Source organism: Rhea pennata, chromosome Z (assembly GCF_028389875.1).
Source record: "Rhea pennata isolate bPtePen1 chromosome Z, bPtePen1.pri, whole genome shotgun sequence".
Taxonomy (NCBI): domain Eukaryota; kingdom Metazoa; phylum Chordata; class Aves; order Rheiformes; family Rheidae; genus Rhea; species Rhea pennata.
The window spans coordinates 34,969,961-35,258,318 of record NC_084702.1 but is presented as its reverse complement, the minus strand read 5'-3'; the positions used below and the strand labels follow the sequence as shown (position 1 = coordinate 35,258,318).

General features: G+C 38.9%; 2 protein-coding genes across 2 annotated transcripts; both read left to right on the top strand.

The window, feature by feature from the left end:
• The first annotated feature begins 108,490 nt into the window (after positions 1 to 108,490).
• Positions 108,491 to 255,465, top strand: ADAMTS19 (ADAM metallopeptidase with thrombospondin type 1 motif 19). The gene is given in 24 exon segments (XM_062600485.1): positions 108,491 to 108,557; positions 109,517 to 110,127; positions 140,153 to 140,318; positions 147,064 to 147,236; positions 148,152 to 148,235; positions 149,190 to 149,347; positions 159,792 to 159,835; positions 183,239 to 183,344; positions 197,068 to 197,208; positions 198,402 to 198,552; positions 206,420 to 206,521; positions 209,485 to 209,625; positions 210,874 to 210,885; positions 211,274 to 211,424; positions 214,950 to 215,077; positions 217,153 to 217,273; positions 219,215 to 219,295; positions 225,427 to 225,584; positions 226,501 to 226,654; positions 230,024 to 230,159; positions 232,606 to 232,810; positions 234,764 to 234,916; positions 252,070 to 252,247; positions 255,314 to 255,465. Coding segments are annotated over 24 exon segments (3,573 nt in total).
• Positions 255,466 to 261,391: 5,926 nt separating this feature from the next.
• MINAR2 (membrane integral NOTCH2 associated receptor 2) lies at positions 261,392 to 267,865 on the top strand. The gene is made up of 3 exons (XM_062600484.1): positions 261,392 to 261,556; positions 266,598 to 266,843; positions 267,686 to 267,865. Exons 1-3 carry the CDS (start codon positions 261,392 to 261,394, stop codon positions 267,863 to 267,865), a joined length of 591 nt encoding a protein of 196 aa, XP_062456468.1.
• The last annotated feature ends 20,493 nt before the right edge of the window (positions 267,866 to 288,358 follow it).

The window sequence follows — 288,358 nt, the reverse complement described above, 5'->3', positions numbered from 1 at the left end:
ATAACTTTGCAGTGTTTTCCTCTTTTGCTATAAAATGACAAGTCAAACTGCTCTTTGTAATCAGTTTTTGAGTAGTGTACTTTTTTCTTAACTTGATAGTTGCGTTATCTAGTGTATATCCAGTTTTGCTCCAAAAGAATAGACTAAAGTAATGAAATGACAAGGGGGAGAATTCTTTAGGGCATACTGGTGTAATTTTTTTTTTCTTTTTTTGGAAAAAACTTAATTCTCTACTGCCTAAGTGCCAGACTGTCTTTTATTTGAAGTCTTCCCTGCAGTTTGTATCTGCAACTCAGTTGTTACCTGCTTTAGAATAGTTGAATTTCTCTTTCTTGGGGGAGGTGGGAATATAGTTCTTGATGGAAAAGACTTAGTTTCCTCAATAGGTGGTCTGCTGCAGCGCAAAGCTGCTGGTGAGTTAATTCTACTCAAAATACAACAACTTGAGTATGTGTAGTTCTGTGTGTGGAAGAACTAGGCAATGGAGATATGGAAATATAATTTAGAGAAACTAAGCTTAATGGAGGATGCTGTAGCATAAGGCTACGGCAATGTCTTCAAGATTTTTTGGTTTTGTTGTTGATACTTTTGTAGTGAGTTGTTTTTGCTTTTGGACAGCTCAGATTCTGAATTCAAAAACTGATCCCGTCTGTTCACAAAAACTATGGTCCTATTATTTTTTCTCCTGCATGTTAATTTTGTATGAAGTAGAGCAAGTTACGTCTCCAGTATCCTTTGCAAAACCTGAAAATCGGGGATAAACAGAAAACAGTGAATACTTATTATGGTCATCACAAATGGCTGAAAAAATGATGCTGTGGGACTACTCAACCATCACTTCTCTACTTGCCTGATAGTACCTCTCAGGAAAATCTGAACTTCAATAAATCATGCTGCTTATTGATTATGTTCACCATTAGATTTTTTTCACATTAGACATCAGGACTTTTTTTCTCCTTTTAGTATTTATTACTATACTGAAAAAAATGACATTAGTTTTTCAAGAGACAAGAATAAGATCATTCTTTTCTTTTTGATTTTTTTTTGTCAAGATAATTATTGTCAAACTGAAACTATTCTACAAATTTACTCCTTATTTAAGGGAGCAGCGCTGAATGCTCAGTGCTTCGTCACTCTACAAGGCTTATTTCAGTTAATTGTGATGTGATAGCTACAGCTATGGAGCCCTGAATAAAGGCAAATGATATTAGGGAAGATGAAAGCTTTTGTTTTGGAAAGGTGCAATGCTAGCTAGTACTGTTACGTAGTTCACTGATAAATATCATTATTCAGAGCTTTTTTTTTTTTTCCCTGTGTGAAATGTTATAGCAGCGACGGAAGGAATCAGTGATTCGTGGAATCTGTTTTGCACCTCAGGTAAATTGTAGAGGATGAACAACAATAGATACATAAAACATGTCCTTCAGATAGGGTCAGAACATTTCTACAAAAATGTTCTGGCAAGGTATGGCAAGAAATCCTTGAAAGAAAGTTATTTTATGATTGTCCGCTGCTGGTTTCTTATAATAACGTTTTTGAGGCAAGGTGCTTTCATGAAGCTGATTTTAGACCTCTTTGTAATCTCAACAACTACTCGTGATTACAGTAGAGGTTTCAATAGGTAATACTCTGCTTCTTCTTTTAAGACAGAACTATTTATAAAGATAAATGCAGAAGGTGGGGTCTGCCCTTTTATTACTCATTTGAATTAGATAACTTAGCTTTTCATAGGAGATAAAGGAATATTGGCAAAGGTCTGCTGTGAATAGATGGAATTTATTAAGTATTAGCATACTTAGATCAGCATAATTGACTTAGGAAAAACTGCCAGGGTTGGCAGCTCTCCTGCCACTGACAGCATTAGGCTTTGCTTTAATGAAACGTTTTTATCTGCTCAAGAGAAAGGACAGCAAACAAATGAAGAGAACTGTTAATAGAGAATAGATGGTGAAGTGCAAAGGTAAAATGGAGAAGATTTTTTTTTTTTTTTTTCCTATTTGCTACTGTACTTTTTCACTGGTATGTGAAGAAGCTGAAATAATTAAAAACAGAATTGCATAGCTAAAATTTTCAAAAACTGATTAGGTCACAGTAGTTCTGGCTTTGTCATTATTTTATTTCCTTTCTGAGGTTTTTTTAACCCTATTTTCATTACTTTAGCAAAGTCTGCTTTTTGGACAGTTCTAACATCTCTGGTTTTAAGTATCGCCACATTTTCTGGCTCGAACTAGAAGACTAAATACTCTGTTGCCAAAATCAAAAATAAAAGGAAGAGACCAGAGCAAAAATCGCCAGATCTTATCAGCGTTGACATCAGCATTGACATCGTGGAGGCAAGTGTAAGCTGTTACCTATACTCTGGGTTTGAGAGGAGGAGTGTGCACATTTGAGACATGGACGCTAAAAGCTAGCTTGACAAAAGAAGAGTAATTTTATATGCCTAGAATGTGGATTTACTACTAAAAGAGCTTTATACATCTAAAATGAAGTGAGTTGGAACTTGACTGACTTCAGCAGGGCTCTGATTTGATATCCAGTCACCTTGCATTCTCAGAGAGGGCCTGGATTTTAGATTGGGCCAAAATCCATTAAAGAGGCTTGTCAGCTTGCTTTTTCATGGAAGTAGGCGTTCACAATTAATCCTGCTGAGAATATTTGAACTATTTTGGGGGTAAAGACTTGCAAGATCAGGTTCATTAACCTTTTGGCTAAACCTTAATTCATTAGAACTCTCAGAGCTAGATTTAAATAAAAATATGTTCATGGTCTAAAAATGTGGATAACAAAATTGCTTAGGCATCTAAAAATGTAGGTGGTTGACTACTAGATTTTTTTCCAAAGCTTTTATGAGCTTCTTAATTTGAGATTAATGCTGCAACCATTTTGACATTCCATTTTGTACTGAGCACATATACAGTCCGTTATGATCTCATTCTCTGTTACGAGAATCCTATTAAAACACATTTGAAATTCTAGTCTTTAGGTTTTGATCCAGAGCTTAATGATTTCCTTGGATATTTTAGTGATTTCAGTGGGATTTGAATCAAGGGATTAGAGAAGACTAAGTCCAGATTTCCATTCAATTCATAATGTAGGGAATGCTACTGACTGGAGAATCGGGGAATAAGTTGTCTAGATGTTCATCAGTTTTCAATTGATTCATTGGTATCAGTAATTCCAGGGTATGCCTCTAACTTAAGCCAAATTTAATTTCAATCTTTGCAGATTGTGTGTGTGTGTGTGTGTATATATATAATGTACATGTTTGAATAAATGGAGGAAGGATTTAGAATCAATAGATTACCTATTGGGACTCATTTAAACTGAAAAAGAGGACTAAATCCTCAATGTAAGAAAGTTCAGATACTGTTGCAGTAATCCTGTACACAAATGATGACACTAGTACACATTGGTCTCTGACAACGTTGAAGAAATTATGTTGAATAAGACGTAGCACATATATACGTGTATATATATATACGTATATACATATATATATGTGGTACTGTTTGGTTACTGTGTAGTTGTACTGAGGCTCGGAAAATCATGGAATGTTTGTCGTGTTCAGTAACCCACTTGGGTCTTTCTAATTAAAATGCTTTTATCAGAGGAAAGAAGAGAACTGCTGTATCATCTGCTCGCAACTCAAAGGCCACTGATAGCCTTAGGGGAGAAAGACAAATATCTTAAATAGCCTAGGAGAAGAATCCCATATGGGAAGAGGTTGTCACCAGGAAAACCAACACAACAGTTGCATACCTAGCAGAATAGGAATATGGTGAATAGAGGTTTATGCTCTTTGTTCAGTGCTCAAAGTACAATTGTTAATGGCTCCCGTGCCCCAAGTATTGTAAGGTGCCTACAGTCTTGTTAGTGTTATAACAGATATGTTTGGGTTGAGAAATAGGATTAGAGTTACTAGTTTAATAAAATCGCCAGAAACAACACATCACAGGAGGTGTATTGCTTGTCATCTAGTAAGAGCCTGCTGACCAGGGAGACTCTATAAAGTTTCCTTATCCAGGAAAAAAAAAAAAGCCTGTTGTCGTAAAGATTGTAAGTCTTATTTCAGCAAGTTCTAGTGCAAAGATCAGTATATTAAAATTTCTGATATAGGGAAATATTTATGTAAAATAGGGGTAAAATTTCTCTGCAATGGACTACATGGGATTTTTACAGTTTGATTCAGTGGTCCAGGATTTCAGTCCCTCTTTTTGATTCTGAGTGTGCAGTTTGAGGTCTGGCTTAGCAAACTGGAGTTAAAGTTAAGCATATGCTTACGGTCCTTACTAGGGCCACTGTAATCGGTTCTGATGGTGCATTAATTCCTTTCTGGTCTGTGTTTTTCTTTCTTTCTTTCTTTTTTTTTTTTTTTTTCCCTAGCAATTCTTGACATATGGCCTAGCCTTTACATAAGTGACTGTTCAGAGAGCTCATTAACTCTTGTCCTATGAATAATCACCAGCTGAGTCCCGAGTAGCCTGCCACAGATGGATGTTACAGGAAATAAGTTCTAAGTTTTCACACAATTAAAGGAACTTGGGTGTCCTGTCACGTCAAGGAGCAGTCAGGTAACGTCTGCTGTTGCTAAACTATTAGATTTCAGGGATGTATTTCAAGTACAAGCTGAGAATGAAAAGCATATTTTTAGAAGTAGAGATCTCCCCACCAGCAGCTTTGACAATCTCCCTCCCTGCCCCGAAGTGAGAAATAGAAGAGTTTTGCTTAATGCCAGAAATGGAAGGAGAAGCTGACCTAATCTGCATTCTGGTCAGGCAGTGAATCTGTTACACTTCATTAGATAATAGCGGTGTATCTACACCATAAACCTGCCCCAGTGCAGGGAGTTAATCAAGGGCGTTCCCCGGTCACCGAGACAGGCCGTATCAGTGCTAGGACCAGCCGAAGGCTCGGGGCAGGCTTTGCCGCTTCCCGGAGACAGACCTCTGCAATTCATGATACCCATCTCTAGGGAAGCATTTCAAGAAGCCTCTGAAAGCAAAATAGCAGATTCCCTCCTACAGAGCAGAAGTATCTGAATGAACAGAAGCATCTGCTGTACAGAGGTGCCATTAAAGGGAAGGGAGGCTCCAAAGGAACCACTTTTCCCTCCCTCGTGGTAAACATCTCACAGTTTTGTGGAGGTCAAGCGTAAGGCTGGAACTGAAAAGCTGAGGAAGAGCAATTATATTGTTTCAGGCATTTTTTTTTTAATTTAATGAGTGCTCAGGAGGATACTCGAGCAGTCTGCAAAATGGGTTGAGGCTAGCAGTGCATGACTGAGTTCTACGCTGGAAAATATTGAAGATTTATCAAGCTGCGGTCTGTTAAATGACATAGGGTTGGACAATTTTCCTGATATGTTTATGACTTGTGAGGATCAGTCTATTCTAACAAGTGCTTGTACTTAATCCTGTATTCAAGCGACCTGATTTCTCCTATGAATAGAGTGCCATCGTTTATTTCTGCATTTGTTTTGGATGGCATATTTGTCTATTATCATCTAAATTTTAAAAAGTAGTTCCTATTGTCATTATTTTAAGAGTTTGGTAATATATAGCAGGCTTCCATAGTGGATTTTATGGTGAGTATGGCTTGTGTGGTCTCCTCAAGAAAAATATGTTTTCATATGAAAAAGCTGTATTTTGTACTTCGCACATGGTTTCCGCCTCTAAAAGAAAAGCGGCATTAGCTGTATTTCACGTTATTCGTCAAGTAAAATCCGTGTGTTCCCAGTAGAAAGCAGGCTAAGAGAAGCTGAAGCGATGTACTAAAGTAATTTCCTCTGTGGAAAAACCTGCTCTAAGCGTGCAAAGAGTAGTGGCAGAAAATATTTCATGAAATCCATTACAGCAAAGAGGCAACTTAAGGTGTGTGACGAAAAACAACAAAACAGAAAAACAGCACAGGGATATGCATTGTAGCAATGGAGGTATGATAATTTGAAGATAGCTTAAGTTTGCCTGTAAACTAGATAACTCAAGGGGATCATCTGTATTTCCAAGGCTCATTTGGACACAGTAGGAATCTCCAAGCGTTTCCTGTAAGAGCAAATCGGTATTGACTCTGTCCTAGATGCTGATAGGAATTGTTAATAACACATGGTCTGTGTAAAAGAATACAGAGCTTCAGGAAATAATTTCTGCATCATTTAAAACTTGAACTAGAGTTTAGATCATGTTATTTAATGTCTCCGGTCCTGAACAAAAAGTTAACTTTTCTCAATACGCATCTTCCATACGCTTTATACCAGAACACTGAGCTGAGTCTCGAAGGTCAGCAGTGACTTAGGGTACAAAGAGCTCTCGGTCCCTAACTGCTTGAAGATCTGGGCTTTTAGTTCCCTTTTCGTTATGTGTGAGAGAGGCAGTTGCAGGCTCTCCCAGTTTTGTGTGACTCCATGACTAAGCAGGGACAGGCAGCCTCATGTTAGTGTTGCAGAGCCTCTGAGCCAGGTTGCTCTGGGGCAGGCAGCTCCAGTCCGGCAGCAAAAACGTACTGGTGACGGGGCCGCTTAAGGCAGACCAAGTTACGACACCCAAGTAGCATCTGCGATGACTTGTTTGTGTCCTGCTGCCCAAGAACAGACAGGGATTGGACTGGATTGAGTTAAGTGCCCGTGGGAAAAGATGGTGTGGGGGCAGAATTCTCCCTCCTGTCCTAGAAGTTCATTCACCCAAATGAATACCCTGGAGTTGCATGTGAAACGTATTGTTCGTGTCTCTGCACTATACATTTGAAACATTACGCTCAATTCCCCGGAATTTTAGGGGACGGAGAGAAACATAGTGTTAGATTTTATTATTATTATTATTATTATTATTTTACATTAATCTACTTTAAGATGCTCCTTCAAAACGTTTGTGATACACGGTGAGGAAATCTTTCTATTTTTGGTCTTATGGAAAAATACAGTGGAAATCATTGTAGCCAAAACTAAAGGCATATTTTTAAATATTAAATGACATTTTTTTCCATTGAATGCAGGAAATTCAGGATGTGCAATACGGTAGAAGAGAGGTAGTGCAGGATTTGGAGCCAGGTACCAATGATGCTTTATAGTCATTAGCAATTTAATGTACTGCGTATATGTAATGAACTAACTTGTCCAAAGGAAAACAGTGGTAAAGAGCCAATGTGAGCAGAAGTATGAAGTGAAGGTGAGTTTACACTGACATAAGTACAAAACAAAACCTCACTGTGATATCATTTGGTACATGGTGCAACCTCCTGCCTCCCTAAATACTCTGTCCTGGCAAGAAATTATGGAGTGCATGAAAAAGTATTTTGGAAACAAAACGTAAATGCTCACAGAGACTAAGCCTTCCCAGTAAGGGAAGTCTTAAGTCAGTCAAGTAGAGTATGGGACAGTACCATGTTGTTTTACCAGTCACACCACACCTTATTTCTGAATACCAGTGCAATAAATAGTGAAAGGTAATCAGGCTAGTATTTTCAAAAGTAACTTTAATTCAAATACTAAGTGAGAAGTTTCCAGTAACTTCGAATATAAGATTGGCAAAATCACTTTATAGATTTTAGAAAATCAATCATTAGTTTTAAAAATGACATGTGCAGATACTGTTGAGAGAAAAGGTTAGGGTATTTTCAATTATTGAGTTTTGAACTGATCCTGCCAGTATTACGTGTTGGTTGCCAGCACATGCAGAACTGTACATATTTTTAAAATCTTGACCCTTTCACGGGTGCATGTTCATATTATTAAAAATTGCCCTATTTTCACCTCTATCTTTTTTTTTTTTTTTTTTTCCCCAAAATTTGAGGCAGTTCAGATATCTGTGTTGGCCGCTTGACTTCCATAGAAACTATTGAAGATAGCTAAGTTGATACTTTTGCGGATCTGCTCTAGAATCCAGATTATGATTCAGATTTATTTAGGTTAATGATCAGATAAATTTATAAGTAATCTCACTGGTAACACAGAAAATAGCAGCTTCATGGAGTGCAATACACTTACCACGTGCCAAAGAGTGAGGCTAAGCTACTCTTTAGTTTATTATTTCTGCAGCTATGCCTCTCCTACCATGGATCTGACAGATGCTCCCTGTTTCTGCAGGTTACAGTAAATGACAAGCCTTTTTCTTTTCTCCTAGGGAGAGCAAGTAATCCTCATATGCCTGAAAAATGGGTAAAATAAACAGCAGCAAGCACTTTCTCACTGCTATCTAAAATAATGACTAAGGCTTAGTAGGTATTATTGGTGACATTTTGCTTCTGAAAGATGATAGTGGTATTCTTTTTGTTGTTGCATGCAACCTTGCAAGGATTTGATTATACTTTTAGCCTTTTTCCAGTAACTGCTGGTGTAAACTTTCTGAATAGAGTACACCCACTGCTGCTACATAGAAAAGAAAGGTTGTGCCTATATTATGATGCTTTATTTGCTCCCATCCTTTAAAATTCTATAGTATTCAAGGATTGGCAAAAAGAGAATCCAGGCAGTTGGTGGACGAGCATTAGTTGCTTCCTGTATGCAGTGGTTTGGTGTGGCAAAGGGTCCAATCTGGCTGGGTTTAAGTACTAAAGCGGAGTGCTGAGACAGACACAACTAAGACTGTTTAAAAAGCTGTTCCTTACTGCTTCCCAGTTGTTAGCTGCTGTTTCCAAACAGGGAGGCTGGTGCCTGACTGCATATTATTTTGGAGGCAATAAAAACAGAGGAGTCTCAGACACAGGCCAAATATGCACTGTGAACATAAGTTTTAAAACGATTGGCTTGCTTAAGCTCGTGGAGGGAAAGGGTCTGGTGCTCTCTGTATGAGCACCAGGAGATAAACACTGGGGGAGGCATGGGGGGAAGCTATCAAACCTGAAGAGCTACCCTGGCAAAAGAGAAAAAAAATCAGCCAGGAGTAGCTTCAGACTGGAAATCAGAAGAGACTCCCTAATCATCAGAAGAAGCAATTTCTCAAGTTTTCCTCCAGTGGAAGTACTGCCACAAAACCTAACTTGTTTCAGATAGGATCTGCATGTATAACCTGTAAGTCAAACCCTCTTTATCAGCAGTTATGAGATAAGGTTGCTTGCACTAGTAGAGAGCTGCTCAGGATTTAAATGCTGAGCTAGGCTCTGAATGCTTGCCACTTCATGTGAGCGAGCACTTTGCACCTGCAGGGACCAGCAGAGTCTGGCAAGCCTCTGCAGCTGCACCAAGTTCACCTGTGGCACAAGACCGCAGCCTTCAGCCAGGGCCTATTCAGACAATACTTCAGCAAACTGCAAATCTGAAAAAAAGTTATTGAGGCTGAATCAGGGTCTGTTAGAGGCTCAGAATTTATCCTTGAATAATATTAAAGCTATAAATCAATTTTTGTTTCTATATGGATAGCTAATTCATTAGCTCCTATACCTAGAAATAATTCTATTATAGTTTTTAAAACTGTATATGTAAAGAACAATTCAGTAATCAGAAATTTATGACGTACTGTATTTGAAGAAAGAAAGTACCAAACACAGAGTTTTGGGAAACTGTCTTTCTCTTACAATATAATTCACTTGCACTCTAATACTCATGGTTAGTCCAGGCAAATGACTTCTTGTAGTGTGTGCTTTCATTATCCCAGGGCAGTTAATTCTAGTTAAGTTTACTCTAGTTCCTCCATACTGTCCTATTACCAATTATTAATGGCAGTATTTACTATTATCGGAGGAAAAAGGAATGGAAATCGATAAATATATAATCTAGCAAAACATGTCTGCATTATAAATTGGAAAATGCAGCCACCCACTGCCACTGGGCTTGGCAGGCTTAGTGAAAGACTGAAGCCCTTCATTACAGTACAATGATGTACAGTACAGTTCGTTACATACCTCCCGATAGACCTATACAAGGAAACAGAAACCCGTTCTGGTCCATTTAATTTTTTCCTCTACTCTATAAGTATCTCAACTGAAAAGCAGGGGAGAGGGGTTATTTGCTTGCTTGCTTTGTACTGAAGACTTAAATAAGGTTTAAATCATAATCTTTGAAAGATGTTAACCAGCATTATTTTTCAAAATGAAGTTATTTTTCAACACAAGTAAAAATGAACTGTTTTGTAACATGTGCTCTTTTCCAGTATATTATAATGATGTCTCAGGGGTGTTTTTTATACATCTTTGAATTGTTCATATGTGAATATAAAGTCTTCAATGCAATCATAAAATTCAGGTATCATATACTATTTTGAGACCTTAAACAAGATGTTCATTTCAGCAGAACGTAATTTCAGTCATATTAAAGAGAGCCAATTAAATATCAGATATTTTGCTTTTCAGTCTTGTATTTTTTTTTTCTCTCCATTTTCCAAAATAGCATCTGAGCATTTCCAGTAAGTACCACAGTTTCTTTGGGATATCTCATGACAAGTGTGGTTTATCACATAGGAAAGTGTAAACTTAATCTGTTCTTTCCATTCATTCTTAAGTTGCTTGCATACTTGTCATAAGTAAAGTCTACTTTAGTTCTAAAACGCATTACTGTGGCAGTTCTGAAGAGTCTCTGAGAGTACAAGTTTAAATACAAAACTTGTACGTCTTCTATTTTTAAATCTTCCTTCACATGCCTTATCTGTGGGCTTTTGTTGATGTTTAATAACATTTTATTACTTCTAGAATATCTCAACCACAGAAGTCAATATCCCTCGAGAATTGTGCCAGCAATATTGATTATTCCTTTAGCTTTGTAGCTTTCTGCACAAAGAACATGATGCTGTTAATTCCTGAGGTACTCTGTTCTTAAACTTGTGCAATGGATGGTCTCATAAGCATTGCTTAGCTTTCAATTATAGTATCTTGAGAGTGATGATAATTATTTCCTAGCAATTTAATGTTTTGCCTTTAGTACCTTTTTAAAACGTCAATGTCTATTATAAATCTTTATGTTTAAACACACACACGCACACTCTCTTTTCTGTATCTTGATAAAGTTTACAGTACCTTCGTCCTGTTCTGACAGGGCTCTTGCACTGTGTGCATCACTATGGCAGCAGACAAGCTCATCGGAATTTGTAGCTCAGTACATTATAGTGTTTTGCCCTGGGTACACATTTGTAGTTTGCAACCTCCACACTAATGCGTCTTTTGCCATCTCATGGAAAGTATCAGTATTTTCCACTCGCTGCAGATGAGCAGACCTGATTGGAAAATGGGACAGTAGGGAAAATGTGATTCCTTGTAGTCTCATCTTAACCGTAGCTCATTCTGCTCCTCTTTGCTAGGGAACAAAATAAGGAAGGGCTCTTGCAATGCAGGCTCAGAACAGCTGGAGGCCATATATATGCACCAGTCTGCAGGAGGTCTGCTTTGGGGCTGACCCTGAGGAAAACAGGATCTATTCAGGGCATCTGATGGCAGAAAGAAATGGAGGAATGCAGAGCTGCCCCTGTCGCCAGCTTCCCAGTCGCATTGTGCTGGAACCTGAGCACCAGTCAGAGAGGAACTAATTTGGAAAAGGCCACAGTTGTGTTCAAGACCACAAGTTTAGCAGGCCAGTAGTCTCAGGGACTTCAAAAATAGTGATTGTTAGATGCCCAACAAGTTGTGAAGTAATGTTATGTCTGCAATTTTAGATGGAGATAGCATAAGCAGAAATTGAAGGAACATCATTTCACTGCTGGAATTTTATGCACCAAGTTTGTAAAGCACAGGGTTGGACATTAAGATTTAATGAGCACTTGATATTCTCATCATCAAGAAAGTGTAGGCTGCACACGCATCTAAAAGTGGGTGTTACACGTCAAAAATAAGATAACATAATTACTTCAATAAGTAGTCACTGTGATACAGTGAAATCTTTATTTACATGGGACAATCAGAAGGCAATTCCTCACATACTTGAGCAAAAAAATATGCTTGGAGCTGCATAATTAACTATATTTGGCTTGTGATACTCAAAAAAACACGTGTGCCTAGAGTCTTATCTCAGGATAATCCTTTAACTCCACTCAGATTAATCAGTAACCATGTGATTGGTAGAGCAATCACTGTGGAAACAGATACACATCATGCTTTGGAGAACATTAAACATTGAAACGGTGAGGAAATGGAACAAAGCACAAGACAGTTAAATCAGGTAGTATTTCCAAATTAAATTTTGATTCAAGGTTTTTGCAGGACATATTTAAACCTCAAGGCAGAAACAGCCTAGATTCATAAACGTCCTTATTTATATATGGACTACTTTGATTTCTGAATGTTCTCATGTGCACCTTAGGGCCTCTTTGGACCTGGGCCTTTCAAAAAGGCCAGATTTGGGGCTCTGGTATTAACAGATGTGAGTTACAGTAATCAAAACGTAAGTATTCTTGGTATTCAATGATTAAGGAGCAGTGTATCCACAATCAAATAGTGGCTATGCATACGAAACGGCCCTCTAATATTAGAAAAAAGCAATATTTTTCACTGAGAAAAGAGGTAGAAGCTGGTAGCAGGGAGATCTGAAGAAATAGGATTCGATTCATCTTTGGAGAAATTCTACCTTTTAACCTTTTCAAGAGCTCTGAGTATCTATAATATAGGTATAGATTTGGTTTCCTGTGACTTCATCAAATTAAAAAAAAAAAAAAAAGATCTTTTCCCCACTATATAAGGGAGATATAAAAGATAGAAAGATCATTTTCCTTTTTATTACTACCAAACTTGATTTCACCAAAAATTGTTGAGATTCTCAATTGCAAATTTGTAACAAAGAAATATAGCTAAGAATCATTTAACTTTTAACCTGCCAAACAAATGCTGTTAAAACGCTTTCATTGCTAAGATTAAGTCAGTCTACAGTGCGTTAGTAAACGCAGGCTGGAAAAATCTGAAGCACCTTAGCTTCTGTCTGTATTTCAGAGACCGTAAAACCTTGATAATAACTTAAAATAAATATTATACTTGTTTACCAGAGCTTGCCACTTCTGCAGAGATATCCCCTAAAGATACAGCCAGTGTATAAAAAAATCTCCTCCTATAAAACTGTCTTGATTATTACTTCTTATGTGTTTTCAGAGTCGATATCAAAGATCTCTAAAGTAAATAAGTTTTTCCATTTGGATAGTGCATTCATTTATACGCTGGTGCCAACTATGCTTGGATGTGAGAATAATAATGGGAGACTGGAAACAGAGACAATAGATCTTTTAAGGCATGACATTATTAATGCATGTTGTGCGATATGTGTTTATGTATCTGCTCGATGTTGAAGACCAGACCTGCCTTGCAGTATCCCTCGGACTGCCGGCCATCTGTCTACCCTTGCTTTGACTTGGGGGCATTAGGCCACAGAGCACCTATTTTCTATGGAGACAGTATGTATCAGATCATCCTCGTTGCACTGCAATTCCTCTTTTAAAGCTGTCCAAAAAAACAAAGAGAGGAAAGCCTTAACCACACTGTTACGGTGACACTGAAACCCGAAAAGGACTTTCTAAGGGAGGAAGAGAGAAGTAACCCAAGGAGAAGGCTGAGGGAGAATCTTTTGGGGAGATGTTCGTGGAGGGGATGAGTTTAAACCTTCCTTACCAGTTTTGGCAAATTGCTTGGTTTAGGCAACATATTGTCTGCAAGCTTTGCTGTATGAAGTTCACTTTTATATTTAAATAGGCTTAAATTATCCCCCCAAATCAGTTGCCTAAGGATAGTGAGTGTACTTCAGTTTGCACTTACAGAGCTCCTATGGGGTGGGAAGCTGTTTTGGAGTGAGTGGCACTCTGCAGTCCCGAGCTGGTACCCTCCTTGCTTGCTTTTCAGGATCAGCTCTTGCGCTATTGCTTGGAGCTGCTTCGTTCAATAACAGCAAGAAGGTCCCAACCCTCAAATCCATTACAGTTGGCTAGCTAGCTGAGTGAACGACTGTGATATCTAATTAAACTTTTTATAAAAAGCTTCTTAATTTGTCAAGGGCTCAGTCTGATACCCCAAAGCTTAATCCTAATATTATGTCTTTCAGAAGTTTCTCAGAAGCTGCAAAAAAGGATCTTTCCAGGCAATTCCAGTTTTAGTGTTTGGTAAGGAACAGCCCTTTGCTCTGGCTGTAAAGTGTAAAAATGAGACTCCCTGACATGCATCTTGCATCTTTGTCTTCTACATTAAATAACTAACAGTTTTGTCTTCTCACACCTTTGGTATGATTTCTTGACACGGACTAAGTTACGTATCTGAATTTGAGCATAAGAGATCTGGGGTTCTGTTAAACCAAAGACACAACATGTGACCAAGAGACAGTGCTCTGAGGGGGCTGATGCAAATCATTTAGTTTTCAATGGCTAAACAACTTGAATCCGTAAATCAGAAGGATACTTCTGCTTATATGAGATAATAGGCTATAGAAATATTTGAAGGCAGATTAATACTGCTCTGTATTACTAATAGTTTCATAACAATAATTAACAAGTCAAGCAGACTTTCTGTGGCTATGGTTTTAGAATAACTGCCAATAAACTTGAGGCATAATAGTTCAGTATTACTGAACTGATACTTCTTTTGTGTCAAGGAGAAATACATCTAAAAGTTTTCAATCTCAGAATAGTATTCAGAAGCTGGCTAGATGTTAAACTGAAATAAGAATTCCACTTTTTCACAGGAGTTTCAAGGGTCACTTAAGGAAAGCAGTTAAAGGAATAGGAGGGCTTAGGAGTATTTTAGGAGTTTATCTTAAGTTCTGCTCCTTTTCAATTTCTCTGTCTCCTTTAGAGAACTATTTGTTCCTCATTTGTAAGCCAAAATCCATTTTTAATACCTGCATAATTACTGTAACCTGTCAGAAAAAGACATACTAATAAATCTGATAATATACTTCCTTTAAACTGGAAACTAGAAGATGAGCACAGCTCTTCAGTAAAAGTAGGTCACCTGCCAGTGGAGGCTTCTGGCAAGGAAACGTGCTGGTGTCTGCAAGAATGTAAGTATAAACACATTTCAGATTATACAAAGCAGAAAACTGGAATGGGAAACATTTTTCTGGTTTCTAAAGAAGGTCTGATATTAAGCTAGAGTTCACCATGTGGTGAATTATGTTTCTTGAGTGTAACTATAACCAAGATTCTTAGAAGAGGAAGGCCCGGACTCCTGCACCCCTCCAGAAAACAAATAGAAAACCCACAAAATACCTAATGCCATTATTCTGCTACACTACATATAAATAGAGTATTGATTTAAATTCTCAGTGTGTTTCCTAGAATCTTTCGCTTTTGCTGTTTTATCAGCAAGACTGAATCATCAGAAAAGACTAGAAAGGCTGCTTAGTCCACATAATTAATACACATTATCACAGATTTGGAGCTTTATTTTCTTGAGAATGAACTATTTCTCTCTTTTCTTCATGAGAAGACACTTTCTTTATCTTTTAATTATTTTAAATATGGGAAATCGCACAGAATGTAAGTAGACCCACCTACCTGAGTAGGAGTATAAAGTTAGCCGTCTTTCCTCTTCTTTCCCCTTTCAATGCGTGCCTCTGTGTGTTCTATTTCTGATGACTGTAAGAAATCTTATTACTATTCACCCCCTCCAAAGTGTGTGATGAAGCTCATTTTCTAGTTTCTGAAACTCTTTCAACCTTGAATTCAAGTCCTTTTCAGCTCTTTTCTGTCACTTGGAGTACAATGGTTTTTCAATCTTTCATTTTACATTTTACAAAATTTTAGCAACATTTCATCTATGATCCAAAATGCATTTTCATAAACAGGCATCAGCTGTAAAACGTAAGACAGTAACTACTTGAAAATGAAAACTGGGAGATGTGTGCATTTCTTAACAAAAAGCACATTTTTTGCCCTTGTGTGTGGTTAAATGGGATGAGAAAGTGCTCAGATAGATAGGAAAATATCTCCTGGTTAATGAAAGTAGTTAAATGTTTGTGTTTAAATCTCTTCTATATGTATATTGTAAAAGCATGGGTGAATGGGTGAGAGGTAGGCATCTAGCGGTAGCATCCACTGCCATGTGAGTAGAATATAAGAATATTTTGAATGAAGCCAGGCCACAGATCTACCTAGTTGGGTATCCAGTCTCCCACAGTGGCCATATACATAAACAGATGCTCAGGATGCCAAGGGAAGAATAAGAAGCTTTTGTGGTACTTTCCCCAAAGTACTTTCCTAGTCTTCATCTAATTTCAGCTTAACAAATTTCCTGAGATGGATGTGATTTTGTGCATTTATTAAACCTTATTAATTAGTAATATATAATTACTATATATGTTAACATATGAATATATAGGATATAGACAATATATAATGCACATTAATTAATATTAAACTTTGTTAAACCTTCAATAGATTTCTCTTCCAAAGTTTTGTCCAGTTTCCTCTTCATCCTGTATAAGTTTTAGCATCCTCAGTGCCTTCCTATTTCCTTCCGTACTGGGAAGAACCACCTGCGTGGTGTTTAACTTCACTTCTAAGGGTTTTCTTCGCAACCAGCTACTTCTTCTAACAGAAAAGACACTAAACAATTAGTCCCTAGCCATACCCTCTAAGGCCCCTTGATTTTTTTTAGATCTGTACCATCTGCCCTCCTCTCAGATGTCCCCTTTGCAGGTGTCCTGACCTAGTCCTGAATTCCTCATGCAGAAGCTGCTCCTTACCTTTGATTGTCCTTGCCGCCTCCTGAGCCTTTTTCAATGTCACTGTGCCCTCGCCGAAAGCAGGGAACCAGAACTGCATGCAGCATTCAAAGAAGGATTTATACAGCAGTATAATAATGTTTCCTGTCTTGTTTGCTTGTTTTGACCACTCTCAAAAGCTAATGCTTTCACTGATCTATCCGTCATAGCCCCAAGGTCCTACTCCAGGAGTGATGGTCTGTCTGGAACCTCCCTTTTTCACACAGGGCGTCGGAATGGAGTTTTTCCCAGTGTGCATCATCTGGGACTTACTGACTTTGATTTTCACCTTCCTTTTCATTACGCAGTCTAGTAAGGTGTTTCTGCCATTCATCCAGTGCTTGTGCTTACAAATTAAAGGTGATACCATCAGCAAACTATGTCACCTCACTGCTCATTGACTTTTCCAGATTATTTTACTTGCATGGCACAGGTTGCCTGCTTTTCATGTCTTTACTGTAGTATAATGTACATCTTTTTTTCCCTAAAGGGACCTTCTTTCACAATAAAAAAGAAAAAAAAATCTCAGAAGAGACATGCTTTTTTGCCCACTTCTATAGATTTCCATTCCTTATTATTGAAAATGCAGTGCTGAACATGCTATAAAACACAGAGAAAGGCATGGTTCCTGAACTATGAGTTTCTATTTTGAATGTCTTAGAAATTAGACAAAATGTGACCATTCACAAGCAGCAAGAGTTATTTGGAAGAAGACTCTTTGAAATAAAACTACCTTATGCAAGAACTTATACAACAGCTCTTCCTTCAGTGACAGGCTCTGTGATAAGTGTTTGACTGAAAAGACATCTCTGGTACACCAGTAGAAGCAGGATATTCCCAAAATTAAAAAAGGAAAAAGAAAAAAAGAAACACCCCCAAACCCACAGCATTGAAAGTGTTGATGGAGTAATGATGGAAGTAAGATGAACACACATATAAGCATAGATTTTTGGGAAGAAGTTCAGAAGCTGTGATGGAAAGCTTGTGAAAGTTAATGAAAAGATTAAGAGAAGAAATGGTACGTGAGTGAAATGATTTTAAATGGTGCCAGTACACTTAGACTGAGGAAGAAAAGAATGAAAGTCGGCATACTAGTGGATGAGGAGATGGAGAGAAAAGGTGAACACTTAACAAACTGAGTGAAAACGGTGATTATTTGTCAAAAATCCATTTTTGACAATGTAAACATGAGAAATTTCTAAAAAAAAATGTTTTCTAACGGAAACGTGTGTTCATTTGAACTGCATGTTAGTATAATTTTTCTTCCTGTACAGATTATCCCATCTCTTAAAAAAAGAAAAACAAACAAACAAAAAACCCCTCCAACCCCCTATGCATCCTGAAGCTGTGCAATTATTTGGCTGGATTAATATAAGCTGCTTTCCAATTCTCTGCACTAAGAGCAAACCACGTATTAATTATCGCAGGCATTCAGCTTGCCCAGCTACATGCAAGAAGCTCATCTTTTCATTTTATGCTGATTTCTTGAGAGAGGAAAAAAATTGTTCTTCTCTCCAATAACAGCAGTGCAGTTAAAATCTGACCTTGCCAGAAAGCCCGTGGAATAGCAAGCACCTCCTCAAGGATGAGCAAAACGGGTAGCAGCATGCACTTGCACTGCCTTTTCTTCCTCCTCCTCTCCTGAGGGGTCTGTAACTGGCAACGTTTCTGTTCTGGAGGAAAAGCAGAAACGTCTTGACAGGTGCGTGCTTGTGTGTGAATAACTTCTTCTCCGAAAGGAACAGAACTTCAACCGGCTTGAAACAACACACGCTCTCATCGCAAATTTTTGGCACCTTTTTTTTGCTTTGGTTCCACAAAGTGGAGGAGGTGGCAGAGCCTTTTACCTTGAATCCCACTCTTTGGCACAATTCCCTTTTCTGTGCTGTGAGACTTGAATCCTTATTTCCAGTGATTCAGGAGAGATACTCATCCCTAATTCTAGACTATCTTGGGTGTGTTGATCTCAGTCTCCCCCACTGAAGCTGAAGCATAGAATGCATTTATTTGCATGTGATCTGAAACAATTTTATTTTATTTTTTCTTGTTGCTCAGTACAAAGTTAACCAAATAGAATATAACCACTTAGAATATAACCACTTCATTCAACTTTTGCAGATCCATATGATCCATATGATGCTTTCAGAACAATTCAATTGGCATTCAGGGAAATTTCTGGTGTTCAAAGATATGTGGCAGTTTTCCCTGATTGTGCAACTGGAAGTGCAAATGTCACTTGATTCAAATCAAATTCTCTCTCTCGTAACACTTGTGAAGGCTGTTCCAGTCTTGTGAGCATCACTGTGGCTGTCCTGGGACTGGCCTCGTATGTGCATGCCCTAGTGTGGGATGTGGATGCCAACATTTTGGCCGTGTGATGGAGAAAAGGCTTTGATCATTCCTGGCTGGGCTACAGATGGCCAAAACGTGGCTTGTGGCTGCTTCCCTACCCTGAGCGAAAAACCCTCAGGGAAGAAGTAAGCCTTATCTGACCAGCAGACTATAGGTTGGCCAGCTGTGCCGTAGAGCTACCGACGAAGAGACAAGGATCATCTGCTCTGATAAAAACAGGGACTGTCGAGCTTTACATTGCCTGGACTTTGTGGCGTCTGGCACGCGATGAGAGTACGTACAATACACACACAGTGTTGCTATGCCTTACGTAGGTGCCTACGTGCCTCCACTTAATTTCAGCTCTTCGGAGAAGAGCAGCTTCGGCACAAAAGCAGAAGCTTCCTGCCGCCACTTTTCATAGCCGAGCGGAGGAGCTGCTCCAGCCCTCTTGGTTGGGAAGGGAGAGCCCTCTGCTGCTGCAAGAGCAGGCTGCCTCCCACCCCGAAAAGCCAACTCCTTTCGATGGATTCTGAAGTACCGGGGCGGAACCATTTTTTAATTCATTTTTACATGGTTTCCTGTGGCTTCTAAAGACCCCGCTGAACTGACGATGGAAGAGGGGGTTTGCTGTTGTTGTTGCCTGTCCTTACTCTTCCTCTCTCTAAGGTCCCGAGTTCTCCATGATGTTCTCACAGACCACAGATAAAGTGAGGATTCAGGCACCAAATTAAAAGGTAACAGTGAACAGGTTACAATGCAACTATAAAGCTTTTTGCTGTCACTCTACTATAAAATGTTTTCCTAACACCTGGAATATTAGCTATCACTTTGCCTCTCATTATTGTAATGTAGCTAAGTAAGATTTTCTGGGAGTACAAACTACAGCAAACAAGGAAAGCAATTTGGGATGTTACCTAGTGAATTAAAATATTCCATTATAATCTCAATGCCACTTTTGGTATGAGTCAAAGCTTGAGGATCGTATGTATGCAGCCACACACCGACAACAGATGGTGCTGCAGCACTAATATTGGAATTATTTCACCTGTGCTCGCTGTACTTGTTTGTCTTCCCTCAGAAATAAGCACGTTGGAGCCAACTAGACTGAATCACAGCAGTACCCTTTCGTCTTATGTATTATTTGGTAGCATTTTTAATCTTTTGTAGCACTTTTATTGCTGCATGTTTTTTCCCTCTGGATACAAAAGTAATAAAAATATGTAAATATATATATATATATATATTTTACACTTGGCAATTTTTAGCTACACATAATCTCAGAAACAACCATTAAATGGAATGTGATTCAAATAGACTGTCACGAATGCACTAGCAAAATGGCAAATGCCTACAAGTGTTAAATGCTGGTATGCCTATTTGGTAACAAGAATATTTTTCAAGTGCTGTATTCTGTAGGTTCGAATTCTGAAAGAGTGTTCAAGGAAATGGAAAATCTTAAGTGAGCTTGAGGCAGGGTGGGGCAAGAGAACTTGGAGCGGAGGGAGAAAGGCTTAAACATACATATGTATTTTTTCTGCATGACTTCAGTGCTCCTGAAAGTGAGAAACTAATAGCAATGGCTTGGATCAGCGATGGTGCCGGCAACCACGGTGAAAACCTCCCCATGTAACTCTTTTAATGCACCTCGGTCCTGGCTTGCGGTGAGCATCTTAGTTCCAGTCCTGGACCTCTCTTCAGCAGAGGCTGCCAACTCTATGACATTGCGCCAAATTACGTGGTGGTTTTCAGATATGTGCAAATTGTGCCAGGGAGAGGTTTATTTAAATAAATGAATCAGGTGTCGAGATGTCGGCATAAATAAAACAGCACCATTTATGTACTGAGGTGATCTCTAAAGTCTCTTTTAATAAGCAAAGCTAAATAATCCTACTCCTGTTATATTTTTTAAATCACAAAATAAGGAAGCCACGCTGACCAGCTCAGCTGAGAAATGGCCGGTTAGTTAATATTCGTTGTACTAACCTCAAGCTGAGAAGAGGCAAATTTGGGACAGCAGATTCAAGAGCAGCTACTACTCCTGTTTGAAGGGTGCTTCTCTAGCATGTTGTTCTGTTCCGCATGCAACGGGATGGAGTGGTTTGTGTCCCCGTGTGCTCCACGTACTGCCGGATCCCTTAGTTGCACAGGTGTGTGGCTGTAAGACAAGAAATGTCTGGTTCTGGGTTCAGCCACTGCCAGATAAGGAAAAGCCACAACATAAAATCATAACAAAAATATTTTTAACATGGTAACTGCATAGCTTTCCTTGTTGCTTGATTCTATTGTTTTGGAATTAGCCTTAATGAAAGAGAAAACAAAAGGTCTGCTTACTATGTTAGAAGTATATCTGAACCTTAGGGCAGGGTTTTCAAAAGTGCTCAGTGCTTGCCTTTTTTTTTGCCCCCTCTGACATCAACAGGAGCAGAAGTAAGTCAAAAGTAGGTCTGTAACCTCATGTGATGCCAGTATTCCTCTTTTCCCCCATCTAAATAATGCTCTCTCTCAATTCATTTACTCTTCAAATTGGCTTACCACGAATATTCAGTGGTTGAAGTGGCATTAGATACCTCATCCTTAAAAAGGATTTCTGCTTTTTAGCAATGGAAATGTAGGACAAATGTATGCAATTTCAGAAACTATATCAATGCCATGGCAACATATTGACTAATGCAACAAAAATCTAGGAGTTCTGTTAAGATAAGCATAAAAATACAGATGATTAGTCAGAGCTCTCTGGTCTGCAAAATGGTCTAGAAATCTTACAGATGTTGTGAAGCATTTCTGTGAGGTTGCCAGCATATCTTGGTTTTAGCCCAACTGGAAGGATCACAGGAGCAATCTTTATTTTTTTTTCTTTTTGGTTGGTTATTAGTTTCTTTTCTCACCAAAACTAAAAGATAGACAGGCAAAATAAAACATGTACTTAAACAACTGGAACATTGAAAGTTTAGATCCACTTTTGTTTAAAAGCTCAGGCCTGGTTTATTGTAACTGGGTCATTAATTTAGAAAGAATGTAATGCCACAATTTTGCCCTTTAAATCTGATAAAATTCAAAGGCTCACACTCTGTACCTGGTTACACCAGGGCAAAACTGGGCTATTACTATTCAGTGAATTTACATGATTTACATAAATGGTAGAGGAATGAGAGTTTGACACAGATTTTTTTTTTTGTCCCAAAAGCTAACATTACAATGCTTAGAGAAAAAAGACCCAGAAACTGAACTTCCTGCTAACTCTGCTTTTAAAACTAGCCTAAATCCACCTGATGAAGATGCTTATTTTCCAAATCAGGAAATTTTTACAGAAATCTATAGAAAGTTACTGAGGAATTAAAATTACTGGTGAATTACTATTTGCAGTGATCCAGTTCTTCAGTGATGAAGAGCAAGACAAATATGCTCCACCATCCTTGCTCATTATTTTGCTAGTTTTTGACTGACTCCTCCATTTAGTGATGGCTGGAAAGATCAAAGACCACCTGAACTTCAGGGACATCCTGACTGGAACCTGAAATTTGGGCTGTACTATAAGAAGATTTGAAAACAGATGAACTGTGAAGGAGTGTAGATCGTCATCCAAACAGCCTGGCTTAGACTCATCGTTGTTGTTTGCCCGTGGATTTCGCTGCCAGACACTACTGGTTGATTTTTTTCCAAGCAGATACTTTAATGAGGATTTCTGTTGCTTTCTGGGGTTATTTAACAGAACTGCTCAATACCACGATTTTGTTAGAATGCTTCTCGAGAACAGTATATTTTCATTTTCCCCAATTTTCTGTTGGAACACAATACACTTTTCAGTCAAGCTAACGGTTTCCCTTATATTTGAAATGTTAATTGTCGGAGCACATGTCATCAGTTTTTAACCATACAATTAAATGTGTTTAACATTAGTTTTCAGCAACCTTACGGGGCAAGATGTTTTCCTGCTACAACCGCTCAAGCTTCAGCTGTCATGGCAACTGCTGTCTGTGTAACTTTTTAATACAGAGCAATTATTGCAGCCGCTTAATACAACTTTCCAAGAGACAGTCGCGGGTTTTTTTTTTCTTTCTTTCTCTTTTTTTCTTCCTCTTACTTGAACCACAGACATCATAAAAGCGAATTCAACAGCAACTCAGCTGCTAAAGTGGTAATATGCAGCACTGGCTTGTTTCCCTCTTTCAACATAGAAGATTCTGCAGAGCAGGCAACAGTGACCTAGTTACAAGAGGTGCTATAGGAAGGAAAAATGAGACCGGAGGAAAGTACTATCACAGGTCATTCTTGCTTACTTTCAGGAATTCCTCCAGCGAGTAATTCAGAAATAAAGGGATTATTCATCCTGTGGCAAGAAGGTTGTTCGCCTCCCACAGCAGAAAAGAGCGGAGTTAGAATATTTAAGTGAATAAATAACAAACTAACTTCTTTTGGAAAAGCGTTGTCCAGTATGCTTTCCTATCTTTTTCTTTCTTCCTTTCTTGGTGAGCGAGTATATGTAAGGGTAAATTAACCAGCAGATGGTAGCAGTGGTCAAGATTTCTAGAACCAGTATATAAATCTTACAAGTTGCTAGCACAGAGACATGTAGTATTTCAGAGCGTACAGACCACACAGCTGATGCCTTCACAAGTTCACTTTTGTGGTCTTTACTGACAATGGATGGACATTTACTTGACACCTTTAAGACCTTTAAAGATTACCTGGTGTACACGGTAATGGTAAAATGAGACTAATAGGCCCTTTTTTTTGACAGAAGGTGAATTGCTAGTCTAATAGTTTGTCTTCACTGTAGCCTTCATTTCAGCACCGTTTCCTCTGCATCTTCAACATCGAGAAGTGATTTGAAGGAGTTCTCATCAAAAGCTTTTTTTGTCCCTATCCATCCCAGGTGCAGCACACTGTCACTCCATCCTTTTAAGCAGTTAAATTTAGTGAATTTGTACTTTCAGCATCCAGTATACATTAGCAAGAAGACTCTTGCAACAAAATATACTGGGTGTAGCATAAAATTCAAGTTAGTGATAACATCTAAGTTTGTCTTTAACATTTAAGATATATTATGGATTCCATTGCTCTTCTCCGTATTAAACAACTCAAAATCTCACAAAAAAGGAAGGAAAACCATGACTATTATAATATATTTGTAATAAAAATAGAAAAAAAATACAGTACCCTGAAAACTAGTGTCGGTAACTTATTTTTCTCATTTGTAGCCTCTCTAATTTTAGAGGAAGAAGAATAAAAAGAGAGGAAAGCAGAAGGATGCAAGAAGAAAAGAGTAGATTTGAGTCACAAGCCAGAAACAGAAGATGATTTAATAATAACATAACATGGTCTAAATACAAGTGCTGTAAACAAATGCAGATGATTAGTAAACAAACAAAAGAGTCTCAAAAGAATTCATTTGGCTGCGGTCATTTTGTCTGCTATGGTGTTCCTAGTGACTTGTCAGTTAATAATATTTATCTACAAGACAAAATGTATTCATATATTTGTACAAAATGACTCTGCTTCAGCTAAATTAATATGGCTGCCCTGTACAGACATTGTTTCTGGAAAAATTGTTTCATTATGAACTATCTGCCATTACTTTGGCATAAAAATGAATTGGTTACATAATTTTAGGGTGATTTAGGGTGAAAATACCAGAATAGAATACACATACAAGGCACCAATAGCATCATAACTATTGGAATTGTGTGCTGGGATAGCATATAGCAGTTCCCACCAGAGGTGTATACTTCTCTCAGTGCCGTAGAGTGCTACATCTTTTAAAAAACAGAGATTTTGTGTCCTTCTTGGTATTTCTGAGGTAATTATGTCCAAACCTGGTACAGCTGCTAAGAGCTGCTCCTCTTGGCAAAGTCAACCACAGTTTTGGGAACCCCACTTCCTCTCTGCCATTTATTGGTAATAATTTATGGAAATTATTTCTTCTGGTTGTTTCCTAATATCTGCCTCTTTGATGAATGCTTAGAAATCAACTGATCTACAATTCAAGGAGTTCCCTAAGTATTATCACTAATTCTTCTCTTTCTTGCATAAATCGATATGTAAGTAGTACCCCCTTCAATAAGTGCAAAGACTCTTACTGACTTCAAATAGATTTATACAAGGGCCTAAAATGTCGCTTCTGTATACCGGCTTCATAAATATCAGAAGCCTTCTCTTTTATAGCGAAATCAGCTTGCTTTCTTTATAAGGAGGGCATAGCCTCACTGACTGAATTGATGGTGAGAAAAGGAATGGTAATTTATCCCACTGTGTGATGAATCATACTTGTTCCTTGCTGGTTTCTGAGTGTACACCATCAGCTTTTCCTTACTACTGCCCAGAGAAACACAGCTTCAATTTGTTTATGGACTATATTCTTAATAAGGTCTTAATCCAGTCTCTGAACAGGCTTTTTCTTTTTTATCTAGAATAATTCTGTGAGTTCTGAAAGGTTTGGTCCTATGGTGTTTTTTGTTTTGTGGCTGTAAATTTCTGGAATGATGAGTAGGTTTTTACATGTGCTCCTTCATTTGCTTTTATTTCAGCTTTCTTGTTTTCATAATCTATGGATGCCTCTGATAACAATACCTGCTTTATGAAACTCCTTACGTGGCCTGCATTATACATTTAATGAGTCATTTTCATATTCACTTTGAAAAATAATCATAATAGTTATTTGAAGTCTACAATACTTGGACATGATGGCTTATTATCCGTTTTTATTTTGCCTCAGGTATGCTCATAAATATATTACGCTGCCAACCAGTAAGCGATTTCAAGCATTTTTTATTCATGTAAGCAGAGTCTTCCTATATTTCAGGTCGTGTTTTGCAAGTCTATGCTGCAGAGAAAACATCTTTTAGCAGGACAGACATCTGCATCAGCTGCGCTCTTAAGCTTTTAGCTAATTCAAAATATGTCTGTACTGAAGCTCCTGCAAAAGTATTTAATCCTCCTCCCCCCCCAGTTTTTAACTTAGCGGCAGCCCCATTCTGAGCATTCCTCTCAGCAGTGTATTCAGCTGTGACTAAATAAAAATGAGTAATGCTATATTGACATTCCCTATGAGGCTTAATAAGGCCATCTTGTTTGAGGTTTTCTTTTAATTTCCTGCCATAGCTTCTTCCTTTTGAAAGCCTGAGTGAACTTTTAGCCAGTAGGCATGCCAGGTATTGCTAATCCAGTTAGTCCATATGATAGCTGTTTCTGACTAACGTAAGAGTAGGGATTTACTTGTATTTTTGTACTTTGGGAAATACTGTGCTATCTTTTCCAGTTTTGTCCATCATTTTCCTCTATGTAACATGTAATTATTCAGGGTGAGAGGGGTATTGGGATGCTAAGAAGCAAGAAAGATAACATGACCTGCTTATTCTACAGATTCATGGGAGAAGAACCTGAAGACATAGAGCAACATGAAGAAGCTGCAATATTTGTCCGACTGACGTGCCTCCTCACCAGGCACCGATTATTAGCAAAATCCTAGAAAATACTCTGCTAATAGCCAAGTGCCTTGTTTTGGTGATGTAGCACCTGGACTTGTTTAAGGGGTATCATGCTCTCAGACAGCCTAGGAAACCTTATCAGCTGCTGCAGGTGGTGTAGTCGGTCTGTCATTTTGCTTTTACAGGATTCACTGTTGGATGATTCAGTCCTGAAAAATGATTTCATACAGTAACTCTAAAATTAAGGACACGAGAAACTACTGAGGGAGCCTGCAGATATTAAATTACATTTAAAATTAATCTCACAAGCTGCTTATTTATCTTCCAGAGAATAAATTGAGAACTCTGGAGAAGCACCAGTCTCCTTTCCTGATACCACCCAGACTCTGCTCTACCATGACCTGTTACCTCACTTCCCTTTGCCAGTGGCACTATTTAAATACACGAAAGTGTAAGTTGATAAAGTTTTATCTGATAATTTAACCCTGCCTCTTTGCATAACCTTTCTGGTTTCCTGGTGTAGATCAGTTCCAGTGATTGTAATGTGAAGAGGCAAGCAGTGCTGAAGAGCTGGTGAGCTTCCTGCACCATGGTCTCAGGGATCTACTTGCTGTGTATTCCTGCCCTCCAAGAATGAAACTGGTAATTATAAGGCAGCATATAATAAAGGTCTAAACCTTTAATTTATTTTGTTTTAACTATAAGCAGTTTCTTAGGAAATGCTCATTTTTATCAAGGAGTATTGAATTGCTTGTGTGTATGTTCTCAAATTGCTTGTTTGGGCCATGGTGCCTATCGCTTGCTACTGAAGATGTTGGGAAAACAGCTTTTATCCCAGTGGGTGAGGTCTGCAGTGCATCTGAAATGCTGGTTTCTTGATTCTGGAGGTGCGGGGTGTAAAATACCTCCCTCGCTCTCTGCTTGCCTGCTTTCTTCCTAAGGAAACCAGGGGTAGGGGGCTTCCCCACGTCTCACCTTGGCAGTGGTTAGGTGAGTGTGGGGGTACTGCTTGGGTACCTGCCTGGGAAGGGAGGAGGATGATGTTCAAAGCGCTTGGAGTAGACATGTCTTTCAGATGACTAACAAGTGGATCAGGAACGAGCAGCCCGCTCATTGCAATGCTGCTGTTCCCGAGGGACTTCTTTCCGCATCGGTGGGAGAGCGTGAACTGTGTCTGGATCCAAAATATGGTATAATTGTTTGCTAAATCTCTTTAAGGTGAATATTGGAAATAGTTTTGCATGTTAAGCAAAACTGGCAAAAATGTCTTTCTACAGCTATTCAAAATGTCAGAAAATCTAATGTTTTGCCAGGGCAACATGATGAATAAAAACCTACTTGTTTCTACAAAATGGAAACAAAACCTGAGTAGCACAGACTATATTTTGCCTTACTAATATTTTGGTCTCATCCCAGGTTTTTGTTTTGGTTTTGGACTTACTGGACTCCTTTTTTTTTTCTTTTTTTTTTCTTTCTTTTTTTTTTTTTTCCTTTTCCTTTTCCTTTCTGAAACAAGGCTTAATTCTGGGATTTGCTACCCACTTTGCTGTAAGGATGGGACAACAGGACGGCCTGGGATGATAACTGGGCTGGGATTCATGTTTAGAATTATAATTAAGAAAAGATATTTGGAAAAAAATGAGGAGAGATTTATCAGACTATGCAGTCAGTAAAATATTGAAATATGTTATTTTATAAATGATTGTTATTTATCTAGTTTATGTCTAGGAAAATGATGCACACATGTTTCTAAGAGCTTCCTTCTACTCTTTGGGGAAAAAGAACCAGGTCAGGTTTGTACTACATTACTGTTTCCAGTATATTTTTGTTTCCAACAGCAAATCAATTCCTGCAGTATATGATCTTGAATATTTTCCTCTGTGTGCTTAAGCTTCAAGTTGGACTACAGCAGGAAACCACTGCTAATCTTAGTTGATAGTAATGATTTGTGCAAAGGAAGGGTGAAATGCCTACTAGATCTATCATAATCTTTGCCACCTCAACAAGATTTTGCTGGTAACTCAACTAAGGAACCTTGCAGAGTTGGTCGAAACTTCCTAAAGTTTTAATTCAGCTTCCGTTCAGAAGATTATACAGTGGTAATTGCTCTTCTCTGGGGGACATTGGCCGTGGCATCTCGCAGTGTTCAAACCACTCACCTGTCTTAGTTGAGGGATGGATATATGTGTATATTTATATATATGTGTGTGTGTGTATACATACATGTGTGTGTATATATACACACACATGTATATAAAAATATATATGGTGTGTGTGTATCTATATATTTACAGACACACACATGGACATATATACACAAATGAAACTGCTCTAACTATAAGAAACTGTGAGTTACTAGGATGACAGACTCATACAGCTGACTGGGACCTTTCAGGCTACGACAAATACGTAAAAATAACTTTGGTTTCTAATATTCTCTAGTATGTAGTATGCTTACTGTTTTTTCCACTTTGGTGTCATCTGTAAATCATCGTTATTTAGTTTGTAAGGGAAAATACAGGGCAGGGGGCGGAAAAAAAGGAAAATCCCTTCTGAAGCTGCACTCAAGACACCTTCTAAGTCGATCATGCGCTAATAATGACTACTGGCACTTTTGCATTACCCTGTACTGTTTTTTTCTAGCTCATGCTTCTGTAGTTGCATATAATGTCATGTGAAACACTGTCAGAAGCTTTTACAGAAAAACCCAGGACATGTGGTTAGTGCTTTCCTTTGTTCAGGAGGCTATTACCCTGTCACAGGAGAAAAAGAGATTGTTCTGACATAATTTGGTTTTGACAGCGTTTCCAATTCGGCTTGTTCTCATCTTGTTTTATTCGAAGTACTGACAATCATATGTTTGGTTACTCCTTCCCCTTGGCCCTGTGGAAGTTAAGCTCATGGATCTTATATCTACAAGCCTCTTTCTCCTTCCCCCTCCCTCCCTTCCTGCTACAGGTGGCCATCATTTTTGCCTTCTTCCAATCCTTATCTGCTGTTGTCACTAAACAGGTGAACAATCTTTTTGGTGTGAAATTTGGGGGGGACTAAACTGGGTTACCATTAGAGCGATTTTAAAATAATTTAGTTGCACAGAACCAGGCTAAGAGTGCTTTACCGTGGCTATTACTCTAGCACAGTGCAGTAACAATTAACTATTGTAATGTATTAGTTTCTTCTTCTCCGTAAAACATCGTATGGTGCTGCTGTAATTGTATACCTTGTATTTATTGACTTCAGATCCTTGAATTTAGCTTCTCCTTTACAGCTATGAAGCTTATTGTAGGAAAAATTGGTAATAATAAATGTGAGAGTGATCTGCTTCACATGCTGTAAACATAGCTATAACAGCTATCCTCTCTACCCATTTCCCTTCTTAGTCTTTTTCTTCCATTTAGTTTGCAGTTAAAATCGGATAGTTATGAAACTATTCATGAACCTGAGTTAAATACTGTTAATAATTCTGCCTAGAAGGAAATGTTTTGTGAGCAGGGTTAGAATCCCCAAACTGGAGCTACTCTTGCTGCCGACATCCCTGCTGCTTTATCTAATGGGTGACTAATTGAGAGTACGGGAGGACAAGATTCATCTCTTTCCCCCTCTTTTAGGTAGAAAATTTGTCTTGTATCTCCTCAGGAAGATTGTTCTGACCATCAGGCTCTAGGATATTTTGAAACAGCCAGTTCATATGAGTAATTCAATATTCACTAGAGAAATCCTGCACATTGCACCTTGAGTGAAGGCCTTAACCAACTTCCATTTTTGGCTCCCTTACAGTGATCAAGTGTTTTGTGTTGTGTGAAGACTTAGCTGAGGTCACTAGATACTGATGTAAAATAAAAATAACTTACCCCGTATAGTCTTGTGGTACGGTATTTGAAGCTTATTCTTGTAAGCATAACACTACAAAAAGTAATTTCAGAATAAAGAAAGCATTATGAGAAGAGACTTCTTTGAAAAAAGATGCATAATTGTTCTAGCATTTTTGCTCACTGTCTACTTAGGCAATTCAAGTGTATGAAATATGCAACTTACCTACTAACAGTGCGTAATTTAGGGTCCTGTCATCTGTGTCTAAATGTCTAGACCAGGTATCCTGTTCAATTCAGCAATAAGCCAGGTGTTACAGTTTACCAACTACTATATAAACACTTGAAGCTTGGATAGATTTCAAAAATACTAATGCCATGTGCTTTTCTAGTCTGGAAAATGAACCATTAGCTCTTTACCTACACTATGTGAACTACAAAGCAGGGTATTTCAGCTATAAAGCTAAAGACTTTTAGTTATTCCTATAAACTGATTTATTTCAATATAAATGCATAGCTATTGGACTTGTTAAAAATACTAATGGATTTTCTTTTTCCATTAGAAAGCAGCATTACCTTGGGAAAGTACAGGATTAACAATCAGGATTGTTAACTTCTCTTTCTGGTTCTTTCAATGATTTGTTTGTGTTTTTGCATGTAAATCACTTTTTATCTTTCCATATGCATTCCATATCTTTACTTTCCAGGTTACAATCCTCATATTTGTAAAATTATTTGATGTCCTTGAATAGAAGGTATCATTATAAGCATCGAAAGCTTACCCTAGATATGAGAAAGTTCACATGCAGATCTGAATCTACCTCTCTTGTAATATGGTAATAATACAGTACTCTTCCATTTTATTAGATCTTGTGCAAAAAAAAAACCCCCATGGATTACTTTGTTTTGAGCAGGTAATCTTGACTACTTCTCTCCTTTTGTCTCCAGTTTATAACTTTTACTGGCCTCAGCGGGAATTCCATATGTAAATCCATGATAAGGAGCAAAAATTGCCTCTTGAAATACCTTATCTGACCCAAGCGTGCATATTACTCAGTTTTGGGTACCCGTTACTGCTCCTTTCCCCAATTTTAGGCTTACTGATGTTTAGATGTGGCTTCCATTCATAGGAATTTGAAACCATGCCAGCTGTAAAAATGCCGGAAAACATTTAGCATTGCGTAGGTAGCAATTCAGTCAAGAAGTGGCAAAGTTGCAAAGCATATGCATGAGCAAAGGAGCAATACAGGAATTAGCACAATACTTTGTTTTCTCTATGGCATTATGTCCTATATATAGCATTACGCTTTGGCTTACAGACAGCATGTGTAAATATTGAGAAGAAAGCATCATGAATTAGATGGAAATAACATCAGTAAGTGACTTCATAGTAGATAAAATGGACAGTAGATAAAATAGGACATTAATATCAATGTCCAATATTTCAAATCTACCTACAGACAAATACGGTCTAGTTTTACTGACCTCTGAGAATAATTGCTCCTATAAAATTCCTTTATGTGCTTGCAGAATTAAGCTTTTTCAAAGGTAATAAAGTTAACGGCCTTTGTCTTTGAGTTACTTCCAAGGGAATTTAGTGCCATCAGAGTGCTGAGAGTGAGACATTCAGCCTCCAACCCAACCCTGGAGGTCACAGTTCTGTACTACCAGAAGAGATGGGTTTCCTGAAGTGTAGCCATTACGCCGAGGGCCAAGAAACTTGGCTCACTGTTTTAAAAGGCAGAGGTGCTCAGTGGGCTGACCTGACAGGCCAGTTTGACTGCAGGTGTTGCAAAGCTGCAAGACCTAAATGTCTGGTCATTTGGGATACATGGTGGGGCCAGCTCTGTGAATAAAGGTGACACAACTTACACGGGCAGTAATGTGGTTTATTTTAGCTGACTTAGTGTAGAAATAGGAGAATAATGAAAGTGTTCCTCTCAGCACAGAGGTGATGGACTTCTAACCTCCAGTTCTCCACGCCGTCCCTGCTTCCTTCAGCCTGCTTACCTATTGGTTGAGACCTGTAGTCCCATTTTTTCTCCTCAGAGACATGTGGAGTCCACAGCTAGTCAAATCTGACATCTTGATGAAAAACAGAAACTAGCATTCTGAATTATTTTCATTTTTGTTTTTCATCATAAGTTTGCCTGTTAGCCAGGAAGAAGGGTTGGCAGAACTGGAAAACAGAAGTAGATGATTAATCTGAGTTGTCCCACCAGGAAATCTTGGCAAAACTCAATTAGGTTATAAGGAATGATCAACTCCTTATGTGGTTGATTTTAAAGCTTCAGAACTGGCCTATGCAGGAGATGCTATCACAGCATTTGGAGCTGGTAAGAGCTGAAGTTGTTTATGTAGAGAAAAACCAAATAAATGTTGGGGATACTGGAAGAAATGCTCCAAAGAAATCCCTTTTACTGTTTTCTCTATAAGAGGTAGTAAGCATAACCCTAAAGCTGTCATAAGAAATTCTATGTTCTATGAAAAGACATTGTGTGTCTAGCAAAAGGAATTTCGCCTCCGAACTGAGCAGCAGGATTCATTTCTGCCTTACCCACGAACTTCAGCAGAGACTTAAAAGATGGTAACACAATTGTTACCATATACTTAGCTCACAACATCAACTGAAATGCAGAACAAATGATTTAGTTTGTTTTACAACAATTAATTACTTGTATGTAGGAGATGAAAAATCTTGTAATGCCAAAAATGTATTTGTGAATTAAATGGTTAAAATAATTTAATTTGTTTTACAGTAATTAATTACGTCTGCCCTGAATTTATTTTGATAAATATAACAATATTTACTTCATATTAATTAATCTTTATTAAATTACATAATCTATTTTGTAGTAATTAAATACTGCTATGTGAGAGCTATTCTGCTCTAGGACCGATACACAGTACTGAATACCAAGCCTTAATCATTCTTGCTATTGTGTCGCTTTAGGATGACTGTAGTAATGCTTGCTAGAAAGGGTGACACAGTAGTTTCATTTCTAGGATCAAATTAAATCCCTGTGCAAGAGGACAGACTTCACTGCTTTCAAGGGATTTTGTCCTGCCTGTGGTTGGATAAACACAATGAATATTTTTGCCCTGTAGCCTGTGTTGCTATCCAGTCTGTGATGTTTCCATCTTCTATGGGAATATTTGAATGTTGAATACTGACACCAAATCTTACAAGGCCTTGACAAGAGATGCTTGGATAACTGTGTATGAAATAGGGAAGGAGAAATTAGATAGGTGGATAGTGATATTTTTGTCCCTATAGTCACTCTGCATGACTGTAGTGCTTGTATTTATTTTGTTCTTTTTATTCTTTATTCCGTATATTTTGCTATCACAAAAGAATTAAGACACAAAGTTAAGTATTTTTTCCAATAGTTTTCTAGGCTGATGGTTCCCTGTCTGTAAAAGTGTGTGAGAATTAATTTTGCTGACTGCTTTGTGGCAGAAAACCTTCAAAACAAACTGCAACACTGCTTAAAGCCTTTATGCTGAAGGAAAAGAAGAATCAAGGAAATCTTTTTCAAACAAATCTCTCTCAACCAGGAGAGATAACTGCACGGCAAAGAAAGGATTTGGCCTGAGAAATTATGCCTCTCGGACAACTTTCTGAGCACGGGAACCTCTCAGAGCAGCACGGAAAGACTTGGTTAGAGAGAGAGAGAGGCTGCAGGAGGCTCCGTCCCGCGAGCGAGGCTGCTCCGCCGGCGCTGCGCAGCATCCCGCCGGCACCGCCGTGTCGCCAGCCCGCTCCGCCCGCGGTCGTGGCCGACGGTCGTGGCCGGCCGGTGGCGAACAGGTGATTTTTTTTGTTTAACGATTCATTAATTTTTAACAGCTTTGGGGGAAAGGCAGTGCACGACAGACCTATTAGTTTCACGGCTCGTAGATTATAAATTCGCAGAGCAGGAGAGCGGGCGAGCGAGCCGGCCAGGGTGCCGTAATCCCTCCCCTAACATCTCCCGTCGCAGGGAGCCCGCGCTCGCCGGTGCGTGGTGGGGAGGCGTCCGGCCGCATCTGGCCCTGGCGGGTGGAAAGCTGGATGCTTTCCTTTCTCCTCTGCCTAGGAAAATTGTCATTGCCTACTGACAGAATCCTTCAGTAGTTGGAAAAAGAGCAGCAAATCCAGGGATTTCCCGTGGAGGGCCTCGCAGCAGCGGCACCCCTGGGCGCCGCTCTGACCTTCCCAGCGACCCCTTGCAGGCTGGGGGCTCCTTCCAGGGCTGCGGCACAGCGGGCAAAGCACAACATTCTCCTTCAGGAAGGAGATTCAATAAATGGGATTATCTTTTAATGGGATTACTCAGCAAGAGACCGAACCGTGAATGAGCACTCTTACGGGAGAGACAAAAACCTCTCCAAATTAACGACAGGTCGATGTGGCTGGGTTACGGGGGAGAGAAACTGAATTCATAATTGGTCCAAGATATTTGCTTTTCTGGAGATGAAAGCTCTAGGGAGGCAATCGCCTGACTGTTGCCTTTTGCTCTTCAAATAGTATACGTAATATGAAGGACTATGTGGGTTTCTGCAGGCTTAAAAAATGTTTTTTAATAAATGCCCTTAGTACACAAAACTTAGTAAAATGCAAACTCCTAGTGGCTTGCCCAAATGTAGAACTAGAGCAAAAGTCTGAGTTTCTGTCTCATTTGGGTTGAAAATTTGAACTTTCAGAATATTAATCCTACAAAAATTGTCAGAAGATATCAGTTTGGAAATAATTACACATTTCCTGGTGAACTTTCTATTTAAATGAGAACATCTCCCAATGTTTAATTTGATGTGCTGAACTGCATTTCATCCTTGATAGAGTTTTAATCCAGGAGCATTTCTCTATGCAGCAGGTTCCTGGCAAGAGGTACCTCCTAGATGAGGCTGATGGTAATAGTTAGGGGGATGGGCACACTGCTCTATGGAAGAGGAAATCTTTGGGGGACCCAAACTCAGAGGAAAGACTGGGATTCTGAATTATGTGTCTCATGAGACAGAAGGCTGATTTTTTAAAAAAAATTGTTGAACAGATTAAATGTTGGAGATCAGTTCAACAAGCAAAACATTCTGATAGTGATCAAACAGAGACAAAATGAAATCAGTCTTGGGCTTGAAGAACGATTTTAAAGTGCACCCAGTATATTTTTTTCAAAGAAAACTTTGATTCAGTGGAAACTGGTGACCAGTTATATTAGAATTTTTGAATAAATCTTCCTATTAAGCTCTCTGTTAAACACATCTGTAGCTGGGTGCTGATGTTACATTTGATGCTATTTCTTTTGACAGGCAGTAGAAATTTTTGAATGTGAAGTAAATTTCATTGACAGAACATGTTCAGAAACTGCTGTCCTAAAACACTAATTTTAACACATCCAACATCTGCATTACATTAGATTTAATTCATACAGAATAATTCCAGTCATTTACAATAAGTATTGAAAGCAATCTAAAACATATGTTTCATGAATGGTCTGCCATAATCTATGTAGATTCATCGCCATAGCACAGATGCTTATGTCTAAGAAGCTGAAGGACATGTTTAAGCATATTTTTGCATTTGTTAAAAATCTTGAGATTTTCTGTCATCTTGACTTCTGTGCATCATATATAGTTCTCAGCCAGAGAGTTTCTTTTTATAGTCCCTAAGTAGCTTTTGTGCCGTTCGGAGAATAGGCATGAACGGATTTTTCTTAGGATAAACTACCATGATGACACACCACTAATTGACCTTGACACATACGTAACTGCTCTGCTAAATTTATGAGACCTGGAAACACTTGTTTCTGGGTGAATCCATCCATTCATGGGTGTGTTATGCTTTCAAGAGCCAGGACAGATACTCCGCAGTTCTGGATATATATGTCTATCCTGATGACATTTCTGACTGGTAATTCTTTTGACTGTGTCACATAAAATGCATTGACTGTCTGATTGCCTCTCAGAAACCTTACTTTGCCTCTTCACTGGCACATGTGGCATGCTATCTGTATCCACATGGTACAATTTTGATTTAATGCCATAAAAATGGGCTGCTGCCTGTTTTAATTGTGATAAAAAGCTTGCAGTAAAAGCTAGTATCGCGAAGTATCTGCTATGATTGTGACTCTACCTTTTCTGGTCTAAAAATACAAAGAAAGGGGGGAAAAGTGGAAATCAGTTAAAAAAAAAAAGAAAAAAAGTAGAAGTAGAGAGATGACACAGGCGATCTGGCCTTCATGCTTCCTTTCTTCTGGGTACCAAGTTGTGTTTTATCCCTTACTTAAATGGACAGTGGAAAATCTGATCTCAGTCCCAGAGTCTGTAAAAGAGCATGAAGTAATTACTCATGTTCTTGAAGACTTGGTCCTGGAAATGCAAGAAAAAGAGCCAAATTATTGAAAATAGGAACCCAGTTTCTTCGAGGATCAGGGATCACGTATGTAGAGATAGATAAAGAGTTGCTCAGTGCCAAAGTATTTAAGATAGAGAGGGCAGAGTGTTGAGAAAATTCTGTCCTGTTCTGTAAAACACCTGTTGCCTGTGAAAAGAAGTTCACTCTAATATAACCACTCATTTGGCCAACTGAAGGATTTTGATGTGAGCCTCCCTCTATGCATGCGTTCTCTTTTTGTCAGAAGAATTGAAGTTTCTGTTGTAATTTGGAGCTTTCATTCACCCAGTTTCACACAAGCGGTTTGCATGTTACATTCTGGGGAACACTTAGGTTTCTTTCTCATCTACATGTCAACTGTTTCTGTTCTTATCTGGCCAAAACCCTGAAGTGCTTTGACTTGCCATCAAGTCGGATGGGATTCACTGACTCTGTCTGGGTACCAACTGTGGCACTCAATTTTAAAAGTTCAATAAAGCAGTAATAAGGTTCATCTTCTGGCAGCTTTAGAAGTAGAAGGGAACTTGTGGGTGCGACAGCTCTCATGAGGGCTTAAATGGTAGCTCTGCTTCTCTTCTAAAGCTACAACAGAAGGACATGCACTCTTGAGATTTCAGATTTTCCCTTTGAATGGTTTATGCTTGCCCACTTCTTGTGAAGGGCTTTTAAATGTACAAGGTAAAGGAAGATAACTTCTTGAGAATAATATTTTGTTACACATTGTGTTCACACTCAGCATTAGTTCTGCAAGTATGTTACTTTAATTTGTCCACTACTTTTTTTCTTTTCTTTTCATGAAATGTTACAAGAACTGTACACATCCAGTAAATCTTATTTCTCTGATTGAACTTCTTGGGGAAAATTTTGGCACCGCTGCAATCAGCTAGGGGTTTGCTGTTCACTCTGCTGGGGTGGGGTACAATACTCCTTCCTGATTTTGCTTCCTAGCAAGGTTAAAATAGAAGAAACACTAGTTCTACGGCTTCATCAGTGTCAGAAGTTTGCTTTGTTTTCTGCGGCTTTTAATTGTAGATAAGGCTCTACTTTTTACATACCATTAGATAGAGCATTTGATAAGGAAGAGAAAAACTGATTAAAAGTATAACCTACCTAGATACTTATATTCCTGAAAAAATTTGTTTCTTTTTATTATGTTGAAGAGGGGATAGGAGTTCTAGACATTCTGTACCTACCTCTCTAAAAAGCCAGGTGCAGGTTATTGGCCATCCTGACCTTTCAGAAACGTCTAAAAGAAACCTAACGGGAAATATGAATCTTAGTCAGTAGTCCCTATGGTAGATTAAGCACTGGTTGCTGAAGTAAAGAGCTCTTTGTCGCCCAAACACTTCCTTCTCTTTAACTTGGAAGGGTTGCTGGAAAATTGTTTGAATTGGCCTCTTCCCATCCAGTGACTTCTGTGTAGTCCACATCTAAGCAAATATATAATCACAACAGCATAGAATTATGTTATAATCTGACTCTGGAATAGCAAAGGACTTAGTGGCTTTGTCAAAGTGACCAGAAATATTTCTTGTCATAACGCTTATTGGCAACTGTAACTTTCAAATGTGTATTTATTATTTAGCTCATTAAAACTAGATGAAGGTGAAAGTGCAAAGAAAATCAAAATTGATTTTCTCCTTCCTTTCCTCCTCAGAAAAAATATATAAGAATTCCATTTGATTAATCATTGACTTCATGGCTCATGTGTGGTCTTCATACATACTTGGAGGTTAATATCATGAACCAAATATTTTTTTTTTCTATGAAAGGTCCTTATTGTGCCTTGCTTGATCTGTTCCTAATAGCTGGAAAAAACTAATTTCATTTTTTCCCTGCCTTACTATTGGAATATTCTGAACCAGAGCTATTGACCTCAGTACAAGGAATAACTTTCTGTAGCTTGTAACTTCCCTTGGAGCTTGGAGATTAGATTGGAGAGCCTAGTCTAGAAATATCACTGTCAAGAATCGTCGTCAGTAAGGTTATACACAGGATTTTCTAAGGATTCTTGCTGGATAACCTCCTTACATTTGAGACATATTTGAGGAGGGCAAAGTAGAGAAGATAAGACATTCATGACCCACTAAAAGTAGCGCTGCTTCTCGAAATCTTATAAAATATTACCTAGATAGAATTTGATCCTTGCAAAAAAGACAAAGCAGAAGAGAACACTGTAGCGAACAATCTGCCAAATCAATGACTGTGTGGAACATAATAAGAAAAAACTTTGAAGAAAAAGTCAGAATTGGAGTAATTGCTGGTGTTATTTGCCCAGAAGAACTAGTGAATAAAGAAAATTAACTTCTCCATGAAATTTGGACATTCAGCATTACATTTCCTAAGAATCTAATCAATATACACTATTGAAGTAACCTCAAAAATAGCTTTTCAGTATGTGAGTTGGAATAAGAGAATTCATTTCCATGTAGGAGATGATGCATTAGATTTCATTTAGAATAGTAACTTTTTTCTTAAACTATTCTTCATTTTTCTTTACCAACAGCCTGACTATACACTAACTTCTATAGAAATCTGAGTTTCTGGATTAGCCTGCTGTATACACTAAACAATGGGAATGGTATACAGTGTATTACTTGATTGCGTTCTTGTTGCACATCATAAAAGATACTTAGATGCCAGCAGGTTGCATATCTACATGCCTGGACTCTTTTACTTCAATGCATTTATATCAAAAGTGATACTACACTGGCAATAGGTGGTCTAGTGTGATTATATTGGTTTCATGAGCCTAAAGTTTCACTTGAACTTTTTGGTGAAATCGTGCCTCCATAGAAATTGATGGCAATTGATTTAGTCATGTTTGCTATTCTTTTCTACAGTGGAAATGCTATCCAGTGCAATCTATTTTAGCATCACTAAACTGAGATCTGAACCAGTGTGTAACTTCCTTCCATCCTTCTTTCCTTCATTCTGTCCTTCCTTAGAATTTCTGAAGTCCTAGAAAGCTGATAATGAATGCACAGAGCTTTGAACCTTCACTCAGCTCCTTGAACAATATTGGAAGAAGAAATCATTGCACTGTGACCCAATTTCTGTTACTGTAATACCGTTTTCCAATTTCTAATAGTTTCTCCTTCTCTGAAGACATTCAAAGCTTGCCTGGTTTCAGTCCTGTCTAACATGCTCTAGGTGACTTTACTTGAGCAGGGAAGTTGGACTAGATGATCTATCTCCAGAGGTCCCTTCCAACCTTACCCATTCTGTGATTCTGTGACTAGCTTTAGATGTATCTTTAAAATTAAAAATGTTTAAGTTCTCTCATGGACTATAGAGACCATATAAGTCTATATACCCTTTTATTATTCACAGTTTTTCATCACTGTGCAGTGTTATATCACAAATATATCGATGAAGCTGCTCAGCTGGACAGGGAATACGTGAAGGTCATGATATCTTATACTGCTCTTTAATCCTTTTTACTGATAATTCATTCCAGTCTCCAGTTTCCATTGGTATTTTCTAGCAATCAAATGTATTATTGGCTCAGAGAAATCACCAAGGAGAGAGATTTATGAAAGAATATTGCTCAAATAAAAAGTCAAAGCAATAGTGAACGTGAGCAGTATTTGATGCAGAATACTTGAATTCAGAGACTTCACGTAACAACATTTCTCTCATTATTTGAGTATTTGATATAATGAAATTGCCTATCAATGTCTTTTACTTTGCAAGTGAAAAAAAAATTCTGAATCTGCTCTCATTCACTGATTTCTTTTGCTGTTGATTTCCATGAGGTTGAGTAGAAATCAAGATGAATAATACTTTGAGAAATTTATTAATTAAAAGAAGTATCTGATCATTTTTTAGTTACTCATCTCCTTAAAATGCTGATAGGGAACTTTCTGTAGACAGCCTGGAAGGGTTGGAGTGTTTTAATTCTTGTGATTTGCACCTTGCAATGTCCAGGTAAGCTTTTCTGCACTCTCCTTGTCAAGAAACACGTGACCAACACTGATGCAGAAGCCCACGCTCATCTAATGCTAATCAAGAAAGTGGCAGCCTGTTGATACAGAAGATTTCTTATAAAGGAACTATGTAAAAGTCTTAATCCTGCTTCCTGCAGAGGTCAAGGAGAGTTTTGCGTTTGACTTTGTGGGAGCCAAATTGGTCCCTGGTTGAATAGAAAACAATTGCTCACTGTACAGTGAGAATTTATATTCTGCAAAAAAGAGTATCTATTATTAAAAGAGACTGACATAGAGGTCACTGGGCAATTTTAGTAGCCTAGAGATCATTACATTTAGTGTTCTTTTTTTTCTCTCTTTTTGTGCAAGAAAAACTCACATTGACTTCAGTAAGAGTTTTTCTTGCTTAAGGAGTACAGATTTGGGTACTTAGCTGAGAACTAAAGCAGCATTAATGACTTCCATATGTCATTGCATAAACCTCATTCATATGTTTTTGATTTAATGGATTATAAAACAGAAAACAAAAATATTCTGTGTAACTTTTTGTGAGAAACAGAAATGCTTTAAAGATCACGGATGAGAACAATTGGGTTTTAGTTAGATGTGCAGTAATTGTTTGAACCCTGGAAATCACTTCTACAAAACAATCTCTTGTTCTTTTTGTTCGGTCTATCTGTCTTACATACTGTTTCCATTCTCTTGTCTTCGCCTTTTTTATTTCCAAAGGCCCTGTGGGGATATTATGTCAGCACTTCTTGACCTCATGTGGTGAAGTTGTCAATGTTGAATTAAGCATTTTTTTTAATATAACCATAATCCTGTGCACAGATCTTTCATGCAAAGACCTTGATTGCATACGGAGGTGAAAATACATAGGATACCACTGTAACAAGTAAAGTGAGAAGGTGGAAATCAGCCAGAGAATGTGAATTTGTTGTATAATTATGGGCTTAATATATAAATAATTTTCAATTCTTCATTTTCTGCAGAAGTTCTTAAACACAGAAACCCTGCTTTGTCCTAGAATGTGGGACTGCAAGGAGAGCAAGACCAAAAAATAAAGTGAAATAACCCCTCTTGCTACTTAACCTGTAAAAATATTAGTAGTGTCCTTATGTACTTAAAACACTGATGTGAACCTTCTTTTTTTGTCCTAAGAATCCTACCAACACATAATGTATTTTGTCCTGTACCATCCAAAAGCATCCAAAAGCTCAAAGTGGGCTTCTAATCTGAGTTCAGGATTTGGGACTTGCAAGTATTTGTGTTCCCCAAATCAGGTTTCCCTCCATGACTGTTATTTGCATTCCTCTGCCAGATAGCTGCAGGCAGACAGCAGGAAAACAGCTGCTCTTTTTGCATTTGCTGTATTCAAAATTTACCTTGTCGTTTACCTGAATGTAAATCATGTAAAATGGTGTAAGCCTTGGATCGTGATATAAGGACTTGACCTTTTTCTTTGTTTTTACTTAATGAACTGTGCAGCATTATTCTCTTACTGATGAGGTGAGGAAGAAAACATGAATATGGTAGTCTTTTAATGAGCTGTGGTCATACCAGACTAGCAGTTCTCAGGCAAACTTTTGCTATGGCTGGAGATTTAGGTCAGTAGGTCAGGAATTACTCACGGGGAAAAAAAAGTTGACATTGATCAACAAGGCTGCAAAATTCAGCAGTGTGTTTTGGGACAGACTAAAGTAAAAATGCCAAATAATGCAAGCCAGAGTGAAACAAAAGTATCAAGGGGGGCATCTGGGGGCACATTGAGGTCTCTTCCTTGTGGATTACTATATTTTTAAGGGTTTTATTGTGGACAGCATCAACTCTCGAAGAAGGAAGGAGTGTCAATAGAAAGAAATGGATAAGCAGTCATACCCATACACATGTATAGTATAATTTTCTTACTGTATACAATCTAAATATTTTCCACAGTAGCTCAAATAGCTCTTTCCCCTGCAAAACAAGGTTTGAGCTTCCTCTCCTGTATATTTCCAGGCCTTTGACCCCATTAGCTCTTTGAAGCAGTTTCTCACCTTTGCTAATCCTTTTCCCCCTCTGGAGCCCAATGTCGCTGCTCAGTGTGGTTGTTCTGCAGGGTACTGCCTGCACAGGGCAGTCTGGAGCTGAGTCCTTCAAGGCTGGCAGAGAGACATTTCTGAGAATTCATGGAAAACAGGTTGTGGAGAAGGATACTGCCACCTCACTGAGAGGTGATACTGCTCATCCTTCCTCTGAAATCCTACTGAAGCCTTTGCGCTGGACAGTATGGCCCCAAGACTGTTGTAGCGTGACTCAGGTAATCCTAAACTCCTTAGATTTTGTTCAGGAGGAGTCCTGCTTCTCAGTTTTGGGTCAAAAGTTATTTGATTGATCTAAGCAAACAATCCTCCATCTTTTCTGCTCCCCAAGGTTGTTGGGAAGCTTTACTTCCTCTGTTTTGGATTGCCAACAATACAGGTAAGAAATGGTTTAGCACATAAGAGGTGCCTCTTAGGTAGTAAAAAGTATGCATTAATGGTTATATTTTAGCAATGTTAAGTAACAACTTTAAGTTTATATAGTTGGATTTTATGTAGAAAGAACCTCACAGAATAAATAAGGAACAGTAAATTGAAACTAGCAAAAAAGCCATAAAATTGAAGATGTAGCTCAGTAAAAAGGCTCTCTTAAGAGATTTTTGTTTTAATAGTGACAGTAAATTTCCAGATTATTCAGACTTGGTGGTGGGGAGGTATCCTGGACATCCTTCTTTTTATTGCCTTGCACTTTTGATCCATTTGCAGTTCTCAGCCAGACGTATCAGGAGCTCGTGTCCCAGCTAGAAGCAGGGGGCCCTTGCAATACCATGAGACCCTATTTTTGCTGGCTTTCTAGGTAGGTTCAGCAGACCAAAGAACTTTTGATATCCAGGTAGGCATGCAAATTCAGCACGAACCTTCTGAGTCTCCCTATCGGTATTTAGTACCACTTCCTCCACCAAAATGTAGTATTAGTTATTCATTATAATAATGCTTGAAAAAAGAAAACCTCTTTTTCTCTCTATAGTGATGTAATTAGAAAATTAAAGAGAATCATTGTATACAATTTATTTCATGGGGTATGCTGCAGGTCAGCATTAGATATGTAATGTGTTACCATATTATGAGTGACAAATTCCTGTGGGGCTTTTTAAGTATGTAGGTATAATGATAACACAAGATCAACTAAGAAGTGGATAACTTGAATCAACACATTAAAAAAAAAAAATAGTAGCTACCAACCCCCATTCCCCAAACCCTTCAGCATTTGTTTTTCATTTATAAACTTTGGTGGCAGAACATTGATCACATTGTGTCAAAGACTTAAAGAAATATCACTTAGAGAAGAAGGATTTAGTTAAAGAATGTACTGTGTTAACAGAGATGGGAGTAATAATGTATGGGGTGTAACATACACACACGGCATGGCTTCCAGCTGTTTGGCCTCACTGTTATTATGTGCACTGTGAAAGAATAAATGAATCTTTGGATAATTTGGCAAAACGTTTTGGAGTCCATCAGTTACTCTTTCTGAAGAAGTAAGGAAAATTTCCTTTCATTATTAATTCTGACGTATGTGATGACATCTACAACACAGGTCAGTATGACCAGTGAATTCTGAGAGTGATAATTCCACCATAATTCCACCTAGCAAGTATATATGACCAGAAAAAAAAATTACGTGGTAGATGTACTGGACTGTTTGGAGCAGAAACTAAAACCTTAGGTGAGTCCCACGTGACATTTGACTCCTTGTGCCTGGGTTGCCAGAGACCTTGTACCAGTGTGGCCATGCCCCAGCAGCTACAATACCCTTAAGAAGAAACTGGAAAGTTGAATTTTAAATCAAATGTAATGACCTCCAGAATCCTTTAATGCCCTAAAACATGGCGCTTAATGAGCAACACTGAGACCTGAGTATAAAATGCACAAACAGTGTAATGTGTTGAAAGACCTTGGAAATGACTGAACAGACCTCATAATGCTCATGCAGATGGGAATCCTGTTTGTGAACCTGAATTAAAAGGCTGTTATTTTGGTCGTAAATACAGGCAGAATTTACAAACAAGAACGTCTCTTGTTAACCTCCTGCTACTTTTGCCAAGAAATTCTAGAACTGTAAGATAACGGAAAATAAGAGACATGATTTAAGAGGTTAAGTATCTCTTCAGTCTGCTCTGTGGGCTCCAGCCTGAGATATGACGGTGGCTGCCAACCCACCAAAATATAACAAAAGTGAAGCAATGAAATGAGTTACAGTCTTTCTGCTAGGTGTTTCATTTCAGCAAACGGCATCTATGTTGGACCAAGATACAAACACAATAATTATGCCTATATATAATGTAGGGCTGTATGTGTGTATATATAAGCCTTATTATACAAAAAGATGAACTTCTTGTTAAGCCTTTTTTTTTCCCATCTTTGATCCATATTTCTCTTAGAGAAAAAATGAAAGGACTTAGTGCTCTTATGGAGCAGTGAATGTCATTTCAGAAAAACGTCCGTGTTGGGAGAACGGAGACTGAGAAATGTGAGTTGCAAAAAACCCTCTGCTTATCCAGGGAGCAGGAGCGTAGACAGCAACTGTTTTTGTTTCTCTGTGCGAGTCCATCTGATTCACTGAAATGTGTGTGCTCATTTTACAGGACTGTGCTTGACCTCGTCCTCATATCTGAGGTGAAACCATTCACCACCACTATCTTACTGTCATCTCTAGCATCATTTTTCATTCTGTTTTGTCATTAATAGCATTCTTGGCTGGCCTCCTGCGTTAGTCTTCGCTGCGATACTATCGAACGTTTTCTCCCAGTTCATGCAATTGTCTGTGATTTAGCTGTCCATTTGTTTTGCTGTTGTAAGGAAAAAAAGTGAATTGAGGGTCCTGATTCTGCATTTGGGGCACGCGAGCGGGGCCCTGAGCTTCCATGCGGCTGCTTTGGAGACAAACAACAAAAATAAAAGACAGTGAAAGCTCACAGGTTTGTTCACATGGATCTAATTATGGGATTGGGGTCCAAAAATGATGTCACTTTTGTATGTCCATGCAGATGGTTGGTAAATAACTCCTATTCATTCAGGTGCTCCTATGTATTTTCTTTACTATACACCCCATCTGTGGGCTCCAGAGGCATTATTAAATTTTAGAACTGGGTCACTCATACAGAGTGCCAAAATGACTTGTCTGCCCACAGAATAAGAGTGGAATTTATATTTTCCATGGAGTTGCCCAGTCCTTGAACTACTGGTGCAGTGCATCATCCCTCCGACTCTTGTCCCTGACTTGTCCAGTCTGCAGTCCGGCTTGAGAGGTTTGGCTACCATCCGGCAATCTGTAAAAGAGGAAAAAGTTGAAGTATTCAAAAAAACTTGCAAAAAAATGGGCATTGGTCAACCTTGAGCACTCTTTGTATTACACTGCATGGGTAATTATGCAACTTAACCTCCTTGGTAAGAACTTCTTACAGAGAAAGTTAAGTGATGGATATTGTTTATATAAAACTGTTCTATGACATAGAAAAATTTGCAGTGCATGCTCAGTTACAGACAGCTGGGCTCAGAAATTTCCCTTTCTAGGGTAAAATGGCCTCTATAAAATCAAGGACAAAACCTTGACTGACATTAGGAGGAGTATGATTTCACCTCTGAATTTTGAACTCTATGCAGATAGCCGCAAGGGAGCTGCCTTTCATGGCTGGAAAATGGATAAACAGTTTTGAATATTAAAAAAATATGAAAAGATTGTGTTGCTCTGTAAGGTATTCTGAGAGGGAAACAAAATGACAATGTTTAATAAATAATTATCTAAGGACTGATTTGCCCTTCTCAAGGAATTAACTTTCTTGCCCTTTATCTAACTCAAAATAAATTAAATCATTACATTTATCTTATGCTGAACAAATCTCTCCTGTTCTTCATGAGCAGTTAAGAGCTTCTGCTGTGAACAGAACAAATGTTTGTCATTTCTTTCAAAGCTGTTTAATGTTATTTTCTTAAAAGAACCATTTCCCTAAAAAAATATTTTATATGTCCTAAAGTCTCTGTGTTTTAATTAATTTTTGTTTGCTCCTCACTGAAACTTACCTCGCTTGTTGGCACATTCCAACTTTTCTTCTCCCTGGAAAACTCTGAGATATATTTATTTATTGTAGTTTCACAGTTGTTTCTGCCTCATCTGTCACTAAGTTCCCCTTACACAAGTGCAGAAGTATGCAACAATGAAAAATAATGGGCAGGAAAACACTTAAACAAACATTTCCAAAGCTGTAAGAGAGTTTGGTCTGGCATGGGAGAAAAGAATAAAGGTTCAGGTCATGGAGGTAAAATGAGTTCCTTATTTTTTTCTGAACTGTTTTCCCTTCCTCACAACAATGCCATAAAACAAATGCTATTAGTAACATAAAACATTAAACCACTGCTTCAGTGAATTTATGTAGACCTGTATTCCAGGAACCACTCTAACTAAGTGAGAAGACGATCTTACTTTGTGTGGCCAAACTTCAGAGAATTCTTAAGGAATGATGCAACCAAGGTAACTGGTAATAAAAATCGTTCGGCAGTTTGCAGGTTCCTATAACGCACCTCAGGCCTGCGGCCAAGACAGATCTGTTCGCTTTTGCTCTCGAAGGGTCTACAAGTGATAGCCGTTCCTCACAGCCCAGCCGAAAGCTCCCAAGTCGAAGAGGAAAACCTTACCGTTGTGCTGAATGCTGGGGCGGGTGGGACTGCCTTAGCATTCCTCATTTGGTCACTTCTAGGGGGGAAAAAAATCAAGGTTATTTGCTTTAATCAGCTGTAGCAAAGAGAGCCTGGGTGTTGGTTTGAGCTAACAGGTTGCCTGCTTGCAGCTAACGCAGGGATCACCTCCTGGAAGAGACAAGCTCTTCCCTGCGCCTATCTCCTCGCCTGGAAAGTTACCTTTAAACTGCTTGACCTAATCTGTTTGACTTTGAAAAGAAATAGAAGTATTCAGAGTCAGAAAGAGCTGAAAAGCTCTTTCAGAAGCAATCAGCTCATACCAGTTAGTTACTCTCTTTTATTTGAGCCCGGTAACTAACTCAAATTTTGCAAATGGACTTAAGTGCATAGTAGCATGCCAAATGTGGATGTGTGCACGATTTATGAACAAGCTGGGTCTGAGAACTCACGGGCACATCTGTGTTGCAATATTTCCTGAAAAAGTGCTTCAGCGGTGTGCCAGTCCCTTTAGCTTGGAGAGATGCATGACGCCATGGTGTCGTCCCTGCGCTCCTGACCCAAGAGCAAGCTCCAGCCTGTTGCTTGGCTCTTTCCTTTTCAAGAAGAAAACAATGAAATTCCCACAGTAAGATATGTAGATGCGGAGGACCAGGCAAAATGGTATGTGTGTGAACATGGGGCTGGAAACTGAGATGAAATCGCCTTTTTATAGTCTAAACAACCCAAACAAAGATTGATGTGGTATTAGCAAAAATAAACTATATGGATTCGCTGTAGTTGTACTTCTGTAAGTTACAGAAGGGCTCACTTTTGTGCAAGAGCCTTTGATATGTGTCCTGAAAAGGCATTAGGGTCCAAAAATCTGCACAAGAATCTGCAGCTGGGCACTCAGAGATGCCTGGGACTCGAGTGCATAAATGCTGCTGTAGAGCTGAGCTGCGGTGCTTAGCACCGGAACGGTTAAGGACATATTGGGGAGGTCTTGCAGTTGAGGTTGCCTAATATATTTAAATTGTTGGTGGGCTTGCATGGAAAGGAGGGGCTACTTGAGCATTTCTTACCCTATTCAAATTGTTTATCCAGTTCAGCCAAAGTTAAATGTTACGTTCAAATTTTATAGGTGGTACGGGGATCGATCCATGAAGGGCTGTGCTGCTTCGGCTTTTATTCGGAAAGTGCGAACCTCCTGTTGCTCGTTAGCTGAAGTTGGTCTCCCCGGGTCTCAACTACTTGGGACACGTACAGTTAGCAACACTCCGAGGTTAGCATGGCTCTCCTGAGACCACGGCTGACACAGAGTCTCTGTTGCTGCTTATGACGAAGACTTTCCTCTTTCCAGCTCGCGCTTCTTACGCCACTGCAGGCCCTAGGCGCCTGGTTTTGCAGCTTTTGCCCACCTAAGTGCTGGTGCCCTCTCGAGCGGGTGAGGGGTGCTAGGATTAGGCCTTTGAGTCTTTTATTCCTTGCAATCTGCCCTGCTAGCGTCACCCGGCTGAACGCAAGCGGGGGCCTGACCCTGCTGGCTTTAAGCGAGGGAAGGACAAGGTGCCCCGGGGGAGGCTCTCCAGCGCCAGAGGCGAAGGGACGTGCTGCCCGAGGGGCTCCGCAGCGGGGGACTGCGATCTCCCGGCCCCGCTCGCCGTTCCCCGTGAGCTCCCGAACGCGCTTGCCCGACAGCCGCCCGCGCGGAAAGGCCCGCGGCCCCGCGCTCTGTCCTTGCAACGCGGCTCCGAGGGAGGGAGGGAGGGAAGGAGGGAGGGTGGCGGGCGCGGGGAAGGGCACGCGAGCCCCCGAGGGAAACCAGCAGCCGCTCCTTCGGGGCCGGCTGCCCCGTTCCTTCTTCTGGCCCCGCTCTCATACGCTCGGTCGTGCAGGAGGCGTCGGATGAGCCCCCTGGACCCGCCGCACGAGCGGCTCTGCAGCTCCCTCCCTCCCTCCTCGTCCAGCCTTATTTTTATAATGCAAGTCTTTGAAGAAAACTGAAGTAATTGTTGAAAACGTGCTTACTTCTAGCATTTAGTATAGCAGAAAGGAAGCGTGCATATTGCATATCTACGTATCATTTTTGATACGTTGCATATATGCTATAGTCCTTGGGTGGTGTTGCTGTTTCCCGCGTAACCAGGGGATGTGCACGGTGCTTACGCGCTGCGTCCTGTGCTCAGGACCAACTGGCACTCGAATAGTAGCCAATATTTCGACAAATAAATAGGACGCTCTTCATCCTACCCGCTCTTCCATGAATCGGCATTGTAAATGTCCCGTGAAACTCGTGCAGTGGAAACGGTAATAAATTACCCAACGGGTGACATGATGATTATCAAAATTTGCGGTAAAAATGATTGTTGCAGATAGTTGTTCGTATGTGCCAAATTCCTAACCCTTATTTTATTAATTTCTAACCCTCATTTTACCACCTTCTCTCCAAACCTGCCCTCCCTCTGGCCTGTTAAAATAGGTGTGAAACTCAACAGGATGTTAAAAAAAAGAAATTAAAAGTTATTTCTTTAACCTATGTATTAGCTGTTAATAACATGGCAAAGGTATTGTAGGTCCTATCTTGAAATCATTCTCATGAATATTTTCTGTCATAGAGGTCTTTGCTTTTAAGAATGTTAGAGCGTTGATAACTTAGGTTTGCCTTGCACACGTGTGGTTATTCCAGTGTGTGGTTAGACCACGAAAGAGCAGGGGAGACATCTCAGTGAGGGTGTCAATGACGCTGTGGACATCCTATTAGTTCTGCTACTACTACTGGTTCAGCTATTTACAATTGGCCGAAAGAGTAGGTAAAACAAAATACAGCATAATGACGTTTTCTCTCACGAATTGAGAAAGCCGAGCCATTTAACAAGCTTGGGTTTATTCCCTTTGGTTTATTACCTTTAAGGAATTCCTGAAAATCATCACAAGCATTGATTTGATAAAGATTGGGGAAATAATTGGAGCTCCCCCAGCCTCAGAGTTTGCGCAATGTTTAATTCTGTACAGATTGGCTTATTCCACTAAAATGGTAGGTTTCAGGGGATTTTTTTCCTATAGATCCCTTAAAGTCTGCAGTACTGAAGCTTAAAAGATGCCGGACTTTTAAATTCCAAAGGATCACAGCCCCAGGGAAGTTTCAGAAAAATGCAGTTTTGTTTAGTACAGTCTAGAGCATCAAACTGGCCTTCGATAATTTGGAAATTGTCTGGGTTTGTTTGGTTTCATCTGTGCAGATGGTGAAAGAATATATTTCTGTTAGGATAATACTTCTCTTTGCTTACTTTCTGTTTAATCTCTGATTTAATTTGCGCAAAACTCCTTTGTGCTTCTTTAGAGCAGTTGCAGATCAGAGGCGCTCTCTAATCTCTAGGGTTTACAGGCTGTGCACCTGGTCTTTACAGAAGAAGTCTTGCACGTGTTAAAAAATTATGCAAAGCACGAGGCTTGTTTTCATTGCCTCTTTGCAAAAATAAATTCAGACTCAAGGCCATTTGCCAAATTCAGAACAACCGGTTGAATTTGATTGTTGGATGTTAAATTCCTATAGGGCTTGACTTAATTGCCACATCACAGAATAATTCCTGAGTACACAGCAGAATAAAGATTTTTCTATCTTATGGTTTGTAAGTGGATTTTTTGGTTGTTTTTTTTTTCTCTTGTTTTTGGCAGAGTCAGCCTTGCTAAATTCCTCCTCACCACTAAGAACAAAAATGTTTCAGAAGTGAACGCTAAACCCATTTGCCCAGCCAAAGGCTCGCAAAGGAGCTAAAAAAGAAGTCCACTCGTTCCTTCCAGTTCTTCAGCTGGTGTCTGGCAAGTCCGTAATAACCCGGCAAACGCCGGTGAACTTAAAGGTCAGTACCTAGAAAAGGGCAAAACTTGGCTACCGCTTCTTTGAGGACCTTGCAGGCTCCAGGCAATCTGGGGAGTACCAGAATAAAGGCTTGTGCCATCTCCCCAAACACTAGTAAATATGGAGTGGGGAAGACTAAAAGAGCTGGAAAAAACAAAAAAGACTGAAAGAAGTTGCAGGGCATTGAAAGAAATGACGTGACTCCTTTCTCTCTCTTCCTCCCTTACAATTTGCTTTTTCTTTCTATCTTTTTCTCCCCCTCCCTCTCTTTCTAAAGTAGAGAAATGCGATAATGTGACCAGGAAATTTAGGTAAACAGAAGCATTTGAAAAGGATTTTAGTCTGCGGGTGGAATGAATTGTCGCAAAAGGGGGCATGATATTCTGCGTTACAAGCTCACCCCATTAGCATCATGTAACGCTGTGGAATCTGTTATAAAATGGCATTCTAATCCATAAGATAAATATTATTTAGTTCTGTAAGCAATATTGTGAATGAGAACATGTGGCTGAAATAAATGGTGCTAAAACTCTTTTTTCACCAGGTCGTATCAGCATGAAATATGCATTCTGTCATTTATTACAATAAAGGGATTTATTATTAAAGAGTTGTTTATTCACACGCATTACAATTTTATATTAAAAATAAATCACAAAAAATTGGCCTAAAAGAACAAATAACATTTGCAAATGCTATGCAGCTGTTAATGTCAGTTTATCACAGTGATTTTGTTTTGTTCAGTTACGTGGCAGCTGGAGATTTGCTCTCTGTGGGCTTTGCAGAGGTCAATAAAAGTCTTTCCAGAGATCTCAAAGGCTCTACTCCTTCCCTTAAGAAAAGCTTTACATCTTTCAGGACATAGTCTGATGTATTAATACCAAACTATACTGACAGGCAGTGTAAAAAAAAAAATGCTTTCTGAGAAGCTATTTTACATGTCTAAAATGCTAAAAATGGAGATCCCTACCCATTTCTGGTTCTGATTTTGGTGGAGATTCTCTAAAATCTGTCTCCCTCGCCAAATACTATTTGAGAATTTGGCCTTTATTGCAGTGACGTATTAAAATGCCCATAGTAAAGCGGTGAGGTTAACTGGTTGGGGTGACACCACAGGTAGCTTAAGCAGCTTCATTTGTATCTCATTCTCGGTCCTTTGTGCTTCGAACTGCAAGTCACTGAAAACCACAGAAAAAGATTTTGTTTTTTCCTAAACAGAACTAGTGTTTAGAAATGAGTACTTGTGATCTTTTAGTTCCTTTCAAAACTGGGGGGGGGGGGGGGGAAGGGGAATAAAAAGTAGTGAAGGGTTTGCTTAGTCGCAATGAAAAATGAATAACTGATTTTGTTCTTCACATTTCTTTAACAAGAGTACACGTGTGCTTATGTGTATAGGCAAAGCAAACTATTATTTTGAGACCTTACTTGCAAATGAGAGAGACTTTCATTTTTAGTTTATGAAGCCAAAACAGCTGCTACAGTTTCATGGATTTTTTCCTCCTCAGTTTTTGAAGTGTCAGGCTATATTAACATTTTCATTCCTTATTTTGTCTGGTGGGTAGGAAGGACTGGAGCAAGAGAGAAGTTTCACAACTTTGCTTTTTTTTTTTTTTTTTTTTTTTTTTCTTCCTTCCTTCCTTCCTTCCCTCCCCAGACAGAGGAGACATGTCATCTGAAAGTGCTCTTTTTAGTGCAGGCTGTAATTTCAGGGTAGAAAAGAGGGAGTTTTGCATTCAGATTTCATCTGTTGAGGACCGTGTTCTCAGAGGAACTCAGAACCTGGCTGGGTCACGCGCTCGAATGTGAATAAATGCTATGCAGGCTTGGAAATCTTGCACCGAATAAGCATAAGCTGGTATGAAATGTACTGAGCAGAATTTTGGTGTCGACCAGTTAGAAATTTCATGGAAGCAAAAGAGGAGGCGAAATGTCAAGCAACTCTAGCTTTTCTCCGGTATCTTACCAGGCCACCTTCAACCACGAAGCTGCTTCTGGGCCTTCTTGACATCCGCTCAGCTCACCGGGGCCCCAAAACATCCGTATTATAATCCTCGCGCAGTGTTTTCCAGCTGTTCCGCTTATGTTGTGATGGTCTCATTTCCCCCAAGTTCAACAGTAAGTCGTGGGGAGAGCTTTAAAGACGACCATGATATTTAAGCTGCTGCATGGAATCCCTTACCTCTTGGCAAGGGAGATGACACATCTCTATTCCAGTCCAGGACTGTTGTTTGAGCCACTCTTGAGCAGCTTTGACCATTTCGGTGTGCGCCACGGTTTGAATATCCCCTCCTTGCCCCCCCCAGAAGTAAATTGGCTCGTTTGACCAGGATTGAGCAAATTAGCCTGGCAGTGACCTCATTGTGTCATAAGCGTTTGGACAGTGCGACATGCAATGGCAAGACGGTCTCAAGGCCAATATCAAAGGTTTCTTGTAAAGAAGATTACAACGTCAAAGGGAGTTAGCTTTTCAAGCTGTGCTTCTTTTGAATAATAATAGTTACTGGAAACCTAAGGAATAAAGGAATAAATGGGTTATTTTATGTAGGAGAAAGAAAATAGATGCAAAACATGAATTGCTTTCAGCTTTCAAGAGTACAGAGCAAAGACCGTCAGAGTTGATGCATCAACTACTTTAATGACGTCATTAACAATTCAACTTCAGTTTGTCTTCCAGCTTCAAAAACTGTGTGAGAAAACAAGCTTCTACTTCTCCCTACTTCTTCATCTTTTTAAAAATTAATCCATTTTTCCACTTGAGACAGGAAGTTTGTACGATTACAAGCGTGACTTTTGCTCCAAACCAACTTTTAGTCCAAGTCTGTAACTACAGCGATAGAAATACACTACTTGGATTAACATTTACAAATCCTTTTTAACAACTCATGTATCTTATGTTTGCGTACTCTGTATTTTTCATGATTTTAACGTATGTTATTCGGTATTCCTTCCACAAGGCACTGGGAGGTTAGGATCAGTTTCTTTGCTGAACACCATTTCATCTGGAATTCCTACTAGACATTGCTGAACATTTCGTGCAAGCGTGTTGCAACAGATGGCTCTGAAAGTCTTTGAAGGACATATTTAGAGTAAAAGTGTTCTTTAAATAATACGCAAATACTGTAAGTTGCTGGGCAAAGCAAAATCATTTACTACTTTAAAAATATGCACGTACTAACATTCATGATGAGGATGAATCAAGTTTATATTTGAGTTTCAGCATAACTGTAGAACATCAGTCATGTTTATCAATCTCATGCTAATAGCATTCCTTAGGCTTCCAGTTCTCTCATGTCGTTGCCTCGCAGTTTTTATTCTGGGGAATTTCTTAACTATACTGCTTTTTTTCTTGTGAGTAAAAGACTAGCAAGGAATAAGTAAAAAAAAAAAAGTGCACTTACTAAGTTCTGTGTCCCTAGTGCCAATTTTCTAAATTGTTTTGGGGTTTTTCTTCTTGTTGAGACTCTCATGAAGTGCTAAAGTTTTGAGGATTTTTTTTCCTGGTTTCTTTTTGAAGAAAAAGAAGGGACTTAACATACTTGTTGTCCTGGCCTATAGGGTATGAGCCCTATGAAGTGAAGTATCCCACGTAACATATGTAGGTGTGTATACACACAAACTGTTATATTTTGTATTTACAGCAAGACAGATCTCACACGATATTGTCACATTCAGCACGGGAAAGTCCAAGTCTTCTTGCTGTTGTCCTCTTGTTTAAATCGTGACTGAAAGGGAGTAATTAATACTGATATTTCCTGATCTGTGAGTTCTTGACCGCATGTCCATAATGATGATTTTAGAAAATTTCACTGAGAACAGTATAAACAAATTCCTGGAAAAAGTGGAGATTGCTGGTTAAAATCCTACCTTGCTCTTCTGCTAACGTGTTGATCAGATCTTATAAACTGGACAGGAAAGAAAACCAATGAGCTTTTCTCACTGTTTCTTTCACAATGCATCTGAATAGCCTCAAACTATTAATCGATGCGTACAGTAAGTACCAAATTCTTAGGACAAGTCTGCAAAAAGTGTCATCAGAGGTATACGGTCTTCCCTGAAGGTAACAGGATGATGGCAACCCCCTGTGTTGCTGCCAAAGCCACAAAACCTCTTTCTACAGCCATAAGGGCTGTGAATGCCATTGCCATTTTTATTCGTTGTTTCAGAGGGAATAACAGGGGATTTTGGGGCAGTGCTGCTGCTTAGCTCTCTGATTCAGCACAGTAGAGGATATTATATAGTACTGTAGATACACACCTAACTGTTTTAAATTTTCTAACAAGGTTCATTGTAACTGGAGTAATTTCCATCACTGAAAACCAGCAAAGAGTATTCAATAAGCATGTAACGAATTTGAGCAAATGTCCTCAAGAAAGACCAGTAATAATGTTTTGATTTTGCAACTGTTTTGTATAAAACCTGAGCTATTAGCATCTGGTATCAAATAATTTTATGTAAATTACATGTTTTAAATTTAAATGTAACTTACTTATTATGGATATTTAATTGCTACTGCTAATATCTTGTAACCTATATTGGAAGATCACTCATTCTGTTGTGAAAGGAGTTGTAAGACTGTGCTATCATTAATATGTATACAAATTATGCTAAACTCACTGTCTAAAGAAACATTTGTCTATCTCTTCCTATTCTTTTAGGAAAAATTACTTTGTAAATAACAACGTAAGCCTTATGTCGTTAGTCAAAACAAACAGATAGAAATAAAAATGTTTCTAATAACCACATCCTCCAGCTATGATTAAAGCAAGACACAAAGTACCATAAACAACCTTCTTACCTGCCAAAACCTGAATTCGGAGCAACGCTTTTCTCTTATAACAGATGACCCCACAAACACCCAAAGCAGTAATACAAATTTATTCCTCATACTTTGCATAGTAGAGATACCTTCAACAGCAATTGGAAAAAGAAGAGAGGACCATGAATGGCCTTTATTAGCCCAGATTTTGGTATTTAAATGAAGGAAGAATTAATCTTAAACAGTTTTGTTAAAAATGCATTTAAAATGCATTTATTAATAAGATTAAGTTTGCCTAAAAATTAACATTCTTTTTGTATGAAAAAAACAAAAAACCTTCAGCCTACCTTGAAATTATTTTGTAAGAGTGTTTTCTGTGTGGACAGCCACAAGCACTTTGCAAACACAGGAACACAAAACATGGTTAGTTTTTCAGATAGGTGAGGCAGAGGCTCAAGCTGGTGTACGCTGCCATACTGGGGCTCCCCTATGGCACCAGTACTGGGAGCTCAGCATGAAACCCAACCCAACACGCGCCAAGGAACTTGCACCAGAAGCAGATGGACCCATCTCAGTTTGTTAGCACAATCTCAGCACCAGCTGCCCTATGTCAGGGAATAAATACGTGGGGATGAGAACAAGGAGGTGGCTGCAGCCAGAAGGAGAGAAGGTAAAGAAAAGAGGCTGAAGCTTGGGGGGTTACTACAGAATATTGTTTACTTTTCTCAGATAACTCTCAGTTGCACAAAAGATTAGAACCCAGTGTTGTAAGACTGATGGTTTGCATTTATTTTGCTTGTTGTTTTGCATGCAAGGGAAGCCTGAGCCCTGTTGTTTAGGAAAGCATTCAACATGCAAGTTACTTGATCTGATAGCAGATGGGCAGATCACCGTTCCCAAGAAGCAGGAAAGCAAGCATATTCTCTGCAGGAGAAATTAGTACATTAAACAATTTCAGTATTTCTCTTAAGTTTCAATTTCTCAAAGCATAATTACAAATAAATGGGGTTTTAGGGGCTTGGATGCTGATGATTGGTATATAATTCAAGCAATTCATTTGAGAGTTATGGAATGAAGCTCTGATTATGGCCTATTTATGTTGTCAAATGCAATGAAAGTTTTCAAAAGTCCTTTACGTGTGATAAAAAGATCATGATAGTAAATTGACAGATGTTTATGTTTAAAGAGTGTTTGTTATTTCTGTTTCTTTGGTTTTCCTTCTGGTTTTCAAAATCTGCAGGTAAGAATAGAAATTAGTTGTTCATGATGGGGAAGGTTGCTTGCTAGTGTATTTTCCATAATTCTTTTCAACAGCATATTTCTGCACATAAGCATCTTCAAAAGATTGGGATTTCAGCTATGTGAAAATCAGCAGAACAATTTTTTTTGTTTTGTTTTGTTCTCTGTTTGTGAAACTTGTTCCACGCTTTTATGCCAAAGTGGTTAGTGACTGAAGTCTATCATGCCTTGCCTAGTGGGGAAAAAAAAAAGAAAAATTTCAAAGTGTGTTGGTTTGGCATGTAGCATGCCTGCAAAAGAACTGTTTAAATACTGCCTTATAAATCTAGTCCCTTGGTCATCCAGTGACAACTGGATCTGTTAAAATCATGCAAGAATTAGACTATGGGCATATAAAGTAAGAGACTAATAATACACAGGAGAAAGCTTAAAAATATCTCACTTGTACCCACAAAAGCCATGGCAGAATCTCAGGAGAACCGGTGCTTCTATATGCTAACAGAGCAGCTAATTAAACAAGCTGTGATAGTTTCACCTCTTTGCCTATGGGTTCTTCTGTATATGCACAAAAGTGAGTATCAAAGAAGAATGTATATCATAGTAAATGCATTTCAAAGTAGGATGAAATGACTCCAGAAAGTAAACTTTCTGGTCAAATGTATAGAGTGTACAGGTGTATCCTATATGAAGGAAGGACAAACTTCTGTGGATTTCATTGCAGGATACTCGGAACAAGACACAATTTCATAGGCTTTCCGTTCTATCCCTTCCCCCTAATGGGCCATAACACAGGCTTTACTGCAAGCTGCAGTGAATTCCTGTCTGCTTTGCTCAAGCAGAGCTGTGAAGTGACCAAAAGCATTGCTGCTAGCTGCAAAATCAGGTCCTTGATTCATACCCTAAAGGCTGGATCAGCCAAGCAGCTCCCAGGGTGCTCACTGCCATGGTCTATCTGTGGAGTCCCTGGCCTGGCGCAGGATGTTTACTGGGGCCAGTCGAATGGCTGGGCAGTTGCTGTTCTGCAAGTCCCTGTCTGCCTCTGCAAATCCTTCCTGGCTGCAAGACTAAATTTCTGTATGTCCTTAATTAGCTTCACATCTGAAGCTGTTTTCTCCTTAAAGGAGGATTGCTTTTTGCTATGTGAGCTTGTCCACAGCAGGCTAGTGCACTGTCATGTACTATTGGGTGCTCAGATGTAGCCACTGAGGCACTATTGTCTGTAGTGCTAAATGAAACGTGGCAGGGCCCTGTTGGGTGAGAAAGTCTTTCTCCTTCTTCTGACAGTTTTTAGTCGTACTTGGAGGCTGCAACAGGTGCACATGGTTACATTCCTGCTTTTTGTGCCAGTATATCTATATGATCACTTGCAGATGAAAAAGAATATTTTCTTTACACCATGCATGCTAATTTTAATTTCATATTCAGGGTATTTTAGCCTTCTGTTCACCTGAAACATTAGCATGTGATCAGGAAGTCATGGAAAACACAAAATATTGGATAAACTATACAGTAGTATAAAAATACCATACCTATACTTTCGCAACAGTTGCAACTGTAAATATTTCAGGAAGAGAGTGAAAGCATAGCATGTGGTAGAACTTACACAGGATGTTACTGTGAGCAGGTCTACTAAGGATGACCTGGCTCTTCAGCAAGAGATAGGCTACAGTAGTACTGGTGAACTCGTTTATAGGCATTTATAATTATTGTAGATATCTGTGCTGACTTTGTACAAGATTAAGTTGTGGAAAGGCACTGTTGCTGTTTTTTGATTTAAAAATCCTAGTTTCTAGGTAGGATTGCATGACACTTTACCTTTCTTCTCACTTTGTCGAAATCTTCCAAACGATACAAAGCATGGGTATTTCTTAACCTCATCTCAAGGACTGCTTAACAGTTTGGGATGTCAAAAATGCCCCTAGGCATGTTTTTAGCCTAGTTTCCTGAGAAAACAAGGCTTAGGCAGTCATGCTGCCTGTGTCTCTCTCGCTAACATGTCGGGCTCCCTTGCACAGTTTCACCAAAACTCAACAAGGATGTCGAGGTTTCAAAGATACTGAGCTCTTTCAGCTGCCTTGCGCCAAGTATTGCTCAAGAACCTCATTTGGTCTCCAGAGCGGCTTGATCTGTCCAAGTCAAACTGCTCTGCTCAGGCTCGCCCAGGAGCAGCACCCGGTTGGGAGAGGTGAACAGAGAGGGACCTGCCTGGGTATGGGCAGGATCGTGCAGAAGTTCAGGTATGGCAGTAAACTGGTAGATGTACCTGAATAATGAAACAAAATGCAGGGCGGAACGCTTGCTTTCTAGCAACCAAATAACAGAAATTCTCAAAACTAGGTGCACAAGGTGTCTGTTAGGAAGCAAGGAATAGCCAAAAGCTGCAGGATCAGAACACTTGTGAATATGTGTGTGCGCATGAAAATACATATATCTGAACGCTCCTGTCCTGGGACCTCGCTAACCTAATGAGGTTGGTCCATATAGAAAAGCACCAAACTGCCTGCTGTCGTATTTCCAGTACATCAGAATATTTGAGTGCTAAGCGTCAGGCCCACCAATTTACTTATGGTTTGGTTTTTATGGATAGCTTTCTGGGTGAGCTGCGTTGCGTTGTTTGCCGTCAGCTTCGCTTGTATTATGTAATTACAATGGGAGCCGCAAAGCGGCTTCGCAAGGGTATTGGTGTCCGAGAAACATGCTAGTTCTACTAAGCATTTTTTTTTCATTTTATAAAAAGAAGTCAAAGTATTCCACAAATTTCTGTCATTGCCAAAAATGTATCTTAAAATGTGTTAACCATTTGCCTTTACTCTTTGCCGTAAACTGCTGTCTGCCTTTGGTTAAGAACCGAGGGATTGGAGCCAAATGTTTAAGGCAACAATTTATTATTTTGGTTTCATTTTGTGAAAAGTTTCTATTAAAAAAGAAGGAAAAAAATTGAAGGGGAGGGAGAAAGCATGTGGAGGGCACAGCAGAGCGGACAGCAAATGTCCCATAAGTAACGCCAGCAGGCAGGAAATAACATATATTAAATTCAAAGCAGCCATTCGTGTCTTCAGTCTCTCCAAGAATGCTAGTACAAATCCAGCTGGCACCTCAGGTAGGTTCTCCAGCCACATCTGCCTGACGCATTTGGCGGGGTCTGCTGTATTTTTTTTCTCTCTTAAAGAGAGGTCTAACTGCTAAGAAAAGTATAATTCATTTATTTTAGGATTTCAAGGAACAGATAATCCACCACGTGGCAACATTTCTCCTCATCAGCCTTTTCCTACTGTTGTAATTCTGAGCAGGAACCATTGAAAGGCAGTGATTGCCATGCTGCATGTTATTTTGGTGGCACGGCTGTATTTCCACCATGCGTTTGCACCGTGGTTTTCCTTACCTAGCAAGATGGCAAGTTACTAGCCTGGAGAAATGCTGACTACTTGCTGCTTCACCTAGAAAGCCTTGCAGCAAAGGCAGTACGTCGGCAAGGGAACAACTGTCCATTCTGACAATTAAAGTACGAGTTGGTTAGCATCAGGTTGGCCCAAAACGTCTTTAAGATACTGGAAATTATTTTACATTGCAAATGGTTTGGCCAGATCTTTTCTTCATTTAATTGTGCTAACTTTTTGGCTTGAACTGGGGGGAGGATTTGGATAATTCTAGCTAGAAATAGGATGTAGCCTCAAAATGCAAATCTGAATTTTCAAATGCCTCAGGCTTGGAAGCGAGGTTTTGTTGCAACCTATCTTTCTCTGTAACAGCAGGACAATGCAGGATTATGGTGCTCTGAGTTCCTTTTATGTTGGTCATATGTTTTTCAGTTGGTGAAAGTACCAGAGGTATTTGTCTACTTGGAGTAAACGTTTTTGTTTATATCTGCGTGCAGTCATCCTGGAAAAATGGTATGAATTTCAAATTCAGTATGAATTGCATGCATCTATGTGAAACCCCAAAATAACAGTATTTTGTTAGGAAAAGAATGTTACAAATGAAGGGCATTATTCAATCTGTTTCTTTCTGTCTGCATAGCATCAGGCAAACAACTAGCTCTCAAAAAATTGTAGGATAAATACAAACACACACACACGCAACAGTACAACTGAAATAATTCCCAAAATTAAAGCCAAGTAATTACGGCTTTATAGATATATTGACTTTAAAGAAGTGTTTACCTTGAGGGAACATGAGGTTAACCATATGGCATACTGACCTCATCTTCAAAGTAATAGAACAAGAGGCTTTGGATGAAGCATTGCATTAATACCTACATCTCTGACACGGGACAACAAATTATGTGACTGTGTAGATAATTTGGTGGTCTTTATTACTAATTCTGGTTATACAAGTTAATATAATGACAAACATCCATGTATAACATTTTAGGATGCAAACTGAGCAGCGATGGAGCCAAGAAATCAAGTCCCCCATGTAGAGTATTACATAGTGACTCACCGCAGCATGAATCATTTATATCTAAAAGCAGAACTGGTCCTATTGTGTCTTGCATTGTGTCAATATTTCCATTGTAAATCATTGTTTTCAGGGCTTCTATCCATGGAAAATAGTTTTTTTTTTTTTTTTTTTTTTTAAAAAAAATGGTACACAAAGCACCACGCCTACAGCACAAATTTTGGATTAATGTAAATAATAGGGTTTTTTTCCAATGCAAAAGCCATTTGGATCATTTGTATAGATGCTCAGGACAGATTTGATTTTCAAATAAATAGTTGAACTATATCAGCTTTTGTGAATTAAAGGGGGAAATATCTGTCTACTTGAATGTATCTCATATTCAGTTTTTATTTGTATGTGTATGTATATATATTTATTCTCTCCCCTTTCTTTTTCCCCCTAGTCCTTTTTATTTTGTACCATAAACACATTTTCTACAGGATTTGTTTAGCTACAGGTTTAGTTTAAGAGGAAGGTGTAAGCCCAGTGGACTTCTGAGGGCCTGATTCTTTAGTCAAAACTAGCAAATTTTAGCTCCCTGTGTGTCCCTTGTAAGTGATATTTATAGCTGATTTCCTAACTGTCTTGCAGCAAGTATTATGAAAAGCTAGGCGACAGATGCAATGTCTTTAGTCTATATAGATTAAAGTTAAACTTCCATGATCAGAGCAAAATCTCCCTCATCAGTGACAATATGCAAATAGCCCTAACTCTATCAGTTTGATAATTTGGCCCTCAGCTGCACTGATTTTAGTTTGCACGTGATTTGGATTGCTAGGAGTTCAGCTTTGACCTGCTTGTAGCACTTGGTAACACTGCAGTGATGGAGGTGGAGATGGTTCTGCCCAGGCTTAGGGATGAATAGATTCGGTGTTTCCCTTGATGTTTTAGCCTCTCGTATGTATGTATTTCATGGCAAAAGGCATTGGAAAAAATTAATACCAGTGAGGCTTTACTATGTATTCTTTCTTCCTTCCACAAAACATCTGCATTATAGTGCTGCCTGTCCTGTGACTGTTTAATGTTCTGGACTAAATCAATTTTTTTTCCCTTGATCTTCTGTTTCTTTTTTGGTAAAAACTAGAAGAACTATGTCAAATTTAGGCAAAAAAATTGCTAAGTCTACAAAACTTTACTAAGATGCATCTCTGAAGATGGTTTTAGAGACTTTTTTGTTTTCTCAGATTTACTGCCTTATCTTTACAGACTCTGCTTATTGTTGCCTTCAGCTCTCCCAAAACTTTAGAAGCAGTATTGCTTTGCCAAAATGAAGAATTATCTTTTTAATCCATGACCATAGCTATTGCTATGGTAAATAAAATTATCACCTCACGATTATGACAATAACTATTGAAAACAAGTACAACACCCAGATTAGTGTCATTATAAAAATGTAATTGGGGCAACAAATCTAAACTCTAAGCAGTAGTACTAAAGATGGCATTACTTAAAGAATTTGAATGCTGGTACATAAATCTAAGAGGAGCAAGCAGAGTTTAATTCTGCAGTCCTCAGATAAAACCCACACAGAAGAGAAAAAGTCAGCTTGCATGAGACTAGATGTTCCAGTGTTTCCAAGTAATTAAAACAAGACTGAAAAGAATCCAAGAAGAATGATCTGTAATCTGACACTTCTACTCCTACTCTAATGTCATCTTGGAGCGCTGAGAATAGGGACAACTATTCTTTTCTTATTATCTGATTTCTTAGTGTGAAGTGATGCACTTTTTTTTAATTTTCTTTTTAACATTTATAGCTGAGGTCTGCCTTGATCCTCTTCGTGCCATCTGGCCTAATTTGACTTTCCTTTCAAGCTCTTCTCATCCTGTCCTTCTTAGAGAAAAGTCTTATAAATTTCTTCCAATGAAGTCAGTACTAAAACACCCACTGTCTTCAATAGGCTGATACTAAGAGCTTTTATTAATCCCACCCTAAGCTTTTGTATGTTTAAAAAAAACTTGGAAAATGACTGTATAGTTGTGGCGACCTCACCTTTGTTTGTCTTGCTGGTCACCCACAGTCAGTTCCTCCATTAATTGTCTACAATAGCACTTTCTATTGCAAAAAGATGTGTCTGTCAAATCCCACTGGAAATGATGACTGTTCCTGTTCTGTAATCTTCTACGCATATTGGTAAGTGGTAGGAGTAATGGCTTCCTTAGGAAAGAATGAGATCCAGGCTGGACGATATGATGCTCTTCCTGAGCATCAGGGAAAGTCTTAAGACTCCTGTCTTAAGAATAGGCTGAGAATTCCCATAGTGGTAAATCAGTAATTGTATATTTATTATGTATAAGACTTAATCATGCATTTTTTTTAACAAATAAATCATAAGGTTATTTTGAGTGGTTTTCGGTGTGAGAAATAAGAAATGTGACTAGCCTCAGTTCATTCTGATCTTCCTCTGGCAAATTAATTTGCAAGTTAAATACTCAGGATAAGCATTTCACTTGCAGTGAGTCAGAGGGCTCTCAATTCAAAACCATTTCTAGTAAAAACTTTTTCCCCAGAAATTGCTGGTGCAATTTTGGCTACTCAAATAATTAAGGCTGAGAATCACAAAGAATTTCTAGAGCTGGGCATCTAGAGTCACCTGCATCCCCTATGAATGTAGGGGGAGGCAGCCAAACACAGAATTAAAACAAACTCTTAAGTGTCCAGCTGTAACTTGGTGCAATTAGCAACTGGGATGCAAACAACTGGTTGTGCAACTATGTACTCGGCTTTACCCACACACAATTGAACACCCATTTTGCAAACTGCTCTTTAAAAGACAATTTCATTAGCTCTGGAACTAGTACGTATGATAGTAGGAATCTAATATTCAGTATACTTCATTAATTTGAAAGTGTAGATTTTTCCAACCTTTCCCTTTTTCCCTGTATTTTTCCAAAAGTGTTTTTTATAAAACAAATAAGCTTCGATTCCAAAGAAGGAAGGCCAGCACAGACAGAAAATAACTCCCAAATAATGAGCAGTGAATAGCTATTTTCATAGTGTTAATAAAAATATTATTCTTAGTAATAAAAGGTATTCAGTTCTAAAACTCAGAAGATAAACCACATCCTCAAAAAGGTCTCTATTACTACTCTATTATTACTATTTTTGTTAACATGCTGAAATCCTATTGTCTTCTAGGTTTCTGAGAAAAAGCTCCTGTGCAGTCTTGTTTGTTTGTTTTTTCTTTTCTGGCTTAAATGTGACTGTATGATTTCAGGCCTTAGCCTGAAAGGGCTTGGGGCAGAAGATGGGAGTAGTCGTCATCTTTCTGCTTTTTTGGAGTGGAAGGCTACCGACAGCAACGGTCCAGCCTATATAAAATTGGCAGGAGAGACAGATGGGAGTAAAACTCCTATCCTTGTTTTTCTCTCCTTTGAGGAGGAAGAGCAATCCCGTGTGTGGGTGACGAGTGCTCTGCTCAAGAGTGTGACACTGACACTTTGCCCTTGTGGCCCTGGAGATGAGATGTGTGTGTCACGAACCGTCCGACTTCAGGCAAAGAGGAGATGAGAATGAAGGAGAACGGGTAAAGGTCGCCATGGGTTTTCTGTAGTATACGCAGTGTGGATACGTTTAGAAAACCCTGCATACCTGCTATGATCTCTGCTATGCCAAAATGAGAAAATTGCCGTCTGAAGTATCAGGCGGAGTCCCAACGGAGAGACCATCTCTGGCAGGGGTGATTCGAGCTGCCTCTGTAGAGGGAGGCTATTCTGCAAGGACATTTAAAATCACTTCAAGCTTCTTTCTAGTTTGGCAGAAGACATTTTAGCAAAGGTCTCACAAGAGACCCTGGGAGTTCCTCCAGCTCTTTACTGACTCGTTTGATTATTTTTAGCCTTGAGCTGCCAAGCGGCACTTCAGCTAATGCGTACGGATAACTTGGCTGTCATGCTTTGCCCACTGTACTCCAAGGCTAAGCTCTCAATACGCTTGCGATGTAGTGAGATTTCTTTGGAATAACTGCTTATTTTGGAAGCCTGTTATTTTGGAAGCTTCTTGCCATTAATGGGAAACACTTTCCTACCCTCAAAGGTATGCGAGATTCTTGCACTCCCTAGGTGCTGCATTCAGACAATGTCTGGGGTTTCAAAGCAACTCCATAGCTAAAATTAGAGGTGTTTTAGATATTATTTATAGAGACCTGAGGTTTTTCTCAAGGGATAATGAACATAGCTGTTATCCTAAAGAACGTCAGTTTTCTGTCCAGGTTGAACCTAGGTATCTGATAACATAAGGCATTGGAGCCCCGTTAGGCAGCTTGCTCTGCATCGCAGGATGTAACTGAAGAGTGATTTTTATAAAGTCAGCCTAACAGACTGGTGAATCAGGCAAGATAAAAAAGTGCCTCATGCTTGCATACCTCAGCAGTTAACCATTTGACAACATTTCTGGGCTCGGAGATATGCAAAGCTGAACGGGGCAAGGCAACCTGCTCATGTTGACCCTTCTTTGAGCAGGAGGCTGGACTAGACGATGGGCAGAGGTTCCTTCTAGCCCCAAAGACTCGATGATTCTGAGTGATATCTGTTTGAAAATCTACATAGCCCAGTAAACTATTACCTTACCTGGATGCCTTTCCTTCCTCGCCCATTCCAACTGTTAATGAATCATTTAATTTCAGCTTTTTTTCCAATTTTTAAAACTTTAACTCGAAACAAAAGCAGACTGGAAATTGTTCTTCTCTCACTAGTTAAAAAGGAAAAGAAAGAAAGAAGGCCAAAAAAGTGTTTCAAGTAATCTACTAATTGACTTGTGATTCGTGGCAAGTAATATTTGATCCTGAGCTAACAGGAGTTACACTTATATTCTTGTCTGTCTAGAAACAGGTGAAAAATGACAGCTCTTCATCCTTGAAGCCTCACTACTAAAACTCCGGCACTAAAATTTCTTGATGCATTAGATTTTATGGCTATGAGATTTTTCTGCATGAGAACTATATTGGAAAGTTATTTTGACTTTTTAAAACTGTAATTTAAAATTATTGTGAATTTAAACTGTAATTTTAGATCCCATGGAGCTGGCTTTATAGCCGTTAAAGTACTAGGGGTAACAAATGCAATGGAGTCTAGACACTAGTCTGAACTTCACGCTCAAATGCAGAAGGTAGTCGGTATCTTCTTGTTTTAGCAATTGGGCTTTCCTTAACTTGTTTGTTTTGATACAAAATGGCCTGCAGGTCCCCTTTTTAACAATGTGTGTTTCAAGTTGCAGGTTTTAAGACTTATATTTAGCTTATTAGGAGCATTACATTGTAGAATGATACCAGTATAACTATTCCAGGAAATGGAGTTGGATAAGCTGTACTAAAAAGGGGCCAAATGGCCTGTGTCATGTGTGTCCCTTTCTTTTTTAGGTTTGTTTTTGTGCAGCTCTTTTGCCTTTTAAGGGTTAACTTGGACACCACACAGACATCTACTGATGATGGCCTCCCTTCAGCCTGCCTCTATGAGAAGCCTTTGAACTTGATTCATGTCTACAATCCTCCTCCCATTACAGAGTCAGGATCTCTGCAAAGACTGTGGCCTGTTTAATGTCTGATTTGTCACCTAGTTAAATCCTACTGTTTGACATTTAGAATTATCTCTAATAGCTTTACCACTTTCATAGGGGCTTTGTCCCTGTTTAGCATAGTCTTTGTCTAATCTTTGTTCAAATGCTATGCCCCAAACCAAATAATGTGAATGTAACACAGAATTTAAAATTGCAAAAGGCTACATAAATATCAAGTCCTTGGAGACTCAACTATGTAATTTCAACTGTAAGGAGAAGAAAACAGATGCTGTGCACTAGATTACCTTAATCACAAACTTAAAAGATCAAAGAAAGGAGGAGCTAACTCTTGCTGTTACTGTTGCTTCAGCATTACTTGCCTCAGTTTTCTGCCTTGTGAAATGGAATTTGAAACAGAGCTGGGCAAATTACTTCTAATTATTCAAGTTATTCTGTTTTTGTAATTAACATACACTTGCCCTAGTGAACTATACTTTTCCTTAAGATTCCATTACAGTATAACTAAAGCTGTTATTCCCCATATGTTGCAAACCTAGTAGTAGTTAATTAGTTAATCTGATATTCAGACTCTAACCTTCAAGCTTTGGGATTGGCCACTCGAATCATGTGTTGGGGTTAACCCTGCAACCTAGATGAATGTATTTCTTGGGCTCAAACTTCTCTAGTTAGACTGAGGGTAACTTGTCAGAAAATATTTTTTGCAAAATTTCAGAATTGCTTGGCATGACCATCTTGGCATTTGGCTGTGACCACTTCCCTTAGGGAGCAAAGCTGGATGAAGATGTATCCTTCCTCTCCCCTCGCCTCCAAAGTGTATTCCTCTTTCTGTGCTACTGTATACCAAGCTCTTGGTGGTTCCTCTGCAACCCTTGGTGGAATAATATATATATATATATGTGTGTGTATATATATTTTCCATCTCTATGATTAAATCTACTTTTAGCAAACCTTAAAAATATACAAAGAATATAAACTAAGGAAATTACCTTAAATGGCTGGCTAAACTGTGGCAGGCTTCAGTGTGGTAGAAGCCTATGTATGGCTGCAGAAGCTCTGGAGAATCTATTTTTGGTGGTTCTGTGGGGTGGAAACTGGGCCTTCCTTGTTTTGAATCAAACTCTATGTATGGTGTTTAACAGCAGTAAAAGAACAGAAATGGAAATCTTCAAAATGTCTGAGAACCGATCAAAAAGCTAAAGGCAACAGGGGGAAAAGAGCATCGTAAACTGAGAAACAAAAGATGAATTAACACATTCTCTCCATTAGAGCTAAGAATGCTGGCATTGTAGTGCCGAGGTTCAATCCAGGACATGTGGTGTTAGTTACAGAAAAATATCTATAGTATGTAGCAAAGAAGCAAATGTGGCTGCTGCTGTTCCGAGTTTTTCAAAGCGTGATTTGTGTTCCTGGTCACTGTGCAGCACGGTAGGAAAAGTACTGTGAAAGGCTAGGAGATGGTGTGCCTAGGGAGCTGCCTTTGGGCCAGGTGATGTGAGTGAATGCACAGACGTGTACATGAATTATTGAAAAGGTATTGAAAGTGCCTGTTCCACGGATGACTTCTCATTTGTTTGCTTCCTCATGGATAAACAACTGCAGATTTCCCTCTATGCTGTTTACTACTTGGGACTCAAAGCAGTCTTGACAGAGAGGCACGCAGTGCAAGGCAATTAACATTATAGTCTCTATAAAATGCTAGAAATTGTAAGGAAATACGTAGCTTCCTATATAGAAAAACTGCAAAACACAACTTGTAAAATAGCAAAGGCACTGGATGATGGTGGTGGTACAAGCCGGGCACAGAGGCAGCCTCGGGCTAGCTGGGATCCTGCGTTCCCATGCCTTCTGCCCAGTGCAGATGCACCACAGAGCTGGGGCATCTCCGGGGAGCTGCAGCTCCAGTGGATAACAACACTTAGAAGGGAGCCCTGGAAGTCTCTGGACTTAAGTAGATTTCCCAGTTTTGTGGCAACGAGGTAGCCACAGTTATACCTGACAATGTTTTGTGTGGCTTTTTGTACCTCATCAGAATTTGCAAAATTTGCTCAGAAAGCTGCCCTGAAAGCGCAGATCCTACGGTTTTATCTATAATCAGCTTGTGTGGGAGAAGACTGAATGAACAAAAAGTTGTGTTAGGAAGAGGAAACAGAAGTCAAAATACAAAAGATGGATAAAAAGAGTCCTTAAATCATCAGTCCATCAAAGACTTAAAAACACACGAAAACCAAACCAAAAAAAAAAAAACAAAAAAACAAAAAAACAAAAAACCACCAAATAGATTTTGAAAGATTTCAGATAGCACAGCTTGTTGGGCAAAATTTATAGTTGGGCAAAAGTACCTTTTCTGCAAGGTAGCTCTGGAGGAGGGGGGAAAAAAAATCCCCCTAGCAATTAAGCTACCTTACAGCCTTGCATAAACCCTGAACTCGCAGTAACTGTGACTAAGGAGCCAACAAAGAGCATGTCAATATTTGTTTTTCCCCGGGGGCATCTGCACCCTTCCCTCTCCCACGGACCCCGGCTGGCAAGTCGTGACCGAAGCGCTGGTCCCGCGTGGGCGCGCCGACGTCCCGGGTGGCCTTCGGTGAGCCTGGGCCGCGAGGGAGACAACTTCAAAGAGCCCTGCGTACGGCAAGCTGCGGCGCAGCAGCCGCCTCGGCCGGCGTTCGGGGGAGGACGGGCACCCAAGCGTTCGCTTCGTGGCTCCTCACTTTTTCTTCTGTGGGTCCCGGCTCGTGGGTCTGCTCCGGGTGGGGGGGGGGGGGCTGCACAGCAGCACCGCTGGTCTTTGGAGGCCGCTTTTCTCGACCCGCTCTGAGGAGGTGTCCGGCGGGCCCGAGCCCGGGGGGGCTCGCGCTTGCTCGCGGGGCCGTGGCGTGGCGTGCGGGGCAGCAGGCCGCGGAGCGATCACGGCCGCGCGGAGCGACGGCGGGAGGAGAGGAAGGGGGAGAGGGAGCTTTGCTGGGACCCTTTTACTTTGTTGCTGGTGGTTTTAATTGGCAGTTTCCCGTACCGTCTATCTGGGAAGCGCAGTACGTTTCGTCCCGGCGGCTCGCGCCGCAGGTAGCGGGTGAGCTCAACGCTACCGGCCCCCAGCCCGGACGGGGAGCAGCGCCGAAAACGCGTTTTGCTGCGGCTCGCGGCGGCGGGCGCCTTGTCCTGGGAGCGGCTGTTCGGGCAGGGCGCGAGGAGATGGCCGATACGACGGCCGCTGGGCTTCGGGACAGCGATAAGGACGGCCGCGTCCGAGTCGGTCCCCGCGGAAGCGTGAGCGCCGCGCGAAAGCCGCTGGATAGCGGCGGCCGCCCTGCCCGCGGCTGCGGCGCGGTGGGACGGGCCCCGCTCCGAGCAGCGTCGCAGGAGGGCAGCGCGGCCGGCGGGGGCCCGGCGGCCTGGAGTAGCGTGATAGCGCTAGGAGCTCGCCTCGGGTTTTAAAATCCGAGCTGTGCAGGACAGCGCGCGGTAGAGATTTGGCGTCAAAGGCAAACTTTATCTCCCCGAACGTAACGGCTGAACGAGACTGCCAATTTAAATAGCCTCACGTTAAGGCAAAGCGTGTGTTTGCAGGCTCCTCATCGTGGTTTATACAAGAACTGATACGTTGGGTCAATATTGTTCTTTCGAACGCGGAGCCAGAAACGGCTGGCTGGAATGGGAGCAGCGGGAGTTACACATGTTCCCAGATGCATTTTAGATTTTTTTTTTCCTGTCACCATCAAACTGTTATTACACTGAAGGAAAAGAAAGGAAATAATGAGCCAAAAAGAAAATGAGACGCTTAAGATGTGCTGCATTGCTACTGGTGCACCTGAATGTCCAAAGATCTTCTCAGGGTTAAACACAGTAAAACTTCCTGGCTGTGGAAGCTCGCCCAGGGCCAAGGCAGCGGCGCTTGGGTGCAATTTGGGCGACCTGGCCCTTGCTTGTAGAAAGGTGCATCAGCGCCGGCCGTCTAAGACGCGGACAGGGTCGTCCCGCAACAGACTGGAGAACATCAAAAAAATGCTTTAAGCCCTAAGCTGCCCTCCCGCTTCCTTTATTATTAATGGTGTTACGGCGTGGGTGCTGCCAACAGGCATCCGAGAAGAGCTGCTCTGCGCCGCCCGGCTCCGAAGCCGTACTGTGGTGCACGCGAGCAACGGGGTAGGTGCTAGCGTGTGCCTTCTGCTTGCCTGGTGACGAAGGTGCTTAAAATTGCAATTTCTTCAAGACGGTCTGCCACCAACGTCAAAGGTTATTCTGATATACTGAGGGAGGTAAGCATTTTTTGGAGATTAGCTTACATTAGTATTTTTAGAAAAAAAATCCACATAAACAGACTGACAAATACAATGATGTACACCAGTTTTTACGTTTATGTGTCTCTAATAAAACAAGAATTTACAAGTAATCTTGTGACTACTTCTTTTAGCTATTTAGACAATTAACGTTTTTGTTTCCTAACTCGCTTGTTTTTGCTGGTTTGTTAACTTCTGGAGTTCAGATTTCATTTTGTTATTCCTACATTTTCTAATGTTACTCTCCCTGCTACTTGACCATTTTCGCTCTAGAGGCTGTTTTATCATTTCATCATCAAAAAAAAAAAAAAAAAAAAAGATGAATCTCATAGCTGGTCAGGTCAGCTGTTTGCTATTCACCTTTACTGTATTATTCCAAACTGTGAAGATTATATAACTTCATTTTTTTCTTTTGTTTTTGCTATACGGACTAAGCAGGCCTGTATAAAATATTTATTCATCAGAACCAAAAATGCAAAGCACTGCATTTCAGTCTTTTTTAATAATTCATTTCTATGCAGTTTCAGAGAAGTCCACTGTAGTTCTGCGGGTTCAGTTGGGCCTAAGTATTGCTATTTCTAAATATCACAGTATTGCTAAATATTGCTATTTTTTTAACACTCTGTAGCACAGATATGGACAAGGCTGCTATTCAAGATATTTTACCGCATTGTCTAATGAAAATGTAAGACTAAACGCTAGTTAGCTGGTACAGCAGTCAAACCTATAGGTAGATTTCAGTCTTGGAGGTGGAAGACTTAGGGTTTCTGCAAATCATTACAAATGGTTAGCTTAAGGCTAATGAAGAGCAAGCGCTGCATATTCTGTCCTTTAACCCAAAATTCGTTGAAAGAATAGTGTTTGTGTGGAGCAATTATTTACTCACTTTGTACTTTTTGCCTAATATAAACTGCCAGACATGGTGGCTTTCTTCAAGGAAAACTTAATGGCCCTTTTATATGAGGTAGGAGCACAAAAGTGGAGAAAAGCGGCACTGAGATGCAAGGAAGCTTGCATATTGCATAATATTTTTCTTTCAGGCGGCCCCGCTTAAAACAACGTATTCTTGAAGTACGCGACTGTTTTCATTCTTCTTAGTTTTTCTATTAACATAAAATAAATTCTTGTGGGTGATCTTGTTCCTGAGCAAAACACTTTTGTGCTCTTTTCCCTCTGTGAATTTGCCGCCTATAGATCTATGCCTGTATTTGGCCTTATATTGACCTCCCCGTTTGCTGAAATTGTCAGTCGGGCATTAATCACTTCTTATCTCGACTATAGCTATTCCCTCTTTATAGTCACCATAAATCCTTATTATCTAAACTTCAGGGGGACTAAAGTATTGTAGCCAGGCGCTTCTCTCTCCATCCAGTAAATATCACTATATCAGCTTCATCTTCCAGAGTGTTCCCCAGCTTTCCTTTTGGACTAATTGTCCTCAAAACAGCATTTTTCGAAATGTTTCACAAATGGATTTGCTTTGCTAAATTACTTTCTTAAACTGCTCTTCAAGAGCATGTAACTTTGCTCTTCCATCTTGGTCTTTTTCCTGTATCTGCACCATAATTTCAGCTCACCGTTAAGGCCTCATCTCATCCAGAAGAGTTTTTTTCTTTCTTTCTTTCTCTCTTGGTGGCCCGTTGATTTTGAAATCTCAAGTTCCTTTTTAGCACAGGTTGCTTGATTTTTGTGCAAATCCTTGCACAATGCTGCTTTACACAGAACTGCATTTCAGAATTTGCCAGTATGAGATTTTTCGAATGAGACAACAAGCTAACCCTGTATAATTTTAAAGTTTCTTCTCTCTCACGATGGAAAACTTCAACATTTGTGATTTCAGGATAGCTTTTACTTATATAGGTCTCTTAGAAACAGTCCTTCTTGCATAATGTTTGTTCTTTTTAATCCTCCAAATTAAAAAGGGAGGTTATATTAATCAAATATATAAAAAATTTAGCTGCATGGTGAATTTGAGGATCTGTGAAGTTATAAACAGATACATTTTAAATGTATTCACTGCACTTATTTTCTGTGCCTTTAGACACGTAAATAAAAGATGTTAGCATTAGATGTTAACTTTCTAGAGTTATATGACTCCAGAAAGAAAGTTTTAAAAGCCTTAGCTCAAAATAAGAAATTAATTTGTTGAAAATTGTCTGGTACAAGGCACAGTAAGTTACAAGAACTCCTTTGGAGCAGGAGGCACATATTCAAAGAAAGAAATTTAAGTCATAATTTCTAATCCCAATGATACGATCCATTTCCCCTCTTTCTGATACAGAGGGGTTTGTGCCTATCTCCCCTCTGAGCCGAGCAAACAACCTCTTCTCTGCTCATAAAGGCAGAAAAAGCTTGTAAGGTAAAGGGAACATGACATTTTGGGACAACCTAGGAGAAAAGTTGCCACAGACCTGTGGGTGGCCAAAACCACCTCCAACTGCTGTTAACCCTTAAGCTTGCTCTCAGCACGTATGTTCAGGCAAACTTGCACTGGTTTGCTGCCTTTGTAATGACTGGAAATGGATCTCCACACTCTTTGAAAGATGTTCTTTCATTTTTTCTACTAGCCACACTTTGAATGCTATATAAAAACATACCGTAACTGGATTTAGGTATAGCTATTTTATTTGAATTCAAGTCTGTGTCACAATGAGCTTAGTTTATTAGATGTGAGTTCTGTTTTCTTTCCTTTGTGAAATGTTGAATTGCAAACCAAAGTAGCAATAATTGCACTACTTAGGCACTTTCCGCCGTTTTATTGCTTTGCTTGTGTAGAGTTTTACAGTAGGATCCTTCTTTTTACTTGATTAATTGAACTTTTTTTTCAAACTCAGGATACGAATTGCTCTCTGATTTACCGTGAAGAGCTATTCTGTATGGTCTAATTTAAAGTAATAAGGATGCTACAATCCAGGAAACTGTACTTATGAAACACCCTGACTTTTCAATGAGGTACAAAACATCACGTGACGTATGAAAGCTGCCAGTAGAAAAGTAATACATAGAAAAAGAAAACAGGGACAAGGTCAAGTCTGGAATATTTCAGAGACTTAGCAAATGACAGATGACTGTGATAAGAGGTATGAAGGAAAAGATTCTTGGAAGTATTTCTTTTTTTATAGTTAGAATAAGAGTCCTGAGTGGACACTCTTCAGCTGCAGCGAGGCCGACAGCTTACGTAACTTGGTGCATTTGTTTTATATATGGCAAGGTCACCATAACTTCTCGTGTTCAAACTGTACTAAAGCAAACAGAGTGTAACTGGCTGTTCACCATTTCACTTGTAACTTGGCCTCTCCCCACAGGAAGGCAGAAAGCTGGACATGAAGAATCTTGACAAAAGGAAAAGATTATCAGGAATGAGAATTGTATGATTTCTCCAGAGATTTCATGGTATATATTTAAATTAAATGTCAGTGCAGAGGGTTTGGTGACAGGATTTTGCGTATTTAAGCACATCTTCTATGCAGACTTAGAAAGGATTTGAATAAGGCTCTGTGAATGCAGGTGAACTTCACCAGTAATTAACACTTAGTAATTTTAGAATTAACCACGTGGAAACATGCCAATCTTCTCCATAAAACTTAACCTGATTTAGAGGCTTGCTACTTTTTTTTCCTTCTCTCTCAGTAAAAAATTACCATGATTTCTGGGTGAAGTGATATGGAGTGAAGAAATCTACCCAAATACAGAAAAAGAGAAAACTTTTTAATGATGAGGAGGGAGGAAAAAGATGCATTGGCAAATGAGGGAGGAAAGAGATATTATTTCCCTATTTACCTAAGAGACAGCATGAAACAGACTTGGGAGTGCAGTGACGATAGAGTGCAGATGAGGAACCATTAATGAAGCTTACTGACTAGCTCTCGAGCAGTTGCTGAGCTGTGTCTTCAGGCTTTCCAAATCCCCAATCTGATGTTAGAGGGAATTTACATGTGCTGGGAGTATTATTTATGATCCTGCTTTGTCTCCAGGTTTGAGTCTTAAGCTATTAAGCATCCATGCAAGTCTTTTACTGGTCAATGTTGTCATCTTGAGCCTAAGGATCGTGCCCAGTGCTCCTTGGTACCCAACAACAGAAGTTTAATGCCCTGGCTGAAGCTGCCTTCCTCCTGTATGCAAGCTGCATGGCAGGAGGAGCAAGCCTTGCAGTGGAGATGGAGAGGAGACAGGAAGGAAGGAACAACTTCTCTAACACCCACACTGGCCCAGTAGGTAGCAGGAGGCTCCCTCTCCCTTCCAGCCCCAACGAAGCTGGCCTGGTTAGCTTGGTGCTGAAGGAGACTAGGCACCACCAATAATACCAGCTACTCCATCGTAGTTGGAGGTACAATTGCTTTTTAGAACATTCTCGATTTCAACGGCTTTAGCCTGAACTGCATAAGCAACTTCAAACCATTCGTGTTGCACCAGGACAGGCAAGGAGGGCTCTACCATGTGGTGGTGGCACCATCTGAGGGGCAGGGGCAGCTTGGAGCTTAAGGGGTAACTGATTGCAACAGCCAAGAGCTAGACCAAAGATTTTTGGAATGGAAAAAAAAAAAAGTTATTATTCAGAGGAAGACATGAAAACTAACAAATATAAGTTTAAACATGAACGTAGGTCAGGGTCTGCAATAAAGGTGCCTGATCTGCAAGTAAAAGTCAGGGGAACCGCTCTCTCTCTCAATTTCCCACACAGATTTGTAAAAGCAGTTTTCCCAAGCCATAAATATTCTCGAGTTTTCAACAACAAAAGAAATCATCCCACCCTTAGGATTTTCAAACCTAGTTTGTTAAAACTTTCCAAAGCTTTTTGCATCGTTTATGAAACTAGCTCTTTTCTGCTAAAAGTTTCAGTTCTGATTATATTGAATCTGACAAAAAAAAATACTGGAAAACTCTTAATCATCTGTATTTCTGTTCTGCCCTTAGTGAAAGGTTACACGACATTAATAAGACGTGTCAGTAAATACCTAGTATATTTGAACATCCTGGATCCAGATGCAATCATTTGACACAGCATAGGTTACTGCGTCCTCTGTCAAACTGTGAGAATTGTTTGCTTATCACTAGAAACCACCCCCACCTCAAAAAAGACACTTCAAAAATACTGCATTCTAAATGGGATTTAACATGTGCAGATTCAAAGCATTTAAAAATATTAATTATTTTAAAAACTATTAAAAATCCCAAATACTCAATTCAAGCTAAGAGATAGGCAAAATACTCTGCTACCTGTCCTTCTACTCTATTTCTTGTGCCAAAATTAAAAACACAATGTAGACCACCCATGTGGCCAGTTAAATTTATTAATGTTTATTACGTGAGGTATTGCTAAATGGTACGTTACGACAGACATGAGCAAGCTCTTCCCTGAGCCTGAGCCAACTAAAAGCCATTTAACTGCCATTAGTATATCACAGAGCCCGAGCTAATAAGCCATGCTGTGAAGCAGTGTATATTATTTTAGGAATGATGCCACGCTAATGTGGCATGGCTTGTATTGCCTAAGAGTATAAAAGCACGAGGTTGTTTGTTAGCTAAAACCCATATAAACACCGCCATAATTACAGCGGAGGAGGCCGGTTGCTCAGGCACCTTAGTTGTATATCTCCAAAATGGAAATTTTCTAAAAGTGTAGCCAGAGCCCCACCTAAGAGCAGGATGAATTATTGCTCGTTTCTGTATAAAGTCATGACAGTTGATACATCAGTAATTTATATATCCTAAATATATCCTAATTTCTTCAAAGGTAACCTATAATATTTCATTTCTTTTCAATTAGTTAGGCAAGATGTTGGAAGCTTTGAGGAAGCGAGACTGCAAAACAAGTTAATCTGATATTTTTCCCTCTACTGAAACAATTAAAACCAGGAAAAATTACCATAGCTTCTACTTTGATAAAATACCATGTTTAAAATAAAGATCAATTTGTAAATAGTGGTTTTATATGTAAATTTGTAGAAAATATACTCTACACCCAGAGAAATTGATGTAATTTTTCAAAAGGTTTACACTCCAGAGGCTAACACCGCTCTGCATGGAGGCTTGCAAATGCAAAGGTACTGGAGTCAAGACGATGCAGATCTTCAAAGTCTTGTGTCAGGTTATAAAGTGTACCTTATTCCATGCCTACAAATAATGAACACAAGAACATTAAAAAATAAAAAGAGACAGAGATTATAATACCTATAGTTAATATTTGACAACATATTTAGAAAATGCTGTTGTGGTTTCCTGCATATGTCAGAAAGGAAAAATCAACCAAAATAGTCTGCCCTAGCAGACCGAGAAAAATGGATTATGTCCCAGTGCAAAGTAGGCAAAAACTGGTTTATTGATTGGGAGTGGGTGGGAAACATACCCGAAGTAAACCTGCAGGCCCTAGGGCTTCCTTGGAGGCTGCCAATCTCATCTCCCAATGATAAGTTTCCTAGGAAATGGAGGTAGTTTTGCACTTTCTTTTTCAGGACATGGTCTATCAAACATAGCAGCACTGTCTCATGCTCAGCGAGCAGGAGTTTAGGCAGTGAAATTTTGGGGTGTAGATATGTAACCACTTGCCCCAGTCCAACTAGAAAACTGTTGAGCAGTAAAGCAGCTTTAGGAAAGTGTGCGGAGACGTTCCTTCTTAAGCACTATCAACTTACAGTTTGGCATCAATCAAGTACAACTGTCATATTTAATAGAAAACTGGAGAAAGTGACCCTGTACTATTGAAAAGTAATGCCAGGTGAAATGAAGATTTCTAGGAGTACAAAGAAACAAAAAAGGCCAAACAAAATAATCGATGTCGTATAGGATCCGCGGGACCTCCCTATACGAAAAGAGATTACGTTTTCTTCTAGGGGAAAGCAACAGTGGTAGCTTGCCGCAGACTCCCCTAGCCTTGGCAGAGAGCAGCTGAAGGTCATAGCATGCCAGCATCCTGCAAGAACAAAGCGAAGGGGCAACGTGAACCTGTTGCTTTGCATGAGAAGGTCATAAAGTAGTGACAGTGAGTTGAGGCACTGCTGAGGGCACAGCCCCACCATGGTGCACAGGTGCCCCAGCCAAAGTAGGGCTGGGGACGCCACAGATCCATGTCACTACGTAAGATGCATCACAGATATACCAGAAGCATCTGAGGTGCTTCGTGCAGTGCTTCCCTTTCCAACACCTTGCCTTACAGCTCATAACGTGCCGTGTTATTTGTGCTTCTCGGACTCTGAAAGTCATAATCACAACGTAACCATAGAGCTGTGCCCATAATAATCTTTATAATCTGCTGGTAAATGCTTCTCCTCAGAACCAACCGTTGTTTCTCTACAGCTATTTGCTGTGACCTTGAATATTACATGCCCTTCTTATTGCTTCTTAGAGCCTGGATGTTCTGTATGTTCAGGAAGACATGTTTGGTTTCGTGCCCCATGAAAATCTGAGTTTCAGAAATTAAGCTCTATTACTACTGGGTTTTGCTAGTGCTCTCTCTAGGACAGCCTGGACTATACTCATAGAATCAGTAAGGTTGGAAGGGACCTCTGGAGATCATCTAGTCCAACCCTTAAATGAGTGGCCCATACAGGGATCAAACCCGCGACCTTGGCATTATTAGCACCACACTCTAACCAACTCAGCTATTACTCAGCAGGCCAATTGGTTTGTTCTGCTACTCTGCTCCTCGCCCCTAGCAGCTGGGGAACCACAATACGTGCTCGTGTCTCCTTCCTCATGAGATGTGGCTATTCCCAGAGCAAGAGCTTCTTTATTAAGAAACTTCATTTTCCAGCCTCTCAGTTTCCAGTTGTCTTCTCAATTGTTTCCACTCCATGTGGCTCTTTTATGAGATGTAACTAGGTTATAAATACTGTAGGAATTATGTTTTTACTTGTTGCAACTGTGATAAGCATCTATGTTGTATGTTCCTCTTGACAGTCCTGTAGAAACTTTTTCTTTAAAAAAACAAAAAAAACAACTTGACAAAAGCCTTATGAGACAAATAAATCATTATTAAAAAGCAAGAAAACTTTTTCTGGGTGTAACATAATAAGTTAATATCTTTTTGTATATGTGTCATATATGTATATACACACATAATTTTTTTTTAATATACTGATCACACTGTCACTTCTTCAGATTGTATCTATGTTTGTGAAATGTGTTTGCTTTGTTTCCTCAGGAGTAATTGAATATTTAAGAGCGTGCGTTTTAAACTTGGAGTGTTCTTGCTTTTCACATGTCACAAGACATTGTTGCTGCTCTGCAGCTGGGCAAACATAAATCCTCAAATTTGGGGGAAAAAAAATCCTCGAAGACCCACCCACGGGTTTGACTTTCTCAGAAAGATAAAATTCAGGGATTTTAAAAAGGTCTAAGAGCTAATTAAGATTAGACCAATTTTTTTCAGGATCATGCAGGCTTTGCCTAAAGCATTGTTCTTAAAAAAAAAAGTAATACAGCTCCTGTCATATTTAATTCCATTTAAAGATAATTTTCTCTAGCCAGGCTTGCGCAAAAGGGAAATACATGCACATTTTGTCTGACTCCTGAACAATACAGCCATCTTTGTCTAGTTTATTTAATTGCTTCCCTGCTAGGGATTGGGGGAAGTCTCCCTTTTTCCTAAGTGAGTGTCCCATGCCATTCAGAATATTCCAAATATCTGGAACTTACTGATCTGTGAATGTCTGTCCAACCCACAGCTATTGCCACTAAAGAGTTACATGTGCTGTCACCACACTGGCGGGCTCAATCTGAAGCCCGTTTAAAATCTGAGTGTCTACCGCGGGCTGCTGGTAACAGACTCCTTGTGCACGTTTGTGCTACCGAATGTCAGTCCCCTCCTTGTGTCGAAGTGAAATAAAGATCCATGAGCATGGCTGCTGCTAATGTGTTTTGAAATGGGAGGATGCCTCACAGAAAGTCCCAGCTCTGGTTTTGCAGCTAAAGCGTGAAGAGGGTAAGACCAGCTGAGATTGGATATAATGCAAGACAGGTTCTGAGGTATCTCCAAAAAGCTGGTGAATGAGCAGATACATAAGCAAAGGTTGATGTGAAAGGCAACAGAAGGTGATTAGAAAGGGATAAAGCCATGGAAGGGCATGGGAGGGATTGCGTGTCACACTGGTCACCCCTTCCACCTCAAGGATGGGGCCAGCAGCCTTCCTTTCCTTTCTGTAGTGGTGTTTCATAATGGATTAGTGGCAGACAAGGATGTCCTTCTGGGAAGGTCTCTGAAGCTGTCTTCCACAAGGATTTGTGGATGGCTTGAAGTAGGCTTCACTTCAGGTTCACTCTGCTTGCAAGGTTGCAAGGTGGCAACTCTGGGACCTTTGGGGCCTGCTGCGACCTGAAGACCCAAATACTGATAAGTGTAAAAAAGCTTGAATTTGATGCTGCTGAAAGAGAGACGCCCATGGAGGCATATATACAGATAATGTGAATTTAATCTGTGGGTGCTTAAACAACAATTGCAAATGTAAAGGACTAGTATGGCATCAATACACAAAGCAATACAATTATCATGAAGAGGCAACAAGAGCTGTAAAATAGAAGACGTCTTTTAACATCACTGGACTCAGGAATGGTCCCATAAATATACCTGCTGACCATTACTGCAAGTTGGCCCTTACTTGAATTGTAGGCTGATGGGAACGCTTGCTTACTAACGTAGGCTTGAAAGTCTTGAGGTTTATTATAGAGCTGTGTGGTTACATCCTCTATTGGTCTCCATGCTCTTTGCAGCTCTAAATAATTACAGAGTCTACAGTTTCTTTACCCCAAACACCTGCCAAACTGTGTGCTTGCTTGCGACATGATATGATTCAGCACAGTGAAACAGGTCAGTGGAACAGGAATTACCCTAGGTTTTTTTTTAAAGGGAGCATAAAGCAAAAAGCGCAGATCTATTACAAAGGGAAATGGTTTGTGGTTTAGCATGGCGTCCAGCATTGTAAGTGATAATTCTATTTTGTTTTTCAGTAGAGCAGAAATAAAATGTTTAGCATACAGTAAATGTTGAAATGGATGTATTAGGCTATGCTGATGTTTATTTCATTCACGTCAGAAAAATTAGATTAGCTTGTCCAATAAATCTTACTAACCAATAAAGTAACGCAATGACCGTCATTAATCATTTCCATTTTATACACACATCTTGTAAAAAGTTTATGTATGTTTGAAATTAACCTTAAATGTATTGTTTTCTTTTCAAAACTGCATGTTTTACGTGTTTTTTCAGTTCCAAAAGAAGAAAAAAGCAAAGTGGTTTTGTAACAGAGCTTCTCTTTTTCTGTTTTTGAACATCTCTTCATACTTCTATGATCTGCTTGGCTGCTAAGAACAAGGAAGCCCTGGTTTTTGGCAGGCATGAATGAGAGCACAACTATCTTGAAATCCTGCACACAAATATGTGTACATACGGAGATCTTTTCAATATAGGCACCAAGTTTCTACTGTCCACGCTGTCTCTTCACCACAGTCTCATTCTCCCAGTGCTGTACCCTAACAGAGGTTCCCTTCATATTCCCCCCCCAACCCCACCCCATAGTTGTATCTGAGTAATAAGGAGTTGAAGAAAACTGGACAAGACATGGGACGTGACATGGTTTGGGTGGGGAGAATGACTGTGGGGGAATGATTTTTGGGTTAAGGGAAGCTGTGGGATAGAAACAGTCCAGTGCGGCTGAAGGGTAAAGGTGTGGAGAAGGGAGAGGGCTGCTGTGATGGCCAGAGCCAGCAGGAAGCTTGGAGAGCTCAGGAACTGAAAAGAGAGTAAAGAAATTTGTTGAGGCACGGACCCAGTTTTAAAATTTCACTGGTGGACCACATCTTAACCGTTATGGTGACGTTTGCGTTTTGTTGAGACTCTTCTTGGTCAGAAGAATCTAAAGTCAAAGCAAGTAAATCAAAGATGCATAACAAGGTCAATGCTTTTGGTAGCGTCTTCAAAAATCAGTAAATATTTCACCAATATAGCTATGTGGCAGATGATCTGACCTACAGTTAGCTAGAATTGCAGAATGATTTCAGGCAGTGAAGTCTGCAAGAGGACTGCTGCCCTTACTTTGAGTTTCACCTCCATGCAATCTGAGAGACAGAATGACTAAGGACCCTTCTTAACTTTAGGGCAGAAAAAGGCACTTCAGTCTAGTACAGGAAAACTGGAAGACATATCAAAGAAGTGTTAGTTAACTGCTACGATCAAAGTTGCAAACTTTGAACAACCGAAGTCCAAAGCAGGCATCCAAGTCGTTAAGACCTGAGGTTGGGTGGTGCTGGGCTGCCCAGCAGCCCTTTGGGGTTCTCTTCACTGAGAGGCTGAGCAGAGCAGAAGGATCCTGCAGCCCTGCAATGCTGGGCTGACGGTTCAGCTGACGGCGCGGCTTGTTTTTCGTGGACGTGCTAGAGCAGGAGCGTTTTCCCTATTCCCTCTGGAACTGAGGAGGCTGTCAGTGGACTCACAGCTGCGGAGCATAATTAGTATTAGACTGAATCTCAAATGAGATCATAATAATAAATATTGTAAACGTTGTAAGGGATGTTTGATGGTTGTCTCTAACATCTGTAGCTCACTTAGGATTTGTGGCAGTCATCGTCTGATGACACCAGAGAAGGATAAATATTTTTATTAATAAAAATTGGTTTAGATTTGCTCTGCTTCCGTCTTTCTCCTTCTCTGTTCATATACTGGCTCTCCAGATCATTTTCTCAAGTACGCAACTATTCAGACCCTTTTTGCTAAAGCCCAGCTTCCTACTAAGAAAATCTTACAGAGAGAGGGAGTAAGAGAGAGTGCGATACAAGGCAGACACTGTTTTGCAGTAAAATTTCTTGGATTTCTGGCATAACTATTTCTTTGCAGTAAATGTATGTTTTCCATCAGAGTTCGCTCTACCATGTGGCCTAATCTTCTTGATATTTTGCCCGACGTATTATGAGCTCAAGCTACTATTTCTTTCCTTTGTACAAGCCAATAATATAAATGCTAGAGCAAATGGTATAAACCCCAATGGAAAACACATATCTATTTCATTGGGGTTGTTGGTTGCCAGTGGGAATAAACAGATTTCTGCCTTTGAAGAGCTCATTAGCTTTTAAGGGAACAATCAAAAAGAAAACCTTTCTAGCCTTATAAACCTACTGGGACCTGAAAACAAAATTTCATTTAGTATTTTTGGGAGCCTCTGCTGACCTTGGCTTTGGCAAATTTTGTGAGCTGTACTTTAGCCCACACAGCTTTAGATGCTTGCAGTAAATTTAGAAAATATCCATTAGTGCTTGTGTCCAAACTGCAGAAGGGTGTTGGTCTGGAAAACAACTGCCTGAGCTTCCCCGATGAACTCTTCTATTAGATCATCCGTGTCACCAGCTTTTCCTTACTATTCGAATGCTTACCTTTTCCTCAAGGTTGACCAAGAGGGTTTCTTGCTTGGGTAAGACATCAGTACTCTCTGAACATCCTACCTTACATGCAAGTGCCGTCTACTGCGGTAAGGATAAAGCTGCTGTTATCTGCCTCACTGCTATGGTTTCCATCTTTTGAAAAAGCAACTAGCATGACACATTGGTCAAATATTGTGATTATTTACTCGATCTAAATTGCTATCGACGTTAAAAGGATGGTTATTCAAAAAAACGCCAAGGAATCTGGACATTTTTTCCCCAGAAAGCGGTCACCATCCTACTGGTGGTATTGCCTGCAGAATGCATTTCTAGAGGGAATTTTTAGAGGACACTTTGAAGCACAAGTGCCTCAAAATAAAAACCGTTTTACAAACTGAAGAAAGAGCCGATGGATAAGTAGCACATATCTGAAAAATGTGGGAAATTTTATTTGTTTTCACTGTAGTGCTGTATCAAATAAAACACACTTATAAACGGATTTTAAAAATTCAGCAAGGATGATTGACAATGTATTTAAATCTAAATTAAACTGTCATAGTTTAGGCTAAATAATAATTACAGTTCCTGAGTTGGTCACAGTTAAAATATGTATATGAACAATTTATTTGACCTGAGGGAATAGTACTGAAATATTCATAATGTGTTGGAAGCTCTTAAAGAATAGAATGACATTTTATGTAGCAACACAACTGGTCAGTGAATATAATTTCAGGGTTTTGTTGGTATATAAAATGGCCATAGTATGACTATTGACACTCCAAGAATAAAGCCACACTAACCTTTGGACTCAGATTTATATTACATCCATTTCTGTGCCTTCAGGCTTGCAGCTACCTTGGACTCTCAGTCTATATTTGACTCCTGCCTTATAAACAACTTTTTTAAATTAAAATTTCTGTTATGGAGGATCGTGACCACAGTCTTTCCTGCACTTCAACTACCATTCATGAACTTGAATTTCATGCCCACTCCTTCTCGTGGCACAATCACTGGATGGTTTTTAGATGCAAAGGCCTCATCTTTGCTGGGAAAACGACCTGCAGCTGGCCAATCTGTCAGCAGCTATTTCTCTTCTGATTGCTCCCATCACCTGTTATTAAGAGGACCTCAGTTACTAAGGGAGCAAGTTTGCCTTCATCAATGATAAAGGAAAGGACAAGGGAGAATTTGCCTACATGGTTTGAATCACATTTTTTTTTAGGAGTTCTGAATTTTCTTTTCTTTTGTTTTCAGATTTTGTGACCCAGCTCACTGAGAGTTATCACAATATGGGAACCTTGGGTCTTTTTTTGTGTTTGTAATGATGGCCAAGGATATTGTTTGTAGACTTAGCAGCCTTATTTCTTGCATTCCATTTATGTTAAAGGAAGATTGCGTTATTCTTCAGAAAAATACTCAGCATTTTGCAGTATTCTTCTCTATTTGGATAGGGTCACCCTACAACTTTTAAAAATCTTCATAAATTGTAAGAAATATAATCGTGAGTGAGTACTCGCTTGCAATCCTTCATCAAGGGTATTTGCCTATGAACAAATAAAATGGTTTCATATGTACCCTAGTCTCTGATTTTACATCTCTATTCGGAGCCAAAAATAGAATTGGAAGATCTCCTCGCAGAGAAATTTGAATCCAATGGCAAAATTTCTTTAATCATGTAAGTAAAAAGTGCACAAAGAAGAAGTGGTACCACTATGCAGCAAAGACAAAGTTGAAAGGGAAGGCAATAGAGGCATAACCCTAAACTAATCAAATATTTTACCTTTCAAGGAAGATGCTAAAGTTGAATTTAAGAGAAAAGGTAGGATAGCTGGAGGGTATAAGAGAATGGAACTGGAAATTATGTCAAAGACAGAAGCGGAATTTATCTACTTTAATGCTCCCAAGTCCAGGGAACTTTGTAATCTTCTTGCTGCATTATGACCTTCCTAGTCCTGTGCTTTTCTGGGCTATAGAGACCTGTTCTTGCCTGCTGGAGACAAGGTAAGCACTGCATTTTTATCTTTTCCTTGCAAATGTTCTTGTAAAGTTTCAAGTGACTGTAGAAAAAAAATAAGGAGAAAGATTTCTGCACTGAAGAGCTCTGTAAAATCTGAAGGTCTGTTTAAAAATATGGAACCTGAAATCATAAAACTAGTACGGCTGAGTGAGGAAATTTAGCCAGTATCTTGCTGAGTCCACGACCTCTTGATATTTGAAGGAAGAGCCACAGTAACATTTTCAGTGATATGAGAAGGTATCTGGGATCAGCAGAGTTTTTGGAAAATGTCTATTAAAGAAGGACAAAATAGGAAAGAGACTGTTTGGAGGTGTGGTAATCTCAGTCAGGGGATCTCTAAAACTCAAGGTTTCAGGATATCTTAATGTCCTTGCACCTTTCCTGGACCTGTTCATAACTTGGGTCGTATTTGCAATATTTATTAAAAATGTTTTTATTTTAAGACACAGACATCAACGTGTAAGCAGAGGTAGATGCTGCCTTGTTAAATCAATTTGAAATGGTCTCTAGTAAAAAAAAATAAAAAAATACATTAGCAGTTGCAAACACATTAGTGTTTCTCTGACATTCTGAGGCCTCAACCTTGCAGCTAGAGCCTGCAGGTAACTCCTTTTTAAGTCCTTATTTAAGAAATACTTTTATCATCAAGTCATGTATTGCTTTTTTTAAAAGTCTGATCAAAATCTATAGCATGGTAAGAAATTCTCATCTTCTCTACTGAAATGTAGAGTTCTTTTCTTGAGTCACATTCACTTATAGTGAACTGATAAAAACTTGACAACATGATTCTACAGTAGGTGGAGAGGTTGAACATATATCTAGGTTCATGTTGTGTTATTTCTTTACATACAAAACTAAACCCCTGGATGAGAATAAGCTTCAAGATGAAGTTGAGTTTGCTGTACCACCCAGAGGATGGTGTAAGGTTCACTTTGCTTGCATGTATCTGCTTTGCCTTACTAACATTAAAATGAGAAACAATTATATTTCTCTCTAGTTCAGCAACTACAGGAATTTTGCTGAATTACTCAAAAAATAAACATACTTCCTCTTCCAGGACAATGTGAAGAATGGAAAGTTGCAGCCCCAAAATTGATTATTACAGAAAACTTTGTGAACATGATAATACAGTGAAATTTTAATCACTAAAAACTGCTTATGGATACTATGCAACATATCTTCCTTGAGTAAACTGAGGGCTTTCTGTTGTGAGGGTCTGAGCTAATCGTCACTGAATCAACACAATTCCCGGGATCAGTCCGTCACTCTCAGTAAGGAAAAAAAGGACATGATATGCTCAAATCTGAGAAGCTCTGAACAGTTTTGTGCACATATCCAGGATAAAATTTACTGCTAGCTGGTCTCAAATTTAACTTAATTAGGCCAAACGCTGCATTTAGCTGTAATTCTGTAACAGAGAACTAAGTGTAACCCAGAGTCTCTGTTATAATGTTTATTGCTACTTCACTGTAATTCAGTTTTCAGCCTTTCTTCTTTTCAAATGTCTTTAGTGCTTTTCAGTAAACCTGCTTTAAAAAATAAAAGAGAACATACAATATTTGATGAGGTTGAAAATGTTATGGTCCATCTACTGTTGAAAAAAAAATTCTTTCTCTAGAGCCAGTCAGTTTCATAAGAATATTTTAGTTGTATAAAGAAGATATTTTCTGTTGTGGAATTAGAAATAAAGTAAAAATATGAATGTGAAGTCCACCTGTTCCACAGTAGATAAGAATCCAAAATTAAAGGTGTGACTTGTTTTCCCTGTCTACCTACTTCATGTTTCCTTAATAAAAAGAAATTTAAAAACAGAGATATAAAAAGAGAAAACTCAGCCTGGCCATCTCTCAGTTCTGTGCTGCACATGGGACCCCTCCTCATGGCTAACTTTCACACATACCCTCCACAACAGTTAATCATAACCCTCTGATCACCCTGTAAGTCCAAAGAGAATGCCATTTTATTCTACATAGCCTCATTTGTCCATAAAAACAAGTAAAGATTTTGCATGACTATTGCACTTTGACATCTTTTTTTGCACACGGTAAAAGTAACACACTTCGGTAGTCCTCCTACAACAATAAAATTCAAATTTGTACATGTTAATGTCCAGCTGAGTCATGCCCTCTTGGTCGCTGCCCTGCGTACAGAGATGCCATCTCGGGTTGTGTTAACATCTTTGCTGCTTTTTGAGCTGCTGCTGCTGCTTTTCCTGCTGGACTCTTGTCGGCAATGCTGACGTCAAGCTGCTAAGCCCAGCAGAGTCTACAAACTCTGGTTCATCTCTACATGCACTGTATCTTACCCAGTATTAGGGTGTTTGATTAGTTGGAAGTAGTTGCCCAGTGATTTAATATAATATTACAGTATCAGCTACAGTTTCTGATCACCACTGTTAGACACAGATATCACTTGTTATCCAGAAGCACATTATAGGTACACCGATTTCACCGCTGTAATTACTTGCTGTTTTACCTGCACTGTTAACCATGAGATATCTTCAGCCTGGCAAGAACTGTCATCAAATATCCATAGCATTTTGCTCTTATTTTACGGTGCAATTTATAGAACTGCTCAGTTCTTTGCCAAGCCTTGTCAAATGAAATGGCTGATAAAACTTTCCTTGCTTCAGCAGATCACGGAAGGGACTTACTAAAGGGTGTTTCAATTTTTTGAATTAAGCAGTAATATTTCATACTAAATAAAATAATTACATAAAATGATTTCAGACCTTTAGCTATAAAGAATACTTCTCCTTGTGGACTGAGAGCAAAGGAACTTATTGCCTGTTAACTTTAGTACCCATATGAATACTGACTCCACAGAAAAGTCTCAGAAAGTCGTGGTGTTGGTAAGTACCAGAAAGGGAGCTAATGAAGGTTGTTATGCACCCTGCATGTTTAGTGGGTCATGCTCTGGATCTTGCTGTTGATATCGGTCTGTCTATAGAGAAAGAGCAGTATACAGAATCCATGTTTTATACAAACTCAGGTTAGAAATCACCCTAATTTGTTATGGTTAAGGATTTCCTTGCTATAGTCTAGACTGGTTGCTGATCCAGACTGGCAATAAATAGTTGTGAAGAAGAGTTGTTTTGCAGCCTGTTAAATCACTGTTAAACCAATGTGTTCTCAGCTACAGGCACAAGGCTGCCTGGTGATCCTTTTCAAAGCATAGCATAGCAATGTCCTAAAGTAAGTATCACAGGAGATAACCAGAGTGTCAGGGACAAAGGCATTGGTAAAGACTGTGTTTTATGCCATGACTGTTGAAGAAAAAACATATGAGCTTTCTTTTCCATGACATCTGCAACATCTCAGTCAGTGACTAGTTCCAAGTAATTGTCTTCTTTGGGGGTTGGTTGAGTGTTTCATGATGAGGAATTTTTGTTATACTTGGATAAACTCACTAAAACTCAGACTTGAGTTTTGGCTTGCAAAAAACAAGGCTGGCTTCAGAAAGGACAAATGGTTTTTTGACTAGAATTTTGGTCAACAGTATCTCTTGGTGAGACTCTAGAAGCATTGGGGGAGTTTCAAACTGAGATATGTGTCAAACACACAAGCTGCTTTTGATCAATTAAATTGTTGGGGGAGGAGAGCAAGATACCACTTTATTTGTACTTAAAACTGGTGAAATCTAGTTTAAGAGCTCATTTCTTTCTGCACCAACAAATTCTCTAATTACCAACTTGCTATCAAATATTCCTTCTGGGACAGCAGTCAGAGCAAAATAAATCTAAATCATGGTTATTCTCATGTTTATGGGTCTATATGGCATGAAACTGCACTGATCTTCAATATTTGCTTGCCACCTAACAATAAATGATAAATAAATTTTCCATTGTGAAAATCAGATTAGCTCCACAAGTTATTGTTACTATTTGAACAAAAGTGGTTGTAATTACAGCTGTTTATGACAGAGACAATTCCAGCCTGGAGTAGATCTTTTTACTTATTTATTGCCAAAGAACAATCTTCTGTGTCTTTTACTCCTGTTTTCAAGGAGAGAGGGTGATTTAAAAAAATACGTGTACACATAGTCGTGTCTGTCGCTCAGCTTTCCATTTTCCTTTCACTAGGTGCAATACCAAGAGTCACCTTGTCTCTCTTGTTCAGGGCATGTATGCAGGTAAGTTCACAACAAATTAAATTACATAGAAGTAAAGGTACCCTTGTAAAAACTAGTCAGAAGAGCTGAGGAAGCTCTGCCTTTCATTTGGAGGGCTCATAACTGAGGTCTCTGCTCTCCAGATTTTCAGCTAGTAGGATGACAGGGGCTCTTAGAAAGTGTTTTCACAGGAAGCAAACTTTTGCCCTTCAAGATCACTTCTAGGAGTAATACAAAGTTCAGGGTCTTTTTTTTTTTTTCCCTCCTTTTTTAAAAACTTGTATCTCCTTAAGTTTCTTGGTCCCTCCAACCAACCTGCCCACAGAAGAGGGCTACCCTGGCAGCTAAGAGATCCTTAAGTAGTCAAGCTAATGTTCACTGTTTCATTCATGAGAAACTGGAAGCAAAATCTTTTCAGATGAAGGGTTTTTCACAATTACCCATCCTAGCTGGGGCTGCCGAGTGTTTCATGAAGATGTCAATCAGTATATGTGAAATCCATACAGAATTTTCCTTTTTCATAAAAGGAGCTATCATAAATTGTCATCTTTACCGGGGCAATCCTGGCGGGCTTGGCAAGATCCCCGGCGTGCCTCTTGCCTGGCTCAGTGATCGCTGTCCTGCCTGTGCCATGCCTCCAGTGAGATTAAAGAGCATAATCCTTTGACATAAACTTTCTGGTTTAACCTTTAGAGGTTCTCCAGCCCTTTCCACCTGTGATTCGATGGGGTTGCCTGCAGCCACATCTACCACTGTGTGAGAAGGTTTCCCATTAAGCATCCTCTCCTTTTTGTCATACCTGTAATTTTGGGAAGTAAATCCTAGTTCTAGTGCGTTGTCCTTGCCTCTTGTTTGTTTGATATCTTCTACTAGCAGCTCTGCTTGTTCCGGTCATTATCAGAATTTTTCTCTTGATTTTGCTACAAGGACTGCTGTTTTTTCTTTCTTTCTTTCTTTCTTTTTTTTCTTTCCTTGTGTTTTCCTTCCTGCTCACGTCTCATACTGCCCAGGGAGCCTCTTCTCTTTGTCAAAGATAAATCTCCACGTGACTCTTCTCCCTTTCCAGCCTTCGCTTTCAATTCCTTGCCTCATATTTTCCTGCTCGTTGCTCCTAGGAAACCTCAAGACATCCTTATTAATTATCCAACACATTTATCAGTTGAGGAGGGGAACCCAGATGTGGTGTTTGCGTGCAGGCGTGTCAATGCGCAGTACGGATGCTTCTTTCACTGAGGGCCTTTGGGTTTGGCCACACGCTCGGGCAGCGTTCCCAAATTCCTCCGTGAATCAGAGGAAGGCAGAGCGTGCCTCTGCGCTCTCGCAGCCTCTTGGGAGCTGTGTTGTGAGCCGATGACCTCGGTTTCCTTTGGTCCCCCCTCTCTTGCTCCCATAACCCACGGATCCTCTCGACCTCTTGAAAATTCCCCTACGCGCTCAAAGGTAAAAGATCCCGTTCCTTCCTCTTGGCTGCAGCGTTGCGTAGGATGCTCTGTGTGTGCGCGTGTATCAGGCCGGCCTGTAGGGTCTAGGCGCTTCTCACAAGCACTTACCAAAAGTCACAGAGAGCATTGTATTTGGGGACGTGCCTGGGCAAAAGTATTCATGATCTCATCAGACTTCAAAATTTTCCTGGTATCCTTGTTTTTGTTGCACGGTGTCTAAGGCAAGCTTCAAATACTGGGCGCCCAGAACAAAACTGCACGTTGAGTTTGCTCTATCTTTTTTGGCACAAAGTCAGTAACTTGTTATCCTAAGTGACTGAAGGGGGGAAATGGCAATTCCCGCAAACATCTTTGAACGCAGCAGAGCCATACATCTGGACTGTTCCTGGCACCCCCCAGCCACAATCCTCAGTTCGTACTCGGAAGAATAAAAAACTTCTTGGTGGGCCCCTCCTCAGCATGCAAACACACACTCCGTGTTCGCTGCTGACTCTTGGGACTTTATATGGGTACTGGTCAAATGAAAACTGAATCTTTTTCGTATATCAGTGCCAGTTCACATCACCTAAAGGTGATTAATGTCAACATTCATTGTCGTCAAACAAAAAGGAAAAACACCGTGTAAAGCAGACCTACTTTGGCAAGGGCAATTGAAATAACGATCTTAAAAGTGAAACGACTTTGTGTCTGATTTAGGCAAGCATTTATTTTGAAACAAATAAGATTTAAAATGAAATGGTTGTCCTACTTTGGTTTTGAAGGGACACTGTAAATACCAGAATTCACTTATATATTGATATGTGAAAGTGGATGATATAAGAGCATAACATAACCCATTCTCGTCACTCACTGTCATAAACCTGAGAACTGCAATTTTGAGACAACTGTGGTGAGAAATAATGCAAAGTCGGTTCTTAGGCAGTAGCTGTGAATGAAACGAAAGATGTTCTCATGGGAAAGTGAGGAGAAAAATCTTCCTTAAATCAAATTTAATTAATGAGACACTGAGATAAAATATATACTGGTTCAGTAAGTCTGACTGTAGTTGATCCACTTTAAATAGATTGACAATGTAATACTCTGTTTTAGTCCTCTGGGTTTCTGATGCTGATATTAGTTAATAATTTGCTTTAAATAATCTTTTAAAATTCTCTTAGACTTGATAGTTTCCAAAATTTCAGTCTTGCATTGTCCTTGACAGAATATAAATCCTGTTGTGTTTTCTTGATAAGATGCGATTTCCATGATTTTTTTAAGAAACCGTTTGGCTTTTTTTCCCCCCCATGCTTGAGACTATGCATTCCTTCGGCGATACTTTTAAGAAGCCTCCTTTTAAGAAACTGAGCTGAGTGATTGTAATTACTGAATATTTGATGCCATATTGTGGGTCTTTTAGCTCTGTCTTTTCAGTACTCTCTCCTTACCATAAAGCTTGTTATTGGTATTATTTCTTTCCTCCAGACTGTGGTACTTATTTCTACTGTGGGCACTTTAAGGTGATATTCACTGTGATCTTGCTGTGCTAGTGTTCAGTGCTGTGATGCCACCTTAACCTGCACTACTACACTACCCCACTAGTTTTGTCATATCTCTCTGACAAAAAAATAACCTTAAGGCTGGGACAATCAGAATAATAGCTGCTAATGCAACTTAATTTGGGTTCCGTCTGCGTGAGCGTCATGATGCAGTATGTAACGACGTCATTACCAAAAAAGGAAACGATAATAGGGATCATGGTGTTTTTGGAGGCAGACATTTGGTGAGCTCATTATATTTGCTTTTGATTAGATTAGATTTGGTGAGATCATTAGAGAAAAAGGTAGGGTTTTTTTGTAGCAAATCTTGTGCTCTCTGCGGAACTGTACACTGATCATTTATTTAAAAATTACTATTTACTGCATCATGAGATAAGCTTTTAAAAGTTCTTTCTAGTTGTTTGCTGGCTACTAAATTGAGAGAGATGTTTGCTAAAATGTACCTACCAGTTCCACAAATGCTTGAAATTTAGGGCCGTTTTGAAAAATTGGGTCTTAGAGCTGTCACAGGTTAATAAAATAGCCATATGGATAAGCATAATTCATTGGTTTATGGGTACAAAATCCCCTGAAGAGAATAACAAATCACCATAATGTTTCCTAACGCTGAATCTGAAAGATATGAAAAATCGTAGGGAGGCAGAAAACATCCTACCAAGCACACCTTGGGGAAGTTTACATGCCACTTATTCCAGCTAATACAAAGAATATACCTCACCCAGGACGCTCCAAACTCTGTCGTTACTCTTGTTACTTCTGCTCTAACAGCAGAATATGGAAAGTAAAGTAGTGCTTATTTTTTTCCCCCACTATTCTTTTGGAGATCATATGTCTATTGTCCATACTTTTGTTTGTTTTAGGAAAAGAAATAGTGTATTGTCCTGGGATACAATGTACCAATACTGTCTTACATCACCGGGTCATTTTGGAATGCGTTTTCTATGAAATAACACAAGATAAATATGTTGCATAGTTAGCTGTTATGCATACGAAAGTTTGAAAGTCATGAGAGTTTTCTTGTCTGGGATCGGGACCAAATTCGATGTCAACAAATTTCCATAAGGATTGCTGGATACTTTAAGTCCTAAATAGTTGTGCTTTTTTTAAAGCCAAAGAAACCAGTTCTTTATAAGAACTTTTGCTTCTAACGTGCTGTTGAAGAAGAAAAGCACGAGGAAATACTGAAAAGCAACGGAGCTATGCTGAAAGAGCCTCCTGTTGAGCAGAATCGTTCATCAATTCCAACAGTAGCAGAAAGTAAATGGAAACGTGACCTGAATCAGCAGCTGAAAAAAGAGCAGAAGTTAAGCCTGTTAGAAATGCTTCTGTCAGATATTTGGCATAGTTTGGCCCTTATATTATATGTCTAAAATGCTGTAGGTATGTTCTCAAAATAATAATAATAATAAAGCCATAGTAGACATTAAAGCAATTCTTCTTGAAGAAGCAATAGAAGCTTAATAAAAACCATCTGTTAAGATGCTCAGACTCAAGAGGCCATTGTTTTAGCTGGCTATTTTGATTTTTTTCTCTGTTTTTTTTAACAATAAATTATCTGCAAAAATACTCTATTTAAATAAGTTCTAAATAAGTATTTCTATATCTTTTCCATTTAGGGGAGAGAAACTTTCCACCACACTGCAATTATATTTACTTTATAACTGCATATATGCCATCTCGTTCACAGCAATAACCTCTTCTTGGAACCATTTGCTATCTTATATTTGATGAATTCTTAAGCTAAAGTTTTTTTTTTTTTTTTTTTTTTTTTAACGTAAGAGTAAGTTGAAGTATGTAATTAATATCTCTTAATAGTCAGCTTTTTCTTCCTCCTCCTTTTACGTTGAGCTATACTGTGTGCTCTGTATGATGCACGTGGGAGCGAGATACAGTCAGAAGCCAGTAACGTGGTAGAGCCTGTTTCTGCAGTGCTTGGTAAAGACAATGTTTTCATCAAAGAAAAGCACAAGCAAAGTAACTCTTACGCTTTCACCACACATCCTTAGCTTTGTACTTTGCTTCATTCGGAGGGTGTCTCTGTGCGCAGCGCTGCAGTGCACGACAGGGTCCTCTGAGACAGCACAACTGACACCAGCTAACTTAAAACTAGCAACAGAGCTGGAGAGGCTAGAAAATTTAGCACAGGTGAAATGCCAGAATGCTCTCTTTTTCTGTGCAGGTTTTGCATTTGGGCCGCTTCGCACGAGGCCGTGTCGTGCGGCCCCGACTCCTAGCGAGGCGGGAACAGGCTGCTGGGAAGCTGACCCCGGCAGGGCTGCACAAGCCGCAGTCGCAGCAGAGCAGGCGTACCCACGCCGTAAATCAACCCGTGGATAACGAAGCAGTCCTAGCAACTGAGGAACGTGGGTAACTGCATGCTCCTTGTCTACGCTCAGCTTTGAAAATAGGACGGAAAGGAAAATTATTCTTTATTGCATAGCGTTATTTATGCTCTTGCATCCATAGCTGCGCTTCCATTTTAAGGTACTGCTGTTTAAAGCAGGCTCTACTTTGGTATCAAAAGTAATGTTCAGGGGGAAAGCTAATGTTTTACAGATCATCATTAACCTAGATGTTGTGCTTGGGGTGACATGGAATACTGAATGTATGTCATTTCTAGTTCATGTTAGTGTATCTTGATTTTTTGTGTTTAGGTGGATGGTGACATTCTTGCAAAGTTCACTTGAATAAATACGTAGCTGTAGAGCTCCCCCTAGCAGAGCTTAGTTCTTCCATTCATTTTATCCTGTGTCTCCCCTGAAATGGCTGTACAACTGCTTTTCTTTCTTTTTTCTTAAGAAGTGGTATTTCACATAGTTTTTTTTTTTTTTTTTTTTTTTTTTTTTTCCCAGCAGCCAGGGGCATCAAACTTATTTTGAAAGCTATCTATATGATACGAGCATATTATTTTCATCACAGATCTGAAAGAGAGAGAAAAGAAAACATTTCTCCTCTGAAAAGATGTGAACAGATGTCTGAAGATAACTTAAAAACTGCAGCCGCCTGTACCCTCTAGTGAACGTATCATCCCTGGTCAAAAAGGGTGACAACTACAATATTACCACTAAAAAAGTCAGACAATTCTTTTGAGAATTGCTAAATTGGTAACCAGTAAATTGAGGAAGTATACTAATTTAAGTGTTCAGTTTTTTTTCTATGAAAGCTGGTATTATATAAAACTAAGATTTAACAAAATAATAAATTCATCTTTTACTAAGCTGAAAATGCATTAATCTCACCATGAAACTTGATTGTGCCCCCCTTTCATTAAGTGATATCAAATATCAGATATACTTTTTATTATTTGTGTTGATTAAAATATCTTTGATATGAAGCAGCAATTTTTTTTACAATTGCTATTTGTTTGCTGCTGTATTTTATTTCATGTATAATAAAAATACATATTTATTTTCTCAATGAGACATATTTCTAAGGATGCCTTCTACTGAAGGAGTAAAAAGAAATCAAACAAATAATGAAAGGGTGATAAAGGCATCCTGATCAGCAAAGTCATCCTAAAGCCCTGAGGAACAGAAACTGAATAATGACATAAATATGTGACAGTCTCCACTACGAACTATAGAGTCACATAGCTCGCGTTTGAACATGAAATCAGAAGATGGGTTTTTTTTCTTCAAGATCGAGCCCCAGAAGGCCTCCAGCTTTCGTACCTCCTGTTTGTCTACTGGGACTGGCATGTTCATCTGTCGGAAAGCAACGATGGCCTTTGTTTTTGTTAAACAGCGTGAACTACTGATAGATGTTAGGGAGGTAAACAACGTAAAATACTGGTAGGCATTATGAGTTTTAAATCAGTCATTTAAAAGATGAAACTGGGCTTTACGTTATTTGGATCAGTTATTTAATGGATGCTGATTCTTTAAGAGGAAGGCTGCTTTAGAGGAGCATTTGCAGAAGTTTGGCTTGTGAAATGCCTTAAAATATTGTGATTTTTTGCAAAGCTCTGGAGGCTCCCAAAACAGAACCAAAACTTAGCCGCCTTCAAGCTGAGAGCTGGTATGCCAGCGAGCCACTGAATGAAGGAACCTGGCAGTTTGCATAGCTATTAAAGGGAAAATGATGCTCTCTCTCTCCCTCTCTATTTTCTCTTCTCCTTTTTAAGTTGTCTTAAGACAACTTGAGAATTCATTCATCAGCTTTCCTAGTATTTATGAATCACAGTTCACAACAGAAGAGACATTTGGTTTGGTGCACTGGCAAGTGTTCAAGAAAGGAAGAAAATTAGGGAAAAATTACGATGTGTTAATATGGGCAAAGTGACACTTTGCTGCCAGGCAGATCTGAACTGTACTTCAGTGCTGATTCAATAAATGCAGCTGATCTTCCATGTACTAAGGACGAACAGTTCGCTACAAAATGGTCTGCAGTGCGGAGAAGGGCTGGGGGTGTGGGGGAGATTTTACCTCTAAGTATGTTATTTTGAATGAGGCAGTGGTCCTTCTCACTAGCTTTTTTTCACAGGCCAAAAGGGAAAACGGGAGGAACAACTTGCTCATTTGGCTTATTTCCACTACTGAGATGGCCATTTCATAGGTCAGGAGGGACAGCTAGAGGAAGAGCTTGCTTATTTGGCCAATTTCCACATAATTTCCTGCAATCAAACCATATCCCTGTTTGCTTTTGCTATGCCTTCCTCTGCTTTTTTCTCTAAAAGTCATACTAAATGAGAATGTCAAACGTACGATCCTCTAAGCATGTAAGAACGTGTGTTTCTTGGGCATCAAAGCTGGAAGGACTCTAATCTTCATGGCCTGACAATAGAAAAGAATAAAAATTAAAAAGGTAAATCTACCTTTATGAGAGTATCAACTGGAAAACAGCTATCAATTATGTTTTTAAATACACTCTGTAGTATCACTGAGAGCTACTATATTGTACGTATACCATAAACAAACATATTTACCTTCCTTCTGGCTAGCACTGAACTAAACTTGTATGCAGGTTTTTGAATTTGGATTTCTTCTGAGCCACCATCAGTTTAAAGTTGAATTTGAGATTTTGGTTTGGAATAAACGGCATGAGCCCTCCCTGTATAACTTACTGCCTTTCCAAGCTCTGTAGCCATAGCTGAAGTCGCAAGAGGCCATTTGTCCTGGAACACCCTTCATTATAGCTATGAAGACGGCAGCTATTAGCTAGGCATCCTCTGCAAGGCACCTCACTTTTAGAACTGGCTCTCCTCTTTAATCTGTAATAAACTGATTTTGTTAACTGATGGGTTGTATGATAAAACCCTTTTCCCCCTTCTTCATTGCTTTGCAAAAATATTTTATTTGGCTCCTACTAATATTTGAGAAACCTTTCCAGAAGAGATGTCTTTATTTCCAAAGATCAGAGGAAGTCATTAGGCTAATATCTGCAGACTGATGGATGAGGGAATAGAAGTCTAAGCAATTTACAAAGAAATTTCACTATGTTAAGAGGAAAACTATAGATGTTGCTCTGACACCAACTTGTAGGTACTGAATGCAGGTTTCCTGAGGCAAAGAGATATCATTAACTGATCTGTATTTTGCAATGGTTATTTTTCCTAGCTAGTTGGAAGATGAAAAAATTTATTCCAGTTTTTAAAAGGGAGCACAGGCCAAATACGCACAATGGTTACATTTAAAATAATCTCCCTTTAGAGCCATCCTCCGAGAATATTTGTGGACAACTTAATTTGTACAATGGATTAGGCTACTTTCAAGTCATACATAGTTTACACTTGCACAGAGATCCCACATTCTCCGTTGGACACCTATAATGCTGTCTACATCTGTCTCTACTTCTAAGAATAAGATATCTATTTGAGTTTGTGTCCTATTGCACCATTATTTTGGTGTGTGAAGCTTGAAAAATACAACTGATGTGCCTCACTTGTCTGGGAGACCTCCCAAGACCTTATTAGCACCTCTGTTATGAGATGAATTCCAAAAGCAAAGGAGGGTCCAAAACATCTCTAGTGGAAGTAGAGACTGGCGTAAGGCCTTCAAAATCCACCCAGTAATTGTTGCTCTCACTTATTCAGAAGTGGCGAGGCTTCAGCGAGAAGCTGGTTTGGGTAACTGCCATTTCCAGAAAGCTGTGGACCAGTTTGAGAGGGTCCATAACAGAGCAGCACTACTCATCCGCGGTCTGGAAAACAAGAGCCTAGAACCATGACCCATGAGAAAAACCTGTGAGAATTTGTTTGGTCTAGACCAGGAAAGCCCTGGAGAGCAGTGATAAATGTGCAGAAGGATGCTTTTGGAAAGGGCAATCATTCTTCACACCTATAACTAAAGAAGTAATAGCAAAACAGCACAAAAAAAAAAAAAAAAAAAAAAAAGTCAGCAGACTCCTGAAAAACAGATTTTCTAATTGTTTTGATAGTTTAACGCTGGTATTGATACCACTTGGAGAGCAGGCATTCTCCATAACAGCGGTTTTAATCTCCTGATAGATTTCATAAGCACCTGTCAGATGGGACATTGGTGTTATGGCTGTTTCTTGGGCAGGAAGATGAATAAATGGCCTGCTTGGTGTTATTTTCTTAGGATTATATGATGCCAAGAGATGAGTGAGAGGGAAGCTCTGCAGTATGCTGACCCTGCCTCTCCCAACCTGAGGAATTGCTCTGTAACTCAGCTTCTGCAGGAAGGGAAAAGGGAAACACAGCTTTGTGGCATTTTTCTACCTTTTCACACTTACTTGAGCGTGCCAGATACTGGAAAGTAAGCTAATGGTCAGAATTGATTTGTATTGGTTGCAACTTTTTGTTCTCCTTGTAGGTGCGTTCGAAGGCTCTGGCTCGTCAGAGGACGTATGGAAAGAAATCAGAGCCAGGAAATGCTGCAGAGAAATCTGGTCTCTGTGGATACCTGGCAGAATTGTTGGTTCTATGTGTGTGAGCTTATTTCCACTTTATGAATGCACCTCTCGCAAGAATTCTTCCATGGAGGAAGAGCTGGATGTCTCCAAGGAGCGACACCCCTGAAAAAGGGAAAGTGAAACCCTAAATATTTGTATGCAGGGAAGATAATATTTCATTGAAACTTAAAAAGCTGTTGGTGGTGTGCAGCTAAGAGTCCAGATCCAGGCCTAATTCCATAATGACCAAGAGCGAGCGGCAGTCAAATGATGATGCACATATCACACATAGGAGTACTTTGTGGTTAAATTTATCTACGAAAAACAGTCACTTTGTTGAGTGACTTGTCAAGTCAGCTACCATACCTACTGACGTGCTTGTAGAGCCTAGTCCTCTCCTTTCTTCACGTTAAAATTAAGGTAAAAGGGTGCATGTGTGTGTGCAGAGAAGCTTATGCATTTAGAAAATGATTAAATGTCTTTAAAGTCTCCTTTTACCACTGCCCTTCTCGTGCGGCTTTCAACAAATCACTTGACTGTGCCTTTGTTCTCCGTTCCACTAACGTGAAGATAAGAATATGCTTTCCTATCTTACAGGCACCTGGGTAGAATAAAATACTGAAAACTGTAAAAGGCTATGAGAGAGCTACAAAGTTATGCTGGTAAAGTGCTGCATAATTTGATTTGTAATAAGCCATTATGTTGATGGCCTCTCAGAAATATTTCTATTAATAATTAATCGTGGCCGGATTGCCATTCTTTCTGTTGCTTATGTATACATTTATACTACCAGCTCCATATGCTATACTTTGTAGTATTTGTTTTGACCAGTTAGAAATCCATTTCCTTCGTTTTGGTGTGAAACAGTCTTACATTGCTGGCTCCGCGTACAGGTAAAACCCTTGGTGTACCAGCTCTCACACTGGCAGAAAAAGCAGGAGCAATCATAGCTGAACCAGAGTTGCATCAGCTGGTTCAGAAAAGATGCTTGAAAGTAATCCCAAGGTTTTCTGATGATACGTACTACTTTTCATTTTCCTGGAAGACAGCTTTTCAGGTGAATCCCCCCACTCCCGTGGAGGTCTTTGAGCACTCCAGTGACAGACGCTTCCCGGCTTTGGCTCATGATGACGGTCGCGCAGCTTATCAGTCTGTTTATTTTTACCAACCTCGCTTAAGCACACCAACTTCTGTGCTTTAATTCGCACCTATCTCAGCATAACTGGAGGGAGAGGAAGGAGGAGACAGGAACTGCGAAGCAAACCCAAGAACATCTCTCATGACACTAGTGGGTTTTTTTCCACTTTGACTCCAGCAAAAGGTTTGAGGGAAAAAGAAAAGAAAAAAAAAAGAGTAGCTTGGAAACCCTTTAGCCATATGCCTGTGACTTTTTGCCTTTTTAGGAGTACTACACAACCTGCGTTTTATGTTCTGTCGCCTTGATTTCTCTATGTTTTAGCTGGTCTCCTGGTGCCACCGCTTGCCATTGGCCTGCCTTCAAAGCAAGCGGCTGTGGGCAGTGCTCCTGCCGTGCGTAACATACCGTACGCTTTGACAACTCATGTGGTCTTAATGGGTTTCCCAGTTACAGAGGCTAAAAGAGCAAGGCAGCCTGTTCTGCAGGCTACCACAGAGCAGGTCTTATGAATAAATCCCTTAGATAGGAGAAAATAAATCATTTATACAATGTTTGTTTTTTATCTGGTAGGCATAATGAAATCTTTCTCTCCCGCGGCAGGGGAAAGTGTGAATAGGATATCCGCAAAGCCATTTAAATGAATAATGACTTGGAGGGTAGTTAACTTCATTTCTAGAAGCCTCATGGTCTCCGCAGCTAGGTGACAAATTGAAGAAGGATGTCCAGAAATCAGTGATTATCTTTGTTCACCTACTCTCGTGCATGTTTGCTTTAAATCGATACGGAAAGAAATACAGACATCAGAAAACAAGGCTGTTTATAAGTCTCACCTTACAGAACAGCAAGGAAATGACATTAGCCGCATGGACCACTTCCTTTGATTTACTTACAGCTTTTAAAGTTGTATCTTCTCTTTATCCACTCTTGTTTTCCTTGACTTTGTTATCTCAATTAGCCCTCAGTCACCTCTATCTATAGCATCTCTTTCTGATCCTGCATCTCATCTCTTCCCTCTTGCCTTCTTTTTCTATATGTACATTAATAGTGTAATATATGTTAAGCAGTAAAACAAAAATAGCAATATATCTATAGAGCAACTTAACTATGAGAATATCTAAAACCCACTGAGTTTCCTAACCCTTCCTTGGAGCCATGGTTCACATCCTACAAGATTTCCGTTCATATTTCTCGCTTACATATTATCATTTCTATTCTTAGTTTTTATTTTCAAGTTTATTTGCTTTCAAATTATTCCTATTGGCAAAAATACCATTTTTTTCTCTCAGAAGCTATAACAGTGTAAGTACATTACGACTGTACTAGTCACCTGTTTAAACTGAATATATAAGTTAGGCAAAGGTATTTTTAACTCACTATGTAGTTCTTAACATGATTGCCCCATCTCCCCCTGTATAGAATTAGGATAAATTCAGAAAGAGATTGGTTGCCCAGCAGGGTTGGATTGAATGTGGACTATAGAATACTTCTCAAACGCTTACTAGTTTAAATATAGCAGACGTTTAGGTAGCGTTCACTAATGATCTAATATTTGTCAAATTTTCTGCTTTGACCATAAATGCCGTAGATTTTTGAAGCCGGTCCCAGATGTTTGTAGTTCCTGCCAAACAGTTTCCCTTGGTTTGCAGTTCTGCCTGCTGTCCCCACGTCCCTTCAATACGGGGATGTGCGGGTGCAGAGATGATGAAGTAACCTGCTGAAGCTCCCTGACTTTGTTTCTGATATAAATTAGAAACGGTTAGAAAGTCTTTAAATACTAACGTTACGGTCCCTAATGGAATGAGAATAATTTCCTAGTGGGGAGCAGAACTCTATTTTTCCACCTTTTTTGATCATTTGAAATTCCTTTGATCTCGTAACGGGCTCTTACGCTTTGGCAGAGGGGTTAGTCTCACTGTCTTTATTTCAGAGAAAGGCTTCCCTCTGCTAAGAGAATTCAGAACTATCAAGCTACTGTCAAAATATTCTCCTCTGTTACTGCTCAGGCAGCCCATAAAGAAAGAGAGCAGCGCTAAGAATTTGTCTCCTTCTATAGAAACGATAATGCAATTAATCCACTTTTTTCTCCCCACTAGTTAATGTTTACTGCACATGGGCGTTTACAAAGTATAACACCCTTGTAAGCAGCATTTATTCCTCAGACAAGAATAGTTTAAGACACACTTATTTCATTATATTTAAATATAATCGTCAAGAAGAACCATGCAATGCATCAATTCATAGTGTGCAAGTTTTGTCCGTAAGGACTTTGCGCTATAGCATCGCGTCTGTGCCCTGCGATAGCAATCGCTGTTTACAGCTTTTGATGGTTAAATTGTACACGGTGTTGAAAATAGGCAAGTTTTATAAAGATTGGAACAAGATTGCAATTGCATCTATAACATGACAGCATTTTAAATGTTATACACACTGGCCTCAAAAGGATTACTCACTTGGGTAAATTAATTTACAAAGATCAAGGAAGTTTTGGGGCCTTAATTTTTACCTATGGGGACCTACATTTTTACCAAAGTCTGATTCAAAATGCAGTCTCAAGAGTTCTTAAAGCTTAGTGCTCTTACCTGTTTTACCTTTCAAAGGATACAGTTTTAAAATGATGAAGGACAATATTCTGAAGAATAGACTAATAATTGTTACTGTTTCCAAATATTGTTTTTATTATTTATAATCATGTTTTCTACCTAAATTTTTAAACTGAGTAATGCATTTCTGAACCAAAGCAAGTGTGTTTTTACTTTCAAAAATGATAGTTTTAAGAGATTCCCAGAGTCCCACACTGCCTTGCATTACTATTTTTGTTTTTTCTCTGCTTGAAGATAGAACTTTTTAGCTAGAATTTTGCATTGGTTTTAACGTTTGTTTGTGGTTCTCAGCTATTTACTGAAATGCAAATCAAGCATTTCTTTACCATCTTCTTAATCAGGAAGAAACTCATACAGACATTCTGTTTCATGCTCTTAAAAATTCAGCGAATACACTTTCTTCTTTGATTTAAGTTGTTTAAATTTGAAGAGAAGCTCAGAATTTTAACGGAGAGGAAAGAATTTCTTTTTGTCATGGAAGAAATCAAGAAAAGCTTTGAAATCTTTAATGGAGAAAAGGAACCAGCGCCCACAGGCAGTGTTTTGAAGCTGGGGAAGAAAATCTGTGTTCAGATTTTTTTTATATGTATACTTTATTGTTTCTTGTGTTGGTTTAACTTTCTTTTTATATTCAAAAGGGAGAGGTCAGATTTCTGCTTCATGTAGACAAGCTTCTCCCCAAATTAACAGTTTTTTCCTTCAACTGGTGACCTGAAGGTTTCAAGTTTGAAGCCCTGTTCTTTCAAGATGTCCCCAAAACAGGAACTATGCGTCATGAGTGTGCAGTGGCCAAATCGATCATTCTGCATAACTGATCTCAGCCTTTTCCCCATAACTGCTCAAGATATTTGTGTGATAGACCACTTCTGGTTTAGAAATTTGGAGGGAACTGGTGCAAGCTGTGTGGGAACGCGGGTCCACAGCGAGCTTTGCCATCTTCTCTTTAAGTGCCTTCAATGTGAGTAGAGCACTTGGGCACCTTCCACCGCGCAGACTGAACTTTCTGTCAAACCGCCAGCACCGAGCATCAATTTTTCTGACAAACTAAGTTACCAAAGGAGAGGGGTATAGTGCAAGGGACAGTGAAAGCCCGGGACATGATGACTCTGCCAAACAGCCAATATAAATAGTACGTTGTGAGTGCATTTTTAATTACAGTAAACTGTATTTTTACTTCACTGTCTTTTACTTGCTTTGTACCACCCACAAAGATCCTGATTAATCTCCTGATATGACTTTGTGAAATAGTTCACAAGTTAAGGGCTGTGTCTTAGAGAAATTTCACCGCATTACTTATATGCATGAGGCTATATAAGACTCAGTGGAGGCACATAATTGCATCTAGCTATGAGTCTAGCTTTGCACATTTAAAATTTTTGCAACACTGTGAATAGAGAGCATTAAGCTCACAATAGTTTGACGCACATCTTACTCCACTGCTCATCTGATTGTACTACCGAGTTTAGATATAAGTGTGAGATTTGCTCTAAAGTACGGTTTGCTAAAGGAAAGTTGTTTGAAGTGGTCTTAAATACATACATTTTGAATAAACCCTTCATTTTCAGCATGTAAATAACAGTATAGAATTACAGACTAAACATTCAGAGTCTGTGAGCTAACAGGCAGTGGAAATTCACTGTGTAGTTCAAGGGATGGGGAACAACATTCTTGAAAATGGAATTAAAAAAAGCTCTTATTTTTTCATGCATAAAGGGGGAAAAATGCATTTGTTCACATATATCTGTCAGATAAAAAAAAAAAAAAGCTTTCGTTCAACCTGCATTTTGCACAAGTTTATTTATACTGAGATAACATTTGCAAAGCACCCTAGAAACAGGAAGACACGAGTTTCTGTTTCTAATCTCAGTGGTCATACGATATGTGGCCTTAAGGTAGAAAGCACCATTCAAAACAGAACAGTTTCTTCCATTGATCTAGCATATTTTGTTAGGTTGTAAAAATTTGAAACAAATGTATCCAAAGATTAAAAAAAAATCAATGATATCATCAATCAGATATATATAAAGCATATGCTCAAATAATTAACAACTAATTCCCTGTGAAGAGGATTAAAGGTTTGGGGGGGTTTTGTTGATAATTACTTGAGGCAATCTTGTATATGTTGTAAAGCTGAGGTAATTTTAATTCACTTTCGTACGCATAAGCTTGACAGCTTTTACAGCGAGACGATTAACTAAAGACAAAAAATAAACCAAAGGAAGTCCCTGACTGATGGTGGTGCCTGTCATGTTAGGAGGTGACATTTTAAACTCGACAGCCTTTTCTTGCCCCATACTCATCTTGATCCCTAGAATTAAATTGAAATGGATTTACTAGGATTTGGGGTGGGGAAACTCTGCCCTTGCTAACAGATACAGGTCAGGCAGCAAGAGCAGGCTGGATTTAAATTAACCCATATAGCTGAAGGGAGACAGAGATGTCAACCTTGTCTCTGAGAGCACCCTGGAGCTGCCGAGGAGACGTCACCTGGGATCCAGAGATTAACACGGACGCATCCGGCCCACGGATGAAATGAGAGGTTCTCTGTCCCTGGTGGGGCCAGAGAGCACCGAAGGGACGGTCCCTGTGCGGTTCTGCAAGTTCAGCGTCACGGAGGAGAGGCTACGAGTGGGACGCTGCCAGACCTCCCTTGACTTCGATGACACGAGCCTGACTTACCAGGCTCAACCAGGAAGAACGGACCAGCACGCGTTCTTCCGCTCTTTCTCAGCAATTTTTGGTTCCGTCAGTGAGATGGTCTGGATCATGGTGAGACTTCGGCATCTACAAATCACAAACACATTCTTTTCACAAGACATTTCTGCCTCTGCACGAGTCACTCCCAAGGCCAACAAGCTTTTCAGATACGAAGTGCAGTTTTAAGAACCTCCCGGAGCAAACTGAGTCTTTCTTTTCATTTTGCTCTGTATTGAGCTAGAAGATAGTATTTCTTCTAATTTTACAAATGCACAGTGTATTCCAGCCAGCATGCAATACGTGGAGTAAAGCAAAAACCCTTTTGCAGAGCATTCTGCTGGCTTTGTGATTAACAAAATTAAAAGCCTTTTGTACACGTGGACACAATATTATTCTCTCTGCAAAATAACTGCAGTACAAAACCATTGATTTGTTCTTCTTATTCTTTTAGACATCGACTTCTCTGCACTAGTTTCACAGTGACGACAGTTAGCATGTGGTGGGCTACAATGCCGTCTACCAGCATTAACCTATGACCAGACTCGTTGTTAAAACTAATGAACGCCAGTAGGGGCTCTGTTTTATAGGGCACTTTCCCCAGAGTTAAACATAGGGAACTTCCCCCTATATTTTTAACTATTGAAACAATAAAAAAAGAAACACAAAATGGGTTGAAGAAATTTTGTCGCGGCTCCAAACATCGACCTGAGCTTGCTCTGCCTTCGGATTTGGAGACTGATTCAAAACACTCGTCTTTTTTAGCTGGTGGTAAAGTCAAACATATTAAAGTCCTTCTCAGCTGGCTTCCTACAGTCTCTTTAACCCTGACAGCTTGTGTTGAAAAGGCGAGATTCTGCCTACCTTACTGTCGAAAGTTGGTTCTTTCGTCTTTTGAGTAAGATTACACACGTGAATAAGAGAAGCAGATTTTGGTCCAAAGGGACTAACTTAATTTCAGCATTTTGAAAACAGCTACAGCAATTCACAGTTTTAAAATGAGCAAATGCACATGCCCTGACTTTTTCTTCCCCTTATTTCTACTGGTTCTCCATCTAAATCTTTTGCGATATAACTGCATGCCCTATAAGTATTTCTGTGTGTGTATTTTCATATCTTGTTGATGTATCTCATTTTTTTTTACTGTAATCAAAGGTGATATTTAGCATTTGCACAGAAGCTTTAGAGCCACTTCTTACAGCAGTTGCTTGTTGGGGGTTTTAGCTGTGGAAAGGCTGCAGTATTGGGCCTACCATTTCCACTGTAAATCCGCATGTATCGTTGTTATTGTGATTTAGGTGGGAAACAAAGTTTCCCTTAAATTGCATTTTAAGGTTAACTTAATTATCACACAAATACTAGTTTGCAGTCTCTGGAAAACTCTCCTCAGAGAATAAACGTAAATCAGTAAATGTAAATCTGCCATCTTTTTACTAACCTTCCCGGATTTTACTTAGCGAAGGTTGGCTCAGTTTCCAAAAAAGGACCGCTCTGCAGTAACTTTTTTTCCTCACAAAAGTAAATAACTAATCAAAAATATTGTTTGCAGGTAGCTGCAAATGCCCTTGCAGTGCAGGTTTTTCTCTCCAGACGAGGATGCTCTGCTTTGCCCCGCGGGCGCAGCCGTCACCTCTGACACCAGCGCCGGGTAGAGCGGGCGGAGTTTACGCGAAGGAACGAGGCTCGCGGAGGGGGGTGTTTAGGTGTTTACCTGTTGCCCCGCGGCTAACCCGCCGCATTTGGAGCTCCTCACTCGGCCCCTCGCTGAATCGCCCCTGCGCTGACAGAGCTGGAGCGGGGGGACGTGTGTGTTGGGGGGGGTGTCCATGGAGAGCGGCGTGGCGGGGGCCAAAAGGCAGGCTGGAATCGAGTTACACCGAAGCAGGCAGAACTGGTCAGTCCCCGCCGTTCCCCGAGGAGAAAGGTTAAGCGTCTGCGGAGCCGGGGGAGAAAGGACGTTTTTTAGTATTTATTCCCCCCCCTGTCCCCAAACACCCGGTGAGAGGAGTTTTGCCCGCGCTGATTGCGGCGGCGGGCGGGGTGCGAGGCGCGCTCGCCCCGCGCCCGCGCAGGGACGCGGACGGAGACGGGGGGGCGCCGAGCTGGGGCGCGGCGGCGGCGGCGGGCGGGAGGCTGCGCGCCCGCGGCGGGGGCGGCGGCGGCGGGGGGCGGTGGCGGCGGGGCGGGGCGAGGCGGGGCCGGCGGCGGCGGGGCCCGTCCCGCCCCGTGGGGGCGAGCGGCGGGCGGGGGCAGCGCGGTCCCCGCCGCGGGGCGCCCCTGCCCGCCCGCCGGGCGCTGTGTGCGCGCACGGGCCGCGCTGCCGGCCGGCCTCCGCCCGCCCGCCCTGCCTCCGCCAGCCCGCCCGCCCTGCCTCCCTCGCACGCACACACACACACACACACGCGCGCACACACGCACACGCACGTCCCGCCGCCGCCGCCGGTGCTGCCCGCCGCGGCTGCGCCCCCGCGGGGCTCCGCGCTCTCCTGCCGCCCCGGCGCCTCCGCGGGGCCGATGGGGAGGATGCGGCTGAGCCGCGTGTGCTGCCTTGTCTACCAGCTGTGCGTGCTGTCCAGCGGGCTGGCCGCAGGTAGGGGCGCGCCGCGCCGCGCCGCGCTGCGCTGCGCGCGGGGCAGGGGCAGGGGCGGATGCGGAGGGCTGCGCGCCGCCGCGGGGGGCGGCGGGTGTTGCACAGCTCGCGCGGGCTGCCCCGCGGGTGCGCAGCGGGCGCGCGGTCCCCCGGGCCGGCTGGGGCATCTCGGCGGCGTGTGGCCCGCGGGGCGAGTCCGCAGACGGCACCACCGCGCTGTGTGTGGGGCCCGCGCACGCTGGCTGCGCCGGCCTCTCCACGAGCACGTAGTAAGGTCGCGCTGGGAGCTGCTGTTAAGTCGTGGTAAGGTGTATGCAGCTCAGCCTCTACTCACTGTAACTCGGCGTGGTGGTGGTGGTGGTGGTAGGGCGTGTGCATGCGTGTGCTGTGGGCACACGCACGTGGCAATGTGTGGCTGTGGCGTGCGGGCACGTGTGGCCACCGTCTGCTGAAATCGTAGTGGGTCCTACCGAGTAAGCTGGGAACAAGGTTGAAATTGGCATCTTTTGTTCAGATTTCCCCTGCTAAAATATAGGTATATTTGGACCTAATGGAAAGGTTGCCACTTTTTTTTGTCTAATCGGAGAAAGGTGTGTGCAGACCTCATTGCATGGAGGTGATGGTCACGAAGACGAGTAGATGGTCATGAAGAGCCACCTCCAGCGGTTGGCACAAGCACTCCAGCTACCCAGGTTGAGCACCAGCTCTGTCTCTGTGCTTACCAGGACCGTGGTGTGCCTCAGATTCCTGAGCAGACACTGAGACACCTAGTGGCTGGCCAATCTCCTGTGTGCAAAGACAGGCTGGAAGGGCCAAGTGGAGGCTGGTTGAGTTTTGGGTGGTGGGCTTGGTGGAGTGGGAGCTGGAAAGAGTGTGTCATGGCAGGTGTAGGTTTCTGGCATGCCCTGAGCGCTATGGGTTGCCCAGCTTGTTTAAAACCTCTGCTGGTCTTCCTGCAGGTCTCCATGCTTCCGAAGACTCTGAGGAGTGGGAGATCGTCTTCCCTGCGCTGTGGAGCCGGGGCCAGCAGGAGCCGGCTGGTGGCAGTGGCAGTGGAGGCAGCTGCAGTGCCGACCCCAGCTGTGGGAACCGGAGCAGTGCCCCCAGCGCCCCCATCACCCCTAGCCCGGTGGCAGGCAGTTCCCGGGAAGTGCGCTCCGTGTCCTCCTCGGTGGAGGGGCAGGTGCAGGCAGTGGGGGAGGCAGCAGAGGAGGAGGACGCAGAGGATGAGTACGAGTCGCAGGAGTTCTACCACTGGTCTCCCCTGCCCCAGGGGTCTGGTGCCGCCTCGCAGCTGCCACCGCCGCCTTCCCCTCCGCCACCACCTCCATCCGAAAATGGAGAGGAGGTGCTGCTGAGGATCCCCGCTTTTGCCCGGGAGCTCTACCTGCTGCTCAAGAGGGACAGCCGCTTCCTGGCGCCTGGCTTTGCCGTGGAGGAGCGGCTCAGGGGTGAAGGGAAAAGCCCACCTGGTGCTGCGCAGCCTCAGCCTGAGAGAGCTTGTTACTATAGTGGTGCTGTTCTCCGCCACCCAGGCTCCTTCGCCTCCTTCAGTACCTGTGGTGGACTGGTAAGGCGATCTTGCATGCATGGGGAGCACCTAGGTCTCCATCCCAGTGTCATCTTTTCTGGCACTTTCCATTCCCATCCATCTTCTGCTGTCTTCTTACTTCCATGTCTTCTTCAGCCCTACTGTTTACTTCTCCTTGTCTGTAACCACTTTGCCCTTCATGCTTTGTTGTCGTATTCATAATCTTTCTTAAGTCCTACTTCAGTGTTAGCTTGTAAAGTTTTGGTATTTTTTGTCCTGTTTCCAAATACACTTTCATCTCTGTCTCATACCTCCCCTTTTCTGATCTCCTTTTCATACTTACGCTGTTCTTCCTTCAACTTTTCTCATCCCCATCCCTAATTTTATCTTGGTCCTCAGTGTGTTCCTAAAATTACCCCCATGTTCATTCATCTTCCTTTTCCAGTATCAACATCTCTTTTCCAATTCACCTGAAATCCTTTTATTCTTCATTCTCATTCCATATTCAAGTTGTTATTCTCCTCATTTGCATCCTCCATCTTATCTTCTGCATCGCAGATTTCAGCCTCTTCTATGTTTTCTACTTCTACCAGTATTTTACATCTCATCTTTCTTCCTCATTTTCTTTCATTCCTCTCATCCCTTTGTCTTTCTTTCTCTACCCCAGAACCTCTCCTCATATGTGGTACCTATAGTTACTTGGATTTGGGACCCCATAATCTTTCCTTTCTTTCCCATTCTAGAGTACAGAGCAAATATGTTCTCTGTGGGAATGCTGATATAGTCAGACCTTTCTGATGGTTTTTGCTTCAGTGGCATTTGACTTTAGCTCCTTATGTAAAACAAACTTCACCTGCTGTAGTTAGCAATCTGTTAGATTACCCCTGCTTTTAATCAGCTAAATATTGGAATTGGGCGCACTGACAACGGCAGTGGTGCTCCAGTGAACTGCAATCCGAAGATATTTGAGGGTAGATGGAAAGAGTAGAAGACAGCTGGAATGATGTAAAATCCTGGCAGGATTTAAAACAAAAAAATAATTCTAATTCTCATTTTGAGCCTTTATATAGCATTATAAGTGCACATGCCTGCAGCACTTTATAGAACGTAGAACAGAAATGGTAATGGTGCTAGGGAGAGTTAACATTGTCACAACCCTCATTTTTTTGTGACTAGATGGATATAAATTGCCTCAATCACATGACAGATGCTGTCTTGTATTTCTTCCATAAATTTGAACATCTAACTCGATCCATTGTTGATTCACGAAGATATGCCTGCCTGTTTTTTATTTGCGTGGTCATGAAGTGAAACCAGGTAAAACGTGGAAATTTTGTCTGCCTATTCATTTGCCTGTTTGGGCTCATTCAAAAGTCAAAACTCAATCTGAAACTGGTGGAGAGGGAACGTATGTGGATTGACACCAAATAAAATATTTGCCTGCACTCTTGCAAAGTGAAACGCCAAGTTTCACACAGCTCTTAGGTGGTTGGCATCTAATTATTGACGTTTTGTCAGATTTTCCAAAGCATGGTAGCAGAGTTAATTGTGGAGAAAAATACTGAAAGTCAACGGAAGGTGGTCTGAAAGCAATCAGGTAGAGGCTTTTTATGTTCTGGAAAAGCATTTGACATTTATACTCCCCGTTCTTGTTAGAATTTTACTTCCTTCTATGTTGCATATGGGTAAAATTATGACGGAGAAAATCTTTGCAAAGAAAGTTACTAGTAGTAAGAGATAATTATAACAAATACCTGCTGAAAAATGATGTGCGTCGCTGTTTATCTGTAATTTCTTTGACTTGATTTATAAGCTGACATTCATCATTTTAAATAGATCCCAGGTCTTTGGGAGCCCCAGTAGTAATTTTTGGATCAGTCAACGTTTTCCTAGGAGTATGAGTTTACTCTCAGGCTGCCCACAGTCGGAGCATGCACATGCCCTGATCGTGTTTGCTGTTCAGATAGCTGCAGCTGAAATAGAAGTTCTATTTTACACGTCTCACATAAAATTTGAAACTGTTGCTGTTGTTGACGGCATTGTCATGACCCTTGACTGCATAGTCTTGTTTGCAGTGAAACAGTTAAAAAGCTGTTCTTCCTGAGCATGGTGCTGTATCAAGTATGTAGTTAAAAAATTTGCACAGTGCTGTTATGTCAGAGTTGTCATAAGCAACCTTAAGTTATTTGTCATTCTTTATTCAGTTGCTTGGGCTCTGTTACATATGTAAGTTGCTCTTTTTCCAAGAGTCTTGAAAAAACATCATACATACATTGCATATTCCATCCTGCTTCCTCTAGGTCTTTCCCTGCAAAAAGAGCAAAGCAATATTTCAAACTCCCTTTTCTGTTTTAAGATGTAAAAATCCATTGAAACTTGACCCTCCATATATTTTATTGTAGTTACTTGAATTACATTTTTTTCAATTTAAATACAAAGAAATTTTAAAACGTAGCATGAATGTCTAAGATATACTGTCTTTTCAAAGCCTTGCAGACTTTGAGTTAAGATCGCTAGACTGCATACACTTTGTGAAGGCAAATAGATGGGGAATAAGTCATTTAACGTGCTGCTTACATTCCACCCATCAATTTTTCTTTTCAGTGGAAAAAACAGTGTCTCCCTGTGGCAACAAAACTTCCACCATTCATTCTGCTCTTTAGATAGTAGCCTTTTAGGGAATCTCTTTATTCACTAAGGAGAGTAACTGTAGCCCTACAGACAACAGTGGTTTTGTTACCCAGGAGGAAGGATAGAGGCGTGTGAAGGCCTGCGGGAAAGATTTTGTCGTTGTGTGCAGAAGGGGTCATGCATAGCAATATAGATGTGAAGGAGCATGTGGCTGAGGGGAAGTCTTGCTGTACACCTAGTTTTGTGAAATGATGCAGGATCTTCAATAAAAATGAAAGAAAATGCCTCTCATAAAATTACCGTGGTGTTCAAGTGGCTTACGGTGTGTAGGGCACGGAGAGAACAGATATGCCAGTGACATGTAGGAAATTTAAATGATGTCTATGTAGAAATCTAACTGCTCCTTCCATAAGCAGAAAGAGGAATATTCTTAAGGTGTTATGCACCTTCTCCCCTTGATACTGGGTTTAGGTGCCTTTTGAAAAGTTCATCTGGTTGCAATTGGATGAAGTGTGGAAGGTACAGTCATATTTCTTAGCATAATGTTAAAGCTTCCCTGTATTTCTTATTTCAGAGTTCTTGAGAGCTTCACAGATGTTTTTTTTTCCTTGAATTTTCCATCAAGAGCCAGTAGTAGAGGAGTAATAACAATTGAGATGATAATATATCACGTTACTCATATGAATATACGAATGAAAAATGACAGCTGTACTTCTTGATACTTCTGATCAGAAGTCAGTACTGGCTTCATTTTGCAACCTGTCTTGACAAATGAAGGCAGCATAACTCAAAGGATAATTTCTAATTAAATTAAAGACCTGAGATACACACGGGTAAAAACTCCATTGCCATGACCTTGATGTAATCTCAGAGCTCACATGCGCAACGGTGAGAGCCTGTTCCAGCTCTTTCGTGAAACACTAGTGGTTTTCAGATCCTTTTGTAGTTCAACAGGGTTTACTCTGAGTACAGTTTAGGATTCTGCACTTACGTTAAAGGAAGATTAATAAGGAGAGATTTCCAAGAATGCTCCATTTGTATGCTGACTGCCTAGTTGTACATCGTTAGCCAAATACCAGGATGCAAGCAGTCCTGTTGATGCCAGTGAGACTGCTCTTTTGAAAGTGATGAATTGGGGAGCCAGACTGTTAGTTATTTAAATGGTTATTTCTACTGCTTGCTTGTTTTTTGCCATAATATTTGAAATAAGAAAAAAAAAGATGTCAAACACTCTTGAACAGTTTTGTTTGTAATTGGCAATATAAATCAAGGTACAATTGGTGATCCTTTTACAGCATGTTGTAGTAGAAACTTTTTGTGAACTTAGAACTGAAACGTGTCTACTGGTTCTTTATCCTCGCTGCCACTAGAAGGGAAGTGTAAGTAGTCTCACTACATTTCCCAGAAAACATCTGTAAGCAGGGCATGCGAGTGCTTTATCTCCTGCACCTTTCCTTTTTGGAAGAGAAACACTTAATGTCCATTTTTCTCAGGCCAAAATTGCTTAGGTAGTACTCTAGGATTAAATGGTTTTGGGCAGGGACTTTCCTAAAGTACTTTTTTTTAAATGAAGCTATCTACAATAAATAGGAAACCGTTGGACAGAGAAAGAGTTTAAATGTCTTTTTATATTCAAAGCAATGGGGTATGTTTAGTCTGTTAGGAGATGCCAGTGGGAGCAAACATATACATTGAGGAGGAGTAGGAGAATAAAGCCAATTGTCCATGCAGCAGTGCTGTTCACTGCAGTGCTCAACAGAACATGCACAGAGATCTATCTAAACTAACAGCATTACTGATTGGGTTAATTTATTGGAGAGAACCTTTAAAATTAGTCTGTGTGGTTCGGTATGTTCACTGGATCTTAAGAATGCAGTAGGCACAAAGCATTTTTTAATGGTTCTTTAAATCCCTTTTGCAGATTACAGGCCGAACTGTTTACAAGGAGAATGAACGTGCATTTCCCCAGCAACTTGAGCAGGAGCAAGCCATAACACATCTTCCACCCAATCCAAGTAACAGCCCTTTCTCAAGAAGTGAAGGGTGCTTCTCAGGCCTTTTTTTTTTTAGCCCTCATTTGCCTTTTACAAGCAGGTATTTCAAAGCCTGATCAGTAGGTTATGGATAGCTGGTCACAAATTTAGTCTGGTTGTTTTACATATATTTAAAGGTTATTATCCAAAGGAATGCTGCCAGCATCAGCAAAAGAATGAGTGATGTTGTGAAGAAAAGTGCTATATCTCTTTGGGTGTATGTTAACATTTTAACAATCACTTTTGATGGCAAAAACCCTGCTTTAAATAATATAGCACTGTAAAAGTGAAATAAATTAGGATGTGAAAAAAATTACGTGCCTTCTTTAGCTTGTGGAATGCCTGCATGCTATTTTAAGTTTAAAAAAAAATAATAAGATGCCTTTACAGGACTACTTATCAAAATTTTTACTTTTAGCACAAACTGTGTTTTGAAGATCAGTGATAATAGCTAATAGTATGGCAATGGCACATGATACATCTAAAATATTTTGGATTTTGTAAGATACTCATACGAGGCTTTTAAATTTTGGGCACGTAATACAGATTCTACAAAACTAGGATGTACTATCTGGTGCCTACCCAGAGATGGTAGTTGGACTTTGCAGATTGTCTCGGAACGAGCGGAATGAAATTGTAATAAAACAATAATAATAAAAAGAACGGATTTCTGCATCTCTAAAATTCTGCACAGCCTCACTTCGGAGGATGTAATTCAGCTATTTTGCAGGCTCAATTTCTGTTCTGGCAGCTCTGCTAGAGAAGGATGTTAGCCACGGTGTTTCAGCATTTTCGTACGGGAAGATTCCCAGTCTGCAGAGCTCTTAGTTACTGCTTAGCGCTTCCTGCCACGGCAGTGGCGTCCGGCAGCGGTGGCCAGTCTCCTGGGAGTTTCAGACAGCTGCACGGAGCTTTTCCCTTTGGGCCGTGCAGCTTCCTTCAGCGGCGGCGCAATGCTTAGCAGCTGCGGCTCCTTTCTTGTTGCAGGATCAGACCTATGGGGAACGTGTAGATCCTTTGGCTTGGGGGCGGGTAGTAAACTTGATGTTTGCTGTGCTGTGTACAGGCAAGGTAAATGCCTGCGTGTTTGGGCATGTGAGGAGGTCTTAGAGCAGATCGCCAGAGCCAGAGCATTCATTGTACCATTAGACAAGCTTCAAATGGGTTAAATACCAAGCTTGTCTTCTTGTCAAGAAAAAATAGTACCCCTCCCTCCCCACTTTGGTGATGTTGCGCTTACATCAGTATTGAGTTGCACACTAAACTTCTGAGCCAGATGCTTTTCCGAAAGAATTGGATGCAATTACAGCTTCTTTTGTGCTAAGGATAAGCACTAGAGCATAGAGATTGCCAAAAACTTTCGAGAGAAGGGGAATAAAGAAGGTGGATAGCAGTATTTGTGGTCCATTTGATACATATGGGCAAAAGTTTAGTACTGCAGAAGAGGGATTATAGCATTCATTGGGATTGCCCTTAAGTTTGGCAGGATGTAATGAAGTCCAGCTTCTTGGGATCTTTAATGAAGAGGGATGACAAAGAACAAAAATTTGTTCTGATCCCCTCTTTTTAAATACAAGATCTAACTCAAGAGAGAGGGATCTTGGAAAATCAGAGGAATTTTTGGAGGCTTGCCTGTTTAAAAAGCTAAAGTCTTATTTGCAGTTTGCCTACTGTTGCAGTGTAAGTTGGCAAAGACATAGAACGTTACTGGGAGGAGCAGAAATAAAGATGTGAATAAGGATACTCGGTGCGTATCTCTTACAGAGAAGTCACAGGTTCACAGGGCTTTGCTTTATTGACTTAAAGCTATCTCTTTATTTTTGTTTTAAATATATTTAAACAGGCAATATCAAACTTGTCAACAGCAGAAAAAAGATGAAGTAGGCAGGATATGAATGGAAATGTCAGTCCTGAGCAGAAAGCAGCCTTACCTGTTATGGAAATGGGTTTCCTTGTAGAAAACCAGAAGCACCCCTGGGAAAATAAAATGTTGGACCAAAGTAGGGGCTTCCCACCTCCGCATAAAATAGAAGAACAAATGAAGTGTGGAGGTGCTCCCGGAAGAAAATCTAGTGTGCCCATTGAAATCTAATCAGATTTGTTCCTTGTGGAGTTATCAGTTGTAGATTACATGGGAAACATGGGAGGAGAAGAGTAGTCAGGCTTCTAGGAAGTCTTGTCTCCAACTTGTAGTTAAATAAACTGTTTATGTGAGTTTGCTTTGGCATGCTGAGACACAGACCCGTCCTCCTCCAGCAGAGGCATCTCTGTTATGTTCATTGATCTCTCTGTTATATATTAGAATCTCTTAATTATAGTCCTACCTCAGACATCTAGTGAAGCACAACTGAAAACACAATAGAGAAGCCAGAGAAAATTAAAATGAAGATAGTGAATATGACCAGCTGGAATAACCAGCATACATGTACAAGCAAGACACTATTTAGAAATCAAAGCACTGTTTACGAACAAAGGTCACTTTATCCTTCCTGAACAGCAAGTAAATTAAAACCCAAACCATTAATTTCTTACCTCTAAATGTGGTTGACTTCTATTTTTTGATAAAATGAGGACTAGTAATTGCTTTGAATCTTTGATTAATATATTTAACAACCCCAAAACACCAAATATCTATGTCAAGATAGAGGACTAAGACCTTTTTGCTTCTGTTTTCTTCCCTGGTAGGTACACAGCATTTGGCTGGATTTGTGTTTTGTTTTGTCTATCTAAAAACTCTTGTGAATTGACAATGAGACTAAATCTTTTTAAATGCAGGAACAGCATAGTTAATGTAAAGCAGCAAAGTTTAGAAAATCAGTTTTGATTTAGGCCAAACCTATATTTGAACTATAATGATCTCTGTTTCCTTCAATATTAAACACTGTGGCATGGTATGTGAAACAGTGGGCCGAGATGCCTCAGACCATGTGGTAATGATTCCTTTCTCCTTTCAGAGCTCCCTGTAATCATGTAATCACTCCGTTCTGACACAGGTTTGATTTGTGATTCCAGGCCTGCTTATAATAGCCTGCTGTTCTCCTAAAGTGCTTTATTTCAAAATAAATACGTCCTTTCTAATGAATTTTCAAGCTAAGAGAGCATGATTAGAAATATGCTATCTCCAGAGTGGCTTTATTAAAAAAACTCTCTCAGTTAATAAATATAAAATGCTGAATGTTCTTTTGTGAGGTATAGAAGTGAGATGTTAAATCAGAAAAAGAAGGTAAGTCCATTAATTCACTTAGTAAAGTTTTGACTTGCGTAATTTGAAGGTATCTGCTTTAAAAATAAAAGATTGAGTGCTGAGCTTGCCCAAGTATAGCTGTTCATATTAGTGAAATTTGTTAGCATATTTAGGAGCTACTTTCTGCAAATCTTGCTTCATTGACTTTAGTCCACGTTTTATTATATGTGCAGATAGTATGGTCTGTAGCAAGCCAAGTCAGGGAATTTTAATTTTAACAAATGTTTTACAAGGTGCAACGCCTGTAACTTTGTTTCAAAAAGCACTTTTTTTTCCTTTGGATTGACAAGAATGAAGACTCAGTTTGATGGTTAATGATAGATTGTTGGGGGGGGGGGAGAAAAGGCACATCCATGATTTCTAAGATTTAATACCACGAGAAGTAGGGAACCTGGGAAGAATGGGGGAAACTGGTTTTTGGAGTGAGAGAGTCCTTGTGGGGGGTTGCAGTAGCTGAAGATATTGTAGAAGGAGTCTGGGAAACATGATGGTTGTGTAGAGTTGGTGTGGGAATGATGCACATGCATCTTTGCTAAGGGAATGAGATAGCTGCTTGGGCAGAAAGGGATCAGTCAAAGCCGCTTGGGTTATTGGGAAGGAAGAGATATTTGGAGAATTTTTTTCATCTGCAGGATGTGTGCCTGTTCTTGGTTTTTTCAAGTCTCTTACTGATGACTTAAGAACATGGTGTGTGAGCATTGATTCTTTGCTCTTGGTTAAGCAGAAGCTGCTAGGTAACAGAAATGGCATGGAACAGGCTGAGCATGTGTATGTATGTGTTATATTGCATATCCAGGCAGTAGTTAGTCAAACTTTTATAAACTAATAGCACGAAGTACCTATATTAGATTTAAAATCAGATGTACATCTGTGTTGCATTAACAGTTAACCTTTTGTTGTTTACCTGTCATTGCTTGGACAATCTGGTCTTTTTGGTTGTTTCTACTGCCTCTACTGATAGCGTCATTAAACAAAAAAGTACTGTTTGCTCGGAAGAAAAACAAGTAAGAATATTTCTAGTGTCACTTGTGAAACCGTGTTTTTAGAATTATAAATCAGTATCATGACTTTAGTTAATACATGTACTAATACATGTATCTGCACGTAAGTGAATCGAAGTAAAAATTTTTTGGATGCCTGTGCTGTGAATGTTTTTCTTGGGTCTACCAGCACTTCAGTCAGAATTATTTTCTGAATGAGTTTTACATCCAAAAATGTAGAAATGTGCCCAAAACTGACTTGTGAAGTGATTTAGTTTCTATGTGATTATCCTCCAACAATTGCCTATGCTTGTTTTATGATCTCGACTGGGCTACCTTAAGTTCTCAGTGGATGTCACAAGTTTAAGTGGGTCAAGTCAGGTCAAGCTTATTTAGATAGCTGTGCATTAAGGAAAATACAGGTACTTCTGCATGTGATGTTGTTAATTCAGCAGGGGACAACTTTTTATGATTCGGTACTAAGTAAATATCCTGTTAGGTCCTGGGGGGCTTGAGGGGATGCTGCCTGGGGCGAGGGCTCTCTTTTGTACAGAGGTTAAACTGTGCTGCAGATCTGCTGAGCCTTCCCGGCGCCCTTTTTGTCGGAGCGAGCCCCGATTGGGCTGACGATCAGGTGTAGCTCTGGTTGTGGGCTCCCTGCCTGAAGTGCTTTGTTTTTCTTCTGAAGACAAGGAGGGCCAGGGCAAGCCGAACGCCTGTTTTCTGGAGACGCTTCTGTGGGTGAAGGAAGGATTCTTGCCCTCTGCGTGTGCAGAGGACATAAAGTGAGGCTGGTACAGACACACTCAGGCCTGACTTTAACTGTAATCCCATTTAATTTTACTCTTTAAAAAAGTCCACTCTATGCAGGAATCTGCTTGGATCTTTTGCTTCTGCTGTAAGCTCTGCAAGAAACTCTTCTAACTTTACATAGGCTGTTTTTAAAATCTTCTGAGAATTTGCAGGCCTGCTGTAAGTTGGGGGCGTAAAGTTGCCGAAGTGATTTTACGCACAGATTCCCAATCTGTTTTGTCACTCTGTGACATAAATGGACCTTACCCCAAATATTTATTAAGTAGCGTATGAGGGGAGCGAGGGGATTAAAGGTGGAAGAGGAGCTGTAAGTTAAAGTGGATACGATTCTGCATATAACACTGCTTTTCTGTTTCTTCTTCATAGTCCTGACATGTTTCCTTCTTTCCGCCTGATCATTTGGTTCATCCTATAGTAAGGTACTTACACAAGCATAATAACAAGGAGCTCTTGCATGCTGGTGTGTCCCTGCGTTCCTTGCTTCTAGTACCTCATTGTACCATCTGATAAATCTTCTGCTTCGGTTTCGTATAGGCAAGTCTGTTTCAAAGTGACCAGTCAGATGGTTGCTACTTGGTTTAGTATGCTGGTCTTTCTAGGTAACAAAACTCCATTCTGCTCATCATTTCTCATTTTAGTGTGAAATTAGGGAAACCGTATACATGTGAAAATAAGATGAGCTCTCTAGCTTTAAAAAAAAAAAAAAAAAAAAAAGAGGGCCTTTTTATGATGTCTTTTCTTCTTCTAACTAAAATAAATAATAATTCTTGAAAAATCCTTAAGCAGTGTTGCCTCCTTCATGAAGGTACCAAAATTGTAGTTTATAAATGTAATAAAAGGTAAATTTCATTACTTTCCCCTCCCCCCCAAAAAGGGGAAGGAGAGTTTAGACTCAGAAATTTAAAGCAACCAACTATGCAAACTTCAGAGAAAGTTTTTGTTGTGGGTTTGGGTGGGGAGTGGAGTCCTACTAGTATATTACTTTTATGTATTTTTACGTTTAGTAAGTAATGTAGACTTGAAATCATCCTTAATTGTGAGAGCCTTATTTATTTCTCTAAAACTTCTGGTTCTGGATTCATGTAGCTCTAGTTCAAAATATGAAACGCCTAAGCATAACTTGATTTTGTAGATTTGAGTAAATTGATTTGTCGAGCTATAGTTCTGTGCTCATAAATAAAATTTATTTTTCTTCCTTGATTTACTGTTTTCCATGGTTAGTAGTTGTGGCAGGTTGTGGATTTGAACAAAAACCGTGTTTCGCAGAGAGTGTTGCCTTGAATTAAGTAGTGTTTGGATGCGGTTCAGCCCCTCTCTCAGAAGTAAGCCAAAATAATGGAGTGGTGGATAGATATTTCAGTAAGGATTAGCAGAGATTAAATTTCTCTGTGGGCAATCACGGGCAGGTTTTGGAGTTGTGCCACATCCCTCTGTGGCCGCAATGAAAGCGTGTGGGTTTGAACAGCGGTGGTTCATTGGTAGGCACTCCTGGGGGGGGGGGTTGCACCAGTGAAGCAGTTCCAGCATGGATCCCCTGCATTGGTCTTTCTGGTACTGAGCTGCGTGTTGTATCTAATGTAAGGTTAGATGCACGGTGGCTTGTATCTCCCATCTAAACCTCCTGCGCAGGGCTCAGCGTTGAATGTTTGGTGCTCGTCCTTTGTATGCTATTGCGTTTCTGCTTGCTCACAGTAGCACTGCAGTACCCGGTGGGATTAAATCCAGGCATGCGCTGAAGAAATGTGGTCAATATCGTTTCGTTAGCAAAGGTACAACAGTTTGCTTCGTACTCCAGAAGTGTGCTTATTAGTCTTACTACAAGAAGTGCTGAAGTTATTCATGCTAGGGTAAATCACTCCAAAGAAACACATCTTCACAAACCCAGAGTCTTTAATTGCGAGGATTTTTTCCAAAGATGATAGTTTTCCATAGGTAATACTCTTTCTAGGACTAGTCACGTTTAGCTATGCAAAGGGACTGTATTCTTTCTTATTCAATATTAATAATTACTGAAATGTCATTGTAAAATAAGCGACCTGGAATTTTATCAAGCCAATTCATTCTAAAGAATTCTCAACTTAACTTCTATGGAATGAAGTTTGAAAAATCCTGGCTTAATTTAGGGAAGCCGTTGTATTTATTCTAGAGAAGAGGTTGCGGTTGGGGCTGTGCAAACTGAAAGGAAAGGGGTAAATCAGTGGCAGTGTTACATTTAGTGTTATAGTGTGTACCTGATGAGCAAAATCAAATGATTTTCAGCATCACATGTCACTCGGTTTTGATAGCATAGCAGACAAAATTTGCAATTTAGGTGACTTTTAAAAGCTGGATTTTTATGTCCATTCAGCTTTGAACTTTTGCAAATAAAGGGCTACATCCTGCTTGTTCAAGTATAGGTTACATTTTGGTTTTCAGTTTGCTTGTGTTTTATTTTATTGCTCTGTATTAGTCATCTGTGGTTGGTTGAGCACATTGTTCCAACATATTTTTTGAAGCAAAATAAAAGAAGGCTTTCGAGAACATTTCAGCAAACAGGCAAGAAGCATCTTTATTGATGAGTCACAGACAGGTTTTTGAAACACATCCTGATGTGCTGGTCAGAGTTCAGAGCTGTGGGATATTGCAGTTGAGCAGTATTGCCAATTACGCTAGGATAGGTTCACTGCATGAACCATGATCATTGCCGATTGCTGTGTTCTTGATGAACCAAAGTGAAGGAGTGAATTGCTGAGCCGCCACACTATTACTGTCTCTTCCAGCTTTTCGAATTGTGGGACTGTATGAAAATGAGAACTCATAAAAATAAAAAAGTAATTCTCTAGCCTGAATAAAGGCGACTTAAAAAACTTAAAAATATGAAACCTGAAGGCCAAAATGCCGGAAGACCAATAAAGAACCTCTTTTCTTAAAATGTCCTGATTGTATTTAAGCATTTATACTCGGCAGTACTTAAAAGTTTCTATATTCTCTTAGAGTAGTAAATTCTTGTTTAGTTAAATTGTTTTCTGCCTAGAAGTATTTCTTTCTCATGTAAGTGAAATATGTACATAGGAATAAGCTGGGTGGCCAGTTCATGACTTTTGCACAGGCATCGCGTTTCAGATTGTCTTCTCTACTATAGCTCCAGCTCCGTTTATTGATACATTTTTTTGTCAGTTAATTTTGTAATGCAAAGATGTAGGCAGTGTATTTTTCTATGCAATGTAAAAGCAGAATCTTGATCTATAACATAATGTTATAAATAGTATCACAGCAGTACTATTGATGTAAATTGTTATGAAATCAGACCTGGATCCATTTAGAGTTCAGGCAGAGAGGGTGATATACTGTATCTTGCTTTATTAAGCATATATTGACCAGAACAGATGTTGGGTTTCGAGGGTTACCGCAGCAGTTTGATAGATTGCATTCATAAAATGACTTTTCCATACCATAATCTCATTTGTCTTCCCTTCTAACTCTGGAGAAAGCCTTTTCTGATCTTAACTATAATGTGGTTACTCTTACCGTAATATCAGAGCTTGATTGTAATTGGCATAAAAGCAATGATTTGAAAGCAGCAGAAAACATTTTTTGTGTCGTTATTCTTTTTAAAATAATGTAATTGTTCAGGTGGATAAGCTGTGTAACTAAATGCTTCATGTTAGGCAAGGCTTTTGGGGAAAAAAAGACTACTAATTCAGCTTGTGCCATTGAAATATATAGAGAAACAGCATTCTAACCCTTCCTCAGAGATTCTGTTTTCTCTGAAATAGAAGCAAAACGAGTTACAAGGTAAGAGTAATTTCAGAGTCTGACTGTATTGGTCAGTTCAACCATCCCGTAAAGGGTACGAGCTATGGAGCAAAGAGAGAAGTGATAAGACACACACCAGTAATTTATTACGTGGGGGGCTGGTGGTATAGGCAGTGTTTTGGTTTGTGACATAATCCTGATTGCCATAAAATCTATATTGTGTTAGGCAGCTGGTTTTGAAAATTTATTTGTTTTCTTTATGAACTGTGGAGCGTTTTATGTGCGTTTATAGATATTTTGCGCGTTTGATGTCACTGATGAAGCTTGGTTTGTCAATAGCCGACTGTATATATTCCTAGTGATATTAATAAATTTATGTAGTTATTCAAAGAAAATGCATACAGCCCGCTTTATGAATTCAAGTTAGTTTAAGCATCAACTTTTTTTTAGTGTTTCTTTAACCAATGTGTTTCAAAAATAGGTTTTAAATTTACTGTCCTGTTTCTAATGTAAAATTTGACCTCCTGTTTCAACAAGGACTTGCAGAAACTGGATTAGAAATGCTAATTAAAATTTAAAAAGTTATAAAATAAATAAAGTCACTTGTGCTAAGGGTAATAGGTTTTCTGGACTCTGGGAGCTTCCAGAGTGGTGCATAAGGAAAAGAAATAAGAACGTATGCCTGTGGTAAGTCTGCATTTTTTGGTTTGCAGTTTCTGGGTATAAATCTTCAGGTAGTACTAATTTTGAATTTATAGTTTTAATGATATATCTATGGAAAATGTTTCTTGTGTGAACATGAAACTGTGTGTGTATGTGAAAGAAAATGGAATTCCTTGTGTGAAACTATTGCGTACTCAAAGTTCAGACTGTCCCTATACTAAGTAATGTCCCTCTCTCTCCCTCTCTCTTTTCCTCTTTTCTTTTTTTCTTTTTTTCCTCTCCTTTACCCTTTTCTGTAAAGGGGCTAATCCTAAACTCTTGACAGATTAATAGGTACATAACCTATTAATAAGATAAGGAGAAATACATTCAGTGCATTTTGAATATGAGTAGCTGCAATTTAATAAAAATATCTTTACTTGCACAGTAACTGTATGCATGTAACATGTTAACAGGAAAAAAATAGAGTATCTGGAGTACGTATGTTTGTCAGATATGTTGCAGGTGTATAGCGTGTATAGCTGCAGTTGTTGCTTTGTAGATGTTGCAATTGAAACCTGGGTTTTAAATTGAGATTTAGGTCAAAAATTTAAAACAGAACCTCTAGTTTAAATGTCTCAGATCATTAGTATTCAACTTGAAGTACATTCACACTCCTAAAAATTGGATACTAGCTAAGAATATGTGAGCATAAATCTCTTGGCCAAATTTATATTGCAAGTCAGTGATAGAACAAGATTAGGATTCAGAACTGAAAACAATGGCAGACAAAAAGTAAATAATAGAATTGGACTGAAATTTAGAGCTCAGGACAGTATCAACTCAGTGCAGCGTCGTCGCCAAGAACATGTCACCTCTGCGCGAGGAGGCAAGGCTGATGCAGGCGATGGCATATATCAGCTGCTATTACCGCAGAAAACAAATTCCACCAGAACAGAGCTGTAAGAATTACTCTGCCTAAACTGAGGAGCTACAGACAGAACTGTTAGATCTTTTAGAAATGATATATAAAGCAGTGTTCTGTTATTTACATAAGATTGCAGCATAGCTGATTTTTTTTTAATACTTTGGACAAATATATTTGAACAAGTTTTCTTTCTTTGTGAGTATATCTTACTATCCAGTAGGATTTCATAGACTTTTCAGTAGGCTTTTGTTTCGCACTTGTGTGCTGCCTGCTCAGTCTCCCTGGCCCCCCAGGACTGCCAGGCAGCAGCTCCCCGAGCAGGCAGCCCCCAGCCCGCACCGGTGCAGTGGGCAAGTCTGTCCCAGGGGCAGGACATGCAGTGTTGCTGGATTTCCTGTGGTTTCTCACAATGACTGTATACTGATTAGTTTTCTTTGTAAAAACCATGAAAACTTTTTTTTTTCTTTTTTTTTTTAATTTTGATAGTTACATTTTAGAGTCAGTATTGCATGGCACTACTGTAGGGTCCTGTGAGTGGTCAGTATCCCCAAGACCTGTTCTTCCATCATGTTAAGCTTCTCTGGCCTGAGTAAAGCCATCAGGGCTGTGGTGGGCTATTCCTGTTCCTCATGCTTTTATTTAGCTAACAGGTGACGTTCTGGCTATAGACATTTCTCTTCAGTACAATTTTTGTTGGATAATCTGAGGGTCAGAAATATCTGCAGTGCAAATCCTTAGGTAACAGAAGTTCTCTTCATGTGATACGTCAGGAGTATGTTGTCTGCAGTTAGACACAGTTGGTTTGATTGCTGTCTAGTTTTTAAAAAAATAGATTATATAGCATGTTTAGTGGCACATTAGCCTGAGGAGCTTGTAACTCGTGTTTATTATATTTCTATTTGAAGCATTTGAAAATGACACTTAGAATCACCTTGTGTTAGTAGTTTTCAATGAGTTGTTACTAAAGATAATTCAGTTACCTCAGATTGGAGCAGATTCAGGCATGTCTCTATGGAGAGAAAGAACAGTGTACACATCTTTTACATGGGACAGTCTGTGTAGGGTAGCAGTTGTTTATAAAATTTTCTATAGTTGTTCCAGGAGAGTGATCTTAGGAGCTATAAGGTTTCGCTCAATGCCACTGTCTTTGTTGCCTTCTTTTAACATTTAATATTTTGCAATTTGAGTTATAGTGCATTAGTGATTTTGAAATTTTTATGTATGTTTTAATTGTGCTGTGTCTTCTCAGTGTAAGACTTAAAAGAGTTTGGGATGAGTTCTGGATTTTAATGCATCGCAACTCTTCCAATGTTTTGACACAACTGATTTGATTAAAGCAAACTGCAATTAAACTATACTTCTGGGTAATAGCTGCCAAAAAAATAGTGTACAGTGAAGTCCATTTACAGTGGGCTGTTGAAGCAATAAGTCTGTGAAAAGAATAACATGTTTAATTTCAGTAAACGTACTCTTAAATTTTTTTTTTAAGAATATATTAAAGTGTATGTATGATGTTGTAATGAACCTGCTGGCACATTTCTTAGGAGAAACTTAATTTTCATCATCATATCTAACTAGTAGGAAGACTTTGTACAGGAAAAGGAAATAGTATCAAAGAGTAATGGACAAAACTAATTCAACCTAGAAAATTGAGGGGAAAAGAGTATCTTTGTATTGGAAGAAAAAAATAAAATGTTAGCAACAAATGGTACAGATCATGTTGCCTCTAATGGTCTTATACTGTGTTTGCCTGTGGTTCTGTGTTTTCCCATTCTTATAGTCTATATATACCATGTGAAGTTGGCTGTCTTTCAAAGCAGGATGAACCTTTGGTTTAACTTGAGGTGATGGTTCTTCAGAATGTCGCACTGTTGGGAAAGGAAGCAGGCAGGGTGAGAGACAGGATGCCAGCAAAATTAGGCCTGTATTTCAGTATGACCTGTTCGTATGAATATAGACAAAACACAGTGTTTTAGATGAAACAGAACATACTGGTTTTGATGGTTCAGTGTTTTCCAAAAAGAAAAACTTCTTTTGCTAGAAAACTCCTGGTCACTCCTAGTCGTGAAAGACCTAGCTTGGAAGCTTCATGTGAACAGGAGAAGAAACCGGAAGCAAGAGCTAGGGAACTGACTGTGCTTTACTGGTAATAAGTTTAGAGTTGAGAGACTTGGGAGCTCAGCACAGGTGGATGGATGGTATAGATGGCTTCTAGTGTGACTTACTACATTCATACTTCTTTTGGGACTATTCCTGAAAGCTGGGCTGGGGAATTGCTGTTTAACTTCTCAAGTATCATAACTTCTGGAGATGTGAAGGCTGAGTGCTTGCAGGTTTTTATTTCCTGGAAGCTCTAGTAAGGAAATCCTGCTGCCTACTTGAAGTAGCTTCAATGCTTGAGGAACATATGGAATAACTCAGATCAGGGACTGCATTGAAGCTCAGCAGGATACTGGATGCTAATATTCCTTCTTTCTAGCAGTCATGCGTATGCACTGTACATTTGCTCCATTAGTGGGTTCATCAGTCTCCCTGCACAGAGAGAAGATTAGGACAGACAGTCAGAAGGATGCTAGTCCAGTCCTTTGGAACAGTATTAAAGTACTTTCCATTATATCAAAAAGCAGCTATGTATTATCTCTTCCATTAAGTGGGGAAATTCAATTCTCAACTTTACTTATTGTCTGGGGACATAAATAAATGGAAGAGTACATACTCCCTGTAATTTGCAGGTATTTAAAACTGATACAAAGAGTGTGTGGTATACTGTAAAAGGCAGAATTCCTTTCGGGTGAATACTAGACTTACATATTCCACCTTTCATTGGCATTCAGATGTACTGGAAATGCAAGTGTTGTTTATTCCATACATTTTTTGCTGAATACTCAGAATTACTCACAGGGAAGTGTGCTCACCCTTTGGATAAAACATTAGTGTGCCTGTTCTTTCATCATGTTTATTTTTGTGCTTGTATCACTTGATTGCTTGTTTTGCTTTCATGTGTTTTCCTCCATCATCTCGTAATTCCTATCCTTGCCCTGCAGGAAGTTTCATTTCCCCCTCCCTCCATCCTCTCTCTTCAAAAGAGTGAAATTCAGGTACCTTTTTGGTGCTGGCATTTTAAAATGATATAATAGAGTTTTACCATTAAGTAAACTCTATCTCATTTTTTGATTCCACAGTCAGTATTAGCATTTCATTCTTCAGCAGAGTACAGAAGATAATGTACTAGGTGCTTTCTTCATGTTTAGAAGACTTTAGCACAGATTTTACAAGAAAAAATGACACAGAGGTAAAAGGAAAATTAAATAGACTCCAGTCTGAGTTTACTCAATGTAGGCTAACTTGGTGCAATCTTTGTTAGATTTTTCTTTAGATTAATGAAACAGGATAGTTCTAGTTTATCTGAATTTCAGCAAAATATGTGAACTAGTGCAAAGGTAGAAGAAAGGGAAGATTCAGACAAGTGATAACCATAAGTAACCATTCTTTATATTTTTATTTCTGATGTTAACTTGTTAACTCACAACATAGTTATGAAGTTTGTTAGTGTAATTTGAAGATAATGCAAAACATCAGTTTTGTACAAAATATTGTGGATATTCCTGAGAACTGGAAGAGTAGAAAAAAAATAAATTCATTATTACAGATGCAAGGAGCTTGTCTGTAGAAAGAATTTGCCATATAGAGTGGTGACAGAACTCACAGTGACAGAGGAGGAAAAAGGTTTTGTGTTTGTTGATCACAGGATGATTCTGAGCCGTCAGGCACGGTGGGGGTGTGATGGGGATGGCGGTGGTGATGGGTGTGAAAGAGGTCTGGTAAAGTACTTTCAGTGGAGATAGAGCAATTTTATTCTCATTTCACAAAGCTCTGTGAAATGAAAGCTGAAATAATGGCTCATAGTTCTGCTTGCTGTGATAGTGAAGAAGAATTCAGTTGTGACTACAAGATAATTACGATGTTAAAGCCTGTTTTATCAAGAAACTGTCAAAGGTTGGCTTGTTTAGCTTCATATAACAGAACCAAGACACAGTATGATTTGCTTTTTCAAAAACATTGGAGAGAGTGACTATTAAAGTACCTGAAAAGCTGGTCAAGGGGGAAAACCATGTAGATCCAGGGTCAGATTGGTATAAAATAATGCCTTTGACTACATTCAGGTTGAAAATTGAAGGGGTTTACAACTACTGGGGCAGAAAAAATCTGAAATGCATTTCCAGTAGGAGTAGTGGAAGCAGCAGTTGCATTAAAACTGCTTTAATTAACAGTGAGAGTAAGGAAAAATGTTAAAAAGAAATTCAGGCTTATAAAGTATCTGTACTGCAAAGTTATAACAGTATATGCCTGGGTTTTACGAAGTCTTGAATATATAGGGATCTGGACTTGATCTGTGCATTTAATGCATTTAAAATATGAAGGCAATTTGTATTCTCTGTAATAGACTGTTTCTCATCTTTTATTAGTTTTTCAGTACTGTAGAGCTCATACAGTAAGAATTAAAATAGTACAATGAGAGTAATGAACTGCAAGCAGTAGGGAATGAAGACTACAGTGACAGTAGAATTCAACTGAATCTCTGATTTATTCAGAGAAAATGGGATTTGATTTAGCAAGTTGAGTTTAACTGAATCTGTTTTAAATATACAAGTGAAACGAGAAAGCAAACCTGCAGTGTAACGAGTGATGCATCATCCCATCCGCTTGCTTTCCCAGTACAGAGAGATCAAATGACTCTCTATAACTTTGAGAAGGTAATACAAAATCTTTGTGCTTTTTAGCACTTTTTTTTTCCCCAGGCAATCCTTAAATATTTCTTGGGTTAAGCCACAGCTTAATCAACCAGCTCCTGGGCAAGGGCAGCGATGCACTGTATCCTGAGGGAACTTCTGGATTTTCCTGGATAAGGAGTGGTGAGCGCTTGAGGCCCGCCTCATCGTGGGCTGGGCGCGTCTGAGTCAGGTGGCAGCAGTATCTGCTTATCGTTTTTCTTCTGGCCGCGCTGTTGTACGTGGTGACCGCGATGGTGGGAGGCTTTGCTGTGCCGCTCTGCTCTGAGGTTTGCTGTTGGCCCTCGGGGTAGCAGGCGGCAGCGGCTGCAGCCTCCGAGCTCGAGGAGAGAGCTGCCTGGAACCGCAGCAGGACCTTGGCTCTTGCTTCGTTTCCCTCCGGGGCCGCCGGAGACAGCCGCCGTCTGAGGGCCTGGTGAGAGGGAAGAGGGGAAAGGCAGGCCGCTGTGGATTTTGGGAACTCCACGAGACAGCAGGAGTCAAAAGCGCTGAGAACCTTGCCGGTAAACCCCGTTAGCAGGGGAGCTGCAATCGAAGTGACAAGGCGGAATGGGAAACGGGCGGGTGAAAGGTGGGCAGGGAGAGGATCGCGTGGTAGTGATGCACAGAGGTTCGGGACGTAGATCCTTGTGGTTAGATGTGCCTTGACAGGTCTGTCTTTCCTTTCTTACGCATTGAAATTAAAACGTTTTAAAGCTTAGTAGTTCAGAGGAAAATTTAGCAACACTAATTTTAATGCCATAAACACTGAGCTTTTGTGAAATGCTGGGAAAATCACAACTGGAACCATCAACACTTACGTTAATTTTATAGTATATCTGTTCTTAGCATTTCTTTAGTAGACGTGCGCAAGCCACGTTATGACAGTTGTGCAGGAGGGACCCTGTGCTTTTGAAGGCATCACGCTGGAGCTTCCTTACAGCTTCAGCATTAGTTTTCCCACACGTGACATGGGCATTTCCCAAAGTGCCCTACAAAAATACTAGTTTTTGAGCCTTTGTCTTGTAGGTCTGAGTACTCTATGAGCTGTAAGCTGTAGCATACTGATACTATTTACATTGACGATTTTATTGGAAGCAGGATAAAAAGACTAAGTCTGTTATGAAGAATGCATTAAACAAACATTTCTGCAGATCCCTTTTTTGCGAATTTAAAATATGTCACAAATATAAAAAGCTATCCAGACAACTTAGGATATTTATACTTCATAAATGGCCAATGGGTAAGTAAGTCCAGGTAGAATTTTATCTCTCTCTCATATCTGAGCTGATTAAAAGTGCGTTCAGCAGTTCCTTCATGTCTCTTCAGTGAGGTGATTCAATAGGTGATTGAAAAGTATCTCACTGTACAGCCACATAAAAACTTTTCCTTTCTAGGTCTGTCAGGAAGAGCTTTCTCATCATCCACATATGACGTGACACACTTTCTTTTTGCATGAAGAGTTATTTTGCCTTAAGTACAGGGGGAAAAAAAAAGTTAATGTAGCATTCATGGAGCAGAGTTAAAAATCATAAAAAGTCAGTGTGCGCAAAAGTTAATGTTGCTGTTGGAATTTTATTTTGGCAGTACTGCAGTATTTGCTGTCCTGGAATTTTTTCCTGTTTTAAGTTATAGCTTAACTACATGTATAATAAAATATACATGGGTTCCTAATGCAGCTGATTTGAGTTGGAACTTTAATTTATAAGCACAATTCAGAAAGAATAGGCAAAAGTTGAAGTAGGATTAATAGATTCCCAAAGCATTTTCGTGGAAGAAGAAAGGGAGCTGGGAAATTCTTTCTGCCTGTATCTTGTTGCAATTCACCATGTATAATCTGATATGTCTTAGAACGGTATTATTGAATGTTCCTTGTTAGTCTTCAGTGTGTACAGCTGTTCTGAGTTGATGCAAATCAAGCAATAATTCATGAGTTTCCAGTTGTGTTTCATAAATATAAAATGTTACCATTAGTAAATATTCCTAAGATGCAAAAAAAAGGTAATGCAAATGTCCTCTGAGCTGTATGTTTTCATTAGTAACACCACGTCAATGAATTCTTGATAAAATTAGAGGTAATCTCAATGGGCTGGAATGTACCTCGAATCATAGAATCAGTAAGGTTGGAAGGGACCTCTGGAGATCATCTAGTCCAACCTCCCTGCTCAGCAGGGTCACCTAGAGCATGTTAGACAGGGTTGCATCCAGGCAGGCCTTGAAGATCTCCAGAGAAGGAGACTCCACAACCTCTCTGGGCAACCTGTGCCAGGGCTCCATCACTCTCACAGTGAAGAAATTCCCCCTCACGGTCAGGCAGAACTGCCTGTGGTTCAATTTCTTCCCATTGCCTCTTGTCCTGTCACACAGGACAACTGAAAAGAGTTTGTCCCCATCCCCTTGACACCCTCCCTTCAGGTACTTGTACACATTGATCAGATCCCCCCTCAGTCTTCTCTTCCCCAGGCTGAAGAGGCCCAGCTCTCGCAGCCGTTCCTCATAGGGCAGGTGCTCCAGCCCTCTGATCATCTTTGTAGCCCTATGCTGGACTCTCTCCAGTAGCTCCATGTGTCTCTTGGACTGGGGAGCCCAGAACTGGATGCAGTACTCGAGATGAGGCCTCCCCAGGGCTGAGTAGAGGGGCAGGATCACCTCCCTCCACCCGCTGGCAACACTTCCTAATGCAGCCCAGGAGACCATTGGCCTTCCTGGCCACAAGGGCACATTGCTGCCTCATGGTCAACTTGTCATCCACCAGCACCATATCTGCTGTCATACAGCGTTGGAGCGTTAGGAAATTCTGCCTTGTGCAGAGGCAAGGTACCACTGAGGAGCTGTACGGCAGAGCTTTGCCTAGAGGAGTGGTTTCTTGTGCTTCACATCCCCCGCAAGAAACGCGGACGGTCCAGTTGCGAATAAGGGAAGAGGCACGCTTCAGCCGTGGAGGCAGGGGGGCCGAGTGTAGCCAGTGGGGAGTGCAGGAGGTGGCAGGGATGGAGGTTTTATTTTGAGAGGGTGAGGAAGTGGTGTGGAGAGGGAAGAACTGAGACGTGCAAAGGGATTTCGGATAGCAAGATACAAATGATTCTTCGCTTTAATGGGGAAAGTGTGACTGCGTCAAAGCAGCCATTTTTGAGCTTCCATTGAATGTTTGAAAAATTGAGTAAAAGTCAGTAGGCATTTCATACCGCCATATATAGGGACTATATGGTCACTGTACGTGACCTTTAGTATGTTATAAGTGACCATATAATATGTTGCTTCAATTATCTTGTTTCCAAGGTGTGCTAGATTTGTCATAGCACTCGAGATGCTTAGGAGGCTGGCAGAGTTTATCAACTGTGAGATCACTAGTAAATATTTGACAGCATTGAACTGTTCCCAAAATTGCAGATTTACTGGCTTTTTGGAGTTCCAGTTTGACCTATCAGTGAAGAACAGCGCTAGAGCACTGTGAGCGCTTATAATGAAGTGCTCATAAGAATGTGAACATATTCATTTATTCATTTGTGTGGACATATTATTCAGTATAAAGTGGAAAGTAGAGATCCTTTTATAAATAAGTGTCAGAAGTAGGTGGACTGTCTGTAATTGCTGTCACTTAAATAACCCCTTGTCTACCATCTAATATTTAGGTTTTTAATAGAAACTTTAGTACTTTTTTATTATCTTATTTTTTATAAATAATGTTGATTCATTCTTGAGTTCTCATGGGTTAAAAAAAAGAAAAAAAAATTACTTTTGTATCTAGTCAGTCTTTTCATACTTTGAATCCATACTTGAATCCTGCCTGTGTGGCAAATAAAATTTTAATAGTGCTTTTTTACTTGTAATCTCAAAAATGAACAAAGGATAAGAAATTATTCTGTTGATTTCTACTCCAGCCAATCCTATGCATGCTGTAAAGCTACTGATTCTGACTGCTGAGCCGCTGGTGGCTTGATGCAGGGAGAGTATGAACTACATACTTGCTCTTTCCTTACGCTCTTGCTAGGCATCTGCTCTTTTGCATTAGCAAGGAGAGGATACCACACATGGGGGATCTTTGGGTGTTCTGTCCCAGTCCAGCTGTTCATCTGTACTTAACACAGATGTTATGTTTTTAACATTGTCAGTCAGCAATTTGATCAGCGGTGCAGATCAGCTGTGGTGGTAATCAGTGGTGATCAGCTAGCCTGGCAGAATAAGGTGAGGAGCACTTTGCTAGATGAAAGATTTTCTTGACAGCTTGTCAGAATTTGAGAAAGGGGGAAATTCTGAAAAATGATGCAAGTTACATATTTTGGTTGAAGGACTTCTCTGTAAAAATATCTTGAGAGATGCAGATACTTCAAATGTCTCCAAATAATAAAGGCACGAACAATAAAATCTGTTTTAAATATATACCTTCAACAAGGCTAACGCCTGAAATATGACAACATCTTGCGATGTATCTCAGATAAACGTGTTAAAAATAATTTCTATCACCTACACGGCATTATTAAAAAACTTATACTGTGGAGGTAGTCCATTTTACTGGGGAGCTAGAGGCTTACTTCTTAAGAAGATGGTGATTTGTTTAGAAATAGAATATTAGCAATTTAAGCAGCACTTGTACCAAATACAGAAGTAATTTCTAATAATGTATTTATAGAGGGAGACTTAGGCCTAAAAAAGGAAATCTTTTATTTCTGGCTAGGAAACACGAAATTTGGAATCTGGAGGAAATGCCAAACATCTTAGGGTTTGGCTGGCAGCGAATTAATGGGGAAATGGAAGTTTGAGGGGGAACAACCACAGACTCCCTCTGGGCAGACCTGGCTTCTATAGTTTCTTTATCCACTGGGCTCCTTTACTTCATTTGCTTTTCAGCAAATTGGATTCCTTTGGATTTGTGTCCTTTCTGTGAGCGATTTGCACTTCACTCTCCGCGTTCAGCCTGAGAGCTTCTTCCTCAGCTGAGTAAGGTTACGTGAATAATCACACCCACTGAAATGTGTCACGGCATGCAAACCCCTCCGCATTTTGCACGCTTCGCTATTCCGCTACTCCATTCATACCTAACGGAAAGGAAGAAATGCCTTTGCGTCTGCAACCTCAGCTCATTTTGATAAAAACTAACCATCACGTTAAACTTTTGGGGGAGGAGATTCCTATAAAGAGTGATTTTTCTTAAAGATTCAGGGTAACGTGTAAGTTAAACTCCTCTACTTCTAGTCTGGTTTATGGTAGCTAAAAACACTTTTTCCAAGGCTTTTTGACAGATCCTAAATTCTGGGGCCAGTACCTGAAAGCATGCTTTTAACTCAGTGGTCTCTGCATAACAGTCTACATGCTATTCCTATGTCAGGGCAATAAGGTATGGAATTACGCTTACATGTATACTTCCTTAGGGCAAAATCCTACTAGTAAAAAAAGCCGAGGAAGGATTGGATTGAATTTTATGCTGGCGACTGAAAGCCAGATAATACTACCCTCCCCCTCCTGCCTGGCACTTCTGCTTCTGTACAGCAGAACAGAGTGAGCAGGTAGATAGAGGAAACTTTTAGGAAAAAACTACAATGTGTATACTGTGCTAAGTCAGGAAATGCAGCTAATTGAAGACAGAAGTTACTGGCACTTACGAAGTGTTTCTTCAGCAATGCAGACACTTAAAGAAAGTAAGTTATAGTGTGTTTGAATAACAAGAACGTGTTCACCTCTTCCTGTGTTATTTACCCAATTTGAAAAGTTGTTTGAGTTTGCTCTGTTACATGCTTTACTAGGAGAGTAAAGAGAATAAATCTGAAATGCAAGAGCATTTTACAATGACTAAAAAGCTGTAGATTACCAAACAATGTTTTAAAACTACTAAGTTAGAAATAAGAATTGTCTTTTCTATGGTGCGTTGAAGAAAGTCTTCTGATGCTATTGGTAGCATTTTGGTGCTGGTGGTTATAATGTACAAAGAGAGAAAAAAGTAGCCAGAAAGCAAGAAAGATATAAGACAGTAAGAGTTATTTTCAGCTGAGAATTAGGAAATTGTGAATCTGCTACTTGTTTTGGGGGAAGACAGCATTATTAGATACATCTGTGTACATACAAGCGTGCAGCTGATAGTAATAACTTGCAGGAGCCGGAAGAATGTGTAATTCTCTGTAGCTTTGTCTATAAATGCATTGTCAGTATGAGCAGGGTGATGGGCTTATTTCAAATGCTTTTCTTGTTTCATAGCTTTTTTTTTTTTCTTTAATGGTGAATTATTTAGCAACTGAAATATTTTGCCTTGATGTATGAAGTCATGGAATTAGAAAGTACTTCTACGCTGGCAACTAATACTGAATTGTAGACCACTGATGCTCGTCTTTTAAAGCTGGTAAATTTTTTTTTAATCAAGTGAAGTGAAGAAAACTGTACAGTAAGAAAAAGCCTTGATGCTCTGCCATTTCTTTGAAATCTGTGTTAAGTCTGCATTTATTTCATTTTAATATATCCCTGTGATGAAAACAAAGCAACATATTATAAGGATGCTATTTCATCTTGCCATATCTGATGTCTTTTTGATACAGCTTTATTGCTGTCCCCTGTCTACTCTGAGTTATTAAAATGGGAGCCATTTAATCTCTTGATGTCATACATGCTTATGGTCATCTTTTTTTGTGTTACCTATTTCCGTTTCTGATCATGACAGTAGGCAAAATACTTCTTTTTTTTTTTTTTCCCTCCTCCATTCCTGTTCTTGGGGAAGTAATATATGGTGTTTTTAGGCGTGTGACACATACTCATTTTTTCTTACATTCCTTTGCTGCCTCATTTGGGCCAATTTGTGCAAGAAACAATTTTCAATGTTCAATGTTCAAAATCTGTGTTGTTTCAACTTTGAATGATAACAAGGTGCCACTCTGAATTGGTATACAAGTGTATAGGAGGCTAAAGAGATCTTTGCCAGTCAAGAAATTAACTTCTGTGCAGTGGCTTATATGCAGTATCTAGTATCTAAGTGCATCTAAATGCATTCTCCCATATCTTTCAATTTTATATAACTTCCTATGGTAATGTAATTACACTATGAAAGTCTACAGTAATTCTACTATTTTTAGAGTAAATGACACTACTGAGTCCTTATATACATTCTAGACAGAAAAAAAGAAAATGCTGTTCTTTCCTGGTTATGTTTTAACATCCTTTATTAGTTGTGCTTGTCCAGAATATTAGATTTTTTTCATTTTTTGTCTCTAATCTAGGATATTTTTGAATAAGTGTAAGAAAAAAGATGTATTTTAAAACAATTCTAATCTGCCTACCTTTAATAATTATTAACATGTTTCATATGTCAGTTATTTTTATTTTAGAGTAAACAGAATGTTAATTGGCATTCCAAGTTTTTGTTTCCACTTGGCTTTTTAACATTGGTTTATTTTAAGAAAGTGGAAAGTTTTGCTTTGATGTGAGTGTATGATGTAGAAAGCTTTTTGTTACTGAGGGTAAGTGCCCACTGTAAAAAAGACAAAGTGGGATCATGTGCTGCATGTGTATCCATTTCAGAGTGTCCGTTCTTAGTGCCATGTAACACTGTATGTGTTTATCAGATGAAGTCCACCCTGTACCTAAGCCCTCCATCTATTGCCTATGAGTACTTAAGAGGCAGGGGCCAGTGTTAAGTTCGTTGTTATTTGGGTGGTCTGCAGAAGTCTTTGCCAAATGAAGTTGTCCTGAGCTTGATCTTTGCTAAGACGTGTGTGTGCTACATTTACATTTTGTTTTACTCCAGATAAGATACTTGAAAAAGCAGAAATACCTGCATGCAGGAAAGAAGGTGCATGCTAGGTCATCACCGCATGAGATGCGTGCACCTTCCTGGTGGTCGGTTTCATTGCAGCTCCTAGCAGTGGTGGCTTTTCAGTTGAAATCAGTGAGAGCCGGATCATTTCTTCAGAACTTACTTATAACAAATTATCCGGATCTACTCCAGATGCACAATATTTTTTACTCTTTTAAATCTTTTATTGTACATTGATTGCTTGAAGCTTGACTCTGTCCTATATTTGGCTCTAGCATCCAGTATATGTGATGCTGTGATGCATGGGTTTGCTTTTCTTTACTTTCTATGCATTAAGGTTTATGGTAGGTGTTCTTAACACTCCATGTAATGATTATGAAAAATCAGGATCATTATTGGCAAGGATAGAGATTCACCTTCCCTTTTCTACCCCTAGAACTGTCCAAGAGATGGAGGACATAAATTCTTTGCTTGGTTAGCTATTATAACAACAGTGATGCTTTTACAAAAGCAGTCAAAATGGGCACAAAGATTAATTGGCTATCCAGACTTACCTGAAAATTAGCCATTTGAATACATGTAGCTGATGTCAATGCTATTCAATAACCTTTGTATCAGTTTTCAGCTCTTTAGCCTCTGACTAGGGAGACTGGAAATAGTTTTTAGAGTTCTCCACCAGTGAATTAATGTCAGTTTATGCAGGCGGCTGAAAGCCAGTATAAAACAAGCCGGGGGTCCCAGCACAGTTTCTCAGCAGGCAGTTGGCGACCTGAGGAATAGCACTGTGAAGTTGTGTTTTCGTTTCTCTCAGCAAAGAGAATGAAGATGGAACAAATATGGCAAGTGTGTTGTATTTGCGTCTTTGTTCAAGATGGGCTAAAGCATTTTTTGTCGGTGGACAGACTAAACCTGCAGTCACCTGATGTCCTGCTAATCCCATTCTCTTTCCAGAGCTTACCAGCTTCTTTCATGGGCTAAATAATGATTAAAGAAAAAAAAATGCTTGAGTGAATTTCAACGTTAGGCATAAAATTCAAGGGAAAAGTAGGTTGATTTGTGTACTTTACCTGGAGGTATTGCTCTCAAATAAAACATTTTATTTTAAATTATTATAATTATATTAGAATAATTAATTGATATACTAGAAAAACATTGTTGTAAGTGATATCTGGTAGTTGCACAGAAAGTACCTTACAGTAAGTGTGTAGCTTGTTTTACAAATGTATAATATTTATAAGATAAACTGTCCTGAAAAATAAGTGCAAAAAGGATGCAGAGTGCCCAAACAGACCCAGATACACTTTAAGGTTATGTACAATGTTAATGATGAACTTACAAGGTCTGTTTCAGCATTTTGCATATAGTATAGTTGATTGAAAAATTAAATACATTTATCCACATTTATTTAAGCTGATCATGTGTAGAAATTATGCCTAAAAAAAAAGGTAATGCTTTTGAGTAATGCCTCTCTAGATTTGAAACAAGTCATATTTTGCACTGTTTCTATGACTTAATTTCATTTTCTCAACCAGATCAGAATTTCTTTTTGAAGATTTGGCCATAAGTCAGGCAGGAACCTCAGTATGATAACAACACCCACATAATTTCAGCAGATATGATTCTTTTCTATCTCTGTTCATTCATGTTGCATGCAGACAAGGAACAGCTCTTTGCTTCTTTGCTACAAAAGGGTAACAAGACTCTTTAATAGATTTTAAGGTTTAGAGAATTAGAAAGTTAACTGGCAATCTTGCTGATGACATATTACAGGAAAAAGACACCTCGCTTCCCCAGCGTTAGTGATTCTGGTAGAAACTCGTGTGTGTTGGCAGTTCAACAATTTGAACTGAGTTTGATTTGTATGGTGTTTATATAAATAGGTTTTTATAAACCTATTTTTTTTAAAACCTTGGCCACGCTCTTGTAATACTAGATATGCATCTGGTGTGTCAACTTCTTGTGTGTGTATATAAATATGCTGAAAGAAAAAATAAAAGCCAACTAAATAGGTGTAATACAATGTTTTTCTGATCTAGCTGCTTGTAACTGGGAAGGGATTGCTGTCTATTGGGGGGGGGGGAAAGAAAGAAAATGTGTGGAAGTGTAAATTGAAGTCTTTTGTAACTTCGTATTGTTCAGGATGTATTCTTATTCCCCAAGTTATTTCTGATATTTCATTAAGTATAGCTGTCAAAAAAAAAGTGACAATACACCGAGTTGTAAAACTAGTGTATAGACTTCTCCGTACATGCTGTACATATTTAAATGACCCCATGGGTCTCCCAAAGCAAGCTTTTAACATTCCAGGTCTTTTACCGTGCATCTGCTACTGGCATGTAGCCACCCACCCACACAGATTTAGTTGAAATAAATGAAATTTATTCTAGTTCACTCAAGTAAAAAGATTTATAAAATATAAAGGTAGTCTCCTTGTTAGTAAGCTTACTAAAAGAAAGTTTTCTTAAATAGAGGTCTTTTTTTCCTTCTGTAGGTTTATATGCACATTTATGTAGCTTCTTAAATTCTTATATGTTCCTTTTGTTTTCCTTTGCAGATGGGGTTTATACAGATTAATGAGGACTTCATATATATTGAGCCACTCAATCGCACTTTGGCTGTGACAGGTCATGCACACAGGGTGTACAGACGAAAAAGGTCCGTAGAGGAGAAAATTACTGAAAAGCCAGCTTCTCAAAATCAGTACTGTGGTGTTGTTACAGGTAATATATAAATCTCACTGAACAGATTTAATGTAGCCAACATATTTGTAAGGATCTAGATAGTTTAAAAACAAACAGACCCCAACAAAAGCCTATCCAACTATTTTTGTGGTAGTAACTTCTGGTGGACTTAGAGGTGGCATGCTGAGACTGGACAGTTCCTTTTTCTAACAATTTAACAGCACTGAGGAATAAGCACTGCTCCTTAAAATGAACCACTCTCTTTAAAAGTGGAAAACTTTGGGCCATTTTTTTTACTTTAATCTAACAATTATGGCCTCTTTCTTGTCACTCTCTATTGTCTTGGTAGTTTGCTCATTTACTTACTACATGCAGTAGTTGTACTTGATTTTCAGTTTGAAAACATTCTCCCAGTTTATCCCTGTTTCAACTGATAATACATCTCAAAGCAGTAATTGCTTTCAAATGAGAGTGATGCTATGAATGTTAATAGTCTTTATAATAGTGTTCTTGTTTCATGATTGACACTTAAAAGAACTGTGAGAATCCTGGAGCATCTTCCTCAGTGATGAGTTGCAAAAATTGTTTAAGTAGAAGGATTTCAGAAAAAGTTGGCACTTACTGATCCTTTAGATTACTACAGTTCAGCAGAGGAGGGGGAAAAAAGGCTTTTGTAAAAGGTGATGTTCTGTTGTGCCTGTTTCTTCATCAGCTGATAGCAGAGGTCTAAGTGTTTTGCCCTCTGTTTATGCTGAGGGTATTTTTAATGCTGTTGTGAGAAACATATTTTCTCCAGGAAATAAACAGAATGATTTTTTTTTTCCACGTTTCATTAGCATTTTTTTCATATCTTCTCTCATAGCAGAAAAGAGACTCTTGTAAACTGGAAAGAAACAGCTGAGGAGAGCCACCAAGGTGGCTAGGGAGTTTGGTTATATGACGTTTGAGGAGAGGCAGAGGAAACTGGGTTTGTTCAAACTAGTGAGGGAAGGGTAAAGGAGGGCTGCAACTGCAGTTTTCCACTGCCTAGGGGGGTTGTAGAGAGAAGACAGAGCCGGACTTTTCCGAGAGCCGTACCATTACAGGATGAAAGGCAACAGCTGTAACTTGCATTCTGGGAAATTTCACTTGGGCATAAGGAATAAATTTTTCATAGCAAGAGTGATTAAGCACTGGAACGGGTTTCCTAGAGAGGCTGTTGAGTCTCCATCCTTAGGAACTTTCAAAATTGGGCTGAAAACGGCTCTGAGCAACCTGATCTAACTTTGATGTTAGCCTTGCTTTGAGCAGGAGGTTGGCGTAGGTTAGGTGACCTCCAGAGACGCGTTTCAGCCTAAATTATTCTAATTATTCTATTCTGTCTTTTATCTTTATCTTTTTTTTTTTTTTTTTTGAACAATTGTACTGCTCTGTCACGTTAATGTGGTCATAGAATAGATACGATATTTTTTGTATTCTGGAAGTACTGTTTTGTTTAGAATTAGGCTTCCATCCATAGATTGAAATAAAAGGTGAATTAGCAAAGACCCTTACTATGTGTCATTTACTTACTCCCTTTTAATACCGATAACTTCCTCCAGCAGGCTCTGTATTTCTCTTCTAGGCATTGCATTCCATTGCTGCTGCTTATTTAAAAAAGAAGCTTTTTATACCAGCAAAAATCATTCACATAAAGTAAAGCTGGTTGCTCCTCCCCACGTAGTGATGATAAACGAGTTAGAGTACACATGCCTGCGAGTGTTTTGGGGATGAGAGAAAAAGAAAAGATGAATGATGTGTGCACGTGCATGTATGGTAAAGGAGAGAGAGGCACCTGGTAAATAGCAGTCCATCATATGTATGAAAATGATTAAAGATGCAAACTCTTGTGTAAGGACATAATTTCCTGTCATGTTCATTACAAGTCATCCTTTCACTTTCTCTTGTTCTCCTGGATGGAATAGTCAGCTTACTCTGCTCTAGTAATCTTATGCCCAAGGCTCTGACTTGGTGCAAATAGCCTGTCAGCAGAGATTCAATCATTTGTTTGAAAAAAGTTGCATTATCTTTGCTGCTAGCCTGGAATTTCAAAGTAACTCAAGCTGTGCATAATTGTTTAGCATCTCCTGGCATAACGGTGTTGCCAGGAGAGTGCAAATATCTGTGGTTCCTAACTGATGCTGTTGTACTAGCAAGGCTTCCTCATTTTGCTATTGCAGGTTATTTTATTTAATGGGATTTTAGAGTTAAAAGCTCCATACACCCTTGGTGTGGCATGCACTGAGCTACTATCAGCAAAACATTCATTATATGGACGCAATAGTAAAGGTGGGTTGAAGCGATAAAAAAGCTTTGTTTTCGCGATAAATGAGAGTTTTAAGTCAAATCCAAAACAGAGTAGATTAATGAAGCAACTATAAAGCAGGCGGGGTATGGGGCCAGCCCATGTTGTCTCTGGTATTGTGGAATTTTGCACTGCTGCTTTTGGTAGAGTTGAAGCTGTGTGACGCTGAGAAATTATTGTCTTGGCACTTCTCAGCAGTATAGACCTATCTTAGTAGGATCTCTTTCTTCTACGGTACTCGTGTGTCAGAATAGACATTTTGGGGCAGGTATTTATGCTGTTGGTTCTCAGCCAAATTTATCTCAAAGACTGGCTGTGTATCAAGCAAATGAAGCAAATGTGTATTGCCAATGATGAATTATAATTATGAGAGGGAACGACTGTCTGTGCTGGAGATGCTGAAGAATCGCTGTTGGAACTAACAGCTTTGCATGAGGAATTAGAGGAGTCGCTCAAAGAAGGTATTGTTTGATGTCCGTTACTGTTGTGGGCCGGGTTGAAAGATGCTGCACAGGCAAACTCATTTGGGGAGAACAAAGAACCCGTTTTCTGTGTTTGGGGTGGTTGTTTCCCCCTCCCCTCCCCTTTTTTCCTAGTAGTGGGAGGAGGGACTCGCACTGAGGGAAACAGATGCTTTCTGGATATAGGAGTATGTCTGTATGTCCTTTTGTTGAACGCGTCTGTGAGATAGATTTATGTATGTGAGCCAGTCACACGTGCGCAGGCCTCACACCCCACATCTTTCTTAGCACATGGCCCGTGAAACCTCTCAAAGTGACCAGCTCACAAGTCTGTTGAAGAGAAAACGTGAGAGAGGCCCTTGCCATTAGAGCAAAGGGCCAGACTGCAAAACTAAGCTCTCTTCCTTCTGCCTCACCTGAGGCCCTTGTTCCAGCCTGGAGTTGTCCATACAGCGCACTGAACTCATGGTAACGCACGGGGCACTTCGAATGGTGATCGCCTTGCACGCAGGCTAGCGAGTAAGAGCTTGTGTCCACAGTCTAGATATACTGATCTAGACTTTTGGGGACCGGTCCAGGGCACCGTGATTTCCTTGTGGTCTGGGTACGCAGGTTTTTTCCCCTGTGAAAAGAAAGTTTGGGGAGTTATGGTGATGTGCTCTGAGATCTGGGCTTCATATGGGCAATGTACTCAAGGGCTGGTAAGCTTTCAGGTGTCCTGTAATGTTAGTCTATTTGTAGTGTTGACTCAGAGATTTAAGGCAACTTGTTTTTTATAGCAGCCAAATTTTCAGCTCTTTAAGGGGCATTTTTGTGATTTTTTTTTTTTTTTTTATGGTTTGTGTTAGTCTGCTGTTATTTTCTCTTTATTTCCTTTTGTATGTCAAATGTACTTACATATGGCCTGCTTTGGGGCAGATATGATGGGGTACTTCGATGAAAGGCGGTGGGTAGTGGGAGTGAGATATGATCAGTGTTCTCAGGACCCCGCAGAGCAATCACTCTGAAGTGGTCTGCTGAAAAACAGTCATAGATTAAAGCACAAAGATTCTTTTTCTATTATTATTGTTATTATTTAGTTTAGACCGGAGCATTTCTAGCCTTCATTTCAGTCAGAGAGAGTGAGTCTGAGTAATATATTGATATGGCTTCTTCATATTTATTTACAGAAAAAAACTTAGGAGTCTTGTTACATGGAACCCTCCAGTATTATTAATTTTTACTTTGCTAATGTAATTAAGTTCTTAAGCTAAATTTATATATCTTTAACTCCAATAATCAACTTTCCCATTTGATCTGTTTATACTCTTAGCACGTGTATGCCTGGTAAAGGTATGGTTTTTGGAGGAGTTATTGTTTCTTATGCTCTGTACCTTCAATAGTGAGTAATTCTGTGTAATTTTACCTATTTATGAAATGTAAAGTGACGTGCGCTTTTGCCTAACACTTGCTATGTAGCAGTAATCATGGCAGCGACTCAAATGCCAGTAGTGTCAACATCACTAATCCCATTTATTTAAAGGTCTTAGGGAAGAGCTAAAATTTTCAGATAAATGAGATTGCCCGTGATGGGGAATCCTGCCAGCAATTTGCAAAAGGTTGGCTGGCCAAGAACAAACTGTCCTGCAGTTTGTTAACCCCAGAGAGGTCTGAGGCAAGTGCCGGGCACTGCCCCGGGTAGGCAGCTTGTCTGCAGAGCTGTGCAGACATCTCATCCTCTACAGTCCCGAAAGGTAGAGGATTAAAGGCTGATTTTGAGGCTGCAGTGATCTTCACGTTCAGCACAGTGTTGTATTTTTATCGTGGACTGCTTACTGTCAGTTGTGGGCAAAACTGTACAGCTAGTTAAAGCTTTCGGAGAAATACGTTAGCAGATTTTTCTGAACGGTCATGCTAATATTAATTTAAAAGTTGCTAACCCGTAACTGCTGTTTGCAACAGAGGAGCGAACTGTGAATAAACCATGTTGCTGGAAACTTTGCTGGAATCAATCACTGCTCCTCGGAGGATGGGGGGATTGACCAGATGGCTCGTGAGAGGTCTTTTCTAACCCAAATGAGTTTACTATTTAAACTTCGAGCTGTAGCCTCCTCTTTCAGCATTAAATGCTTGTATGCTAAGTCATAGTTGTATAGCCTGTAGGGTGTGTTTTTGGCGCAAATCCTGATACTGAAGTTTCATTAAAAATGATTCTCAGAAGAGTGACAAAAACACGTATTATGTTTTGTAAAGTAGGCTATAGTTCCCTAGCTAACAAACACACGTAAGGCTAGGGGCTAGTTGTACACGTAAAAGCAAGTGTTTGAAGGGTGAGAAACAGAGCGGTTGAAATTAATGTTATGTACTTCAGGCATCTGTCAGTTGTTCATATGTCTGTGCGAACAAGCACCAAATCTTCTATTTATTTCTGTGAAATATGTGCTCTTTTCTTTTACTGAATTATTATATGCTTATCGCTGTTTGTAATTTTTATGTTGTTACTAACTTCACTGGAGTCAGTCAGCTTTTCTAATGCATAGCAAGATGCACTAAATTACTCTTTAGCAACCTTTTCACAAAAGATTACAGTAAAAGATAGAAAGCTTTTTTAAAGCATGGCTACTTTTATATTTTTTTACATAAAATTATATACATATTAAATGACAGATCCATTCTTCTGCTGATATCTTATATTTTAAAGTTAATTTGTATGAGCTCAGTGATTTTTAAGGCATATTTCTGGCATTTTCTTGAAAAGTGACTCTTATGTTTTGAGGAGTACTGTGTTATAAAGTGAACTGCAGAAACTCTCCTGTTAGAGATGGGACTGATTAATTGCAAAATACTTCCTTCAGATTTCTCAGTATTTGAGTATTTCCAGAATAAATGTTCATAGTTGTCATCTTGAGCCTCAGTTTTGTTGGAAACGGAGAGCTGAGTATTGTGTTGTGGAAGCTGAAAAAAATTTCAGTTGATTTCTGTGACTTCAATGAGACCAGTCCCCTGCTGGGGGGACTTTTAGGTGCTCTGAGGGGATCTGACATGAGTTTGACTGTTACAACAGGATTTTTGTTTTATATTTTGTTTTAAATTAAATTATTTTAAATAACATTAACTCCTGCATACCAAGATACCAGACCACCTTCTCACTCCAGGTGTTTCTATACAATAAATTCATATTTCTTTTTCTGTGTTTTCTGAAGTAGTGATGGGGATCTTGTCCCAATTTTGGAGAGGAAACGTGAATTTAACAAGAGCAGTAACCTCTGCTTTACCATAAATGTAACAAGGTTTTGATTTGGAGTTTTCTATAGGTTTAGAAGCTTGTAACCAGGATTTGGGTTTGATTGGCTTTTCTTAGCTGTTTATAATGCAAGCACCACAGATATTGAAATCCTAATGGTAAAACTTAAGAGTTTTTTTTTCCCCACAAACTTACATGCTACATGTAATTCTTTACATTATTCATCTGAAATAGTTTGCTCTTTCATCTTTACACTTCAGTGAATTGTTCCATGTATTTTCTTGAAGCTGAAATCGTGGTGGATCCAAATTTGTCATATTTTATGCCAAAGGCAGTGATTGCATTGACATGTTTTTCTGTGTGTTCTGAAGATGGGTAGATAGTATTTCTGCTGTCTCAGTGAGGCTACTTTTTGTGTCAAACCCAATATTAATTTAGGTTTCTCCTGCAAGCCAAAACAGGAGGCATATGCTCATTTATACATATGTTAGGGGAAAGGATGCAAAGAGTCTTACTGGCTTTATTTAGGCAGCCAGATAAGATTCCTGCTTCACTGGTATGAACCAACATTTACACATAGTCTAGGCCTTCCATTTGAACCTGATTGCATTGGAAGTGCAAAATAAGTATGTATCAGAGTTCGTAGCTATTACGTTCTATGTAATCAGTTATGTCATTCTTAGGGATGGTAAATCCTAAAAATATCAGAGCAACCTTATATTAATCCAGTACTGTGAAGGATGTGTTTGTTCATCAAGCAATATTTTTGTGTTACAGATAAAAGAAAATCCAAGAATCAAAAAATATCAGAGAGTGGAAGAGGAAAAAGATACTCTTACAAATTACCTCAAGAGTACAATATAGAAACTGTTGTGGTCGCAGATCCGGCTATGGTTTCGTATCATGGAACAGATGCTGCCAGACGATTTATTTTAACTATCTTGAACATGGTAGGAAATTTTAAAATTTATTTTGGCAACAATGCATGCACAGTGGACTGATTTCATTGCTTTTAATCATTCTGTCACCTGTGGTCACCTGTAAGGCAGACAGTCAGTGAACATCAGCAGGCTGTTAGGATTTACCCTGTATGTTTTGAAAACCATGATGCTGCAGGTGTGTCTATATCATCTGTTTTTGTATCTTCAGCAGTGAAGTGAGAGAGACTATTCTGAGAAACCGTTTTTGCTGTTGTTTGGTAAGCTGGGGTAGTGGATGAATTCTTATGATCTGTGCTTGTTATGGTGAGGTGACAGTGTCAGTTAGAGGATGTGTGATCATCATAGTGGCTGAAGGAAAAGGGTAATGCACTCGGATTACAGCCCCTCCCAGCTGGAAATGAGGCTGTAGTACACTGGTTCGGGGCATAAGGCAGTGAAAAGTAGCACTATGATGTGCAAGGAAAGGTAATGCACCAGAGAAGGAGCATACAGTGAAGAATAAGTGAAAACTTGGAACTCTTCTGCACGACAGGAAGAGTTACTGCCGTGTCCTGGCTTGGCCCAGTTGCACCATGATCCTGCATTTAACAGAGCAGGAATTTTCATGTGAATAGTGTTATATGCATGTATCTGTATTTAGAGAAACAGGCTGTAGTTTATAAAGTGATTATGGTTCATGAGGGTCCTTTTTGTATTCCCAGACCAAATATAGTTAAGCTCTATTATTTTCCTTCAGAAGACCGGTGCAATATAATAGACATCAGGTGATTATAGGTTCTTTTCAAATAATAGATAATTAAAGCAGTCATGCTAAAATATCATAAAGTTGTGAGGTTCTTTGAATTGTGAATTTTGACATTTTTAGCGTATGGTGTACTATGGGCAATACAAACACCTGTTTTTATTTATTGTTCTTTATCTTAGGTTTTTAACCTTTTCCAGCACAAGAGCCTTGGACTGCAAGTGAATCTTCGGGTGACTAAGCTCGTCCTGCTTCATGAGACACCAGTAAGAATATACTACCTTTGTCATAGCCTGTAGAGGGCAATGCCACTTTGCTTGCTGCCCCATGAAGGCATGCAATATTCAATCACTTTCAAGGCCGACATGTTTCCTTAGTTAGCTTGTTTGTATATTATTTATTTATGTAGAGCGATGGGTGGCCCTAGTAAAGGTTAAGCTTTTCCTAGTCCATGTGCTCTGCATACAGACATCTTTCTGTGCCTGCAACTGAAAGTCAGACAAAAAAATAAAAAGCAGTGGTCTGTTTCCCCATGCAAATTGGATAGATCTTCTTAAAAAACAAAAACCAAAAAAAACCAACTTACATTCTGCATTCTACTTTATGAACTCCTTTACACTGAATGAGCAATAGAAAGAAAATTGGTGTTTTTCTTTGTTAGCCAGTCATTAGACAAACAGTACTGTGATATAGCACTATTCTTCCATTGCATATGTTTCAGCCATCATTTCAAATCCTGTTCTTCTTGCTTTCTGAGGAGATGAGTGCTGCAGATACCTTGAATGACTCTGTAGTGATGTAGAGTTTGCATATAATATTTCAGGACAGTATAATCTTAATTTCTTGTTGTTTCTGCAAAATATTGTTGGAATCCTTCCACATTTTAGTTGGTTAACAAGGAAAAAGGTATTCGGTTTTCCATGTTTCTAATATGTGCATTTTAAAGTACCCATATTTTTTTTGTGAATAAGAAAGTATTTATTTTTTTCAATGTCCTCTCAGCAAGTGTAGAAGCCTAATTTCTTATTCAAATGCTGGATCTTCACATCATTAATCTTTTTTTTCCTGTGTAGTGAAAAAAACAGCACATAGATGAATTTAGGTGAACAGATCCATTGTATGCATCTGAGTGCAGTGTCCTCACCAGCATCTTTGAAGATGTGCTTAATTTTATGTACAGAGTCACAATTCTAAGAAAACCATTTGTTTTTTATTTTCAGGCAGATATGTATATTGGACACCATGGGGAAAAAATGCTGGAAAGCTTTTGTAAATGGCAACATGAAGAGTTTGGCAAGAAGAATGATATACACTTAGAAATGTCAACAAGCTGGGGAGAAGACATGTCTTCAGTTGATGCAGCTATACTTATCACAAGGTACAATACTGAAAGATGGACATTGCAAAATAGGCAATGGCATAATGAGAACAGGAATACCTCAAATGTATTATGAGATGATAAGTGACTAATATAGTTTGGGTTTAGTTTTGCAATGGGAAAGTGTAACTAGAGGCTTCTTTCCAGAATTCTACGGGGAAAGTTAATTTGAGGTCTTTCTTGAGATGGAAGTGTCAAGAAAAAGAAGGTGATAAAGAAAATCAATCATGCAGAAAGCCTGTGTTCCAGGTAGTAAATCTGCAAAGTGGTCACCTCCTGTTTCTTCTTCAGGTAGTAGCCGGAGGCTAGATGGCTCTTTGCATGTGCCTTCATTTAAAAAAAGACAGCACACACACCCCATAGATATTTTTCAAAAGCCTATTTATACTTTCAAAACTGGATCGGCATGACATTAGGCACATCACTGTATTACAGTTCTCTCGTCTGTAAAATGAATGATAACACTCCGATTTCTCCATAAGGAAGTTGGTCCTTGAAATGTCAGCTAGCAAACGCTAGCTTTCTGCCTCGAAACTAAGGGTTAGGGGACTGATGTGTTTCACTGTGTACCCAAGGCACATAATGGTGCGTGGTACGTGCTTCACAGCCTCAGGGGTTTGATCCCATGTCTGCAGACCCTTGTAGCACTGAATATGAAGTCATGCACCCGTTCAGAAGGAAATACGCCTCCAGCTCTCTTCTTCCCTTCCAACTGAAAAATTGAGCTGCTATCCTCTGTTTCCCTGATCTTTGCTGTATTATGATTATTTTGAAGAGAGCATATTGGAAGTGGGAGATACTGAAATCCAAATTCTATCATTACAGCTTTTTTGCTCTTTCTGCTGTTTAATCCCTTCCCTTTCCTTAAAAACACCCATACCTTTCTCCTCTTAACCTGTCTCATCCTGCTATATTTATTATATTCTGTCTGTTATATTGATTGTTGGCTCTTTGAGGGGCAGATCAGTCGTTGTTACACATTTATGTATTAGCCAGGCAGTAATCCTTCACTCAGGTTCCTCTGAGCTACTGTTTTTTATAATTTATATAATTATAAATACAACAACAAATAAGGTTCGCCTGAGCTAATTTCCAGTAGCTCATCAGAAAACATCTTTGCAATGACAGACTGGAAGGAGTTTATCAGATTAATACCTGGATGTGATTTTAATAGCACTAAATGTGTTGGTGGCGAAGACTCTCTAGACGGAGAAGAAAAGGTGTGAGTAGGAAGGAGTGAGCTGGGGCCAAAGGCATGAAGAATCCCCAAGTATTGTGGCACCAGGCTGATGAGCAAAACTGAAGAGAAGTAGAGTTTGTTTTATCTAGTTTCTGTTTGTGAATACCAAGAATAAACAAGTAACTATGGTGTGTTGGACTTTTTTGGGGGGATGTTGTTAAATGGCCTCTCACCTATCCCTTGGTTCCCAAATCAGTGGAGAAAGTCAGCAATATCCACATCTTTGAGCTTGGAGGAGCCCAAAATCCTTCAGACTGGCATCTCAGGCTCTGCCAGGAGAGAGAGAGAGAGTTAACATGCGATAGTTTCGGAAGATTAGCCTGTCTCCCACATATAATCTTCAAATCTGGCATCTCAACTTAATGTGTAGATTAGGAAAAGCCTTATGTTTCGGTCTGTTGTTGGCTGCGCTCCTTTAGCTTGCGAGGCTCATCTCAGCAATGAGATATTGTGAAAAAACATGTAACACCTCTTTCCTTTGGTTTTTCCCATCCAAATTTTGGAAGGCCTAGTCACACTTTACAACCTGCTTTTCCAATGTGCTTTCTAATAGTAATGATCTTCTGAATTGTATTTCTTTTAATTTCTTCTTTTTTTCTTTCTTTTAGAGTAAATATACTGCTCAGTTTCAAGGACATAGAGGTACAGAGCAGGGAAGTGATCGGCCAGAGGTCAGATAGTAAGTCAGTGTTGGAGCCAGAAATTAAAGATCTGTTCTTCTGACTGTTTTTTCAGTGGTGTTATTCTCCGGACTATACTGCCTCCCTTCTCAGAGCTGCTTTAGCTGCTAATAAATCATACCAGTGTGGTTTGCTGACTGTGCTAATCCAGGCTCCCTCTGCACATCATCAGGTTTATGGTATAGCTAACCCCATGTGTGGCTACACTTGTGTGTTTTGTTAATTCGGAGAGTCTCATTGTGTTTTACAAACACAGAACAGGCTCCCTTGGCAAAACTTACAAACAGCTTTGGACAGCAGACCTGCTTTATTGAGAGAAATAATTTTGTTTAGACAGATGAACACCAACTGCTTGATATTTTTAAAGCAAAAATGTAAAGTTTTGATTATCTAACACGTTCTGTGGCAGGCTTCCTAAAACCTACCCACCCCTCCTTTTTGTGTAGCATGATAGTAGAGCAGCAAGAGTGCTCTGAAAAGGCTCTGCTGTGATTTCTTATGCCGGTCGCTTCTAGTAACAGAAAGAGTTAGAAACAAGGTACTGAGTATCACTCTTCTGCTGAGCTATTTTGAAAGGTTAACTATAAAGAGCAAGATGTGCATGCAACAGAGACTGTTATTCAATAATCAAAGAGTTGTCATAGCTTTTTCATGGAAAAGGTACTTTTCAAGAGTTATTTTTGTAGTTGTTGCATAAGGCTGAGAGCAGCCCCCCAACTCTTACTTCCTGTGATGCCAAAATGGGCTGTAGTGTAACCTATGAATATGTTCTCATTTTGATCATTTTGCTTTACTGGGGGTTTTTGTTTAGTTTTCCTTTATATTGACTTATTCTGATGAAATAATGATGTGTTTAAAATGTGATGTCATAAAGTAAAAGGAAGAAGAAAAAGTTAGTATAATGTATTTAGAAAAAATCGCCAGGGAGGTTTGTTATAAGGAGAATGTGAGAATTAAGACAGAAATTGTTTTAAGGACTCTTGTGGTAAAACAATCTGATTAATAGTTACAAATTAGCACTGTTGCTTTAGATATGTATATATCACAGAATAGTTGGGTTTGGAGGGGACCTCTGGAGACTATCTGGTACAAATATGGACCAAATGTATCAGGAAGTATTTTCCTCTGTGGAAAAGTAAACTTTGTTATGTCAACATGCCTCCTTGCCTTTTAAGTTATGAAGTGCAGCTGTACAGAGATAAGCCCCAATTTTTGTGACCACTGAGAGCATATTACTAGTTGCTATGTATGAGGATACCTGCAAAGGTTGTCTGGTCTGAGTAGTGTAACTGAAAGTAAGGCAGAAAGAGGTCCATGACATCCTCAGTTGCTCTCTGCTCATATATTTGAGTTCTTGCATGACCCTTGTTGCAGTCAAGATAATCAAACCTTCTAAGGTGGATGGAAAGATGGATACAGGAATGATGCAGGACCTTACTTAAAAATGATGCATCATGTCTGGCTGCTTCTCCAGTCCGATAGGTCTATATCACAGTGATTTTTAGAAAAAGATATAAATATGCAGATCAAAAAGTTTCTGTTGTATTCACCTTCTCTGAACTGCCCTCTTCACATGTGTTTGTGATGCAAAAATCTCTCTCTTAATATTCAGTTGATATGCTGTGAAGATGCAGTATTACCATGTAAATTGGCATTCATATTTAACTGCAGTATCTGCAGTTTCTTTTATATGCAAATGAAACAGTGTTGTGAGGAATTTTCACTCTTGGAAATGATTGATTCTCGTGCAGTAGAAAATGGTGTAAACAGTACTTAGGTTGTCTAAACGTTATTTCATTTTTTTTCAAATGTTTCCAGAACACAGAGTTCTCTCCAAAGCTAGAACAAGAATTTATTAAGCCTTACTGTTATCTGCTAACACACAAGAGGATTACCTTTCCTGATGTATATCGCTGAGTTCAGACTCAGTTTCGACTTTGCTTTCAACTATCTTTCTGATAAGGGTTTGCACCAAAAATCTCTCATGTTCAAGCAACTGGGAGGTAGAAAGCTGTCAGTCGCCCCCGCACAGAAGCAGATGTGGCAGGGTCTCCCCAGAAAGTTGCTGAGTCTGGCTATCCAGAATTGTTAAAATGAAAAGGAATAGAGATTTGGTTATTAAACTACTACTTGCAAAATATGATGCAACTCTAAACTTCCAGTAAAATACAAAACTCTGTAAAAAATAATTCTTACAAGTTAGCACAGGGAGAGAGGATAAGGTTCTTAATTTCATCTTTGTGGTTTTTCCATCATTGTAATTTCAGTACTGCTAACTCTCCCACTATTTTTGCTAAGTTTTGCTGTATTTACTTTTTTTTTAATGACACCAGCAGCAGATATTAAGGGAGTTCATGAGAACCTCAACTGTCCTTAATTCTGTGTACGTAATAGAACTGCAGGCACAGAAGGACGCATGGAAGCATTCAAAGATCTTAGACTCGGGGTTGTTTTTTATTAAAAAAAAGTCCTGTGTGTTTGTCACAATTTTAAGAATTCTTTATTTTTTATCTTGTCTGTTTTAAAGATCTCACTAATTTTAAGTCATTCTCTGGTTATTTATTTTTCTCTTCTATCTTTCACGACGTCCAAGAAGTTGATAATATTTGTATGTGGGGAAACTCTGCGTGACTTCACCTATCCCTGTCAGCTTATTCTTTAGAGCTGTAGTACTCAGGCTGTACATATTCATTCATTAATGTCTTTCATTTTTACTGAGCTTTATATTCCATTACATGCACCTCAACTTGAATTAAAAACTTTTTGATTATCTAGACTGACCTCCTAACATTAAATTTAGTCAGCTATTTTTACATTTGATTAGTATTACGGATAAGAAATGTGGCCAGTCTTAATATAAAGGTTTTAAAAGAAGGGCAGATTATTTATGTTCTGAAGTAAATTGCTGCTGTGGTTATTTAAAAATATGATGCAAGTCTTAATTCTGAAAGTAGTGTAATTTGTGTCATTTCAGCTTTCAACCATGAATCTCTTTATATCCTTTGCAGCTAAAGAGCTGTTAGAAGGCTCCTCCCTATGTAAATACTTGCAGACTACAATCAAGTCACAACTCATCTTTCTCTTAGATTAAGTAAGAGAGCTTTTTAAGCCTGTTTTCCAGACATGTAATCATTCTCATAGCTCTTTCCAGACCTTTTCCTATTTTTCAAATTGTTTTTTGAAGCTTTTGAAGCACCAAAATCGGGCACAGCAGCATGTGAACTGTTGTACTAGTACCACTGCCATCTCTGATATTTTCCTGCATCTATAGCCAAAGGGAATGTTCACTTTCTTGTATAAAACTCCTAATGCCTGTTTTCAAATGCCTATCTTCCATTTTTCTGTCCTTTTCTATTGTCATACTTTTACAATATCTGTTCTGGTTTGGGGGCCTAGTTTTTGCTGTGATAAAATAAAGTTTTTCAGGTGAACCATCTGAAAAAAATTGTCTTTATTGTCATTTACGTTCTACTGGATTTTAATTTCAGTTGCGAACTTTACCAGTAGTGCTTTCCTATTTCCTTTTGGATCATTGCTCAAGGCTAATACCAAGTCTAGAGTCCGTAGGACTCCATTCAAAAATACCTTCCTTAGCTTTCACATTTACATTTATTTTTCTATTTTGAGATCTGTTAGTCTCATACTCCATTCACTTACCATGCTTTTGAGCATCTATTTTTTAATTGGGCAGATGCATGATCTTTAGAAGAAAACCTGTTCATAGCGTCATTTTTAGTCCTGGTTCAAATTTAAGGAGCCAAAGCCATCTGTCAACTACTTTAAATATTTAATTATAACATTTCCTGATTTTTTCTCAAATACACAGTGCTTTTGAGCTTACTCTGAAATTACTAAGCAGTTTCCAAAATAGCACCTGTGATAATAAGATTGTTTGTTTAAATTCCCTACCTTATAGTGTATAATTTAGCTCAGGGTTGGTAACATCTAAAACTAATTTTCATTTCATATATATATATATATATATATATATATATTTTAGTACATCAGTTGGTTGGTATGTTTGATAGACTTAGTTTATATGTTGAACTAATTTCAGAAAACTCTATTATGTGAAAAGACCAGAACATTTGCAGCATTGTTATTTTTCACTTAGGACAGTCTGAATGAAGACGCATTTAGCATGGTGAGAATGTTACCTTACCAAGCAGGCCACTGTTTGCAACTGTTCTATATAAAAACCTTGTGATTTGTGAAAATTTGCTTGGGCATTAAATCCCTAATATCTTACATCTTTAAATAAATAAATAAATAAAGGTTAATATCGTAGACGCTACATCAATGATAGTAGTAGAAGTTTTGTTTGATGTAGAACCTGGTTCCAAACCTACCATTACACTTTTCAAAACTGTCAACATTAGAGAAGTTAAATTGAAAGTAGAGTGAAAGCCAAAATGAAGATATGGTAGGCTGATAAAATCTATTATCTATGTCTTATTTACTGCATCCAGTTCTGGGCTCCCTGGTACAAGAGAGGCATGGAGCTACTGGAGAGAGTCCAGCGTAGGGCTACAAAGATGATCAGAGGGCTGGAGCATCTGCCCAATGAGGAACAGCTGCGAGAGCTGGGCCTCTTCAGCCTGGGGAAGAGAAGACTGGGGGGGGATCTTATCAGTGTGTAGAAGCACCTGAAGGGAGGGTGTCAAGAAGACGGGGACAAACTCTTTTCAGTTGCCCCATGTGACAGGACAAGAGGCAATGGGCAGAAACTGAAGCACAGGAAGTTCTGCCTGACCATGAGGAGGAATTTCTTCCCTGTGAGAGTGACGGAGCCCTGGACCAGGTTGCCCAGAGAGGTTGTGGAGTCTCCTTCTCTGGAGATATTCAAAACCTGCCTGGGCTCGAAGCAGGTGACCCTGCTTGAGCAAGGGGATTGGAGTACGTGATCTCCAGTGATCGTCATCTCTAGATGATCTTCCATCTTCAGCCACTCTGTGATTCTGTGGTCTGTCCTCTGTGTTCCCATATGGGAGTAAGTAGTATATCGATTTGGACAAGAAATGGATCTTTTGACTGATATGCCTGAAAAAAGAAAGAGTTAAATTTATCTAAAACAACAGATGGTGCAAACTATTCATAGAAAGTCAGATTTCTTCTTTAGTCGTCTTTATTCTTTCTCTGCTGTTCTTCCTGTCTTCTATTGTATATCACATCTGCGCATCATGATTTATCTTAACAAAGAGAGTATAATGAGATGATCTATATTTTGAAACTGGGTAGTTAGTCTTTGTTTTATCCTGAAGGCCCTCTCTAGTGCTATATGTAATTGTTTAAAAAATTCACTAGCTTGATGTAATTTCTTAAAGCAATGGAATAGTAGTTACCCACTCTTGTTTAGAGCTCTTCTCTCCTGTTAGCCAGTTCATTCAAGCTTGGAAATCTGTCATAAATCTCATGAAAGCTCCTCTTTTCTCTCACTTGAATAAGGGCTTGTTTTTCCCTTTATGTGCAAGCTAGCTAGCCATTAAGAGTAATAGAAGTTGTGTGCTGGATACTGATTGGAAAGGGATTTCTGTGCGTTTTATTCACAGCTTCCAGCTTTAGATATTAGCTTCAGAGTTATTTATTTGTGCCACAGAATCTTCTAGACACTTTAATGGTAATGGTAATATAATGCAAAATAATAGGGCTGGAGCCCTGTTACTGCTAAGAAAAGGGAGGAGAAGAGCAAAGGCAAATAACCTCAGTGGTTGGACTTCCTTTAGGGCTTTGTAGGCTGCTTTATTGCTCTATTTATACAGTCTGATACTTTGGAAGCATTCGTATCCTCTGTTTTGCGTAGTTTCAGTGTGCCAATTGAACGTAACAACATATGAACTAGTGTGTTTTGTATCAGTAAATTGCATTTAATAGTAACAGCAGGTGTGGAGATAGATGTGTGAGTATACAGGTGTATATATATGTGTGTATGTGTATATTTATATGTGTGTGTGTGTATATACACACACATGCACATGCACACTAGAATGTAGACATAATATATTTAAGTTATCCTGTATGAATTAGAGAACGGTTTCTGTGCAAGTCATTTGTAGGTCTAGCTAGAGCTGTAAATCTTTACTAAGGAGTGTTGTCTCAAATGTATGTAATGCATCCTCATAATTGGAAATTAATGAAGGTATTACACTGTTCTCAATGTAAATAAGGAATTAAGGCTGACTTACAGCACTTCCCTCTTGCAAAAGTACCGCAGTGCCATTTCCCCCAGTTCTGGGATGCATAGTTTAACCATAGCTGGACTCAGCCAAGAAGGGAAAAATGAAACAAAACAACGTAGTGTATGAGAAAAAAAGCTACTACATAAGCTGAACCCTCTTGGACATTGGTAACTTTAAAATGTCAGATGGCCGCCTTTTAAATTTGAAGGCATGCTCTCTCTTTCTGACTTGTCACGTCGCTTAGTATTTGTGGCAGTTGTGCATGTGTACATGGGGGACCCAGCTGTGTCCCTGGAGTGTCTCCGCGCGTGGTCTCTTGCTTCTCCGCGAGTACCAGATTTCCAATTGTTCTGTCTGGTTGCTTAACAATACAGTAAGTCCCTCGGGTGACAGAGCGCAAAGCAAAGAGTCGTGTTACAACCCCGTGCGCTAAGGCAGTTCCGTGCAAGTTTGAGGAGAAACACAAAAACGTCCTTCTGTGCCTGAGTATAGTTTCTTGATCACCCCTTTTGGCTCCATCTCTGACGCTCTTCTAAGTGGATTCCCAGAGTGGTTTTTTTTTTTTTTTTTTTTTTTTTTCCTTTTTTAATCATTCTGTTCTGAGGATTAGTTTCTAGTGCCGCTGCTCTGCTTCTCTGCTCAGTAATTGTCTGGCAGTGGGGACCGCAGAATCAAAAGCCGTAGCCCTGTGTCTCTGGCTGCGTGGCCTTTAAGTGTCAACAATCTGCCAGCCTCTCGAGACTCCTTTTGGGCCTAAGTCACTGTGTGGGAATAGTCTGTGGGAAACAAGCAGCAAACAAAAGGCGCTTGGAGTGGCTGCACTTGCAAAAATGGTGAGTATTGGCAGTCTGCTGTCTCGTCTCCAGCACCCATCGGTTCTTGCAAATGCTTGCAAACGCCTAGTTACTGGCTAGTGACACCCATGTAAGACATTTTTTGAAGGAAAACTAGCTTTGATTATTTGGTACTGTTCCACTAAAAAGCCAAAATTTGGGAAGGAAAAATAAGGTGCAGCCTAATCCATAGGAGGATTACTTCACTGACTTCTAACTTCAGTGTTTCTCCTGGAGCTATTAGGAGGTGTAGTTATCTGGTTGAATTTTAGCCTTGCCTTAATAGGTTAAAAAAGCTTAGTGAAGGGCTAATGGACTTCCCTGTCCTCAGTTTACAGGCACACATCAAATGCACACTTTGGAACTTTCTCTCTCTATAAAGCAAAGACCTTTACACATGGAATAATATTAATAACTAAATCAATGTTGGAACCAGGAAATCCATATACAGAGTAATTCTTTGGAGGATATTTCAGATATTGGTAAACCTCCACTGATCTGTGCACACATATATATGTAGCTTCATAGATGGAGTAGAAAGATGGGGTATCTCTGGCCCATATGCCAACTTAAAAATAGGGGGTGTTGCTCCTTGGTGCAATAAAAGAGCAAAAGCTTCTTTGAGTACAGATCTGAATATAATTTGGGTGAGTAGTATTTTCCTTAATGCAGTGAATGTTTTTTTTCCGTTTTATACATAGCAGCAGCCCTATCTTTTGTTTTAAAATAAAATACTAACATGAGCTTTAAAATCAACATTCTATTAAAAGGAACTTTTCTTCTATTCTTTTGAAAACTTTGTCATTAGTCTCTGAGGATAGGTAAAATAGGTGTGAAATTGAAATGAATCATAAACAGATGTTGTTCAGCATATAGCATATTTATTCCACTTCATGCGGTTAAGTAGTCTTATTTATGGAGCTGTGGCTGGAATAAAAATTGGCCCTTTGCCAAGTGAGTTGATTTGTAAATTTGCTAATACTATAGGGTGGATGCCCTGGCAGAAGTGCACATATCTATTCTATATTTCCTTTTGGTCATTTTTACTATTTTCTTATGAGCATAAAAGCTGTCTGTAATACAGCATCTAGAGCAAAGATAAAATTCAATGCTGCTTTTGAGTCTGGTGTTAAACATTGCAGATGCTTTCATTTCAAATGAGAGAAAGACTGACTTCTGCAAACTTTTGAAGACCGACTTTAGACTTGCTACATTTCAAGAGATTGGAATGGGGGGAAAAAAGCAGGAGTTATGTATAATGCAACTTAAATGTATGGTACTTTTTTTTTTTTTTTTTGTCACCTGACTACTCCTAAATTTCTTCTGAGGTTGAACTAATGTTAAAGTGTTCTGGGTAATCCTGGCCTTTGCTTCCCCACGGGCTTTGCTAAGATAATGGCGTTCTGTAGTTATTCATTGAGCCATACAAAATATTTGGAAATAGGTCACAGAGTCGCTACCAATATGATCATTTGGCTTGCTTAACATTTTTCTTTTTCCCACTCCCAATTCTAGGAAGGATTTCTGTGTACATAAAGACGAACCATGTGATACTGTTGGTAAGTAAATATATGTAAGAGACTGTTTATATAGACAGCTTCATAAAATGACTGTTATAGATATCTGAAGCTAAAAGAATGCAACGACATCTTTGTGACGGATAGTTTTAACTAGCTAAAAATGCAAAAGTTGTCTAAAATCCGGTACCACTTTGTTATATTTGCATATATTGCTAACAAAATAGTGTATATGAGGGAAATATCTCATTCTTTTAACAAACACATTAAAGCTTTATTCTTTTTAATCTCATTGAAGCTTTAATACTGAATAGATTTGATGTAAAACAAGGATAGCAAGCTAAATGAGTGTGTTCCTTATATATTTAGCATGTAATGGATTTATTTTTGGTCAGAACATGCCTATGATTTTTAAAAAGTTTTCATAAGACTGTAATACAATACAATGGAGTAAAACAAGAGTTTATTAACTATGTAACTCTTCAGAAACACCAGGATGTGAACTGTTGTGCAAGACACTTCTGGCAGTTGCAATTAAGTGAGTGCCAGCTGCACAGAGTTTTTCTGTCAGTTGTCATTAATTTAGCTCACCCTCTCGGGAGGACAGCTTTTCAGTAGAAAGGTCTGGTGGGAGAGGTAGTAATTGCTGTGTTGGGCAACTTACTTCTGGTCTGAGTTGGTACAGCTTGTATTCGTTTAATGTCGTGGTATGTTTTTGTACCCTAGAATTTCATTTGGTTGATGGCACCTGTGACAGTTCTTTAAGTAAATACAAGCTTTCAGAATCTAAGTAGTTTCAGCAAGATTAGGACTGTTTAACTATTGCAGTCTACAGTCAGATTTTGAGTGGCATGCTTGTGCTCCCTCTTAGGTAGAGGGAGTATTTTATTTTATTTTATTTTATTGACGTATTTCATATCAGTAGCAAAGACATGAAGAGAATTCTGGTCTAAATGGTATTGCATCACTTTTTCCTAGTCCTCTCATTGTTTCATCATCCCAAGACTATGTGAGTATGTCTGAATAAAGAATCTTTCTAAATGAAGAATATTTCTGAGTGGATGTTTCTCGCAGCAGTTAGTGATTCAAAATGCAGAGCTTTTTTCCACTAATTGGTGCCTTAATCTTAGGTGAATTTTGTGAGAATGTTTAGTGTTCAGAGGCTCTCACTGTCTTGTGAGCGGAAAACGCTCACAGTGTTTCCACCTAAAAGAGGAAGTGATCTGACAAGAAAAATCTTCAGCGATCTTAGATAGTATCTAAGTTGAAGTCATCGGATCTGGCAATATATCAAAGTCAGGATTTCCCAGTGCAGAGCTTAATATGGGAAATACTAAATTGTTACATCAAGAATGTAAGTTGTCTGGATTTTGGAGTCTTTCAAAGCAGTGATTCCTGTGAATTATGTGACTCTAATAGATCAGAGCTGTCAGCTCCTCTGGGAAGCCTTTGCCAACTGGATGTTGATGCAATGATGAGTTTCTTAGGATAGGCTTGCATCTGGATTTCACAGATTAAGTGAATGTGTTCAGAGGATTGTCTTTGAAAAATATTTTGTCTTTGGTTGAACCTTGGAGGGAATAGAATGACTATTCATCTCAGAATTTGTCCCTAGAAGGGTAAGTGAGGTGAGAAGATGAACTAGCTGAAGCATCAATCAATGAGACTTCTGTGATGAAGAAACTTGGATGAAACATGAAAGTGAGGCAATATGTTGGTAATAAGTATGCAGAAAACTATGGGTTTGTAGTATTAATAAGGTGATGAGCAAAATGCTTGTCTGGTTGATTTTGCATTTTGTGAGGTGACTTCCTCACACTGGATATACTTGGTTAGTGTTTTCTTCAGGAATTAGAACATACTTCGTATGTGTAGGTCTTCCCATGTAACTTGAATTATGGGGCAAAAGTCAAGATCATTTATTTCCTGTTGTTCCAACAGTTATTATATGAATATAATTCTTAGTTTTCCATATGAATGGATGAAAATACAGTTTAGAAATACCACCTTTCCCATAAATTCAATGTATCATTTTTTCCATGTGCATTTCAGTTGTGTGGGCCCATGCTCACTATTAAGTTACTCTCTGAAACCTGTATCAGCCACCATCCATGAGCTAATCTAAGGAAGAATGTTCAAAAACTAGAAGGAACTTACCTTTCTCTTGGAGAGAGTATTTAAATCATCTTACTAGAAAGCGTGTATTACATCAGTATTTTTTGGGTTGCAACTTTATATATAAAGACATGACAGTACCTCTAGAGGGATGACTGTTTCAGTTTAGCATCTTGTATTTTTACTTTTGCTTGTTAGCTTCTGAAAATCCAAAGCTTGATTTTTAGGCTTAGATTAGATCATGAGTAAAAGTTCATTAAAAGGTAAGCAGAAGTAGTGTGATCTTATAGATCTCCATACAACACCCCTGTAGGCAAAGGGAGACAGCACATTCCAGAAAAGTTGAACGTGCTGTAAATTACCAAATTTGCCAGAGGAGGCAGATGAAAAATGCTTAATGCAGTATCAACTGAACATTTCCCTGCTGTCCAAAACTTGCAAAAAAGAAAAAAAAAATGGATGCACCACAATACAGACTTCTGTCTACTGTGAAGAGAGTAATAAGGCAATTTTCTGAAGTGTTAACGTAGCTATATGTGAGGCAGTCAAGGTGCTCTCTGTAGCATATTACCCAATCCAGAAATGGAAGTCATGAGAAAGAAGCATTACAGGATGGATTTCATTACTGGAAAAGACTGCCATGTTGGATCGTAGTTCTTCTCAGTGATGGATACTACACAGACAATTATTAGATTTACTGTTTATTCATTAAATGCCAAGAATCACAGTTTTCAGATGGGACGTGAGTACCCATTTAAGCCACTTGGAATTTGTACCAGTATTCAGTTATATAGACAAAATTTTGGTACATTTAGGTGGCAAATAAAACATTTGTCTATGTTTCCTGTTGTGTACGGGGCTTGGGAATTAGTGCATTTTCACTGTGTCTTAAAATAACAGTGATTTATATGATGGTTTAACATTAACCAAGAATTCTGTCAAAGAAAAAAAAAGTTTACTCAAAATCAAAAACATGTGTTGAAACACCACTGAAAGATATAACTTTATTCTTGATTTTGAAACAAAGTACATGGTGCTGATCTTCCAAATATTCCTGCACAAATGTCTTTCAGGTGATTTTTTTTTTCCCCCATACTGGTAGGAAGAATATTTTAGGATGTTTGTGAAACTTTAGATTCTTAATCAGAGAAAGCAACCCAAGAGAATAAATTCATGTTTTTCTGGATATCTTGGCAATCAAACGAAAAAAAGTATTAACATTTTATTTTTGGTAGTTTTGAGAAGTAGGCAGAAATGCAAAATGCAGTTTTTGAAGGATATTTAATTTCCTGAGGTGTTTTGAAGTTTAGAAAGAGATTTTTGTTTTTTTTTTTTTTTTTTATTTTATGCTTTTTAGAGTTGTAGTAAGTATCATGCTATGACTAGAAGCATTTGGAAACCCTACCATGACCACAAGTGTTTTCAGGCTAGCTTCTTATTTCACACTATGCAAATCCAGAGTAACTCCAATTAGCTCCTTCCTTGACTAATCACACATTTCTGTAAAACGGTAAGCCAGATTCTGACGTGGTGTAGATTAGCACAGGTCCGATGATTTCAGGGGAGCGAGGCTGATTTCAGTGTTATCAGTTGTCACTGCCCCTGTAAAATTCCTTCTGCCTGGAAAATCTCAAGGTTGTTGCACTGGGATCAGAATTGACTGGAGCTAGGTGCTTCTGTGCTTCCCGTGGTGGACGGGCTGCAGCCCTCTTCTGTTCCCCTGTCCAGCTTACGTGTATGCTCCCTATCTCCTACCCCTTCACAGAGATGAGATCCTTCTGCTCCACCGTGATGCTCGTGGCTCTTCTGTAACTTAATGAGCAGTTTCTGACTTTACTGTAGTATTCAAACATTAGGGACATACAACAGTTCAAAAAAAAGGTAGAGGTTTTTTAGGGAAAAATCTTCCAGAGATGTTTACATAGGGATTAAATTTACTTTTAGCTAATGAAAGGAATATGTAAGTTTAGACTGGTAAGCATTGAAAATTCTTTTTCCCCTACAGTTGGCAGATTTCTGGGATCATGATGTCTCTGTCTTTAAGAGTTTTAGTTAGCTTTAGTCAAAAACGGTCTCATGTTTCAGATTTTGGAATAATCTGCAGGGGAGAGAGCTATCTTTTAAATTTGAGGTGGTCTAAATTGTTTTTCTTTCTATTCTTTTTCTTTTTTTAGTTGACAGATAATATTCTGAGTCAAATAATCGTTGCAAGTAATTATTTCTTCGATTTTAGTAAATACATGTAGATGTCATTTTTTAGAAAATTAAGTCTGTACTAAAAGAATAAGCATAAAGTAATTGTAAACTGGGGCCTAGTATATGCTGTACTATTTTTGTGCATACATTTTTTGATACTATAATACTTAAGTAGTTGAGAAGAGCAGTGATTTATAGGGCAAATGACTGGCGGGTCATTACACAAACCTTAGTACTAAGCCCAGCGGATGGAAATCAATAGATATTTTCTCACTCATTTCAAATATTATGCTGACAAATAAGTACTGGAGGACTATTCATCCAAGCAAGTGCATGCACATTTGAGTTCCTCTACCCTTTGTACCCTTCCACAGCACTAATTCACACTGAGTCTCTGCAACATGTACCTTCTAAGCCACATTAGTTGTTTGCTGTTTGCTAATGTCTTTTGTATGGATAATATAAATAGTGGTGAATTATTAGTGTGAAATGTCACAGTTTAAGGGGCAGATTGTATAATGATGCTGATTTTATGTTGGCATCAATTTAGAGTCATGTTAATCGGGAAAAACTGAGGGAATGATTGTTTCCAAGGGCGGCTGCTCCCTTTCAGGAGCTGTCCTGCGTGGAGGCTGTGCACTGCCTTGCTTCAGCATCCCACTGCCTGCTTTTCCATTCTGCCTTTGCACCAGCAAAATGATTCAGCAGATCCAACATGCAGTTGTGTTTAGTGGACGTTGCAACTGTGTACTAAACTAGCTGTGAAGTTTAGTTTATCTTTTCCACCTAGCTCAGTATTTGTGTCAAAGCTGGAAGTTTTGACTGATGGATGCTCTCTAGATGAACGTACTTAGAAGCCTGCTGATACCCTGTGAGAATTGTTCAGGGACACATGATGTTTTTCTAGCAACAGTAGCATCTCAAAATAGTTTGCAAAAGGCATAAGAAAGAGTATATTTTCTATAGCTGGCAATACTGAGAGGCTGAATGACCTGTGCAAGATCAATGAACTAGCGAGTGACAGAATCAGGAAGGGAGCCCAGCATGTTCTTCCTCTCCATTCAGTTCATTGAATTGCAGTTCTACTGCATGTGATGTGATGTTTAAGAAAGTACAAAGTGTTAGCACACTGCCATATCGCTGTAAGTTGTAAAGTCTCAAAGTAAACTTCTCCTTAAGGAACACGTAGACTTTGCAAGCAATTCTTTAAACAAAAATTCTTCCATTCTATGATTTGCAAACTGTTACTTTCCTGATACTATACCATAGTGAATAGTAATTGCATTTCCTCTGTGTAGTTATTTTTTTTTTCAAAGTTCTTTTTTTATTAAAGATGGACCATTTCAAATGTCAGATACTAAGCACCTGAATCCTTGTATTACGCCATGCAGTATATAATCTGATTGTTCAGGTAATATCTCCTCTCATCCCTTGTCAGAAATCCACAGGTGTACGACACGTGCTATGTGAAATATTGTGACCACAGTTAATGTTTTGAACGATTGATGATAGCTAGTAAAATGTCCTAGTAACACTGATTGCAACAAAATGGAAAACAAAAAATAGTATTTCCAGATAGAGTTTGCCTAAGCCCTTTACTACACTCAGCTAAAACTGCCTCTGTCAAAAAAAAGTCGACAGTTGTCTTGGCATGCAAAAATTGAGTTCCATTTTACTTAGTATGTCAGAATTATGAGTCATTTTGGAGATAGCTTTTGCCTTAGAGTGACCTCAGTTGATTGTTTCAGTAATATCTTCTTACTGTGTTGGGGTGAGGCTACTTTTTTTTAAATGCATCTCTTGTTGACACACCTATATGATTCCATACGAACAAGGTCCCTTTAAAACTGATACCATTTGCTTGTAATCTCAGTACTGGTTGAGGTTCTTAAGTAAAAAGATGCCTCAGAAATAGTAAATGGAGTTTTTCTGATGCTTTATGAAAGACAGAGTTTCCAGCATTTTATTGATCTCAGAAGAGTGTAAGTGCAATGTTCTGATAGCTTGCTAGCTCCAGGGTCTTCTGGAGAGAAAGTAATTAGATGCTGTTTTCAAACTATTTTGTTACTGTGTTTTTCCCAGTTTCATTATCTTATGGTATTGCAAAAGAGCAGGATTTTCTTTAAAAACATATATATATGCGTATGTATATATATATATATGTATATATATATTTGTATTTAAAATCTGATACTGTACCGTTTGATCCTGCATTCTCTGATCTGTTTTCAGTTAAAGCATCAGCTATAACAATGTTGTTTCCCAAGACATGTTTCCACCTCACTTATTTACTAGGAAGCATTTTCTAATAAAATACTGACGTTACAGTCTCTGAATAAAACTCCCTTGAAATGCTTGTCCCATTATTTTAGGGGGATGGTGCAAATTTACTATAATATAAATATTGTGAATTATAAATTTTTCACTTTGGCAACATCTCGTTTTCCAGGGATTAAAAATAATAGCAGAAAATTCAGGCATCATCAAGTCTTCATTTTGTTGCAAAGGATATAAATAGCATGGATACAAATAATGAGTGATAATGAATCAAACAACATCTACGCAATAAAGAAGTGAAAGAACATGTCTTCCATCCAGCTTAGCAAAATGCCGAAGATGGATTTAGTTATTTTTATTTTATAATTTGAAAGTTGTAGATCTTTAACACAAAATACTTGGCCTTTTCCTCCAGTACTTCTCTCAAGGGATAGACATTTAGTCCAACCCTGTGCATTAAGAGATCGTACAAAAGTAGGAAATTAGGTGGGCTATCATTGTCCGATGGAGGTTAGTGCTGGATATATTGAAGTTGAATGCTGAGGGCCCGTTACCACCAAAGGGGCAGCCAAACAAGTCCCCCGGAACGCATGCATTGGCACTGCAGAAGAGAATTTAAAAAAGCTGTTTCCTTGTGCTTTGTCATCTGTACCCATCTGTTGTCCCTTGTCGTATCCAGAAAATCCCTGTGTTGTCGTCTCACGTAGCTGGCTTTAACCTCCTTAGCTGGAGAAGTGGTAAGAGTTTGCTGAGAAGCCTGGTAAACCATCTCGCGCAGAGCCCTGTGCTGCTGTGGCAGAACTGCTATTGGTACTTGATGTTGCTAACTTAAAACTAGCTCAAATACCTGTGCACTGCAGAACGGGAACCCTTTGGAGGGACATAAGCCCTGTGGGCAGAGATAATCTTACCGAGTATCTCTAGTGTCTCGGGGGGCTGGGTTCTGGTCTGCAGTGGGCAGGGTGGTAATAGCAGTACGTAGCAGTCCCCACATCATGCTTCTCCAGAGGAGTGGAAGGGAGGAAAGAGAGGCTTGCATTAAGTTTCCAGTGAGGCTGGTTGCACCGGGATGAAGAAGTGCGGAAAAGTGTGTTTTCCCGTATTCCAGCTTCTCCTCATGACTAGAGTTGAATCTGGTGGGGTGTGCCTGGTTTTCTAAAAGATGCCAGCAAGGGCCTATGTTTGGTGGGGGTGGAGTGGTCACCAGAAAGGGAGATTTCTTCTCTTTTGCTGAGAAACAGTCACGGAAGAAACTTGCTTCAGCAATTACAGATGCATGCTGTAGGACATTCAGGCGCTGTGAGGGCAAGGGAAATTTCCAGTCGGTCAGTGCCCCAGAGCAAGTCTTCAGACCTACCGTTTACAGCGTGTCATAACTTCAAAGTGCAGTTGTTGTTGCTCAGCAAGGCAAGTGAAACTGAGGGCTGGGGGGTGGCCAGGACCCAGTCCTCCGGGTGGGTGTGGGTGAGGAGTCCTGCCAGACTTGCAGAGGGAAATGTGGCAGGCACGCTTGGAGAAGAGAAATCGGTGAAGACCAGCAAGAGGAGTTTTGTAAGAAGTGGAGGTCTCTGTGGTTTTTGTAACATTCGAGCAGTGAAAATTGTCAGGTTGGGTATCAATGAAAAAGCATCCTGGTGGGTTTCAGTAAAGAAAGGTTATTACAGGTTACCATTTAAAATATGATTGATCAAAGTTGCCACCACCTGGAGGTGTATAGTTAGTTATGAGAAGTACAGCTGATCACTGTGGCCAGGTTTTTTTTTTCCTAGTATTCACTAGCTCAACTAAATTTGTTTCTTTTGTTGTAAATGTTACTCTCTGAGTATTGTAGGGAATTCAGAAGGGGAGTACAAGCAGGAGGATGTATGCTCCAGAAAATTCACAGAATTCATAAAAACTTCTTTGTTTTTAAGCTTTTGTAAGCTTTGAATTTGCATTGACTTACCCCAAAATGCAGAAACTATCCCGAACAGAAGATCTTCTAAATGTGTCCCATATAAAAAGAAGATAATTTTGTGGATAAGATTGTTGGCATTCAGAGAACTTTAGTTCACCATTTAATCTGCAAAAGAATTTCTATGCAAATATCCAATATGGTACTTAACCTACGTCTGCCTCAATTTTCCGTTTGTACAACTGGCTTTTAACAATATCCTCTTTCACAGCAAAGTCATGATCATAAGTTCACTGACTTATTTATAAATAAGCACTTCATGCTATAGGAGTAGGAGCCTCTTTTAAGTGCTTTTGTGAAAAGTTAGCCATAGACATCTCTCTCAATTTCACTTTATGAATATTTATTTTTGTGAAAAGTACTATAGCTTAGAAGTGTATCCAGGAGCTGCAAATGTCTAAGTAAATAGAATGGTCAAACATGGCTTTTGAACACCAGTGTCTTCTATGACCTTGCTGAGAAGTTTCACTTAATATAATGTGAACTATGTAGGAGTACGGAAATGCAGAAGTTATTTAGGAAGTTATTTTCATATGGTAGTACAGTGCTTCTGAGATACAAATATCTTTAATGCATAAGATCTCCGAAATAGTCAAAGAAACTTAAATTTCTGTAGCCTACAGCATAAAACTCCTATTTTTGTCAGTGTGAATTACACGTCCAAAAGTACATCAAGACAGAACTTGGATGTGAATTGGATATGAATTCCAAATAAATGTTAAAAAAAAAAAAAAGTCTAACAATGTCATTGAACTAGTTATTGCAGGTTTGATGTAACTTATCAAGAAAGCAGAACACAAACTACAATATATGTCCTGGATTATCAAATCTGTTGCAAGCCACTGCTTTATTCCTCCTGTTTTATAAGTGGTTAGTTTCTTGCTTTCTATGCACCTGTAAGATACCTTTCTACCTTACCTTGCCTCCTGAGCAAGGTAACAAACTCCTTTCTGAGTTTGTTTTAATGGCAGCACTTTTCCAAGAGCAATGAGCTAGATTTTCACATCAAGGAGCTGAATCTGTGTTTTCATACTGTGTTGTAACCAGATACAAAATAGCTAGGTTGCAGTGCATGGGATTGTTTAATTTTTCAGTGTTTTATTTTAAGTGTTTAAAACTTTAATTAATCTGAACAGTAGTAGAATAACAGAGAATAAATCTCTCTGAAGGGAGTTATAATGGCAATTTCTTAATCAGTGAGCTTGCTTTTAATTACCAACCACTTATCATTCCTTTTAAAAAAAAAAAAAAAGCCCCAAAACAAAAACAAAAAACACCCACTCTTTTCTGCCTTAAACAATTGATCAAGGACTTACTGCCTCAGGCAATTCCTTCTCCTCCTTTATTTTAATTTATTTTAATTTGAAACAGTTAGCCAGTGCATTTTGGAAAGTTGAAAGTGTTTTTCATGTAATTTCAAGAGCAGTGTTTGTATTTTTCAGATTGTATCATAGAAATTACTTTTTTTTTCCTCTTACTATATCTGCTTTGGTAATATTTTTTAGGAGGATAGCATTTTGAACATGTTTAGGATTAATTTTGATGTTCACATCCATCTTTGTAAGCTTAAAATTTTGAATAGAGTTTAGAAAATCCACGATTGAACTTCAGTTAGCCTGTGTATGTTTTGGTTAATCGTAATAGTTTTTGAAAATGAAACATGCTCTAGTTAATCAACATATTAATAAGTACCTGAAGGGAGGGTGTCAAGGGGACGGGGACAAACTCTTTTCAGTTGTCCCGTGTGACAGGACAAGAGGCAATGGGCAGAAACTGAAGCACAGGCAGTTCCGCCTGACCGTGAGGGGGAATTTCTTCCCTGTGAGAGTGACGGAGCCCTGGACCAGGTTGCCCAGAGAGGTTGTGGAGTCTCCTTCTCTGGAGATCTTCAAGGCCCGCCTGGATGCAACCCTGTCTGACATGCTGTAGGTGCCCTGCTGAGCAGGGAGGTTGGACTAGATGATCTCCAGAGGTCCCTTCCAACCTTACTGATTCTATGATTTTATGATTCTAATTTGATAGTATAATTTTGTATATTTGTTTATAGAGTTGATATTACCAACTATGGTGGCATTTATTTTTAAAGTAAGAATATAGGATAAATGCAAGATAATAAGGCAGTATTAAAGATACAATTATAGGCTAATTACTGAGTAAAATAACTTTATTCAGATATTGTGATTATCTTAAAATATGTATGGTTAAGGTTTTTTTTTTTTTTTTCCCTAATGCTTTAATAATACTTATCTATTCAGAGGCATGGCTAATTCTTGTACATTCAATTTCAAATATATTGAGACCTGTTCTTTCTCATTTAGGCCATACACTCTCACTGTTTTAAGTATGTGCTCAGGTCCCAGCAGAGTCAAGTACATGCTCAACTATTGAATCTGGCTGTTGACCTCAGTAAACTGTCCTCTAATGCACCAAATGCACCATCCATCGTTTAGTGTAGCTTCTTGTGTAACCATATCCTTTTTTGAGATCAAGTAATATAATATTCTCTTCCACAGCCTTTACTGTTTCATTTCTTGGTATGTATTTGTTTTTATTTTGTATTCATTTTCTGTATTTAGTCTCGACTTACCTAAGGTATTTAAAATCCATTCTTAAAGAGATCCTAAAATATAGAGAGATTTGCTACATTTAAAGAATTCTAACAATATTTTATTAGGATTGGAGGATTTGCGGTTTGAGCCAGAAGTTGCATTGCTTTAACAAAGCTCCTATATCTGTCAGAAAAAGGCATTCTTAAGTAATAATATAAGAATCTTTTTATAATATATAGAATGCATAGTTTTTTGTTCAAATAAGAGAGAATTTCAAGATAATCATTTTAATTTGTATTTATGTTGTAAATAGCGTGTATTTTCTAACTTAGCATATGAATCCTTTAGTTACCTTTGTTGGAATCAAGAATCCTGAAATAGTAGTGTCACTTAAAACATATGCAGCAGGAAATTGTACACCAGTAAAGGGTCTACTTGCACCAAAGTGCCTGGAATTCTACATACTCAGGATGTGATTACTCTTTAAATACAGTAAATGTTTTGCTCTGGTAGTGTAAAAGTACAACTGGAATTCCTTGTTGCTTATCTGCTTTAGTGGCTTTTTCTTTTTTCCTTGCTGTTGTGATTACATTGTTGTGTTATAAAACCAAGGGAGTAACAGTGTGATTTATATGCTAGCAGGACACATGTAAACTTTTCCGGCTGAATCCGTAGCTTGTGACATGAAAATCTATCATTGTGGTTCATCTCATCTCAGTCTGTGAAACTGTTTTCTAACATCCATGAGGGATGAGATCACTACACGTAAATCTTCCCTGGACTAAGGAAATCTAAGATGTAAACTGCAAAGATTTACTCATATTTTATTTTACGTTTTCTGATGAAATCAGTAGTAGATGTGGGATAGGGATTTCTGAGCATACGTGTTACGAAAGCTGGGAACGACTAAGTTCCTTTGCACTGCTGCTGGAGGGCGGAGTAACCTACGTCCACCAGAAACTCCTGGGTCACCCTGTCTGCGGTAGGAGTAATTTGGTAGGACTAAACCGTGCTCCTGCTGTGCGAGGCACTCCAGGCACCACAGCTTCTTTCTCCATCACACCGGTACTACCACCGTACACGAGGGAAGGTCACGTCAAGGCCAGGGCAGGGCAGCAGGACACAAATCGGGACAGCAGCGGACTACTGAGCTCAGCTTTTTGCTGGCAAAAATTTTTTTAGCAGCAGAAAAGGTCCAGTCTCAGCTATCAGATTGCAAGAGAAATAAAAATTGGTGATTTTATGCCCCACTCACTGCGTTGAACAGTGAATTATTTCTTTGTCCTTTTGTCTATCTGAACTGTTGAAAAATGCGGCCAAGCCCCAGCCAAAATTTTAGCTTTTAAAAATAGCTTTCCTTTTCTTCTGAATTTTACAACTTTAATACCTGTTTTTTACAGTATTTTTTATATAAGAAAAGTTTAGGTGAAATACTTTGTGTACATTCATAATGAAATTGTGCAGGCTGGCAACACTATAGGTAACTGCGGTTATATGTCTATAGTCAATTACTCTCTATATACTCTAGGATGCTAACATATGCTCTATGTTATTTTATATAAATAATTACTGTTTAGTAATTTTTTATTATTTTATAACTTTCTAATATGTAGACAATTAAATTTAAAAAACAAAATTTGGACTCAAATGTAGTACAAATTAAGGACATTCAAAATATGTGGCTATGAAGTAAGGTGTACTTGTTACCTAGCTGCTTAGCTGTTTCTTCAACTAATCTTTTTTTTTAGATGTTGTTAGATATGCTTGTTTTTAATATTTTATTATTTCAAAAGAAATATTTGGAAAGTAATGGTTAGATAGAGTACTCACTCTTGTGTAAGATTGCACACCGAAAAATCTGGTTATGTTTTACTGTATGTTTTTTTCAAATAGGTCCTTTTGACCAGTACATCAGTTTGTGTCCTATACCTATATAATGGTAAAAAGATTGCTGGGATGGAGTTAGAGAGATCACATAATAAATGCATTATTTTCCTCTGCAGCGTGGGATGTGTAGGCAGTGATACGTGGGTCCTTCATCTAAGGAGGAAAGGAAAAGGATTCCCCAAGTTTAGAGAGCACTGCAGATGATCCATGCAACCTCGTCTAACTTTTCCAAATGCAGCGAGAAGTCTGCCCCACCAATACAAGCAGGAAGGAACCAAAAACCAAGGCTAAGGATGACTCTTCAACTAATGTCTTTGTGCAGATCTGCTGTTAGAATCCATCTCAGAGCTCCCTTCTGTGACGGTTAAATGGCAAAATGTTCGTTTGGGTTTCTGCTTTCAGTTTGTGCTGAAGATTTTATGTTATCAGGATGATGGGTACCCTACCATGAATGGAACATGAGTTTCTCATCAAAAAAGTCATCCCTTACTCAGCTTGCTCAAGCAGGGGAGTAGTCAGGGACTATCCCTGCGCATCTGAGATGCGGGAAGCTCCTTCAGTTCTTGATGAGCTTGTATCTTGCAGGCTTTCAGAGGGAATCCAGTAATGGATTCCCTGATGGAGGAAAGATCTGATGCCTAATGTTTCAGCTTGCTTTTGTAGAGTCTAAACTCTTTTTGAAGACCATCCCAAAAACTCAAAAAATGTTTGAGTTGGAAACCTTTTGCGAGAACATTGAGACATGGACTTACAGAGCTCCTCCAGTTCAGGCCCAACTTAGGCCACTGATCAGTTAGCGCTGACTCTTAACAAGGAGGCATAATTGCTTTCATCATGTGTGCTGATACATCACAAAATTATGTAGGCTTAGAGACATCTCTCTGATTGCTTAGTTATACTGAAGATGCAAAGATGTTGCATCATATCTCTTAGGACATTTCATTTGGGGAAACTTCAGTGCTATAGTATCTATTGGGTGGAATAAGGTACTGTTTTTTCTGTTGTTTACCTTCTTAGCCTGAATCTTCCCTTATACTCTTTTCCTTTTTTTAAAAAAATATAGTATTATCAGGAATAACTTGAAAATGTTTCCAATACTAAAAATTACCTTTCAGAATTATATTTTTTAAATTAAAATTTAAAAAGTTAAATTTTAGTTATGAAATTTATACAGAAACCCTTAGATAATTTTAATAAGTAAAAATATTTTTGAAATTAAGCATGAAATCATGAAATGTGGTTTACAGGAATCACTCATATCACAGAAAAGGAAGACGTGTGTAACTATATCATTGTACTGTTTTTCAGGGAAAATTTTGCTCACAATGCATTAAGATCTTTACTAACTAAATACCTCAAAGTGCATGAATTTCTGGTAGACATCTTCCCCAAAAAACTTATTTTCTAGGCAGAAGTAAATATACTGTCTATATAATGAAGAGGAATGGAATACCTGAATTAAAAAAAATATAGATAGAATAATAACAATTTTACATGACTATCCACTAGAGTCATTTCCGTAGCACAGATGAAATAAATCACAAAGGAAGACAGAACTGGCTTGTGATAGAAATGAATACGAGCCTGACGGAGGTGTTCTGGCATGAGAATGGTAGGGCTTCGTGATGATTTCTGACCTGTTGTGTGGTACTGGCAAGAGGGGAGGAAGGCATGAATTAAATTTCAGATAAATTAATGGAGTATCAAGGCTAGAATCCTTGGTAATACCTGGAAGAGCATTGGTGATACACTGTGATAGAACAAATAAGAAAAGAGAGTTGATGTTACACAAGCCTTGGAAGCACAGTCATAGAGAAGCGATTTGATGGGATGGAATGAGACAGGAGGAGAACCCAAAGGGGCTGCAGTGGGCAGGGATGTACGGAGCAAGGCGGGTGGCTTTAGCAGCTGCGCGCCGCCTGAGTTGGAGGGTTGAAGTACAGCTGTCAGGAAAGCGAGACGAGCGAGAAGCACCTGGATGAATATTTTTGCTGTGCAGATGGAATGACATTATGATTCTTAGTTACCTTTATTATATGTTTTACTCTGTGATGCTAATGTATGTTGACCCAAGTGTACAGAGATGAAGGCTTTTAGTATTTAGTAATTTTCTAAAGTGAAAACACACTTTATAGGAATGAAAGCAGTTTTGACAATTAATTGGATCATCTTATGTAGCATGAAAATACTTATCCATAGAAATTTCTTATGGGCAAAGTGTCAAACTTTCTTAGGAGCAGAATAAGAGACAGCCAGCATTTGCATTAAAATAGGAGTGTAAGAAATATTTTTTTGCCTTTTTTTTTTTTTTGGCAAATTACAGAAGACATTTAATCCTCTCGATGTATATGCTCAAGTTTTAAGATCAACACTTTTTTTTTTCTTTTAAAGTTTCATGAAGGTTGTTTTTGGAATAGTCTGTCAAAACATAGGAACTTTTAAGCTACCTTTACAATATATATATCCTCTCTGGAAGTCTAAAATGCACACTTGCATCAACATATTCATTAACATACTGTTTTGTGCACTGTACTTCCTGCTTCCTTGGACCAGGGCCCTTAGTATTAAATGAGGAGGGGTTTTATTTTATTTTATTTAACTTCAAAATAAAATGATTGTTTGATATAATCCAGACATTTAAAATATTTTAAAACCAACCAAACCTTTCTGTACATAGTTTTCATAAAGGTATGCTTAAAATAGTGCTTGCGCTGAAAAAAAAAAGACCCTATAATTTAAACACTTGGCAAGGACAGCGAAGTGTACAATAGCAAAGCTGTAACAAATTATTAGAAAAGGTCATCTCCTTCATAAAATGAAGTCAGTTTATATTCCTTAATGTTAGCAAGTATTCAAATGGTAATTTCTTGTACTACTAACCCTTCTGTGGTATTCTTGGAAAACTAAACTTCCACTTGCCTTTTTGGCAAAGATATCTCCCTTTTGAGTTTTGTCTACAGTTCTGCAGCTCTTACTTTTCCTTTTAAAGTCATATTGCAGCAGAAGCTGCTGCTTCAAAGTTTGTAAGCCTCTAAAAAGATTTTGCCCGAAGTATTTGTACTAGGCTAGAGTTTTAACTTGTTCCCCTCTTTCTGTGGAAGATAACTGCTTCTAAATTCCTGCCACAGTGAAAAGACATCATTAAATCTGTGCCATCCATTCCTTACAGGCTTCTGAATAAACCATAGCAGATAAAACAGTCATCAGGTAGTTTGGTCGTTTAAGATATGTTCCCTCTATAGCAGATGCTTTATGTCTGCAAAAATGTTTTTAAAGGAAATATGTAGGACTGATAAGTCATTTTCTCCTGTTACCCTACTGTTGTTACAGTGAAACATTTCTTTTTAAGAGCATCTGAAGAATATTTTTTCTCTATAAAGAACAGAAAGAATTTCCACTTTCAAGAGTGCCTCCCTCTCTCAGGCTTTCACGCGGCAACATAAAACTCAGAAAGCCACTTTGTATCCCCAGAACTCATAGTGCTCCTGCTCGCTTCCTGACGGGATTAAGACCTACTGTATGCGCCGAAACTAGGTTGGTTTCCAGCCCCTGAACAGGACGTATCTCAAACCAAAAGCAATAGGGAAGGAAACATATTTCAGAAAAGGGCAGTTCTCTACGGATGCTGTATAGAACAATATTACTTTTGCTCCCATCCTTTAAAAGAACATATTGTCTGTGAAGAGCAATGAAATACAAAAGGTAAACTTTATTTTTTTTTCCAAAATAAACAAGTAACTCGAAGTATGTTAGCTGTGGAGGAAAAAAACATTTGGATGAACTAAGTAAAGATCAGAAAAGGGGAAAAAATATAAATGTATATACATTCTGTACACAGAAATGTAGAGGTGATAGTCCAAAGTATGTTTCTTTCCAGCGATCTTTATATGTCTATATAAGGAACTAATAGAAAATAATAAAAACTTTGTATCGTAAAGAAGAAATTGTTGTTCCTATTCCACTGAAGCAAATCTGAAGATCAAGACTGCCATATACTTAGATGTCATCAGGAGTGAAAATGACTGGTGCACAAAATTTCATGCTCGGATTTTTTTCTCCTACGAAAAAACATCACCAGGATGGGTTGATGGAAAAAGCTACAAAAATAGCCTGAAGGACTGCAAAACAACCTTACCACATGGCCCATTTGTAAAGGAAGCGCAGGGGAAGAACAGGTTACGAAGCACAGAAAGCAGTTTAGAGTTGTTGGAGATGCTTCTAGTGTGGTCACCTCTCGTCACCTCCACCACGGGGCCGTCTTCTCAATTTACGGAAGCAGGCCTTTATTGTAGGAAATAGGCACCAACTCTTAACCTGGGGCATACGCATGCAAAGTATACTGCATATCCTGTATACTGGTCCAGCACATCCGTGAAAAGCATGTTGTCAAGGAAATGCATTTATTTGGTGAGAGCTGTTCTGAAATGACTGATGCTCAACTTGAAACATGATTCTGGCTTCCCAGGTAACAAGCGTCAACTTTACTTTGGAAAGCCCCATTTAATTTTTCTTGTTGAATGGGTGAAGTGTTTTCTTTTCAAAGTCACACGTTATAGATCTAGATGCTTTTGTACAGAATGATAACAATTTATTCAGTGGAAACCTTTATTACGTAGGTCTTAAAAATGGACTTTTCTACTTTCGTCCATAAAATTAAACTTTTTTTTAATGGAGATCAAGTATATTAAAAATTTCCTATGCCATGTTACAGTGCATGTGCAACGAACATCTAGAAATCTCTAGAAAATTTGTTTATGCGAATAATGTAGTAATTAGAGTAATGGATCAAACAAGCTTGGTTCTCAGAAGAAGGATGTTATTGCTTAGAAGTGTTAAGTCTGATTTTTCTGTCATTGTGACAATATTTCAAAATACAAAGCAAGGAAGATCTTTAATGCACATTACTGTGAATGTTGTGATTTTCACCTTTTGTTGTGGAACAAAATGGCTTATGACTTTTTGTCTTCTACTAGAATTATTCGTGATTTAACCAAGTTTTCTTCTATTTTTATATTAGAGGTACAAAATTAATGATCATGGACAGTTCTCTGAAAGCATCAGCTCACTGATCAGCTGTGTAAATTGACTGTTAGGATTCACTAAGAAAGAGTAGAAAACCACAGAAAAACATGATTCGGGTACTTTTTAAATGTATGCTACACATGCACTCCGGCTATGGCCACTTGAGTCAGAAAGAGCGTAGCAGAACAAGAAAAGCTTAAGGTACCCAGATGGCTACAAGATGATGAGAAGATGTAGTTGGCTCCTGCCTAAAAACGGCCAACATATACCAGAGCTTCTAAGTTTGTTGTAGAGATAGCTGATGGAGGTCTCTAACGACATAAGAGACCTTGGAAAAGATTAATGGAGCATTGTATTGAGCAAGAGTACTCGAGATGCAACGGTTAGAACAGAGGTTGTGCATAGTTATGTTCTTGAGCTATTTGCCACAGCCTGTTATGGACCCAAACCTTAAAGCAGGTTAAGATGGAATAGCCAAATTCATAGAGAATAAATGCCTTGGTGGCTATTAAAGATGACAGTATGGAAGTAGCCTCTAGCTCAGGGGGTCCCTACAACAGTGCCAGCAAAGTAGATGCTGGACAAAGCTCACTTCTGCCTACTTTGTGTAATGTCTCTGGAAATACTTGGCATTGGCCACTGTTGGGGACAGAATATTAATCTAAATTGGTCTCCGAGTCACATCAGGATGTTCATTGTTAATCTTGAAAGAGAAATTTTTTATGTGGACTATGTTTTAGAAGAAGCAAGTTACTTCAGTAGGAATACCATCCACATAATAACACATTGAACAGCTGTGGACTGTTAGTAAGGCGCAGTAACTAAGGACCTAAAACTGTACAATTGCACATTCGAAATTTGTTCATGCATGTTTAGCATATCTATACACATTGATATTCCATCCCTGTTACTAAATTTTCTCCCACTCTTAAGGATTAAACTGCAGCAGTTTTCCTTAAAGGAGAGGAATGAAGTTTCATAGTCCATTATTAAACACTTAACTGTGTATTTATTATATATTGATAATTTATTTTTCTGGAACTTTTACTTTTTTCTAAGAAGATTTTTCATAAACAAAGTAATGAAAATTTGGTTATGTGCACTTATTTACATAAAATGCATCAGAAGCTGAATCATCTTCTCTTCTTTTTGCTGATGTCTTGCATCAATATACATATATAGAGAGTATATATGTGTGTATGTGTGTATATATATATATGTACACACACAAGTACACCCATATGTAGATGTCTATATACATTATATATATGTAACAGCTATCACTCTCTCTCAGTTTATTAGGAAAAAGAAATACATTTCTTCTTGGTTTTTCTGTTTGCGTTTGAGATGCCTTCTTATTAAATGTGCTGGTTTGGTTGCTGCCTTCTGAGTGTTTCAGGGCCGCTGATCTGCTAGCAGGTGACAAGATTTCCCCCCCACCCTTTGTGCCCTCTAGAAGTCCTCAGTGTATGATGGTCAGAGCAGCTTGCGTTAGTGAGGCTTTTAAGGGTTAGCCCTGTAGAAAGCTTTTTACCTCCTTTCCAAAAGGAAAGCATCTGGGATACTTAATAAATAAATAAATAAAAATAAAAAAGAAGACTTAGAAGTAGTCAAGTCCACTTCAGTAACTTCAGTACTACTATTCATACATCCATTAACTTGCCACCTCAGATGCTTACATTTGTATCAAAGCCAAGTGTACCTGGGCATTCAGTTGCAGCAGCTTACCTAGGTTTGCAGATAATTAAATAATTCAAACTAAGATCATGTTGCATATTGTAGCATGACACCTCGTGAAAAGCAAAGATGTATTTTTTTGAATGTTTATGATTCAAATTGTCACTGGTTATTTTGCATGTCTTCTGTCCGTTACAGGTTTAGTTGTATCTTATCAGTGTCTTACACTACTGTTTTTGAAGCTAGATGAAACTTTCTTCTAAGAGATTCTATGCGCATAAATACTATTTTTATTCATAATGTGTACTTAGTATCAGTTGTATGTGTGATTAAAAATAGAAGCATTGTTCATGAAATGCCTTTAAAAATACTAGCATGCTTGAAATATCTAATATGCATTCATTAATATTTATTCACTTAGCTAGATGAGGCTGTAGACATGGGGTATCTGTTCCCTTTTGCTGTTATTCATCTTGGTCAACTTTGGCAATCTTGATTGATTGATAGATAGATAGCATGGATACTTCAGTTCTTAACATGTTTAAGGTAGTACCTCTGTGAGCTGGACAGTGCTTTTCAACAGAAAAGTTGTAAATGTATGTCTATTTTGATACGGTGGATAGTGTTGAGGATGTGATGAGTATGCTCATTAAAGCAGCAGGAAACTTTAAAGAAATATTGTGATGTTACATAGCATGAAATGTAAAACATCCCCATGGGTAGCAATAGTGGTAGCAGTAATAAAACTCTGCTTCGACTTTGGCAAAAGTGGTACTTTTCTGAAGCAGCATGTATTTCATTTGGATAGTTAGGTACTTGATAAGGAAAGGTAGTCATTGCAGTGATTCTTCTAGCGTACAATGGTAAAGCTTGACTCTCTTGATTGGTATTGCATGTATTTTAGTCTGCATTAACTTGAGAAATACTTATCCGTGGAGCAAGGTCATTTTAAGAATTTACATTAAGCATGTATCCATTTGGTGCTGTTTTCTCATTTTGAAACAGGTTTCTATGTAAATAGGTAATAGGTTCGTTCCTTAAACGGTCAGTGAGATGATGTTACTGCTTGCTAGCCAGCGCTTTTCAAGTGCTAAGTGTGTTAATTTGAAGCTGTGCGGTGAGCCCCGTGGGTTCCCTGGGAATAGCTTAATCATAACAAGAGAGCAATTGTTCAGGTTTTTTTTCTTGTGGACTTAACCTTGGAGCCATTCCAGCTGTGTTAATAAGCCACAGGAAGCTGCAGTGAATGTACATATATTTGAAGAAGAAACTCTTTCTTTTAGCTAATGCTGAGAGAGCTAAGCAGGAGCAGCTGCTTGCTGAAGTCGGTTTCTTTTTCCCTGCACATGAAATTAATAACCAAGGACAAGACATGAAACTAGTTCACGGCTAGTAGTTGGCTGATCTACATCCAGTAGCTGCTGTTTGATGTGGCTTTAGTGTATAAGGTTGACTTTGCTTGATAAGTGAAAAGTCATAAAGCATTAATTGCATTTGATGTTTTTGGACGTTTCCAGGATCAGAAATCTAATTTAATCTAAATGAAATGTAGGTCTTATGTTTCATGTGTTGCACTCAAAAAGATCAAGCTTAATCAATTCCCTTCTAAGAATGTCGAATATAAAAACAGTCTTGGTCATATATATTGGGTGTCATTGAAAATGCTTACTACTGCTTATTGCCTTTTCTGAATAATAGGTATGAAGTGTACTTAGTAATTTGGGAATATTTTATGCGCTCGAGGCAGGCAGGATCGAGAGATCATAGGAAACTGATAGTACTCATCCTGCGGTGTGAAAAGAGATCGCTCATGTACTCGAACCTGCCCTTTTGGCGGCTGGGAGAAGGCGAGGGACTTATTTTCGTAGGAAAGACCAGAGAGCAACGTTTTTCAGCTGATTTTCAGCATCAGCACACAGAGGGTGATTTGAGAATTTTCCTTAGATTTCTTTAGGTCCCAGCACCAAAGGCTTCTCCAGGGGAGGAAAGCCATCCTCCGTAGGGAAGGTACTTTTGAACAGTTTTCAAGAAACTCTATGGAACAGGAATGCTCACAACACTACAAAATGCAGCACTGTGTTTTGTCTATAGTGAGATATTTTGTATTTTGTTTCAGCACTTAGCAAATTCATTGGTGTTGGCAGAAGTCCGAACCCTAACGTATGCTTCTTTTCAGTACTGTTATCAATTCTACTCCTACTCAGAGCTACATCATTAAAAACAACTCTTTCTTTTCTTCAGTTTACTTGCTAAACTGGAAACCTAAAAGAAAATGCACGCAACTCTGAATCTATCAGACACAAAATGCTCTTGGAAGAATTTTTTAAAGTTTTCTTTTTATTTTAGCCACTGAAGCATGGTGTGTGGAATAAAATAATACATTTTAGAGCCTCTCATTTTCAAAACAGTTAATATAAACCGTGTTTATACTTAGACTCTTAGCATGAGGTGTCATTTGAAGAACTTAATTTTTTTTGCTTTGAACATGTTTTGTCCTTTTTTTACAGTCCCAATTGCTTTTGCCCTTACTCCATTTTTTTCTCCCTTCTTTGAGAAAGTAATAGTGAAATGCAAAATATTCCATTTTGTGTTTGATCCTGAACAATGTGGTGTGTTTTTTTGTTTTGTTTTGTTTCGTTTTGGTTTTTTACACGTGAGCTCTATATCCAAATCCAAGAGCTTTCAGCCAACTCTGTTGAGAACGACATTGCTGGACTAATGATGGGGCTACTGCTTGAAATTCATATTGTAGATGAGGCACTGTGTTTGCGGAACGACAGATGCTTGAATCGTGAGAAGAATGACTTTTGTCTTGTGATATGATAACTTTGAATGCCAGTTATGACTAAATTTCAAACACTGTCAAACATGTCAAACTTGACCTCTGTATCCAAACATCCAGCAAACATGTTAATTCAGAGGGCACCGTTCCTTTGAAAGAGTGTTCCTGGGAGTTAGGCCAAAGACTTGAAACAGCATTTTGATTGCTTACTCCAAGTTTTCAAACAATGAGCAGCTAACATAGGTCCCCACCAAATGTATTTATGTCTTAAAAAAATGACTGTTACACAAATTAAGCTGCATGTTGCTCAAGACTTTACAGTTTCAGGCTTTCTGCTTTTTGGAAGCTTGAATTTGAAATCGTTTGTCTATCTTTTAGGCCTACAGTTATTAAGAAAGTTAGGTATTAGCTAATTAAAGTTTTTTAACATTTATAATAAATATTTTTGTCAAACTGCAGTCTGCTAAGAATTTTAGTTGTTCTGTGATGCTTGACTACTTTATACATTTTTTTTGAATCATAGAACATGCCAAAAACCATATTTGTACTTAACGATGAAAATGTATGGAAAAGTTTGTACATCTTACATTCTAGTCTTCTGAGTCATTCAGAGGAAATACCTGTTCAGATTTGTGTACTGTTATTGTAAACATCTATTTTCATTTACAATAATATTGGTATCCATATTGGTGTTGTATCATGTAGTATTCAGGTACCTAGCAATGCTTTTAAACACTACATTGCCTACACATTGCAGTCTGTGTAATCAGGTAATGTTACTACTGCTTGTGATTTCTTTTCTACCTTTATCCACTTCGGAGCTAAAATCAGTCCGGGTAGCTTATGAGTAAGTAAACCATTGCAGGTACCTGACTTGGTTGGTTCTGACCACAGTAAGGTTTTAGTCCTATTTGGGGCCTCTGATAACTCATACATGCACGTAGAAATAATAACAAAAATAATTAATCCTGGTGTTTGTTTCCTAGGTATAGCATACTTGAGTGGAATGTGCAGTGAAAAACGAAAATGTATTATTGCAGAGGACAACGGTTTGAATCTGGCTTTTACCATTGCCCATGAAATGGGTCACAAGTAAGTACATGATATTTGTACATGATATAAGTACCCTAATATTTGGTAGAGTGTAATATTAGTGACTATGATATACTTTTTCATTGATTGTGTACTTGTGTTTTTCCTTTTCTCTTTTAAGGTGTCTTTTGATTTCCATTAACAGCTTTTGAAATCCCTATTTTTATTAATAATAGTGACAGGTATTGATATATAGCATGTAAGTCAAAAATAGGTTTAAGCTCGGAGTATTACAGGAATCTTTATAGCTACACAGAAATTAGACTAGTTGGAAGGACTAACTTAGTCTAGAGGAAAAACAGGTGCCTCCGGATTTTTTTTTTTTCTTTTGGGACTGAGGTATTATGTATCAGATCCAGCTCAGAATATTGTTGCCAACAAACATTTTAATGAGATCATGAGTTGGAAGAGCCCTTATTTGAACTTGGCATTCTCAAGATAGTTCCCATTAAAACATATAACGGTCATTGGTCATTTCAACATTAATTTTGGGTGTCCCCCCTCAACACTCACTTAATAGAAAAGGAAGACAAAGTGAAGGTGAAGAAAAATATCCTTTGCCATTTTTCACTCATTACGTAGACCATGAGAAACACTTTGGAGCAAAAGTGAAAAGATCCTTTGCAAATCAAATTAGTTAATGAAAGTTGTATTCAGTTCTTTTATTTTTCTTTTTAAAGAAAAATAAACATGAAAGTTTGTATTTAAAAAAAGAGGGAGGGAGAATGTTTATCTGCCATTTTTACCTTTAGTGACTGTTCCAGGTATTAGTGTATATAGTTTTAGAAAAACACTGCACTGTAACAAAGGAGAAAAATAATCTGTTAAATCCTTTGAAGCTCAGACCCTCTGAAAGTGTTGGGCGCCTTCAGACAAACACTCTGAATTATAAGTGATTTTGTTTAATTTTGATCAAAGCTGTCTGAGAATGGCGGTCCAATGTTGAAACAAATAGTTGATTACAAAAAGAATTAGAACTTAAAATATTTGTATTCAAAATTTCTCATGGAAACCAGATAAGCGATTTCAGTGCAGTTATATTACTTGGAGAAAAGGGATGAAATTAATCATACTTTTGAGTTTTTCTTACTGCAGAAAGAAACTCTAGTCTAATAGAAGAAAGACTGTTTGAATGATAGTTATAATAAAGGAGAGAGTTCTTTTCTTTCTTTCTTTTTTTTTTTTTTTTTTTTTTTTTTTCCAAAGAAAGATCTGTCGGTGTCTCGTAGCCACACACTGTCACCTTCTCTTTTCACTGTAGTGTTTCCCAGCATTAGAAGGGAGAGGGGTAGAGGAAGACTCATTTCCTACACACTTGCTCTTTTGACAGTAAACCAAGGATAAGGGAAAAGAAACAGTAAGTGAATATGATTAACGGATGGAGTAAATTAGCAAATTATTTGAAACAGATATGATAAAATCAGAGAACAGTAAGTAATGATTTTTGCCCTGCACAATGAAAATCTTTTCAGAGAGTATAAAACTTGACAGTGGAGTTACTGGAGCTGGGAAAAAGAGGCATCTCGATCAACAAAGAATGTAACACCTTATGCTTCCGGAGAAATGGTGATATACAGAATCCTGCTTCTGGAAAGCAGGAAAGAATTATAAAGATCTTGCAAAGTTACGTGAGATGCATGTGTTCTGCATGAGCAAACTTGAGAACGTAGGATAGTGATCTTACAAAGGGGTTTTGTCTTGCAGCACTTCCGCTCCTATCTTTTGACATTCTTAATGGCTGATGGACACACAATAATATCCAGCACAAGTTACAGCTGATGTGGAGGCCCACTGTAGCTGTTACCAATAGTCCTGACAGGTCTTCCAAGGCTGCTGCACGAGCCAGGCTCTCTGGCCCTCGTTGCATTCAGTCCTCAGCTGGGAATCTTTTCTTGGCTTTGCTTTGCTGTGGGGCTGAGGAAAAGGGATGTAGCATGACCTTCCTGGAAGGACAGAAAAGTTCAATTGCTGATATATGAATGCTGGGGAAAAGTGTTACAAAATACACTTCAGAATTTCAGAGCTTTCAAACCCCTCCGAACACATTCGAAGAAATTTGGAAGTACACGTCATAGTCGGATCCCAGTCATCTTATTCTCACAGTAATAGCATGTGGGTGTCCTCAGAGAAAACATTGCATTTCTCTGTGGGTACTCTAACAGACATTTAAAAATAATGGAAATGAAGAATAAACCAAATCTTGTTTGGTAGTAAAGGACAGGATACTACTTGAACGATGCATAATATGCGAATAAATGTTGCGATTTTTCATTGGTCAACCTAAGAACATAAGAAAACATAGACACAAAGAAATAAATGCATTCACGAAAGTTTGTCATTATTTTGCAGAATATCATTGAATACCTTTGAAAAAAGGTAACAGTTTACTTTTGGAGGGCTTGTTTTAACACACCAAACTCTTTACTATTGTGTATGTATTTGAAATTCATTTGTTTTGGATGAAATTTCATCATCTGTGAACTCCGAATTGGACCGTTCGGCAGGCCTGTGATGTCTGACATTAATCGCACCATTCTGGATTGTGGTATAGCCCCCTGTACCCCCAAGTTGTCTTTATTCCTGATGCATGGTGTATAATCACGAGTTAAAACAGTACATATACATAGAACATATGTATAGCACATAATATGTGGGTATATTTTATAACCTAGTATTGTCTCCAGAGTCGTTGCTGACTTCCTACTGTTTTTGTGTCTCCACTGGGAAACACTGGACAGGTCCTTACTGCCAGTTCAACACAGACTTTTTAGATACCCTGTTAGATATATAGGTGTACTTCTGCAGATTCATACAGTGTTCACTCCTAAAGGGCAACTTAATAGATTGCTTCTTACAGACAAAATAACGTTAAGTGTTTTAGAACAATTTTCATTAGGTTTGCTGCTGAGTAACACAGTTGAGCAATTATAGTTATATTAAATACTTTTGAGGCAGGGATATTTATTAAGTGTTGTGCTGTGGTTTTATTCAGTGAGTCAATAATAAAACAATTAATGAAAATATAATTCTGATTCATAGCTTTGTTAGCGCAGATTTATATCTGGATAACTATTCATACTGCATTGGTTAAAATTAGTTTTAAACTGAAAAAAAATCTGAATTGGAAACAGGCCTTTGGTCTGCAGGGAAGAAAATCCTGGCATGTGTAACTGATCAGTACCAAGTCAGCTTTAAGAGAAAAGGTAGGAATATTTAAGGAAATTACTAGGTATGTTAATTACTGAGCTACAGCCAGGTTGCCTGGAAAAGAATTAAAACATGAATATTTTGAATGAAATACAATGGAAATCTAATCTCTGTGTGGCAATAAAGTAGTGCCTTTGTTTTAGCTCCAGATATGTGGAAGCAGATTCTCTTTTAATCACGCTGACAGATAATGTAAGACAACTGATTTATGAGTTCCATGTTGAAATATTAAGAGCCTTTTTGTGTTATCAGAGGTAAAAACCTGTAATGCATTAAAGGATTTGTATAATCAAATCCTACTTATTACAATAAACCTAATGAGTAATTAGGAAATGATATAATGATGTCATATTACAGAATAAGAATAAATGATAATGGATTAAAAGATACAGTTTTTTACATAGAGAACTGAGAGGACAAAAGAAGGAATGATACTATTTCAGTTGCCAAATAACATATGTATTTTCATTTTACTTACATGATTGCTGTGTATGGGAATGTGTCTGCTTCTAAAATATGGGGGAAACAAAGGATGTATGCGACTGCAATATCTCAAAACACATGTAAAATAATTAGCCTGTGCTTTAAGGATACCCCAAAAGTTGTTTCACATAATTGAAAGACATGCTGGTGGTGTTTCTTGAAATCAATTTTATACACATCAGAATTTTATTTCTGTGAAGCTTTTTGTGAAATATGAAATGTGGCTTCCTTTAATATTTAGGATATCCTACCAGGTGTTTTGTATTTTCAAACAAGAAATCTGTGGATTTTTTTCAGGCACCTACTTGGTAATCCACAAACCAATAACCTGTTTTAACCTATTTTAAACAACCGTATGAAATACAGTGAAACACGAAGAAAGTTTTAAATGTGAGTCTAGGGAAAACTAATGAAGCATGAGTGTCTCCAGTCTTTTTTTGTGATGATATGCCAAAAATGATAACGAACTAATATAATCAACAATAATAAAAGGTAATTCTAAATTTGGCACTCTCTACTAGTATTAGTGAATGTGTTGCTACACGTGGAGTCAGGATCTCATTGAATTAACTTAAGAAAGGACTATCCTGAGATTTACATGATGAAAAAAGAATTATACAATTAAATTTTGTGTTTAACAAGTGACAAGATTGTTGCATGGAAAACAGAGGTAGTAAATCAGGTTTGTTCAAGTCTTGCTGTGTCTGGAAAATCATCTAACCAGAGACATAATGAGAAACCGATTCATATACATTCAGTGGTTGAGTAACCAATAGTGGTTAAACAGAACAGGATTTTTTTAAATCTCTGTTTTTTGTATATATTTGATTCAGCAAAGTTTGGAACCTAGAGAAAGAAATTATTACTTCCACTGATAAAATTTAGCACAATAGGATTGATATGAACATCAGCATGCTCTTAGGGACTGCAAAGGGTCGTGCCCAGTTAGGAGCAGGACTGGAAAAAACAAAGAAGATAGCGGTTTGAATCTCTGCTGCGCGTCGGGACGCGTAGGACTGGCCGCTCGCTTGAGGCTGAGCGGGTCCGCGGGGAGACCCCCGGAGGGACGGGGGCACTGCGTTTCTCCTCCCTGCTCTGAAATACTGGGAATTTTACACTTCGGATTTTTTGTTTTTCAGTGTGATTTTTTTCAATAACATTTAACCACTGATTTATGTAAATTATGTCATTTTAATTAGATTATTAAGAGCCAATTAGAAAATTAAGAGCCAATAGGATTTCTGAATAGGAGGCATAAGGGAAGTTAATTTCTTGGCGCCTAAAAGGCGTTTTCTTTATTTTGGCATTAAAATATCACTTTACTGTTGGTAGAGAACTTCCTGTTTATGGTTTACGCTTTCTATCACCCCTTTGCTGGATGTAAAACTGGGGCCATTATTTATCTATTTCTTTCTCTAATTCTTATGCAGAAAGGCATCTGCTAATTTGAATACATCCTCATAAAATTTTGGCTATTTTTTTCCTTGTGATTTGTATAAGTTGTATACTAGTACAAAGGAGGGAAACTAAGATTTGGAATATTCATAATGAGAGAAAATCCCTGATGTGAAGTTCTCAATAGTAAGAAGCATAATACATGATCAGTAAATTTTTAGGAAGTAAATAGTGAAAATAAAAATTCTCCAAATATAGCTATCGTTTAATGCTGTGCATTTGCTAGTATTTCTCTTAAAATAAATCTGTTTAAGGGAGAAGGAAAGAGAATGTTTTGCACATTAATCCGAGTACGCATTGAACTCTGATTTCTTGGTAAATTATTAACTTAAAAGATATTTGCAAAGTATAGATTACTTAACCAAGGATTTATACTGAACCGATGTGTCAGTATAGCTACAGCCGATAATTGAACAGAGCCATCGTTTAATAGTGCTGGCAGTGGCAGCCTGGAAGCCTTCCCTATCAGGGCTCTCGCTTCCCAGCATCCGACTCGAGCTACCCCGTAGTCCGACGGTGTTGGCCGTGGAGGTGACCGCCACGGAGGAAAGAAGCTACTGCCTGGGCTGGTAACCTGTCCCCAGATAATCTCCTGCTTCCTCCTCCTCCTCCTCATGCGTCTCCGGTCCCGTGGGCTGTAAGGACCCTGAGAGAAGGTGTAGGGAGGGGGATGTCTGTCACCTCCGCCCAAGCGCTCGGTCCCTCGTTTCCCCCCTATTGCTTCTTTCCTTAATTTTGCTCTCCTCTTGTATCAGGTGATTCTTTCACACCATTCCTCAGCGCCACCAAGCCAGAAGCTTTTCGGCGGAGGTATCCAAAGCAAGATTTCTCAGTCTGAATTTAGATACCTACGTACAGATACTAATGTACCTGCGGATATATAAATATCCATGTGTTTAGATACTTAGAAGCAGCCTGACTCTCAAAGAGGTTGAACTTGAACTATTTTGACTGATTTCCATGGTTACAGTGTTTTTTGTTCAAAATTAAATTATTCTTGTTTGTCAGCTTATATGTAAATGCAGGAACCTAACTTCAAGCAATATAATTTGGAAAGCATGGTTGCAGTTTGCAAAGTTGAAATAATTTTCAAAACACATACAGAACAAATTATAAGAAAATAACCTTAGCATATACATATTTGTATCATTAACAGATTTACAGAGAAATGGATACGCTCCTCTGCAGTTTGTGCATATAATGTAGACATATTTGCATACTGTTTTTTGTATTGTATTACTGGCTGTGGTAGTATTTGCTGCCTTGAGAGTTCAAAACTATTCACTTTACAGGAAATTTTGTCTATGAACTGTAGTGCTTGCCTAATTAAGAAACTATTTTTTTCTCCTTTACTCTCAACAACAAAGCTAAAATACATTGTCTTTTCAGTGTTATTTAGCTTGTTATTCTGATTAAAAGGTAATAAGAGATTTTCATTTTGCATATTGCAATACTTTTTTTCCCCCCTTCTATTTTGAACAAGATTTATACTGGAATTGCCCAAAAAATAATGCCATTTTTTTTCTATCAGGTTAAGAAAAGTTAAGCTACAAAACAGCTGTTCATAACAATTATTTAAAAAGAAAAAAAATAGACTGAGTTATCTTTAAACCCCCTTTTCTCACTCTCTCGCTCTGTTTTTTTACTTATTTTAATTAAGTAAAGGTATCTATTAGAAGTTACCTTAGAAAGGCTGCTATGCCTAATATTCCTTCAAAAACAGTAGATTAAAAGTAGTGGCAAAAATGGTGTTGTCCCCCAAAACCCACTCAAAGTATAGTATTCCGTCCCTGCCCTTGGCTTAGATTCTGTTATTCAATCTGCATACTTCAGTGGAGATGTTCTTTAAAATTTGATAGCCTGTTTTGCTGTGTGCCTACCACAGCAGGCATCAGTGCTCCAAAATCGTGATGCTGAGTTACATCTACCCAAGGTATTACAGCCTGAGCAGTGAGCGTTTGGGATATCATACCAAACTTGCCCATGATCTGGAAGTTTTCCAGCAAAACACAATGTAAATAGAGGTGACAGAAGAGAATGCAGTTTATTATGTACTTTGCATTCTCACTTGCCCCCCTTTTTTTTTTTAGTTCCGAAGAAACAAGAAAAAGTATATGTTTTTTTTTTTTTAAAAAAAACAAAACAAAAAAAACCCTACCCTCTTTGGTCCATGTTCTAAGAACAGTGGCTCAAGATAGATCTTATTTTATCCAAACACCTTGCATCCATGCCTAGCAGAAAACAAGCATGTCTAGCCTTTTGCTGATAGCTAGGCAGATGAAGAAAAAAATAGCTCAGGAAGAAATGAGGCTAGTCACTGTGAAGCAGTACTGTTTAGCAAGCCTTACACTTTCCAGGACTCCGCTGGCATTTTTTAGCAAGTTAAGAAGGTAGTGCGGTTTATTACTTGACATTTAGAAGATAGTCAAGTCTTGCTTTAGCAAGATAACAGGTCCTCCGTTTCTACTGGACTGTAATGTTCCAGGATAGAGCTATGGTTGATTTTCCTTAGAATAGTATGTTAACTGAACAGTTAGTAGCTGAACAACAGCCTGCAGAAGGCATAGCCTTGGTTGGTATGCCAATCATCTAAAATAACAGTGAAAAAGTTGACAAAAGATCATGTATATAATGTCCATGCTTTTCATTAATAGGAGAGGAACGTCTTTTTTGGCAGTTCACTGAGTAGCTGATAGCTCGAAGTTTTCTTTCCCTAATGACATATTTTTTTTCAGTTTGAAGACATGTTACATTTCTGTGGTTTTTCTTGGCACAGTATTAAAGACATAAACCATAGACATAATTGTTTATCTTGACATACTTCAGCTTGTAGGCTATATCCCTGGCATTTTATTTGCCAGTTGTGAATATTTTCCCTATGTCATATACTTGCTTTAAAAAAATCCAGCAAGGGGCCACGTGTGGCTTCATGTTATGATGCTAAATAAAACAGTCACATCAAAGCTTTAAATTATTTATATACTCAAGTCACAGGACCATGACACCATGCTATGTCTAGATGCAGCTTGTTGAAGCGTGGTGATAGAAGGGTTGGAGTGAGAGAGAGGAAGGCAGCTGTTCAGCAAAAGTTACAGACTCAGCTGGACAGCAGCATGCCATACACACTAACTTCTGTCTATTAGTGTGCGTGCTGTATTTCTCAATCAATGGTTTTAGGACTGAAAATGTAATCTGAAGTTGTGAACATCTTAGAGTCCCAGCAGTGACTAACAATGATCAGCTAAATGTTTCTTTTCTTTTTTCTTTCTTTTTTTTTTAAAAAAAACATCAGCTAATTAATAAGAGAATTGAGATTTCCATGTCAGGCAGCAGGTTCTTCCTTTAAAGACAAAATTTCTCCAAAGAAATTGGCTCCTGCATTTTACCATCACAAATTTCCTGTGGTTAGGTTATTTGCCTTTCAATACACTTCAGGAAAAACCATTAATTTACAAGTAGAACCATGTATCTTATCCTATTTATGCGATAGTCTGTGAAGTCCTCCTTATATGTTTTAAAATACTTAAATTCATGCAAGAAACAGTATTTCACTAAGAGGAATTCAAAAAAATAATCCTATAGTAATGCATTCTCTTTGCATTAGTTAAATAAAATAGTAAATATGAGCCTGCTTCTAAGCTGTTTGTTTACAACATCATTTTCTCTATGAGGATAATAGTGCGGTAACACTTTAGATTTTTGTTGTAAATGTGCAACATAAGCCCTGACAAAGTCACGCGCTTCCTGTTTGTGGTAGCTAAATGAGTGGTGTTACTTTCACTCATCAAACACATCCTTGTGATGCACAAAATCTCAAATTAGAAAAATTGTTGGGAGTAATTACAGAATCTCTATGGAAGTAGTTATAGAATCACTGAACTATTAAATGTCAGATAAGCAGTTTCATTCACAAAGGATAAGTTTTTTTTTTTTTTTTTTTTTTTTTCCAGTCATTCTCACTCTGTCGTGAAATTAAACTGATACCGCTGTTCTGGACCTGCAATTTACACTCCTCATCCCTCTGCTGCTTGTATTTCTTTGGCTTAACTTTCATCTTTTAGGTTTCAGGAATGTATTTATGATTATTGAGTATTCAAAAAACTACCTTGGTTCCTTGGGTACCTACTTTTATGCTTTTACTAATCTATCTTTTCCTATTCTCCTTCTTTCCTAGACTCTCCTGTGGTTAGTGACCTTGTAAAACTGAACAATAACTTCTATTCCCTGTTTATTTTATAAATTATTCTCTAGAAAATTTAAATAATTTTCTTATTAACAGAAAGACCTAAAGCAATCTTCACAGATATCTGAACTCTCCCAACTACTTGCTCCTAAATAACATTTTTGAATACTAGTCAGTCTTTGTGCCTACATTACCTATTTGTGGTTTAATAGCATTGTAATTGCTCATTTGCAATACAGTGTGTTTAAATGAAATGTGATGATAGTGATCAGGTCATCATCTGCCATTTTTAAATGAAAATAAAGAAATAAAAAATAAAAACTTTCCAACTGAGTAGTGTAGGGTCACTGACCAAATTTGATGCCATGGATATGGCTGAGAATTTTGCAGTCCTGTAGTATAAAATAGCACTTTATAATGTAGACCTCATTCTTCCCAGATCTGTGTGTAGCCTCATTTACCTTATTTAAATATAGCATAGTGATCAAGGACCACTTGTTGGGACGTAAGTGTTTTTATTTCTTAATACTCGACTGTAAACAAATGAAATCAAAGCATGGTACTTTCAGTATGTGGGTTGATACAGGAATGTATTTTGTGCCTGAAAGAATATAAACTATTTCTTTGGTTGTAGGGAGACAGGCTGTCATCTATCTTGAATCCAGCTGTACATATATACTTTTTCATATTTGCAGTGGTAGAAAAAAGTGTCGCTGAACAATTGAACCAATATTTGTCTCCTACTTTCAGGGGTCTGAATTGTTAATTCTGAGTTCTAAGCACTAAGAAGTTAAGGGTTTTTTCTTTTTACTGTTCCTGTGCACATTAAACGTCAGCAGGATGTTTAATTCGTCTTCAAAATCTAGTGTAGATTGTTCCAGCTTTCTGCATGATATCATGAAAAAAACAACAACAACAAAAAAACTGGCAGTGGTTTTAAACAAGTTTGAGAGCTTTTATAAGATAAAAATATTTTTTCAGTTGACTTGACAACCATGTATAATGTTAGTGTAGTTTATTTGACCAAGGCTCTTTGTCAAAATACTTTTAAACTGAGATTATTAAAATGTAGTTTGGTTGCAATATGTGAGTTGAAATATTGCTAATATTTCAGTTAGGGAGTTTTTCCACAGGATACTTCCTACTTTCGTATCATACGTGTCATATATATTCTTCAGCCAGAATGCATGGAGCATTTTTGTGTCTCTGAGAAAACAGTAACGCTTCTGTTCTTAAAGAAGCATTTGATTGATTTCCATATAGATATGATGTATTTATTGTTCAAGTACAGCACTGTCGTCTTTGTTCATTATGTTTTTTCAGATTATTAAAAAGTTTATCCTCTTACCCCAAACTCCCTAGTCTTCCTCCCGTGTGTATATGTAGTTGCCTCACTCTTGCATGAGATAGAGTGATCTCAGGAGTGGGAAAGAGGAGCCACTGGATAGGAGTGGCAGAGTGCCCACAGCTAGCATAATAAATTCTGTAGGAAAGGGAGTGGTAAGATATAGAGCAGCACCATACAGAGTCGCACACAGTTTCTGAAGCCTTTCTTTTTGTGAAAGAATGCAGTTGTGCCTGTCATGTAGGTGGTACCTGTAGGAAGGTTAGAAAATACCATAACTGGGACATATACTGCACTATGAGCACAGTATATCTTTAGATCCATGATAGTTAATGAAGAAATAAATATCTGTGCTTACATTATTAAGCTCTTGCTGGATAGAAAAGTAGCAATGATTGTTCAGCTTATATGTTGTACAATGATGTGGCATAGTGAAAGAAATAGGAAGTCAAGACTACTGCATTTCTGCTTTTATGGGATTCGGTAGTTGATATTTGACAGATAAAAGTATGCAGTCATTTCTATGCTGTCAAAGAGATCAACCTTGTGGAGATTCTTGAGAGCTTTGCAAAGCAAGATCTATTGCTATTTTGCACCTTCCTCACATATTCCCTTGTAAATTAATTAGTTGGAATTAAAATAATGAACCGTACTTCTCTTTTGAACTATTCATTCTGGTAGGCAAAAGCTTTGCTACCGCTCTCCAATACTTGCTGAGTGTTTTAAGTGTACTGAATCTGCAGACAGAAGCGTGTTTAGGATTGAATCCTATTGAATTAGTGCAGATAGTTTTGGACTTCACTTGAACGTCAGAGCTGAGTAGGAGAAGTGTTACAAGCATATAGAAGTTGAAGCACTGGTATTAGATTCTGTTATTATTGCTGAAAGTTAATGTTGCTGATGCGTATATACGTTTTTAATGCTTCCTACCGTAAAAGACAGTGTTGTCTTCAGAATTCACGTACTTGTAGAATATCCAGAATGATTCTGTAACGTTAGACTTCAAGAAAGCGCTACACCGATGTTTTTATGTAATGGTGGCTAGTGGAATTTTTTGAAATGTTGAAGATTTTGATTCAGCTCTGCACATAAATTTGTGGATGGTTTTACAAACAAGTAGGTTATAGACCCTTATTTTGAGAAATGTTTTTCAGAATAGGTGAGAGAGAATAGTAACCAAAAATTATTTCTGTAATATATGATTTATCTTGTTTTGACACTATATAAATGGGAGCTGTGAATTCTGCCATAAATCACATCAACAAGATATGATTTGCCAATTTGCTGATGTGTGCTCTGTATGTGCGCTGTTTATTTCAAATCATAAATGATGTCATGTATATATCATGTATGATACTGATAAATGAGTTCTTTTACAGTAAGAAATTACAACTTGAAGATCTATAATCAAACTACTACTTGTGCAATCAGCAAACAAAGTGACATGAGATTTTCTGTGTGGTGGTCTTCTGGAAGAACTATGCTATTTATATAACTGGAGTTAGAGGCATACAAAATTCTGTATGTTAAGCATGATGTATAATAAAATAAAATATATAAGAAATTATATATAAGAAAAATATTTAGGGAAAGTGCAACGGCACATTCTTGTGGATATATTGTCCCATTCAAGCAGTTCAGGAAAAGAGAGAAGTTAAGATGACAGCAAAACAGATTACTTTACCTCAGTTATGCTGTTCACAATTAGCAAAATTATCTTATTCATGCAGAGGCAGCTGTTCCAGTGCTCCAGATTGCAGAGTGCAAACATCATTGTAAGAGGCTGAAAACTCTTAATAGCCATGATAAAACCCTTAAGGGGGTTTAAATTCCTTTCATTAGTGAACATAAGCTGATGCAGCTTGCAAAACTTGATGAAAAATTTGACCTAGCCCTCACAGGATGCTATTATAGAGTGGAGAAAAAAAGTGAGCAGGTGTTTTCAGTGATGGGTGGCAAGATTTTTTTTTTTCTTCTGGTGCTACGGTATGGTGAAATGTAAAGAAACGCAATGTACTCTAGTTGCTGTACAGAAGTGGCAAACTTTTCCCATCTATGCTGTCTCTTAAGTAATTTTACTGTTCTTTGACTGAAGAAATCAGCACCAGGTATGGTGCTTCGTTCAGTGTAAAGGTTTGCTTTGTGCAGGGCAGGCTGGAGCTGCAAAATCCAGCACCACTTTGAGTGGTGCTCTGGAGAGCATCCCCATACTCATTCATAAATCTTTGAAAACAGCTGAGAGTCCTTTACTTACTCCTCTTACGCCTGTCAAGCACATATCCATGTAGCTACTTTTGAAAGCTTTGAAAAGCCTTTTTCATGGGAATCTGCCGCCTTCCTCTGTGTTTGCCTATTGCCAGAGTGACAGCAAGCCTTCAGTTGAGTTAAACCTCCAGCAGATTGTTAGTAGAATTTTCCACCGCACTGCCATATGTGAGAACTCACTGGGATGATATGGATGTTGAATCTTTAAAATCAAGATTCATTGCATTGTTTCATCAGTGTTATTTCTAGCAGTTGACCTTAAAAACATAGTTAAATGATTTTTTTAAGAAGTACGATAATTATACATTAAACTAGTAAACAATTTAACATCCTATGAAATTGTAACAAACCGTTTGCGTGTGGAAATAAGACAGAATCACTGCCAAAATGTAGAATGAGTCTATGATTTTATTACCTAAGTTTCCAGTGCTGTTTTGCCCATTAGCAAGAGAAGTGTAGTTCGTTAAATCCACGGTAGTTGTGTGAGTTTGAATATCCAGAAGTTTTCTCAAATTATATATTAGACGGCTGATCAGAAGTTAGTATTTCTCATCAAACGGATGAGGCTTCGCTTTCACTTTTCAGAGAGTAGACATAGAACTGTCTTTTGGGTGAGATACCATGTACTTTTTTGAAAGGTGTTATGGAAAAAAAAAAGAACAAATTTCATGCATGTACCATACATTTCTCTTAACTCCTTGCAAGAATTATGACTTGCAAACATTTTGAAAACGCTTTGTTTTATTGCTGTGTTTTGTTTTATTTTTAAAAACTTCAAAATTCAGCATGGGAATAAATCATGACAACGACCACCCATCCTGTGCAGATGGTCTCCATATCATGTCTGGAGAATGGATTAAAGGACAGAACCTTGGTGATGTTTCATGGTCCCGGTGCAGCAGGGAAGATCTGGAAAGATTTCTCAGGTATTTTGTTCAAGGAAAAGAGCTCTTACCATTTGCCTTTTACAAGTAGTTGCAAAAAGTATCCTGCATTTACAATTTTCTACCACTTCCATTGGAAATTCAATGGGAAATCCTGTTTATATAGTCCACCAAAATAATTTAAATCATAATGAGCTAGATAATATTTGAAAGGTTGCTTAAAATTAAGCCCCCAAATTTCAGCATTTACCTCTATTTTATACTATTTTCATATGCTAAAATACGATTATGTATGAAATATTTAAATATATTTTAAAATATATTGATATACAGTATATATCCACAAAATGTTGGATTGTAAGTGACCTATGAACATTATGCAGATTCTGTCGGGTTTGTCTTTCGATATCAAACCATGCAGCATAATTGCATTATGTTAATTCTTTTAACAGAAGTCTATTGTAAAGTAGAAGCCAATTTTTTTTTTTTTTTTTTTTTTTTTTGCTCGGTTTCTCCAAATAGGAACTATTTCACAATGCATAAGTTATGAAATTAATGCACATACCTGTTCACAATTTACTCGCAGCAGTCAGGGATCCTCGAAAGGTCTGCTTTATGGCGCTGGAGCACTCAATACAGAACAGATGTGTCAGTTCAGGATGCACAACTCCCTGATTTGGTACATAAGGCAGATTTAATTATTCTCAAGTTCTTCAGCTTTCGAGAACAGTTAAATTTCTGGCAACCAACTCAAAAATGGGTGTATTTTTAAGTATGTAAGTTATAATTTAAAGTGATTAAGGCCTTGGTGGATGTGGAAAGCAAGTTACCCAACTGCATGTGCCTTAGAAACTGTCAACTTCTTAAGCAATTGCTTAAATCCTAATCCAAACCCTAATCAGTTAAGTCATAATTACACCAAAATGTTTTCCAGAGTTTTTCTGAAATTCCTATTACTGCTGCTGATTTACGGTGTCTTTTTGTAAACGTGGACCGTGAGGACACACCGTTGAAGTATATCAGGAGAGCAGACCTGTTGCTTTAGATGAAGCTGCTGCTTTGAGTGACAGCACAATACTGACTAATAATAATAAAAAAACCCTAAATCTTAGGATTTGCCATCCCTCCCCCCCCCCTTTTTTTTTTCTCTTTGAAAGTCCAAGGCATGTTTTATGTCAGCATGGTAATCGGACTCGGTAGGATCGCTCAGCATATAAATCTCTGCGTGTTGCCAGGTCAAAGGCCAGTAACTGTTTGCTACAGACGAACCCGCAGAGCCTCAATTCGGTGATTATTCCCTCCAAGCTGCCCGGCATGACCTACACGGCGGACGAGCAGTGCCAGATTCTTTTTGGGCCGACGGCTTCCTTTTGCCAAGAAATGCAGGTAAGGAGGGCCGTGTCCTTCGGAAAACAGGTCGGCTAATTCCTTTCCCAGCGAGAGGAATTTTTTTGTGCCGGCGTTTGAGAGAGAAAGGACGTAGCGCTGTTGTAACTAGGGGTCTGCGCTGCCCTTTCCAAAGCTGCTGTGGGTGCTTTTCATTTATTTGTCTTGTAAGCCCTGCTTTGGATTTCCAGAAACGCTGCATCGTACCGTGTGGTATCGTATCACCGGCGTTCCTTGCAACTGAGAAACAGAAAATACGGTCGCGTGAAGTCACCTCGGTGTGAAGGGCTGAGTAATCGCAGTTGGCTCTGCTGGGGGCCGGATTGCACCTCTCAGTTCTGCTTCCCTGTGCCTCGGGTGTTGAAGCTCCGAGCCTAAACTTCGTGAAGGCCGCTGAGCTCGCGCTGGCTCGTGCTTCCCAGCGGAGCCCCTGCAAGCCCAGGCTGAGCCTTGCAGAGCCACGGCAGGAGGAGCTTGAGTAGCTAAGCGAGTTCGCTCAGATCCCTTCACGCCACCGCGCTAAACGACGCCTCTGTAAATTAATCTGAAAGAGGCAGATTAACAAAGTGGAAGCGCTCTGCAGAGTTTTATGGCTTCATGCTGGCAGGTTTCTCACCGAAAAAGCGTTCTAAGAATGGTTTTAATACAGAAAAATTGTCCTTCCTTAGCATAAACAGGACAGGTACTAAACAGGTAAGGAACCCTTGAAAAGGTAACTAAGACAAGGTGAGGATATTTTAAAGGTATGAAGACAGAGGACGTGCGGAGCGTGGATTGATGGAATGGGCATACGGAGGAACTGCCAAGTGACCTGTCGGCGGGGTCGTGCAGAGAGCCTGGAAGGGCCGGCAGTATTTAAAAGATTTTCACTCTGAGTGACTGGCAGTAGAACTCATTTACGATGATTCTACGCAGGTTCCTAAGTATTTCCAAGCATACTTCTGCATGAATTACAATCTACTAGTTGATTTTTAGTAAAATCTTTTATATTACAAGGTACGATTTTTGGTTTCTCATTCTCTGGAAACCTATCTTAAACAAGAAAATGTACACAGTTACCCCCCTATTTCTTCTAGGTCACAGTCATCTTCAGCAGGTAAAAAATTTTTAAGGTTCGTGCTGTTGCATAAGACCTTTACATGATTTTCATTTCTCTGGGCACGTATTCTCCATAGACTATACGCCCTGGGCACATACTCTATACTTGTGGTGGTTAGTTTTAATTCAGCCATATCGATTCAGATACCTGATTGGTCCCATGCATATGAACTATCGTTCACAGATTAATTTCCCGTGTTGCCCTCAGAAATGTGACTCTAAGGTTTCTTTAGTTTTCGTTACTATTTTAGAAATGTTAGGTAGTCCAATTCAGTATATTGCCTTGAAAGCATTTCAGTTGTTTGCGTAGAGAGCACTTATGCTCTGCCTCTTGGTATCTAATTCTCCTTTTCTAATCATTATCTTTAATAATTTTCTAGCATTTTTATGTAAGAGTGCACACTTTAGCTAAACCAGTTATCATCACCCTGTTTTTCTACTTGTTGGATCATTATTCTCTATTAAAATGGTTAATTTAAGGAAATTCCTATTAAATCCAAAGATATGCAGAGTTCCTTTGAAGAAAGAACCTGGTAATGATGGAAGACCATACAAAAGGCTACTGGTCTTTTCACCTATTCCTTATTTCTAAAAAAACTGCAATTTAATTCTCTTTTTAATAAGTCAAGTATTACTACTTAAGCCAGTGGTCTCAACAGTGAGAGAAAGGGAACTTAATAACAGTTTTGGAGAAGTGCTAGAGGGCAAGGATCCTCTGCAAAATGGAAATAAAAAATCGTAAATCAGAACTGAACCATAAAATGATTTTTAAGAACTTTGAGCCTGTGATACTCATATCAGAAATTGCATAAAAACAGGAAAAAGACACTAAGGGCAGACTCCAGAATATTTGAGGAGGGTGCAGATGAAAGAGAGAAGTTCTGTAAAGCTCTGTTGCAAAACTCTTTAAAGTCACCTTGCTGATTTCCTCTTCATTCTTCTGTCTTGGAGCAAAATTTACCCTCTCTTTTTCCTTGCACTCAGAAAAATCTGGAAAAATTGATCTTTGGACTGTAGACCTGAAGAGCTGGGTATAGCAAGCCTGTGTCTTATATTCAGATCTCCTTTTGTTCCCTGCAGCGGTTCTTAAATGAAGCTGTTCTGTTAGGGAAGCTTACATAGGAGTGTCCTGCTTCGATAAAATACAGTTTTTGTAGCAAGGAAGAAACTCAGAGTAACGAATAGACCACAGCCCAAAGGGTAAGAAAGTCATCCTCTTCATGTTTCTACCATGTATGAATAGTGGGGAAAATTTGTTGCAGTTTAAATAGGGCTGGGACCAAGCTACAGAAACTTTCCAGAAGTTCTTTATGAATGCTGGGCCATAGACTGTGCAACGTTGACATGTTTTAACTGCAAAGCTCATTTTAGAAATGAGCTCACTTTTTATCATCTCAATCTGAAATATGATGATGATAGAAGGAAATAACAAATATGTTGAATTTAACCTACCAAATAATCATATTTTACGTATTAAGAAGGTGACACAAAATTGACTGAGTTAACTGTGTAGATTATTGTGACTGCCAGGAAGTCAGCATTTGGAAGGCTCTTTTAAATTTTAGCAGTGTTAATCTGTTGCAATAATTATTTTGCTGTGCACTAGCAACCACTGGATTTTCAATGAAGTACAAACTACTTTGTTTTATCACTGTATACTTTTTAATAATAAGCTCATTCCATTTTTGAAATGTTTCCTGCAAAAGATTTCCAACACTTTCTGTCTTTTGCTCTTCCAGTAGTTGGCTTCTATTATGGTTACAGTTGTCTTAGAGAAACCAGGAAAGTGAAGAAAGGGAAACATACCTGAAGGTTCCTTTAACCTTAAATAAATCAACAGTTTATAGCCAAAACTTTCTTGGATACAGTCTACCTGCTTGACAGTACGTGCACCTTGGTGTAACTATGTAAAAGATAAATTATTAACTATATCAGAGGCTTTTTTTTTTTCCTGAGTATAAGATCATTTGATGACCAGACTTTCATGCAGCCTTTAACATTAAGCGTATTTTTTGTGTAACAGCTATTTAGCCAAGAGAACAATTGAGTAATGATAAAAAATTAATTTTCTTAGTGATCTAGAAATGTTCTTCTAAAAATGTCACTACAAGCATCAGAGCATTTCTGCTGAGATTTAATTTTCTACAGAAGGTATTATTGAACAGCACTTTAGGAAAACTTACAATTGAATTATATGGCAACCTCTCAGAAACTTTACAAGTGCCAATGATTCTCCCTTGCTGTCAGGAATTCCTTTTTATGATTTAATGACTAAAGCAAAAGACTAAAAGGACCTACTCCCATATTCTGCTAAGTGAGCCCCCCACTCCTTTTTCGTGAATGGTATCTTGACTTTATTTCAAAGACTTCTTATTCATATCCTAAGCGAAATTTGTAGACCCCGAGGAAAAAAAAAAAAAAATGCGAGTGTATCTCAGGGTGCAAGATTTATACCATGTCCCTGTGCTTACCTTGTAAAGGAGCCAAGTTTGCTTTTACGCCCATGATGTCTCGCGCAAGAGTCAATTAGCCCCTAAGATTGTTTCGCGTAGCAGATAGCGAGATCATGGCCCAGAAGTAGTACTTGGTGATTAAATGAGATTGTAGAACTTGCCAGGGGAATATAACTGTTGAACTATTAAAAGTTGGCTTTTAAGATTAAAGTCCAGGATGTGAATGCTATCTAGTCAGCTCCACTAAAACAATTCCTGTCATAACACAGCTGTGGTCTTTGCAGAGAAGTAGGAGACTGGTTATATTTCATCATGATTTTTAAGGCATTTCACAGAAAGATCACAATGAAAAGAACAAAAGTCATGGAAATATAGTCATGGCGAAATATCCATCCTCGTCTCTACCACCAGACTTTAAACAACCTTGACTTTGCACTAATGTAGTTCTGACCTGCCTTTTTTTTTGTCTCTGTCCCTTACTCTCAACTGGCACCTTCTTTCCGGATGCTTGTATGATTGGAATAGCATCCCTGTCAGGCACACAGATTTCCCTCACGCTTTTAATTCAAAAAAGCTCCCAAAAAACTGGAAAGCCTCTACTGTTTCTGTGTCACACTCGTGATATTTTACTAGCTTTTGGTCTTAAATATTTGCGATAAACTCACTCTTTCAAAACAAATGTTTTGTGTGTGTTTGGAAACATTTTGTTTCCCAGTGTACACACAATGAAATATTTGACAGGCTGTGAGTAGTCTAATGTCATCGGTATAACTTTATCATCTCCAGTAATTTTTATTTCCCCTGGCTAACCTAAGTAACTGTAACCATTCTTGCATTATGCTTAGGACAGATGCCTAGTAAACTTTATGAACATGAACTTAACTATCCAGATTTTAAGTGAGCGAACCTTTGTCCCCTAAAGAAGTAAATTTCTATTTTAGAAGTTAATGTTCTGATTACGGAGTGACTGTAATATTGATACTGGCCCGCAGATCTGTGTTAGTTTTCACTTGGGTCTTTGTTTAATTAGGGATTTTCAGTGAAGATGGTGAGATGCTCATCAGGAGCAGGTGTCCCCAACCACATGCAGAAATCCCCAGATATCGACAGTTAAATGGTAACAGTAATCTCTAGATACATTATTCCTATAGCAGAAGCACCATCTGAAAAATAACTAAGGAGTCTATTTGGGGTTTGAATGAAATGCAAAGACCAGAAAAAAAATATACATCATCCTCCAGTTTTAGTAATTCCACTTGTTAGGTTTGGGGAATCTCAAGGTCTAGAATGAAATGTTGTAGTCTTGGATTCTTATTTTTAAAAATTAGCGAAGGGGGAGTAAGCTCAGAGATTTGTCTAACTGAGAGGAGTTAGATTCATGATTCATAAAGAGCTCGTGTAGAAGTATTTGCAGAAACATGCAGATGCATACAAAGCACTTCAAGTCAAGCATCTTGATTTGATTGACTTTGCACAGCTCAAGTGTCTCTGTGTGTTTAGGCACCCAAATCCTTGTAAATCTGACTTCATGTCATCTTAAGATTAGGAGAATTTTTTCTGGATTTGTAAGGAACTGTAGGTCTGTTGTCAGCCATTCTGCAGTCCTATGCAAGTGAAGCTGAGTACAAGGTGAAAGTGTTTTTTTTCTTTTTTTTAAACAAAAAAAACCCCAAAACATGCTTTAAAATGTGATGGCTTAACAGAAAAGTTCACTTTATTTTTTGAAAACTTGAATGCCTTTCCCTCAAATGTAGTCATTGAGGAATGAAGAGTCAGGTTTACAAATAAATTTTGTTTGAATTACAAAAATTAAATTAGCATATATCTTTGTTTCAGTGAGGTTGAATAGTGCCAAGAGTATAATCTGTCATTCTGCAATTTGTACCGAAGCACTTTGTCATGGTAGAGCATTGCGTAGTCTGTCATATCTGCATAGTCTTCTGAAACTGTCCCAGAAGTCTTGTTCCTAACTTTTGGTTCTTGGCTCCGAAGTTGTATTTTAAAATGCATGATTAAAAACAATTTTAGAAACACAAATTCTGTTCCTTCTCTAAATTCTTTTGAACAAGAATACAAACTATAGTTGGGTATTGAAAGATATTTGTTAAAATTATCCAAGTCATAGGTTAGATCTTCTGTAACTTTATTTTAGGATTTGTATGGGCTAACTATTGTCTCTTCACTTCAGCCTCTTCAAAAGCATAAGACTGTTACAGAATGAATCAAAAATCTTGTTTCTGTGCAGTGCTTTGGCCCTTCACAATTTCTCTCTCTTTCTCTCTCTCAAAAAAAAAAAATGATACTACCGACAGTATTACTTACGAGACCACCACTGGAACTGTCATGTTCCACACAACCTTTTTTGAATTATGTTTCCTGCGCAATAAGATTTCTCTTTCAAGATAACATAAGATTTATCACACAATTCTCATGCGTAATGTAAGGGACCAGAGACTCTTACTAGCTTATTCATGTCACAAACCATTTCAGTCAGAAAGAGCATGTCTTCTGGGTTCTGAAATCCTTCTGATTTTTACCTTTCATCGCCCTCTCTCTCTGGATCCTTCCTGCCCCCTTTTTGGGATTACTGCACATATTTGGGGGGAATCATAATGTATGTGCAGTAACGTTGAGGCCACGACCCAGCCCCAGTTCTCCCGGTTCACTTCCGTGGGGTTTCCAGGTAAGGGGGAGCAAAGCCCTGATTCTCAACTTGAGAGCAGGAGGGCTTTTTAGAGGGACTTAGGGAAGGCTGCTAAGGGAATTGAGAGACATTCATGAGCCAACATGCTTCAAGGCTATGCTTTCTTTTGAAGTAGATAAGACCGTCTTGTTCTGATGCTTAGAATGGACAAAATAAGCACCTTTCTTTCCATCTTCGCTGCAGATTGGACTCCTCTCGTCTATCCGCTTTCTCTTCCTTCTCCCAACAAAACTACTTACACCTGATTTGTCATCTTACTTTGCATTTTCTTTGTGGATATCATATTTGTTTAATTATGGAGCTATTTTGAGAGAAATGAGGATTATATTGTTCGAAGAGCATCAGGTAGCAGCAATCATTGGGATGATATGAGCAAGGGACATTTGGAAGTCTTAAAGAAGCCTTATCATTCCGAGAAAAATATTTTCTGGGTTGTGCAAGACAACACTTAAGTGTTCGGAAAATCACTCTAATTTATGAAACTTCCATCTGTTCTGTCTTTTTCAGGAAATTATTGTAAACTTGTTATGTGTCAAGTACAAAGATAAAATAAAACTGAGTTTTAACAGTCGTGAGGTGAATATATGACTGACTAAGGTGGATATTCAATGTGAAAATAACTTTTAATTTGCTTTCTGAAGTATCTTTCCTATTTGTTCATTCTCATCTATGAGTCCATCCTGACACTTCTGTGTTCTTTTTCAGTTTAAATAACCTTTGGAAGAACCAACTGAAATTTATTGCCCGAAGAGCTCAGGGATCATTTGGGAGGGACTGTAAAATGCTAACCTCACTGCTATGTATGCCCTATGGGAGAGGTTGGGAGTCAGTGCACTAATACTTATGAAGCATCAGTTTTCATTCTAGCTTTTTTCTTTTTTTTCTCTCTCTTTAAATGCAGCCTGTTGTCCTTTTCCTGTGTCTTTTGTCTGTCTGTTTCTTCCAAACCTCTAGAGAATATAGTTCAATGTAGCTGCACAAAGAATCATTAGTCACTGCACATATCAGTGCACTCACCTTAAAACCTTGCTTTTTATTGCTAGTGCGAGTGCTGGTTTTCTTCTTTTCACACAAAATGTATGAGCAATAAATAAAAGCAGTAAGAATGAATACGAAGACATTTTTTAAGTAATCCAAGTGCCTTTTAAAAGAGGTATGTCCTCTGCACCTGTCTATTTTTGCAGGTTCTCAGCACTCAGATCAGGCTCCTGAATTGGTGTGCTAATAACCAGAAGCAGCCTTTCATTTCAGCCTTGACTGTAGTCTCAGGGAAGTGTGTCTGTGCAGTGGCAGCTTCACAACATGGAGCAAAATTGTTCCGATGTGCTTTGTCAGATCTGGAGCACACAAGGATTGTGACCCCTAGGATGAGACTTGTGGAGTTCTTCCTCACTCTATCAACACACCAGCTTGACTTCTTCCATGTGTCTGTGATCAATGAAAGTCTAAGTTGGATTTACCCATTGTGATTTTTTTTGTGCATTTTAACCCATCTTTAAGCATACTTCAGTATGGTCAAGCTGCTAACTTCATGACAAGTTAGTGAATTACATGCAAGAGGTCATTTTGCATAAAACAGATTTTATTCTTAGCTGTATGTGTGTCTTTTCAGCATGTCATTTGCACTGGGTTGTGGTGTAAAGTGGAAAGTGAGAAAGAATGCAAAACTAAACTGGACCCACCAATGGATGGAACAGATTGTGACTCTGGAAAGGTAAGTTACTGGTTTTCCTAAAGTGGAAGTGACAAAGCAGTATTGATTACATTGAACAACCACAAATAAATAGCTAAATAGGTCTTTGCACTTGTTTTAAAGTTATTACTTACTTTGATTATCATTAAAATAACACAGTTTATATATATATATATACATGTGTGTGAGAGAGAGATAGGAAAAAGAGTATATTTCCCTACAAACACTGAAAATTTTCTAAGTTAGCCAAACCCACAGATGTTTTAGTGCTTACACTGTTTTATTTCAAACTCGTTCAATTTTTGGTACTCTTATGAATGGAATGTCGTTGTTGCACTGCTTATTGTAAACAGAAACATAAGTTTCCAAAGATATAAAGATCTCTGCTATGATTTAAGACATAGTAGAAATAGTCTCATGGAAAAAATCAACATAGATTTGTGATACAACTCTTTAGGATAAACTATGTTAAAGATACAGTGTATATATACTGTATCAGCAAAGCAAAAAGCTTGATAAACATCCTTAAAAATACACCATCAAACTGAATGGTCGCCTGAAGTCAGACTTATGTTAAATGTCCTTTAGCAGCTTTCATGTTTGAATAATCCCTGCCATGTGTGTATATAACCATAAATGAAAGTAAATGAACTCATATAAAAAAAAACTACAGAGTGGAACATGCTTGAGATTTTCGTGATATTATGCTGACAACAGTTTCACATAGGAATAATTTGCTCAATGAATCATACTACATTCACCAAGGACTGTCTTCATCTGCTAAAAAAGCAAACAACTGCAAATAGAATAAAATGAATTGTTCAGATAGACTCATTTTACATAGCGAAAGAAAAATAGACTTATTCATTCTCATATATCTAAGACAATGACATTTGCTGCAATCTTACGAGTCTGATAAATGTGTGTGGCTGATTTACTGTCTGTTGTTAAAGGTTATGTTCTTGACTGTGAGCTGCAAATGCCTGTGGTAGGGAATAGGAAGCAACACCTCTTGCTAAGACCACCCGGTATTTTCCAGTGTAAAACCATAGCCATCTTCAAATAGGTATACAAATTAGTGTGTATTTTTCATTAAAATGCCTCATTAATTCACTTGCAAAATGTGATAATAGTAACTTATTGCAGAGGACTCAAGAGAAATGTTGATGCTCATGGAGCATAATGATGTGGTGGTGATACGGCCCCTTGAGAGTCCGTGAGGAAGGTAACAGTGTTTTCTTATTGTAGAGCTTAGTGGGCTGGTGTGCAATAAATAATGCAGGAGGCTCACACGGAGTGATGAGGGTAAGAAGAAGTATTGACTCTAATGACCAATGCTCACTAAACTTTATGACAAGCTACGGAAATACATTATGTATGTCCAGCAGTGAAAAAACTAAGCAGACATCATTGAAACATCTCAGTGGATTAGGAAGGACTCTTCTTATTCACTTTGTCCAAGAAGAGCTTCGGATTTCACAAGTCACTTGCTTTGTTTTGCTTTAGATTGCAGAGGCAGTGTTGTTGCCTTCTGTTCCGCTCTTAGGATCTTTAAGGAGTGATGGAAATTTCATTTGCTCAGCCCATTCCAGCTTAGTTGTTTTGTAAGTTGAGGATTTATAAGCAACCCTCCGCCTCTATGTCCTCTCTCTGGGAAAAAAAATAAAATACCATTGTGTCTGTAGGACTGTCTATGTATAAATATGAGCATTCAGTCTGAAACATCCAAAAGCATTACAAAATCTGTATTTTGTGATTGCATATCCAATATAATAGTGCAACTGTCCAATTTCAAAGGTGATATAATTATGCCATCATCGCAATGCAATAATTTAAGGTAGAAAATGAAGATTGATTAGTGAAGACCAGTTGAAACTGCAGGTGAGACTTAAGATCACCAGACAAGAAGTTGACACAGACACTGCAAATAGCAGAAGGGTATTGTAAGAAGTTACAAAGGCCTTTATTGACTGCATTATGGGCATGATTTGCTTGAAATATGAGAGTTCTTCAGGCACTTTACTCATTAATAACAGTAATTCAAATAATTCAGAGTGCAAAGAGAAATGTGTTAAATTCCTGATGTCAATGAACCTAATTGTTCATTGTGTTTTTGTAGCTGCATTGCTTTACAATTGCTAAAATTTCATAATACACGAGACAGCTTTTCAGTTACTGAAAGCTGATAAAGTACTACTATTCTAAAGAATTACGATGATATGTACCAGATTGCAGGACATAAGTTTTAACTGGATAATTTTTACATGAGAAGGAGGAGTAGTTTCTTCAGCAAATGATATATATGAATAGGGTTATAGAGCTTTTTAAAAAATAAATGCCAGAACTTCTACTGGCTTTCTCAGAACTAGCTTACTCAGGCTTCCATCCTCTGCTTTTTGAATGCAAATTGTGAATAAAGCCTAATTTTCTGTATAACTTGTAATACAGCTTTGTACTGTGACAGTGGTCATACTATATGTGGATAATCCTTGTCCGGTGCAGTTCCCACTGGCTATGTCTGTACTAATAAACCAAAGAAGCCCAGAGAACAGCCCTGAAGGCTGTGTTGTGATCATCCCTACAGGTCAGTCAGTGGCTGATCCCTGCGATGGGTTTGGGCTGGACCCAAAGGCACTCTTCTAGGCAGTGCCCAGCCTCAAGTGAAGGGGACAGTCTGGTCTGGGGACCATTTGCAGCAGGCTGTTCCAGTAGCTACCCTGTGCTGGGAATGAACTTGAGCTCGAGCTTGCGGACAAGATTGCACCTACTACATGGCCGCAGAGCCAGAGAAGAGTCTCTAGCTGTTACGTTTACTTGTCCAGAAAAATTAACTGCTGGGATCAATACAAATACAGATTCCTGACTCAGATGAGGACTGTGCATTCAACAAAATGTTTATGTTGGGCTTTGTGTGTGCTTGTAAAGCAGTGAATTGTTTGGTATGTGTCTTGATTTATTTACCTAAGAGCTGAATTTTGACCTAGTGGTGTAAGGCTGGCGAGTGTATCAATCGGACCTCTTTTGCGGAGCACGTGGAGGGGGAGTGGAGCGCGTGGAGCACTTGCAGCCGAACGTGCAACACTGGAGTCAGCAGTCGACAGCGCAAATGCCCTGGGTAAGAACAAGTTCAGGTTTCCATTGCTGTTCATCCATTTTTCTTAATAGAATCTGATTCTTACAAGTACAGTAACCTGCTGATACACCATTGCTGTGTACATAAGCAGTTCATTTTTATGAATATTGAAAAACTCAGTAGGAGAAAAGTTATTTAGGATTGGGATCTTTTGTTTTCCTATAAATGGATCGTATAAGCTTTACCCAACCAAGTAAGAGTCACAAGCTTTTCATGTCCGTGTAAATGGATGATGAGAGCAGAACATGTGATTTTTAGGAAATTATCATTTAGACCATAATGATTTTTCTGTATTGCGTGGAAACACTGAGTTTCCTCATTTCTACTGTTCTCAAAAGCTTAGATAACATTAATGGGAGGATACAACCTCTGTTTCACACTTCACCTGAAGAAGAAGAACACTTAGATTTTCTTGACTTGGAAAGTGTCCAGAATATAATTCTCTTCTTTCAATTTTTTACAGGAAAAAAAATTTCTTATTTCTCATTTGGATGGTCAAGGGATTAAAACTTTTTCAGAGATCTTTCTAACAGTCTGCAGGAGTTGATGTGTAGAATATCTGGAAACAAAATTTATAAAACTCTTATCTTGTGAAAATGAAAATCCCATGCCACTGAGGGTAGAGGGAGTTTTTACCATTGACTTGCATGGAGCCAATATTTCACTGTAGGGACCTCAGTAGTCAGGTAGAAGATACTTTCCTCTTAATTACTCCATACCATATTTCTCTTTCGTAGGTCACTAACACACAGAGAAAAGAAGGAAAGCTAGGAAGAGAAGTGGGAATACAGTAGAATAGATGGTTTTAGAAAGTAATAAAACAGGGAAAATAAAGAAAGATGAAAGATAATATAACAGATTTGGAACAAAAGAAACAGAAAAGGAAAAGCAGGGGCAACAAAATAGAAAAACTTGATTGAGGAAACGTGAGGAAAACATGGATATAACTATACAAAAGCAACAAGTCTAACAGAAAAATCTCTTCCAGATATGCAGAATGCTTTCATATTCCCTCTCATCTGAATGTCACTTTCAGCTGCATACCTGAAAGCTAATTCTTGAGTTTAGGGCTGTCTTAATTTCACCTTCATTCATTTCTTCAAGCAAGGTTTGCCATAATTAGCTCCAGTTTCTGCATTTTTCTTTTGCCTTTGTTCATTAGTACTCATAGGCACAGCTGGATAGACCAGAAAAAAAACAAAGTATATTGTCTGAACTTCATACCACTACACCTGTAAAGGAGGCAGCAGATGTAAATTAATGGAAGCATCCCTTCACTAGCATCTTTGGCTCAGTCAGGCTAGAAAAAAAATACCTGAGCTATATCAGTAACACAGCTGAAGTTCTCTTTACTGAACACTTCTGCTAATTCTAGTGCTTCTTCGGAGCTAAGTGTACATTTTAGCGTCTGTGGCTCTTTACGTGTAGTTTAACTGTAGTTTGTAGTAGCAAACGTTTTGTTTTCTGAATTTGATTTTGTTGTGGGTGACGTCTTAATATTACATTTCAACAAAAATTCTGTTATTTAAACTGACTTTATATATAGAATGAATAAACTATGCTGCAAATTTGACAAAATTTGGCCAACAAACGTGCGTGGTATTTATGCTATCTTTTCTAGACCAGGCCTTGAAGCAGAGTGTCATGGTCCCACAGTACAGTACAGAATATGTGAAAATCCTTCTTGTCCTGCTGGCGTGCCTGCCTTCAGGGACTGGCAGTGCCAGGCTTTCAGTGTCAGATCCTCCTATCAGAAGCACGTGCACCAGTGGCAGGCTATCATTGATGATGGTGAGTATATGCCATCTCCCACGTTGTTATCTGATAGTATGTCTTATATCTAGCTCATACTGCCATTGATTAAGAAATAAATGGCAAAAACTTTTTAAAAAAATTTAAAGACCAAGAGTTTTAGTAAGCTATTTTTATTTCGTTACCAAAGTCCAGTGCTATTTTCACATGTTCCGGAATTTGTTTCATATTCCTATGGAATTTATCCTTCTTGATAGGTAACGACTGCATTTGACTAAAATTTAACGTCAGTTTGGTCTTACATGAACAGAAAAGTAATATGAAGTCACTTGTGAATATAGGTTTCTACAGGAATACTACGTATTTAAGCGTACATGTATCTGTTACACTTCTACCCGCAAAGCCAGAAAGACAATGCGGGTATTGTAGTGGGCATTTATTTTTGAAAAAGGAGAAAAGCACTTGGATTTAACAGTTGAATATTTCAGATACTTGCCACTGTCTTTTGGCAAAAATCCATGTGTACTGCACATCTTGCAGTTGGGTCAGTTTTCTGTAAATCCAGACAGCTACTGCAGGCAAAGCCTTGACATTTTAGTGTACCAGTGTTGCTCAGCTACTGTGCCTTTAACACTGTGCTCAAGTAAGAGAATAGTAGTATCAAACATTTGTGATGCCTACAAAGATAAATTTGGCATGAAATACTGACATCTAAAAACCAAAACATCTGTTCAAGTTCATGCTAGGAATACGAACAATAGCTGCCGTTCAAATTAATTTTCTCTAAATTGTGATACTATGTTTTATTCAAAAATCCAACAGAAAGTTATGAAAAAACAATTAGAAAAAAATCAGCAGCTGGTGGTAAAGAAATGCCTAGAATGACACTGGAATACTATAAGTAAGCGCTATCACATTTTAAGGTGTGAGATTGTTGTAGTTTATTGTTGCCATTTATATTTCATGCAAGAAAGAAATTATCAGCAACTATCCTGAAGCATTGATTTTAAGAGAACTGTTTGTTTTGCTGAGTTCTGAAAGACATGAAAGTATTATCACAAGACTATTCTAAAATGTCTAGCTAAAAAGGGGTATTTTCTGTATTAAGCTTATTCTCAAAGTGCCAAAGTGAAAACTTGTCAACCAGTTTTCACTTGGCTTGTATGTTAGCTAGTATTCAGAGGAAGGAGAACTCTCTCCAGATATTTTATGTTTTACTAACTTGTGATCTAGCACAAGATGCGTAATTTATATCGTAAGGGATCAAAGGCTTTCAGCCTGTCTTTGAATACCTCAGTTGTCCATGGAAAAATCTCTGATATGCTCCAGTGCCACGCTAAGGAATGTAGATGGTTGTCTTCATCTGATTTTATTCAGAGAGATCTTGTTGTCTTGAGGTGTACCTCAGGAGATGTAAAAGTGGACACCAGCTAAAGAGGTCCAGTATTGCAGAAACACATTGATCCTAAGCCCTTAATTATTTGCCCTCTTAGCCTTTACAAGACCCTAATGCAGCATGTCCAAAATTGCTCGTATTGAAAGGACATATCCTGTAGTCTGTTACTGCCAAGCCTGAGGGCTGCAGTTGTCTCTGTGGTTACTGCTTTGTATGATATGCTTCATAATACAGAATTGATATTTGGAAAATTACCATATGATCAAATACTGATAATATCTCACTTTTGAGGTGACCTAAATAGGATTAGACTCTTTGGAAAAACTCATCCATAGCGTATTTTGCTTGACTTGAAATTTGCCTTTTCTAAAATAGTATTGTAGCAATTAAATGGGTAATCTGGAACTTATTCTGAAGACAAGTTAAATACCTATTTAAAAATTATAAAAAAGAATCAGAATTGTTTATCTTTTAAGGGTTTTTCTGGAGAATTTTGAGGCAGTGTCAACTGCGTTCAACATCTGATGAGCTGCAAAGTTGTACGATGAAAATGAACGTGGGTAACCCAATCTCTTTAATTGCAAGTATTCTGAGTGTTATAACTCCCATGTACTTGCAAAAGTTGCCCAGTGTTGTTGGGGTTTTGTCTCTTTGAGCTCCGTGTTCTTAAAATAATTTTTCAGTTCAAAGTCTCGATAAGGCATTCCTTTAAAAAATCTATACATGCTATTCTTGAGGTATTGGGTGACTTTGCAATTACTGTTTAAGCAGTGTAACAGGAGTATAGAGGACACAAACTCAGGCAGAGCCTCACACTCCTCAACTGGGGATAGCTTGTGTCTGACTGGCTTCACGTGTTGGCAGGGGAGATGACATCTGTTTGCACTTGTCCCCTAGAGATACCCAGAGGCTGGGTCAATTTTAGCAAGTTAAATGCTCACAGGCCAGTCTCCTGTGCTTAAGTCAGCTGGCACAAAAGGCCTGTGTCCATACTTTTCAACTCTTTTATGCTCTGAAAATGTGTAGTGACATCCAAACCACTTTTTGGAAATGGTCCTTTGCAGGTGGCAATTCTTAAATGCAACTAGTGCTAGTTGATGTGGGCCAAAAATGTGCTATAGACTTCTACCATTTAACTGTGTAGGCAGTTCCAGGGCCCTCAATGTTTCCTGGAACTGTATAATTTACTAATAAAACACACTTTAGGAATCTGTCTGGAAGTAAGTATGAAGTCAGAGTGACGTAGATTGTGTCCCAGGGAAATCAGTTTTAAGTTCAGAATTGCCATTATACTTTCAAAATCTATAAAAGATTTAGGAAGAAGTTTTGAGCCAGTATGCATGTGAATAAGTAAAGATACGAAAAAGTCATGTAACTCTATATTGACTGTTGAGAGGAGACTTCATTTATTTTATTTATAATTACCTCAGCAGTGGTTGAGCAAACACCATTATTTGTAAAAGAGAACTATCAGGGATCCAAAAATCAGCCTTTTGATATGATTTCCTTTTTATTCCTTTCGAAATTACAAGGGATTTGCAGAATGTTTCAGAAACATAGTAGAAAATTGCTTGACCTTGCTAATGATGTTAGAAAGAATGTGCTCAGTTTTTGTCTTTTTTTTTTTTTTTCTTTTTTTTTAATGTGGACTTTGTAAAGCCATATATTTTTCTTCTTGGGGTGTTTCACTCACTTAATTTTTTTTTCTCTTTGACCTGCATAGTTAGAAAATCTGGAAAGTGTTAAGTTTCTTTTTTAACTAGTATTTATGATCTGCCAAAAGTAGAGTAGAATGAAAGTATAGATTACAACCAAAATATTCCAACAGCTGTAATGTGCATACTCTTAATTGTAACAATGAACATGACATGAGTATTATGTAGGCTCAAGTTTATAGCGCAAGTATGTTCTAGCAGGAAAAAGAACTTAACTTTTTCAAACAGATGAGAAAAGGATCAAAAGCTTTTTTCTTTTCTTTTTTTTTTTCTTTTCTTAAGATAACTTATACTAACATAACTTCGTGCCACACAGATAAGCAAGCACCAGTTCTGAAATCCTGTTTGTAATAATGCATAGTTAAAATGCTAATTTGCATTTATTGATTTATTGTGAATATAATTAATATAAATTGTATTAATTAATGTTTCTTTCATCAATTCCTACTACAGAAAAGCCATGTGCCTTATTCTGTTCTCCAACTGGAAAGGATCAACCTGTTCTCCTAACAGAAAAGGTGATGGATGGGACTTCCTGCGGCCAGCATGGGTTCGATATCTGTGCAAATGGTAGATGCCAGGTACGAATTCCTCCTTTAGCGCCCGCATACATATGCACACACAAATGCAGGTGCATAAATTTGTTATGCATATGTATTACTTCTCTGACAAAATGTTGAAAAAGGCATAACCAAGACTGGCTGGCTTTTTGTGTACTGAAATATTTCAAAACTCCTTTCACTCCATGCAATACAGTACATGAAGCAACTGAAGGTTTAGCTTGGGGAATGTGTGTCTGTGCTGATAAGGATGATTGTAACAAATTGCAGCAGAGTGAAGGATGACTGTGATTGATTCCGTCTTCTAGGGGAAGCCTTAGCTTTCAACAGCTTGGGGAGTCTTGCCATGGGGTGTGCATTTGTATGTTTAATTCTGCCTTTTTCACTTGCACAAAATTTTACATCTCAGTAAACCGGGATCAAGGGAGCTGCATCACAGATGAGTAAATTTGAAGGCTTGTGCTATTCATCATGTTACTTCGTGGTCCCTGGATTTGATTTGATTCATAGAAGTTCTCTTGCCACTTTAATAGTGCTTCCTATGGAAACTCTTCCGTAGGAAGTTCCACGGGGTTCTTTTCCCTTGGTCTACTTCTCTTGGCACATGTTGGATCTGGCATAAATAAATAAATAAATAAACCTCTGACAGTGTTGCTGGATCCTATAATAACTTTAGCAAATTAACTTAAATATGCATGTGTGCATGTATTTGTACACTTGAACATACATGTATATCAAATAAGCCTTTCTCAAGTGACTGAGTACATGCAACAAGTATACCTTTGGGACTTTTGCTTGTCATGTAACATTTGCAGATTTAATCTCAAAGGTGGATTATACCCTGTTTTTCCTGAAAAAATATCTTTTGTTTATCGTCCACTCTTCACATTTTGTCTCAGTGAATATTGGCTAACAAGGATGAAACAGACCCAAGCCAGATCCCAGATTAAGACTAAATTGTGTTCTTGGCACATCAGGATGCATTGAGAAGTGCTTATCAAATTTAAATATTTAAATTGTAAGGTTTCCCATATTGTAGCCTGTGTTTTTAGACAACAGATGAACAAAAACTTTTGGAATTACAACTTTAGAGTTACGAATGTAAATTTTGCAGATTTGCCATATTGGATATGCAGCCCTTTGTGTACTTCTAACATAATAAGTATTTCAAATCTATATTGCTCTCTCCTTTTCTTAATTCAAAGAACACTAGTAAAAATTCTGTGCTAAACATGAAGTAACAATCTTCACGTGCTTGGAGATGAGCAAATTGCTGGTAGACTATGATTTCTGTTTTTTGTGGGAATTCTTTATTTCCTCATTAACCGAGCCTTATCTTCACCACTTATCAAATGGAGTTGAGTTTTACGGATTTCATCAGATGCATTTATAGGGTGCACAAGATTACACTGTGATGACTCTTTTAGACTTCAGAAGGTTTTATTTTGTATTAGGCCAACATACAGTATTAACTGTAAACATTTCTGTTGTGAAGCTAGTAGTGATTTTAATGATAGAAATACATCTAACATGGTAATTGAAGGATGCTTAAATAGCAATAAATGCTATTTATTTTAAGCTAAATGCTTGTTGCATTTTTATAAATGCTTTTTGTAAAGCACAGAAATAGTTTGTATTTACGTGTTCTAGATATGTTTATATTCTATTCAAAATAAGACACGGGATGCATAACTGACTTGGTGTCAGATGGCACTGGACCCTTACGGGATTGGCAATGAACCTCTTGTAATTTGAGCAGAAAGCATTGGAGTCAGGCAGGCTGCCGTCTCTGAGCAGGGGGGCCGTTGGGTGTGTTGTACCGTGGTTCAGAAATGCCATGGGGCAGCTAGAGAGCAGCTCTGGGTTTGGCCAGCCATATAGAAAGAGTGAGCAAAGTAATCTACGTAAAATCGTAGAATAATTTAGAATGAAAGGGATCTCCAGACATAATCTAGTCCCTTATTCAGAGCAGGGCTAGCTTCGAAGCTGGACCAGGTTGGTCAGGTGTCTTGCAAAAGGGTGAAACGGCACTGGGAAAGGCAGCTTTATGACAATCATCGGCTGTCTTTCAAAAGCTTTGTTTTCTTCTCCCGCAGAAATTTGGCTGTGATGGCATATTAGGATCTTTGGCTCGTGAAGATCATTGTGGTGTGTGCAATGGTAATGGAAAGTCATGCAAAGTTATTAAGGGGGATTTTAACCATACCAGAGGAGCAGGTAAATCTGTTTATTTCGAATACTTGGAAAACCATTAAATGTTTTGACTACATTGAGCCCTGGAAAGCATGCTATGCTTCCTTAAATGATACAGTGCCTCTCAGCAATTTCAGAGCTACAGAGCAAATTTTTAAAATTACTGTCTACCATGATAATATGTTCAATATTTTAGATAAGATGCATGAATATTTTTAAACATATTTTAAAATCATATTGTTTTCGTTAGATGTTAAGTTAAGGAATTACCTAATTTATCTTCTAGTAAGAAGCACATTATATCTTAGGTGCATTTGTTTAAGTTTAGGAAGTGAAGTTTATATTTTGAGTAAATAGGCTATATATTTTTAGAGTATTTAGATTCATTTAGTTTTCTTCGAAATAAATACTCAAATTATGATCTGTTACCTACAGAAATGTCATTAAACAAGTAGGCAGTAGGTGAATATAAAGTGAAACGTCTCAAGAAGCCATCTTATATGTTTTTATTATTTGTTCTTTTATACTTATAATAACATATCATAAAGACCAAATAGATTTTCTGATGCAGAATGAACAGTAGATTTTCAAGGTCCTGCAATTTGTTCTTCGTTCGAGTTGAATTGACTGGCCCCAGTACAGTTGTGTTGTTAGGATCTCAGTCCTCTGTTCTGTCAATGTTCTTCATATGCCTTATATACCTTTCCCCCAAGAAGAGTCTCATCTTTGAAGGAACATTTTTTTTTTTGACATTTATTTGCCATTACACCTTTAATTTCTTGCTAGAAAATTTACAGAATTTCAAGATTGTAAGTACATCACTTACCACAAAGTAATACAATTAGAAGAAGACAGTATAGAAAAAAGATACCAGCTACAAAAAGTACAGAGAAGGTAGTTGTTAGTACAAATTACAGTGTCTTAGCTTTCTTTTATAGCTGAAATAAACACATCAATACTTTTCAGGTTTTATTCAGGGTTCTGTGCAGTTATATAATACACTGGCCCTGCCATCTAAACGCAGCTACTTTTCCTTCTCCAGAAGCTGATTATCAGCAATACATAGAAAGTGTTATTAGCTCTTAAGGAAATTAAAGAAAAACAATGTTGCCTGGCAACTATACTATGTTAAAATCAGGTTTATAGACAAGGTGTTGTAAGTGCTCAGTATTTTGTAATATAACATTATGTAACTACAGAGAATAAAACTTTATTTTACTATCCTCCTCTTGAAGTCCAACCAAATAATCTGAAATTTGATTTTCTTAATAAACATTCCTGGTTGCATGTAACTTTTCGCCTGCATTGCCTTCTCACCCCTTCTTACTTAAAGCAAATGACTCAACAGCGTTTCTTAATCCCACATTTTATAAATGCAGTTTTAATGAAATCCAAATATATGGTGATTATACTTAAAAGTTCAAGCCATTCAAAACAGAGATTGTATGTGTTAAAGCAAGAGGGAGCTGGAAGACAATCATCTTTTTTGGACCTCCATCCAGGAAAAAAAAAAGAAAAAAAAACAAAAAAAAAAAAAAAAAAAAAAAAACAAAAAAAAAAAAAAAAAAAACAGAGGGCTGTTTGGTTTCTAGCTTTGTGTCATTTAGCTCTTCATGCTTAGTGAAGCTGGCATTCTCTTGTGGTCATCCGGTGGTGGTAATGACAAAAAACTGTGCTTGGCTGGAGACAGCTTCATCTGCCTGTTCCCTAGCCCCATTAACTCTTGTTATGTTTTACTTCACTCTGTTCACTGTATATCATGGCATATATATTACACATAGTAGAGTTACATAGCTTGTGTCAAAGCTAATAACTGACATCATTTGCAAAGACCCTCAAACCGTTGTCAGACAGAGTATAACATTATACTTTAAAAGCAAAACAGAGAAGAATAAATGAAAAAAATGCTAGAAGTACTTTTCTGTATGCTTATATTTAACTCAGGACATCTGGTTTCATACTTAGGTTATGTGGAAGCTTTGGTGATACCTGCAGGAGCAAGGAGAATCAAAGTTGTGGAAGAAAAACCTGCTCACAGTTATTTAGGTAAACTTTGTATGGTTTAGTCTTCATAATCTGAGTCAACACTGAAGAGTGCCAGAGTTAATCACAGGCTTTTGTGATTAAACGAAATTGCGAGTGGAAGACTTTCAGAAGAACATTTAAAGAAATTTCATAAAAGTGACAGACTAAAAGAGCAGCTGTGGCACTTTTTTATTTTTTGAACTTTTGTTCAAAAATGCCTGTCATCTTAAACACAGTGAAAACAGTATGGTGCCATGCTTTTTTTTTTTTTTTGTTTGTAGAATGTTTCAAGGAATACATTTAGATGGTTTAAGGAAAAATTCTGCACATTTTGTTAGAATATTTTCAACATTTTCTATGTAAAATGAAAAAAAAATATGTTTTTTTTAGTTTAGTTTGCAGTCAGCAGTCAGTCAACATAAAATTAGTCTGTCCAACAGATAGCACATTACTAGCAAAGTCAACATAATTTTTAATATTGGACTGAAGAACACAGAACACTTTATTGTTTGCATTATTTCAAATTTTCTGAATGTTTTCATGGACAAATTTATTCAAAATCAAAATTTCCAATTTTCCAGTTTACCTGAAGTTGTTTTTCACTGATAAAAAAAAGTTTTTCCTCTTTTAGTCAAATCTAAAACTTCTCTAAAGTTGTTAGTTGTTATTATAGTTAGGGGGATTTTAAATTAATATCTGAAATGTCATAACTAGTCCTGTTCTGTTCATTTATTAGAGTTTAAAATGAGAGGGACTCAGTATTAAAAATAGGACAACAGAATGAAGAGTCCCCTGGTTTGATCACCATTCTTAGTTCTGCTCATAAGAAGCATCTACATTTTAAGAAACTTTTAACCTAAGCATTCTTTGTACTCTAATGGAAAGAAGGTTGAAGCTGATGAGTCTTAATTATGTCATCTTAAATTATCAATGGGTGACAATATAATTAGTTCATCGTGAGTGCTGCTGCTATCTCAGGGGATCAAGCATTCTGGATTATTTCATGACACCCCAATAACTGCTGTGGGATGTAAGTGCATTTAGGAGAGTATCTGTTTATTATGATAAGGGGGCAGTTGAAGTACTTTTTAATAAAGCAAAAATAAATGTTGGAGTTGTATTTAAGGAAGTTAATTCTTTTTTTGTGAATACCAAAATGATTCCTCCTTTACCTTACCACAGACAAAAGAATTTAATCCTTTTTTTATGCCTGTCATATTTCACCAAGTAACTTGCAGGACTTTCTCAGATATCCTGCTTTTTTTTCTTTTTTTAATGTTCTAACTACCAGAGTCAAAAAAATGGTTCTTACCTAATTGGGAATTAAATTCCACCTTGCTTAATTTAGTTAAATAATGTTAGTTTAAGTGAGAATCTGATTTCATTGCGATGTTTTTTGTTTAGCCTTTTGGGGGAAGGCAGAACAGCTCTCTTGCAATGTTTTGAATTAAATAGTGTTGTTACTGTTTTGTGTTTTATTATTATTATCAGATAATAACTTCAGTTGAAGGAGATTTCTTCTGAAAGCATAAAAATCTGAATAGAATGGAATGGTATTGCAAGTTTTGTGGAGAAGGCATAAATCTTTCAGCTTGGAATTAATGTTCAGCACTGTATCTAAAATATGAAATATAATGCAAATTGAATTCTCCCATATTTTTGGGTTGTTTTCTCTTTTATAGTTCTCTATGCTAATTGTCTGCTATATAGTACTTTGCTCTCTGAATTTCTGTACTTGAGAACTAAAGGAATCAGTATACAGGCCAACAGGATTTCTGTTTAGCTAGTTTTCTTCTATGTATTTTATAATTAAAGTTTTTAAATAATGTAGCTCATTATGTAATTGTATATTTAAGGATATAGCTGTAAACACAATGTAATCCAGCCTCCAATAACAGCTGTGGCTTCCAAAGTAGAAGATAATTTAAACTGATGGAAAATTTGATCCCTTTTGTATTACATAAGTCAAACTTGCAGGTAGTAAGAATAAAATGCTCTTCTCTAAATTTATGTGGTGGTAAGAAGCAGCATCACTGTGATCTAGAAATTGCCATGATGCTGGTAAGTAGATTAATAAAACCACAGTCCACATCTTTAGCATTATGGACTGATTGATCACCTCAGATTTACCGAAGATCTATCAACACACACCCCAGTAACAGGAGCTCTGGTGTCCTAGGAAAGGGGGCAAGGTACAGCTTGCCTCTGAGTCGATGCAGCTGCCAAGGTCTGTCCTTGTCTCGTCTTCCTTTTGGGGAGGTGGGAGTGCAGGTGACCCGGGATGCAGACTCCCTTCCTGTCATCCTTGCAGGATTTCTTCATGGATTTGAGAGTTACAGAATCTTGTTTGTTTGTTTGTTTGTTTTTACTGTGAATTATCCAAACATTAGCTAGTGTTCCCTAGTTAAGTTGTGTAAGAGAAGATATATGAGCTGGTGATTCTTCCTTCTTTGGCAGACTATTCACGAATAGAAATTATTTGAAGTAATATAGAGGGGAAAGCAGATTGTTATTTAATTTGAGAATATTTCCTAAAGTAAATACTTAATCAATTTCAGCACTAAACCACAATATTTTAGGAAGAAATTTGAGATTCATTTTCAAGAAGTAAACTTAGAGTTGTAACCTTGTCAACTTAAAACTGTGTTGGCCAAAGACTTGATTCATTGTCTTATACTTCAAAAAATTTTCTTTATAGTTGCCTGGTGTTACAGTTGTCTTCTATTTTTAAAACTAAATGTAAGACACAGAAAAGCCGTTTACAGTATTCTTTTTTGAGAGATACAGGAGGGTTTGAGATTAGAGTTATGTAATTTTATTACGATTTTGTAATGTCGTGATATGGTCCAGCCTGTAATGATTTAATAAGAATGTTTAATGCTATGTAACTATACTTTACAGTCTAAAAAACTGTAATCTTTTGATCTGTGCTAATTGGAGATAAGAGAGAGAAATAATTTGTTTTCAGCCAGAATACAGAAGTAGATTAACTGTATCTTTATTCTCAACTGTGTGGTCGATCTACTTCAGAGGTGTGGACCCTGTGGAGGTTTGCAGTTTAACACTGCATGACTGTAATGGCTGAATCCATTATAGGTGTCGAGTTTGTAATTGTGCTGTGTTCTCATCTGGTGTCCTTTCTGAAATATGTTTTCCAGAAAAAAAAAAAAAAAAATATATATATATATATATATATATATATATATATATATATCATGTATTTGGGGGGGATGTGGGAAAGCAGAAGTGAATCTAACAAAGTATACAAAGTTTTGAAATCCTCATTTCTGAAAAAGCTAATAGCTTTAAAATATCTTGGACAAAGTCCTTAGATTATAAAAATTATAAGTTGTTCAAGGGAAACCAGTTGATGCACCAGGGAACAGAATCCCCCAAGACTAAACTTGACCTCCTTTCATATATAAAAGGCCATATAATATTGTTAATAAATAAAACTTTCTGAAACAATTTTACATCCAGATGAAACAAATACGCATTCTTTTGCATTTGCAGTTAAGTTCATATCTTTCAAAGCTGTCAGCAGTGCATCTGGCAAAGGGTAGTTTATAATACAAGCCAAGCTGCCAAATTCAAGCAAGTCTTGTGTGAGTTTGAATTATTTTTCAGCTGGATAAGATTGTGCACATTTTTTGTTTAATTTTAGTGTGTTAATGAAGTCTTTTTACTATCCCTTATTGTTCCTTTTTGTTGACTCAAATATTGGGATCAAGAGAACTGGGGTGCCCCAGCATCACTGTTTGTGAGTGCAAAGCCACACAACTGGCAACAGCTGAGCGACACATTTCAGAAAACATCCAGAATTAAGAGATTAAAATCTTATTTTCTTCAAGTTGTGTTTAAGCGTGATGGAAATGTCTATTGAAATCTCACTTTACCAAAGCAGGAGAAGACAGAATGAAAATTGATATAAATCAGCTCTTGTTTCACAGTCATTAAAACTGAAGTTCAGAGTTCTGTTCACCAGGATGATCACAACAGTTTCAAAGTCTAATCCAAAATGTGAGCAAAGATGGATACCTAAATGGAGTCGCACTCTTAAATTATCCACTTAGCACATGCAAATAAGTTATCTATACACATAAACCTTAGCAGTATATTTTTGCATGTGCGTACTGTAGCGTGTATCTCAGATTTTTTTTCTAGAAAAAGTTTCCTGTCGGCATAGAATTATGCAACAGATTATATGTTTACACATGCACATGTATACACCATTAATATAGTATTCTCGTGCAATTGTAGTTGATATTGAGAGAATTTGTGCTGCTGTTCTGTGAAATAAAAAGGATAAAGTAAGTGCAAACAGGTCAGCAAAGCTGTGAATGAAAACACATAACTAAGAAATAGGCAGATAAATCAGGTATTTTTCTCTGAATTAAAGTTAATTTGGGAAATAAATTCATTATATGTCTGAGCATTGCCATATAACAAACAAAAATAGCACTTATCTTTAAGCAGTCTTACTAGTCCATGATTTCCATTAGATTACAGATATGACTGTAGGTGAGCACCTGTAAACTGGTGCCATAATTAGTTTAGCCTGGAATGGTAGATACCACTTACAAAAACTAAGCAGCATGGCCTAACTATTTCCTTTTATTTGCAAGAACTTTTGAGGGGAAAAAAAAAATCTTTGAGTGTTACACTTGCATGCTAAGTTTTCCTTCTGCATTGTGTTCCTGCGTAGAGGACTTCATCCTTTTCTGTAAGCTGAGCAGACTGGTGTGGTGTGGAGTGCAGGAAAACTCTGGTAGCTTGCTCACAGTATGGGTTGTTACAGTCAGGAGCAGAACCTAGACTGCTTGAACTGCAGCCTAGCTTTAAGGCACAAGGACACCCTTTCTTCCCTCTTCTAAATTCTGTGGCTCCAGTGGGGCATCAGAGAGCAGGATGTGCAAGAAGGGGCTTGCTTCTGTTTTATGGGGGTGCTGGGGCCAGGGTCCCAGTCCCTTGCATGCATAGGCGTGCTGTAGCATATACATTCATTTTAAAGACTGGACTCTGCAGAGTCCACTGCTCTCCAGGGAGAGGATGCAGCTCCATCTGAGCAGCATGACTCAACTGGACCTCGGCACTTGCAAATGCATTTGTTTTGTTTCTCTGTTGGGGAGAGTGCTTGTCCCCTACAGTTTAACCTCTAAATGGAACTTGGTTAGCATTAAATAATAAAATCCTTAAATCTAAAGTACCAGTTTCTGAATCTTGTAAAATGACTGGTTATTTTTAGCACGGGGCTGTTCAGCGGCGTTGATGGGTTTTATAGTCTTAGCATCTAACACGGTGCTGTAGTGGCACACATCAGTAGTGTCTCATACAGTTGTATTTCTGCCAGTCCGTAGACCTATTGCCATTGTTTCCCATAGAAACAAAACATAACAGTATAAATATGAATAGGAGAAAGCTGATTACGGGAATGACTCACATTAACTTACAACTTTAAAAAAGAAATTTTGGACAAAGCTTAAACTGTTGAGGTTCTCTTACAAGAGACTGATGCCAAACATGCAATTTCAATGAAGAGGAATGTGTAGAACTTCTTGCCCAGAAGGTGACTTCAAGTATATTTTACTTCACATGATTATTTCAGACATGATTCTAAACTAAGCTAACTAAACTAAAATAAAATTATAGTTTCTTCACAGAAGGGAGTCAATTTGTAGTTCACTATAAAAAATAACGTAAAAGATTGTGTTCTCAGTGTTTGGACTGTAGCTACTTGACTTTACTGAAAAGTAAAGAGATTAAGAGAAAGACAATCATTCTTTATTCCCAGAGTGGTCACTTCTGTGATCTGTACAAGACACAGGAAATAAAGTTGTGTCTTTCTCTTAATCCGATTAATTCAGTGATCAGATCATGAATTATGCTGGAGGCTGCCAGTCTCTGTAGGCGTGAAGACACTGATATTAATTGCAGTTAATGTTAAGCACATGTTTTTGCCAAGCATTCCTTCCAGAAACTGTTTTTAAAGCATGTTCCTGTTGAAGTGTGTGTATGTTAAAATCAACAAGTATCTTTGCAAATAGGGTCATGTGATTTCATCAACCCATTAAATTAATGGGAAGGAAGAGGAGGCCAAAATTGCTCCTGGACAGACAGCTTTTATGTTGGTCTTTTTTCATATATTTTTGCAGCTCTTCGAGATGCTGGAAAACAGTCAATCAATAGTGACTGGAAGATAGAGCATTCAGGAACGTTCAACATTGCTGGGACCACTGTCCATTATGTTCGGAGAGGTCTCTGGGAGAAGATATCTGCCAAAGGTCCCACAACATCACCTTTACATTTATTGGTATGAAAATGTTTGTTTGTTAGTTTGTTTAATCTAACTCAAATAATAATGCATGGTAACTAATATTTTTTCCAGGCTTCTTAAGGTAGTGAGAGCTATATAAGTTATACCTGCTGATCTGTCAGCCCACTCCTAAAAATACTATTTAAATCCAATAATAATAATATCTAATATATTGTTATAATAATGTAATATCCAGTAACAATTCTAAGATCCAATGAAAATAATATCCAGTTATTGGATAATAATAACAACTAACAATAAAACCAATAATAATAAGTTGTTGAAGTGGGATGGAAAGCCTCAAAGTCTTTGCACTACTACGAGTTTTGTCAAAGGCTAATGTGCAGCTCAAGGAGAGAGTTAGAAAGCATCTGATATGAATGTTTTATTCTGTTGGCTGACCATAGCACATCATCACCCTTCAGGGCTGTAATCATCATGTTCTCTATGAAGAAGTGGAGTTGTAATGCTTTTCAGTAGAAGGAAGGAAAAGTTCATAGCCACAGTGACAAAACCAGATAGAAAGAGGGAGAGATGATGAGGAAATACTTCACAATTCAGAATTCTTCAAGTGTAAGGATTTGTGATCCATCTAAAATAGATTGAAATATGATATACGTCAAAACAAGATCTGGCTTACTGAAGAACACTGAAACCATAGGGAAGATTGTTTTCTAAATTGCTGGTTAAATTTGTTTGTTTCTTAAGGAGACCTCTTTTATCTATAGATTAAGATCATTTTTTTCCCATTGTCCACAGTTGGTCACTTGCATTAATTACTTCTACAAAAGCATCATTGCTCTATAGAGCATTAATTCATTCTGCTGTGCTCTTCAGGTTATTTCTTCACAGGTCCAAGTCTGTCTTCAAGCAGTGGCTGTGCAGGTGGGTCTTCATTCCCTGTATCTTGCAGGTGCTACTTTTCCATGACCAGAGTTATGGCCTACACTATGAATACACAATCCCACTGGATCCTCTTCCTGAGAATCAGAGCTCTAAAGTACCTGAACCTCTTTTCATGTGGACTCATTCTGGCTGGGAGGACTGTGATGCTGTTTGTGGTGGAGGTAAATATATGCATACGTGCATATGGCAATTAAAACACATGTGGTATATTAATATTTGAGTCACTGGTTATCATTGTATCATTTTTAATAATAATGTCATGGTTGCAGCTTGTAGGCTAAGGTAGTTAAAGAATGATGGAGCACGTATTTCAATCTCATGCCTCCCAATCAAAAGAATAATGATAGCCATAGGAAAACATGCAAACTAAATTAAGTAGGCAAAAATGATAATGAAGCAATGAAATCTAGATTAACAAAGTTAATTAAGAACACAGTTTCCAAGAAGAAAAGGAAGTGCAAGAGTTAGAACAGGAGCAGAAAGTTCATTGCATTTGTATTTCACTGTGTATTTGAAACCTCTGAAGATAAATGATCTGCAAAGTCATTTCAAACTACAGAAAAGTTGAACCGCACTCTCAGATCAACTATGTACAATTAGTAACATGAGTTGAGGGTAATCCAAAAACATGTGGAATAAATGTTGTGACAACAGATATTAATATGATGATGCAATACTTTTCCCATGTTTATGCTTATAAACCATTAAAGTATGCATTTGGAAAAACAAACTACAGGCACAAAAACAGATATTGGAATATAAACAATATTATTTTAACAAAATCCTTAAAAATTGCTGTTTAGAAGTCGGTTACTAGAGAAGGTTATTACAATGGAAAAACACTGAATTTTTAATGAATGCAACCTATAGAGATCTGTTAATGCTTTGAGTAATGAGACTTAAGCTGTGAATACTGTATTGGTCTTTGGTATCTGTCTTTCGTGCTTTACCGTCTTGATAATCGTAGCTTTTCTGATCAGCAGTCCTGAAAATTGCTGTGCACCTTCTAATTGAATAGGAAAGCCTGGAAACACTTTACTTTCTCTTAACAGAGGTTTAAAGAACACAGTGTTCTAGCGACTTTGATTCTGTGAACAATCCTGGTGTCATGACAGATTGCCGTAGTTTCCATAAACATGCCTTTTGTGGTTTGGTAAGAAAACTTCTTCCCTGAAGGTATTTTGTACGTGGTGCAAGTAGCATCCTCTGATTCTTAGTGGAGCACTCATATTCACTTGGAATATTCATGCTTTTTACAATTTCCTGAAATATTTTTGGTATAATTTTAATGTTGCCACAATCTTTCCTTCCTTTGCTTCAGATGTTTCTGAGGTTACCTATTGTCTAGAAAAACCCTTAAAATGCAATGTGATGGTAATTTATTCTACATTAATACTTTTGTATATGTTTAACTGTTTCATTGTAATGTTTATTGATCATACTTTTCTGATGTAACCGGCTTTCTTTTTTTGTTAATTTTAGTGTTTAAAATAGTTGAGTTAGTACGAAGTTCCATAAAAGGTATTCTAACTCTGAACTACTGAATATTCTGAAGAACAAGTTAAAGTTTATTTCTTACTTTAGACAGAATAATTTAAGCTGTTCTGTTAATTCTCGGGTTTTGTATGAAACAATAACAAAATTAAAATGTTACAGCTTGTACCCTGTGTAAATGTTTGCATTTGAATTTTTAACATCAATATTTTGATGAATCAGATTAATGACTATAACAATTATCAGCATGTTTTCCTTAAATGTTTAAAGTGTATGTCAGGCTGAAACTATTGATGAAGCTGTGTGGTTTTGTGCATGTTTATATATGTAACTCATCTATGACCTTCTTTGTTGCAGAAAAAGCTTTCTTTGTGTATGTGCATGGGAGAGAATGTGAATACACACATGTATATGTGAATGCAGAAAAAAATGTCAAACATATCAAATGCTGTATACGATAGATTAGTTGCATGTGTTCTCACATACACAAATGCAGTGCAAAATGTCAGTTGTGGTTACACACATAATGCATATTTATAACTTTTCTGCCCCTTTACCAAGGGGAAGGTTCCTCACCACTAGTGACAGAGCATTCTCAACACTGTCTTGCTCCTGTATGCACCTTGTTTGTCAGCAAACTGCTAGGTAAAGGTAAATTGTTCTGACTTAACCCTAGGAACAAAGGAATGCATTTTCTACTAAATGAAGTCGTTAATTCAAAGCTTGTTAGTTTTCAAAAGATTATGCAGCAGTCTGATTACAAGTCAGTAATTATAGTAGCTATGACATTAAATTCTGCATTACATTATTTATTATTTATTTATTATTTAATTAGATCTTATTACATTAATTTCTAACCACTTTTGGCTTCAAGAGATACCAGCTTCCAAGCCATCTATCAAGGCAAGCTATATCTAAAAGAACATGTGTTAGGTCTCAGCAAGCAATACCCAAACTTCTGAAATTATGACCTTGCAGATCAGGTCAGTTATGTGGCCTTTTTACTTCAGTTGACAGCTCTTTTTTATTGATGGTTGCATGTGCTGATCACCTTTAGCTAAGTGTTGGCCGTGCTTGCCAATATATCGCTAAACCAGGCAGAAATATTACACTCCAGCCATATAGGAAGGCAGGACTTGTTATTCCTTTCCTTATTTTATGTTAAAGGACAAACTTATTTTCTGTGATTTTTTTTCTGCAAGCTTCTCTCAATGTTCGGGTCTTAGTGGTGAGAGAGAAATGATTAAGTCAATAAGACTTTGATTTTGGTGTATGACTTGTTACAGGGATAAAGCAGCAAAATTCTGTTGATGATGATGTTCCAAGACTGGATTAGAAAATCACATTGTTCCCTACAGACTTTAAAATTTCTCTCTTTTTTTCACTTTCAAGTATCCAGTATGCTATTTTGCTCTATTGGAGGAAGGGCATGGAATCCCAGAGAGGGCAGGCAGGAATATTGGCTGCTATGCTGCAATTAGGGCCACAAACCATGCACAGTGGTTGGGGAGGTAATAGAGTGTAGGTCCAGGTGATGGAAAAATGTGTGCTGTTGTGTATTTGAATGTATAAAATAGCAGTAAGATACTGTGCAAATGTATTTTTGTCTACCAGTTTTGCATCTTTTTCCGTGCAGTTAATAAATCAGTGCTTCTTTTTCAGCCAGCCAGAGCCTTCCACCCCTAAACCTTCCTGGCATCTTCTGTTTCCATAATTGAAATTCAGTAATGTAGAAAATGCACATCCCACTTCTTCTAAGCATGTATATGAATTCAGCACAAATTGTTTCTCACAAAATATTTACTTTTCTAATCAACGGCTTGTAAACTTTTTTAGAAGGCGCGAATCTTCTAGAATTTTATAAAAATATACATTATAAGTGCATAATTTAACATATTTTGTTTTATATTTCTTTTAGCCAAATTCCACATAAAACAGCTGTATCTGATAATGTTACCTTCCACAGACATCATTTTTTTTAACAAAATTGTATATTCCTGGTTTTCCCACATACTTGCTTTATTTTTTTTAATCAGGTGAAAGAAAAACGACAGTGTCTTGCACAAAGATTATGAACAAGAATATCAGTCTTGTCGACAATAAAAAGTGCAAGTATTTAACAAAACCTGAGCCACAGATCCGAAAGTGCAATGAGCAGCCATGCCAGACCAGGTAATAGTTATTTAATTAAATTAGACTGTAATATCTAGATGTAAAAATCTTAGGAGCTACAGAGAGGTGACTGCCTGTGGCAATGAATGTGCAATAAATACATACATCCAAAGGTGATAATAAGAAAGGAACACTGAAATGCTGGCTGCTGTTTCTTCTGAGCCTCAATGAAAGAGAGGAGAGAAAGCCTTAAGCACATGCCTAAATCTAATCTTACTCAATAAAGCAGCTCATTACTTTCCTCAGTAAGAGTTCCCACAGGCTGATGTGTATTAAGAAATTGGAGTTTATATAGGGATGGATTTAATCTCATGCTTTTAATTAATGATATATTTTAGTGTTTTGTTGAATGAACAAAAATCTGCGCTCCTGCTGTTTTTGCACTCTTTGCAGTCCTGCAGTCTTTTAAAAGCACACAATACACTGAGTGTGCTAGGTAATGAAAGAAACAGTTGCTCATTGTTAATACATTGATTTAACTTGACACATAGACAGTGTTCCTCTCCTCCCTCCCTTCCTCTCCCCGCCATCCCCGTGTCCGTGGATCAGTAGGCAGAATTGGACTTGGATGGTTGAGTGGTAGCAGAAGCCGGAGGGGCTTTTTCCCTGAGTGTCACCCCAGGAGACAGCAGCAGCACGCAGCCTGTGCTGAGCAGGGACCGCCGCGCTCAGTGCCGTGCAGCAGAGTGGCTCGGTGGCCTGTCACCTCGCGTGGGCCAGCTGGTGCACGGTGCACCATGGCTGTTGCCTGCCACCCTTGCAGGGACCTTCCTGCACCTGTTGGGCATCTTCTGCAGGGGCAGCGTGTCACCACGCTGCAAGGCCAGCACGAAGGCTTCTGCCCAGACCCGTTTCACTGTTTGCAGTACGTTTTCTGAGAATTGCAGCTAAGAATGATGCCTAGGGAAGTCCTTGTGTATGGTGCAGACTTGAGGAAGAAAGGGAGGGCAGAGAGCCATAGCTAGTTTCCTTGGGAGCGGTAAGTCTACTGGAGTCATCTGGAGGAGAGGTGGATGGTATTTTTAAAGAAAACAATGCAAAGTAAATAAAATGCAAATGTTTTTGAAGAAATGTATGTAAAATGAACCAGATGACATAGCTTTGTTGGAAAGAATGAAGTACTGAATTCCATAAAATACCAGTGATGAATACATTTTAAGTTAGATGGAACTGCTGAGGTTCTGACTTCCACAGATTAGAGTTTTGCACTTTAAAGGGATTACTTACATTTCACGCGATATGTAGTGGACCAGATTATTATTTTGTTAACATCGCTATACACTTAATGGATAGAAATGGAATAGTGTGATCTGTTTCTGCAGCATTGACAACTATCTATTTTTAATATGCTATACTTTTTCAAGTGTTATTAGCTGCTATATATTGCTCAGAGATGCTATGCTGAGCAATGTGGAAAGATGTCATGTTCATCTATATATAGATCTAGTTTTTAATACACTGTTACTGATTCTTACAAAACAAATATTGTTACCTTTCAGTAGAAATATAGCTAAAACACATGCTTGCATAACTGGTTGTTTGTTACTGGCTCTTGAAGATGTGTCTTCAACTGTATTGCATTACCTTGACAAGCTGTGATTTGTAAATTTGTATACAGTATTTTTTCATGGAATGGATGCCTTACAGAAGGTTGGAAATACGTTAAATTTCAGTGTCCAAAAGACTCTCCCTTGCAAATTCAGTCTCTTGGGATGCACTTGTGTACTGTATCAATGGCAGAACTTTTTGATTTTTTTTTTTTAAGAGCATATGGCCATAGTCCGGAACTATTGAACATTTTGGGAAAAATTATGCTCTAGAACTATTACTCTCCAGATATGTTTGCTCTGCCAAGCTTCATCAGCTTTCCTCGTCTCTGTGATTTAAACCATGCATCCTGAGTTAGGCCTGGCCCTAAAGGGCATGAAGAGGTGTGAGCTTTTATACTTCTTCCAGAGCAATGGGCCTTTGGCACAGGAGTGATTCTGTCTTGTAACTATTTTCAGAGGGCTCTGTACTTTATGTGCATGGCTGCACTTGACATATAGCTATTCATATAGCTACCCAGAGAATAGTAAACTGTCTGGTCAGTGACCTGTCACCTTAAAACTGTGTAAGGTTATGTTTTGGAGCTTTTCTAATTGGAATTATAATAACAGAGAGGGGACCTGATTAAGAAATAAAAAATACTCTGAAAACATAGGGACAAGGAGTGGGTACTGGGGAGCAAAAAATAATTAAGTGCAAGTTAACGTGTTATTTAAATGTTAAATCTGTTTCTTTAGCATGTTAGATTAATAATTAGTCTGTTATCACATTAAGGAGACCAAAATTATGCCAATATGTTTTAGGCAGCAGAGGTATCGGAAAGCAAGAGAATAAGATGACTTAAAGGGGACTTTTCCGTGCCTGATTTCTTGGTACTCTCGCCTGCGTGTCTCTGTAGATGGATGATGACCGAATGGACTCCGTGTTCAAGGACGTGTGGCAAAGGGACCCAGAACAGACAAGTAGCCTGCACACAGCAGCTCAGAAATGGCACCTTGATCAGAGCTCGGGAGAGAGACTGCCTGGGGCCAAAGCCCGCTTCTGCGCAGCGCTGCGAAGGCCAGGACTGCATGACAGTGTGGGAAGCGGGAGTCTGGTCGGAGGTACTGTGTTCGGTTATGCAAATATTCCATGGTAGTTTTTTGTGCCTCAGCCTTTTCTGGGCATATGATTTTTTTTCAATGACAAATGGCACAGCCCAGCCTAAAGATTTCCTGGGTCCTCATGCAATGATTTGGCATAGGGATTAGAGACTCAGGAAATCAGCTGTGCAGAATTACTGCATTTTACCTAGCTGATGTTCTGAAACAGTTTCTTTTGGCCAACTTTCAAGAAAGTATGGTCAAATATGTCTTGACTGTAGTAGTGGGTAACTAAGGGTAAAAAGAATTAAGGCCATCACTTCTCGGGTATCAGGACTTGTGTTCAGAGGGAGAACATCTCTGAAATGCTTTTGTGCAAATGGGTGTTAGTCAGGCAAACAGTTGCTGCCATTCTGCTTCACAGAGACCATGGGGGGAGCTGCTTGCAAAAAGCATGCTTCCTTCCCTCCTCCTCTCTTCTCACCTCTTTTTGCAAGAGCAGCACATGCAGTGGGCAAAAGTGCTTGTAAACAACAATTTTGCATCCATTACATCTTGAAGCATGCTTCCAATTCTCTAATTACTATTTGAAGGGTTTTTAAAGATATTTTTACCGACCACATCAATGTGTTTTTCTTGGGCTTCTGAAAGGCTTGGTAGTATCTGACTGTGGAGGCAGAAGGTGTTATCACTGCCATCTGGACAAACGGTAGGGGTTATTGGAGCTTCTCCCTCCACTGGAAATACAGGGCCGTTCTGCATGCCTCCCACCGCCGAAGCTGTGCTGTCAGTCCTGCAGGGTTCAAAATACGAGAACGGCTTCTGAATATGGGTGCAATCCCTCATTTGGACTCCTCCACTCAGCAGCAGCCCTTATCTCCCCAAGCAAGAAAGAGCTAAGGCACAGGGAATATTTCCAAGGATGGAAAGCAGATGCTAAGGTAGAGATAAAAGGAAGTAAATAGCAGGAGTTCCTGGTCTCATATACAGAGGTTTATAATGCAGAAGCTGGCACTGGGAGGAACAGCATTCACTTAGAGAGGTGAGAGAAAGAAACACAGATTGTTCCGTACGTTTGAGAAATCAGAAAGAAGTGAGCATGTTTTTGTTGGAAGCAAAAAATATATTTTAGAGAGTGAGGTGTTTCCCATGGCCATTCCCACTATCACCATTACACTGGAAGCTGGCCACTGCTGCTTCCTGCAGTTGCAATCAGCTTGGCAAAAGAGAGTTTTAATCTGCAAGCAGTGGGATGATCGAAAGCAGTGATAATGTTTTGAGAAGGAAATGGCATAATTTTTGGCAGCATAAGTGGGAATAGCTGAAAAAAACATAGATTAAGACCTTCTGTGAAACGTTAAGGCAGTTTTCACATACTATATACAAGCAGTGGATTTGAATTTTCAAATACAGCCTGAATTCTTGCATGCAGTTTTGGAACATTTTACTATGCCATTTTAACTTTTTTTTCCCTCTCAAAAAGGTCTTTTAGACACTTTAGAGAGTAGAGTTTATTGGAAGTTGCTTCACATCTTATCCTTCTGAAGACTATTTAGATTTTCTTTCATTATGTTTTAGTTCTTTGAACAGAATTACTGCCTAACATGTAAACTCTATGTAAACTAATACATGAGCTGTAACTCTTTGCATTCACTTGATCATAACCTTTCAAGTTTTTCCTTATCCAAATGCTGTTTTAAAGCTTAATCTTTCCTTAAGCAGATATTTTTGGTCATTTCAAGTTACTTATTTTTAGCTGAAAATGCAGAAATGATTGTTCTGCCCAATAAGGGATTTTTGTTCTTTTGTTAGTTTTAAACAAATCCAGTATCTGTGCATGTGAGGATTGGAAGTCAGGAAATTACTGAAGTCTTGAATTATTTATGTTAGCCTGGCAGAGGTCATTAGAAGGCCAAAGGACTCCTACTTTGTTCCATGGGGTTACAAACCTGAAAAAACGTCCGTTTCCAACAGTGCTCTGTGAAGTGCGGTAAGGGAGTGCGGCATCGGACTGTGAGGTGTACCAATCCCCGCAAGAAATGTGTTTTGTCCACAAGACCTAAAGAAGCAGAAGACTGCGAGGACTATTCCAAATGCTACGTCTGGAGAATGGGCGACTGGTCTAAGGTGAGACACCATCGGTGCTTGTGCCCTGTAGTGGAATACATTTTGCAAGCTGAGGTCTCTGTAACAAGTACTGGTTTCATCAGAGGTGTAGGGGCTTCCAGTTGAACGAACAACAAGGTTACAGACAGAAGAGAACCTACAGTCACACTGTGACAAAAGTATAAATAAAAATCATAAATACGAAGAAAGTGTGAGACAAATTTTAAAAATCATGTGAATGTGATTGATAGAAATTTACTGTTTTCAGTAGGCAGGCAAATACTCAAGGAACTGGAGAGTATTGTACAGAGTGAGGTATTTGTGTCTGCAAACTCACCTATCAGGATTATTCCCTTTTCAGGCCTGTTTGAGACTAGTGATGACACTGGATTAAGCAATGTGCCAGTTATCTTGTTTGTAGTCTGTGCTTATTTTCATTTTTCCTTACTTTCTTGCCCGTTTCTGGCCAGATAACTTACTGAGGCCATGTGTTATATGCACAGTGTACTGCATTTGGCTCGCAGCAAGAGCTGATTGTTTCTAGATTTCAGAGCGCAGGCTATCTGTTGGCTGCATGTAATGTACACTTTGGTTGATGTGTGATCTTTTTCAAGGGCTGCTTAGCAAAGTGGTTCTGGAAAGATAAGTTTATTTCCATTACTGAGCATTAAAAATACTTTCTTCTGGCCATGCTACCGTCCTCTCTGCCCTTCCCCACCTCCCCCCCCCCCAACTGTAATCAATTATATTTCTTCTCTTTGCTGCAGGACACTCCAGTATCCCAGTTTGTACATTTTGTTAATTTGTGTTTCTAGCAAGTTACACCTTCCAGCCTTGTAAGGAGCCACCTTTAGCCTGTTAAGAATCCTAAAGGATTCCATTTAATATCTGGGGTTACATCTATTACTGCCTTTTCTGAGCACCTGATGTAGCTCTCAATACGTTATTTCCTTGGCACATGGCTTTTGATTTCAATGAGATACATAAGCATATGCCAAACTGTATCTTGAAGTCTTGGTTAGATCCATGATTAAGTGCATTGTTGGACTGAGACTTTGAACATCTGATACAGTTTAGAATATTCAAGACATGCTGAAATGCTGAAACTGAACCTTGAGGGTCAAGGTTCTCTTTCGTCTCGTCCTAGACCACACTTCAGCAGAGAGATTGTAAACATTTTTTTTCCACTTCTGTTCATAACTTTGCACACACCTCTCCTACTTTCAGTGCATAACATTCTTGCAGTAGCTTTTGAACGAGCTTGTATGGAGAAGTATTTAATATATTTTTAGTCGTCTTTCATGTGATGTAACAGCTGGAAACAAGGACTAAAGCCAGCAGTGTATGACTAGCCAGCCTTCCAAGAATTAGCTGCAAGTACTCTGTGGGCAAGTAGTGTTTCACAGAACTCTGCTTGGGAGCTCCCATTTTATGACCATAGGGTCATAAATTACTATCTAGTCCATTTCCTTTTCTTCTATATAAGTTAGTTTTTAACATCTTGATTAAAAGAATAGTGTCTAATACTTTTTTGTTACAGTGCCGATCCTTTAAAATGATAGATTAAGCACCTTCACATACACTAGAAGATAACCCTCTCCATCCTCTTGATAGCTACTGCAGAAGCACGAGGTAGTGTAACCATTTATTTTTAAATGACAGGCAGAAGCAACTAAACATTAATAGCAGAGTTACTTTTACAAGAAATAAGTCTCATATTTGCAGTTCCATAGCACAAAAAGGCAATAAAAACCTGCATCATTTAGCCCTAGCACCAGCAGGGAATAGCCTATGGAGAAATGACCATCTGCTTTCTTAGTCAGAAGCGGTTGTTCAAATCAGGCTGCTGAGGTTATGCGGGGATGCTCAGACAGTTACGCTGTGTTCCCAGTGCCCTCTGGATAGAAGAAGGACTTTCTTCTCTAATTCAGTATTTTCCACAAACGTCGATGTCATAAGTATACAAGAACTTGCTTCTTCCTTTTTAAAATTTACTGACATCTCATATATTCTACTTTCCTTCTACAGTCAAAGCTGTACCACTGTCACCTAAATTGTACTTTAAACTTCAGAACCAGAATACTAGGAAATACTTCACATGGAGCTGACGAAACCTTTTAGGTAGTTAATATACAGCCTGAGTGTGACTTATGCAGCTGAGATTTTCCAAGATTTTTACCAAAAAATAGATACTTTAATTTCTCTACGGAGACATGAGTTCAGTTTAAAGTATACTTGGATTTCCTTCTTTTTCCCCCCGTTACTATTCTGTTCCATTGCTAGAGTACATAGCAACGTGAAGTCATGGCATACATATTAATGTGTCTGCAGTAGGGGAAACAAATGGAAAGCTCAAATAAATGTTAATCTTTGCTCACTGTTTGTTTCTAACTCAGAGGGTTCAGGGCACAGCCTTCTGTGTTCACTGTTTTTGCTCTTTAGGATCGTTCTTGACATTGACAGAAGGCTGTTCCTTTGAGCAGAGCCAAGTTCCCCCAAGCTAATGCCAAGACTTGGCTTGAAAAATTTAAATGACGCTTCTCACACATTGAAACAAGAGGCTTAATGTGATCCTTATTGGCTTTGCTGCTCCCCTTGAACTCCTAAGCCATAATCTTAAATGGAGCTTAAATTGGACTATTACTGAAAAGATAACATTATTAATAATCATAATAGTGCTGTAATGGAATTTAACTTGTTTTAGGGATACAGGCACATGGAGATCAATTTTTTTTTTTTTTTACTCATCATTTTAACAGTAATACGGACAAGATCAAAGTGAATTTGACCAAGATTGAAAGCTCCAGTAGGTCAATAAACACATCAGCCCCTCTAAAAAGCTGACTTTTAATTTGAAAGTATGCTGCATAATCTGACTATTCATAGCATTCAATTCCCTAATAACTTTTAAATCAGTAAAGTGGCTCAATACACTGAACACTGCTGTTCTGAACATCAGTTGGGACTCAGTGCCTGCCCTGGTGAGGAAAATGGGTATGATGACAAAGTATAGAATAAAGGCTCAAACCATTTTTCTCGAGCCAGCACCTGGAAGCAGGGAGTCCTACCAGTTGCATTGTCCTTCTCCAGGAAACGCTGTCCTTGGAATGTCACGCTTAACAATGTGAAAGTTGCCTTCAGCTGAGGAAAGTTCACTAGAGCTCCTACAGTCCCAGTTAGTGAGAGGCTTAGCTCACTGCTATTAGCAGTAGTGTCCTTTGCTAAGCTGCTCATTGTCTTTTCTTTCAAGGAGTTACAAAGAGTGGGTTCTGCTCGTGGGAGTTTGTGACCTGAAGATAAACAAGGAGGCAGAGGAACCTGTAAATGTGTGTTTACAGGTCAACCTGACTTACTAGAGAAGTTCACATTATTGTAGAAGTAACTTTCCAAAAAAAGACTTAAATGTCAACAGAATAGAGTGCTTTCACGGTTTTGTGTAGTTTACTTTAGAAGCCACAGAATTTAATATACATATGTACATACATACATATACATACATACACACACACACAAACACACATATATTTATCTATGTATGTACATATATGTATATATGTATGTATTATCTAGAATCTTGAGCACATTGAAATAAATGAAGTGGGGCACTATGAATTTTGAAAAGGAGGTTAATTTGGAAAAATTAGTAGATTTTGAAAATAATAATAAAAAGCATATGCTTGATATATATGTTTGATATAATATTGCGTGGGAGAACTCTGGAGGGATTCAGCAAGGGTTAATAGGGTCAAAACAGTGGGCAAGAGAGACAAATTTAGCAGCAGCCATTTGTAAGAAAGGAAGAGGTATAAAGCATATGTGTATAGGAGGCCAAAGAGGATAATTTGATATAAGTTCTAAAAAGAGATTTGGCTATGGAAACTGGAAAGAAAGGATACGTTCAGTAGCTGCTAAAGAAGCAGCAGCAGCAACAGGATTTAAATGGTAGGTATGTGTTAGACTAGATAGGCAGATGAGTCAAATGTAACATCTGGGGTATGGTCCTCCTGATTGGGATGGTGATCTCCTTGTCTATAGTCTGAAGAAAAGAAAATGGGAATGAAGGGTTATCTGATAAAATTTTTGCAGCAAATCTCAAAGGATATTGGAAGCAACAGCTTAGCTTTTACACCAGTGAATCCCAGAATGCATAGCTCATTCCAAATTATTTACGTAAGACAGTACATACAGTGCCCTCTAGAAAGTGGAAAAAAATCATCTCCAGCTGTTAGAGGGGAGACTGAATAAACCCAATAGTTCACATAAAGATCTCCCAGTTGAGCGATATGAAAACAGCTGTCAGTGATGAAGACTGTTCTTATTTTGTCCCCTTCAAAGAAGATGCAAAAATGGAGAAAGAGAAAAAAAGAATGCATTTTTTTGTAAACTTTTCAACAGTGTGGGACATTTCACCTTTAAACTGTGTGTTTAAACATTTAAACAGTGAATTTCCGTAGCAAATAAACTCAGCAGATTTGGTCTCTTTCAATTAAAGCATAAAGCATAGAACTTGGATATTATTAATGATATGATTGTTCTGATGAGGTAGTTAGCCTTGCTTTTATTCTTTGGTTCCTAATCCAAAATTATTAGCTCTTTCAGATTCTGGGAATGGAACAGTGTTGGCCACTTTTCAAAATATGACATTTATATTAGATTTATGGACAAAGAGATTGTGACTTTTGAGAAACAATAGAAGTCAAAGTAATACTGGCCTCATGTTAATAACTTTTACATTAAGTTAATTACGCAGTCAGTTTCCACCAAATGAGCTATGTCTTTGTTTCAGAAATGAGCTGTGAGCAAATCATATGGAAGCTGTCACGATAATCGAGTAAAAATGGGGAGATTTTTGTTCATTTCCAACTGATCCTGTAATATTAACAAGATTTGTTTCAGATAAAGCTTTCTTCTAGATCAGTTCAAATGTACTATATTCTGCCTGGAATAACATGACATGTAATATCATGTTATTTTCCTAGAAAAACAGAACAAGACTACTCTTACTAATAGGCAAAAGCACTGGTAGACTGGGAAGGATTTTGAAAGTAGACATGGCCCATTTTGTACACGCATAAATTCCCGCATAAGTGGGACCCTGCGATACTTTTATTGGGCTGAAACCTCGTAGGACCTCTTTGCTGGTGTTCCGTTATTACTGATACAAGCCTCCTCAGGGTAAGCAAAGTTTTCAGGAGTGGCAACCTGGAATCAGAAGGTAATTTGGGCAGATGCTGTCTTGCCTTTGGAAGCGCAGGATCTGTAAGCAGCATTATATTAGAAAGATTTTAAGTTGTGTTACATCAGCAGTTCACATCGGAATCAGAGCCTTGCTACGCCCTGTAGAGAAATGGAGTAAGAACAAGTAAAAGAATGAAAGTAGTTTACAGTCCTTGCTGAAGGACACTTACAATCTTATCTGACAAATGACATAGCAGATGCATAACTATATAATCAAAACCATAATCTTTTATATGTAAGTACTATGTAATTAAAAAAAAAAAAAAGAAACCATCTCATTGTTACTATTCTTTTTCCTTATGCATGCTACGAGAGGGTCTGGGGCATAAAGTGCAGCCTGTCTGTACACATTTGTTTTGAACATTCCCTTAATGGAGTTAGCAAGTGGGCATCCAGAGCAACCTTCCGGAGTAAAAGGGATGATACAACGCAAAAATATGGGGAGCAGATAAGGAAAAAGAATCCTTGATAGCTGGGGAAGTTGGGAGTAGATCTCCAGTTCCCTAACATCTTGAACACTAAACCATTCGTACAGCAATTTTTGTTTCTTTTCAGTAAAGGCTTTGGCCATGCATGTTTATTACTGCATTTTTCTGTCTTAATGCTCTTTCTCACTTTCGCTTGGTGATACACATTAGACAAATAATTTCATCAGTATATTCATGATGATGCTTAGAGTCTTTTTTTTCTCTGATAGTTGACAACTCTTTCCAAAGATGTCAATGTGTACAGGAAGATTGAATTACTCAGCCCAGTGCTGCGATTTAGTCCAATATGCGTTCTTTTGCCTAGTGTGTCTTCATCTCCAAGATCATCCATCTCCAAGGTCATCCATCTCTCTTTCCAAATATTTTCCTCAGCCTCTTTGACTGTATGAATTGCCAACACTTAACTCATTTAGCTGGTTCACCTGGGTTCTGTTAGAATCTATGCAATCCTTCTGCTTTTATGGAATCTAGATTTTTTTGCATGTTGGATAACCAATGCAAAATTTTCTTTCATGCATTTTTTTATCCTGTCTTTCATGCAGTTAAGGTAGATAACGCTGCTTCAGGTATTCATTCTTGAAATAAACTTGATTCTGTATGAAGTCATTACCATTTTATAAACACAAAAGTGTGTATAGTTACTTCTTTTGTTGTTGATTTTAGTCTATGTGAATTTTCATTATTTTCTAATGACTCGTAACAGGACATTTAAAAATATCCTTAAAACATAATTAATAACTAATTCTTGAATATTCATTTTGAAATTTTTTCAAATTTACATCTGATTTCTGATGGGAAAAAAACAAAATCAGAATAGCTACTTAATATTACTCAGCTACTAGTTTTAATGAATTACAGGGAATACTATGGATCTTTAAATATTGAAAGAAAGATTTATTTTGCTTTATATGTGCTGTTTCAGTGCAGAAGGCTGTTGTTCATAGGTTTATACTTAATCTCCTGAGTTTTCTCATCTAATCTTGCCACAAGTATTTCCAATAATGTTGACATAAAACAGAGTTCACCCAAAAGAAATGATTGTTCTTTGTTAAATTTATTACAGGGTCACAGCAACTCAAACAGGTTAGCATCATCTCTCTATTGACTCTGATAGCTCCCTCAGGACAGTCCTAATTTTGCGTGACCTCATCAAACATGATGAAAGTGTTACATTGCAACATGATTTTCCTGCAACATAGCAGTTGGAATTATTTTTTGGGACTCCATTTTCTTCCAGTGATTGTGTTTATACATTTTGAAGAGAAAATTGACCAGTGGAAGTTTTGTCGATAACCTGTGAAATGTTTTTCTACTTCATTTTCTGTTTTTATTTTAATATTTTCTTTCAAAAGTAATGATCTTTATGTGAGTCATAGTGTTTCAGCAAAATAAGTTCTTAAAGTTCAGTTTCCTCATAAACTGTCCTTTTTTTTAATGTCTTTCAAATCCATTTGGCTTAGATACCTGCTATCACTTTAGATCTTTGTGATTTAATATACAATAGATATAGTGAATGGAAATAAAATCATTGTTTGGGAAGAGAGTTTTCATTTACTTAAAACAGTACTGGAAAAAATTGAGAGCACTACATGTCATAATTCTATTTAAAGGCAAATACCTAACTTTTATGCTGTACAGAACAGTTTTTTGGACATAAATTTATTTCTGAAAAGTAAATATATAAAATAATTGAAGCTTTGGGAAGAAAGAGGTTTCTTGGAGCTTTTTCTTTCCTGTTACATTTTGGTTTTTGTTCTTAGTGGGTTCTTTGACTTGTCTTTTCATTAGAAATGCCATAATCCTTTAATTAAATTTTTGTGCTGCTGAGCTGGGCTTTTCCCTGGAAGGTATGGAGCGGCAGGCAGGCAGGCACTGTAATATATGCTAATGTTAAGTAATGTGTTCAAAGGCTAATATTTTAAACTACTTGAGAGTTCATTTCCATCAGACCACAGCCACATATTCCAGTAAATTTTAGCGAAAAGAGAACCATAATTATGTTCAAATCTAGCTTTTTTTCAGATTGCCATGTTCTTGATTGCATGTCCGATAGTTATCATCAATGGAAGGTCATCTTTTGACACACACAAGACCACGCAGTAACATCTCTGATACAGAAGTGCAGTGTATAATGTCTGCTTTAACAGCAGTAAGATATGCAGTATGTTACTGAAAGGTCTGTCAGTGGGGTTTTTTTTTTGTTGTTTCTTTTGTTTTTTTAACCAACTACTGGCAATATAAAGTCTACTTCACTGAGTGTGAATCCGCTTACACAGATACAAGTTGCACCTGAATACCTGATTTGTATAATATGGCTTGAACAAATAATTGTCTCCTTGCAGTTTATTTGCTGACATACTTTAAAAACAGAAGGCCTTAGGCAAACATTTAGTATTGCTTCAATTGTAAAATATTCACAGAAACACTGAGAATAAGCCCTAGTTCTGTAAAAGTGCTGTTGATTGGAGTTTGTTTCCTTGGCTGGAAGGTAAAGATCCTGAAGGAATAGTCCTCATGAGGTTTTCTGTCACCTCCCTCATCTCAAAATATTGCAACCACAACAGATCTATTTTAACACACAAAAAGAAGTCAAATATTTGGTTGCTGTGTGTATATATACACATCCTTTAAAGACTCTGAAGGACAAAGGCAGGTTAGAAAACTGGAAAAATGAAAACTAAGGCTTCACATCACTGAGAAGCAGGTAAATAATTTTGTTTGTTCTATAGATCCGTACACAGGAATGGTCTTCAGTATAGCCATTAGACAGTATATAATGGGGCAAAGATAAATTTAAGCTTAAGCAAGAACATACATTTTGCTAGGTGTCTTTAACTCAAAGAAAAGAGATAAAAATGTGATGGTGAAAGTGTTGACTTGTGTAATGGACCAACTGACTAACTTGCTTTTTCATAGAAAAGTCTGGCTTGCCCTTAAATTTAAAAGTGTTCTTTGAGGATATATTTGAGTATCATCAGTAAGTATGAATATATCTACTTTTTACAGTAGAATACTACTGCCATGTAGAATATTGATGTATCATGTCAAAATTCACCAGCTTATTTCTTATAAAATCCAAGGACGTTCAAGTGTCGAATCCTATGTAACAGCGTGTCTGAGGTCCAAGATAAAATTAAAGAATTAATTTTTCAGGAGGAGAGATGTACTAAAAATGGTCTGATTTAAACTTGTTTGTGCTTTTGTGTTAAATGTAGATTTTACAGAAAGCATAAATACAAAATTGAGAATATATGGAGAGTAAAATCCCTCTTGTACCTTCTGTAAAGTGTTTAAAGAAACCTTGCTTCCTATAGCTACTGCTATAGCTATTTGACGTGTTTTGACGTAGACAATTTATTATAAAAGGAAAACGTTGATACCTTCCTTGATTCAGAGGGACTGTAACACGGTTTGCTGTTTCTGTGAATTGAGATTCCACATCGTCATACACGGAGTTTTTGCAGCTTTATTCTCGAGTGTTAACCTTTGCTTTGAACTTCCAAAGAACCTATCCCTTTTTCTCCTTTCCTGGTTCCAGAGGGATCCGAATCTGCGCCCTGTGTGCCACATTAGAAAACCCTTCATGCTTGCGAGAAGACCTCCTTCCAAACTGGGAGGTCTTGTAGCCCCTCCTTGCCTAACCAGCGCGGTGGCGCGTCAGCCTCCCCTGAGCTTCAGGAGGTTTGTGGCCCACCGTTACTACTCTTCTCGTGTCGTTTTCCACGAGTCCCGTCGTGCCCCGCTGTTACCTAGCCGCTCCGTTCCTCCTCCCAGAGGCCGATCCCGAGCTCCCCGGTGAGAGCAGGCTTCCCAAAGGAACCGCTCAGCCCAGCTGTCCTGACGAAACAAGGGCCTTTCGCTGGGACACGCAAACTTAGTGAACCGTCAAGGAGGGGATTCTGTTTCAGTAGCCTGCCCCAGAAAGAAACGGGGAAAGTGAAGCCAGCTTTTACTTGCAGGCAAAGAACTTGCTACTGCCGTGTTTAGTCCGGCAAATCTATTCGGATTCAGGCCTGTCAAACCCCGCTGCTGATCCTGAGCAAACGAATAAAGACGCTCTCAAGCATGGATTGCCAAGGGAGAAATTTTCATATGCTAGCCTAGCAAAAATTACTTGTTTTTTTGTCATCTCTTTCATAATCGTATTACACCAAATGTCTTGTGGTTTTTTGGCATTCAAATTATACTCATAAATTTTCAGTGGCTTCTTGTCATTACTAAAGATAGTTTTCCCTACCTTCCACCAAACAATGTAATTGATCCCTATGAGAATCTGAAAATGATTAAAAAAAAGTCTAATCAGAATTCCCTTTGTTACAGCGCCATCCCTAGTCCAACTTGTCAACAGTGAGCCAGGGCTTGTGTCTGTCTTCCTTTCAAATATTATCTCTTTTGAACAGTTACCTAGTGTTAATGAATACTTGAGAAAAAAGAGCTGAAAATAAAAAGGGGGGAAAAAAGAAAAAGAAGGAAGAAAAGAAATAAGAATAATAAAAAAACAAGAAGGCAAATGAAGTTGCTGAACTTAGGAGAGACCAACAGCAGAATTTTTTCAGCTAAACTTAGCACAAGTTCTGAAACTTAAATTTGGCGTTCACATACTGAGGTGTTGGGTGTGTCAGAAATGAGAGAGACAGAACAACCTTCCTGGAAATGATGCATGGGAGAACTCAGACTCCATCTTATGTTTGGATCTCTTAGTCTCTTTTTTGGTATTAGCTGCACTGTTCACAAATGTCTTCAGAAAAAATAAATACTGCATAAATAAGCTGCAGATCATTTGCTTTATTTAGTAACCTTTAAGAAAACTTATTTTAAAATTCAGTTTAAAGCCTTTACTGAAAGCAAATACACCATTTTACCTATTACCTGCCTTCAAAAGCAAACTTTATGAAATACAAGGTAAGCAAAAAGACTGTGAGCATGTCCACAAATATTTTGCTAATGTTTGATTGCTTGCTATGTTGTTTCACACTTGCTTTATTAAACGGTTGAAACTGCTTAAATGCTGGAACCGACGAACGTATACATAAATGATTAGGAATGCTCTGCTAATAATTTCCAGTAGAAGTCATCATTGAGTTTCCTTATGAGAACATCTCTCTCCACTTTGAATGCTACTTAGACTTGTAAAACCTTTTATTGAACAATCCATTTATTCTTTAAAATAAATTGTCCAAGTCCATTCTGTTAGCATTGTCACAGATGGAGTTTTTCATTGTGGATTGTATCGGTTTCTGCAGTGATTGCTTCTTGTCTTGGCAGAAGGATACATTTCGACCGTTACTGTCTGCCAGTGACAATTTTTCCCTTAATTTAGGAATTCCTACTTCTTACGAAGGCCAGCTGGAAACAACTAAGGCATTACAGCACCTTCCTCAGCTGTTGGCCATGGGAATATGTATTCTCTCCAGAATATATATCTTTGGCAGAGAACTGAGAGAAGGAATCCTGGGTAACTGGTGTGCATGCCAAGTGTAAGGATTGTTATATTTAACGCCTAGCTATCTGTCCCTGAAACTATGTCTAAAAGAAGTTCAAAAGTAGGACAAAATTCAAATAGGGCGGGTAGTTTTTATTTGAAAGAAAGAAAAACTTAAAAAAAAAAAAAAAAAAAAAAAAAAAAAGCTGTTAACTATATTTATCCAGGAATTTTTTGTAATCTTTAACAGGAATGTTTTACATGTCTTGCTGCTTGAACGGTTTTACAGTACCTTTAGGACTGTGTCCAAAATGCACAGATTAACAGCCGCATAAAAAAAACTCTGGCTGCGTATTAGAACATTTAGTCTAAACCTACAAACACAGTTGTCCTGCGGGAATTTTTGCTAATCAGCTACATGGCCTTAAAATGTAGGTCATCTGAACAGTCAGAAATGAAAAGTGATGAACCACCACAACAATAAGGAATAGCATATAAAAGTGTGACATTTGGGAGGAGGAGCAGGAGATCTATAGAAAAAACATTCTCCATTTGCTAGTAACAAAAACCGTTAGTTGAAATTAATCTGAGATGTGCTTGATCTTTGCAAACTGCTGCACACTGGTTTGGAGTGGGTATTTGCGGTAAAATTTATGTATTTTATGTTTATAAAGTCATGTAAAACATAACCAATTTTGACAGACTAGATTGCTTGCTGATTAAATTCACTGCAGAATATGTAAAGGCAAAGTATTTTTATTTGCTCTAGGTTGAAAATCTTCTGTGGTTTTAAATATGGAAACTGCAGAAGTATACAGAAGTTATGCAGCTTTAGCTACATGCCAAAATTGCTGCCTAAAATGTGACACCTGCACATAGAGTGAGTGTTATTTGCCTCTGGTTGAATATTTTCAATGAGAGCAAGTCCAAAAGTGGGTCAAGCTTAAGAGAGAGTATGGGAAAAGTTTGCTTCAGCTAGAATGCAAATGTGCATAGGCAGTAAGGTGAATGCCAAAAGCAGGGTCAGAGCTATTGCTCCTAGTTGCAGCTAGCTGGTTTGCAGGAACTGCTGTCTTCTACTGATACTGGACCAGGTCCATACCTTTGCACAGGCAAAAAGCAAAATACTATGGGTACCTTATATTCTCTAATATTCAGTGGCTGCACTCAGTTATGCCAGGAGTTGGCTGGTGCATATGTGGCACGAAGTCAGGTGTAAGACCGCTTAGTGAACACAACCTGAACTGTTGTGTGGCTGTTTGTGTAGCTAGCAAATACAACTGCTAGCCAGTTGGCTGTGGCTGTGAAATGCCATACCTGAGATGTATGTTCCCTAATCTCATGCAAATAAAATAGAATGTCTGCAATTTTTCCTTTGATTTTGAAGTGCTGTTAAAATGACTATCTAGAAATAGTTCCTTTGCCCTATGTGCATCTGCTCCAAGTGTAGATTTCGCTAATACTCCTATTTTATATAACTTGAATGTGGCAGAGATGACATAGATACGATAAAGTGACCTGATTTTTTTTCTGGATCACAGATAATCAACAGAAATGTTAAATTAATTTTGAATTTAGACTCATTTGCTGCTGATGATGTTGATTGAACAGGGAAGAATAGCTTGATTGCTGGATCTCTCATTGAGATCACTAGTAGTTCTGAAAAGCCTCTCTCTACTTAAACCAATCAACTTAGCTTTGAAAGTTTATCATATAAATCAGCTTGGTAGCCCTGCCTCCTGACAGTTTTGCCCAATCACCTTTCAAGCCTTAATAAAGTTCCCAGTGTTATGAAATAGAAATAAATGTGAAGTTAAATATTAGTACATTTTTGTGAGAGGAGTTAAAAAGGAGACAGGTGACTCATGTTTCTTGTTTTGCCACGTATTTCCCATGTCACCTGACATGTCCCTGAGACACATCATCTTATTATCCTTTGGATTCAGTTTCCTCTTCTGAAGTTGGGATGATTATAAGGGTCATGCAAACTAAAATTAATTGTTTGTAGATGTATATATCTTTGGATAGAAAACTGAAGTGTAATGCTTCGTAGAGCACTTCTAGATACCCTGCAAAGGCCACCATTATGCAAAATACAGTGGCTCAAGGACTAAAGGGATGTTAATTTTCTGATTGAGATGTTAATGCCAAGATCTTGCTAAATTCTGTACAGAAATTCAAGGGCTAAGCACTGATTAAGAGAGAAATCTGTCTACTTGTTGCATATTGTCTCAATTGCAGTCATTAAAAGCATTCAAGCCAGAGGTCTTTTGATATAAATAAGATGTGGCTGCTGGCAGAGTGTTCTCCAGAAGGCACCTACATGTGTAACTTGTTCTCCATTAGCAATTAGCAGATAATCCATTGGAGCCCAGTTTGACAGCAGAAGTCCAGTGGTTTCAAATCCCATTCTCACTTCCTTTCAGTGCTCCTGACTGCTCAGAGACTGCTCTCTTAGGTGCAGAGAATTTATTTTCAAGGGATCATATGCATCAGATCCACTTTATCTGTCCTCTATAACTGATAAAAGAGGACACATGCATGTTACAGGTTCACACAAAGTCCAGCTTTCTTTAATAAACAGGAAAAAAGATTTTACTGAAGGGGAAAAGTATATAAAAAATATGTAAAATATATGTATGTATATATATATATATATATATATATGCAAGATTATTCTAAACTAAGATCATTGTGATAATCTTTAAAGAGTCAATGTATCTTCCTCTTCCCTTTGTTCTCAGCTTTATGTTTTCTTAATTTTGCCATTGTGTTGTCTCACTCACTAGTCCATCAAAATATACTAAATAAATTTTCCTGAAGCTATGGAAAGAAAAATCCAAGAAGCAACTGGAATTTTGGCAAGGTTAAAATCAATACTCTGGCTGTTGTTGGTGATTAAATTTGGTGTGTGTATATTTAATAATACATGCTTATCAACTATAATGTTGGTCATTGTAGAAAAGGACTATTTTTAGCTGCACAGGAAAAAGGCATAGATTTCAGGAAAAGGAATTCTGTTGAGTCTTTTTCTCATGTAGTTTAAATGCAGTGTACTGAATTCAAAGTTCACAAGAGACTTCTGCTTTGAAAAGATTTCATTGCTAGTTCGATTTACTCCTGCAATCAGCATATTGATTGATATGTTAAGTTGTAGTTGCTATTAGAAAGACAATTGTGTATTCTTCATTGAATGATGTACATGCCTTAGACCTTGCAGGCTGTGTATGATTAAATTTGCAAATAATTCTAACAGCTTTGTTTACTTTATGGAATTACTCCTTATTTGTATCAGTGAGAACAAACGTCCACTTCTGGTCCACATCAAGTCCACTTACTGTCCCTATAGGATACCAGTGTTTTAATTCCTTGTGGCCATAAGTTGTAGTGTACTTTGAACCCTGTTCAGTCACTTCTGAGAACACCCTTCAAGTGTATATCCTAGTCTCTTATAACTCTTTTGGAGTGAAACATGTCTCTACTTCCCATTTGGCACATTTAAATCTTTCCTCTGAAAAACAGTGTTTAAAATGTCATCCAGAAGCCTGTAGATGACAAATGTAAAGGGTATAAGTTCTACACTCAAACATTGTATTTCTTTGGATGCTTGGTATGTTCTGCTTCTCCAACTACCTGCATCTTGAGATAGAGTGATTGGGGAGCTTCTGTCATTATAGCACCCTCTCCTTTTCTTCCTCTCTGTTTTCAGTGCTTTCCTAGCTATTTCTTGAAACTTCATATCTCCCATTTTTGCTTAGGCCATCAGGTTTAACATTTTACGTACCTCTTCCAAAAATGTGTGTTTATACTGACAGGTACAGCATCAGACTAGACACACAGTATACAGAGCAGATGACTATGCAAGGCAGTAAGACATCAGGCATACTGTTGACATTTATCTGTTACCTCTTGACTTGGGAATTGCCTTTCAGGGCATACTGATACAGAATCTAGAGAATGTGGTGGAATGTTTTGAGAATATTTATGAAGTTAAAATTTGGTAGACTTAAAGTGCCGTCAGGTTTATGCATATAAAGACAGCGATAAGATCCCCTCTGTCTTCTGTTGTCCAGGCTAAACAGGCCCAGCTCTTGCAGCCTTTCCTGAATGCTCCAGTCCTCTAATCATCTTGGTAGCCACTACCAGTCACTGGACTCATTCTAGTATGACATGTCTCTCTTGGACTGGGGAGCCCACAACTGGACACAGTACTCCAGATGTAGCCTCACCAGGGCTGAACAGAGGGGCAGGATCAACTCCCTCAACCTGCTGGCAACACTCTTCCTAATGCACCCAAGGAGACCATTGGCCTTCTTGACCACATTGACCACATGACCACATGAGCACATTGCTTGCTCATGGTTAACATATTGTCCACCAGCACTCCCAGGTCCCTCTCTGCAGAGCTGCTCTCCAGCAGGTCAGTCCCCAACTTGTACTCGTGCCTAGGGTTATTTTTCCCTAGGTGCAGGACCCTGCACTTGCGCTTGTTGAACCTCATGAGGTTCTTCTCTGCCCAACTCTCCAGCCTGTTCAGGTCTCTCTGAATGGCAGCACAGCCCTCTGGTGTGTCAGCCACTCCTCCCAGCTTGGTGGCATCAGCAAACTTGCTGAGGAGGCACTCTGTCCCCTCATCCAGGTCATTGATGAATAAGTTGAACAAGACTGGAGCCAGTACCGACCCCTGGGGGGACACTGCTAGTTGCAGGCCTCTGACAAGACTCTGCACCACTGATGACAACCCTCTGGGCTCTGCCTTTCAGCCAGTTCTCAATCCACCTCACTGTCCACTCGTCTAACCCACACTTCCTGAGCTTGTCTAGGAAGATGTTATGGGAGACAGTGTCCAAACCCTTGCTGAAGTCAAGGTACGCAACGTCCACTGCTCTCCCCTCAGCTACTCAGCCAGTCATTCCATCAGAGAAGGCTATCAGATTGGTTAAGTAGGATTTCCCTTTGGGGAATCCATGCTGACTACTCCTCATCACCTTTTTCTCCACATACTTGAAGATATCATCCAGGATGAGCTGTTCCATCACCTTTCCAGGGGTGGAGGTGAGGCTGACCAGCCTGTAGTTTTCTGGGTCCTCCTTCTTGCCCTTTTTGAGGATGGGAGTGACATTGGCTTTCTTCCAGTCCTCAGGCACCTCTCCTGTTCTCCATGACTTTTCAAAAATGATGGAGAGCAGCCTAGCAATAACATCCACCAGCTCCCTCAGCACTCATGGGTGCTGAGTAAAGTAATATTTGAACAATTTTTTTATAAGTTTTTCCAAAACTAAATGGAATTTGTAGTTACATGAGTCAAAATCAGTAGCATGTCAGGAACAAATTGCAATATATAATTTTTTGCAATGAAGTTGTAGTTAAAGCAATGGTACTGGACAAGTAATACTTTGGATTTTACCTAACAGTAGTAGAACCAGAAAGTTACCATCATTATAGCGTTTTACAGTTTTGTTTTCTCATCTCATTCCCTGCGGCAACAAGATGGGAAAGTTAATTGAAGGCTGGGCAGCATCTCACACATTGTGTGTGCTTCATTTGTGGACATACATGAAAATCTGAAGATGTGAAAGAAAAGCAGGAGCAGGCCTCACTGTGCTTAATGCGAAGAGCACTGGCAGGAGGAGTAATGGCTCATTACAATAGGCTGCTCTCCCTCAGTGTTTGTGAGCATTTTCTTCTTTTCTGTCACTCTCACCAACATTGACTCATAAGAATAAATTAAGAAACAGAAAGAGAAGAACAGCCCTTGCTGTGTTTGGGCACATCATTGCACATCAGTCTCATCACTGGCTTTGCAAAACAGGCCTTGACAGCAACAGGAAGCTGAAATCAGTGATACTGCCAAAAGTTTTGTGCTTTTTAATTGATTTCTTTTAGGTAACTGAGTAGAAACAGAAATCTTGACTTACTGATAACTGAAGTAGCTGCTGTTGCTATCAGGCAGATTGGCATTGTACCTTCATGTTTACAGGGAAAAAATGCCTGTCCAATGACTGTCTGTGCTCTGTGCTTTCCAGTGCTCTGTTACCTGTGGCAAAGGAATGCAGTCCCGAGTCATCCAGTGCATGCACAAGATCACAGGAAGGCACGGCAACGAATGTTTTTCCTCAGAAAAGCCTGCAGCCTACAGACCCTGTCATCTTCAACCCTGCAATGAGAAAATTAATGTTAACACAATAACATCACCCAGGTTAGGTAAGCAATTAAAATGACACATTTCCGCTGTGCGTTACTTTTTTTAGTCTTCTTTCTCTGCATAGAGTAATGACGATCCTAGTCTAAAAACAGAAATGGGACTCAGGAGGTATAAATTGTTTCCAGATACTCATCTCTCCATCTCAATTTCCCAGTGTCTATATCAGAGACAGTACCTCGGAGGGGTAAAAGCATTCTGTTATCCAAGGAACGACTATATTATGGGACTGTATTATATTACGGATTCAAAATATCATAGATGAAAATATGTTTGTTTTAGGCCTAAGATTTTTTTTATATATATATTTATCCACTTCATTTTATCAAACCTTTCTAAAGTAAGAAAATTCCTATTTTTCTCTTTAAAAGCTTTACAAACAATATTCTCATAGTCTTCATGAGATCAAGGAGATCCTTATTTGAGGAACAAATATAAACAGTTCTTCTCACTTATTTGTAGCTCAGATTTTTATACCCTATACCTGATGCATTAGGGCACTGAAAGAAAATTGCTAGTGTAAAGAGATTTGCAGTAGTAAGTTCAGAGAGTTCCTCCAGGTCTCTGTTGCTCTTAAGGGAATTATATTACTGTGTAAACACAGAACTGTTAATTCTGTTAACTGTCATTTCCTAGCGGAGAGTTGATGATGGTCTTATCATTAGCTCCCTAAAAGGTTACTCTGCTCCTTGAGCATGACTGGGGCATATTCAAAGGCTTGCTGTAGGACAGCATACCCTTTCCAGATGATTTTCCAGAGCCGTTGTTAAGATAAACCCTCCTGTCAAATAGATTACTCCTGCATAGAAAGCAAATCTAATGTTTCAGGCTGTGTGTAATCCTTCCTTTGAGCCAGTGAAGGGTATTTCTCTTTGAAGTTTTTAACCCTTAGACGTTTCTGTGCAGTAGTCGTTGTTTCAGTTTGCTGGGTGAGACGGCAGCTGTTGCTTACGGCCCTCTTCATCTACTATTTCACTGCTGTAAAGTTGCCCTTCGCATTTTACCTTTCTGTGTTCAACCGATCTTTCGGAAGCGAGCGGCCTTCGCTCCGTCACTGGCTCCCTCCGTCCAGGGAGGTGTACGCAGCTTTGCATCACAGAGCGGAACAAACCGCAAAGTTTTACATGAATAAATGTAACTCCAGACTGATTAAAATTTGACTTAATTTGAAGTGCCGCAGAAAGGGACTGGGCTATTTTGTCCAAGTAGAATGGATTTACGTAGTGCTGATGTTAGTAATCTGCTGTGCTTCTCTTAAGTAGAATGGTCATTTTGAGCTCCAGGTCTGTTTCTGCTACGCAGTACAGATCCCCTGGGTTTGGGGGCACCGCTGGTGGAAGTTGATGTGGATTGTGTCACCTATTCATTGTTTTCCCATAAACTGTGTATGCTCTGCAGATTGAATAAGTGAATGTGCTAAGATCCAAATTTGGCACCCGGGTCCTGCTGTGATAAGCACTGTAAGAGGACTTGTTATGTGTAGCAGGTGGGCGGTTGAGCAGCTGGCTTACAATGCCAGTGAAAATAAGCCTGTTTTGTGCAACAGGAAGAATAGTCAGGTTTCTGCATCTGAATGTTCATGATTGCTAGAGAGAATGTGGCAGGAGGCAGAGCGAACAAAGTTGTGGCTTTTCTGTCTTATATGGTATTCTTCTCATTTTTTGGAAGGCTTCTGAGAAGGAAGTCGGCAGGCAGGGTTTAGAAGGAAGGTTTAGCTCAGCGGGTTAGGGCATGGTGCTAATAATGCCGAGATCGCGGGTTTGATCCCTGTATAGGCCATTTGTTTGGGGCTGGACTAGCTGATCTCCAGAGGTCCCTTCCAACCTTTGCAATTCTATGATTCTTCTATGATTCTATGATTCCTGCAGTTAGGAATTGGCAGTGGAGTATTAATAGAGCAACCTGAATAACTGGGTGAGGATAGACATAGGGGGTAAGGGATAATAGCCTGACAAAGCTGATAATAGCGTGGAGGAAGAATGATCCGTTGGAGTGACTAAAGAGAGGGTAATGCAGACAGGCATTTTGAGTAGGAAGATAATTTTAAAAACAACATTTTGGATATACTTTAAAAGAAGAGAGAAAGTAAGAAATACACAGTATCTGTGCATTTGAGATACAAAAATGAGAAAATTGGGCCACTGGACAAGTATATTGACCTGTCGCTGAAATGTACTCTGTACAAATAGATACTGATTCTGTACTGTAAGTTTCATTTTTCTGGGTAGAGTAGATTTGCTTTACTAAGTGTAGCACAGGACTTTCTAACTGTCTTTAAACTTCAGTGCTTATAAGGATGTATCATAGTGTGGCATTGGTAGCGTTCAAGCTAGCAAGACAATGTATTTGGGTCTCTGATCGAAGGGGCTAGATAAAATTAAAGGTCTGGTAGATGGTCTCACTTACAGAGGAAAATTAGGGATGTCATTCTGAAGTTTTATTCCATTCATTTACAAGACAGCAAAAAGTCTTGATATCTTAAGCATTAAGCTGAATTGGAAAATGAACAGCAGTCTCCTTGCTTTAGTTCCATACCTTTTCCTACCTGCTTCCAATTTAAAAAAAATACATATTTTAAAAAATCCCTCTACAGGTGTAACTGAGAACCGTGTTCTAGTGTCATTCAAGCTGAGGCCTCCTGTCCGAGGCTTCTGTCCCAGTCCCGAGTGCTGCTGCCCCAGTGCTGCTGCCCTGGAGCTGGGTTTTGCGCCACCACCCCAGTGCAAGCCGCTGCTGCGATACCTGGAATCTGGAGCTGTTTTGTGCTCATCCTTATGCGGTGCAGAAACATGGATTTACTCCTCTCTTGAGTTTCGGTGCAACTTGCTCTGATTTATAAGAGTAAGCTGGCTTCTGCTGTTTAAAATGCTGACAGCATTATAATCAGGATTTTTCCATTTTAGTGATTTTTTTTCCTTTTGTTAAAATCTGAACTACGTTATCTTCCTTTTCCATCCATGGATACACTTCTGGCGTCCTTTCCACCTTTGCTACCGGATCCTTCCATAAGAAGTATTGCACTTCCTTAAGTGTTTTTGATCTTTTTTTTTGTTGTTGTTGCTTCACAGCTGCTTTAACATTCAAGTGCCTGGGAGACCAGTGGCCTGTGTACTGCAGAGTGATACGAGAGAAGAACCTCTGTCAAGACATGAGGTGGTATCAGCGTTGCTGTGAGACGTGCAGGGACTTTTATGCGCAAAAGATGCAACAAAAGAGTTGACCTCTGTCAGGCTGGCTGGCTCTCAGCTCTTTGCAATCTTATTATTTATAAACACACACACACACAAACACACACACACACACACACACACACACACGCTTCTTCAGACCAAATATTATCAGATTACATATAATTTAATCAAATTAATTTATTTTTGCCTGCCAGACATCCTTTATTGTTTTGGTTAGACATCCTACTTGTTTTATCCTCTGAGGTTTTCATAATTAATTTTTATATGAACAATTTTGGATACATTTATCAGAATTAAAAAAATAATAATTGGTATTTTAAATGTTTATTTTCAGTAGGGGTCATCTCTCTGTTGCCAAAAAAAGCCATCATATTATCTTGAATTTATTTTAATTTAGCTGAATAGTTTTGCTGTATATGGAAATAAAGCCCTTTTTAATTTTATTGTATTTTTGGCATTCAGAGTCACAATGATCTTGTGTATTTTGCAACAGATGTTAAGGTGAGTAAGCTAACATTATGGAACAGGTTATTACAGAATGTATTGTGAAATCAGTTCGTTTGATTTAGAAACATACTGTAGGAGAGAATCTACTGTAACTTGTAACCTATTATAAACAGGAAAATCAAAATAGCTAAGTAGGGATTTTGATCATTCTCATGGACACATACTTGAACACAAGTATTGAAGCAATGAAACACTGTAGAGATTTACACTGAATCACTGTTGCACTGTTCGAGGTAGTGTAGAGAAATGCAGTCCTAGAACTTGTACCATCCTATGAAACCACGTCTGTACTGTTTTAACGTCACTTGATTTTAAACGTTTTGAAAGAAAAGACCCATGCCCCTCTCTACCTTCGTGTGTCCTCTCGCAGTTTTACAAATGGAAGAGTCCTTCCTCCTGCCAACTTGTATGAGTTAATCTGTTAAACATTTTCAGTTCTCTGTTGATGATTTAGAAAATAGCTTTGTAATACTTCTTTAGTTTTATCTTTGTTTTATGAAAAAGTCTTTATAAAAATAAAATGTTTTACAGTTTTGTGAAACGTTATGAAACAGCTAAAATTTTCCTTATGAGAAAATACTGTACATGATTCACATGATTTTTACATTTTCAATAAAAAGTAAAGCTTCTTTTGTTACTTGCATTTTTCCTATTTGGGGCATCTGTGTGTGATAGCAGAATCCACTGAGCCCTGCCTAGGAGCAGGGAACTGCTGCCCTACTGCCTACAGCGAATGCCTCCTGTCTCCTGACTTTCTGTGGCTGCAGGCAGACATAACGCTTTCTGAAGCTTGGTGTAGGAGAAGTAAGCTCTAATAAAGTAACATGCAGTGGAGCAGAAGCTAGTATCGCCAGTGAGTTCTGTAGCCACTGAACTTGGCTGCAGGAAGGAGCAAGACCTCTGCCTCCGTTTCGTAACACAAGGCATTAGGCATGCTCCGAAAATACTTAGGGGAGCAAACCCTGCAGGCAAGACAGCTGGAGAAATGAGTGTGAAAGGCATCATAGGATGTAGTAATCACTGTAACAATTGAATGTGAACTTGCCTGCCTTCGGGGCTGTGCAGAAAGGGGAACTTCAGATCCACGGCTGAATTACTGCCGTGTTCCAGCAGACTGCCCTAAGCATCCGACATCTTTGTAGCAGCTACTGTGTATTAAATTCTGATGCTTGTTGATAGGCCTAAGTAATAGATTCAGGTTCCTGTTTTGTGCCCAAAGCAAAGGAAAGGAACGCGCCTTTTTTGATTTGAGAGATTGTGCCTTCTAAACCTCTCTGTGGAGTCTCCTTTATGGATGTGATGTAGATGTCCACACAAGATTTAGTATACGGAGGCTCGCCAGTCAGGATGGCAGTCATAGCCAGGAAGAATACTTGGTGGCATTCTTGCTTCCCATTGAAATCAATATATGTGCTTTCAAATAGCTGCAGTGTCTTAGGTTTGGCAGATACTGCCATGCATTCAAAAACTGCAGCTTTAATGATGTGCTAGTGTATGATTTTACATTAAATACCCTTTGGTCTTAAATTTTTTTTTTTTTTTTTAATAATAACTCTGGCATTATGGAGTGTGAAGATATATTTCGTATAATTAAAATGACACAGTGCGGTATTGATGCACAGAAAGCTCAGCTGCTGTTGCACATAACTCCTCAGTGTCACAGACACGCATTTTAAAATATAATGGAATTATTGTAGTTGGCAGGCATAAAATATGATCATTATTTTAAATTTTCTTCATCCTTACCCAGAATCCAGCCCTACAAACACTTATTCACTTGCTTGAATAACAACAACAACAAAAATCAAACAAATGTTAAAGTGTCTCCAAAGTCAGAGCCAGAGGGTTTCTCTTTTATCAGCTGGGCATATCAGCCATGTAATTTGAAATGTTTATGCTCTGCTGTTTCCAAATATTCTATGAACGAGAAAGCTGACTTTATTGCAAAACAGAGAAGTACATTTTTAACCCTGCCTGCTTCTGTTGAGAAGAGCAGAGTGAGTTGTGCTGCAGTCATCCTTAGAGCACATCGCAAAAGGAAAGGCATTTGCGCAGGGACCAAGAATGGAAGGTCACACAGCAAAATGGAAGGTCAAGAACCTCCCCTATAATGTTGAGTGAAATCAGGAGGTTCTAATCTCAGCTCCAGCTTTAATTCCTTTAGCATCTATAGCGCAAAGCTATTAATTAGATGTATTTGAATCATTTGGAAGCAGGTCTATGTTTGCATAGCAAAAATGCCTCTTAATTCCTTCTCCGAAGGAATTTCAAAGCAAGTTAGTTTTACTTTTGCTGTTTTGATGCACTCTATTAGCATTCAGAGAAGCAACAGAGACCAAAACATCTGTTTTGTTAGAAAACGATCAGCAGCTTTGGGGCATGCACCCAGCCTGTGGCCTGGGTCCCAGTGTGCTCGGTGGGTAGGTGCAGGGCAGTGCCACAGACCTGGCTGGCAGCTGGCAGCACTCTCCACCTGTGCTCAGAGAAGCTCTTGCTATCTGCACCAGTAGGCGTTCACACCCCAGTTTACTCGGGTTGGAGTTGGGTTTTTCCCCCCTCTCCCCAGTAATGATCTCTCTGCATGAATGTGTTTTCTTTCCAGCCTGATGAATATGCAACACTTCCAACTAATGAATTTCAAATCAGTCAAGTTCAGCTGGCAAGTAAAGGTGAAATGCACTCCGGTTCGCAGGGGCTCTAGTAGGCCTCTCTGCTAATTAAATCCCACTTAGGCTCTATTTTGATGGATTAAGTGGGATTTAAGTGGTGCAGAGGGCTTGTGCTAGGCCAGTACACAGTAGGGATTCTTCATTGTAGATGCATACTGGCTAAATGGAGCAGTGACCAGAAGTTACAAGTTACCCCTTCTTACGCCCTTCTGCAAGAGAAAAGGAATACCAGAATTTTAATATCTCATTTATTCTGGACAGTATTTGTTGTTTCATTCTGGAGGGTAGTGGGGAAGAGGGTTTTTTTTTTCTTTCCCATTCAGCAAATTGTCGTTGATTAATGACTGTCATTGTCATCTTCGATGGTAAAGAGACAGTGTCATTTGCCTATTGTGAAACAGATTAAAAATGGACAGTTTGCCTGCATGAGGCAAGCAAGAGAGGCCCTCAAACATGTCAGGTCAAATGTAAACAGGAAATTATGAACCCAGAAAGTCTTTGAAGAGCCCTGTAAAAGGATATCCAAACTGATAGTAAAAGGGGCCTGAAATACATCAAAAGCAGGAAGACAACTAGAAAATCAGTGGGACCACTTGGTAACAGAGATATGAAGGAGTCAGTTGGAGATGACAAGGCTATGAAAGTTCAGTGAAGTCTCTGCATTAGCGCTTATTGCTGATATGTTTCTCATACCTTGGCAGTCAGAGAAGCTGGATTAATTTAAAGTGAATATGTGATTGTATTAAACCAAATGGGTAAGTTAGGTGTTAATAAATAACTACGGTGGGAACCCTGAAAGAATGCAATGTGAAATTACAGGTGGCCGTGATACATAACCTGTCATTTCAAAAACCTCTGTGCCAGAGGACCAGCAAATTGCAATGTAATTCCTACCTACAGGAAAAGAGGTCTCCAGGGGATCCTAGGTACTATTTGCTGAGGAGTGTGAGTTTTTCTCCTGGTGAAGTAAGAGCCTTTAATAAAGAATAAGATTGCTGAGTACATGGACAAACATCGGCTGTTTGGAAAGAGCATGGCTTCAGTAGTGTCCTAAGCAAACAGGATCTGCTAAATACAATATCTTTGACAAAGTTCCTCATTAAAGAATATTTGAGAAACTATGTGGACACAGGACTGCAGAACAGTCTTTTTATGGCTTGAAAGCTGGAAGCAAAAGGTGGAGCTCAACAGTTGCTTTTCAGGATGGAGATGGGTCAGCAGTGTGAGTTGATGATGCTGGAATTAGTTTTGTTCAACATTTTCATTAATTTCCAGAGGAAGAGAGTAAATACTGAGATCTCCGGCTTTTTTAGATGATCGAGTGTTGTCTCAATGGCTAGGAACTCCAGAAGGACCTCATAAAATTTAGTGACTGAGCAAAATGTTAACTGATGGACTTTGTTGCAGATAAATGTAAGGTAGTGCAGATATGGAAAAATAGCTTATACTACGCTCAGAAGATACCAAACTTGCAACCTGCAGTTAAGGATCTGGTGAAAGATCTTAGTGTCATTGATTACAGAAGTCTTAAGTTATTGGTTCTGTAAGAGCAGTAGGGAAAAAAGCCAGCTAGATGCTGGGCTTAGGCAGTTGGACCCAGTAGGGCATTTTTGTGTTTTCATTTGATGAAGTAGTGTCAATAAGTAATTTTTCACAGCTGCACCCCAGCTTGTATGCCACAGTAAGATGGGAAAATCCTGTGTTCATAGGGATGCTGAAGAAGGAACATACCCTCAAGAGAGAAGGCATGGTTGTATTTTGGAATACTAATTATTACTCTTTTAGTTCTGCACAGAGAAACAGAATGACTGCATAATATGCTAGATCTGGAACAGTAACTTCATGATAGTCCCTAACAGGCCCTTATGAAGTTGTGTTACAGAGTTTCGGGTCTTCACTATGCTATGAAAAACAGTGACAGTGTTGCCAGAAATGAAACATCTTACAGAAACTGAAAGGTTTGCATACAGGGTTAACCTAAATATGAGGTTACTTTTGCTGATTGTCAATAATGACTATGATGATAAAGGGAATTTCATTAGCTGAAAGTCAAAAGAACTTAATACTTGCAAAACACTGGCAAAAAATAGCAAGCCTCAAAATAAAATAATGGAAGTGGAGGGACTGACACCACACCGTTCAAGTCAGTAAGAGGTTTTTCCCTCCACTTGTACAGGAGCAGAGACAATTCCCTGAAGAACACTTCTGTTATCAGTTGCTTCAAACAAACTAGTATTTCCCTGTGCAAACAAACCCCTGAACCTGAAGAAGTGCATGTCATAGCAGTCGTGGCAAAATGGTACTGACCAATATAGCACAATAGTGCTAGTACCACTAGCAAAAGGGGACTTCTGCTGCTCCTTGCTTTGTGTTATGAACTACTTCTAATTTTCTGGAAAAGAGCTTGCTTTGAAGTAGTGTAAGGTTGAAATTTTTGGCAGGTCACTTAAGGAAGTGCTGGTATGCATTTAAGTGTCTCATGCATCTACTCACTGATACTCTGTTAGCTTTAATGAGCACATGTGCATCTATCAAAATAGACTTTGAACTTGAAAACTTAAGCTAGGCGCATAAAGAAACACGTCCTGTCTGCTCTGCCGCTTCTAAACGATCTTTTATCATCGGTAGATGATATAAGTGAGCCTGACACCAAACAGGGGTCAGATACAGTTTCAGGAAACTGTCGTATCCTTCTTCATGTCATTAATAATAGAAGGAGTGTGCACGGCCAGGAAGCAGGAGCTGGGCTGTTTTCACTGTTACTCAACAGGAGGGAAACATGGATTTCTCCGTTTTGCCAAACAACAACCATCCCGATAAGTTCCTACAACTGGAGGTGAAGTCTTTAGTGAAAAACTCTGCCTTCCTCCAAGCCAGCCTGGCAAAATTCCCAGAAGCAGCTTTGCCTGGAGTGCAGCGGTGGCACAACAGAGTCTATTTACAGGTAAGGACTAACAGGCTGACTTTCCCCCTGCTTTTTCTACCTTATTTAGGGGATCTGGAGACAAATGACATGCGAGTTTGAGCCTTCTGCTGTTGATTCAGCTTCCAACATCTCCGAATCCACACCACTGACATCCCTGGAAGTTTTCCCATTGACTTCAGGGAGAAACAGACGCCTTGAAAAGAGTGACCATATTCATGGTGGTCTACCTACTTTATTTCAATACGCTAGGCTTTTTACTGCTTGTTGCAGAATGTTCATAGTGTTTCTCAGCAAGCCTCTTAATGACAAATTACTATTTGCTGTATTAAGGGGGCTGATGGAAGGCCCTTGCTGAAAAAATTCAAGGTAGGAGAAAGAGAGGAAAAGAATTCCACAGAAGATAAAAATCAGGCTTAAACCTGAAATCCAGGCTGTATTTCCCCTAACCCAATGAAGTGCTATATGGTATTACAGATTCTTGCTAGTATCTTGCTAGCTTACATGTCCACATAGCACCTTCCTCTATTTTGCCTCATTTTTCTGCATTCACCTTTCTATTGTCTTGATAGAAGGTTGTTGTAAGTGTGATATGTACTGACCGTGTTAAATGCAAGTTACTGTAAAGAGGCAGTAACAGTTTTTTGGTTAAAAAAAAAAGTAAAAGTGCCCCACACAGTGGAGGCCCTGGAGCTCAGGGGGAAGATGTTTAGCTGTGGATCAGAAGCAGGCCAGATGCATCAGCTCACACCCCACCGGCCCCACTTCCTCGTTCCCCAGCGCTCTTTTCCGGCCACCCAGCAAGCCCCGAGCGTGAGCGCAAAAAGCCCAAATCAAGGGGAACCAAAAATATGGGGTATGGTGCAACACCAGCTGGCAGGTCTTCCTGCAGCTCCCCTCCTAGCACAGGGACGCGGTCCCCAGAAATGCTGTTCGTGATGCAGTGTGCTCCATACCGGGGCACCAGCTATTCTTTTGAGCGTGCTCCTTAGCGTGTTTGAGGAGTTCAGATCGAATTCAGCGTGCCTCATTCGCTCCTGCTCATGGACTCGCCTCCTCCTCCTTTTCTTCGCTGACAGTGAAATGAAGGGAAAAGCACTGATGAGTTCCAGACATTGGCATAAACACGATGGCACTAACGGTGCAGGAATAACACACTGTGCTTGAAGATGAGAGAGCTAATGGGGTTAAGGGTTCGTTAATTCAGAAACGGAAACGCAGAGAGAGGGGCAAATGCCTTTCTGAACATCTGTGTGTGACCTCCAAGCTCCTGAAGTCATTAAACCTGGGGAGTAGGTCCCTGCTCAGGAATGCATTTTCTTTTAAGAAATTTGGGACTCCCACCATAAAGTGACTTTATATTTATTTGTGGGCTCTTACAGACCTTTATCATGAGACGGTGCAAACTGAAAGAGTTCTTAAGTGCTTAGGGGGTTCCCCCCAACCAAAAGTATTTATTTTATTATTTATTTTTATTTTTAATTTATCTGCATTCTAAGAAGCAGCTTTATGTACCAGCAATTTGAATTGCTGACAAAAAAGATGTTGCTCTTTCTCCTTGCGTTCCTCTTCTGGGTCTGAGTAGTGTATACTTTCATCATCTATTTTAAATAAGACAGTTTGTAAAACAATTCAGAAATCTTGGCCCTCTCTTGCGAAAAGCAGCATAAAAGGCACAGACCGGTTCTTTTTCAAATAGCTTTCCAATTGCTCCAAAAGCTTTCAGTCCTGCTGGACTCTCCACCTCACATTATGTTTTTAGCGCTCCGAAGACACTCAATTAATCGTCTTTTTATCTGCTGCTAGCCGAGCTGCATCGCTCCTTTAGTCTATCAGGTCATTTGCTGGAATTCCCAGACCTTTCTTTCCTGTCTGTGTTCCCCACTTTTCCCTATCTCTGCAAGAGCACTTTGCTTTTGAATGCCGTGCTACTTCTTTTCACTGCTCTTGGTGCTCAGGAATTCACAACCCTCTACAAACTTTGTCACCGCATATATTCTAGTGCCCATGCTAGCTGCACTCCTACCTTCTCCTGGTCTCTCAGCTAAGCCTAATGCTTGTGTCTCAGGTTGTCCCTTTGCATGTGTTTCAAGTTGGCAAGACAAGAGATTTTTCACCTCTTAGCTAGGTTCTGGGTTACAGCCACTTGTTTGTCCCTTGGCTTGGACCGGCATTACATACTTCCACTGTTCCCTTATCCTTCTCTAGACATCTGCAACTGGCCACAGCCAGACGCCAGCTGCAAGGTTGGCAGGAGCTTTGGTCTGACTCCATACAGCAGTTTGTAATGTACTTGCAACCCTGCAGATCTCGGTAATGAAAGATGGGCAAAACAGCTTTCTTCAAGTAAATAGTTATTTATTAGGACAGAAGTACTCCAGACACTCTATAATGAAAGTAGTATGAACATCTCCTTTGCTCTAATATTGCTGTTCCTGAGTCCTATCATTTAAGGTTAATTTTTCAGGACCATCTTCTGACCTCCTGTTCACGTCAGGTTGGCTCCCAGGTTGCTTTGTGGCACGTGACACCACTTCACGTCTCTGCAAAGCACATCTGATGCCCTTCATCCCTTCGCGTTCGCAGGCATGAAGAGTCCTTGAAGCAAGTCATCTGCCCTATTGGCATTCACATCTGCATCTTCCCGGTTGCTTTTTCACCATATCCTCTGTCAGATCCAATGAACGGAAATTTGGAAAATTTATATAGGAAATTTGAAAGAGCTAATAAATACTTATTCTGGTAAACCACTTTTATTTACTGAAAAGTTTCATGCAATCTGCTTCTCCATATCATTTCTTGAACCTTTTTTTTTTTTACTGCGAAAGTTTCACCACTGAGCACTCAGCAGCACTGAAGCGTATCCTCCATGTTAACTTGGCACTCCTATGTCTGCCCTTCCAAGCCTTCTCCTGACCCAGTTTCCAGTTCTCATGGTAAGAACTTGTTGCCTCTCCTGTCATTTTTCTTTACTAGCTTTCCTCCAGGGTACCACATTCTCCCGTTCTCATGTCTTGTTGCCCATGAGAAGGAAGGTAGTCCTGAGGCAATGGAGCAACAAAAAGTTTTGCTGCAAAGCACTCTTTTGATGAACAAATTTTGCATCATGCCTTTTATTCCCAGTTTTGGAGCCTTTTTTATTTAAAACAGCTTTTAAAATTACTGTCAAGTCACATTCTTTTCACAATATTTTAGCCTAAGGAGACTGAACATCCCCTGGTGAGACAGTTCGCCTTCTTCAGCGAAATGTTCTCCAAGTTCAACTGTCTAGCAAGCCTGAGGGAAGCATCATTAAGATCTCTGACAAATTTTAAATGAGAAATAAATAAAATAAAATAAAATGCAGTCAGAAAGAAATGACAGTTAAAAACACCAGCTCAGCTGAAATCTGGCCAGCAGAATCCAGCAGGCTTCAGTGCCAGCTGCAACTGCAATGCAAAGAGTAATATTGTCAGGGGATATGGCAAGGTTAAGGAACAACATGTGGAAATTATGAACTAACAGAGGCACTGGGAGGGCACTGAGGATCCACCCACCTACTAATGATAATTATTGATGGGAAACATGCTTAGTCACTTGTGCATGATTTAGCGATAAGAGTGCCAGCGTGACGCTTCCTCCCAGGGTTGCTTAGAAGAAGGCTGTTGCTTTCTCTTCTCCTCTTTTCCATCCTAAAGGAAACCAGTCCTTCCGCTCCGTTCGGCACCTGCCGGACCGGCTCACACGCGCCTGTGCGTGAGCATGGGCTGAGGCATAAGGTACGCGCTGATCCGGTATTGCAGCTGGCTCCCCCCGCAAGCGGAAGCTCACCCCCGCCTCCAGCGGCTGCGGCCCCTCTCCCTTGGTGTGCCACCTCTGTGCTTGTCTCACCCCACCCAGCCCTGTAAGATGAATTACTCGAGCAAATAGTTTTCTACCAGCTTGGGGAGCTGCACCGGTTGTTGCGGTTTCAGGGCAGCCCCGGCGCCGGTGTGTGGGAAGAGGTGGGACGTCAGACGGAGACTCCGCTTTCTCAAACTGAAGTTCCTAGGAACAAAGCAGCTAATGGGGAAGTGTTATTTGCTAACAAGGAGAACTTAATTTACACTGAGATGATACCTTACGCTGCTGAGGAGCAGTCCTGAGACACTGGGTAGGCAGTAGTCTGAGGCAATGGCTGTGTCAGAAATAGATCTGCTGGGCAAGCTGGCAAAAGGCTGGAACGGCAAAGCAGTAACAGATTAATTCAAAGTTTCGGGGAGGAAAATATTGTGGTGAACTGAAATGTTGAACAGCTTGAACTGGATGGTCTGATGGCCTTCCTCTTTGCAAGTGGGCTGGAAAAAACTGCAACAGGAGCTTTGCCAGCTGTGAAGAAACTTTGTCTGTGGTAAGCTGCAGCTTGTGAGGTCTCCAAAAATCAGATCCCACCAGGGGCATTTCTCCTCCTCCATGGCCATCCCTCTCTTCTAAAAGTGGTCTGAGTTAATTACAGCTGTTACTGGGGTGCTGCTCAGGTTTTTAATTAGCCTTCAGTTCTGACAGTGCCTGAACTGAGGCCTTTTCCTCCAGGCGAACGTAGGGCCCCTTCGACGTTCTGACACAGGTTTAGCATTCAGTAACACGAGCAAAGCGGCAAATCGTGCCCCTGCTGTTTGCGGTGCAGCTCCAGGAAAGCCGGCCCTTATATCCCCCTCTGCTCTGTTTAGCGGTCGTCCTTACAGCTCTGCTTCTGCATCACCCCGTCAGCACTGCAGGCTCTGCAGCGGTGCTCCCTTGCCCTGTCTTCCTAACACAGAGGCTCTTCTTCCCCCGAGCGTCATCTCACACCGGTTCACATTAACAGAAGGGTTTGACGTTCATGTTGTACCTGTGTGCTTTCCATGGAAGGAGGAAATCTGCACAAAGCCAACAGTCAGGTGCCCTTATTTCGCTATCGATGTTTGCCAGGACAAGAGGAATCGGTGCATGGGTAATTTTAAAAATGGTGCTGTTATGTTGCAGATGATAACTCTGGCACAGGACTTATGTCATAGGCAAATGAAGATGAAAGCCACCTTCTGCTCTAATTTGTGTCTTACAGAGAGAAAAGAGAAATGTCACGGAGCTGCCTGGCCTAGGACTGAGCAGTGTCAGCCAAGAAATGATAGACAAAGCACTCGGGAAGCATATTACGCCCGTCACCCTGAAATCCACAATCAAAAGCAACCCCTTGTACAGTGATAGCCATGTGGATGGTGACTGGGAGGAGAAGAAAAAGACTCCTTCCTGGACGGCGCAAGACTTCGACAGGCATTCACTGCACTCCAACTTGGCCAGCAACATCAAGGTAATGTGCAGCTGAAGCGCATTTGAGCAAAAAACGACGTGCTAAGGACGGTGCGTATACGTGACCCACCACAGAGCATGTTCTGCTCTCTGCTTGGCGGGATTCCAGAAGTGAATATGAACATGTTTTTCTGTATAGACATGACACGAACAGGAGTCTGATCAGAAACAGTCTACGTCTCTGGTTAGACTTCAGCAATTTCAGTTCTGCTGAAGACGACCTCTGTGACTAGAGTAAATCTTCAACCGCAATACCCCCTACCTCAGTTTCCCCATCTATAAAACGAGTGCAGTATAGTTTTTATCTCACGTGAGGAAAATAGAGGGGAGATCCATAACTGAGATCCTGACATACTAGATAACAACATAAACATCCCTTTAAATAACATCATTGTGTTTAGCAATGAACATACATTTCCTCCGCCTTGCCTACACCATGCAGAGTCCTTCCTGCTTGTGGGCTGACACAGGTGATTTATGCATTTTATTTTTTGTTTTACTGTTCCTTTTTTTGGAAAGCAATTCAGATATTGACATTTGTAAACTGGCATCTCTTCTTTGACATGGTTTCTTCTGGGTCTTTTAATCGCTTTTCAATGGCTGATGTCCTATGTTTGGTTCCTGGCTAAAAAGTGTGGTCTTAATTTTCCCCAGTGGAGCAACACTTGCAGCATCTGGCAAGTAGGGAAACCAACATTCACGTGAAAGTCTCTCACATTTATGTTATGATGCCTTAAATTCATTAATCGCAATCTGATGATAGCCAGAATACTTCTAGCTGTCTTCTAATGACTTTATGTGCAAGACAGAGGAACTGAGTTTGTGTTCTGATTTTTCTTTTAGGAAAATCCGGATGATCTGCAGTTCTGGATGGGGGATATTTATACTCCTGGGTATGACACCTTGTTAAAAAAGAAAGAGAGAGAAAAAAGACATGCCAAATGTTGCCGAATCATCCTGCTCACGGTACTAGCTGTTTGCATCCTGATTACCATAGTCACGCTCAGCATTTTACTTATTTAATGCAGCCAAATACTGTTGTTGGGAGTTTTTCAATAAATATTTTTACTAAGCTATTCCCTCCCTTGTTTTATTTGAATTCCAAAATTTTTGTCACAAATACAATTTGTTTGACATCACTATTTTATAATGTTCCTGCGCAGCATACGGAATCGATCCTGAAAAGAAACAAGTACTCTGAGCACTGCAGAACTTGCCTTATGGGTATAATTAAAAAGAAAAGTATAAATAAGCTACTTTTCATAATGCCTTAATCATTTGACTAATGATTTGGGCCAGATTCAGTCTCTAGTACAGTACATGTGGTCAATATAAACAACAATTTGACTATTTGCTCTGGTAAATATGCACCATCGTGTTCACCTTTTTTACACCAGCTATGATTAGAATATAGAAAAATATGATGAAGTGGCATTCAAGATATCTCAAGGAATTCTGAAACAAAAATTACGCATTACTAGTGACTGAACGCATTGCTGAGCGACTCAGCACTTATCTAGCCTAAATGCATAAATGTTTCCTTACGCTTTGTCAGAGGAGAAAAAGTAAAAAACAGACCTTGAAATCTTTGAACTTCCATCAAAAGAATTATTTAAGACAGGGGTTCTTCACCCCTGTGTCATATTCGTTGAACATGCAGTACCTCTGTCACCCCAAAAGACAGAGTGTCAATATTGTTTTAACCTGCCATGTCAAAACTGGAGCAAAATTTGTGGAGTACTTAAATATAACCTGGAATTAGGGTATACAGTGAATAGATTAAAGACTAAGTGATACAACCATGCTGTGAAAAAGGTCCTTTGTAATAGAATGGAAGAAAAATAAATGGTAAGAGTCAGACAGTGAAGTTCATGCACCTCAGAGTAATTAGGAGAATGAAAACACGAGATGAAATATTTATTGACTTATGTAATGATAAATAAATATGACAATATTTAATGACAAAATAAAAAGTGAATGTGCAAAGAGAGAAGCACTTAAATTACTTCTTTTCTCTCCGAAAAAAACACCCTGTGTGCTGCAAGGCCTTTAAACCTCCACATTAGAGCAAAGGGCTATGCTACTGTCGAACTGGGGTCATCCTCGCTTGCACAAGAGAATCTCACGAAAGCTGGGAAGCTGGTTCATACATCAGCGCTGCCCCCATTTGCACAAAAAGAGCTTTGAAATAGTGCAGGAACGGGATAAAGGTCAAAGACGTGCTCTACTGAACCCTCGCGTGGTGTTGTGCTTTGACGTAGGTTGAGGTGGATTCATCTTCAGTTATGGGAAAAAGTAAGTGCACTTAATTCCCCGCTTCCTTGCCCGGTTCAAGCTTGAATCTAGTTTGCACCGTTAACCGCTCTGAAACTGATCTAGTTTGTACCACAACTGCTTTGAAGACCCATGTTCGGACAACATGGTGCTTTAACCTGGTGGCCAGGCAACAGCAAAAGCATAGCTGCATTTTAATGCAAAGCCATTGGCATAAAATTAGTACCTTTATTATACAATTGAACGGTGCTGTAAATATATTGGGGGACTCAGCCTCCTGGCCTGCTGCAGTTGTAGCGTAGACAGGCTTTTTGTCTGAAAGATCAGACCCATCCAGCTTACGGGAGTAAGAGCTTAGAAGCATTTTACAAGACTAATAGCTGACATTACGAAGTAATTCACATTAAAGCAACAATACTTAACTGTTTTTTCCAGCCCGAGTACATTTGCTTTAAGTGCATTGCATACAATGCAGAAATGTATTTTTGTAAATTATTGAGGCCTGTAGGCGGGAAGCCTAAAAGCAAAGAGCACTGTAATTTCCAGGAAAACAGCCAATAATGAGAGTTTCTTAACTGCATTGCTCTCTGAGGGTTTAGCAGTAGGGATAAAATAGTTTTCTCCATAAGTCCATTACTGGCTGTTTCAGCCCGGTTGCGCTGCTGTCATCTAGCGGGGAGTCAGCAGAGGCGAAAAAGCTTCCAGGCACGGTTTGGCGGCTTTGCTGTAATTCGCCTTTTTTTATTATTTTTTTTTAAATTTTCCTCTTGCGACCTCGCTCATGCGGGCTCCTTTGCTGCCACCCGGTGGCGGAGCGCGGCCCCTGCGCGGCCCCTGCGCGCCGCCGCGCTCAGCTCCCGCCGCGCAAAACTCGCGAAAACGCTGGGCGGGAGGCAAAGGGCGTCCGCTCCGCTCCGCTCCGCGGGAGCAGCTGCACTTCCTCTAAGGAAGCAACCCTGAGTGACTGAAGCAAAAAAGTCATCCCGTAACCCTTGGGATTAGGATTGGTGTTTGGAAAATTAAATGTGCAGTGTATTCCAAAAGTGCTTTTAAAGCTAGAAGAGTAAAACAGCTCTAGTAAGTAATGGCGTCTAACCTGGACATACAACATTTTTTCCACAGTAAGTAATCTCTGAGACCTAAATTCAGGGGTTTATTGCTAGCTTGAGGAGACCACTTACACATACAATTCAGTTCACTTCAACAGGATTGACGCAGGTGCTTAAAGTTAAGCAGTCAAAGTTCAGTTGGGATCAGAACGGGAACAAATGTTGGCATGGATATAAATTTTTTATTCCAATGGTAATCAACTCAAATTCCAGCAAAGTCTCCTATTTAGAGTCTCATATTCTACTTAATAGCCAGGAAAAGCATATGTGTGAAATATAGGTCTGACATATGCCACTGGCTCACCCCTTGCAATATTAATTAATTAATTGCAATACATTGGTATAGTAATATGACATTACAGGCTTTTACAACCTTCTCCTGTATTCTGCCTTCTCCTATGATGCGGAATGGTGTCCTCTCTTTCCCTGTTCCTTACTTTAGTTTCTCCTCACAAACCTTTGGCTACTAGTGAAGGGTATGGAAACACCTCAGCTCTGTTGCTAACTTGACCTAAAAAAAAGTTCCATAGGAAATGTGTTGCTTTTTGGCCAACCTGGGTGCTGTGGGGCAATGCTTGTCTTCCCAAGGAGTTAGCGTGGAGATGTGACATGCTCCTTCAGCTGCGAACAGGCTAGATGATTGCTTGGTGGACTCCTGAGCCACTCTTCACCCAGGCTCTCTGTTGAGTAGACTTGTTTTACTGTATCTGAGAGAGAAAAATAAAAATACTTGGTTGCCTTCCTACTGGTAGAAAGCTAGAATTACTAGCCTTGAGGGTATCACCTGAGATTTACTTCAGCACAAGGATAAAATCTGACGAGGAACCCCAAGAGCAGAAGGTTTGTATTAGAAAATAATTGTGTTAAGACAAAGATTGTTGAATAGACACAAAGCAAATTTGAAGACTTCAAAGGAGCTATAAAGCAATGTTTAGTACTGACACTGAGCTATTAGTGAAATTAAAGTTCATTTCAGTGAAACCATTAAGACGACAACTTCTCGGAGAAGTAAGCTTGCAGAGTAGCCCCTGCTCCAAGCCAGGGCAGCCAGGTAGCTTTCCCTCACGCTCACGGCCACACATTGCCTTGTAGCAAGAGTATTAGGGTGAAAAAAAGGATTTAGTATGTTTGTGCTGTGTCTTAATGGGTTAGAAACAGAGGGGATGAAGTAATGCCATTAACACGGGCAAAGCGTGCCGTCTCCGCTACCGGCACACAGCTGGAAACCCCACCGGGGTCAGGCAGCCGTGGCAGCTCTCGGAGCACTGGCAGCGTGGCCACGGGCCGTGGAGAGCACGGGATCGTTTCCACGAACACGTAGTAACGCCTTTCCCTGCTCTTTCCCCAAGTGGTTCGCATTTATATCACTTTAGCAAGTGCTTGTCTGAGACATAGGGACCGTCTTCTACGGGTATGGCATTTTGAGCGTGCATGGCTGCGCTGACTAAGGCAGAAGAGCTGCCCAGAAATCTTCAAGCGGCTACACCGAAACAGATTTCCCTTCCTGCCAGCGTGTTCAAAAATGTACAAGATGCTATCAGAAGAAAAAGGCTTAAATCAGTCTAAATTCACTTTGCCAGAAAGCCTGTAAATGTCAGTGAACATGGCCTGTGTCTTACACTCCTTTGCTATTAAGCCACCACAGCCTTTTTTATTTTTCATTTTTGAAAAACAGGGAGCACTAAATGCTCGTTTGAACAAAAAGTATGGAACATCAAGGCTGTTACACATCTTACAGGGGACCCTTCAAGGGGAGACAGCAGGCATTTTGTTGCACTGCACAGTTATGCAAAAATATACCTAGACATTTATTTTTGCATGCTGAATTCCATCATAATTATATAAGGAAACGAAAGTACACTTATTTACTAAGGCTCTGCCAACTTGTAATTGCACTGGCAGTTTCTTTCACAAATGATTTTAGCAACATTAACTTCTTTCTCTCCAGCAAATACGGATTAGCTTGCGGAACTTCCTAAGAGCTGGAATTTTATTTTATTTTTATTACTTTTTATAGTATAGCCGCTCTTCCCAAACTGCTAGAACATCTTGAAAAATTTGGAGGGTAGCATTCCCAACCTTCCTCTTCCTCTTTCTCCCCTGCATTCTCTCCTGCAAAAAAAAGTGTTAAGTCTAATAACCTGCAATAAATACACAATTGGGTTCTCATTTTATTTACTTCTAGTCTCTGACGATGGCTCCTGTTTGGTTGTGAAGCTCCAGCAGGCACTATTTTTGGAAAATACATTTCAGTGATTTCTCTACCACAGTGAAGTACGGAGTTCATCCACAGAAAGGGTCTTGCAAGGCTAGTTACTTCAGTAAAAGTACGAATTTAGGGGGCTGTAAGTCAGATAGACTCAACATCAGCTGGCCTTTCAACACAACAAATGTGAGGATCCCATGGACTATTTTCTCATGTGATTTTACTTTCTAGAAGAAGCCTCGAGATTTAGAAAGTCTAAAGCAGCATCAAATTGCTCCTGCAGGGTCATTCCCCACTGTAACAGCCACAGATATAGCCTCAGGTACACCGTTGCCTTTTGTCACATCAGATACGTTTAAAAAGTCTTTAGCACTCAGTATTTTAGGAGGAATATACATTTTTTTTTTTTGATGACAGCACTTTTCTTCTATATAGTTTCTTTTATTAAAAAAAAAATTATTTGTATTGCTTAGGAACACAGTAATAAAAATAGGAGTGACCTCTGTAGCCACGTGAGTTGCCATTTCCAGAGGAGATGGAGGGGCTGTCACAGTTCCAGTCCTATCTCCCACACCACCAGTTCAAACTCCAGCTCCTGCTGCGTGCAGACTCAGTGCGCGTGGATTCACCTGTAAGGACACTGCAGCAGAGCTAAGTTGCACATTTCAGGGTGTAGGGGTGTGCCAGTGTTTGATTTTTTTTTTTTTTCAGTTTTCCAACCAGTCTCTTTTGCAACCAGTTTCATGTAGGTTCATAAGAGCTGGGATCCAGGCTTTGCAGAGGTGCAACCTATCCCACCGAGCTAGGTTCAAACTGTAAACTTACTAAGCTAGCGCTTGGCAGTGGCTTGCTGCCGAGGTTTGCGGGTGCTCAGCTTCTCTAGACTCGCACAGCTGCACATAGCAGTGAATGACGTTTGCAGGTAGGCAAATGCAAGTGCTGCAGACCCCAGATCTGCCCCTCGATGGGTCCTTCCCAAACACAAACAAAACACAGGCAAGTTGCTGCAAGAGTATAGACATGGTTCAGATTTGAACCGAGGTGGGCTCTGAGTACGGGTAGGTTAGGATATAGAGCTTCTGCCCACCTCCCCTCAAAGGCGCAACGCTGGCTTCTCCCCTCCGCAGCTGTTTTTCAGTGGTCTTTCCCAGGAAGCTTCCAGTCTGTCAGTGCTGGCGTGTGCCCTGATAGCCCACCCGCTTCCTGACAGAGGGGCTTTGCAGGAGTTTCTAGTCGTGGAGGGTAACTTTGTGGGTCTCCACAGCCAGACATGCTTCAGAGTGGTGCTGCTATTGCCCTAATGCTGTCCAGAGGACACTGGATGACATTTGTTACCTTTTTTCTTTTCCATCCTCACACCTAATATAATTCATTTATATTAGGCTGTGGGAAATAAATGCTAAACACTCTCTCCTGTGAGGTATTAAGCTCTATTAAGGCCACCAAGCAACAAAACCCCTTTAACATAGACTTATATTCAAGGCATTGCTGAAAGAAGCCAGCAGAAGCTGGTGTGTTAGTAGGAGAGAGGGGAATAGATGGTTAAAGGCAGTATGACACACTAGGGTTTCGGGAGAAGATCTAAACCTCAGATAGCTCCAAATAGCCCAGCCTCTCAACCAGTGTCCTCAAGGAGGGCTCGTTTCCCCTGGGATTTCCTCTGCGCTGATTGTGCTCCTCTTGGGATTGCTCCAACAGGCCTCTTGCAGCTCAGAAATCACTTTGCCACAGCTGCCACGCTTGAATCACGAACTCTTGGCGCTTGAAGTAGGTTCATCTGAGAAGTTCCTTGTTGCCTGCTGTGAGAGCAGTTGTGCTGGAGGAAGCAGGGTGGAGGTAAAGGGGGAAGGCAAGGGCAGGATGCTTCATTACAGCACACGGCTGTTATACCACACACAGCATAAATCTGTTGGGTATAGAGGGGTCCTTTTTTGCTTCAAATTTGGTGCATTTTTTGTTTTTTAATGTCTGTGGGGTATATAAAGTAAACTTTCAGCTGTTAAGACTGCCTCTCTAACTGCAGCTGAATATTGGAAAACGCATGTAAGTGTGCATCTTAAAGTGATATTTTGTCTTTTGCTGTTGGGTTTGGTCTGTTTTAACCTTAATTCCCCTTGGAAGAGGAGGAGATAAAAAATAATCTGTACTGAAGATGATAGAAAGTGACTTTGTTGTGGAAGCTCTTTTTTTTTTTTTTTTTTTTTTTTTTTTTTTTTTTGTGTGTGTGTGTGTGTCTAGTCTCATTTCTGTTGGCTGTGCTTGCTTTTTTGAGCTGCAATCATGGCTGCCTACTGAAAGCACTTAACATATGAGACACCCATGGGCTTTTTAGGCATAGAAACTGCTAAGTGAATAATATTCTCTGTATGGCTGGCACTGTTAGTGCTAAATTGATAAAAGAAAGATTGTGGGCTCTGCGGAGGTGGAGTTAAACAAACACAGGCCTTCAGTCTTTACATTTGTACCAGTTGTGTTTCTTTTTAATGAATGTTGGTGTATAAATCGTCCTTCCTTGCTCTGCATCTGCTTAACACAGAGCTGCTGCCATTGCTAGCACTAATGCTAGAACATAAGGGCAAAAAATACTGAATTATCAGGGGTTGTTTTCGGCATGCAAAATTTTGTATCTAATAATCAAATATACTATTGAGACATACTTATGAAGTATTGGAAAACAAACTGTCAAGGATCGCATCAGCTGCCTCCATTTTTGAGGAAGCTGTTGATCCACGAGCTGCTGCTGATGACTGTGTTCATTATACCAAGAGCTGAATTTGCCTTTAACCACAATACAGTGGTATAGTAAATGTAATTGATTCTGAAGTCCAGAAGTCTTCATGTGCCTCCCTTCTGTTTTGTCCCTCTAATAGGAGTTAGGTTTCTCATTACTTTTAGGACTTGAAAGCAACTTGTGGCACAGGTTGAGAATTCCTCCTAAGAAATCAGAATACTGTTCTGGCCCTAAAAAAGTTCAGGTGTTTGGAGCGGTTCTTTCGGAGTTTTTTGGAGGTTCCTTCCCACCCCTTTCATAAATTATGTTCAGAAAGTTCTTCACTGTATCTTGAAATATATAAAGAAAAATGATACTTTTACAGTATAGCTACAGGATTCTTCTGAAGTTTTTTTTATTGCACAAACTCAACTTCACCCTTACTGACCCATCCTGACTATGCCAATGGCAAATTCAGTCACAAGCCAACATCCAAGTTTCTTGAGCCAGCTACAACCACAGTTTGATTCTACCTCAAGCTAGTTTGCACTTATACCACAAACTGGCAGCATGTGAGCTTGGAGAGCAAAACAAAACTTCAAAATCATTTGGTGAATTTTTGCAGTTCACTCAGACAAGTCTTTTCTGTGCAGCTTATCTATTTGCAGGTGAGAAGCATCAGCAGATAGCTCTTGTGTGGCTCCTTGTTGCTATCTACAGCTTTGCACTGGGGCCAGAGAACTCAAAAAGCAGCTGTTAAACCTTTAAATACAGAGACTCCAGAAAAAATGGGCACGCGCTGATGAACAAAAACAGAAGCTAAAAAGAATTTCTCAGAGCCAAGGTGCATCTGAGTGGGTCCTGGCAAGCAGCAGGTTGGGGCTGCCCTGCCAAGGGAGGAGCTGGGCTTTTGCTGCATGGCAGTCAGTGGCGGACGGCTACCGCAGTGTCCCAGAACTGGCTGAGCTGCTCCCGCTCCCTGGAGCAGGCAGGATCTCCTGCACAGGAGCGCTGAGATGCCCTGCGTAGAGACTCTGCCTTAATTATCTCTGTGCTACCGATAGGAAAGGAGTATGGTTTTAAGTTTTTTTTTTTTTTTTTTTTTTTTTTTTTTTCCTCCTTCCTCATTCTCTAAGAGAGGTAATATTTTTGACTGGTTCTGCATGTACCATTTCATGCACACAGTAATGCTCAAAAAAAAAAAGTAAATGAAGGAGTTCTGAGTAATTCAATGTGATGTTTGTAATTAAAGGAAAACAAAGCCCTTGTTTATGCAATGGGAATATGCCAAAAAAACTAGATGTTCCCATTTATTCAGTAAGTAGAGGCAGACTGTTCTGCCTTACATCTTAGGTCTGCTTTCTAAGGCCTCTGGCATTGCATTTAAAACGAAAAACAAACGAACAATCAAAAAAAAGAACATATAGGTGGGTTTTACAAAGTTTTTGACTGTAACTGCTATGGAATATAATTGCAGGGTTGGGCTTTAATTTACATCCACTTTTTTTTTCAGAAGAATATTGACAAATCAAACCAGTCAATCAGGTCTATTACTTTTGAAAATGATGTTTTGGTGAAATACTCTTAAAATCAATTTTATTTATTTACAATCAGTATAGCAACCCCCCAAATGAGGCTAGAAATCTCAGATAATAATTTATATTAAAATAAAAGTGGTCTTAAGCAAACTGCTGAAGATAAAAATACTGGCAGCAAACCAGGGAACATACGTATGATTACTCTTGCAGTTTCTTAAATCCTTAAGCTTTTCTTCAAAGCTTAATTTGATGCTTTTTCTGAATGCAGGAACAGAACTGGGAGGAGGGACACAAATCTCTAATTTTAGAAAACTCATCTTTGATTCTATCTTCCCCTCATTTGTACGAAAAACACTTAAATTATTTAACCTTGTTATTGTGAACTAAACCTCTGACAGAATTACTCCTAACAAAATTTGCAAATATGAAATTATTCCTTTTGTCCTAAGATACCATTAAATTGCACACTTCAAAAAAAAAAAAAAAAAAAAAAAGAAAAAGGGGGGGGGGGAACACGAAAACCAACTAACCAACTACATTTACTCACTTTCCTTTTGGAGATTGCTGTTAAAATACATTAACACAGGCACTGTGCTCATGACCTAGATAAGGAAACAGCAGACAAGGAAGATCATTTTTTGGAAAGCATTTATTGCTATCTACGTACCAGTAAATGCTCGCTAGGAATGAGCAGGCGCATGTTTTATCTCACAGGCTCAGCGAGTTGTGGGAGCAGGATTGACTGCAGAGCATGGTGGCAAATCCCTTGCTCTGGCAGGCTGTTAGGACTCCTAGGCAGAAACTTGAACATAAATCTTTTGGAAAAAAAAAAAAAAAATCATGCAAACTCAAGAGCTTGTGCAAGCAGTGCAGAAGTGCATAGGGCAACTGAGGTCCCTTGAGCTTAGCTCTGCCCAGTCCCTGTCAAAGACAAAAGACTTCCAAAACAAAAATTCTGGTGCAGACTTTGAAAAAAGGCCAATTGGACTTTATAAAGCACTTTCCTAGTTCAGAATACACTTTTTTTGCTGTTTCAGAGTACATAGTCTTCTTTGCTGTTGAAAAAAAAACCGAGATGGACCATGCACAGGTTCCTGCTCAAGAGACCTTTCTGCTCTGATACCTCCAAGCCAGCTCTGCTATTTTCTACTTAATAGTAAATAGGGTTATTTTGTTGTTTTGTTTTGTTTCAGGTTATTCTGCCTAGAAGCTGAAGTTAAGCGAACAGCTCCATAAATCCTCTTACCTTCCTGTTTTCAAACATTCAAACGCCAATATTATACTTTGTCCTCTTCTGTTCATTCGGCATTTCACCAAACTCCCTCTTCGGAGATGACTCCCAGTTTTAAGATTGCTCTCCAGATTTCCAGGTATCCTAAGATGAAGCTTTGCAGTGTCAGCCAACTTCAGCAATATCTAACTTCTGTAAGGGCTCCTTTTCGTATGCTCTTCCCTTATTTTTAACTGGATCTTTGCCTTTGATGCTGATATACACTGTGTTATCCAACCTTTCACAACTAACCTTTGCAGAGAGAATGATAAATATGAAGGCATTTTAAAGGAAAGAAGGAAGACGTGAGTGCTCATGTGCATGCCTTTTGACCTGCTTAGCATCTTTGATTTCCACACACCCCTTCTGTGTGCTTATAGAATGAGTTCTTGTTATTTTGCATCTTTTTGGTCTCCAGATCCTTGTGATGTATTTTTATCCTTATCTTTAGTAATCTGACTTATTTTGCACTTTCTGCATGCCTCCTTCTTCTATTTAATGCCAACAAAGAATGTGCAGTTAAATCAAGTTGATCTGTTATTGCGCATAATGGAAAATGCACTGGGATATTTCCTCCTCTTAGCCCTGCCTGGCATTGTTTCTTTGAAGAAACACTTCTGTGGTTTCTCTTTCTTTTCTTCCCCCCCCACCCTACCCAAAGAAACTTGTTTCTTTTACGTTTGCCAGTTCTGTGAATGTATAACTCTGGTAAAAACAAGTGTCAGCAGTAGGTTCTCTTCAAATGTGCGCACACACACATTTTTTTTAAAAAAAAAATCAAAAGTCAGCCTCGTTGAAGTGGTAGTCCTTTTCCTTAGGTCAGATCTGTTATCTAGAGTTTATAAACAAAGCAGCATAGAGCTGAGCATTCTTTGCTTCAAGAAGTATTTCAGCTACAACTTGGAAACCAGAAAAGATGAATCACTGAGTGCATTGAAGGGGATGATATGATGCCTCCAAAAAAAGACTAAGAGTGAAGCTAAATACATGAAGGAGAGTGGCAGATCTTATATCAGTACAATATCTGCTTAACAGTCTCCTGTCTGACATTGCAAGAAGAATCCTCTTCCTTATCTGTGCTCCAGAAATCGCACTTTGAAATAGAGTATAAGAAGAATTCATGTCAGGACCTCGACATCAGAGCAGTGATGTCTGTCCCTAGATGACGTCCACCTAGCAAATAAACTGAACGGCCTTAGCGTGTTTGTGGAAGAACAGAGATTGCACGTTTGCTACTCTTAAGCTGGTTACAGTAGCAGGGACTTTGTGATGTTCAATTAACCTAAGTACAAATATTTATTAGCTATGCTTAGGATTTGATTGACATGTTGAACAATTGATACTGCTCTTTCTTACTGTGACAGCGGCTAAAGGTCACATATGACAAGGTATGGTTTGCTGGGTGCTCTCTTAGGTTGGGCTAGCTGCTAAATAGCTGAAATCTGTTTAAAATTACAGAGAGCTGTTGGTGATAGCCTTGAAATTCAAGGTAGAGTTTACTTGAATGAAAGAAGGCAAAAACAATAGTATAAAAACAGCAAGGTTTAGGTAATCTTAATTCCTTGCTTATTTTCTAAAATTGGCGTAACAAAGACAAGTAAAGCTAGTAATAGACTTGACCACTAATTTCTATATAAATCTCTCTGGGCAGTATTTTTGAATGTTATTTACTTTCCATATTGGTCTTATGGGAATAGGGAAGGGAAGGTTCCCTCTTCCACCTCCTGCCAGAATCAGAATGTTTTTCTTATTGTACTTCATGGCCATGCTTTGAGCTGCATCTGAAGCCTGATGAAGTCTGCTGGGTTTTGGTTGGAGTTTTTCACCCCCCGGTTGCATGCCATTAAAAAAGAGGAGGGCAAATGACAAAGTGTCAGCTTTAATGGGAATCCAAGTGTGACCAGCCAGCAGAGCCACGAGGAGCGGTGCGTTCCCAAGCCCAGGATGTGATGTGACGTTTCCTCTGGGTGTCCAGGTGATACCCCTCACTCTTCTCCTTTAGTGCCCCAATCCCACCAATCCAGAAAGGAATCTGGATAATGGGAGCGATGGAGTTGCTAATTTGAGGACCGATGCCTACGCGGTGTCAGATCACCCTTGGTTAACGTGCCGGTTGGTCCTCCTTGCCTCACCTCTGGGGCACATCTTCATGGCTCCCTTCTCCAGCTCCACACGTGCTGTGTTGGCCTGTGGACCTGTGATACCGTAAGCGAAACCTTTTTTTCGCTAATGATGCAGTCCTGTGAGTAATTCATCAACTCAGAGGCTACAGTTTTACCTGTGACAAAGTAGAAAGATTAAGAGCCCTTTGAAATTTCCAGCCCAGCTGGAAAAAAATCAGAATGTGAACAGGAAAACACTTTTTTTTCTTTAAATTAAATAAGCTCATTTTCTTCTTTGTGAATTCTGGACACCGTCTGTTTTGTCTAAAACAGTACCCAGCTGCTCTGCCTTGAAGCAAAGCAGCTCAAACGGATGGGTTTATTCTGAGCCAAGGTAGTGCCCAGGTCCAAGCAGCACCCAGACCAGTTTAACTTCAACAAAATGCTAGTTGGTGCTGTTTAGCTGCAGCTCTGCAGCAGCAATGGATGAAAACAGATGAAAATTAGTCAGGGTTCCTTGTAGAGGTTTGCTGAAGTGAGTTCATGATCAATATTTCAGACACATACTTTCACTTAGGCAAATCTCACATTGTTTAAACCAAAAAAGTTTTTTAAAAATTGCTTTGAGAATTCTTTTTATTCTTGAGTGTAATTATAAAATGATAAAGCACACAATGTAACATTCCCCTTAAGAAGATCCCTATGCCTGTAGAATATTTGGATTTTTATTTTATTTTATTTCAAAATTCTGGTTTTTCTGGAGGAGGAACTTGCATAAAAGTTGGTTAATGTTTTTGCCAAAGATGTGACTCTTCTGGAAAAACCTATGCTGTTAAGAGCAATTTACTCCTTGTGCAACTTACTCTAGCTATACACTGTAGGAAAACAGCAAGTAAAACCGTAACATTTTCAAAATTGTGGTGGAATTTTCAGCAAACGAGTTATAAAGCAAATAGTGAAACAGCTTCTTCTAATGCCCTTTCTAATAAAAGGCATAAAATAAAATGGTGTAACAATAACTTGGTCTCAGGGTTGTCACACGATGGTTTGAACTATATTGAAATGCTGCCAGAAAGCATCAGGCTGCAGCCACAGTGTTGCTTCACAAGGTGGCAGAATTACTCTTCGCATGGTGCGTGTATTTATTTCTTCAGCCACTGCTACATTCGCATTTCGCATTTCCTACCGGAACGCTTTGGGACTTTGCATAGTGGTCTTGTCTCCTGGACAACACGAGTCGTCCTTAAACAGGCTAAGGAACTCCTTTCTTATTCTGGTCATCACTCTGAAAGCTGATCACGAAAAAGCAAAATACACTGTCCATCAAGCTGAAAAAAGTTCTTGTAAATGATAACTGAGCCTGGTAAACGGTAAGGAAACACAGTGAACAGCAACTATTTTCAGCGACTCTGTTCAGCGACAGTGCCGAAAAGAAGAGTCCTTTAGCAATTCCCGTTGAAACGGGCTCATACTCATTACTTCTGTGCGTAGCACTAAAGGTTATCTTTATCTTAGCCGAAAGCTAAGCCGGGGACCTACCTGAGTAGTCCAATTAATACCTGTTTTAAGGTGAAGGTTTCACCCACCCCTGCTTGGCACCGTGTAGTTAAGTGCCGTGGGTTTGTGCTGCCAGTGGTGCACGCAGCGTGGATGCAGCCGGCTGTGAGGTCTCGGCCACAATCACCAGGGCCTGGTTTGCAAAACCAGAATACACGCTTGTCCTTCTGTTGGGTATCCAGATCACGTGTTATGCACAAATTGTGTGCCCTCTCCCTCCTCCCCCCTCCCCCAAAAAAAGGGAGGAACTTATTCTCCAACTGTATTCAATATTAAATTTAAAAAACATTCTTGCCAGGCTTTCTAATCCTGTGCGTGATTATCTGAATTAGACAATATTTTAAACTTAACCAGAATAATAAGCTCATAATACTTAGCTCTTACGTGGCTTCTTAGAAATACTGGTGTGACTACTAATAAATGTGATTGGTAATAAGAACTAGGAGCTGAACTGGGAGAAAGTAACTTGTCATGTCCATAATCACACAAATTCAATGAGAATGCTTGTAAGTAAACTCGGAAGACTTACATGCCGCAGAGCCGGGTTATAATTAGAAGCCTGGATATTTTGCTTTCTTAATATTTCAGTGTAATTCCTTCCATTCTTAGTTATAGTACTTCAATGCAAACCATGTAAATTCCTCTCTAGGATGGGGAGGGAAAAGTATTGTGACAGGCATACAAATTAAAGCTGGTTTTTTTTCCCCCCCTTAGACTTATATAACAATTGCAAAACATAATGTTATTACAATATTTAATGCAAGAGTGATTCAAAGTTTTATTTTAAGCATCGCTATTTGTTCTTCATCCAGGCATCTCAAGTTGCAGACTAGAACGACATTCCATTAAGTGATTTTGATGCCAAGTCTGAGGCAAAGAGATATTTGAATAAGCTACCTAACAAACGGAACCTTTTTTCCTTCCAAATTTGCTGTAATCTTGTTAACGCCCTCTCTTGCAAATCTTAAAAAAAAATGACTACTTAAAATAGCATAGCAACATCACCAAACCATGTGCCTAGGATCAGAAGAAACTGTTTGTAAGATTTCTGGGCTTGCAGTCCTCCCTTAGGTTCGGAGGACAAAATCCTACCCCAGGCTACACCAGTTTGAATTAATCTCATGACCCCAGTTGCTTCTCTGTAGTTATTCCAGATTTAGGCCATCTGGTCCTATTCAACTCTTGTTCAAGTCAGAGCTGGACACGTCACAAACTGGATTTCCCTGTAATAACGTGAACAAGTTCTCAAAATTGGCTGGTGCTACAGTTTTATTTGGTGGGGGTGGGAAGAGAGTGTCTTTAACTTCTGTAATGTATTTATTATATAGGTAGTAACAAGAGTAAGGATTTGTTTCAATGAGAGCAGCTACAAGCCCAAACCCTGCCTTACATCTCAACATTTTGAACTTGAAGGATTCTTGGTGAAGAGCATGTGTGGTATGCCAAGGGTAACTTTTCTTTTTTCTTTTTTTTTTTTTTCTTAAGGAATCTGCAGTTGTTTTGTGCTGCATCTTGAATACATATTCTTGATTATACAAAACTCCATAATATTTTTACTGCTACTATAAAAAAGATGGATAATGCAGATATCCAGAGAGAAGTATTCTGAATTCTTAAACACAATCTGAACATTTAGCACTGTTAAATGAAGTTTTTTTCTGTTGTTAAGTGATTAATTTTTCTTTTGTGAATGTCACATGGTTTGGTGACACTAGAAGTCAGGAGAATATGTGTGTGTAATTAAAACTGCTTTTGTTTTTTCTGATTTATAGTGGAAGATAATGGTTTAGTTTTTCCTCTGGGAGCTATTCCCTCACCTCCGTATGCATCCTTCTGTTTTCCTTCTAGAGTTTTCTTCTAAGTAATTTTTTTAATTGATTTTCTTCACTTTTTTAATGGCTGGAACAACCTTTGGAGAAAGCAGAACGGTATTTTGGCAGTAAATGAGGTATAAACATTATAAATGATATGCATCTCGGGCAGTATCCCCAACTGTCCCCCCAAAACCCAACAAAATATGAAAAGGCTTCATGCTGCTTCCTCAAGTACGTGCCTCAGCTTGCAGATGAATGCATCACTAACAAATTAGTGTGTGTGTGGGGGGGGGGTATGGCTATTGCTATCAGCAATTAACTTTGTTTTTCACCTTTCTCTTGGTGTGTTTTTTTTTTTTTCCAATGGGGGTCTTGGGTTTGAGGTTTTTTTTGTGTTGTTTTTTTCCAAGTAAAAAGGGAAACTACTTGTGCCTGGGTTGATCAAATAGCTCCACTATCTATGGCATTATAGCAATTATTCAAAGTTCTTCCAACAAGAATTTTTCTTTTTCTAGCTTATGAGCATATTTTATAGTCTTGGAAGAAAGCACTATGTGGGCTCCTTTCCTGCTGCAAGGTTTTTAGTAAGCAAGCAAGCAAGGTCTCGACTTTCAATTCCAATCTTTCTATTTATGGCCAATTCCCAGAGCATGCTGCGAAAGAAATGTTTTTTTGCTGATATCGTTACAAGAGATTTGCCCCATTTGTAACTACCCCCTTTCCTGGACTGCTATGTGTGACTTTGAACAAGTTATCCCAAGAGCCTGCAGAGATGCAGCGCATCGAGTTCCTTTCACATGGAAGAAACTACTCTTAATCCTTACGTCCGCCACTAGAATAGCACAGCAATAAAGTGTGACCAAAGTAACACCAGTACGGGCCACACCACTGTATTCTCTGCTATCGGACAGGTACAAGGAGCTACCAGAACCAGGCTCCTTTCACCAATAGCTCTGTTGGGATGAACATGTCTTTTCACTCCCTTAAAACTTTCTGTTAATTCCCCTGCTTGGGATTCTTTTGATAAAATTACCCCGAGTGACCCAGTTAAATTCAAAGCATGGTTTGGGGGATAAAGTCTGCAGAACATGCTCCAAATGGGGGAAACTTCCAGGTTTTGTGGGATCTTGGAACAAGCGGCTCCTTGCCTGCAGTGCCCCTCAGTGCACACACACTGCAGCTCCCAAGCGTGCTCCCAAGTGGGAGCGTCCACATGGGCATGGGAGCTGCTCCTGCCCCAGCCCCTTCCCACCGCGTGGTTTCAAAGCAGAGGAGGCTACATGGGTGTGCTGGAAGGGTGCAAGCCTCACCTGCTGTCAGGACGAAAGACCCCGTGGCGTGCTACAGGTTACATGTCACCATCAGCTCAACGGCATGAGATGTGTGCAACAGAAGGGCCTGGGAAAGATGCGCCTTTCCTACCCGCTCTTGGTATCTTTTGGAGGTCAGCTCCTACGGGAAGAACTGATGTGCAACCTGCCAGCCCATCTGAAACTATTCAAAACTCTGCCTTTCAGGTGCAAAGGAACGGTAGCATCCCAGGAGGAAGGCAGTAACTACTGTCCACCACGAAAGCATGTCCGCCTGAGGTAGGTGAAAGAGCTGTGTGTGTCTCCTATTCATAAGAGTGTGATTTGGTCTTGTTTATTTGTATTTTAAGGTTGTTGGAGGACTACTTCTATAAAATACAGAAAAAGGAAATAGTTTGAAGGAAGTAAAATACTACACGTTAAATAAAAAATACTCATAAATCACCAAGATAAACTTAAGTGTTATAATAATTCTTCATAAATGTAAGATCACATATAATAAATATTGAATCTGAAAGGATTTTCACAGGCACGGGTTTCACAATCAAGCCTATAGCACCTGTACTTTCCATTCTGGTTTTAATCTAAAAATGATTTACAGTTGTACGGCATTTCATGTTTATCTTTCTTAAATTTGCCGATCAAGCACGTTAACTTCACAAGTTAAAAAAAAAAAAAAAGGAAAAAGGAAAAAGAAAAAAAAAAGGTTTTCTGTGATAGCTAGTGCTGCAAACTCCTCGTGAATCAGATGTTGCAATAATGCAACAATACCAGGTTCAGCACAAATGCCTAGGAGTTTTAGCACGTAGGATTTAGGATTAAAAATAAACACAACGAAACTATTTCTTAGTTAACGCACTGTAAATGCAGATGACTACCCAGATGTATCAATGAATAAACACACACTTATAACGCTATAGGAAGATGAATAGTTATGACTGCTCCATAAGTGATGTGACTATGTCTACATAAGAATACTGAATGCGCAAGGGGAATATCAAGCTCAATGTTTTCAAAAAATTTGCTCTGCAAGAATACTGAAATTTCTTTCTTCCATCAAGCATATCCATTTGTCACCATTTTTTTTATGCTTTGGAGTTTGTTTTTTGGTTTGAAAGTAGCATTAATCTCTATTACCCTGTCTCTGTTGGCAACATCTTGAGAGAGTTTGAATTGATCTTAGTGGCTGCTACAACCTAAACTGAAGTCACCCATAAGACTGCTTTTTGAATTCTCATAGGATGTTACCAAAATCCTGGTTAAAAAAAAAACAAAATAGACAACTGAGATCATTTTCCAGTTCTGAAATTCTCTAAAGCTTCCATTAATATCTCAAAATATAACCCCATAACTGATTAACTGGTGAAGTTGATTTTGGTCTGTCTTGGGGAAAGCATATATTGATAGTGTTTCAGGGAGTAAATGGACCCTTAGCTGGAATGTCACTAAACTACTCTATCAACAAATACGTAACAGCTACTTGAGCTTTGTCATGCCTGCGCATATATTTTATCTATGCTTATTTATTTATTTAAATCTTACTATTCCCTAAAGCTCTCCTTGGAGCAAAATGTTTTAGTGCAGTTTGGTGTCAAGAGATCTATCCTAAATAACGCATCTAACATATGTGCAAAAATTAATTTCTTCTCACCATCACTCCTAAGTTTTCTTCTAGAGGTGACATGCTGTAGGTTTTAGCAACTAATTTCTAAAGCAGGAAGGAAATCCCACGGTTCTAACAGACCTGCTTGTTCGCGAAGGGTATCTGGGGGCGAGTGAAATGCAGCTGGAACAGAATCCAGTTCAGTGAGCTCCCTCCTGATGGTGAAATTCAATCAGATGCTTTCTCTTCCCTGTAGTCTGCTCCTGGGCTAAGCACGTTTCGGTTGATAAACCTACACTTTTACAGCATCATTTCCTGAAGTTATTGGCAGAGGATATGGGACCAGCTGGATCCCATCTCTAAGCCTGTGCTTAGAGATGTTTCACAGCTCAGCCTCGCTTGCAGGGCAGCTAGGTTGGATTGCTGCTTTCCACTTACACCCGTCAAGAAGAAATTATGGAGAGTTATGAGGAAGGCTAGATTTAGATGCCCTTTATACCCCAGATACAATCTGTAGACAGCATGAGCATCGGCATCACATGGAGATGCCTCAGCGAGCTGAGGAGTGAAAACATCCAAAAATCTAGCTGAGACATTTTCCTTTTTTTTTTTTTTTCTGTCCAGACTTGAAGCCCTGCTTGCAATTCCTATAGTCTATAGCTGATGGTTTTGGACTTGCACCTGAGGATAAAATGTCTGAAGACCAATGAATTAGTCTTAAGACTAATGAATGAGAGAGCAAATTTAGGAATAACCAGCTCAGCAACACTGTTGTCTCTGTTCTGATGCTGCAGAAGTACAGCCCATTCTTTCAGTCCTGGACTTCATGGCTGTGGAAGACAAAACTGTTGGATTCTGTGTGGCTACAATTACCTTCAGAAAAGTAAAGCAATATTATTTCAATTGAAAAGTATTAGTAGTGATACTTCTATGTTTCTGCACCTCCTTCTGCAAAGGATCTCAAATTGCTTTAAAAAGGTGATTCAAGGCAGAAAGTTATCGAGCTAAAATAGGAAATCACACTTTCTCCCCCCCCCTTTTCTGTTTTTTTTTTTTTTTTTTTTTTTTCCCTAGAAGAGAAAATACAAAACCTTTAAGAGACTCCCCAGAGATTATAATTAGAAGGCACAGTGGAGGGAAGACTTTTTTCTTTTTTTTTTTTTTTTTTTCCATTGCCACGCTAAATTTTGTTACAAATTTTTCTTCCAAGTTTTTGAGGCCACTCCTGCCTTGGCCTCTCCTATTCTTTTCAAACATATTCATTAAGACACTGGTGTAATATTCCTATCAACTGCATTACAAAATGTAATGAGCTAACTAGACATGAATTCCTGATAGCCAACCAAACTTGTTATTATATCAAGCATTAATTTTAACTGGAAAGACATTCTGGGTTCTCTTATTCAGTGAATGCAGATACAGGATTATTATTAGTATTAACCACTAGATGCCATAGTTGCTTGTATAAATGCATTTCAGTATGTGACTTAAAATCTGTTGAAAGACTTCTTTTAAGGACACAACTTCCCAATAGCGTATCAAATTACTAGTTATGAACACAGTGAACTAAAAACTTAAGTGCAGCTGCAGCCTTTCAATATTTCTGCCCCAAATGTCCTTATTCCTTTCTAAACTCTAGATAATACACAACATCTTAAAATCAGATGGGAGAGAAAAGGAGCACAGGGATAATATTTTTAACTGGAAAAATCCCTACGAAAAGCTGAGACTCTCATAATAGCGATAACACTGTGGCAAAGCCTTGTCTGTACCTGAGGTTCAACTCCCGCAGGCTTTCTGGGCCAGGAAATCAGTTCCCACACTTAGTGAAGTCCAGTGATCCAAGTGTCCAAGATGCCATTTAAGAGATTTCAATGTTTTTTAAAGTGTTCTCCACTGGGATCTGCTACCTCGTTGCTGTGAAAAGGCTCGGACAGTATTTATGGGCCTGGGCATATTGCTAGGTTTCCTGTTTTCGGTGGCGACAGCTGTGAGTAGCATACATAGGTGTGCCTGGTACCTA

Coding starts and splice junctions, on each gene's coding strand:
- MINAR2 (XM_062600484.1), top strand. CDS start 261,392: ATGGATTTCTCCGTTTTGCCAAACAACAACCATCCCGATAAGTTCCTA. Junction 261,557..266,597: donor ACAACAGAGTCTATTTACAG/GTAAGGACTAAC, acceptor TGTGTCTTACAG/AGAGAAAAGAGAAATGTCAC. Junction 266,844..267,685: donor ACTTGGCCAGCAACATCAAG/GTAATGTGCAGC, acceptor TTTTTCTTTTAG/GAAAATCCGGATGATCTGCA.